This window comes from Dermacentor albipictus, chromosome 4 (genome assembly GCF_038994185.2).
Source record: "Dermacentor albipictus isolate Rhodes 1998 colony chromosome 4, USDA_Dalb.pri_finalv2, whole genome shotgun sequence".
Lineage (NCBI taxonomy): Eukaryota > Metazoa > Arthropoda > Arachnida > Ixodida > Ixodidae > Dermacentor > Dermacentor albipictus.
This window is the reverse complement of record NC_091824.1, coordinates 131,759,622-132,035,024: the sequence shown is the minus strand read 5'-3', so window position 1 is coordinate 132,035,024 and position 275,403 is coordinate 131,759,622. Positions and strand designations below refer to the sequence as shown.

Sequence of the window (275,403 nt, the reverse complement as noted above, 5' to 3'; positions counted from 1 at the left end):
AAACACGCCAGTCAGGCGAGCCGCTTCGTATAGACGATTGCTGGCGCGTCTGCGCTGACCGCGTCCGATTAGAAATCACGCCAACGATTTACTATATCGCACAACGTTTTATAACATGCACTCTTTCGAGGCCACTTTATTCTATAAGTTATTTCGTGTCAGAAACAAATTGCAGCTTATTTATGTACCACCGTCAGCGGCGAAAGAGGCCTTCGTTTCGACCAGGGAGAAAAAAAAAACAGACATGATCGGAGCGGCGAGGCGCTCGCTCGCCGGCTCCGCCCCGTCGGGTCTATGACGTGGCCGTGACGTTCGCGCTACCGGCGCTGTCATTGGCTGCGGTCGCCGACCGATGCGGTAGTCGCACGAGAATATTCAGCAAGTTGGTCGCATGCGCGGCGTGCGATTCGGCGCCGCGTGCGGCGGATTTGGTTGAGAACCTGTTGAGTGCGGCTGCCGATGCGAATGGTCGTACGACCGATCGCACCCAAAATCGCACCATGTGTCTCCCGCTTTATCGTGCGCCGCGCGCCTTTGCGGAGGGGGCCGGAAGGCCAAAAGTGGAAGTGAAGCGGCAGAGAGCAAGAGAGTACGAGGCTGGCAGAGCCGCCGCTGCCGCGCTCGCCCTGTTAAGATATGGCTGGCGACGACCGACGACGCACCCGAGACGTTCGACGAGCTGGTGCGGTCAACAGAGGCAGACGCCGCCCTCGCGACGCGGAAAGTCAATTTTAGCGCGTACGCCGAGCTGCAGCGCTGCGATACGTGGTCGCAGCTCACTTGTGTGCACCTCTACATGATGAAAGCGCGACAGCAGGAGAAGCTCCTTCGTTTTACACGGCGACATGCCTTGAGATATCGTTTCTGATGTGATAAGCATAAATGATACTTCTCTGCATGGTATGCCAACTTTGCATCTTCATTCCTCCATTTTTTTTTCTTTTTGAAAACTTTATATATAGATTTTTGTTTTGCTCTCTTTTTCGTTTTCCTCACTGGCCTTTCAGCTTCGAGGAAATTCTTGCTTGCTTGCTTGCTTGCTTGCTTGCTTGCTTGCTTGCTTGCTTGCTTGCTTGCTTGCTTGCTTGCTTGCTTGTATTCCTCGGTCCTCGCTGTAGTCTCTGCAGTCGCTCAAATGCAAACAGCGGATTGCGTGGTTTTTGCGCGACCTAGCGAAACCCTGAGGCCGCGAGCATCTAGTACGACCAACTGTGATGTGTTACGAGGCCGATGTAGTTTTGATAACATTCGCTACACAGAAATGGCCCAAAACGCGCGAAAATATGGAATTTAGCTTGTTCTTGAACGTATTTCCTTTGGCGGTATACCGGGTGAGCGGCGAACCTTTCTTCCTCTCAGAAACCTTTTCATCTGGCGAGGAGGAAAGGGCGCGCGAAGGCCTTTCCTCCTCTCTGGATTGCGCGAGTTCCTGTCAAGTGTTGCGGAACGATTTGTAGATGTTTTAGCTCATTCTCCGTGAAATTTACGTCTTGTCAGTTCATACAAAGTCGTCTGAGAAACACTGCGTAGCCTTTCGGTGTAGCAGTAACTACTGTACATATGCGGAAATTCTCTTGGCTCCGCAATCATATGCGACGCGCATCATCAGCCGCGGTATGTGTACGTGCTGTGGCCTACATTTTGGCTGTTTCGGTTTTCATTCCACAAACCAGCGTCTGTGAATTGTCAGTGTGATTTGGAAAATCTATGTTATCGCTTGGCATGGGAACTAAAACATGAAAGTGCAGGCTCTTGTACGGCCAACCTAATGCAACCTCGAAACATCTAAGCTCCAATTGTTATGAAATATTTGCGTAAGCCACCAGCATCGTGCTCACGCATTTCAAGTCCAGTAGATTTCAAATCACAATGTTTTTTTTTTTTTATTGAAGTGAATGTTAGGAGAGGTTGGCGCGTTTATGCGGTGGCACCGGCTACTCCTTGTCTCTTGGCTGACGAAACAAATTTACGCAAAAAGGGAGAATAGCGACACTGAATATAACACTCAGTAGAACACCGGATCAATAAAAAATGTACAGTCCAACAGTACATGAGTCGCAAAGTTCTGTGCATGAGTTCAGTCCACGTACGCATTTATGAAGTCCGATGTTTTGAACAGTCAAAACACACAACAACACTTGTAATACACTCCAAGTACAGGACAGAATGATATGTATTGCGTAAAAGTTGCGATCATCACATAAACCAACTATGCACCACGAACAACGTTTATGTAACTCATTTAGCGTATTCGGATTATGCAATACTTAATATTTTCCCAAAATGTTGGTGTCCTCTAAAAACGTTTTCAGAGCAAGAAGCGCTCTTTTTTGAAGGCCCGCAGTTGGCCATGGGCCAAGTATCTTTTTTAGAGTGAATGGTCTTCTGTCTAATATAAACAAATTAGCTTGCAGTACCGTTCTTTGTGTATCGTATTTCGAGCACTCGAGAAGAAGATGATGCACATCTTCGTCTGGATGGCCACAAGAACACTGCGGACTAGAGACACGTTTTATTCCGTACAAGAAGTGTCTCGTAAATGCAGTACCAAGACGCAGCCGGTGTACCAAAGTTTCAAATTTTCTGTTGTTTCTTATCAATGCCCTTAGAGTTTCCGGCATTGATAAGTTTATACATGGGTGTAATGAGTATAACTCCGAGTTTTTAGTTTGCTGGTCAAACCAGGTAGTTTTGCTGAGACGACAAGAAATCTCTCTCAGGATCAGACGGACTTCACTACGCAATAGGGGAAGATTGGTGGTCTCTGCGTTATTGTGCGCTCGATTCGCAGCTGCGTCCGCTGCAGTATTGCCAGGAATATTGCAGTGCCCAGGTATCCATTGAAATGCAATTACGTGGTCCATTGCGTTTGCTTTGGTAAGTTCTTTGAGCGTCTCATACAATAGCGAAGTGTTCAAAGAATTTTTCTTATTGCTCTGTAGTAATGTGAGAGCGGCTTGCGAATCGCTAAAGATAACCCATTTTTGCGAATGTCTTTCTGATGTTATGAAACGCAAAGCACACAGGATTGCAAATAGTTCTGCCATGGTGGAAGATGTCTCCCGGGATAATTTGAATGTTTGCTCTAGCGCTAAATGTGGAATGACGAATGCTGAAGTCGAGGAATTTTTATGACACGAACCATCTGTATAAACGTGGATGTACTGGGGATATAATGAGTAAATTTGGAAGAGTGCCAGTTGCTGTGCGGCTACTATGAACATGTCTCTCTTTGATATAATCCCGTCAACCGATAATTCTATTTTAGGGCATGTTAACATCCAGGGAGGGTAACTTACATCCACTTTGAATAATTCAAATCTTGGTAATAATGCTTTATGTTCTCGAACAACATCGTGAATTTTGCTTTTGTTTCTTTCGGTGAGCGCGAGGTTTAATGGATGCTTCTCGTGTTGGGTTGAGATGCGATAAATATGTCGGCATGTTTCAACCATTCGTATGACTGGAAATGGGGGGTGACGAGCTTCAGCAATTACTAAAGAACTCGAACTCCAAGACACACTCGCAGCCCCCTTGCTAGTAAACGCTGAAGATGTTCCTCAGAAGTCTGCGACAAACCATAGAGCATAGGTGCCGAGTAAGCAATTTTTTGTTTTATGAGTGCGTTATGAACTTGTAGTAGCGAAGAGACTGATCCCCCCCACGTTGTGCCTGCGAGTCGCCGAAGTACGTTTATTACTGCATTGGTCTGTTTTTCAATTGCGCGGATGTGTGAAGCCCATGTAAGTTGGCGATCAAGAATAACTCCAAGAAATTTATGCTCCTTCACAAACATCAAAGCTTGCCCGTTAAGCCTAAGTTGGAAATTAATCAACGGCCGTCTAGTGAAAGGAAGTACGGCTGTCTTTGCGTATGAAAGACTCATGCCTCTTTCTTTTAAAAAGGTGTCGATACTATCAAGGCCCTCTTGCAGCGTTGTTTGAATGTCTTGTATATTAGCACCAGAGGCCCATATGCAGATGTCATCTGCGTACAGAGAATACCGTAGACCAGACGGGAGCTTTTGTGGCAGGGCTGCCATGACACAATTGAATAAGAACGGACTGAGAACACTGCCCTGCGGAACATCCTGCGTGATGCTGTGATAATTACTTTCTCCTTCTATTGTTTCCATAAATAATTTTCTGTCTTTCAAGAAGTTGGACACCCATCGCAGCGTTCGACCGTGTAGGCCAAGCTCTAACATACCAGCAAGGACGTGTATGTGACTTACAGTGTCGAATGCTCTTTGAATGTCTAAGAATACTGCTACTGTCACATTTCCGCAGCTTCGTTCCTGTTCGACGTATGTGGCAATATCTAATACTGCATCCATTGTACAACGATTCTGTCGAAAACCGGTCATGTGGTCGGAAAACACATGTGTGTGTTCACACCACCATTGCAGTGGACTGTCTATCATCTTCTCCATTAGTCTGGAAAAACAGCTTGTGAGACTGACGGGTCGGTAGGAGTCAAGACAAAGTGGACTCTTTCCTGGTTTTAGCACTGGAATTACCCGAGCTAGTTTCCACGAATCCGGTAAAGTCTCTCTTATCCAGATATCATTAAATATCTCCAAAAGAGTCATTCTTCCTACTGGACCTAGGTTCTTCAACATCACATACGTAACACCATCTGGGCCTGCGGTTGTCTTTGTACGGCATGACGAAAGAGCACTTTTCAATTCATTTAATCTAAACTCACAATCAAGTTGTGGATGTTGTGACATAAAGCACGCACGAAGCTTCTGTTCTGCTAGTGTTGTCGAACTTGCAAATTCTTGGCAAGTAACCGGAATTCCTGGTCTGGATATAAGTTGACAAAATTCGTCAGCAACAGATGTTTCCGGAGTGCTTCGAGCTACGGCAAGGGCTCGAAAGGGATGGCTCTGGGTAACTGGACCACTAAAAGATCGGACTACGGACCATATTCTGGGAACTGGAGTAAACGGAGACAACGACGCGCAGTATTCTCGCCATTTTCTTGTACCTAATTTTTGTAAGCGTCTGCGCGAAGTTGACTGAACTTTCTGTGCCATTTTGTAGTCATCCAGCTTTCCACTGCGGCGGTAAGCCCGTTCCACGCGCCTTCTATTTGCTCTTAGGCATTCATATTCGCCGTCGACTGCAGCGTATTCATTTGGAATAATGACTTGCTTTGTGCAGTTCTTGTAGGAATTACACACTGTATTTGCAAAACTTTGAAAGTTCGGATTTTCACCTAATGAATTACTTAAATGGTGCCGAAAACTTTGCCAATTAGTATACTTTGAGTAGCGGCGGGTCCCTTCACTCCGTATGAGGCGATGTTTGACCAGGATCGGAAAATGATCACTACCGTGCGTTTCTATGTCCATTGACCATTCAACACCACAATGTTGTCTACGCTAGCCTCCTGTACGATGCCGATGGCGTTACTCAACACAGCGATCATTGCGATTCGCTTTGATCACCTTTGATCACTTATAAGTTTTCTACACCATTTCCCCTACGTCGAGTAGCAGGTCAGAACATTGATTCAGGCCAACCTCTCAGCTTCTCTCTCACAATAAATACCTGCCCTGTTTTTTGTGCTTCGGTATTGCCTTTTGCCCTGTAAAGCCAGTAATATCCGAAGGCGATCGCATAAAAAGAATCCGGAGGCTATTTGTGTGGACACAATTTCCGTAAGACGGATGAGTGCATCTGACGGAACAAAGCCGAAAAAATAAAATCGGTTCGCATGCTCTTCTTTCGCGAGAAAGAAAGAAAAAAGAATACGTGCTAACGCCGTCATAAGACCTCGCATGGTCATGCCGCATGCTTGGACTATGCGCTATATAGAACACACAGGTCTATAGCCCAGTATGTATACCACTGCGTCGGGCGCTCGCGCAGTCCGCAGCCAGCCGTTCGACCACTCGACGAGTAATTCGCTATGTACAGTAGGCTGTTATTACTAGCCAAAACTATTTTATTCGTGGACAGAAACAACCTCCAATCAACGACGTAGTCGCGCAATGCATCTACAGATGACAAACTGAACGCCTGTCAAAGCAAACAGCACAACTTACTCCGTTGCAGAACAGTACACAGGCTGTTGGGATTGTCCTGTTTCGGAAATACTCATTGCTGCTAAACCACGGCTTAGAACCACAGTGAGAATTCTGCAGTTACCAACAAGCCCACATTGGAACCCTTGTAAATTTTCAGCAATACAAAATTGACCTCCGAGGCTGATTGCAGGCGTAAATACGCGCGCCCACATCGCGCTGGGTGCTCCGTCCGCCTCAACGCCGCACATAGGCGTACTTACCGGGATGAATTATTACTTGCCCAAGTGGGGGGCAGAGTATGCCATCCCCCCCTCCCACTCCCCTTTGAAAGCGGGTACTTTCTGCTGCACCCTGAAAACCCCCAGAAAACTACAGCTGAATTTTATTCCTTAATAGAGTGACCACGTAAGTAGTGCTTTTTTTTTACTACGTACCCCTTGTCAGGATTGGGGCTCAATCCCATCGTCCGTGGTCCTTTGCCAAGAATGGAGTACGGCATGAATTCGAAGGTAGCTGGCCCATGCCGTCGTCCAACTTATTTACGCTGAGATCGTTGATGAAGTGAAGAACTGTTTCTCATCGAGAACGAGGAAAAGGGTTTATTTACAGAAACTAAATCAGTCTAACATGACTGCTTGAGAAAAAGAGTATTAGTCCAACATGACTGCATGAGAGAAGTGACTCAGTCTAACATGACTGCTCAAGAGAAGTGTTCTCAGCATTCGCACAACCACAGTTTTTATACACTCGATCCGCCGGTCCTACGACGCGGCGACTGTTCGTTTACTCATCACCAACGCGCCGCTGCTCTGCAGACCAGGGGCGCTATGCAGGATGCGCCGAGTTTGGCGAAACTCGGGATCTTCACGAGCTCTGGCGACACCCCAAAATGAAAGCACGAATGGTACCGAGACACAGTTTATCTTTCGACAAGCCTCCAGTTTCATTGGTTTATCTAGATTCACTCTGGCTGGCTATCATTTCTTGGGCGTTGCCTTCTGGGCGGTCGACAAACTGGGGCTCACGTGATCATACCGTCGGTGCATGGTCGTGCCTTCTTTCACTTGTTTGTCGTTCCACCGAGTGCATTACATGCAGAAGCAAGTTGTAAAACAAATGCATTTAGTACAATATTATTAGTTACTTTAACGTGGTTTACAAGCATTTTGAAGCTTACGAGATGTGCACTGAATGCGTCTTAGACTAATTTGTAATTTAGTACGCTTCGCATTATACCACGAGGGAGCGCTGTAGTGGCGTCATCACATCCATTCACCGGGCAAGCATGGCGGCTAAGCATCAGGGAGGCCCAGTGTAAACAAACCCGTACAACGAGCTTGCAGTGCGCGACGTAGTGATCAGGCTCGACGAAGGCCACTATTTCTTGGATAGTTCTGTTCCTCCGTGGGCAATCTTCCCGTGCACCCGGTAAGACTGCCAATAGCTTCGGCGATTTTACAGATCGCAACGCGCACCTACTGTTCACGGCGAAGTGCTGAAGAAACAACTTGTCCGGTGCTGCTTCTGCGAGTGCGCCGAGTTCCTCCACTCTGCGTGACTGCGAGCGTCACGAACATTACATTGTGTGGGCAAAAGGTAGACATCCTATATAGCTACGAAGCGACGAGGTGGTACCGACGATGGATCTCGCTACCAACACAGTGAAGGAGACTTCGACAAACTGCAGATAAGTATATTTCTACTGTTTCATATTTAGCATAATAAGAGTGCACGGATTAAGTCACTTTCGTAGTAACGAACTGAATGTCCAGCAATTTAAAGAAGGCAGTGAGAACCAATGAGTGTTCGTGCTTTTACGTGCAAGTGGGCCCGCGAAAATATGGAATAGATGAAGGTAACCTCCACTAACTTGGTAAGGCAACAGAAATTCATGAGTGACATTAAGCTAGAAAATTTATGGAAGAGTATCTTTATCCAAGTGAAATATCAATAGCAAGTACTGATATAAAGCAGGAAACTTATACAAAAATTTCATGGGTTGAACAGCACATGGAAGGCATTACCGAATCGTGATCGCCACGTTACCGATATCCTTGAAAAAAGTCTAGAATCATTGCATTCCACCGGTTATGCAATATGGGCCATAAACCTGGAGGTTAACAAAGAAACTTGAGATGTCAAGGACTGTGTAGAAAGCGAAGTAACAAAAATTGTTGCAGATAGCATTAAGGCAGGAAGACAGTGGCGTAGTAAACCGTGGCAACTGATATGCTAGTTGAGATTAAAAAAGAAAGGAATCGGCAGGCAGGCCATGCACGTATTCGATCACTTGTTGCCAATTCATATCAGGTGATTACATAAGCATTACAGAATGAATGTCAAGGAGAGAGAACTACAGCCAAGGATGGTAGAAAATTGCGTAATGGGACAAGAATATGATGTTTGTAGGCATAGGATGCAATCAGCTCGTATAAGACGGGATTGTAGGGTGAGGCATTTGTTTTGCAGCGAACAAAAATAGGTTTGTGGTGCTGACAGTAGAGACTCGTGAAGGTGCAGGGCCACCTCAGCTGCTGGCACACTAATCAACATGACAATTGGCTCTGAAAAAGAAAACCCCAGTTTTGAAAAATAAAGCAATGTTGTCCCAACGCATTGTTTTACTATGCATACTACACTAGAGGCTTCCACATTTAAGGGCACTTGGTACTAATAGTGCAACGAGCATTTTTCTTTGTAAATAATGGTTTGTACGTGGCTGATTCATTCCAATACACTTTTTTGCAGCAAAACATTCTGCTGCTGGAGCCACTCAACCGCCTGGTGGCAGTAGGCGAGCGCCAGGCACGTGCTCTTGAGAGTGTGGCAAAGGTCCAGAGGGCTGCTCCGCAACAGTAGTATCGGTGCCCTCACTGCTCTCCTGTCGAGCCCACAGAAGGCACCTTATAAAGGAGCTTTCAGTTTAATATTTTGTTTATTATTCAGGAACATGAATAAAATTATTGCAGTAAACATTGTGCTGTGCATATTAGGAGACTTATAACATGCACTTTGTGTCCCTTCAAAATAGGCAAAAACGTAAGACAACCTGTGCCACTCTTGGACCATGTAAATAAAAAATACACTAATGCAGCATACACGTCATCATGCTGTTTGTTCTTTCTATGTGCAAGAATACAGTGCGTGTTCATTAGCCACAAGATGAACGGTGTGTGTAATTCACAATGAAGAAAGGAAACAGCAGGAGCTTAATAATGCTATCACCTATAGACTGTGCATATGACAGCAACACTCCCCAATTCAAATGTGCCATGCATTTACAAATTACATGCATGTTCGATACCACATATTCTTTAACATTGTCTTATAATTGCATGTACCATATTTCACACATCTTAAGCCCTTGCATAGCACACTTCTGATGTATCCATTTCATAGGCCAAATAATTGTACACTTTGTCCTTTTGTGTTGTATGAAAAGCAGCATCCTTTACAGTCGGATAAAACTTCAGAAGACAGGAGAGGCCCCACCCAGATGACCAAAGCGCAGCAGCCGATTGCCTACACGTCTAAAGAAATAGTCCCTCTCCAACGAGCAATATTAGTCTGTCTGGCGGCACGATATCAGTCTCGAGTGCGTGCCCATTGGTGCAGGCTTGTGTTCACCTGCCTTAAAGTGCAGATTCCGCAGCCTCCTAAAGTTGTATCCGACTATAGAAACACGTAATGCCTTGCACCAGTTGCATAGGCTTCTGCAATTTGATAGCACACAATGATCAGGAGCAGAAATCTATAAAGGCATCCAAGCAAAGCTGGCTGGCCACACTTCCATTATGAGGGGCTGAAAAAGGTCTCGCCAAATATTCCCACGACGTCCTTGAAAAAGAGGTGGTGTTTGGCACTTCTTTAGAATCAAAAACAGATTACACTGAATGTTGTGTAGCACGTCAAAACAAACTGAGCTTGGTTATTTGCACAGCATGTAATGGGAGGTCGAGCTTCACATAGGAAACAAACTGCTCTGTCCAGTACAATTTTGAGGCCGGTATGGCACCTATTATGGCACCGGTATGGCACCTATTATGTCAACAGTATCTATATACAAATTACACTTTTCACAGGCCATTGATTTCACCATTATTTTTGTGTGATGGTTCTTTCAATCAGCGCTTGTATTACATGAGCAGGTGGATTTGAAAGCAAAGCTTTGTTTGCAAACCTTCCGACTTCCATAAGTGTGTGGCAAGGCACTGGCATGTTGTCGAATAGCTCACACTTCCTCGGTCCTGCACCAAAGAAGCCCAATGCTCTATTTTAAGTTGGATCGCACAACAATTCAACGGCACACAAAGGAGTGTAACACACACAGCAAAGCATTCTGCTGTGTGTATTTCTCTTTGTGCCCCGTCGAATTGTTGTGCAATTAAACTTCAAGCTTCTATACCAATACACCGTCTTCAACCTCACCAATGCTCTAGTTATTAGGCCACAATGGTGCACATCTTTGAAATTTCCCAACACAAATTAGTTCTCCAAAAAATCACAAATGTTAAATTTTGCAGCACAGCTGTATGTATGAACGTGCCATATTCTTTACCACTAAACTCACAGGAATCAAAGAGGCAAGCATTAACGAGCCTTGCTGCTGCCGTTACCATTATCATCATGACACCAATGGAAAGACAGTGCCACGTTTCAGTAAAGGGAGTGCTGGAGGGAAAGGTGTGACAGCGAGGGCTTACAATAAAAATAACAGTTACGAGACATGTTCAATGCCAACATATGCTGCATGTCGCTCAGCCTACTTTGGCAATGCGGCAAGTGTTTACTCGTTTGGGCATATCACGTTTTGTGTAGTTATTGCTCTAAAGCTGTACAAATGGTCTATTTGCTCTGCAAGTTTTATTTTTATCATGGTAGGTTAAAGACCCACTTTTCATTGGCATCTGCACCACATTTCTCCCGATATGTAATAATGCCTTGGTGGTTCATGACATCTTCACGTACAGAGAGTTCTGCAGAGTATCGGATGTGCATTGTTCTAATGCTTAAGAATTAGAGCCCCATTATGAGACGAAAATATACAATTTATCCATCCAAAATAACGCCGCCCCCCCCCCCCAAAAAAAAAAGAAGATGCACTGAACCTCTGGCACATGCATCGACAGTGAACAGAGCAAACAATCTGAAGTATTTTCTTCGTGCAAGCCAACACACTAAGATTCTCAATGCATTTTCATTTCGCCACAAATGCATAGGAACAACCGGCTTGGCGCAACATCCACATCTCGCGCTGCAACAAATTGTGCAATGCCTCGCTGTTTCATAGTGCGGCCGATAGATTACGCATGACCAAAATTCAGCATTGTGCATACTTAGTAACTTCACCAATGAAGAACCCCAAGTTCTTTATGAGATTAGGATTCATAGGTTACTTCACACAATTAGTGATATCCATTTATCTATTTATACTTAACCCCTTTCCCAAGAAAGTGAGCCATTTGGAAGGCACCCTGACAGATAAATAGAACAATCGACAAAAAGTGATCAACCAGCGAAAAAGTCTGTTAATCACAGTAACGCTGACATTGAAGGCGCCTTAATTCCTACGTACGTTCCTTCGACACACCCGACTACGTTCGTAATGTTCCCACGAAGTGGGAAGCATTCTTTTATATATGCCCGCTCCGCCGCAGTATTCTGGAAAGCTAGCCACCGCTTACGCACTGCCGCATCGATAAGCGCGTCAGACACATCTCTGACACAGTGGCTAACAGTAGTTTGATGGCGTCCGATGTAACGCTCGGCGCCGACGCTTCCCTGAAAACTCCCAGTCCCGTAGAAACGGAGGGCACAGATGACTTGCTCTAAGACGGTGAGCGAATGAAGCCCGCCACGCTGTCACCGCAGACGAGAGTCTTCGCCTCGCTCGTCACACAGCCAGCACACTGATGTCTTCGACAGGCGAAAATGACGCTGAAACTCCCCGCCGGTCATGCAGGTGAACGGGTCCGGACGGTCATACTGACGCTTGCTGCCGCTGGATGCAATGCCGCTGCCGCTGCTGCTGCCGCCGCCATGTTCCCGAGTTGAACTCGGAGGGGGTTTCGCGATGTACGAGTTTAGCACGAGTTCGCCTGTCAATCAAAACCAGAGGTCACGCCCCGCGCGAGGCATGTAACTATTGCGCGCGCACCCACTACAGTTGGGCCACGCCCAACTTATCTGCCGGCAACAGCGACGCGGTGTCGAGCTGAGAGGCATCAACAATCTTGACCGCCGACATAAAACACGCACAACGCACTGTCATCGGTGATGTACTGAGCACCACTATCGAAAACAAAGCGTTGACTGTCGCTGGCACACATCTTCTCGGGCTGAGATGGCCGCACAACACGGTTTCATTGCCTGCATTGCGGCGCGTAGCGCACAGTAAATAATTATCGGCACGTCACTGTAGGTGCTTGCAAGGCGTCGAGGGGGACGACGATGCTGAGGAGGGCTTATTGCAGCAGTCGTTTCAGATAGCTGCTCTGTCATCGGTGATGAAACGGAGCCACAACGTCGTAAAAACGATCAGCGTCCGAGAATCGCTCGCTCTTCTAGGCCCAGTGCAATGACATTTCTTCATCACAAGCACTGCGCACTCAACAGTTCCAACACATCTCTCCGTTCGAAATCTGATTTCATAACTGCACACAAGAGTCCTCACCTGCCAAAATGCGAGTGCTGCGGTGTCGTTACGATATCCATCTGCGATCGCTGCTGGCTCCAGCAGAGGTAATCCGCAAGCACCTTCGACTGCACAACACACTCATATACTGCGTACGTGCGCTCAGAGGCGCCTTCACTGGGCAAGCGATGACAAGCGATGAATTCTGTCGCTGGGGAAGCACGCACGTTTCGCAATGTATCGCAAAGGCTTCGCGCACAAAGATAAACTGGTACATTTTCACTGAACTGCGACACTACGCACTCTAAAATAACATACCGCCATTTTACAGCGACAGCTGTTGTGTCGTTTTTAGTTGGTAAAGCGGGGGCCTTAATAGCCTAGTGAAGCGCCTGCGATGAACAGCCGTACCGCGGCGCTGCGTTTCTATTCCCCTAATAGAGAAAGAGTGGCCATGACCCTCCATGGATCATGACCGACTTTATTGAGAATAGCACTGCAGCGCCCCTAGGCGACTTATCACCGTATGAACGCCCTCGTGCGTGCGACCCGTTTCAATGTACCGCTTCTAAGCTTTCGCCTCCCTGTCGCCACTCACGGCAAGATGTGCAAAATTTAATAATTTGCTCGATCTCCGTTTATCATCACAAATTTCTAGCATTGAAAACGAAAAACAGATACCTAAAGAAATAAAAATGTGCGTTATTTTATTTGTCGCATTTTAACGTATTCGTTTGAGTGAAAGTGTAGGTGCAAGAATGCGCCGCATGTACCCCGTTCGCATTCGATGGAGGATAGATAGATAGCGCCCGAAAGATGAGGCACGCCCTTGACGCGCCCGGGAAAGGCGTGGCAAACGGCTCACGGCAAGTGTGCTGACAGACAGCGGGGCAGTCACGGTATCGCTAAGTTGCGATAATCCGTTGATAACAATACGCGGCGCTGGCGCGTTTCGTTGTGCAGCCTTCTGCGCTTGAAACGTGGAAGCAGCGTGCCGCGCAGGGTGCGCTCATGTTGTCATACGCGACTTTCTGTCTACATATTTTTTGCCTGCACCTTCGGCCCGTTGCGCGCTATCTCCGTTCACTGACTGCCGTCGAGCAAACTCGGGCAAAACTCGGGTGAACGAGAAACTCGGGGCATCCTGCATAGCACCCCAGTTTACGTACACAAAGGCAACCGCGCTCTGATGTCCGACGACGACGTTGTCAGGGTGCCGTTCCGGGAACTATCGACGCCGATCGAGGGTCGCTCGTTGTTCCGTGCCACGCCAAAACGTGAGACGCACCAAAATACGTCGTCCCCACGGCAGTTTGTCCATGCGTGTCAAATCAGCTCCGCGTTGGGGAACTCCGGAATCATTGTTCACGCACCGAACCAGTTCCGTCACAATGTCGAAGGGGCTGGAGGAAGGCGGCGGATTCCAGCGCAAAGGTCGCTTCTTTGAACGCCTCGCAGCTGCAGCGACGGAGAGGGAGAGGTGCGCGTCTTGCACCCCTTGTCGTAATCGGGTGGCAAGGTGGCAATCCTGCTCAGCGGCTCGCCATTCTTGACAGCGCCTCCATGGCCCGAAAAATCTCGACTCTCTAGCGCTGACAACCGCTAGGCAGGAAGAGAACGGCTGCTGGTCAGGGGGGGATTGATGTCTTGGCTCGCAGCGACCACTTGTGCATTGATGTCACCGCCCCAAAACATCCAACAAGGACAGGCAACTGCAAAATGAACCCCACAACACGGCTCTGCGCCGAGATGGCGTGCATTGGCTATCACTTTAGACTCGCTAGGTTTCAAAAAAACAACAACATAAGTGCAGAAACAAAAAAAAATGCTACATTTCACTATGCCAATTTCTGAAGCAAATTCCTGCTGACAAATTCAGCAATTAATGGAGGGAATTCTGCTTAATGAGAGGGGATTTTCTTCGCCTAAAGAAAAGCTAACACTAGTAACCCCAAAATTTAGGCGGGACCCTCAAACGCAGAATTCAAATTAGCCTGCTTAAACCATCCGCATTGCTATGCAACTTTCCCTTCCTATATCTAACGGAGAAGTTGTACTCTTGGAGAGTGAGGCTCCATCGGAGCAAGCGGCCGTTTTTGTGTGACATTTGATTGAGCCACGTCAGAGGACAGTGGTCGGTCTCGAAGATGAACTTCGCTCCGTACAAGTAACACGACAACTTCTGGGCGGCCCAAACCAAACAAGCGCATTCCTTCTCTGAAGCGCTGTAGGCTTCCTCTCTTACATTTAGTTTACGGCTGGCGTAGAGGATAGGATGCTCCTCGTTATCGTCGCCGACTTGACTAAGTACCACGCCCATACCTCTGTCGCTTGCGTCGCATTGAACTATGAATTCCTTTGTGTAGTCTGGCGCGCGAAGCACAGGGCGAGAAACCAATAGCGTTTTCAAACTTTGGAAAGCGTTCTCTTTGTCCTTATCCCAGTGTACGTTACTCGGTGCTCCCTTTCGGAGGGCGTCTGTTAATGGACTTGCCAATTGCGAGTAATTCGGAATGTACCGTTGATAGTACCCCACAAGTCCCAAAAATGAACGAACGTCCGTTTTCGTGCGCGGCTGAGAAAAATCTCCAATCGTCGCTATTTTCAGCTCAGCCGGCCGTCTCATGCCCTGACCAACAACATGGCCCAGATAAGTAACCTGCGAACAACCAAACCTACACTTTTCCGCTTTCATCGTTAAGCCGGCTTCCCTCAACCGTGAGAACACCTGTTTGAGGTGCGATACGTGTTGTTCCCAGCTGTCCGAAAAAATGGCTACATCATCAAGATAAGGTAAGGCGAACTCCTGCAAGTCTTTTAGGACAATATCCATTAACTTAGAGAAGCTAAACGGCGCGTTCTTCAGCCCGAAGCTGAGTGCGAGAGGGCGAAAAGTGCCTACAGGCGAGATGAATGATTGCAGGCGTAAATGATTGCAGGCGTCCCTCAACCGTGAGAACACCTGTTTGAGGTGCGATACGTGTTGTTCCCAGCTGTCCGAAAAAATGGCTACATCATCAAGATAAGGTAAGGCGAACTCCTGCAAGTCTTTTAGGACAATATCCATTAACTTAGAGAAGCTAAACGGCGCGTTCTTCAGCCCGAAGCTGAGTGCGAGAGGGCGAAAAGTGCCTACAGGCGAGATGAATGCGGCTGGCACTTTCTGAAAGGGGAACTTGCCAGTACCCCCGCACGAGATCTATAGTTGAAATGTATTTAGCAGCGCTAACTCTTTCAATTCGTTCCTCAATGTTGGGTATCGGGTACAGCTGATCCCTAGTGATCGCATTTAACTTCCTGTAGTCAACACACGGACGAGGGTCCTTGTTAGGGGTTTCTACGAGTATTAGCGGTGACGTGTAGTCACTCTCAGCGGGCTCAATAACTCCCAACTCTAGCATGCGCTGTATCTCTGCCTCCATAATCTCTCTCTGTCTTGGAGACACCCTGTAAGGTTTTGATCTTACTGGTTCGGTAGAGGTCAGCTCAATTTCATGCGTTATCAGTTCGGTTCTACCCGGCCGATCGCTGAATCTGTCGAGATATTCCCCTAACACCCCTTTTAGCTCATCTAGCTGCTCGGGTCTTAGAGCATGCGAGCTTACCGAGTGTTCTACTACTTCTTCTAGGCCGATTTCAGAGTTGGAGGTTGCCCTATACTCCTTAAACTTGGTACCAATGCCATCCGGCTCTTTGACAGTATAGTTAACGACTCCGCTCCGCTCTACATACGGCTTCATCAAATTACAGTGATATATCCTCACTTCCTTCCTGCGACCGGGCATTCTCAAAGCATAGTTAGTTTCTGAAAGTTTGTGCAACACTTTAACGGGCCCGTCCCAGTGAACTTCAAGCTTGTTCTTTCTTGAAGGTTTGAGGATCATTACCTGGTCTCCGGCGTTAAACGTACGAAGCCTCGCATTCCTGTCGTAATAGAATTTGGCGTTCTTTTGAGCTAGTGCCATGTTCTTTCCGACTAGTTCTTGGGTTGCGCTTAGCCGTTCCAGTAAATTTAGCACGTATTCAACCACGGTTGGACTCTCCCCTCTTTCCTCCCACATCTCTCTTAACATTCTCAGTGGAGACCGGAGTGTCCTCCCATACACTAGTTCTGCTGGCGAGAACCCTGTCGCCTCATGTGAAACCGTTCGCAAAGCAAACAAAGTTGCCGGCAGACAGTTCTCCCAGTCCTCCTTGTGCTCGTAACATATCGCACGCAAAACTCGCTTAAGCATCGAATGCCACCTCTCTACACTGTTTGACTGAGGGTGATAGACAGAACTGTGTATTAACTTTACCCCGCACTTTTGCAAGAATGTGGAAGTCAGTGCGCTCGTGAATACTGACCCTTGATCTGCCTGAATTTCGGCTGGAAACCCAACTCGTGCAAACACTGTCAAAAGCGCGTCTATTACTTCGGTGGAGCTGAGCTCTTTCAAAGGGATTGCTTCTGGAAACTTGGTAGCCGGACACAGCATGGTAAACAAGTACCTGTAGCCTGATTTTGTTTTTGGAAGAGGCCCTACCGTGTCTATTACAAGTCGTCTGAAATGCTCTGTTATTAAGGGTACTACCTTCAGTGGAGCTTTCCAAGTCTCTCCTAGTTTACCAGAACGCTGGCAGGCGTCGCATGATCTTACAAAGTTTTCTACATCTTTGAAACAGCCAGGCCAGTAGTATTCCATAAGCAATCTTTCCTTTGATTTGTTTATGCCTAGGTGGCCGGACCACCCATTTCCATGACAAAGACTCAAAAGGTCCTCCCTATACTTAGTAGGTATGACTAACTGATCTAAAATCCTACCCTTTCGATCTCTGTAATGCCGATACAACAATCCTCCTCTCTCATGTATCGTTACCTTGCGCCTAGCAATGCCTTCTTTAGCTGTGTCATGTAATTTTGCTAAGCTCTCATCATTCTTTTGCTCAGCTGCCAGTGACTCTCTATCCACGCGTAAGAGTTGATCAAAGTTCTTTGAGGCCGGTGATAATAACGACCCTGTCTCGCTTGTGAGCGCGTCTGCTTTCTCTTCCTGCAGGCTAGCACTCTGACACTCTAGTGCTACGCTCTCATTGAGCTGGTCAGCTGGCAGGCTCTCCTCAACTGTTCTTTTGTCCCTCGGGCCTAGCTCGGATTCGGGTATTGAAGTTATTCCCTTTTCTGCTTCCTCTGGAGGAGCTTGAGCATTTTCAGCCGAAAGCGCCGCGATCTTACGAGCTTGGCCTCGGGTCAATGCCTGTACTATGCCCTCTCCCAGTTTGAGCCCTCTGTCACGCAGTAACTGATTCGAACGATTCGAAAAGATGTAGGGATACTGCCGTGACAAAAATTTGGAAACTGCAGCCTCAGTCTCTAGCTCCCCGAATGGTCCACTGATTTTGACTTTGGCCATGGGCAGACACACGCTGTGTTCTTCTACAACCTGTTTTATCCATGCTACTTCTCCGGTGAAGTCATCTACCATCACGTAAGACGGATGGACAATGTCCAGCGTGGCGGCACTGTCTCTTAGCACTCGGCATGGTTTTCCATTAACTTGCAGGTCGTGGAGATATGGACTTAAAAGTTCCATATTCTCATCTTTTTCCTCCACGTAGGAAAAAACTACGCTAGACTTCTCGCAGTTTACAGCTATATGTCCCAGTTTGTGGCATCTGTAACAGCGAATTGGTCTAACAGATTCGAATTTTCTTTTCTGTTCTTTTTGTGCGGTTTCTCCGTTAAGTTTCTCCTCGCTCTTTTCTGCGGGCTTTTCCGCCATGTCTACAGGCTCGGATCGTCTAGTTTGCGCACCCTTTTTGAACGGAAATGGTTTCCGCGGTCCATTTCGACCGTCCCAGTTTCCCTCCTCGGCGTTCAACTTTCTACGGGTTGCGTACTCTTCGGCTAATTCAGCCGCCCTTTCCACAGTGTTTACATTACCTCTGTCTTGCACCCACAGTTTCACAGCTTGGGGGATGGTTTTGTAAAACTGCTCTAGACACATGCATTCAATGATCATGTCTCTGCTGTCGTACGCTTCCACGCTTTTAAGCCACTCGACTAGGTTGGCCTTTAAGCTATATGCAAACTCCGGATAGCCCTCGCTATCTTTCTTGCCTGTGCTCCTAAACCTTTGCCGAAAAGCTTCGGCTGAAAGGCGGTATTTCTTCAGGAGACTAGCCTTAACTTTTGCATAATCATATGCATCCTGCACACTCAGTCTGGCGATTACTTCCGCTGCCTCACACGGCAACATAGACAGCAACCGCTGTGGCCATGTACTCGGGCCGAAGTTCATCTTTTCGCAAGTCCTTTCAAAATTGCTTAGGAACAAGCCTATGTCGGTCCCGACCTCAAATGGCTTTAATAGCCTGTCCATGCGGTATGATTCTGCCTCACTTGATCGTCCCAGAGCGCCTTCACTTCCTTGAGACAACTCCAAACGTTTGCTTTCAAGTTCAAGTTGCATTTTTCTTAACTCGCGATCTTTATCGCGTTCCTCCCTTTCTTTTCTCTCTCGTTCTTCTCTCTTTTTCAGAAGTTCAAACCCCAGTTCAACTTCTTCCTCACTGGCCTGTTCGGAAATGATATGCAATAATTCTGATTTTAGCATTTCCTTACGTACATCTAGGCCCAGTTCCTCACCAACAATCAACAACTCGTCTCTCAGCAGTGTCCTTAATTCCATGACTGCTGCTTTACTACCTTGATTCTGCTCTCTAAATCTAGCTACGAAAACACAACCTAGCTAACACACAACAATCTAGCTTCCTTACTGTTCTAAACAGAACAACCACAAAATGAAGCCTAGAGAGTCAAAGCAAAAACCAAGCACTCACCGCAGATACAGCACCATGTCGCAAAGTCCATCTCACCGCTGTCAGCCAGTTGTCAGGATTGGGGCTCAATCCCATCGTCTGTGGTCCTTTGCCAAGAATGGAGTACGGCATGAATTCGAAGGTAGCTGGCCCATGCCGTCGTCCAACTTATTTACGCTGAGATCGTTGATGAAGTGAAGAACTGTTTCTCATCGAGAACGAGGAAAAGGGTTTATTTACAGAAACTAAATCAGTCTAACATGACTGCTTGAGAAAAAGAGTATTAGTCCAACATGACTGCATGAGAGAAGTGACTCAGTCTAACATGACTGCTCAAGAGAAGTGTTCTCAGCATTCGCACAACCACAGTTTTTATACACTCGATCCGCCGGTCCTACGACGCGGCAACTGTTCGTTTACTCATCACCAACGCGCCGCTGCTCTGCAGACCAGTTTACGTACACAAAGGCAACCGCGCTCTGATGTCCGACGACGACGTTGTCAGGGTGCCGTTCCGGGAACTATCGACGCCGATCGAGGGTCGCTCGTTGTTCCGTGCCACGCCAAAACGTGAGACGCACCAAAATACGTCGTCCCCACGGCAGTTTGTCCATGCGTGTCAAATCAGCTCCGCGTTGGGGAACTCCGGAATCATTGTTCACGCACCGAACCAGTTCCGTCACAATGTCGAAGGGGCTGGAGGAAGGCGGCGGATTCCAGCGCAAAGGTCGCTTCTTTGAACGCCTCGCAGCTGCAGCGACGGAGAGGGAGAGGTGCGCGTCTTGCACCCCTTGTCGTAATCGGGTGGCAAGGTGGCAATCCTGCTCAGCGGCTCGCCATTCTTGACACCCTGCTTGGTAAGCGAGGATTGTCTTTTGTGCCTCCTAGGGGCGCGCTGTAGCAGACGACGCAGGAGACCTGGCGCTGGGAAGTTCTCGCCCTAACAAATATCAGCTTGAGCTATCATGCCCAGTTTCATTTTTCTTTCTTTTTTTGGGGGGGGGAGGAGGGGGAGGCCGCTATATCCGTATTTGACAACACAAACAGCTTTTTTTTATTTAACCTGCGGGCGAAGGTGACGTGCAGATAAATTATTATATAATAATCAGTCGCACCCAACGATTGCTTTGCCTTACGGCATGAAATCGTTGGATTATCAAATGCTGGACCTATTGAATATCCGTCCAGAGATAGCCTACATAGCGTTGTAGCCTCAATATCCTATCACCATCGAAAATATAATCAAGCCTCTTACAGGTATAACTGTCGAATTTCATTGTTTAATCACGACTTGTCGTAAATATATGTTAGAGAAAATGACCTTGGTCGAACGTGCAGCGCTATTTGGCTTTACTGAATTTGAGGACACTTACTGGAATTTTTTCCAAGGCATATATGCCACTTCTGTGTTTTCATTTTCAGCCAGTTTCTACATAAGAGCTACACTATTACTTGTTTCCCGGTAGGAGCAAGAACAGCAAAAATTACACGTTTTGATGAAATAATAGCCACTTTTCGGTGCCGCGTACCGAAAACTTAGACTGTGTAGGTGGCTTAGCTCTGAAAACAGTCCCTGAATACTCGCTTTCTCTCAATTTTTGTGTTTTATTCACGGCGTTTAGTTTGTTTCCCCTGGAGGAGGAGTCGATTTTAATGAAGTGAAAGGAGGAGAGGTCGGCCTGGAGAGCGTGTCTCTAGCCTGCTACTCCTCACTGGGGAATGGGGAAGTGGGAAATACAGGGAAAGGTAGGTGGCGGATGATTATGATATGGTACAATGAGATACTATATACACGTTGTCCAATATGCGGATGCGCACTGGAGACGCACTACACTAAGAGTAATCTTGTCCTTACAAAAAGTCATCTTGCCACAAAAAGTTTTTGCGCAAACACATTTCGCACTGACTACACGTCTCACAGCTTCTAGAGGCGATCGTCTAAACCAGTCTCGCTTAAAAAGTTCAAAAGTGCTTTTATGGCACGTTGGGCACAGTCGACACTCCTCCACGCGCCCAAAAGCTTTTCTTCTTGTTTCCCCTGGTATCCTCGGTAAACTATGGAGGGCACTGTGTTTATATTTATTCGAAGTACGAAGCAGTGTTCTGAGCGACGAGCGATAAATGTCTATTCTGTGTAGGTTCCTTACCGCCTTTTAGAAAGTTACTTATTGAAGCATTCCGTGGTGTCATCGCTAATCGAAATGTTTTCCAGACTCTCAGAATAACAGAACGAGACGCTGACTTGAAATTCCGCGAAAATAGGGACAATTTTGAGCACAATGCGTTGCAAAGCTTTCACTTTCCTGCTTTAAATGCAAGTGTTGCCGGTAATTATTAAACCCACTTTTTTATATGTTTTCCTGCATAATACGAAATGTGTAGTTTGCTTCTCCGGTGTCCTCGGTGAGCTAAACAAGGCATCATGTTTATATCTGGGGAAAATTAGGGGCATGGTTTGGGTAATTTGAAGGCGATGTTCCAAATCAGTGCGTTATATGCGCTTCATCAGTAGAATACGTAAGCAAGTGGTATATAGCGTTATTAGTAGTGTTTTAAAAGCGGTGTAGACAGCTGCGCCGGTATAACAACAAGAATTGAGATCAAATTTTGCGAAGATAGGGGCAACAATGGGTCAAGTTTATGTGCGATAGTAAATGTGTGTTGATCAAATACATCTTTAAAACATTGTAAGCGAGTATTCGAAATTATCACGCTGCTATTATTAGCTAGGTTTCCCAATGTCTCAAAGAACAGTGCGTTTCGGTTATTTTATACTTTGAAGGAACAAGCATCATTTTAAGTGCAATTTGTCGCGTAGTTTCAACATTTCTGACTTTTTATGCACTTATTTAAATAACTATACAATACAATACCTACAATAACTACACCATACTTACAATAATTACACCGTAGCCGCGTAGTTTTACCGTCTCTGACTTATTTAGAAGCGTTACAAATAATTATTCAACATTCAAACCTCCTTTTTGTTCGTTTTACCTTTTTCATGCGTGATATTAGGTTCACCTGGTGCTCTAAAGGAGGTAGCTTCTTTATGTTTGGTGACTGGAAGGACAAGGTAATTGGTGATGTGTAGGTAAAGTTGAAAATAGAAGGGCAATTGGCGATTCCACAGTAAATTACGTATGCAAGCACTCCAGAGTGTTGTGAGCGTCTAACGATCGGAGCAGAATTGTGCCCGCTGCCATGACAAAACTATAGAAGCCACCAAGACTAAGTGTAACGAAAATTGGTGGTACGCTATGGAAACTCTCTCCGCGAAGTTTAATGCAGTTAAATCAAGCATAGCCTTCGTAAAAAAAAATATCATTTAAGTATTAGAGTGTGTGATACGGCCGCTATCAGCTATGCTCCCCACTTTCGGATATATTAACTGTTGGTTACAACAAGTTTAGATTTCGTGGAAAGGGGTGGAGGATCACGGTGAGTGCAACGTGTGAGAAATTCTTTTGCGGTACTGTCCACCTAAAAGCGTTGCAAATAATTACTGAGCAGGTTTTTTTTTACTATTTTCATGCGTCATAAACGTCCCTACTTGGTTTCAGCTATGTCATCGATGAACTAAACAACACTCTCTATATTTGGTGAAAATAAAGGGCGCGTTATGGGCAATATGTAGGTGAACTTCAAAGACAGGAGACTAATTATGACATTTGCGGTAAATTACGCATGCAAGGGATCCGGAGCTTTAGCATTGTGTTTTGCGTACAAAGCAGAATTTATTCCTCTTCCCGGGAGAACTGTTAACTCAACCGTTATCAAAACTGAGGAGGCGTCCTGACGTCACTCTTTGTGAAGCTAAAGGAGCAACATTCACACACACACAACAGCAGCAACATTCGGGAGGGCACGGTCCAGATAACACAGCGCACAGTGAAGCCGGAAGTTGGCGTTGTTCCGCCATCATGTCGGGCCAGTTCTCCTTTATTGTTTACATTTCTCGCGAAACCACGCCGCGCTGCGCGCAACCGGGCTTCCCGGACGCGCGTTCTCCGCGGCAACGGTAAAGCAAAGGATCTAATAGCGATGTCTCCTCACATTACCGTTGCGGAAATCATGTTGAAAGAAGTTCACAAGAACCTCCGCGAATTGGGCCGTGACGTCGTATCCGCGGCTTTTACCGGCTTTTATGAAAATGAAGATGTTTTATCAGCTCAGCTAATTGAACTATTCTCATCTAGAGCAAGTACCGGCCGCTGCCCGGTTCTTGCGTCTTCTTAAAAAAAGATCACCTTTATGGCTCCCTTCTACCTCTGCTTGGACTTCCTGGAGTTCTCAAACGGACGTGTGAGCTAGACGTCTGGCGATAGGAAAAAAAAAATGCAAGCATCCTCACTGCACTGCCACAATGCACTGGAGACACGTACGACACAACGGCCCATTTGCGATCCATCCGGAGTTTATGAGCACGAACACTCGCGTATTCTCGCTGTGACTTAAGGAATCGTCGCGCTCGTTTATAGTACTCGTTTTATTTAGTTTCGAAAAAAATTATTTGACCCATGTGCTTCCCTGTATGGTGCGCCGTTGTATGAATGCAGCGCTTTCAGCGCTACTGTACACATCGACCAGCCAATCTAGGTCATTAAACACTACACGTAGGTAAGCAGGCGTCTTGGTGTCTCAGTTTATATGCGTGTTACTCGAAATAAAAATCAGTTGGAGGTCAGCGCTTGTCTTCGTCGTTCTTTTGGTCCCTGTCAATGTACGCGGCGTAAGTGATGTTTGAAACAATCTGATTAAAAGACTTCGAAAGCATATTTAGCGCCAGCTGACAAGGACAGAAGGGAGACGACACCACAATGCGCTATTGTGGTGCAGCGCTTTCCAAGTTAGTTTACCAACACGCAAAACGAATGGCAATGCTGATTAAAAGAGTTCATCCTCTCGCTATAGTACTGCAAGACACAAACAACAGTTGTCAGCAACATGCGTTTTAATATGCACAAAAACAAGTTGTTACTGAACACGAAGTTCTAAAACCAGGATTACACATTCTTGAATAACGCACGTTCCACGTGCCGCAAATACACCATACGCTGTCAAAAGCAGGAATCACTCACCTGCAAGGCGTTCATTGTACGGAGTCTGAAACGCATCAGTTTCGGCCTGCGATGACACGTTAGCACGATTCCGAAGAAGAGGGCAAAATTTCCCGCGGGTATTCCTTCGTCCGTTGCCATCGCCGTGGCGCCTGTTACGACATCCAACCGGTGCCGCCAGTGTTACGAACTTGTACCGCTGCACCACGATTTCGGCTTTGTGGTCCCGTAGCGCTCGTCACCCGTTTCGTGACAGAGCGTTGGTAGCGAAGACTCCGAGCCTGGCGTCGATGAGAATATCAAAAGGGACTTTATACATTATATACAGGTTATCATACAGGACATGAACGGGTCGGCACTGGGGCCGAGTGCTCACAACAAACGCGACTGTTCTCGCACGACGACGTCCGGCGAAAAACGCGTGACACATCTCACCCCAGTCGGGAGCGACACTCTCTCCCGGTGGCTCGGCGGATCCCGTTTTTCAGGCGGCGTGTCGCTGCTTTTATAATCCCCGAGGACCATTGTCACTCAAACGGCCCAATACAAAGTCAGCACACGACGGTCGTCCGAGGGGTCCAACCAGCGACCGCGCTGGCCACCCGGTTCAAAGTTCGCGCGCGCGGTGACCTCCAGGCAAAGGGAGGTGCGGCGCCGGGCTGTCTGGCACACGCTGACATGTCCAAACTTGCGGCTCGCCGAGGCTTCTCCCGCGCGCTGCCTGACGGCTCAGCATCTTGACTTGTGAAGGGAGAATTAGGGCGCTCGCAGGATAGATTCTGCATCTTGCAGATTCGGAATCCGGGCTTGTGGTAATGGCACAACAGCATCCCCGCCCTCAGATAAGGCGCCGGGAAGACGAGCTGCCTCCACGTGGCTCGGATGCCAGGCGCGCACGTTCGTCAGGCTCGTCCAAGTTCACGTCCAGTGTCGGGACGCCAGGTAACTTCACGTGCCCAGGTCCGACTCGCCAGGACAGGAGCTCTGCTCACCGCGTCGTCGCCAAGGCACCTTGACCAGCTCCGCTCGGGTCGTTCCTAAGACCTTGCTTCTCGCCACTGGTCCCGCTTGGTCGTTCTGCAGCTTGCAAAACCGACCGGCAAAAGGCAACACCCAACACGAACAAGTGCCCTCTGTCTCCCGTCAAACACCAGACAAGGCCATAATCCAAATCAACCTAACTAAATCGCTATCCCTCTTTTTGCTCCCGCTGCAACAAGAGGCAGGTGTACGATCTAGCACACAAGGCTCAAACAATCAGTTTTCAAATCAACAACACAACAAAATAGAAACAATTATTAATCAGCAATAATAATTACAAATAGAATGGTCCCCTTGAAATCGCTTTGGACCGAAAACATACTTCTGAGGAAGCAAATGAGGTCATTCATTTTTCCCGGCGATATTTTCGCGGAATCCGAAGCTGCTTATATTTGCGACCCTGCTTATCCGTGTAGCGGCGGTACAATAAGCCAGATTCCTTGCCAAATGAAACCCCCTTTTTTTTCACTCCCCGTTTGACGCTCTTCCTCAGATCGGCTAATGAACAGCCTTCCTGTTGCTCGCGAATCAGACTTTCTCTTTCAACTGCAGCCTGCTCCTGCCGGCTGGCGGAAACCGGAGCGAGTGTGGAGCCCGCGTCGCCTAATTGCGGCGTCGAGTCTATATCGCGGCTAGCACTGCACGCGTCACTCCCACTCACTTCCAGGACCCGCTCGTCTAGGCCAGCCTCCGAGCTCTGCCTCTCCCGTGACTGCTCGCCACTCAAGTTACCGTGATCGGTCCGTGTGCCGCACCGCCTTTCGCTCACCGACGCTAAGTCAAGTTCCCTCGACAGCGGGCGCGCTTTGGATCGCGTGGGGGCCATGTACGCCACGTCGGCAAAGAATGATTTGCCCTGATCCCTCAGCAGCTGCTCCGAGCTATTTGAGAAGAGGTAGGAAAATTGCTCCGGGAGGGCGGCTGACACAGCGGCTTCGGTGTTAAGTTTTCCAAACTCTCCTTCAATGATAACCGTTGCGATCGGTAAACAGACACTCTCCTTCTCGGCCACTTGCCGTATCCTAACGCACTCTCCCGTAAAATCACTCGAGGAGACGAAAGACGGGTGAACAACGTCCATAGTTGCTGCAGAGTCCCGCAGTGCTCGGCACTTCTTGCCGTTTACCTTAATTTCCTGCACATAGGGCTCCAATAGACGTATGTTCTTGTGAGTTTCCTGTATCGTTGCAAAAGCAATTCTCTCTGGGCAACTTGCAGCGATGTGCCCTTGCTTTTTGCAATTGTAGCAGGTTAACGGTTTCCGTTTTTCAAAAGAACGCGTCGAATCATTTCGCTGTTTTGTTGCAAAAGCAATTTTCTCTGGGCAGTTCCCAGCGATGTGCCCTTGCTTTTTGCAATTGTAACATTTCCGTTTTTCGGGCTTTCCGGAAAACCCATCTCTCCTATCTGCCTTTTCTACGCGCACTGCCTTGCTGTGCAAGCTGCGGCGGGTGTAATACTCTTCCGCTAACTCTGCTGCCTTGTTTAGCTTAACCTCCTTTAGCCTATCTTGCAGCCAGAGCCGGACATCCTCATCAATGCAACGGTAGAACTGCTCCAACGCGATGCATTCGACAATTTTGTCGCTGTCGTCGTAAACCTCTTCGCCCTTCAGCCATTCCACCAGGTCGGCTTTTAGACGAAACGCGAAGTCAACATTCGACTCCTTACCCTTTTTTGCATACCGGAACCTCTGCCGGAAAGCTTCGGGCGACAATTTGTACTTTCGCAGTAGCGCTTCCTTCACATCACTGTAGCTCTCAAACGCCTCTTTCGATAAGCAAGTTATTACGTCTGATGCCTCCCCACGAAGCAACGCTAACAGATTCTGTGCCCAGAGGGATCGCTCAATGCTATTCCGTTCGCACACGTGCTCAAATTTCACGAGGTATTTGGCCATATCCTCTCCGACGACAAAGGGTGGAAGTTGATCGCGTATTCTTGGAACATTAGAAGTGAGTCTAGGCGCTGGCGAGCTATTTCGGGTCTCCAACTCTTTCATTTTAAGCTCGTGCTCACGAATCTCTCTCCTTTCCTCCATGCAACGTTCCTTCTCCCTCTTTTCCTCCTCGCGACGTTGCTGTTCTCTCCTTTCCTCCTTTTCCTCTTCGCGACGTTCCTGTTCTCTCCTTTCCTCCCTTTCCCGTCGTTCATTGATATCCGCCCAGGCCTCTGCAGCTTCCTCCGCCGTTACGTCCCCAGTCCTCATGACCTCAAGGATCGCATTCTTTCTTTTAGTTGAGCCCAACTCAATGCCCAACTCCTCACAAATTTCGAGAAGTTCCTTCACCTTGTACTTCTCCATCGTTCACACTGTCCTCCTGCTGTTTACCCTTTTTGAATATACCTGCCGTACGCTACTATAACACTACTAGTAACACATATGCAAGTATATCACACACTGCCCTGTTTACCCCCTCAGCATCCCCTGGTTTTCAAAACACTCTTACTAGGCTTGAAACACACAAGGTTATCACAATGCAACACCAAATCCTTCCTTAAGCTACTATAACCTGTGTCAAAGAAAGTCTGGTGTTTGAGGTAAACTTCAGGCACTCACCGCGCCGAGGTAGCTGATGCCGGTCAATCCCGTAGCTGCCATCCAGTGTTACGACATCCAACCGGTGCCGCCAGTGTTACGAACTTGTACCGCTGCACCACGATTTCGGCTTTGTGGTCCCGTAGCGCTCGTCACCCGTTTCGTGACAGAGCGTTGGTAGCGAAGACTCCGAGCCTGGCGTCGATGAGAATATCAAAAGGGACTTTATACATTATATACAGGTTATCATACAGGACATGAACGGGTCGGCACTGGGGCCGAGTGCTCACAACAAACGCGACTGTTCTCGCACGACGACGTCCGGCGAAAAACGCGTGACACATCTCACCCCAGTCGGGAGCGACACTCTCTCCCGGTGGCTCGGCGGATCCCGTTTTTCAGGCGGCGTGTCGCTGCTTTTATAATCCCCGAGGACCATTGTCACTCAAACGGCCCAATACAAAGTCAGCACACGACGGTCGTCCGAGGGGTCCAACCAGCGACCGCGCTGGCCACCCGGTTCAAAGTTCGCGCGCGCGGTGACCTCCAGGCAAAGGGAGGTGCGGCGCCGGGCTGTCTGGCACACGCTGACATGTCCAAACTTGCGGCTCGCCGAGGCTTCTCCCGCGCGCTGCCTGACGGCTCAGCATCTTGACTTGTGAAGGGAGAATTAGGGCGCTCGCAGGATAGATTCTGCATCTTGCAGATTCGGAATCCGGGCTTGTGGTAATGGCACAACACGCCGTACACTGCGTGCAGCGTTGCATGCACGTTCATTTCACGAGTTTTAGTTCCTCCTGTCCCACATAACAGCAGCAACATTCGGGAGAGTATGGTCCAGATAACACAGCGCAACAAAACAAGGACTAACGCAAACCTGCAAACACGACGCCTTTGCACGGTACGAAACCTACGGAGCAACACGCGTGAGCGCACGCAACCATAACATTGCCATTGAGGCCCGAGAACATGGCCGCTACAGCAAAAGGAAGAAAGAAAAGAAAAAATGGCTGTGGCTTAGCTAAGGTTAACCCCAGGATGCGAAGCATACTAGCCTTTATTTTAGTTGTTGAACCACTGTTTAGCCTGGTGAACTGCTGTTGCTTGGCTATATTTGGTTCGGCTAGACGAAGAAACAACTCATGCGTTACTCTGCTTCGCCTTCAAGAGTGGAACGCGACAGCGTTCCCGTCGACCCGCCAAGGGGTGTAAGACAATGGGCTACGGCGCAGCGACTACGCGCCCCGCATTGGACGCGGTGAGCGTCGAGCAACGCAGCGTTCGGCGCGGCAACGAAATGTGCGCCTGAGCAAGCGACGCACGCCTGAGCCTTAAGGCTCAACCAGACGTACGCGTTCCAATGCGCCCGCACGCGCCGCACCACGCCTGCGCGCGTACGGCGTCAGGCGCGGAGGCTGTTTCGCGTGTAGGCGCGCGGCGGCGTCGAGACCTACAACCGCTAGGTTTTTCGCGCCCGCGCCGGAAGCTGCCGCTCGCGTCAGTAGCATGACGCACCTCACATGACCACGGCAAGCCAACGTCACTTCCGGAACGACTCTTCGCGCGACGTTCAGGCAAGCCCGGGTAGGGTGGCTAGAATGGGAGGTGTCAGCATCGGCTGGGCTGCGCCGCGTATGGCGCTGTGGCATTTTGTCATGACAGCGAAAGGTGGCGCGCTCGTCGTCTCCGAGATGCCTAGCGTGATGTGTTTGAGCAATCTCTCCGGCTCCACGCGCGCGTCGTGAAGTCTGTGGTGAAGTTAGCTTCGCCTTCCCCGCTTTTATTGTGTTTTCTTGCAATGTGTAACACACATGCTTAACATGGCCGTTAAGCGAAGGCTAGACTGCCTTGAACATGGAAAGCTAGCAACACTGCGCCGCCGCGGCGAGACGCGCGGCTACGCGCGGCAACTCGTGCATCGTTTGGGTGCGCGCCCTCTTCCTCCGTCGGGCGCGACGCGACGTCGAGTCAGTGCGGCGTGTGCGGACGCATTGGAACGCGTACGTCTGGTTGAGCCTTTAAGCCTGTTTCACATGCGAGCGATTGAGCGAATGGAGCGAACAGCGGCGCGGCGCTGCGAAGCTTTTCGCGAGGTTTCGTTTCACATGCATTGCCGCCGCGCGTTTTCCGCCGCTGCGAATACCAATGTTGCTGGCAAAAAACACGGGACTTTCAGCCAGTTTCGGTAGTTGGCGACTACCAATATAAGCGTTGCTTTGTCCCTGATTCTCACATTTTTATTTTATAAATACATTTCCTGCGCTTTAAGTATCTAAATCATGCTTACTTTTTATATTTTGTGTTGTTTTTGTAAAAAGATGCGCATATGCGGCGCACAATCTCGCGAGCAGCTCGGTACGCTGCCATAACAGACGCCAGCATGTTAACCATGGTGTCAACAGAGATGGATTTATGTGCTCCACATGAGGATTCTACACAGATCTTCTGATCGCCTTTAAAAAAAAAAGGCTTTGCTCTAACTCCGGGTTCCACGGCGCTGGTGGGTCCGAAGGAGGAATCCGAGTTGCACACCGCGGTGGGTTGTGTTTTCACAGAAATAGTACTTTACTGTGCAATATTTTTGTGCAGATGCCGCTGCTCCTGAACACCGAGTGTATTCAGGAGTAATATAAGATGTTGGCAGAAAAGTTTGAGGCGCTCCATGACCTGGTTGAAGGGCCCGCTCACGATTCCCTTCGTTGTGCGGCAACCTATACCGTCACGCGCAAGACTTGCAATGACTGAGGTACTAGGTAGTTCGCCGCCTAGTACGCCAGCTTTACTTCTTTGCTTCGTTCCCTGTACATGGCATCCGCGATGCAAATTCAAGATGTCGCCCTGGCATTCAGAGTGGGAATCTCCACAGCTGATAGTAGCAAGTAAATAAACATCGCCCTATGCGCAGGCTTTCCCGCACTAGTCCTCCACTGGTCACGTGGCGAGACGGGCCGTTCGGAAGCGGTGCTGCCGCTCTGCCGCCGCGATGAAATTCCAACTTGTCCGAACCTCGCCGCTCCCGCCGCTAGTGCCGCCGCCGCCGCTCGAAACAGATTTCTGCGGCGCGGCGGCAGGATTCGCGAGCATTTTCGCTTGCATGTGAAACAGGCTTTAGAAACAGCTCGTTTCTAAGGCAACACCGCATTCACTAGAGGCGCTTTTGTACCGCTTTGAAGCATGGTACTCGTGGCTCAGTGGTAGCGTCTCCGTATCACACTCCGGAGACCCTGGTTCGATTCCCACCCAGCCCATCTTGCAAGAGTTGAACCAAAGCCACCTAGAAACAAGCGCAGCTGCTTATATACCGCCGCGACGCCGCGAGCGACGGCGCGAGTTGGAGCCCCGTTTCTCCTCCGTCATGACGTCACGGTGTCACGTGGTATTGAAGGCGACACCGCCGCGCTTGAGGAGCTGGGTTGAGCTCTCGTAATATGCTTCGCATAAAAAGAAAGGAGGAACTATCACGTCACTTCTTCCACACTTTTCTCCTAGCCCGCAGAGGGGTAGGGCCTCTGTTATTCCTTAATCCATGGGTCCATAGAACCTTTTCATGGTGAACCCATAGGCACCGCCATGTTTAATCACGTGGTGAAGCGTCCATTGGTTGCCTCAGCTCCATCCGTTTCTTCCGTGTTTACAATGGGTGAGCATCATGCCCGGTACGACTCAACATACCCCTGTTTTGGCGGATATTCGTAGACAGTGACTGAGTGAGCGACACGAAGCTTTGGACGCAGTTTCAGAGGACATATAAGCGCTTTCCGAGATCAATACGCGTTGTCCAAGCGGTGCGAGCAGAGTATTGACCTATTTTTCGGAGCAGTTTGCTCCAGAAAAACGAGGTGTCGCTTTCGGCGGCTCGCCGCACGTTGCCTCAGTCATCGAAAGCGCATGCATGCAAAACCATTACAGCTTTCTACCCTCCTACTGTGCGATCAGCTGTCGGAAATGCAACTGGCTGTTCGACAGCGGACTGTCCTTCATTCATGCTGCAAAATGTGGAACGATATATAGGGAACACGTGTGCTGCAGTTGGCTGCAAAAATAGCGACTGGGATATTCAGGAATGGGATGACTCTGTGCGGCTGCTGCTACATAAGGACTGTACCTAAGTTACCGGCACTACGCAATACACGGCTTTCCTCGAGGTAAAAAAATTCCACTCATCCGCCAGCGCTGTATCGCTGACCTCCAAAGAAAGGGCTTAATACGGGAACGTAGGCAATTAAGAGCGAGTACCGCTCGTTACAAAAGGGAGAGAGTTCCCCTGGCTGAGTATGTTCCTCGCACGTTATCTACACACATCTACCTCTATTCACACGCGAACTTGCGCCCACTCTATCGTCTTCGTCGCAAGAATAAGTTAATGGGCGCACACTTTAACCAATGCGCCGAAGCATGAGCGACGCGACTACACCGACAACCCACGAATCTCCGAACCTAAACGCTTCGTGACGGCCCACCGAGTGAGCGTGTGACTAGCGATAATACGTCTCTGCTACATGCTACAACAAAGCACAGAACGCCCACGTTTCAAAGCCCTGAGTGCAGCAAGAAAAAAATCTACCGCAACTGAGCGCAACCTCGAGCGATTAGGCAGAAAATAACAATCGGATGGTGACCGCACCGAGGAAATTTAGTGAGTTAGAAACATGTCAAGCCGCTGCTTCAAACTGTTTGCCAAATAAAGAACGAATAGTAAAACACATTGATCCTGATTTACTTCATAAACGGAAAGTATGGACAGCCTGGAATATATTTCTAAGCCCACCTTTAGTGCAAGTACCATATACGCTACTCGCGCCCTCTGGGCAAGGCCTAATGAGCTCGCGGTATCTGCGTCATGTAGACGACCGCAGCTTGATGTCAGCTATCGGCCAATAGCAGCCGTCTAAGGGGATGACATGATAGTGCGTCCGATGTCGAAATTGTGCGTGTAGAAGAGAGTGAGCACAGGGCATTGTGTTGAAAAGAGAGCGTTTGACAGAAATGTGAATTCGCGATCCGCTCGCGAGCTCCATGCACCGCGTACGACAGCAAAACTTGGCTGAGATGTTCACAGCGACGTATGCTACCCGCGGACTATGTTATTTCACCAAGCCCGAGGGGTGATTCAGGGCCACTTTAAGACTTGCAGATAATTTCCCTGTGCTGTCACTGGTGTTATTGTTTATTGGCTTCTTATGAATTTTCTGCCTAATCGCTTGCGGGTGTGATCAGCTACGATAGATTAGTTCTTGCCGCGCACAGTTAAAGGGTCCCTCACCAGGTCTGGCCATTTTGAGCTGACAAGCGAAAAGCATACATTGCGCGATAACAATCGTGTCTGCCAATATTACATCGCTACGCGCCGCGGAAAGATCTCAAATTTCAATCCAAATGCCGTTTCCCTCTTCACTCGCGACTACCGCGCTCCAAGCCGGACGGTGACGTAATCGTGCCCCTGCGCCTACGAAAACGTGTCCGCAGTGTGACGTCGCTCGTGGTGACACGTGACTTCGAGAATTAGTCAGGACATCTGTTATCTGTGCGATATGTTGCTTGAATTGATGAATTGAAGTTTAGAGAAATAATGAAACACACAAACGGAATGTCTACGTGTTTTTTGTTTTACTTCGCGCTGGAGCATGAGAGATGTGCTTCCGCTTCGTCTGCTTGTTCCCACAGTTGTGCAGTAACGTGCGCAGGTAACGAAACTGCAATTTTCTACCGTGTTCCAGGGCGTGATCATGCTCTGCGATCCGCTTGTTCTGCCTAAGTATTCGTGTAGCACGAAATTGTACCGCTAGTCATGTTTCCCTGTACACAGCGCGCAAAATCGTGCGCTGCGCGAACGAGACAACAGCTCGTGCGCGACACCATCAGCGGAAGTGCGAAGCGCCGGAAAAAAAAAAGCGAGGAGCAAAAAAAAAAAAAGATATCAAGGCGTGGCTTGTGACGTATGCGTCATGCGATCCTCGAGGCCCGGTATGGAAGAGCGCAGGGAAGGAATTTCGCTTGCGAAGCCTAGACGGGGCGAGTAGAGAGGGAGTCTCGCTATGCAGTGGAGCCCGCCTGCTGAAATCATGGGTTCGCGGCACTGAAATATTTCTGTCTCGGCTATTAATGAGCAGACTTGAAACATTTTTGCGGAAGATCGCTCCATAGAGGACACGTAACAACTTCCAGCGTATAACCAAAATTTGCTATGGGGCCTGGTGAGGGTCCTTTCGAGACTTGGAGCGATGACATTCTGTACTTTGAAATAGCTTGTAGCAAAGACTTATTATCGTTAGTCGCTTGCTTACTCTTTGGACTATCACGAAACGTCCAGCTTCTAACATTCATGTGATGTCAGTGTAGACAACCGCGCTTCAGCGACTTCATTTTATTCATTTACGTGGACGATAGAGGGCGTAGGTTACAGCGTGCGTTGTGGTGGATGTGTGTAGACCATAGAGTTTCACACAATTATTACTAGAAGAAATTCTGGCGCTGGAATCGTAGAGCCACCATGGGAATGATGGGAAGTACATGGATTTCTGATCTTCGTGCTTCTGGATTCAGGTGTTCTTGTGGCTGTTTATTGCACTTTATATGCTTTCACTGTCGTAAATTTCAAAACAATCTATACTTTTCGAAGTGTAGAAGACGCTGCGAACACGCACAATTGCTACTGATTGTAACGGTTCAGCTTCTCGATGTGGCCAAATCGAAACGCGCCAAGCGTATCAAGGCACTGGCTTGCCCGCGATAAATTCATAAGGGCGTTTTATGTCACTTAATGTCGATGCATGCGACCGTGGCGTAATGGTCTAATATCTGGCTTCTGTGCTAGAAGTCCTGTGTTTGAAGCCTGCCATCGAACAATTTTAATAATGTTTATTTATTACGCAGTACTTTGTTGAAAGTGACGAGTGTACAAAGTCATGAAGCCGTCTGAAGCCACAAGAACGAAGTTTAGGCAAATCCATCTACTTCCCATAATTCACGTGCTAGCTGAACGGCCCCCAATGCAGCTACCGCAAACACTAGCGCCAGAATTACCCCTATTACTGTATAAAACCTATGGTCTAGACAACGTGCGAGAAAGTTACCATGCCAGGAAGTGGCGCTACTCCCTTTGTCAATGTATAACGAGCGGTACTCTCTCTCTCTCGCCGGCGATCCGGGATTGAAGTCATTTCTATGCAGGTTAGAGATACAACGCTGGCGGATGATTCGTTTTTGCGTAAATTGCGTAATTTGCGAAGACATTCAATCGTTAAAATGGTGTACATATAGATGACTGGTTGCCTTATAAGCGCTAAGGAACAATTGAAACCAAAAAACGTTTATCAGAGAAAACCATCGTCAGGCCGCCTTCAAAGCTTACTTTCTCGCACTACGGCTGTGTGTGCAGAGAAGCCCGCTGTGGGACTTCTGAGCATACAAATAACTGACTGGTACATGTGATAATAGTAAATTAATAATAAAAGGTTGGTAGCGTTAAAAAGAAAACTGGTGGCCTTGCCGCGTCCAAGGCCCTGACAAAGAAAAAGAAAAAAGAGAAAATAAAGGAAAAAAAAACACTTGTGAAACCGGTGTCACGGGCTCCGGCTCGGTTGATACGATCGCTTTGAAAGGGCCATGCAGCTTCCTGGAAACACACCTCCACACCATTCAGTTCCCGGTTTTCATCTCTTTGGCACCGGAAAAGCGATGTGTAAACATGCATAAGCTAGGAAAAGCAAGTAAGCAAAAGCGAAGTAAGGGCCTAGCCAAGGAATGCTTACGCACACTTTTCTCCATTTCTGTAGCATCATATTTTATCTTGGAGGAAAGTCGCGCTTCGCAAAGGACGGGCAACACAGGCAGTTCTTGTGCAGCAGTGGTCGGTGAATTTGGCCACATAGATGCATCCCATTCTTTTATATGCCAGTCACTATTTCTGCAGCCAACTACCGCACACGTCTTCCCAATTCCGTTCCATATTTTGCAGCATGAAAAGAAGACAGTGCGTTAACGATCACTTGCATTACTGACAGTTGACCGCACAGTAGCAGGGTGGAAGCGGTAATGGTTTTGCATTCGTGCGCTTTTGCAAGCTGTTCACGAGAGGCAACGCGTGGAGCGCCACCAACAGCGCCACCTCGTTCCTTTAGAGCAAACTACTCCGCGAAAAGGGGTCTATAGCTTCATACTCCCCCGACGCGTAAACAGCCACGTGAATCGTGTGCGCGTCTACCAAGGATGTGACAGTTACTGTTCGTCAATTCAATTTCGGTTTACTGGGTGAAGTTCGTGGGAATTCATTACTATGCAAAAATTAGTATCAGCTCTGTAAATGCCTCCTGTAGATACTCCTCGAATCGAGATTCGTTACATAAAATATTTGTCTAATTACTACCTCGATTCAATTATGACACGAATGCAACTTTTTGGTTAAACGCACGTTCTCAGGGGCAGCCAATCTGTGGAAATTTGAAACTTCAATTTACTTGGCCATTTCCCATGACTGCCCTTGTAAAACAAGGAATTACCGTACGAGTGCATGACTTCTCCCACAGAAGCTTAAAATTTCCCAAATTTTCCAGGCTGCTAGACACTCTGTAGTTGCTCCATGCTCTATCATGTTTCGCAATCATCAAACATGTCTACACCATTGCAAATAAATCTCGAAACCAATACCACTTTTCAATGCGAAAACTTGATTTAGGTTAGCATTAGAATATTTCGGTTCCACGAACATTAAGATGACCGGGAACCATTCGGAAGATATAGCTTTAATAGTGCAAGAATAAAAATTAAAATGGAGAAAAACCTTAGCTTAGCGTGCGTCCCTTTCACTGTCATCTGTTTAGCACTTTCTTCAAGTGCCAGCAAACCAAAATTCCTAAATATTTTTGTATTAGTTCTAAATATGTATGACGCACTTAACGACAAAATGTACTGAAAACATTGATCTACGTATGTTAAACAAAGGTTGCCGCTTCTTTTCATTACGTGCTAGCACTTATTCGAATCGCCAAACTATTCTCATCCGTGAACTGTGCCCAGTACCCATGGCAGGAGTCGTCAGGCTACGCAGATCACACTACCGTGCAGGGGCTGAGCTGAGTCATATGGTGGAACTAATCAAGTTTAATTATCTTGTGCGGGACAGTCTTGCAGCACGAGCTGCTAAACTTTTGTCTGCTTAGCCCGTTAATTTTGTCCGCTTCTCTACTAATAACATTCAAATTCCAGCCATTTCAAAACTGCTGCAAACCTCGGTATGGGCAGTCAGTGGTATACATTAAGGTGTAGACAACAGTGCTTTGAAACAGTTCAGTCAATTTTGTATTATTGAAACCAACCCTCTAAGTTGAACGAGTTGATAATACTCTCTTTTCATACACCATTTCTGGTTTTACACAAAGCGGAGAATCTGCCTATTGTAAGTGAAATACGCACGAAAGAAAGCAAGGACCAGAAAGGCAGGGAGGTCGAAATGCACTACATGTCGGGCAAACCTGCTTCTGACACTGCCACACTATTTACACTTTCACAATTACTCCTGAGCAGGTTTGGCTTGCATCATGCTGGACAATTTAAAGCTGCTGATCCTTGATTTACATCCACAATGCTACACTGTAGCAAAATACCACATTTTCCTACAATACCACTAAAGCATTGCATACATTAACACTACAGCAGCAACTACTAAATTTCTTGAGAATGGCCTCAAACGTATTTAGTAATATGCTTAGAGCCCTGACCGGCAGCAGAATCAAAATGTTTGCGGCCAATAGAGCGTGCAATGGACCACACAAATCACGTGACGCACAAACATTGCACGGATGCAGTAGCTGAAGGCCAAATGCTGCTGTTCGTCAAAAAAGAGCAGAAAAGTCATTATAAGAGCGTCACAACCATGGGAGTCTTAACAAGAAACCCATGCCATACCCGCACACGTACAATCAGCGGCAAATGAAATGAACAGAGGAGCGTGTCGCCCAGGCATAAGTGAATGTATAGCGCACCCTCCAGTCACCACCATTAACAGGTGCACACATACGGTTTGGCCACACTGCGCGAACCCCCCACAGCGACATTCTCGCTTGTGTTCTGGTGATTTAGAAGGGAGAAAATAAAAGTAAAAGAAAACAACGTAAAATATCGCTGTTTATGGCGAGTATTATCGCACAGCTCGCAGAAACAATAAGTGTTACAGGCATCAAATGAAATGCGAACAGCGGTTTGCGTGGTGCAGTTTGCACAGTCATCATTAGACAATATTTGCTCATGCAGTTTGCTGCTTGCGCACCACACTCATTCTTTCGATCAGCAAACTTGCACAGTGCAGCCAAATCAGATGTGCGCACCTGTCAATGGCAATGACTGTACGGCGCACACTATACCTTCACTCATGCTTGGGCCACTCGCTCCTCTGTTCGCGTTTCATTTGACGCTGATAGTACGTACTGATGGACAGAAGACATGAGAAGCAATCAGTCACTAAGCATGGTTCCGATGGCGACTCCGCTTGATTTTGGAAAATAATTTACATTGGGGGCGAGGACTTGCGGAGTCGCCATCCGTCGGAAGCGCCTCCCTTGCGTAGTACGAGGGATCACGAGGCGCGCTCCTCAAAAGTTTATCTTACGGCGCTCAATAAGAACACCACGCGACCGCCCTCCTGGACATTTCTGCAAAGTTTTTTAGTGTCAAAATAATCTCCGACAAACTGAAACCACTGAATCGTTCACAGACACACTCTCTTTACCGAATACGTACAGTGAACGCCACTGCGCGCAGTGGTCGCGATGGAGTCTCCCTAACCGGCTTCCTGTACGAAAGGTAGGCAAACGCTCAGAGCAACCTATGCAAAATATGTTCTTATAGTGGGCTGTCTGTATAACCAAATGGAGCATACCAGAATGAAGCCTCAATGCAGCGATTGCACGGGTTCACAGAGACGTGACTGCGCGTCTGCATGCACATCCGCGCACGTTTCGCTTTCACTGCGTGCGCGTTTTCGCACCATGCCGCAAGCTTAGGCCGCAGAATATGAACATTTGACAGTACACAGACAACCACTGTTGCGTGAACACTACCAGAACTGCTCAAAAATAATTTCGTTAGACTTCGACGCCTACGGCGACGTGCCGTTGGTACGATTCAATCTTTTTTTTTTTTCCTTTCTTCTATATTCTTGGACGTTTCAATACAATTTCTCAAGTTGCGTCGCACTGTATGTTTATCAGTCTTCCCAGCGTGCGATTTCCCACTGCTTCTTTTTCGTAATCCAGTGCGTTAATTCATAACATAACCCATAAGCACGCCTCCTTTTTTAACGCGCTTCTTAACACTCCCTTTCCATTCCAGTGAACTTGCCAGCTATCTAGCATCAAAAAGTTCATAAACCAAACCGCCAGGACATTACCCGGGCAACGGGTGCGCGCAAGCGTTTCAGTGCGCGTTTTCTGCTACTCACCGAACATCGCAGTCCCAGCGCCATAGCAGAAATGTTCCTCGCGTATGTGCTTGCTGCATACCCGAGTTGTAGCCGATGGCTGTGTGCCATTTCTAAGTTTTGTAAGCCAGGCTTCACGCAGCTTCTTGTCCTGCGGCTACGTGTGAATAAGGCTGACACCGGGCTCCGTCGCGTACGTCCGGCACTGCGGCACCGAGCAGTAACCTGCCATGCTGCATACCTCCAAAGGCAGCCACTACCTATCAGTGAGTGCAGTCCTTTCAAATGTTGTCGAACAGACAACCAAGGCGGGAAAGCCTCACCACCTAATCAGAACCGCAGTGAAGGTGACTTTCGTTTTCAGCTCGCTTTGGCGCTTCCGAAGCAGCTGACGCGGCTGCTGTGTTCACATGATCCCTCATGCCACGTCACACCGACGGTGACACCAGCTTTTCCAGTGGTGGAACTCTCCCCCATTACTACGCTAGAAACCAGCAGCCTGCACGTAGTGAACGAGAGCACACACGGCAGCGGAGTGACAGAGTCACTCAACCGACATCAGGCACAAGAAGGCATCACAAACTTCTCAGGGCTAATTCCAATGCCATTCCGTTGTGCTTTATCGATGGTCGAAGTGGTGTTCCGCCCACGTTATCAACGCGGTCAACAGCTAGGTGTGGACAGCAGACGATAAGAGTCACACGGAATCGAGCGGACGGAATTCCTACATTATACCGGTCAAGGTGACCATGGCAGCAAGAAGCTAACTACTGCCTGAAGGGCGACAGAACGCAGAGCATCCGAACTTGACCATTAGCACTACTGATGCATCATAGAGGGCATTGCAGAGATCTTGGGTGAACTGGTAAACCGACCACAGATTGATTGCAACTCCCTTGAAGGCACTAAGTCTCATTGAAAGAGTTTCAGATTCTCACATTCGATGGCACAATTTCTAGATAAACCTTCTAATGTTTCAAAAACAAGTGCGTACTAGCTGTCGGTCACTGAAATGTGGGCACAAACTCTAAGTTTTCTTTACGAAAGATAACACACATTCCGTCTGTTCAATGCTGCAAGTAAATTGGGGAGATCATTTACCCTAGCCCCGGTATCAGTGTAACATTGTCCCAACTTTCCACTTTTACATGTCAAAGAGCTTAGTTTCCACTATGCTCCTGAGTAGCCCCCCAGTCAACATGAAAGTTGACATACAATATGGACCACAGATTGAGACTATGTGCATGATGCACCAGAGCGAACCAAAGCTCAAAAGTTAACAAGATTTATTTCATATTGAAACACTTGTTAGAAAAAAAAAATTGACATGCACAAGAAAGAAACAAAAAAATACAGGAGGGACAGGAAATTATCTTATAAAAGATGAAGGAACAGAGCAGAAATAGAAGACATACATGAAGCAAAAGTTGTTACGTCTTTCCCAACCAATCCACAGGCCGATAAACTAAGCAGTACTTTTGCGGAATCACAAGTCTCTTTTTGCCCAAGCCGAAAATGAGGCACATTGACAGGAAGTAGGAGGATAAAAGTTTCTGGAGAGAGAAAACAAAAAAAAAAAGCAAGGAATGAGCGAGATATGGAACTTGACATGTGAGGGAGAGTGACAGAACAGCCTCATTATAAAAATAATCTGAGTTGTGGTACAAACTCGCTCAGTTCCAATTACATGGTGGCCAGAGAAAGAGAGAGAGAGAGGCAAACTGCTCCTTTCAGTGGCATCATTTTCTTTTTTCCTTTTCTTTGCCCTCAAGAGTGCCTTCTTTCCATTGCCTTCTCTCAACAACTTGTCTTCAAGATGAGGTGGCAGCAGCGCTGGCAGCATAGTGGTTTGGTGGTGATCGTCGTCACAGTCTTAGGCGGTGGAGGTGGTGAAGAGAAAGGTGCATCTGACGAGGCCGTGGCAGCCCAGACATGCCGAACCCATCATCCACCAGGCTTTTTTTCTCCTTGGTGTATGAGTGGTGCTTTATTGGCAGGGTTGGGCAAGGAGCCTCGCTGGGCTTGCCACATGCAGGGTACACCTTTCAGTCCTCCCCCTCAGACTCTGCACACAGCAACAACCAAAACACATGTCAGCATCTGAGGTGTGCTGTCCACAAAACTAACACTAATCAAACACAAACTCATTGTGCTGCACTCCCTTGGTGCCCAAAAACACTGCAGTTCCAAGTCCACAAGCTCATCAATGTTGTTAAGAGGTAGAAAGACAGCATACATGCAACCATCAGCCATTACGACTTGCCCAACAAATTTGCACCCACCAGGGACTGCCTCCAAAATAGGGTGCAGGCAGCCATGGCTGGGCTAGCGGAAAAGACCTGTGCTTATTTGTTATTAGTTTCGCTCGAAGGAAGCAATGACAGCGATAGCAAGCAGTGCTCTGGAGGCTACCAGGCATCACAGGTATAACAGACGTGACAGCGAGTCCGTATATGGGAAAAGTATGTCACTACCGCATGGCGCGTCTTTAGTGACCAAACACGCCACACACACCAAATGCCTGGACCGCCATGGATGCAAGAGCATTCATACAAAGGAAATTTAAATGTGGCACGGTCTTGCTGTGCATCATCATGCCCGATCGCACTTTGTATTTTTACAGTTGCCCCAAAAAGCATGCACCTGTCACCTGGTTGCCCGTTGAGGTGATGTGCAGACAGCAACACCATTTCTTGGCGTTTTCCAATCCTCCTACTTTTAGCTAACACACAGTGAAGTAGCATCAGCTCATGCAGGTGCCAGGAAAAAAGCATGATGATGATGATTGTGTGATGTATGTACATTGAATAAATTTCCGGTGGAACACAGAATACGAACACTTAAGTGTTAAAATTTCAAGGTCCTAAATCAGTGATCTGGTTCCTACAGTTGCTAGAATGCATCTTAATGAGGGGCATAGCAATTAGAACTGTCTTTTACTTTTAGACCTAATTCAATTTATTATAAACAGTCTTGTTCAGCTATGCAAGTTTATTTCAAAAGTGCAATTATTTTTTCATAGGTCAGATAATTATTGAAATAATTAAATGTCCACTACTATTTGTGAAGAAAATGGGCAAGGAAATCTGGACAGAAAGCTATAAATATTGCATGAGTGGATAGCTGAATGTTCAATGAGTTTAGTGCTGCAAGCAGTTTGCAAATTTAACAACAATTGGCAATTTAGCAACTCATCAAACTCAGTGTTTACAGCATGGCTACTAGGGCACAAGAACAACAGGAGAAGAAGTACAGCAAAATATAGAACATGAATCAGCTTGCAGCACTTTAAACTTTATGCATTTAGCTTGATATAGCAAATAGCGAAAAAATATTACAACTTTAGCTGTCCTAGGTCTTTGAGATATTGTTGCCACAAACAAGCAGGGTGAGTGAAAAGCTTGTTTTGTGAAAATTGCAACAAACACACAACTTCATTTATTCAGGAATATCATGAAATACTAGCCTTAACAAGCTAGTATGCCCCCCGGGACATAGTGACCTTGAGAACTGTTCCCTGCGTGGTGCTTTCTCATGGCTCGATTCATGTTTGTGACCGATGCACGCTTCTGAGCCGAAGACTCCATTCGCTGCTGGTCTTTCTCATTGCGGTCTTTGCTTACTCTGCTGGGGTTGAGGCTCAGCTCCTCCCAAGTAAGACGGCAAAGCTCCTATGTTGCCCGCAGCGAACGTCAGCATTGTTTCTGCCACAGCCGCCTCTACAGCGAAGAGTGAGGCATGGCACTTTTTTGGTGCAAGAGAGCAAATCATTGAGTGGAAGCTCTCACTGTTGCTTTGGGCCTTTTCCCACTGGCAGTTCTCAAGCAATTTCTTATCATTCAAGCGCTGATATACAGGGAGCAAGGACTGGCAGACAGGAGCAGGCAAGTTGCAAGGGTGTTTCAGTGCAAGCTCAACCAGTGCAAGCACCAGGAGTTGGGCCTGAAGCGCTGATATACAGGGAGCAAGGCCTGGCAGACAGGAGCAGGCAAGTTGCAAGGGTGCGTCAGTGCAAGCTCAACCAGTGCAAGCACCAGGAGTTGGGGCCTGCTGGGCAAAGTGTATGGTTTCCAACGGTATTGTTGGATGTGATGGTACATAGCCATCACTGCCTTGTGCATGCCATACACATCCCCTTTGTGTTTTCGGCATCTATCCATAGCACGAGCTCAGCTGTGTCGTAAGGTCCACTGTAGGCCCACTCTTTCCACCAATTCTCTGAAGGCCCGAGGCTTCGTGCTTCATTACAAGGTTGCACAAAGCTGTGCCCATGTGTTTTTGCAGATGATTCCCGCAATCCACCTTGTTAATCTCTATGGAACCACTCTATGGAGCCATACACCTTTTTCTCTTGGCAAGATGCAAGGTAACAAGGTGCAAGCGAATGTCTCGATCACTGAGCACAGTAAGGGCGGCCGGCCTTCACTTTCACTTATCCTGACCTCTCGCCTTTTCTGGCACCGTGCCTGGTGGCAGGCCTTCCAATCTTCAAAGGAAGGACTATCTTCCTTGGGACCCCACTCATATGCAGCGCAGAAATTGCTGAGGACAATGTAGTTGATAACAAAACCCGTAAACAGTTCAATCACGGTGCCGAAGTGCGAGGACAGTCTGCGGGTTATCCATGAACCATCATACGACACTGCGATGTTCCCGGACTTGCTCAGGCACAATAAGGAGTAAAGTTTGCGAACCGACCGCACACGCTCGCTTGTCACGTTCCAGGCCCTGCAATCAGCTGCAGGTCCCAGCTTTCCCTTGACGTAGCTTTGCCATGTCTTTGTGTGGAGTCCGCGACGGTTTATGTTCATCATTGAGATCACATCATTGAAGGCTGTTTGGAGATTTCCAGTGGCCTGCATGGTGAGAGCGGTGAGAATGTTCACAGCAAACGAGTTCACTTCCTGTGCACTGCGGACAGGCGACGAGCTCCACTTCGATGACCCCGCACCGCAGTTCACCCACTTGAGAAGCAACATGACAGCGAGTCCATATCCACGCTCCTCTACGAGTATATTTAAGTCTCTACTGCATATTTTGCACTTGGCCAGCACAAGCAGAGTGTTCCCCACATCTAAACTGACAACAACAAACCGTGGCGTGCCACGGCATCAGTGCTATCAACCAATAAATCTCACTTCCTCTCCATTGCAAGAGTTGATGACAGGTGCTGCAGTATTTCTTCTGTTTTCCTTTTGCCCTCTTCCAAACCTGCATAGCTACTCTGTAGAGCAATTCCAAATGTATAGCTATTCCTGTATAGCTTCAGCACATTGTAGACACATATACACACCAAAAGTTTTTCAAGTAAGTAGTGAAGAGTACCACCTCTTGCATGTACAGTAAAACCGCATTAAACCGTACCTGCTTAAACAGTAATTTCGTTTTAAAGTAGTGAAGTCAAATCCCTGACTCAGCGGCCATTGAACATTATGTGTTTTGCATCCGCATAAACCGTACCAGCTTAATGCGTACGTATCGGTTAACACGTGGTGTTTCCACTTTTCGTTGCGCAAACACGGTGGTGCGTCGTCTCCATCGGGCGGCCCGGCAGAGCAACAAGCCTCAGAGAGCGGAACGGCCTCCAAGCGCCCTGTGCGTTCGTGCGTTGTGGCATCGTGCAAGCGAGGACTCGCGTCATGCTGAAGCTCTGATAAAGAAGATGCTGGATGCTCAGCATAGCAGAAAAATTAGACATCGTTCATGCTATCGAATGTGACACAAGGAAGTCAGCGCTGGCACGCGACAGGGACCTGCTGTTGAGTACGGTGTATGGCATTTGGAATGCGAAGAAGTTGCTCGGCAGCGCCGCTGCAATCGCGAAGAGATGTCGGTTATGCGTTTAGACTTTTCGCCATCGTTGCCTCTGTTGTTACCGAAGTGTCGGCTAGCAACAGCAATGAGGATGACAGTGGCAGAAGCTGGGCCAGCCTCATGAATGCAATCATCGAGACGAGAACAGCAGCATGCAATGAAAAAGGCACCCCACGACTTCTGCAGAGCTACCGTGTGCGTGCATGGAGAATACGTAATACCAACGAGGAATCTGCCATGCGAGTGTTTGCCGAGAAGAGGGGGGCTGGTTGAAAAGCTCAGCTTCAGCAAGTTTGAGGCCGCTGTCGTCGCTGATAGGCTGCCAGGGCATCAAACAAAAATAACATTTTTGTCGCGCGAAGTGAATAAATACTGCATGTTTCTTCCCCTTTCATCGCACTCTCTCAGAGTTCAGTTTTTGACATTTAAGTGGTCAATCTCATGCTATTTCGGTTAAACAGTACTACCGTTTAGTACGTACTTTTTCCGAGCTCCGGACAACTACGGTTAAACAAGGTTTCAATGTATACAGTGGAGTATACCGCAGCAAGTTGGTCAAGAGTCTCCACTTTACCATGCTAGCATTATATCTGGTGATTATAAAATTTTCTTGCCTTTTACGATATTATTTGAAGTGTTCCTCTCGAGCATCTCATTACTTGTTTGCATTTCACACCATGAGTGTTGCTACTGAAACCGTTTTGCAGTGCTAAAAGTGATAGACGATTAACTGAAATTCACATTTAACATGGTAATTGAAAGCTGGCAGTCATGTTCTGAAAATTAAATGAGTGAATAAAGTTTCAACAGTACTGTATCAGTCTCGGAAAGGCACACCAAGCAAGCACCTGAAAGCACTTCCATCGTATCCATGTCCTATTTACAAGGTGGCCACTTCAGTGGCAAAAAATTGTTTTCTAATGTGTCGGTTACAGTCAGGGTTGCTTCATAAATTGATGTGCCGCAGAGCCGGGCACTAGTAAAACACGTTCAGATCGCGCCCGCACTTACTTTCTAGAAAATTTCGGACGTTATGCTGGTGGCTCAGTGATAACCTAGTCATGATCACTGCATTACAAAGCTTCACCAGGTGCTGTCTGGCAAATGGTTCATGCTCGCGGCGTAATGGTCCCTAATTTCCTCATCAATTACATTCACAGCGTTACTCTCAGGCCTAAGAATCTAGACGGATGAGGGGGCCCCTCATCACCACTGTGGATCTTTGTTTGCAACAGTGCGAGCAAAAGATCTGTTCTCTCCCAAGAAAAAAAAGAACAAAATAGAACAAGTGCAACAAGAATTCTTGATTACGTTAGTTTATTTTAGTTTATAGACACACCCATTACTGCATGCTCTTGAAGTCCCACCCAATATGCATTGTGTCCTACATGTAGGATGCCACTTTTTGAAGCGCCGCATGTGACAAATCGTTCATTACACAGCATAGATACCCTGTCATATAGGCATTTTGTCCCTTAAGGACAGCTAATCACAACCTCAGCAACAATAAATTCTGGTTGGATCAATTTTGTTATCTTTTTCTGAAATGAGATAGTGCCCTACTCGATGTCTGTGTGCACATGTTGCTGCACCTTTCATTGCACAAAAAGCTCTAAATACACACTTACCAAAGCCAAAGTTTGCGAAGACGATATTTATCCCCTCATAAATACAGGCTAGGAACCTGACGATTTTCTATAAGATATATGTGGTGCAACGAGGAACAAAAGCAGTTTATTACATGTAGGACACTAGGCATATATGGGTTAAATTCTGCCTCGTTATCTAGTGCTTCTTTAGGTGCTTCGTCGTAGCTGCTGCCCGATTACGATCGGGACATGATTTGAGCAAGATGTGGTTGCAGTAGAATTTAGGTGATCCGATCACAGCTCATACAAATTTTTGGTGGCCCCAGTCAAGTTACATTAACTTACAACATGCAGGTAAGGTTGTTGCGAAAGGATTTTTGCCCCACAGCATTTCATATGAACAGATGCCACCCCACAGATCGCATGTGACCTAGCCATAGATTAGAACAGCATGCCACCAAGCTGCCAGTTTGGCAGGTTGCTACCGTTGCTCACCAGCGGCACCTTATACAGCCTCAGAGTTGGTGCGCACAACCTAGTTCAGATGTGCATGATCTCGCAGGCCCTGATGTGCCTTCGCTGCAAGAGTACAGATGGCGCTGGTAGGAGAGGCTGCAGCCTGCCAGACAGGAAAGCAATGCTTTTTTGCTTTAACCTTGTTTCTGCTGCTGCTGCATGCGAAGCCACGCTCTTGTTCGTGGCTCACACCCGTTTGCCGCATAGCAGCATGCCATGTCTTACAAGCAGAAAGCTAAATTTTTTAAAGAGAAATTGGACATCCTGCGAAAGGTGGACGAGGACCCCAAGAAAATACGGATCAAGCTGACGAAGCAGCTAGGCCTCGCAATGTCGACATTGTGCACCGCTGTTGGGCAATGTGAGCACATCATGAAGAATGTGCTTTCCTGCAATGTCAACGCAAAGGAGGCGAAGACATCATGTTAAGCTAAGAAAACTCTGCTAATGTGGTTTAAGGAAGTTACTGCAGCCGGCGTGAATATCAATGGCAAGGTTTTGAGAGAAAGCCGATGAGATCACGCTTACTTTGTGCACTGATGGATTCTAGGATTCTAACGGATGGATGGCTGCACCATTTCAAAACTAGGTGCATTCTTGTATACAGAATGCATCTTTGGTGAAGGAAAAGAAGGCTGACGAGTCAGTCATTAACGTGTGGCTCTTGACTACACTGCCGTCGCTCATCGCGGTGTACGAGCCTCGAGATGTCTTCAATGCAATGAGGCAGGTCTGTTTTTCAACCTTCAGCCAGAGAAAAGCCTGTGCTTTAAAGACGAAGCATGCCAAGGAGGGAAAAAGCCATGAGCGAATCACCGTCCTTTTCTGCTGCAATGCAGACGGGCCTGAGAAACAAACTGACGGTGATGGAGAAGTCTCGAAAGCCTCGGTAGAGGGCCATCTTTAATGAAAAATTTGAAAAATTTAATGTATATTCCTTTTAAAATGCTAAATTGTTTCAAACCTGCGTCTATCAGTCATCTGGATATATAAAAGGAAATGTATGACAGACATCTACCTTGCTTGTACTGTGCTAACAAAAATGCGTGGATGACAACAGCCGTGTTCAGAGTTCATCTCGCCCTTTGACAGAAGGATGGGAAACAAGAAAAGGAAAATAGTCTGGTTTCTTGGTCAGCGTGCCCCACACCCGAGAAACTGCCGCTTCAGAACGTCAAGCTTGTATTTTTGCCAGCCAACACGACCCCGCGTCTATGACCATTGATGCTGGAGTTATAATGCGATGCATTATTTTAAAGAACTTCTTGTGCTCTGTCTTTTTGCCAAAATTTATTGCAAGGATGGCGACTTACAGCTTATGCAAGCAAGGGGGTTGAGACTAACTCAAGCCATGTCTGTGTGGCTTTTTCCTGTACTGCCTCCATTTGTTGTATATAAATGGATGTCAAAAAGAAAAAAAAAAGAATAAGCCTGCTGGATGCTATTCACTTCATAGCCCTGGCTTGGGACCGAGTCCCAACGGTTACAATAGCCAACTGCTTCATTAAGTGCGGCTTCTTCAGGAGTGCTACAGAGGTGCCCCTAGAGCCGGAAGACCCGGAAATCAAAGAGTGGGACCAGCTTGATGACGGGCACTCAGTGTGATATTTTATCGCCATAGACGACAACCTTGCCACTTGTGGTGTGCGCACGGTCGAGGACATTCTCAGCAAGGCCATGGTTGAAGCTGCAAATTACAGCGAGTACGAATGCGACAAAAATCACAAGGGCAATGCCAAGCAGCCACCACCAGCTCAAACACTGCACGTTTTCGCCATCCTGAGGCGTGCTATGGCAACGGACAAGTTCAGTGACGACGAATGCACACATCCTTTTGGATTTGAAAAGTCTGCTGGACGACCTGACGAAAAAGAAGAAACAGAAGGACATCACGTATTTTACCTGGCAAAAATGAGACACACAGCGTTGTGCGATCTCTTCGTTTGTCCCCGTCTCTCGCACTGTTCTGGTTTTAAACAAACTACCAAATGCCCAAGTTTCCACCCTTCACTGATGACCTTGACACGATAATGCTGACCAATCGCAGGGCAAAGCAGCATGATGCTGCTGAAAAAGACCAAGGATTATATTGAAATGTAAAGAAAATGTGACCTCACTGGTCAAGCACTGACGTCCTGGCAGGTATTAGGTGCTCAAAGGCTTTCTTGAAACGATTCTGACAAACAAAGCTTTGGCCATTGTTTTCTCAGCTTTTAATTTTCAAGCAGCTGTTGTCACTCATCGCTTTGCCATTTCGCAAATAATGAAGGTGGAATCTTTGTTTCTTGCATGCAAGCCCTGAAGCATCGGAAGTACTATATAGATGTCCATTTTTGTCTGCATTAAGGATTTTTATAAGTCACCTCTTACAAAAATAATTTGTAAGCCAATATGCATAATAATCCCTCTGTCTATGTACGCGCTGTAAGTGACATTTACAATGCATAATAAAGTTCGTGATCGTTTTTCCTGTGCTTACTGTGCAATAAAAAGTAAACCAATAGCTTTATAGAATAGGGCTTTGTGAACATTATAACAAAAATGAAGAGCTACTTCTGCGACTTTAATTAGTTGAGGGATGACAATTGTTATAATTACAATGACAGATAATAATTAGATGGAGGACGCCAATTGTTGTACATCAAAAACAACTCGGAACTGATTTCAGATCTGATATCAGCATATTCCACCTTCACGTACCAAATTTCAACTTATAGTTTCACAATTAACTGAAATTGTTTTCATTGCCACAGCCCCTTTCAACTTCAAAATTGGAATGACAGACAAGCACCCATCAATACTGCTACACACCATGCAATCTACATTAAACATAAAGCACATATTCAAGAGAGCATGTGCTCTACACATATTAATGGTGCTGTGAGGTAGTTTTGTGGCTGTTTGCTGTTCAATACGTCACTCAACAAATTAGCCCCCCTTACCAAAGTACCAAAGCAAGCACCCCCTTACCTTCCTCGGCATTTTGGAGCCACTCGACGAAGCGCTTCATTTGATCGAGGAACACGCTCTTGCCCTTAGGTGAGTGGGCGCCCTTATACCACTTGAGGATAGAGTCCTCGCTGAGCACATCTGTCTTGTAGAAGAGGATAACAATCTTCTGGAACACCTTCATGAAGTTCATGTTGTCGTAGCAGAACTCCTGGACTTTGACCAGCAGAGCTACCTCTGCACGTGGAGTGGTTGTGAAAGCCTCAAGCAGAGGAGTGTACTGCTTCAGATGCTTCAATGCTTGGTCCGCCACTAGCTCTTCCTTCTTGTTCCAATCCATGCCAGACATCTGGGTCGTCCACAGCTGCACAAAAATACAGAGGTAGCACTTCACTAAAACTCGCTCAGGCTGCACACATATTTTCAGTCGTGTGCACAGACTTGCACACTAATCCGGCCACTCTTATGTTTAGGAATGATCACGTGACCACAACAGGGTGCCAACCATATGCAATGCCCCTAAGTGTCTAAGCACAGTCAGATATATAACTGCATGTAAAAGAAAAGTACAGTCCACCCTCGGTTTAAATGCTTTTCACTCTGCCAATATGGAATTACAACACATTACTTATGGAGATAGTTTCCCTTTCGCGAGACTCAGCTCATCCCAGCACCCGACCCCTCGAAGCTTATGCTGATAGTGCTCTTGGCACTGATGATGAGCTTGGCACAGCGCAAAACACACTTGTATGGAATGCTTTCGGGGCTGTGTCGCAAAAAGGTTTGCGAAAGTGAAACTACCTCCGAAAGGGATCGCCCACGAATACCACGCGCAAGGAAAGGCGTCTTCACCTCAGACATTAAGTGAAGAGAACTTGTTTCTCAATTGTGATTTCTTCAATAAATGTAGCATTTCTGCTTCCATTCATCCCGCCTTACATTCATGGGTTTATTTCTTTTTTTTTTCGCATGACTAGAAAGTAGACCTTCGCAGTAACACTCACGGTAGATTTACATTCAAGTAGATATGATATAACCTATATTTTGCCTCACGTGGCTCCACTGTAAATGGCGTGCGTATACATTTTGAATTCTATGGGAAGACAAATGGGGAGTCAGGAAAGACCGCATTATAGCCAGTCCTGCACTATAAGCAGTTACATTATAAGTGGTTTGAGCTGTAAAAATAGGTTAGACTGTCTACAAGCATTTCCCATTTCGCCCTCATCGAAATGCCGCCGCCACCGTAAGGATTGATCCCGCAACCTTGAGCTCGGCAGTGCGATGCCATAGCCGCTAAGCTAGAGGGGTAGGTCAGTATGCAGCCTGTTGGCATGCCACGGAATATTCTGCCAATTACCCAACCACTCATCTCCCTAGACAAAAAAAGCTTGCTTTTACATGGCTTGCACAACCTGGGAAGAGCTACTGTTCTACAATGGAAAGGCCACTTACCAGTACGGCCACATCGTGCTCGGGCAGTGAGTACTTAGTCATGTATTCCTTCACGCTCTGGATGATCTCCTTGACTGGTACTTCGTTCTTGAGCATGTTGCTCACCTGCTGCTGGAGATCCTTCTTGACACTCGATGCCTCCTGTGCTTTCTGAAAAGAAACCCAGAAGATCAACATTGCGCTCTCCCATGGTTCCTGGCTGATTCTGCTACAGTAAAACCTCATTAAACAATAGCCACTTAAACGGTAGTTTCATTTTAAAAGTAGTAAAGTCAAATCCTCGACTCGGGTGCCACTGAAAATAATGCGTTTTGTATCCGCATAAACTGCACCTGCTTTTTTGAGTACGGATCGGTTAACACATGGTGTTTCCACTTTTCATCACGAATTCACGGCGGTACGGCGGCCCGGGAGAACGAGCCTCAGAGTTCGAAATGGCCTCCAAGCGTAAATGCAAAGGGCGCTTAGAAAGGTGAAGCCATATCAACCTCAGCATCATTTCAGCGTAGTGCCAGAGTCAGAGAGCGTTTTGGCCTGTGTTATGGCATTGTGCAAGCTACGACAAAAATCAGGTGCTCGGCATAGAAGAAAAATTGGACATTGTTCGTGCTATCGAACATGGCACGCAAGCGGGATGTACCGTTGACTACGGTGTGTGGCATTTCGAATGCGAAGTTGCTCGGCAGTGCTGCTGTGACCGTGAAAATACGTCGGCTACGAGGTTTGACTTTTCGAGGTGTGACTCTTCGCCATCATTACCTTGGTTATTGCAGAAGTGATGCCTAATGACAGTGATGAGGACGACACGAAAAGTGAAAGTATGGGCCATTCAGGCCCAACAGTGGCAGTTCCCCTGAACTGAGACAAGGCAAAAAGTTTGCCAATGCGAGTTCGTATCTGCTGCCATTACCACGCAGTGCATACCACAAGTGTGCTGACTGCGAAAGCCACAAAGAGCGTCGCAAGTTGTCACAGCATGCCACAAGATGGCGCCAGCTGCTTCGTGTCCGCGCCACCAGCGAGCGTCCACAAACACCAGAAAAATGAAAAAGGCGAGAAGCAAATTGTGCCTGTGCTTCCTTTCTACAATCTCGCTCTCTTCGTCAGTGAGCGCGGAAATGCACCACGGAAGCAGCAGTGGGTGCGTCGACAAAGCGAAAAGCTGTGCAAGAAAGATTAAAATTCTTTAAAGTACGCACTTGTGCATGAAGGCTAGAACCAGTGACCATGCCGATCAATGGAAACGGCAGGCATTCTGTGTCAGGGTGAAACTACCCATGCGTGGAACGAACACTGTAGCATCCGCTGACATTACCGAACTCTGGGAGGACGTCGCTGCTGACAATAAAGTAGACGGTGCATCGAGGGAGGAGTTTCTGAATCGGATAGTGCTGCCTCGTTCTGCGAAGCTCCAATGGAGCAATCGTCGCAACACACACAGTGGCATGGTGCGACGGATGCGACGACAGCAGCGGCAGTGAAAACGATATTGACAGTGGCCCGTTTTTGACACCGACCCCAATGTTCACGCACGGTTCACTGTCATCTATAGAGTCGCTCACTGTTTTCATGCATGCCAAATTATAGATGCCAGTGTTCGCGCAGCCACTGGATGCAACACACACCGTGGTTTTAAACCTGAAATTTCCGCAAAGGCAAGTGCAGATTACTGACTATTTCAGTGTGCCTAACACTTGACACGCTGTTTTAGAGGCATAAATAAATGTTTCATTTTCACCTGAGCTATGCTGGACAACACCGGGCTGCATGAACTTTTCAATTAACTCGTAAAACGAAACTATCCTCGCACATTACACTAGCTGTGCGATCTGTGCTTTCATTTATCAGCGTCTCCTTCGTGCATTCTACAATGTTGTTGCACACGCTCTCTTGGGTGGGGTGGGGGTGGCGGGAGTATGTAACTTAGTATAGGGGACTTTGAAAGGAGAAAAAGATGGAGATTAAAGGCGGTGTTTGGAAGACCATGTTTGGATATGTCCACAACCTCCTGTTCGCATCTCTCTCTCAAACACACACACGCACACTGACAGTTAATCTAGACTGCTAGGATTCCACAGTACTAAGTGTCAGGCCCAGTATACGTCAATCCAAGCCGATAAAACTGTGCCGCAGCCAAGACCACCGGTCGTACCTGGTAGTCCAGCAGCTGAGAGACGCCGTGTGCCTTGAACGTAGCTGTGAAGTTTTCCGGACTCCTCTTGCTCACAGGAAAGAACTCCTGCAAACCAAAAGGATACACCAAATCAGCACCCCTGATATGAAACCATGCACATTGTGGGGTCTAAGCACCTTAAGTACAAAGAGCATGGTGGCCAATGTAAAGGGCCAACTCAAAATGGCATTTATTGCTCCATTTATACAAGAACGCCAGTTGGCCAAACTACAGGAAAAATGAAACATGCTGAGCAATCGAGGAGGTTCAACTTCTGCATTATAGATGTTCTACCACTGAATGCACCATGGAAGCTGTCCTCCTGCCACCATATAGGAAGACAAAGGTGCTAGAGGGCAAGAAATTGCAGAAAAATGAATTTTTTTTGAATATCTCATTTTTGGATTCTACAGTGACTGATGCATGATCTTGGAAATTTGTACACATCTTGGATCAATATTTGAGTCATAAAAGTGTTTTTGACTGTTCAGCAAGCGTATTCTTTTTTTTTTCCTAATGCAATGTGCAAAAAAACAACCTCTTTCCGTGACGGGTGGCTGCCATTCGAAGTTTGATCACAGCAATCCTAGTCCTATCTGAAAGAGCCACTCTTCTTTAGTTTTAACCGTCACTGCTACTCCACACACTGAATGGCTACGAAGAACAAAGAACAAGCCCGGAATAAAGTTGTCCCACTGCGCAATTCCATTTATCGACTGAGGCATCGACCGTAGCATGCCATGCCACTGGCGAATTTCTGTTCTGCTCTGGCGTGCAAAACTCGGCTTGCAACAATGTCAAACTCAGTTTGCAACAAAGCATAAGTTCAACTAACAGAAATGTGCGACAAGTGTGCACTTAAACTTTCGGAAGTTCCCAGTAGCTTTGGAAGACATTGACAACAGTTGGATAACTGTGCTGAGGGCTGCCAAAGCCATCCCCTGCGACTTCGGAATAGGCTTAGAAGATGGACGCAGTTTTGACAGCGGCAGACATCCCGACATGACTGCTGCAGCCTGCTGCCAATTTGCAGAAAATGGAGGAGGCTCAAGAAAAACTGCAAGATTGTTTCAATGCTGGCCACCAAGCAAGGCTAAAGATTTTCTCGCTACTGCTTAGGCCACCGCGGCTGGCTCTGATGAGATGGAGACATGCTTTTTTATTGTAAGCCTCAATTGCATAAATGCTCTGCTATTTTGTGTAAAGTGCCAGGTGTGTGATGGCAATGTCACGGCAAGCAAAGCTACACGTGGCAAAAAGTGGCCATAGTTGCAACATGAAATTCAAACTGAGAGTACACTGTCATTTTAAAAAAGCACGGCTACCATTGTGTGCCTTTTACTCTGTAATAGTTAGGCGTGTGCCACTAGTAAGCCTCTGATAAATTGTTACTGCACCTACAAACAGTAGTTAATTCAATTTAGTTACAGTAGAACCTCTGATATGTTCCCATTACGTACATTTTCCCAGTGCCAACGTTTGCAATCGAGAACAAAAAAAATGACCTAACAGAGTTATGCAGATTTTTTACTTGTTCATACATTCCCGGAAAACAATTTTTCAGCACCAACAATCAGTTCGTCGCCAAACTGCAATCGTATAATATGTTTTCCAGCTGCTACACCTCATATAAATAAGGAAATGCGCAACGTGCACGCAATCGAGATCAGTATATAGCTGTCCGCCACGGCTGCTTCACTGCAATACTCACTTGCCCGTCTCACATGAAAACGCCAGCACACACTCAATTTCTCATTTCAGTACCAGCTATCACTGCCAATCCTACTGTGATAAGCATCTTCACCTGTTTCATAGCACGAGGTGCCGTCAGAAGCATAGCGCACGCTTTTAGAGGGACACTAAATGTTACTACGAAGTCGAGTTAAAGTGATAAAGCAATGCTCTAGAACGTCTAAGGCGTCAACATATTCGCGAACAGAGCTTTAGTAACTGAGAAATTGAGGTAAATTCATGACACGATTTGAGACTCCTCAGCGACATTTCGGTACTAGCCCGATGACGAAGGCACACCTCATCACAATTTATTTCACTAGTAATCAACTACTCGTATTAAAAAAATAATTTCATTAGATTAAAAGACAGGAGAAAATGCTACTTGTCTACTTCTATTCAATTCTAAGAAAAATAACATTTTTACGTTACCCTTGAGTAGTATGGGTGATCGAAAGGTTTCGTTTTCGCTCGACTCTGTGCGCTCCATTTTGCGCCGCGCGTGCGCTAGAGTTTCAGTTGTTTCATTATCGCGTCATGCCGCGCTGGTTCTGCTGGCTCGCAAAACTTGCATTTGCAACAAGCAGTGAGAGTGCCACGTCCATAACATGTTGTGGGATGCGCGAACGGTCCGCGGAACTTGGCCAAGGGCAGTTGCAGCGGTGAATCCAACGTTACTTATCACTGTGTGCCAACGAGTGAACCTCTCCGTTCGAAGTGGTCAAGTGCCGTACCTCTGCCACAGCGCGCTCGCAAAGAGCCGAAAAATCACATAGTGTGCTTGCTGCACTTTCGTCCAGAGGATTATGAGTTCAACGCCGACTTACTGAAGTCGTGCCTTTCAAAGCAGTGCTTTCCCGTAGCGCTGTTCCGTCGGTCTTGCCTGCATTCTTCGAAGCGCAAGAACAACTGCAGGTCGAAGACGGGGTGGTGAGTGCGGCATTTGGTTTTCACGAAGGAAAAACTACAAATGTGCGTATACACAGCCATATACAGTCGCCGACCACTTATTCGGACCTGACGGGGACTGCTGAAATGTCCGATAAACAGGTGTCCGAAAAAGCAGATAAAGAAAAAAAATGAAGTCCTTTATTTTCACGCACTTATTCGGACTCCGCAGTAGGCTTGAAGAAATTGTGAATGTGCCATTGCACGCTGTTCCGTTTACGCGCAATCAGATAAGCCTGAATCTCGGAGAGGGCCATGCGGCACCTGAAAGCGCAGCCACTGCTTGTGCACGCTCCGCAAGCGACGGCAGCATAGCACATGGTGCATCGTCTTCTGACTAAGAGCCATCGTCCGGTGGTGCAGCAGAAACCTGACGAATGATCTTGCCGTCGTCAGGTTCTGCGCATGTCAGTACAGCAGTGTCAGCACCTGTGAAACTGTCAAATGAGACGCTGTCCGGAATCGCAATGCAACCACTGCGCAGGTCTCGGCAGAACATATTCCGTGTCAGTACGGAGCACATCGAAAGGCAAGAAATCTTGGGCCTCCTGGCACCCGCTTGCCTGCATTGCTCACTCACTCACTGCTGCGGGCTTTATCTTGAAAGTGGTCATCTTACGGGACGAACGGGCGGAGAACATTTTTCTCGTTGGGTAAACATAGGAATGCCTACGCATTGTTTTTGTTTTTTATGTGCTTTTGCGTGGTTGCTACTTGGATTGTATTGGGTTTAATAGCAACAGCGAATTCGCACCCCTACCGGCAGCTTCTTTGTGTTACAGGAAGCCAACCTCAACCGCCATGCTCTTGTGCACTGCAATCGGCAACAGCTGTATGAGCAGGAAAGACATCAAGGTGGCCATGTTTTAAATTGACTATTGCTGGCAGCTGTCGTCCGAGTGTCACAACTCAAGAATCGAACGTCTGCGCACATGAGATCTTGCCGATTTGGTGCCTGTGCGTGTAGAACAAGAAAGAAAATAGTACGCACTAACCGTTTAGTGGGCATTGAGCGACTATGGCTTAAGCGGTCAGCCAATACATGGGTTTTACGGGGGTTGGGTGGGGAAATCTTCGCGACTACGTTTAAACCGCAATTACAGATCAAGCGGGTAGGTACCGTATTTACTTGCAGAATGATCGCACTCACGTAATGACCGCACCCCTGAATTTTGTCATCAAAATTCGATTTTTTAAAAATTTCCCATGTAATGATTGCGTCCCGAACTTGCCGCAGCGATATGTCGTGTGTCAAGTCTAGCTAATAATGATCGTGCTTACCATCTGTCGAATGCTATGCGAACGACTCTTCCAGACAAACCAAGCGGTCTGCACGCACCAAACATTCATAAGTAGATGCCCTCTTTCATTACTTTCATCACTTTCCCCACTTCCATCACAAAAAGAAGTACAACCAAGCTTGCCTTTATTATGTGTAGGCTTTATAATGGTTGTGGTCAACAACAAAAAAGGCTCCTTTCGATTCTTCTCATCTGCACTCGTGGGCACGCAACAAATTGCAAGGGGCAATGATAGTAGCCACGTTTACACTGATACATTAGAAGTGTACCCTATTCATACGCCGACGCTTGTAACACAGCTAAGATATTAGCCCACCCTAAGCGGAAACGTGCCGCATTAGAATAGTAGTGATGACAGATGCCGCAGTTTCTGCAGCATGCCGGCCATGTGTTTTTATGTCACTGGCAGCTAAGCGCGCCCATCTGTTTCTGGCCCCTCAAAGTGGACATGGCTACATTATTGCAGCAAACTTGCCAATATTAACAATATTATTCATTACCGATACGGAAGAAACTGTTTCAATGCACGTAATGTACTCACGAGAAGAAAAAATCGCATTCGGCTTGCTCCGCCGGGCACCATTTTTGTTCTGGTGTCCCACACTACACACAGCAGCAGCCGCCTATTATTTGTTGACCTGTTGTCATCCCGCAGCAAAAGCGGGATGTTAAGCACGTCGAGGTGGCAAAAGCAAAAAGCGCCAAGCATCTCAACGTACTGGCTTCCTCGCGAGAAAGTATAAGGGCACTCTATGCCACTTGTCAATAATGTTCCCATGGCGTATCGGTTTCAAAGGCAGGCTTTCGTGCTAGAGGTCCCGTGTTCGAAACCCGCTGTCAGATAATTTTATTATTGTTTGTTTGTTTATTTATTACACAGTACATGTTGAAAATGAGGAGTTTACAAATTCACGAAGTCGTTTGAAGCCAGAAGGGCGAATCCATTTACTACCCATCATTCCCATGCAGCCCCGCTTGTAGCTCCCATGGACACTAGCACCAGAGTTCCCTCTAGTAGTTCCCTCTATGCAGCAGGCATTGCGTGTGGATTTGGTGTCACCAGAAGCAGATTTACACGAAGGGGCTGCAATCTTGGTCGATTGCTTTCGGGGATATGAGATACGATCACTCTCGCGCTCGGCACCGGATACGACAGCTTCTATGGACGACAGCATGTGCTAGAGAAAAGCTGCTGCGTGCATGGAATGCTGCTGCTCTGCATCCAGTGCCAAGTTACGCAAAATCCTGCGAAAGTGATCATCTCTCTGAAAGCGATAGACCGAGAGTAGCATTCAACGGCAGTGCCACTGCCACCTCTGACTGATGCATGGAGCACACTGTACTGTTGGCAACACAGTTCTAAAGCCTCGAGCAAGGCTTGCCAATGTAGGCTAACGGAATTGCCAGTTAACGTCCATTTTACGACAGATTTATTTCTGCTACCTCATTTTGCAACAACAACATTGTCATGAAAGCGAATATTTCTCCCCCCTCTCCCCCAATTTTGTTATTGCAGTGTCTAACTGCATAATTTTTTCTTATAGTCCTGTGGAAAATGTACTGCACGATGTACAACTCGATATATAATAAACTTGTCGAAACCACGGCCCCCCCCCCCCCCACACACCTCCCCCCATAATTGCGTGCATGTGCACTAGATCTAGCCACAAGAGTGTTGGCCAGTGCCATTCAATTCACAGACGTGACCGAGAATGGCACATTTTCATTTTCTCTCTCCACCATCTCCCAAACCCAATAGCACCAATGGTTGGAATTGCCTACACACCATGAGGCGCGAATCGAATCCCGCCTTGCGCAGCACAGCCCACAGGGTGGACGGGTCCCGATCTTCCAGCCAAGTCTGGAGCACATCCAGCAGGCACTGCAGAGCCAGGCCGTCCTTGACCAGGTGGTCCTGCAGGGCGCTCTGCAGCACTGAGGCGGAAACCTGACCCCCCGCTATCAGCACTCCAAGCACCCGTGCCAGCTTCTGCCGGTTCTCGGCGCTGAACCCTTTGAGGAACATCAACACCTTCTTAAACTCCTCTTCCAGGGTCTTCTCAAGGTACTTGTAACGCCGTATCAGCTTGGTGATCAGCTGTGCGTAGCTGCGAAGGACCTCCATGTTGTTGGGTGCCGAAAAGACACATGTGTCTGTCTGTGATGGCTTGGCCGTGTCCAAATCCACGATCAGGGTACCCCCGGGTGCTGCATGACAGGCAAGTCATCTTACAGACCAATCTACAGAGTACAGCAGAACCAAGTTAAAACAAACAGGCTTATGCACAAAAATAGTTCTGATATTAATTCTACATGCCCAATTTTACTATAACAAACTTACAGCTTGGGGTGTTCAAATACTGAATAGTAGATTTAGAATTTAATTGAATAAAAAAAAACAAATATCGAATACAACAAGATGCTTCACAAAATTTAATGCTTATAAATTTCGGTCAAGAAAATGTGGTGTTGCACATGCTCTGGAGCCTCCTAGCAATGCATAACGAGAATGTAGCAAGCTATCAGTAACTTGGGTACATAGAAATCAAGATATACAGTACGATCTACTTTTGTTAAAGGGAACATCAAATTAATATCACAGCTCAGTTCTCGTCTATGAAGATCTGGAAAATCTTCTGGAAGTTATCCTGATCTGGAAATTAAACTAAAAGTTTTGAAGGGATGCACACCAAAATGTCCCGCAAAGGTGCGTGCATTTAATGTACGCAAGGCGACAAATGCTATTCTGAAACTATCTTCTCCAGACAAGTATTGGTGTTCTGGTTGCCTCACAAAATTACGAAATGACATCTACCAAAGCGAAAATGTGAGCCAAGTGGACTCGCGCTGGCGCGTGTCTTGAAGGTTCAAACCGCCATTACTCTCAATGTGCGGCAAACGCAAGGCATGCGAACGCGAGCTTTCACACACCGGCAAGCTTATGTGTAGTTTGGCCTTTTAATGATCAAGAGGGCTAGAATTTCCAGATGCAACCATAACTGTATTTTGCCATAACAACCACTGCTTGTTGGCTTCTTACAGTTTTACATGCTTACCAGTGGTACAAGTTAACTGGAAACTGCAATGTATGCCTAGGTATCCACTAAAGGCAATATGGCAGGTTTTGTCGACATTCCTGATATGGGCATTCTAGTACGCAATACTTCAGTGGAACAGTCAGACAGGAATTGGTGTAGTCTGCTTGAGAAGGAGCACACAACACAAGCACAATAAGAGTCTTTGGTTGCTCACCCAAGATGCCGCCGGCCAGGAGAATGTCAAAGATGACCTCTCCATAGCGGCGATAGTCCAACTTGGAGCCGGCTGCATCCAAGAACTTGTGCACTGCATCTAGGTCAGACCCAGCCTCTGCAAAACCCTGCAAGATGGCGTCGCGGAACCCTGAGGGGTCATACTTCTCCTTTTCATCTGAAAAAAAAAAAAAAAAGTGAGGGAGTTGAAGCCTTGCAGTGACCAAGAGAGTGGCAGCCACGAACAAGCACATCCTACATTGGTCCCTTTTAGTTCCACTACATAATGGGCAAAGGCCGGAAAACAGAAAAGCTAGTTCTTGCATCCCTTTAAGACTATGATGGCTTATGCCACACTGACTGAATGTCGAAAAGCAACACTGGGGTTATGAGAGATGTCGTAGTGGAGAGTTGCAGATTAATTATGACCCCTTGAGTTTCCTAAATGTGCACTTATATCGAAGTATCCAAGATTTCTTGCAATTTGCCTCCCATTGAAATGTGACCCCCATGGCTGGGAATCAAAAGTCGCAGCCTTGTGCTCAGCAACAGGACGGCACTGCCTATGACCTAATGCGACAGATGGGTCCATGCCAAATGTTCCCTTAGATTTTATATGCAATTAAGATAAGTCTCAAAAATCAGTACACATAGAAGGCCTTGCTTGTTTGAGCTCAATGCATCATAAGAACAAGAAAGCACGAAATAGTACACAGACCTCTTTTCCTGGTCTTGATACGCTGACCTGATAGTGTCGGCTTTTCGGGTTTCTGACTCATACAAAAGCAGCTGCAAGAATAGTACAGGCAAAAAAACAATCAGCAACAATATTGCCATTAAAGGGACCCTGAAGCACTTTTCTAACTAATCATAGAATGGCCTCGCTATTAAAGGGCATTCCCTCACGAATCACCTGCCAAAAAAGAATTCTAATCTTTGAAGCATATGCAGGATTAGAGGTAGTTATCACACTGATACAGATTTTTTTTCTCTCTCTCCTGTCTCCACCACTAGCATGCCAGATGGGCGTTGCCTCACGAATCTCCTGCCAAAAAAAGAAAAAGAATTCTAATCTTTGAAGTATACGCAGGATTAGAGGTAGTTATTGCACCGATGCACAGATTTTTCTTTCTCTCCTGTCTCCACTAGCATGCCGGGAGCTACACAGGGGAGATGAGATGGCAAGGGAGCAAGGCCTCGCCCAAAGTTTTTTTTTATTTTCAACTTTATGACTACTTCTGGATCAGGCGAGTACAGCACTCACTCACTCGACACGAGATGGTTGTTCGGGCGCCTGCAGCTACGTCACTTAGCGGAACCAAAGCACACATCACAGCGTCTCGCAGGCGAGAGAGCTCGTTGCGGCACCTCATGGTGGCCCACAGTATTTACGCACAACTGTCATGCATAGACCAGAAGTGGCAATGATGAAATACTTTATTTGGACTTTTGTAATTGCAGACATGTTATTTATCATTTACCTCAAATTAGCAATTATAGTACAACTGACAATGCTCACATGATCACAAAAATCCCCCACTCCTGTTGGGCTCGTTTGCCTGCTCACAATGTAGCACCTCATGACATTGCGAAAAAGCGATTTTCTATAGTTTTTGACACAAGATTGTAAATTAGTTTGTAAATTGTAATTGTTTGTAAAGGCAAATTGTAACAAGTTTGGATGACTGCACTTATCAAGAAAACAATGTTAACTGGATTGATAATGCCTTCAGTGATCATGGCTTTATCAAACATTACAAGTGATGGGGTTTAATGTTCCAAAGCAAAAGCAGGGCTATGGCAAACAAAATATCTGGAGTGCCAAACTAGTTTGATGCTATATTCTTTATGCGACTGCCATTATGCTGTCGCATATGCATCAGCTTCACTTCCTGTGCTTATTTACAAAGCCAATAGAGATTGCAACATTTTTTTTTCCTTGTGTGTGATATAGCGTGTGTAGGAAACTTGCAAGATAAAAGTCAACAGGGTTATGAAAACATACTGGCTGTTCTTGACAATACCTTTTGCTCTCATGCCTAGCAAAAGTAAGTGAAAACAAAATATTCACTCATTTCATGTCTCAAGGTCTGTACAACTTTCAGACCCTTTCACTACTATTTAACAGCTTTTAGTAAAAGGCATTTAATCGAAAAGGTCCATTACCAACACTTCGTTCGCTTAAATTGCTGAGTACAAAGGTAAATTATATATTTTGACTAAGCCACACAAACTGAGCCGAAAACTAGGCTTCCCTTCCCCCCCCCCTTCTCCAATAAAAGGGGGGCGGAAAATAATGGGCACAGACGAAAGCTTCAAGTTCGGAAGCACGTTGCCACTCTCATCCATTATCAAACGGCCAGCTGAGGCATCCGACGGAGGAGCAAATTGCGCTTCCTCGTCAAACGGGTTCTGTCACGCAGTGAGCGGCGCCACCGAGAGGTAATTACTGCGTACCAAAAACGAACACAGCGCAAAATACTACTGTTAGCGCCGACACTCGTAACAGGCATTACAGTATCAGTGTACCGTGGCAACATGCCTCCAGGCCACAAGGCACTCAAAGCAAAATGGAAGAAAACTCGAGGATGCCTCTTGCGTGAATCGGCACCATCGGCCAAGGTCGCCCAGCGACAGTGGCAAGAATAACGGAAGGAAAAAAAAAAGCGAGAGCTACAGGCAAGAGATGCAACTACAGAACGCAGTAGCAAAAGAAAAGAAAAGAAAAAACGCAGAAAGAACGCCGGCTACCTCGAGACTGGTTATTAGGGGTCGCCGCACGGACGGAGACCGCTTTTGCCGGCATATCGTCTACCAGTCAACCATAAGTATTTTCTCCATGCTCGAGTTAAGCGTAAAGTCTCGTCAAAGAAAAAACAAAATGAAAGAACAGTATTCCTGCTTGCTACACGCCATGCTTATCGTTGAACCGGCGTACGCGCTGTAGAGAAAATAAAGGGGGTGTGCAGAAGGACGGGCGGCGGAGAACACCGCTGACATCGCCGCAAGTTACAAGTCTATTCCCAGTGTGTGATTTCCACGGCGGGAATATACGTGACACCGGCGTGACTCACGTGTTCATGCGTGAGCCAGCGCTAAACACGAGCAGGATCATCAGCCGGCAACTGAGTTGTCTACCGGCATCAACATCGGAAGGGCTCTGAATGAATGTATTTGCGCAGTTAGAATTACTTCAACCACAAATGTGATTGGCCGCGGCCAGAAGCTAAAAGCTAGACTGTTGCAAGAAAACGTCCATAAGCACCTATGCCTTCAAGAGAGGCAGAAAGTTCGCCCTTCACACAAGCTGCACAAGCAGACGCTGAAACGGGGACGCACTCGGCGTTGAATCACACGCGAAGTTTCCGACGGCGAGGCCTACCACACTGCGCAATAAAATGTTCGCGACGCCAGTTATGAATGAAATGTTTAAATCGCGCGTTCGGTCTTTTATCTTCTCCCCACGACGATATGGTAGCGGGAACCCACATTCTACACGGACGCCGGCAATGCCGGTACACGCCTTGAATCACGGCACTCCGAAGAAAACTGGCTCACAACGGCGCAAAGTGACGAGGCTTAATAGCGTTCAGGGAGCACACCACCGTGTGCATCGCCCAGCGTTACCTGCCAATAGCCCTTCCGTTAAAACGACATGCGAACAGTAATACCTACACGTTATTCGATAATAACAGCCATAACAAGTAGTCATAATGTGGTGAAAATACTTACTGAAAGTTTCTCAAGTTCCGCAGCCCTAACCCCAATACGTCGTGTGGACGAGCGCTGCTGCACACCTGAGGATAAAAACCAAAACCAAAAAAATTTGTTGCCGTAGCAAATTTTTTATTTTTAATAATATTTTTGACTACATATAAAAAATATTGCCGATTAAATAAATGTATAAATAATCTAAACAATTTTGCGATTCTTTACGAACCTCTTTTTTCTGGGTCGTTTAAATGGAAACCCGAAGCATTCAACATGGCTGCGCACTGCAGTAACCTCATGTTGCGGCTTGCTATCGGTAGTGCCGGAACCTCAGTAAGCAGGCTTTGTGATGTTTTATGCTAGGTATCAAAACTTCACAGATAAATATGTTGACTATTTGCGACAGCATGCCTCTTGCACTGTTTTCAAGGGCTCTATTAAAGTTGTCTCTGCAATCCTGCTGTCGATCGCATGAAAGCATGTAACTGCTCAATGTTGGCTAGTGCTTACCAGCAATTTCTATTTACGTTTCGTCCATAATCGGTCCGTTTACCAGGACGAGTAAGTGCGTGTATCTGCACCGTGCTTTACTACTAATGTTTACAAGGCTTCCTCTGAGCTCTTTCGTTTCGCTCGTCGGCGCACTACAGCGCGAGCTGTCGCCTTTTCTTTAAACCAAGATCCACTGTAGCTAGAAGCCTGCTGGCACCATCCGAACTCTTGCGTTAACTTTAATATTTCATGTGTGAACCGCAGTTGGCGCAGGGGCTGTTCCGACCGTCGGTGTCGGTGCAGCAGGTGCGCTGGACCAAAGCAAACAAGCACTGGCTTCCCAAATGGAAGGCCTTGCGGCGGCGCAAGGTTATCAAGATCAAACTACCCGAATTTGAGGAAATGCGAAAAAAGGACCAGCTGACGCCGGAGGAGATGCGCTCCAAGCTGAAGGAGCAAGGTGTAGCGCCCGATCGGCCGTGGAATGAACGGCCCATGGTCATCAGCTGCTCCGGTGAGAACCTATAGCTAGCTGCCAAGGTGTTCACGAGCCAGTGGTAAATATGATTGCATTTATTCGCATCACGATACTAGTCTCGATCACCTGCTACCTAAGCAATGGAGAAACGGCAATTGTTACAGAAAAGAAAAGCAAGTCTGTGTCAAGAACCAGATGAGTCCGCGGTGCCTCGCTTGAGGGCAGTGAACGTTTAACCTCGTGAAGCAAAGGTGCCGCTTTGTTTCTGATACACTGCGGCACCACTCATGTGACATAAGATCTCTCACTCAAGTTTGTTGACGATTACACAATAGCCATGCATTAATTAGTGGTAGATATGACTTGCACTGCTTACATTCCACGAAGTGCATTAAAAAAATATATATTTGTTTCCTGTCGAAGTCAAAAATTAAAGATCTTGTAGTGCAGTATTTTTTCATTTTGTTGTGTGTACATGTATGAACAACACAACACATCTCAATTCTTCACCAACAAGGTGGTCTATTCAGCCGTACATAAATGTGTGTGGTTTCTGCCAGGTGGTCATCATATGAGTGCTCAGTATAACTGCTGTGGCATTTCGAACAAATTTTTTGTGTATATAATATGTATATGGGGTAAAATCAGTCCTGTAGAGGTCCTCAATGTCGTGGAAGTTTCATTAAAGGTGAACTTCCATGAAGGTACAAAGAAACCCATACAATTAAGTGTCAGATAGGAAGCTTCACAGTTAAAAATAACCTTTTGATCTGCCTTTAACAAAGAAGGTACATAAAAGTGAGCATTATCTCCTGACAGCTGGCTTTTGTGTCACTACTGCAAAGCCCTCAAATGTAGTGTGAACAAAAGAACTGGATTCCATGCTTTGTATGGTGGCCTCATCAATGTGACAAAGTAAATATCATGTCGGCACTCATGGCACTTTTGTCTGTCAGTCTTCAAACCTGCTGCTTCAAATCAATATGGCATGTGTGTCATGGTACCAATGAAAGACTTTTGAGATGGCAACTAACACACTTTGATTCTCAAACACTAAAAATTATTGGTGCTCTCTTGCTTCAGGGGAGACTACAGACTATGAAGAAAATTAAATTGTTTACAGGGTATTTGAGTCCATTGTTCTCTCACTTTCCCGTGCATCCTATTCTATTCAGTGCATATAAAAAAGCTGCTGAACCATAAATGGTCATGTATTTTCCCAGTAGTAGAGCCAGTTGTGCTACATGGAAACATCATTTTCTTGCTTACATTCTGTTCTGTTCTCAATTGATACTTTGGGCATTGTAGTGTAATAATCGTGTCACTTTTGCTCAATTGAACATGCCATTAGTGTTCACTTAGAATAATTGGTGCATGTTCGTCGATTATGCTCTGTAATTCATTATAGGTTGAATATGTACATGGGTAATAGTGAGTGGTTGATTGCTTGGCGTCCTGAAGCAGAAAACACAGTTAATGTTTTGGTACCGGTTTATTGTAGGTGGTGTCTTTGAACCGTACCTCCCTCCTGAGGGTGATGGAAAAGTGAGCGTCCTGACCAAGGCAGGGGCCATTCAGCGCATGCGACGCCTTGAAATGCGTGGGAAGTCCTACATGAACCTGCGAAAGATCCGTGCTTATGAGGACGAATTTGACCTCGTCGAGTTTGCTGACGTAGCCCAGGATATCTACATAGAAGCTCACAAGGCGCTTGTTAGGTATGCTTGTTGAGATGTCGAGTAACTATGTGTATTCGAAAATGAACTGCAGTCGACTTCCATTAATTTGATTGTGATGGTATGACAAAACTAGTCAAACTGTTCGATTGGTCGAATTAAACATAAAGCAGAAAAAAAAAATGCCGAAACACATCATTGATTCACCTAACAGATTTTGCCTGTAAAGTTAGCTTTGCTGCAGTACAGTTGTATTATGCGGTTGTGCCAAGCGGCAAAAGGTGTTGCGGGACATTGCATCTGTTCTTTAATTTACGCATGTACATGCACCATCTCCAGTGACAGTACGAGCACTGTGATGCCTAATAAGTTTACTGGTAGTCCTTTAGAGTTTTAGAAAGACTCCTGTTCTTTTGTTGGCTTTAAGGTCCCCTCGAATTTATTTTTTCAGCATGCGTGCAGCCTAACCTAGTACGGTGTATGTGCTTAAACTTTATTTTATTTTCAAACTCCCTCTTAAGTGTGAGTCTTCAAGGGGTGTACGGTAATGCAATTAAAAGATGGGACAAAAGAAGACACACAAGGACACACACACAGCACTAACTTCCAACAATGTTTATTATCGAAAACCAGTTTGTATTTATACACTCAGCCCACATGAGTCACAGCCACGTGAACAGATAAACATACAGAGAGAGCTCTCTCTGAAAAAGAACTGAAATTTTTGCGCATGGCTTAACGTACCACTTACAAAAATGTTTCGCTCTGATTGTTTATGTGTTCACGTGGCTGTGACTCATGCTGGTTGAGTTTATAAGTACGAACTGGTTTACGATAATAAACATTGTTGGAAGATAGCACTGTGTGTCCTTGTGTGTCTTCTTTTGTCCCGTCTTGTAATCTCGCTACTGTACACCCTTGAAGATGCATTACCAACAAGCCCACATTGCAACCCTCGTGAACTTAAGCGTGAGATTACATCATGTATGTTAATCTCCTGCCTTCCTTTTCACTAGCTTTCTGAAAACACAGATAGTTTTTATCAGCCTCTCGCTGTGCCGCGCGTGCGAGCGTGTATAATTAAGGAACCTGTACGAAACATGCATGGTCGGCGAAACGGGAGCTCAGATCGCCACAGCAACGTCAGAAACGGCTCTGAATGGCTGCCAGTATACTCATTAAAAAGGAGGCTACATCAAACTTATATAACCTCCATGCTTATTAGGCATCTAAGTGCTCATACTGTGACTGAAGACGGCGTGTGTGCGGCTGTATAATTAAGAAATGCGTACTACAATCATGACAGTGGCTAGGCGTTCTAGTCCTAGTATGTTTCACCACATAACACAGCTGTGTTTGCAGCAAAGCTGACCAGTCAAGTTCTAATTATTTGACTGAGGCCAATTTTGAGATCAAAATAAGGGGTTTAGGACCATAGAAATGTATGGGCACTGACCACAAGCTTTGGTCGGGATTGAAATAACCAGAGTTGAATGAATGGAAGTTTGCTGTATTCGGTATTTTCAAATATCAAAACTAACCGTGCGTTTCACAATCAAGTGTCAAAGTTGAGTTACTGTTCTCCGTCTGCGAAACAAAGTGTCGCGAATTATCAGAAATTAAACAATCACAAAAGTTTTCACAGCAATGCAAAAACAAAAGGAGTAAAGCAAGCTTTACTTACGGTTTTGCGGTGGAACCCTACATGACAACTTGTGATTTTTGCTTGGCTGTCATTTGGTGTTTCTTGATGTCTAGTCATGTAGCAGTTTTGTCTTTTACACTTCAACCAGTGTTTTCCTTGCAATGTGCCGTTTTCTATGTTTCTGTGGCTCACAAGTCCTTCAGCATCATTTTTTAGAGTGCAACTTTGCGCCCGTTCGTGCGGCGACCATAGGCGTTGGCCCTAGTGACCGAGTAAACAAAGCACAGCAAAAGATGAAAGCGAACGCAGAACGCAGCAGGAGATGGAAGACGAGAGCGTGAGGAAGAAAGCGGAGGATGAGGCTACAGTGGAAGCATGGGGCAAAAAGTTGAGGAGAGTGTGGCAAAAGAGTGAGGAGGAAAGCAGAGTGCTGCACAAAACTACGAGATGCACCATAGTATTTGTAATCTGATTGTATGCGCTATGCGAATTCTGTCGTACTTTCTGGAAGTCACGCAGGCACCAGCGATCACACTGGAACCTTCAACGAGTCATGTAAAAAGCCAATGTGCTTGACCCACAGATCAGATTTTCGTTGATTGCCAACTTTGCTCACCGTTATAGTTGTGCTTGAGCGTTACTTGTTTCGCAATGCTTCCCTTCGTTTGTAACATGCCACACGAAAGAGATTGTCTGTGCCAGCCAATATATCGTGAAATAAAAAGATTTATAGAGCTGCACTCAAATTTCGCCTTGGGGAGTATCATAATCGTTGGTGAATTTTTTTTTTTTTCACAACTTCTAATCTTTTTTTAACAACCATTTATTTAGCGTTTTTTGAAAGCTTGTTCGCAACCAGGCTCTAAAGCTGTTGAGGGGCTATTCTTAAAGACATTTGGTAGTCTTGTGCTAATTGTCCTTAATTGTTAGCTGTCTCTTTTTCACTAGTCTGGACAAGCATGGTGCCTAATTATACTGAAATAAATATTCCTGCTTATATGTATATGTCTGCGTTATGATATTGCTTTCGTACAGTCGAGACGAGGACAAGCTTCACGACCTGGTGACTGAGCACTGCTACCCTGTGAGTTTTCTTGAACTGTTTTGAACATTACGGTGCAAGCTGCCCATCAGTGCCGCAGCAATCCGACATGGGAACATAAAGTTGTTAAATTATTATTGCAGAAAACAAGCTTTGTAAACTAAATTAAATGTTGGAATTTGGGCGAGTCAGCTCGTATTAGCTCGAAAACTAGCACCGGCATTGGATGAAAAAAGACGAAACATGGCTACCTACGAAACCTATAACTGTATCCTGAAATGAAAAGGACTTTTGGCAAAAACAGGGGATGCATTTAAAAAAAATGTAACTGACCATGCGCACCATGCGCCATCACTGCAAATGGCGGCCACATGCACTTAAGTTGGGTGCAGCAGGATTCGGCAGGAAGGTCAAAGGTGTGTTGTGACACACCACAGCTACCACTGCATATGCATGTTGACGAAACAAAGTGGCCTCATTGGTAACAATTACTTGCGTTCCACGTAGAGGTGTTGTAAATAACAGAAACTTTTTGCACAGCACTTTGCAACAGTTATAAATTACTTTTAGCACACTGGGCATCCTGGATTGCCATTGGTGGACCTCGTATTGTGTCAGGAGAGAGACCAAATGGCCTGCACATAGCCTAAGAACCTGATTGACACAGAAGTTTCTACGTCCAGTGTACATGCCGCATTTGCACTATTCTAACATGCACTTCTTTTTTAATAATAAAAGATGTGTTAAAATTTTCATGTGCATTATAATCGTAACTAATTTTACTCAAAATCAAAAATGAAAGTGAAAAAAAAAAAAAACAAGCTCAATGCAAGGTAGCTAGCTACACTGCCATTGAACAGGCTGTCAGAAAGCAATGCTCAGAGACGTTGCGAGGTGGGTTCATGGTGCGTGGAATGCCCTCCTGCAGACAGTGCCTTCAAGAAGTGTGGCATTTGTGATGCATTAGATGGAACTGAACATCACTTTCTGTGGTTGGTAGACAGTGAAAAGGATTGTCAAGCTGCTAAGATTCAGCTGTGTGTGTGCCGCTGTGCCTTTGTATGTTCGATAAAATCATTTCTACATGCTACGCATTGACTTAGGTTTCATTACTTGATGCGCGGTAGAATCGGCACAAGTTATTTTTGGGATATTTGGGCACTATATCACTGCACATATAATCGGTGGTGTGGTAGGATCGTGCAACTACAGTACTCCATGTATTTTGCACAAACGTGCATATAGTTGAGCCTCATTATAGTCAAGCCACAAACCTTCGTTTATTAGATATTTGTTACATGCTGATATCGTCAAGAAACATATCATATTTGTTACACCCATGTTGTATTGCAGCTCGACTGTATATGTATCCATAAGCACTCATTTGCTTTTATGAGCAACATTGACAAGCTAGCATAAATATTGCTTGTTACCATTGAAGTGTAACCTTAAAGGGATGCTAAAGGCAAATATTAAGTCAACGTGGACTGTTAAAGTACCATTCCAGAAGTCTCACATCGCTTGTTTTATGCCAAGAAATTACTTAGCTTCAGAGAAAATCGCAATTGAAGTTGCCGCATTCATTCAATGCAATTCAAATCGCCATCACAAGCGAAACGATGTGACATTGCACACGTCTTCACCACCAATTACTGCCACTGGTGAGCAAAGCGGTGCCAGAGACTGCACTACATTTTCTTTTCCATGAAACATGAAAGCGTGGCCGGAAAGCATGTCATGTGCCAACATCACTTGTATGAGAGGGCAAGGTCCTTAAGCACAGCATGAAATAAAGGAAGAGAGTTGTGTTTTGTGCATTACCTCGTCCTGTTCCCTCACTCATCACTGCCTCGGCAGCGGAGACACAGTTTGGCTGGCCGAGCATGTCTGTTCACCGGCAATGTCCCCAGCTTGGCAACACAAGATGAATGAGTAGTAGTATTTTCTTTGGTCTTATTATACAATGCAATGATCCTTTTGTTATCATTGATTGTGTACTAATGACACTGTTATAATGAGATATTATAATGTCCGTGGGCTAGTACTAGAATGTCCTAACAGACTCTCCAATTGTGTCCTACATTTACCTCAATCCCCCTTTTGCGATCCATTGTGGCACCATCGTGCGATGGCCATGAGAAACAATTTGGCAGGCGCCGCTGGATGCCGCGAAAGCCGCCTCGCGTGAGACTCGTGACCAAACTAGCAGCTTGCGAGCCAAGACTGAAAGAACGTGTACGTGCCGTTGTCAGCTAGCCATGGAGCCCGCTGGCAAATGCTTTGTACCCGGAGGTTTCTTCAGCTTGACAGACGGCTGGAACAAGAGCTTCAGCAATGCTTTACAAGCTCCTCCTTGACCTTAAACTGTTTCACCTGTGGTGTAAAGGGAATAAGTAATAAAACAGTATGAGTACGCACAAATATGCACGACTTGAATAGGGCATGAGATGTAATTCTTAGGACAAATGTCATGTTTCACCACTGCATGTCTTGCTTTATGGTGTGCCATAGTGCTAGGCATGCATACATGCACAGGCAGGGAAGAGGCCAACAGAATGCCAATTTGCATACATTATTTACCCACATAAAATGTATGTACATTTACAAAAATGACAAAAAATGGTCAGAATGCCCAAAATCGGTGATGCCTCCTGTTTGTGGGGCACCTGTCTTCCTCTTAAAACGCGCTGCGGTCCTTTCTTTTCTTTAACTGGTCCGTCTACACAAACAGCATTGGTATGAAGTCCAGAAGTCTGGGTGACAGCGAAGGCATCCCTGAAATGTGTCAGTTACACAATGAGATGCACCACTCAACTCCAGAAGACACCCCATGGGAAAATGAGCCTTAGTATGTACCGTACTACATCACAATTCGCTAAACGAACGTAAGCCTTCTGCAATTAAACATTACGTAGTGCCTACAAGAATGACGAAACGACAACTAGCAAAGATTGCTAACTAACACCATCAGCTGCTTCCATAGTGCACGCTGTTTCCCACTGACAGATAACACATCACGAGTGTTCGCTGAGCGTTTGTAAAGCTGCAAGCGTGCACGGTGTGAAGCTACAAAATGACGGTATTCTAGTGACGGCCACGCAGAGACGATAGCACAAAAAAAGCACTTTGCGTTTCACTCGGTCGGCTCGCTCTAGCTCAGAGGTTGTTTGTTTCGCTAGCTCAAACATACATTTGCATCTTTGTAGAAATTATTAGAATGAGTCAGTATCGACAAAAACAGAGGTAAACTACATATGCCAATACATACCTGTCGAAAAGTGCTTCCCGCACAGTCGAGGTACTGCTGATGGCTGTCATGGGCGCCCTTGCGCATCTTGCCACTTCACAGCCCTAATCTAACCTAACCCGCACTCCCACAGCATGTGTGCTAGAGTGGAGGTCTGCCCAAAGGACTGTCAGGCGTCATTGCAATATACATCGGGGTAAACTTCGTGTAGAGCGGCCAGACGCGGATATGTGCTGGTCTGTAAGAGTCTAAGAAAAACGGCTTGCACCCTATTCAACTGACAAGTGCAGCGCCTGCCACGGCCGGACTCAACTCACTCGGAGGAGAGAGTCAAGTCCGTCCGTGCCCCTGCCAAATTGCTTCAGTCCTCAGCCACTAGGGCGCTGCGCATGCGCAATTTGGCATCACAAAAGGCGGATCTTGTCTACTAGGGCTCTGTTCTAGGTATTGATGCCTTAGACGTTTTCAAGCATTAATCAATCACTTTAGCTTGACTTAATATTTGCCCTTAGCACCCCATCAATGGATACGGTGAAAAGCCGCAATCAACAGATTACGAAGTGTGCTGGGTTTTCACAGGAACAGTCAGTCTCTTGTGTATCTCACACCCAACTAATGTGGCCAAGATTGGCAGTGACATTAGATAATACAGTTTGTGCCAGCCGTAGTACTAATGTGCTAGTACTAGTACTCATGTGCAGCAACAATGTTGTGGGGCTGTAGTTTATATGGTAGCACTCTGACCACCTTCTTAACGGATGTAGTTAATGGCTATAACCTCTAAATTTGGCCAAAGTGCATCATCTCTGCCTTTTTTTTTTATCTCTCTCTCTGCCATCTTGAATGCAGATCATGATGGCAAACATAGAGCGCAAGACACTGCGCTGGCAGTTTGTGCGCAGCCTTGAGCCCCCGCGAGCAGTGCACGTGCGGTGCACGGACATGATCAGCAAGGAGAACCTGTTCGGCCAGATCACCATGCGATTCCACAGCCAGCAGGTGAGCAATGTGCAAAGGGACCCAACTTGAAGGCCTTCCTGAGTGTCTTCTTTATTTTCAAAATGATCAACGAGGTGTAAGTGATCAACAACTAGAGATGTAAGTCAAATCCACTTATATCAGTATTCAAGTGGCAAGAAAATTTCATTGCTATAACTTATAAATGCTACAACCAGGCTGCACAGAGAAAAGGGAGGGGACTGACGTCAAACTCAGATGTAATGATGACAATACTCAGATGTAATGATGTGCAGCCTCCGCACCCTCTGGTACGCTGGCAATGTCTTCATGTTCCTACTTGGCTGTGTGGTTTTGTGTGGCTTCTTGGTTTGGGTGTATCTCCACTAAGATGTATTCTGTTAGGTGTACCAAAAGGATGCCCGGAAAACCAGCCCGCAAAAGGTGCTGTACCTGGCCTTCAAAGGACATTTCAATCTCATGTATGCACAATCTTTGCAGTGCATTACGGGAGGCAGCTTTTGCGATTCCCCTCTTCACTAACTTTGAGTGAGCCAACAAAAAAGGCAAAAGGCTATTTGCTGAGCAAGGTGCATACCTCCAGCAGCATCCATGTTGTTTCTTGAACGGAAGGAGAAAACGCAAGGTGTTGTCCTCCAGTAGCTCCTTTGTGAACGTGAGACCTATCATAGTGTCTACAAAGCTCTCATAGACGACTTGTACCACTAAAGCAAGATTGTTTTCAGACGCCTCAATGGGGACAAGGTAGTCGTCAACACCTTCTTGGTGTGGACCATTGGGAGGTTCCTTTCGACGTCACGGTCGTAGCGGGCTAGCAACAGGTCACTCAGTGCAGGTGCAAGGCATGAGCCAATGCACACTCCTTCGTTTTGTAGGAACATCTTCCCTGCAACCTGGACCACCGTGGAGTGCAGGTACAGCACTAGCAAGTCGAGGAACCTGTCTACACCTGTTCCATACTCATTGTAGAAGAGCATGTCTCCGTATGCCTCAATGCCTTTGTTTACAACTTCAAAAAGTGAGTGGGGCAACGAGTAACAAAGATCCTTTGCATCGATGGAGAAGGCTAACATCCCAGCTGTGCTGGGAGAGTTCAAGTACTCAGATACAGCAGCTGAGCTGTAAACTAAGAAAGGGTCGGTCAACTCGAGTAAGCTAGTGCATTTCTGCAGAAATCTCGCAAGCAGCTTCTGCCGAGCACCTCGTTCTAACATAATCACTCAGAACGGGCAGTCGGCCTTGTGCGTTCTTGCCGAGAAAAAGGCTTCAAGGTTCTGTTCACCTTTTTTATTGATCGCTGCAACAAGCTTTTCCATTCCAGCTTTTTCGCATGTCATCATTGCTTCTTTCTTCACTCTACTTGGAAGCTTCCCTTCAACTTCATAGAAATGGGCTCCAATGGCGGCCTCAGCTTTTGCCTTGTAAACGTCTGGAGACATTATGGCGAAGCCACCTTCCTTTTCAGATTGAAGGAGCTTCAGCTGTGCTTTCCTGAGGGTAGTATCTAGTTGCACAGGTTTTACAGGTCGACCTATTTTGTATCGAGCTGACAACGGTATGAGCCCTTCCAGAATGCACCTAGTCACCTCGTGTGGTTCTGCTTTTGATGCGGTTCTTCAGACAAGGGTGAGCAGCGCAGTTTTCTCGAGCTTAGGATGCATAAAGAACTTGACCTAATCTTAAGGCCACCTGTGTTTCTTGTGACACGACGGGTTCTCCAGTGAGGTGTAACTCTTCGTTGGCTTTTTCCCTGAGTGGCCTCCTTGATAGGGCAACAAGGATGCTGCACCAAAAGAATTTGGTTTGTTGGCCTACCACGCACAATTCTTCAAGGAACTTCCATTGATGGTGATTAGGCGGAACCGCTTGTGTGCAGGAAAAGAGCAGGCAATCCTTTAACAACTGAACTCGCCCCCAGCTTTCCTGCCGAAGAATCCGACAAATCTTCTCTCCCTGTTGGCGGGACGGTGCAAATGGTGTGGTTAGGATTCTAATTGCAGGTGGTACGAATGAATTATTGATGGCAAACGTGAGCAGGCATGCGTGCAGTTTGCAGAGACAAGCAAACTTGAACTTGAGCTTAAAGAGAATGTAATGCACTGCAAAGATTATGCATTCACGAGATTGCAATGGCCTTTGAAGGCCAGGTACATCAGCTTCTGCAGGCTGCTTTTCCGAGCATCCTCCTGGTGCAGCTAGCGGAAGACAGGTTAGTTGAAATGCACCAAAGCAAGAAGCCACGCAAAACCAATATGAATACTTCGAAAATGGCTGTCATTCCCCATTGGCACGGGGTATCCCATAGATTAAAGAAGACCGCGGTAAGAGCGGGTGTTTCGGTTGTTTTTTCAGCACCAGGCAAGCTGAACACCTTATGCAAAAGGGTCAGCTGAGACAACCCCCCTCAAAAGAAGGGCATAACAAGAAGCATCAGGAGCCCCTCACCAGCTGCATCACTGGAGTCATTTATAATATGCCCTTAAAGTGTGGGCACTCCTACGTAGGACAAATTGGACGCTGCCTCAATGATCGCCTCCGAGACCAGGCTAACGGCATAAAATAAAAATACAGCAGCAATCTTGCTCTGCATTGCAGGTCATGTAAGTGCATCCCCTATTTTAGAAAGGTCACCGCCATCCAAAAGCGTACTGACCAGTGCACCCATGATATCATCGAGGCATTTGCCATCATCCAACGTGGCCCTTCATGCGTCAGTGCACCATCCATCAAGTTATTAGACAAAGAAATTGCGTGTCTGCAAATTGAACGCATCTCTGCCCACCTGCTACCTCAAGTCATTCTCCTCGTGGTTTTCATGCCATTTATGTTTTCACTCTTGCTTCCCTGCCTATATATTCCACGCTCGCGCAATAAAAATGTTGGAAGTCAGCACTTATGTCGTGTGCCCCTTTTCTGTGTCCTGTTATTTGCACTGTTTGCTTATGTGTCGAAGGGAGACATGCATGTGAAGCTAGCGATGTGGCGAAGGCTCACTCTTTTCATTTCTAGGATTCTGCTTTCCTTTTCCTTTCTGCAGACTCCGACTAGTCCGATGTAATTGTGGTATGTGAACATTGCAGTAAATAGCTTACTTTACCATAGAACATACACAAAAGTTCATGGTGCTGTGGGTGCTCTTTATCAAATTTGCCCCTTTCTATCTTTCTATGCCCCTCCCCTCTACAATGCTGCAAAGCCTTGAGGGCACAATAAATAAATATACAGTTTCCTTGTGATACATTCTTGGAATAAACAAGGCCAGAGGCCTGGAAAAACGCAGCACCAACATTCTGAGCAGTTTAGCTCACAGGATTCAAACGAAAAAAAAAATATTTATTTTTCTTGGCTACTGTACATGCTTGCATAACCTAGAATACACAGAAACCGCTTTGGGGATGCCTTGGTTTAATGCCTTGTATTACCATCTGCACGATGCTACAGAGTAACTTGCACTGTTTTCGTAAAATTTTCTTCTCGGGTGAACACACTGGAGCAGTTTTTTTACATGGACCCTGAAGCACTTTTATCTGCTCGTTCTTGTATTTTATTTTTAATTCATTCCGTGTTGAATTTGCTGCATCAGAATTCAATGTGTATTGTCACACAAGAAAGAGTCAGTAATGGGCTAGCTTCATTGTACAGATGGGGAACTAGAAGAAGTGAAACATTTACCAACTAGAAAATAGTTTTGGGAAAAGATAATTACAAACTATAGCACTTTTTCTGTGTTGTAGCTTTGTGTGAGCAAAGTCCCCCGAGTTGATGCGACTCAAAGTTGGAGAAGCATATTCTGTGTCGATTGTGCAAGTACTGGTCCTGGTTTTCTTTCCAGACATTGGCTGTGTATGATCGTTTTGGCCGCCTAATGCACGGAAGCGAAGCAATGATCAAGGACGTTTTGGAGTATGTGGTCTTCGAGAAGCACATTTCAAATGTGTATGGCACATGGCGCATACACTCCAAGATCATCCCAGAGTGGCAACCACCAAAGGAACCCATGCTGAAGACGTTTGTCAAGCCAAAGTCGGAGCCAGAGCCCGCGGCTGCCGCAACAGAGACCACTACCACCACCATCAGGGAAACGCCACCTTCTCCACAGTCACAGTCGTCACAACCCTCTGGGGAGACATTTGCAGCAGCATGATAGTAGGACATCTGTTTAAAAAAAAAAAAGAAAGAACCTTAGCCTTATTATTAATTTTTTTTTTATCTATGTAAACTGTGTGCTGGTTAGTAGTTACAGCAGTTGCTGAAAAAAAAAGTTATTGTCACAGTTTGCCAGTCTCCTATTTTTTACATTCTATGGCTACAGTTAGGCTGTGAAGGACACTGAATAAGGAGCTGTGCATTAATTTCGACCACACAGTTATGTAAGGTACACTGAAGTTGCATCTACGGCCATGTAGCAAAAGTTAGTGCATCACAAGTTGTCCCACTGGTCTCTGCTTTGTGACAAAACCTATGGCCTTTTCACATGAGTGAAAGCTGCTATAATGGTCTAACAGACACCCAACATTAACTCAACAGAGCCTTTTGAGTTACTGCCCAGCCACTGTAGTAGCATCATGCTAATTTCTGCAAATTGTATGACCTAGCGCTGACTTCTTACTGCACATCATAGAGCTTCAGCTGGTTAAGGTAAACAGGCACTAAAGAGAGGCACTGAATCAATTTAGAATGTCGAAGTATTCTTTCAGACCTCAGTTTAGTTGAATTCATGATATCAGTTTTTTTTAAAAGAAAAGTATCCAAGGATGCCCAAGCACTTCTTACGAGCTGTGAATGCAAAAGCATTGTCCAATTGAATGGTGCTGAGCAGTCATTCGAGTTTTGCGGTGAGAAGTATTGTACCACAGCAGTATATGCTTCCTAAGCCGGCAAGCAGCAGCAGCCTGACGTGCCAACGCCGCATGCCATCGATGCGGCAATACACATCAGGCGATGCGTCGCAGTGATGCCCTCTCCCCGCCGCGCAACACCTGGTGTGCTATCACAGCTGCAGGTGTGCCCTTTCACCCGCTCTGCTCTGTTAAGGCGCAGCTCGTGACCTGATGTCATAGCCAATGACAAGGCGAGTTTAGGTGTGCTTTCGCTGCTATGGACGACAGACGCCGGCTCTTTTGTTCAATGGGCCATTTGACGCTTTCACATCAAAATGAAGGGTGAATTTCGCATGGAGATCCCAGTGTCGGTACATCAGTGCAACATCATGGATTTGAAAGTATTTTTGCATGTGGCAAATCATTTGTATGGAAGTCCGCAAGGTGGAGGAGGGTTCATGAAAGGGAAATATCGTCACTTACCCGACTGTAGCATGAAGCTACAAGGGAAAACCATATCGTGCATACAGAAAGAAAGCTTTGCAGTTGAAAAAAATATGCCGGACAAGGGCAAATTCTTTTTTGACTGCAAAGCTGACTTTCCGATTAACCCAAATGAGTTTTCTTTGTAGCATCGTGCTAGAGTCAGGTGGATGACAATTTCTCCTTTTGTCACGTTTTCTCATATTTTGGTTGTTGCAGTGCAGTAAATATGCTTGGTTCAGTCTTTGGCTCCTTTAGAATACTATAGTACAGTCCATCATTAACGGGAAACGGATGCTGTGTAAATCCATGATGCAATGGAGAACTGGTGCAGGGATTTAAATGCATCATTTCAGCATGCGCTTGGGGGTGCTACTAGTAGTTCCATTATTCTCTGTTCAAGTTTTCCCATGCTTGGTGCATAATAATACAACTATTGCCTTGAGCAGGTGCTTGGTCTGCCTGAAGGTGTGTACCACCCTGCACTTGTCTGGGACGGGCATTCAAAGGATAGGTGCCTTTATTCATAGGCAATGTGCCAGGCATAAAAGGGAGCAGAGCACCAACCAGAAAATTTTCGGGGTAGAGGCTGAAGCCCGGTCAAACCCACACCCCCCGGCTATGCCACTGCAAGCTGTGTAGTTGATGGTTGACTTGCTGAGAATAATAAAATAAAACATTATAAAGGAGCAACTAAACATAATCGGAGTTGTCAGGAATACAAACAGGTAGGACCGAGTTCTTGCATTTAACAATGAAAGGTCCTTGGCAATTTTCTCCTTTAGTTCATCTTTGTTAGGAAGTTTCTTCTTCACACGAATAATGATTGAACCTGATCTGAACATGTGTTGATAATGACATTTGAATATTGAGATACAGTAATGTAATCATTTTATTTGAAATATAGATTTATTCAAAGATTATGTGGGCCCAATGACACTGCATACACTTGAAAATAAATTATTCAACTACAAAGTTCCAAGCTGAAAGTTTGCACAACATTACAATCGGTGCAGCACAGGCTGTGAACTTTGCTTTTGTTTACCTTGTATCGATTTGGAAAGACAAAAAGTGCTGCAAAGTACACTCCGCCATGTGGAATCAGTTTCTCGTGGACGTCACCAGAACCTTGCCAATCGCCCCACCACCCGCCAATTCCTCTACCAAAACTTCATTACAGACTGTACCAACTGGCTCTGACCTTCGGGAGTAGCGACAGCTGACCCAGCAGGCACGCAGAGTGGCACGAGCCAATGGGTCTGTGAACTAAGGGCTCCACCTTACTTGGGAAGATTCTCCACTTTAATGCACATAAAAGTTTCTCTCATGATGGCACTATCAAGCCTGGCTTTGTTTCAGGAGAGGTTTTGTAGCGGCGCAGTTATTGCTCGCAGAGCCTATGAAAACAGGTCACATGCAGGTAGCGCGAGAAAGAAACACGCTAGCTCACTCTACCTGAGCGGCTGCAGTATCGGCCACTCCCAAGATCCTGTGGCACCATGGCTGGCTGGCCTAAATAAACAATGGCCACAGCAGCTACTTCTTCATGCCATCTCCCACAGATTGGCGACACTGGACAACTGAGCCCAGCATGCCAGCGTCAACACCCTGACCATACCCCCCAACCACCCCTCCACTCTACCAAGGTGAGAGTGACAAAGCCTCATGCAGTCCAGCAGAGACCCAGCGGTTGTAGGGTGTCCAGGCGATTCTACGCCAACATGCCGGACATCTGGTTCATACATCTGGACTGCGCCACTTCTGACGTATCAACAAGGTTTCAGGCTCCGGCTGCCACCACACAGCCCAGACTTCTACGAGGACATGCGGGCAACCGTCCTTGTTCACTACACCACCATGAGGCCACCTCGAGCACTCAGTCACAACAGCTCTCACCGCTTGAATCACGTCATTCCGCGTCTTGTCATGCCACATCGCCAGTGTCCAGCCGTGTCGATCATCAGCACGCACTGGCCACAGCATCAATTCTTTACTTGGTCTGTGAGCCCCCTCCCCATCTCAAAGGCAGCTGCACGTCAACTTTTTCCAAGGAATTCACTCGGCTAAATGCAAACGCTTTCAGCTGCTCTAGGGCCCGCTGTTCTCCTTCCTTGGACATTCTCACAAGCTAACCGCTTTCCGTTCTAGGGCACTTCACTCATCAGTGGTTCAGAGGGTTTCCCATCGGCTCTTAGCGATACTTGCGTCGGTGGTTACGCAAGTTTGACGTCGGGAGATTGGAATAGTTTACATTATGGGGCCCTATATCACTTCTTACTTTCCTTCTCCCTTTCTTTTTCTGCCCTCTTTCCCCTCCCCAGTATATGGGTGCAAACCAGGTGCAACCTTGTTAACCTCACTGCCCTATCTTTCCGTCTTTCTCTCTCTCTCTCTCCTCCACTCCCTTAGCCTTTGTACATTTGAGGCAATGACCAGACACTGACGTCACCGTTGCTGTTTAATGCACAAGTGCTCTGCTTGCAGGTTACCGAGGCAAATAGACACTTGAGAGCAAATGGTTTAAGGCACATGTGCATCTGCCCATCTGGTGCCATTGCGCTGACAGTCCTTACTACCTTTTCTGACCAATTTTAGCACAATGTAATTCTTTCACAGTGCATTTTTTGCGTCCTTGGCATGTTTCATAGTCATTGTCGTAGTTTAATACATGTAGCTCTTGCACACTTTACAGTGACTGTCTTTTAGGCCCCTTTACAGCCATGTCACATCCATTGCTCGCAATTTATCACTTTACTTTGGTCTTATTACCATTGGCCTGGCGCTCTTTGGCCAAACCTGGCCCTTGCGCCATAAAACACCACACATCATCATCATTACTACCTTTTCTCAGTTCAAGGCTAATTTGAGTGGAGTGCAGAGGCCAGCTGCATTGTTGGCTTTGCTAGTTCACTTTTACAGCAGATAACTGTCTTTGAAACCCTGGGTGCTGGCCTTGTTCACTTTTTCAGTGCTTTGAAACCCTTTATCCTTCTGGTGCAACTTTTGGATTTTTTACTGAAGGTATAAAAGCACAATGCAGACTTGCCTTGTCATACCACACTTCAATGTGCGAGACACTTGTAAGCCATCCACAAGGTAAAAAAAAGTTTAGCAATACTGGCAACTGCCTGCTACGATATGAATGTTATGCATCTGAATATTTTTCGTAGTGGCAATTTTGGTACAGGCACATTTTTCCACATCTCCAGGCTTGGAGTGGCGCCTGACACCGGCAGAAACGCTGAGAGCAAATGGGGCTATACTAATCCAGGTACAACCAAATTAGGAAGTCGCACTAAGCTTCAACAAGACACTCTCTCACCAGAACAGGAATTCGCCTCCCTGGTGCAGTATTCGGCCACTCCCTCCCAAATGACTCATTCGATTACCCATGGCCCTCAGTCCCCAACAGCTCTGGAGCACCTGACCAAGGTGGTGGTCAGACCTGTAACGCAGCAGAGGGTGCTAAGTAACTCTGGACCCGGACAGGCCACCAATGGAAACTGACCCTTGCAACGTTTAACACCCGAACCCTCTCGAGTGAAGCTAGTGTAGCAAGACTCTGAGGAACTATCGGGCATTGTTTGGGATATCATTGGCCTAGCGAGGTTAGAAGAACTGGTGAGGGTTATACAGTGCTGACAAATGGCCACATCCTCTGCTATAGAGGACTACCAGATAGGAAGCAGTTCGGAGTAGGATTCCTAATCCAGAAGGACATTGTGGGCAACATCGACATCTTTTTTTTTTTTTCATTTGTAACCTTTATAAATATTTTTTGTTTGCTCTGTTGCGAATGCCTTAAACTACTGTGTTAATTATACGGCTAGTTATTGACTCTATATTATATTGCAATTTGTACTACATTTACTTTGCATAATCTTCCACCTAGCGACTACTATATTGCTGTTTTATGGCGTGTTTGCTCCTATGTATATATTTTCCAACCGGAGGTCCCCTTTCAGCCACATGCTCTGGGGCCTCCTCCTGTATACTTGTGTAAGCATGTATATCTACTTATTAAAGAAATAAACTGAAATTGATGAATTCTACAGCATTAATGAGAGGGTAGTAGTAGTAAAGCTAAAAATGATGATGTACAGAATAAAGCTCCAGTCACGATGATGTAGAAATAGAAAAGTTTTATGAAGATGTTGAATTAGCGATGCAAAAAGTGCAAACTCTGTATGCTGTAGTCGTACTTCAATGCAAAAGTGGATAAAAGGCAGGCTAGTGAACAAGCAATCGGCAACTACGGCGCGGATTCTAGGAACACTCGAGGAGAGACGTTGGTAGAATTCGTGGAAAGGAACAAGCTGCAAATAATGAACACCTTCTTCAGGAAACATTGGAACAAAAAGTGGACCTGGAAAAGCCCTAATGCTGAAACAAGTAATGAAATTGATTTCATACTTTCTGCCTATTCCAGCGTAGTGCAGGATGTAGAAGTGTTAGGGTAAAGTGCAGTGATCATAGATTAGTGAGGGATAGGATTCACCTCAATTTGAAGAGAGAAAGAGTACTATTGGTCAAGAAGAAACAGGCCAACCTAGACACACAAAGGGTAAAAGCAGACCAATTCAGGTTGGCATCACCATCAGCAGCAACCTGGCTATGCCCACTGCAGGGCCAATTGGCAGGGTAAAGGCCCCTCCCATACCTATTCAACTACCTCGGTCATGTGCTAATTGTGGCCATGTTGTCCCTGCAAACTTCTTAATCTCATCCGCCCACCTAACTTTCTGCCGCCCCCTGCTACGCTTCCCTTCCCTTGGAATCCAGTCCGTAACCCTTAAACCATTGGTTATCTACCCTCCTCATTACATGTCCTGCCCATGCCCATTTCTTTTTCATGATTTCAGCTAAGATGTCATTAACTCGCATTTGTTCCCTCACCCAATCTGCTCTTTTCTTATCCCTTAACGTTATACCCATCATTCTTCTTTCCATAGCTCGTTGGTTCGTCCTCAATTTAAGTAGAACCCTTTTCGTAAGCCTCCAGGTTTCTGCCCCGTAGGCGAGTACTGGTAAGAAACAGCTGTTATACACTCTTCTCTTGTGAGATAACGGCAACCTGCTGTTCATGATCTGAGAATGCCTGCCAAACGCACCCCAGCCCATTCTTATTCTTCTTATTGTTTCAGTCTCATGACCCGGATCCGTGGTCGCTACCTGCCCTAAGTAGATGTATTCCCTTACCACTTCCAGTGCCTCGCTACCTATCGTAAACGGCTGTTCTCTTCCGATACTGTTAAACATTACTTTAGTTTACTGCATATTAATTTTTAGACCCACCCTTTTGCTTTGCCTGACCAAGTCAGTGAGCATGCATTGCAATTGGTCCCCCCGAGTTACTAAGCTAGGCAATATCATCAGCGAATCACAAGTTACTAAGGTATTCTCCATTAACTCTTATCCCCAATTCTTCCCAATCCAGGTCTCTGAATACCTCCTGTAGACATGCAGGAGGTATTTAGGTTGGCACTTGCAAACAAATATGCAGCCTTAGAACACAGAGATGAAGATGACATAGAGGCAGTGAATAAAACCGTAACTAGGCTGGCTTCAGAAGCAGCAACTGAAACGGGAGGTAAGGCACCAAGGCAACCAGTAGGTAAGCTCTCCCAAGTAACAAAGGACAAATAAAGAAACGACAAAGAATGAAAGTGTCCAACTCAAAGGATAGAATTCGCAGAACTGTCAAAACTAATCAACAAAGAAAAAATAAGGGATATTCAAAATTATAATGTGAGAAAGACTGAGGAACAGTAAAAAATGGATGCAGCCTGAAATCAGTAAGAAGGAAACTTGGCATCTCACAAACCCAAGATGTATTCGCTGAAAGATAGACAGAATAATAACATCAGCAATTTCAAAGATCTAGTAAAAGCAGCAGAAGAATTCTATACTGACCTGTACAGTAACAAAGCAGCCACGATACCTCTATTCGAAGTAGTAATGAACAGGTTACAGAGGCTCCTTCTAAAAATAGTGATGAAGTTAGAAGGGCCTTGCAAGACATGAAACAGGGAAAAGCGGCAGGAGAAGATGAGCCACCAGTCGATTTAATCAAAGATGGAGGAAACATGCTTGAAAAACTGGCGGCTCTTTATACAAAGCGTCTGTTGACTTCAAAGGTCCCAGAAAACTGGAAGAATGCAAACGCTATACTAATCCACAAAAAGGGAAACGTTAAAGAATTGAAAAATTATAGGCAGTTATGTTTCTCCCAGTATTATATAAAATATTCACCAAGATAATTTCCAACTAGACTTTAGCTAACTAAGGGAACAGGCTGGCTTCAGGAAGGGATACTCTACAATGGATCACATCCATGTCATTAATCAGGTAATTGAGAAATCCGCAGAGTACAATCAGCCTTTCTATATGGCTTTCAAAGATTGCAAAAAGGCATTTGATTCAGTAGACACACCAGCAGTCATAGAGGCATTACGTAATCAAGGAGTACAGGACGCTTGCATAAATATCCTGGAAAGTATCTACACAGATTCCACAGCTACCTTACTTTTCCACAAGTAGGAAGATACCTATAAAGAAGGGGGTCAGACAATACATGATCTCTCCAATGCTACTCATTAAATGCTTGGAAACTGGGAAGGTTTAGGACTAAGGATCAACGGCGAATATCTCAGCACCCTTCGGTTTGCCGATGATATTGTTCTATTCAGCAACAATGCAGACAGGTTAGAACAAATGATTGCGGACCTTAACAGGGAGAGTGTAAGAGTGAGGTTGAAGATTAATATGCAGAAGACAAATATAATGATAAATAGCCGGGCAAAAGAACAAGAATTCAGGATCGCCAGTCGGCCTCTAGAGTATGTGAAAGGTACGTTTACCTAGGTCAATTATACAGAGGGAACCCTGATCATGAGAAGGAAATTTACAGAACGATAAAAATGGGTTGGACCGCATATGGCAGACATTGCCAGCTCCCGACTGGAAGCTTACCACTATCATTAAAAAGAAAGGTGTGCAATCAATGCATTCTGCCAGTGCCGACATATGGGGCAGAAACTTGGAGATTGACAAAGCTCGAAAACAAGTCAAGGACCATGCATAGAGCAATGGAACGAAGAATATTAGGCATAACGTTAAGAGACAGGAAGAGAGCGTTGTGGATCAGAGAGCAAACGGGGATAGCCGATATTCTAATTGACATTAAGAGAAAAGAATGGAGCTGGGCAGGTCATGTAATGCGTAGGCAAGATAACTGGTGGACCATTAGGGTTACAGAATGGGTGCCAAGAGAAGGGAAGTGCAGTTGAGCGACGGCAGAAGACTCGGTCGAGCAATGAAATTCAGAAATTCGCAAGCGCTAGCTGGAATTGGTTGGCGCAGGACAGGGGTAATAGGAGATTGCAGGGTGAGGCCTTCATCCTGCAGTGGACATAAAATAGGCTGATGATGATATTTTTCCAGTCTGGCCTTTTGGCACAATATTTGTGCACTCCTAATCTTACTCTTTCTTGCGCTATCTCTTAGTCATAGGGTATGCTTTCTTATAGAATAGAAATGGCCAACAATAAAATTGGGCATTTCGAACTGTAGTAATATGTTGCCTGTCTGTCCCAAGTTCTGTAGCAATATTTTCGTACCATATGAAGATGTGCTACCAGCAGCCTTCGCCCTAACAGTGGCTTAATGAAATTCGCTGTGCTTGAATAAGGAGGCTACAAATTTGATCGTGTATTTGCAGTCAGCTGGCATAATTGTGAGCCAAGATTCTCCGAGAACTCTCGAAACCATTTCAATTTGACCTACAAGAATTTGATGCTTAATGTGACAGTGCCCGCAATGGAAATGTAGGCAGATAACTTACCTGATTTCTTGTACTGTGGCATGCCTGATTTAGCTAATAGAACTTCAAAAACGCAAAACCTTCTCTCAGACCTGTAAACCAACATCCCATCTAAGTCCCTGCAGAGGTAAATTACTATGGCTAACTTGAAAAATAAAAGACTGCAGCTTCAACACAACCTGTTTCAGAGCAGCTTTAGGGAAAGTAGAAAGAAGAAAATGAAAATTCCCTTCTGCCAGACTTTCAGCTGCAAGGCGTTACAGCTGGTCGAGCTTGTTGAATTTCAAGCTTAGCATGAGCACGAAAATGAACAAACATTAAAAAATCTAGCACACGAGACAATGCTGCTGTCTTTTGTCTTAGTCTCTTAGTCTATTTTGGCTTGTGTGCTGTGTGTACTTTCAGCTGCAATCAGACATGAGACAGATGCTTCAATCAACAAGTGTTTAATCTACAAGGGAAGACAATGCACAGTGAAGTGAAACATATGAAAAAAAGAAAAAGGTTAGAGTAGTAGTCATGTTGGGAAAATGAAGGAAAACAGAGCCAGCTTTGATTTGTACTTGAATGAAGACTTTTTCTTTGATAAACAGTAACAAAAGATGTTGTACTGGCATCAATATGAGTACAGAACCTTTAATCTCCCTTCTGTCTATCACACATTTGCGCAAGGTGTCTGCAATGCAAGTCTCACAATGAACGGTAACAAAACAGACTTGGGACAACGGACCATGATAAAAAATACACAGTAATGCCACTGGAAACTGCTCATCAATCATACAAGTCTGTCCTCACTTGAGCTTGCTTTGCCATCCATTACAGTAGCCTTCCTTTACGACAAACATTGGTAACAAGGATGCTCTAACAAGCTCAACAGTCTACTCGCTCTTGCATACTTTCTGATGGAGTTAGTAACTTCCGACAAAAATTTTTAAGGTCTCTTCATGATCGTTTTAAAAGGGAGCCTACTTTGTGTTTGATTCTGCATGCAGCTGTAGGAAAGCTGCAACTAAAAGCAACAGTTCAAGCATATGTCTAACGGTAACAACAGCACGAAACAAGCAATTACAGCCAAAAGCAGTTTTCAGATGTGCTTGCATAATGTCCTGCACAGCACCTGTGCATAAGGCAGGAGCACACAGAACACATTTGTGTTTAAAATGAGAGAAAAAAACCGTCTTTCAATGTGTAATAAATTAATTTTTTACATGACTTGCAACACACAAGGAGGGTGAATCAACTTGATAAATAAAAAGGTGGACTTTTTGAGTGGCAGTTGACTTTCTAACACTTGTTCTGCAGCTACCAATGACAATGGGATAAACATTATGACTTCACAACTGCTCTCACCCTGATCTAGTCCTGCTTTGTGCCTTCCTCTTTCAATAAACGCTGGTTGTTAGTTTGCGCCGTCAATTATCAGACTCGTTTCTTAGCATTCGTGTGCATGTTTTGTTTTGCTGTTAACAGAAGGATGACAAAGGCTCGTTTTGCATAATTAACAAAGCTTCTGTGAAGAAAAAATTCTACTATCTCACTTTCAAGCCTTACTGAAATGGCACTGCTCCCTCGTAGTGCTATTTAAACACAAGCTGTCATTTAAACCAATTCAAGAATAAAATTCACCACTTCTGCGTCGATTCAAGATACACATGTTCCTCATGCTTCCTGAACTACAGCAGCAGAATCAAGCACAAATCTCTCTCTAAATGCATTTCATGCACTCGCAACAAAGCCCAAGTGAAACAATTGCCAGCAGTCGAATCCAGCACTTCACCAATTGTAAAGCCAGTGAATACATGCAGCTTAATATAAAATCAGGAGAGATATTAATGTTCATTGCACACAGAAAGAAGGAGTAATGCTGAGCTCCAAGAGACACTGCTTGAACGGAAGCAGTTATGCAATAGCGAAAGTCTAAGAATGCTACAAATCACAATATCTAGCAATGAACAGTGCAGGTTTTGCAAGTAGTTAATTTCCATCTAAGCCAACACACCACCAATTGCACATCCCTAGTCCTGCTTCAAAGTGCTCAAGCTGAAGCCTTGTCTCAACTGACAGTGCGACAATTTCTTATTTAACAGAATAGCGTATTTGGATCATCACTGAAAAGCATGACAACACTTTGCAGGACGCGCCATTGTACAAGTACAATGGTGCCCTGGAGGTGCCTTCATGTCCAAACTTGGAAGTTTCTCGTGTTTTTTACAAATGCTGACGAGCTTAAGCAGCATCGTATGGGACTTTCACACTAATAATTTGTAACAAAAAGTACAATGCGTGCACTACAGCCATCAAAAAATGAAATAAAAAAGAGTGTTAATGCTTTCAGTGTTATAATGTTGCAGTTAGAGACACATGCCTCAGCACATGACTTTGTCAGGACACGAAACAACAGCTGCAGCCTGTTACAAAACACACAGAGCAATGCACAATGTGCACTGCTTTAAACCCTCACCTGCACTGTATGCTGCCAAATGCAAGTGGAGCATAATTTGGCAAACTTGAGTGAATTGGGGTGCTATACAGTGGGGATTCTCAGGTGTGATGCATCAGCATATCACAACAAATTTTTTTGCAAGGTTGCACAACACACACTGATCCTGGAAGCATGTTCCATTTGCTGTAAGAGAATATAGTAGTAGAGCAACTACGTTTAAGGAAAACATAAGGGATCTTTGTAAATGTGCTCAACGTAGCAGAAGTTTGGGTTAACAAAAGTACCACACGTAAAGACGGGTGTGTGAATAGGCACAACTTTGTAAATTCGGAACCACAAGAGGAGTTTGCAGAGAAAGACTTATTTTACAGTCTGGTGAAAGAAAGCAGAAGAAAACTTCCAGAAATGTTAGCATCAGTTACAGGAACGTTCAAGCATTCAGTCACTGTCTTTTGCACGGCACCTGTTTTTTTGACAACACAAGGCATGTTTGGCCAATGCTTGCCAGAGACGGCTCAGATGCCTCACATTCCTGGAAATATTCTTGAGGTGTTGAGAAAGCAGAGAACACTTATACATTGCACACCGGGCCTCGTACAGTTCACTACCACTCCTGCCAAACTATAAAGACACCTGAATGCATGGTCAGCATGCAGGTATTGCAGGTATGCAATTGAAAATACAAACAAAAAGAAGCATTATGCATGGGAACTTTGAAATAAAGTGCTCTATTGGTATCGCAATGTATCCATCTGCTAGGCACACTGCAAACTCAGAGATACATGTCAGCAAATAAATAACAGAGATATAGCAAACACTGGCAAATGAAGAAACTTGTGAAGACATTATACTATGCTTTGACATGTCCACATTTCTATTTACACTGATGGTATGAACTCACAACTGTGCTCCAGTTATTCACATTTTGGTGCACCACTTCCTCGCACCACCTTTCCTTGTACACATCAATGCAGCATTACAAAGAGAAAAACCTGTTGATGCCGCAGTATGTTAGTCGGCACAGCACTTAATAACACATGAGTGCACGGCATGAGAAAATTTCCATCAATCTATGGCAAGTCTGGAAGTAGTTATCTCTGTGGCAGGTGACATGCAGCGTGTGGTGACTGGTTTTCTTTTGTGCATGCCTACACAATGAATTGACACAGCTTGTGCCAGCAATTACGGCTGCACCATCACAAAGGTGCTAACTACACACATGCATGTGCTGCTTATCAGTGGAATGCACTGTACACGAGTAAAATTGACCACCAATATTTTTCTTACACCTAGGACATACTAAAAAATATCTTACAAAGGTCTGCAATTGTCAGACAATAATTCAGCATGATGTATTCCAGCTCAAAAAATGTGTGTCACAGTTTTAAGGGCATTTATGTAAAACTGCTGTGCATAACAGCACAGGAACGGCAAATTGGTGGAAGCGGTTGTTACCTCTGCATAGCTTACTCCACGAGTCAGGATGCAGTGTATAATTGTGTAATTGTAATTGCATTTGTGTCGACAGCTGTTTGCCTGTTTGGCAACTCCATGCATGCTTCTTGCTGAGAATGGAAAAAGATTAAGCTGACACAATGTTTACAAACATAACCAACAATCACTAAGGAAATATGAGCAAGCCATCTTACAAGACTATTCTTACAAGCCAGATAGTTCACTACCTGCAAAAGAGCCAGTCCAGATGCTGAATGTGCAGGATACGGTGTGCGACAATAAAATCCAGAAACACATGCTGAAACTATGGCTGCTGCACCCTTGCATGCAATCATACAGAAAGTACATACCACATAAACCCAATTGCAATAATTTAGGTAGAAAAACATCAATTAACAGTGTGGTTATACATCCAATAATCCGGCTATCCAACTACTGACTTCATTTGATAAATTAGAAAGGCCAGCGCAGGTGCCTATACATTTCTAAAAAAAGAAAAGAAGGTAATACGAAGTTGAGATGTAGGATGTTGGTAATATTGGTGGTTGAAGCAACAGAGAATCAGCAATGTGTACAAACACACCAAATGGGCAAACGGTGCCCAAGTTACTTTTTCAATATACGAAGAGAATGGACTTGCCATGCACAAAGTGCAAGTTGTACATACAGTGGCACCCAAAACACAGCAGGTGCACGAGTGATTTCATGCCTTTTTTTATCATTACTCGTGTCTACCTGTAAGAGACCCAACTACAGGCCTACTTTGCTGCATCTCTAGCACTCAGTCAGTTGTCTGCCATGGGCAAAATTGCAATAAAAGATTGGCTCCCAGTGGTTCACCATCTACTAAGTGTTTCGTGAAAGAGAATCTCAACACTGCAAAGTTGATTCTACAGCCCCAGTTCCAAGTGCAAGTGAAGTCTTTGATATCAAACTTCATTTGGAATTAATAAAATGCAGACTGAAATAAGTTTCTAGGGCAGCCTTGATGCTCTAGTAACTAATTCTGCATGCTGTTGGGGTTGAATTAATGAAAGTTTTACAACTGACGAGGTCTTGCATTCTTACATGCATGGTGGACTACGAGAGATGCCATTGTTCAGGACCTTGGAATTAATTTTGACCTTAGGTTGTTTAACAAGCACCTGAATCTAAGTGCACAAGCATCTTTGCACTCTGCTGTTATCAGTGTGTAGCCACCACAGCCAATACACCTGCAGCCTTGTGCTCAGTGGTAGAATGGCATAGAGCCAGCAAGGCAGATGAATTAGTGAAAGTTAACTGCAGTCATTACCCCATTGTTGGAATTCTATGCACATGGCAGAAGCGGCACAACTGTGCATGCAATGTCACCTGTTTTGGCATAATGTATTGCTGCTAATTTTCAAAGGCTGCAAAATATTATGAATATACAATGCTATAATCTACAACAGTATGTTTCAGACACCGGCCTGTAGCAGTGGTCAAGTGAATCTGAACTGAGACAATATTTCCAAGATAGTCACATTCACTTGCTTGTAGATAAAATACTAGTGTGTTTAGCTATGGCTACAGTACCTTTCCAGCAGCTAGTATTCTGGCTAAATGCACTTTTATAAAGCTAGCCACAACTATGATTTTTTTTTTCTGCATAAAAATATTTTTTTCCATCACTGCTGCGCACTTCTACACATTTCTTTTTCCTTGCTTACGGAGAGTTCCAACACCAGTCATCAGTAAAGTATTACAGCACTCCCATTGCTTGTTTTATATGCCGATCACAAACACGCATTCTTAACACAATGTCAAAGCCATCTCCAAGCTTTCTTATCCCTTGATTTTATTGGTGCACATCACTTTGCACCATTCTTGCCTTGTGCACAGCTATATACAGCAGTGGTGAAAACTAGCAAATGTGTTGTGTTAAATGTGTAATGGAGAGTAGCCTATGAATTGTGCAAGGATAAAATTACTGAAAGGTCTCGCTGAAAACCTTTACGCTGCGAAACGAACCCTGTTCAAATAATGAACAGATGCAGCATGACTTGAAACATCAATATTGGTCTTTTCTATCTCCTACAATTTGTTTTAACATAGCTGGGCAAGGCCATTCTTAGCTGAGGTGCAATGAAACTGTACAAAACGTTTGGATGACAAGAGCAATTTCTTTATTATTGTAATACCTGTAGCCAGTTACAAGCTAAGATGTTGTACATTGAACCTCCTATGATCCTAGAGATGAAGACAGGAGTGTTCGTTCACGAAGTTCAAGTAATACTCCCGTTTGAGGAGGAATTAAAACACTGCCTCCAGTGCTGCATCCTTTTGTCATTGGTTAACGCCTCGCTTTTCACATTATGGGAATGCTGTAGGCAAGGTTCTCCAAATGCAAGCAACGTTTATGTGATCCAACTATTAACGTCTTTCTAAAGTCCCCATACATATTGCTGCGCCTGTGTTCGTTCTGCACACCATCCTCTTTGCTGACACAAACGCTTATCTTGACTGTCCAAGTGTACAGATTTTTCCCATGGCATGCTCACTGTAGCCAACAAAACTAGGGTACCTCATCATGGCGCTGGCATGATCCACAAGAGAATCATTTCATTTATTGTAGTGTGGAGGGATGTAGGGCAGGCACAGCATGTTTTTGTTGGCAGAGGCTCTTTCTAACACTCACATTTTAACCACAGTGAGAACTTCAGCTTCAGATATACAAATGAATAGCCATCATGCATTCTTTGGATGTGGCATGGGCCATCATGCAGTTCCTAAGGCCGAAGGATTGGCGACATAGGCTAGTTCGACATCTACAATATCTCGGTGCATTGGTGCAGTGTGATGGCATCATTTTTTACATGACACAGATAATTTACATTAGGTGACTAAGTCAATGGCAATGCAATCTAAGTGAATGTGCCACTGGGAAAGGATACATTAATTAGTCAGTTGGCAGCAAACGAAGTGGACTAATTTAAAGCAATGTGGACACTCATCTATGTGCAGTGTCTATCCAAGGCTGATGCACATCACAATTTTCCCACCCTGAATAATTTTAACAGCACTGAGTTCACACAATAAACACTGCTTTGCGAGATTGTATTGGCTAGTGCCACACAGTGCATCAGCTAGTGGCTGATAGTACATGACTGGTACATGACATGTACCAAGAATGCTAAGGGGTAGGTAGACTACTCAAGAACAAGACAGTCAAGAGATCAATTGAGGCAGAGTAGCCAGCCTTTTTGTTCTAGCCATAGAGGCTCACACAAAATTAGTTGGCGAAACTTGGCCAACCACTTGTCTTCAAGCTTCCTCTAGTATCTTATACGAAATCAACCTCTTTCAATCCAGTCTTCATAAATTTGCCGCATGGCAATAATACAACGCATATTGAAAATTAGTAGTATATAATGTTTATTCATGGACAGTAATTTATTTTGTGCACTGGAAACATTTTGTAATAGAGGTTTATTTTGCAGGATAGACATGTAATTGCCACAAAGGTGTGCAGTGATGTGGACAGAAAGCGGTATTGCACTTAAAGCTTGGTTAATTAAGATTGATTTGCTTTATTTTCTTCCCGTGGCAGTGGAACAACTGAACAGCAACTATCTGCTGGTACCATACATATGAAATTATGCTGATGTAGCAGGCAAGAACAAACAGTGCATGAAGCATGCCTGAATGTAATCTTGCAGTGAATCCCTGCATTCGCCAATGTTGAGAGCTCATTAGCCAAACACAACTCCTATTAAGCAATGCTCAAGCAAAATTTCAACAGAGCCGTTTTTTTTAATGTTTTGTATTTAAATGAGCTCTGTAACTATTTTAAAAGTGCTGTGTTGACCTCAAAGAAGTGGTCACTCAGCTAAGGTGATGTTTTATGCGACTCCTTCTGAGTAAAAATAAAAGAATAACATTTTTCTCAGTTCAAAATAGCAGTCATATTCTAGCAGTACACAGAAACTTGCAATACCATGTGTGAGCATGGGGAATCTTCATACAGTGAAACCTCATTATCGGAACTCCAAATACAGTAAACCCCCCATTACAAAAAACAATGGTGGAATTCTCCATTGAATTCTCATAATTTACATGGTAAAAAAAACCCTTACACACCTATTAAACTGCAAACCAATCAAATCTTAATTCGGATAATAATATTAGGTTGGTCAAGGTTCATGACTGAAAAACAGCACAAAGAGCTGAAGAATGGGGAAAAAAAACTCGCACTTTTGCCCCGCAAAGCATTGGCAGCAATAGCAAGGTTATGCTAGAATATTTCACAAAGTGTTATGGGCCGTATAAATTACTGTAAACATTTGCTTATGAACTATACATGGATGGTGTCAAAGAAACTAGGAGGGAGCATGCTGCCATGAAACTGCCCTTCGGAAGTGAACATTCTGTCCTGCCACTCACGTCACCGTTTCACTGTGCCCCCCCATACCTCCAAAACTCGGCAGATCAGACAACTTCCGAATAGAGGGAAGTTGTAAGATCTGTTAATACAGAAGTGAGCGGAAAGAGAGTGCACATCAAGACACCAGCTTTCTTGCATTAGCTGTTAGCTTTCACAAAATTGGCTTTGCATGTGTTACTCCGTCTTTCCTAGATTTCCACTCGCTCAACTGCCCTCCAGTACACTGCACTAAGCTCAATACTCAAGGGTGCCATAAACCAAGACAGGCTTTGGATGGGAGGAAATAAAAGGTGGAAGATTTCACTTTGCAGTGCAATTACTATTGTTTTCGTCCTTTATTTTGTTTCCAAAAGTGGGCTGCAGAAAACCGGCCCAGTCAGGAAAACACACACATATATATATATGTATATATATATATATATATGCGTGCTTGTGCGCACATGCGTGTGGAACATGATGCTGTGAGTACAGCAGGAGTGTCCATAAAAATAAAAAGTATGAGGTTAAATGAAAGAATCAGAAACACAAGCATGATGTGTTGCAAATAAAAACAGTACTTGTGTTTGTATTCTTTCAGTTCACCATATGCCTTTTTATTTATATTCTTCAGTAATTTGCACCACTTCTCAGTCATGAACAAAAATTTGCTGTTGGAGTAAACAATGGGGACGTGAGCACTACCAAACATGCCCTCTCAAAGCAATCGCTGGTCTAACATCTCAGGTATATGTATAAGTCAGCAATATGCTGCTAAGTTTGCAATAGTTTTCTGATGATTATTCACATCAACTACCACTGCACCCATTGCAGCCTATCATTTCCAGTTTGCACTGATGCAGTATCAACTGAAGCACTGGTGTGGATATAAAATTGAAAAGGTTTGACTTGCCATTTCTCACTACTACCTGGGATTGCTGTGCCATTAATCAAGAGGCTAATAAATACCTTGTCGGGCATACCAAGTTCTTGAGTGGCAAGCCTAACACACACTACAATAAAGGTCTTGGCCAGTCCATACCAATTTGCTATAATGAGGTCCTCTGTATAGTGGTAAAAAGCACACACACATGTATACATAGAAAAGTAAGTTCTGAACAAAGAATTATTCCAGCTCAAATACAACAACAAACCATATGTTAATCAATGAATTAAGAAACAAACATCAGGAAACTGAAGAGCACGAGATCGGTGGCAACAGGTCAGTCCAAGGAACACAGGAAGATAGTCTCTGACTATGTGCATGCATACACATACATACACCCAAAAGAGGCACACAATACAAAAAACATTCTATCTACAAATTAACAAGATGGGTCATCCCATCATAAGCAAAGAAAAAAAGACTGCACTTGGAAGCAAAATGCAATCCAAAGGTGTTGAACACATGTAAGTCAAAAATGTGGGCGCACACGCACATATAGTACAGAGTAGTTTCTCATTAATTAAACACAACTTTGGGAGATTTGTGCAGGTGTGGCTTGAATGAGCATATAAGAGTCAGAAACAACTTCACTGACATGTCAGGGGTACTAAGAAATTAGAAAAAACACACCAACAGAAAAAATATCTCGGAAGAAATGTGGATGTGCGCTTGAAATTACATCGGCAAGAGTGCCAATACTCACAAAGCTGTTCATATGCAAGAACGTCTGCAGGAACAGGCACTGGCTAACTGTGATGGTCGATGAGATGACAGCCAAGCTGGTGGCAAATGACATGACACGTTGTTCTTGCAAACAAAGCAACGTGAAATCTGAACCTTCTTTTTCTCACTGCTCAAAAAGCAGGCTGGCCTTGAACACATGGATTAATTTTAAAAGGAGCCAGGGACATTTCCACGGAACATAAACATATGTAGCACTTCCCAACTCTACATGAAAACTAAGCGAGCTTAAACAAAAAATTGTTTGGACTTGCGTCTACCTTAAAGATAAAACATGAATATTCCCAATGCCATTCAAGTGAAATGAAGTGAAGCTTCTCATGCCCTGTCAATAACATCATTGCAGAAAGCAACCAATGTGCTGAGAAAATGCTTACGCCACAGATGTTGTGAGCTCTTGTAGACTGTGACACAGCATTATATTACACAAACAAAATCCACACCTTATCAGAAGTTTGATCTTGAGGTAAACTTGAGTTGCAGTACAGCTCGTTATGTTGTCAATCCCAACCTCTAAGGCTATGCAAGCATAGGCCAATTTTTCCCTAGTTGGAGCTGTAACGCAGGGACACCACTCAAATAACACTACTGTGCCATATATAACTCTTGCAATAACCACACTTCCAACTGCTTATCATGTCTAACTGTTGCAGCCCAAGGGTCCAGCCTCTGACTCTCGCAGCCACACACTGCTAATTGCACTCTATAGCCAGCATAGTTTCTTATCACAAGCGTGTCCACGTAAAAATGAAGTAGCTTCAGACCTTCACACACTGACTGTGGTTCAGTCCTTGTCTTCAATTAACTGTTTGACTTCGTCGCTGCCTCCCACAAAGCAATGGTCTCCTCCTGGAAGGTCGTAATGAAGACTCCACAACAGTAATCCTGTGATAAGTCTTTAATGTTAAAGCCAAGTCAACCCACAGCCAATCACTAAATATGTCACCAAGACTGAAAGCACTAAAGGGGCTCCGTCATTACCATTCACGATACCAATGCAGCAAGAGAAACCAAAGTGTACACTTTGTCGCATCAACGACTCGCTCTCGTACAAGCCTCAATCTGAGACTAGCTTTCAGTAAGCACAGAATATATACTACAAGTGCTTTAAACAGCGTGACTAACAAAAATAGTGTCAATGTACTCTTAATGGCCATCAGGAAGTGTGCTATTACAAAGGCCTCTGACAGTGAAGGGGCATCCTTTCAGGACTGGTGGCAGCATCATGAAATTACAATGTTAACACAGTACCGACATCTGTACAGGGCATACCAAGGAGCTCCAAGAAAACGGTGCTTCAGGAGGATTCCTTGTAAAGTAAGATGAGCGTGAATCAAACAGAGATGAAAAAAAGAAAGCCCCAACACCTCGCCTTAAAGTTCCCAATTTTCGGCTTTTCAAGCCAACAGTATTGTGCCATTACTGGACTCCCTGTAATAAGAAGAAAAACAAAGGAGTATTAAATACACAAGGGAAGCACTGATCTGCAATAACCATCAATGCAACAAAAGAACGAAAGAAGATTCCCTCATTAAAGGCCAACTGCAACAGAATTTCACTTTGGATATTTTTCTTTAAATTAATATACAGACAGTGTCCCAGTTAACTTTAGCCATGGTCTAAAAATATGCTGAAGCACTTGAGGAGGGCATGACCAAATACATGTTGTTGGCTATTGTATGCAGCAAGTCACACAATTTTTTTTGTAATTTGCTTAAATGCATAATTAGTCAAGATTATTTGACCAACTTAGCAATTATTAACCTTAAGGCAAAACTTTCAATGAGAAAGTTGTGGTGTTCTAGAAAACACCCAATTCAGGAGCTTCGAATTACATACTTGTTATGTTTTTTTTTTTTTTTTTGTCGTAAAGAAAGCCAGCGAAATGTAAAAAAATGAGCATGACATGCCCGCTTGCGCACTACGATCGCAGTGCTCTCAGACCTGCAGCGTATGAACAAACAGCACATTTAGTCTGATGAGCTGCCGCTTAAAAAGTAACAGGGCAGCGATGGAGGCGCTAGCTATAGAATTTTTTTTTTCTTTGAGTCAATGCAAAGAAGGCACACTGACAGGTGTTGGGGGTGCGCGGCACAAAGGCGGGTGTGGTAAAGCCAGCTCGCCTTTCGCTCTCTCTCTCTCTCTCTCTCTCTCTAGGATTTTGCTTTTTTCCTTGCAGCGCACACACCAGTAGCCAGATTTATTTGTTATAATCAATAATGTGGCATGGGAGCATCATTGTCAGCAGTCTATATTACCATAAGACACATACAAAAATGATGACGGCACACCGGCTGCTAACTGTCATATCTGATATATTCTTAAAGCTGGTATCATTTAAGTGAGTTCGAATGTATATACTAGGTACATTGTATCTGAAGCAGATGACTGCATGCAAAAAGCTAGAAATAAGCTGAGAGCACTGCTTTGTTCACAAAATATAACACAATGCGTGCAAGCATTTGCAAGAAGTTCCCACTCATGCCACATAGATTCACTATGCAGCAGCCAACATTGCTTGAATGTACACCAGATGAAAGCTTCAACTTACAGTTGTACCAAAAGGTGCACCAGCTCGCAGCTATATTTTTGCATTATACAGTAGAACCTCATTGATGCGATCCTGTTGCATACAATTTCCCGGCACCAATATTAGCGCCCAACATTCACAGGGGCACACTGCTTCGACCATGGTCACCAATACGCCCTTTCTAATGCAGGCTCTTTCACTATATATCACGATGGCCGAATTTTTCGGTGCTACCTGGCCCTTCCCAGAATTTCAGGCCAGCGAGCAAGCCTGCCTGCATCCTCCTATTACCGGCATAACCGGAACCAAAGTTAACCCAGCACCGCCAAGTCCAGCCACCAATGACACCGTCACCTGGCCAGTGATGTCGAATTCCAATGGCGGAGTCGGAGCAGCCAATGGACTCGGCGAGCGAGCACTTGACTCTGACAGAGCAACGCCTCCGAATCCGCGAGTGGAACACAACCTGCGCCGCCGGAGCAAGGCAGAAGCGGAACTTCAATCGTCGAGTTACCCAGGATACCTTGCATGTTGTCATTTCCTGCCGCTCTTTGCTGCCAGCACCGCCGCACCGGTCACTTGTCTTTTCAGCGCCGTTCACCTGTTTTTTTTTTTTTTTTAAGTGCGGAATGGATATCTCGCCAAGCGTGCAGCAGCTTTTGTTTCCTCGCGAGTCGTGACCGATGGCGCCTCCCAGCAGACAAACGTGGTAAAAGAAATACGTCATGCAGGGTTCCGGTCCACTCCGCCGATTTTGGCGGAGCATCTTTTTCTGCTCCATGGAGTGACTCCTGCTCTGAATCCACTTCGACTCTCTCATTGGAACACCTTACTCCCGCCCTCACTCTGTCATTGGAACAAACTTGCCCAGAAATGAGCAGAAAAACTTGCTCCGACTCCGCCATTGGAATTCAACATGAGTGTCACTATCAGCATGGGATTTTCTGCGCAACTAAAAACGCCAGTGCAGTTGCAATACCAGTTGGGGAATGGCACCACTTCAAACATGGTCAAGAATACGCCCTTTCTAATGCACGTTAGTTATTTACCGCACACCTGCATTTACCATTCTAGTAACAGTTTTCTAGTGGAGGTGTCATGCTCCCCTTGACCTTCTTAATTCACGGCATCGGTTTTTATATCAACCAGTGCGTACATATAGTATCAATGCTTATGTTACCACCTTCCTGTTGATGCTATCGGGAGACATTGAATTTAACCACGGACCCATGCTTGAGTCTATTGCCAGTGCGCTGTCACGTCTGGAAACAAGCCAAAATACTATGTTGATAGAGCTCAACCTCATTCGTTCAGCCCCATCTAATACAGAGGATCTTGTTAGCCGCCTTTCTTGCCGTGCTTATGTGCTGGAGAAAATTGCTGAGGCTAACGGGAAGCGAGAACCTGCTTCTCATGCTGAGACTAATAACGCCACTTACAAACTTTTATGCGAAATTAAAGCACTAACAGAAAAATGTGACGACGCCAAGAGCCACCTCCGTCAATGCAACCTGCCGTTTTTTGGGGTACAAGACGCGAAAGGTGAAACGTGAGCTCAGCCCGAGTCGCACATACTTTCTTTTTGCAAGGAAAAACTTGATGTTACGCTCGAACCCAACACTATTAAATGTGCACATAAGCTTGGCCGCTTCTACAGTGGTAAAAATCGTCCCATAATTGTTAAGCTTGCGCATTTTATAGATACATTCAGAATCCTCGTTGCAGGATCGAAATGGGAGGACTACTCTGCGCGTGTGCGGCAGGCAAGAAGTAAACTTTACTTGTATGCCCAACATAAAAAGTTCCCTTCAAAATCCAGTTTGAGAGGCTCCTTATCGATAATAAGCAGTTTATCTAAAATGCCAACACTGACTCAGTCACTGAAGCGAAGGCAAAGCTATTACTATCTGTCCTTGCACCAGCACGCTCTCTGCCTTCCTTGTCAATGCCCACCCAGGTCACCACATCATCACAGCATGTCCTGCACGATAAAAATGCCCAGAGCTAGCTGCCTAAAAAAGACGCTGAAGAATTCCTCAAGGACAACAGCATTGACATAGTCGTGATAACTGAATCATGGCTTACTCCACAAATAGCCAATGATGAACTTTTGCACGATAAACCACGTTTTGCGACATAAAGGCTTGACAGGAGGGGGCGCAGAGGTGGTGGTGTTTTGCTCTTCATAATATCTAACCTGCCTGCTTATCCATACACATTTAATTGTAACCATGAAATTATTTGCATTAACCTGTCCATTGCTTCAAGAACACATACTAGTAGCCATTTACCACGCACCTGAAATCCAATCCCACATTCCTCGACGAGCTGCACTCTGTGTTACTGGAATTGCTCTCCTGCTCTTCTCGGGCCGAATATGTTCTTTGCAGTGACTTCGACTTCCCTGATATTGACTGGGACAATATAAATGCAGCATCACAGCAGTCTAAAGATTTTATTGATCTTATCCAGCTGTTTCATTTTACCCCGTCTATTAACAAACCATTCGTAGTAATAACACACCTGACCTCGTCTTTGTTTCCAAGCCAGAGCTATTTCATTCAATGTTTTGTGTTGATGGTATTAGCAACCACAGGATTGTCTTATTCAACATATTACTTGATGTTCCTGTGCGCCAACCGTCCAAAAGTACATTCATGACTACCAAAACATTAATATGTTGGTCATTAATTGATAACTTAAAAAGTTTTGTACATTTCTCAGTTTGCCCTAAATAGATCAGTTGACCAAAACTGGTTGCTCCACAAACAAAGATACTAACTTTATTAGACATGCAGACAAGCACATACCCCTGGTCTGCATTCGAAACCCTGGTATTCTAACATGATCAGAAGATCATCAAAAAGACAAAATTGTCGTTACCAAGCACCCAAAACATCACCCTCGAAAAATAAATGGAAACAATGTTTTGCATGTCCACACAAATATACTAAACTCGTTAAGACACTCTAAAAGAATTCTTTTCATGAAGACATGCAACACCTTATGCGCGTTTACCCCCAAACTTTTTGGAATATTCTAAACCCAATAAATCACTCTTCTAATATTCTTTAACCAATCCTTATGGGTCACATGTTCCTCATGAGGAACACTCAGGTGTAATGAATGCGCACTTCACATCAGCTTTTACTGAGCTGTAGTACTGAGACAGGGATTTACCCAGATGCCTACTGTCACTGTTACTTCCACTGGTAAATTTAATATAATTAACAAACTTAATATACCATGTGCTCCTGGACATGACAATATTCCTGCCAAGATTCTAAAGGCTACTAATTCTATCTCTAGTCGCATCCCCCCCCTACAGGTAATATTTACGCACTATATCTCTGAGGGTTCTGTTCCAACGGACTGGATCACTGTGAAAGTTGTATCAGTATTCAATACCGGAGATCAATGCAACCCTTATATCGCCCCCTTTCACCAACTAGCACAGCCTGCAAGCTTCTGGAGCACACCACATATTCACACATAGCGCAACACGTCAATGATAACTCATTTTTTTATCCAAAGCAAAATGACTTTCGTCCTGTGTTATCTTGTGAAACGCAGCATTTTGAATTTACTACCAACCTTCATCTTAACTTAAATTCTTTGTTTCAGACTGATTTCTTGAAAGCATTTGATCCCGTCGCTCACAAATAAATCAATAAACTCGCGGCACTCAGTCTCAACCCATTAATCTCATTGTGGATAAAGCGCACCTTAACAGACCGAGTGCAGCTTACTGTCATAGGAGGTCAGCATTGTTGAACAACAAAAGTAACATTATGTGTCCCCCCCAAGGCTCGTTTCTTGGCCCACTGTTTTTCTTAATATTCATCAACGACATACCGAACGGAATTTCATCTACTATCCGTTTATTCGCTGATGACTGCATACTTTAACACCACATTAATAATTACCGAGATCACGTACACCTGCAGAATGACTCAAACCTAACTGAAAACAGGTACTCAAAGTGGATGCTGAAGTTTAATGTTTCGAAATGTAAATTTATGCATGGTGTAGAAAATGTTTTAACTCCATTTATACATACTCAGTGCACTCCACACCAGTATCACAAGTACAGGAATACCGGTATCTTGGCATTTCAATTAATACGAAACTAACCTGGGCAGAACACATAATAAATGTTGCAGCAGACACATCGAGGTTACTGGGTTTCATCAGAAGGAACCTATCTTTGTCACCACCCTCTGTTAGACAACTGGCCTACGAAACATTTGTACACACAAAGCTTGAATATGCTGCATGTATTCGGAACCCCCATCAAATTTACCTTATTAACACCATTGAAGCAGTCCGAAACCGTGCCACATGATTTATATATTCTAATAATGACTACAAGCACAGCATGAGTAAAATAAAAAACTCCCTCAGTCTCTCTTCTCTAGCATACCAATCCTGAATTGCCTTACTCTGTTTATTTCACAGGAAATACTCCATATTTCCGCATTTACAGGTACACTCCTTCTCTCGCCAATCCACACTTCTCATCATCTTTTCAATTCATTGAGTGTTCAGTCTCTTCATGGTTCTACTAACGACTTTAACAACTCGTTTTTGCCTATTGCTATAACGGAATGGAATAAACTGCCCGAATTTGTCGTCCTCGAACGTGATCATGTAAAATTCCGTAGTTTATTATCCACATGACCTATATAATCTTTGTATTACCTACAGCTCACCTTTCTTTTTGTTTGTTTCAATGGTGCTTTGTTCTTTAATTCTGCCTGCCAAGTGTATGCTATGTAATATTCTTTTTCCAGTATGTCTTAGTGATTCCTGTTTTAACCATGGGTATCCTGTTTTTTTTTTGTATCTTTAACTGCTTTTTTTTCCCGGATGACTTCTCGGGTGTATTTCTCCACTTTTTATAACTGACCAATTTTAGTGTATTTTTTATATGTACTCCCTCCACCTTATGTAAGATCCCAAGCAGAGGCCTTTAAGGGAATAATATATGATGATGATGATGATGACCGAGAACACGAGAAATGACCCAATACAGTTACGCTTCTTTTTTACCGGTTCATATGTTCCCGGAAAACACTATCTTTCGGCAGCACATTCAACACACTGCCAAAATGCGATCGTATATCACGTTTCCTGGTGCTAGATCTCGTGTAAATGCTAGAATAGCAGCTTAGGCTTGTTGGTTTTCTATCCTGCTAGTAACAGCGCAAAATGTAGACAAGAGACGAGACAAGAAGACACCACAAGTGCTGTGGTGTCTTCTTGTCTCGTCTCTTGTCTACATTTTGCGGTTACTAGCAGGGTCGTGTAAATGCGAGGCACGTGCGATTAGCCCATCAGTTCGATGCATGTTGGCATCTCATGCCGGAACGATTCACATCGAGTGGTCACATCAAACATTCCCACCAAAATTCCCTGCTCGAAAAAGCTGCTGACCCAGGCCGAATTTGAGTATAAACACAAGCTTGCTGTAGCCGCAAGAATGACAACATGTGTCTTGGACCGCTCGTGTCCCACCAACTGGCCATGTGTTGGTATCTCATTCGGCAACGATTTTCAGAATGCTTTGCATTACATAGATGTCAACTACAGTTGAGTCTGTCAAATTTTTTTGTCACTTTGGATAGTATGATTACCCGGTTAGTAAATTTTTTCTCACATATTACTTTTTTTTTTTTTACACAACATATGAATGAGGTTGCCCTGTAGTGGGCACAATTACCCTTGACTAAGCACCCATATCTCGAACTTCTGGGGCTCCTCAGACACACTTTTACAAGCTCTCAAAAGTTTTTGTGTCATTTCCACATGTAAATCACGTGGAAAAGGCACTTTGCCAATTAAACTGCAAGGATCATTGCTGTAATGCACATTTTACTGTCACTTCACTAATGACCAAGTTGGGGTCTTTTGCATGCATCTGGCAAAGAGGCTATTCATTTACCTTGTGCTGTGAGAAGGCTGGCTAACTTTTTTTGCTCTCTGCCCCCCTTCCGTGATCAGCATGCTTAAAACTTAAGACACGTCTTCAATGAACATAGCAATGCTTACATTTGTCTTCTGGATCTTACATTAAAATGCATACCCCCCTTTTTCCCTCTTACCTTGCGCTGCTTCATGCTCAGCACATATGACAAGTCATCAGGGGCAAAGTACAGCTGTTACAGTTGAGCCAGGATAAACCAAACACTTTTGTTGCATAAGATATGTTCGCTATATCAGAAGTTTGTTCTAATATTTCCTCAAAACTAATGATAAAGAAGCGGATAAGTCGCAGAAGACACACTTTACTACCAAAAACGGTGTACATGGTGCTTACTGACATAAACTGGCGAGTTAAGTAAGTTTAAGTGGTGCAATTAATGTAATTGCACTCTAAAATTCATCAAGCTGTTGATGAGGTTGTTGGTGCAGTCCTTAACATTGGCTTGCTAGTTTCTTGCTCATCCTTTACTGTGGACGCCTCAATTTGCATAAGTAGACACAGCTCTCCAGCAAACGCTTCATCAGGAGCGCTCTCTAACACATCTGTGCCATCACTAGAAGCACCAATTGTTATAATGGCAACCCAAAACTTATTTGCACACCGTCACAGGAAAAGAAAAAGAAAGAGAGATTGCTCCATGCCGTTTAGGAGTATCAACAGTCCTAGAGCAATAAAATAGCTAAGAGAGAGAGAGAGAGAAATAAAGGTGACACATCTGACAGCAGCGATTGCCCATGTAGCCTTCTTCCCTGCCCCAGCTTGTCGAGACATTGCCATTGCACGTTTCAATCCATTCACTGCAACTGAACTTGGAAGGCTAGCAAGTCATAAGTAGATGGCGTTTGCACAGGCTCCTGGCAAAACTCTTTAGGTGTTGAGAAAATATTCATAGCAGCTCAAACTCTAAACGGGATTGTTATACACGGTCTCAACTGTAGTCTAGTTTCCTGTTGTCACACTATTTGGTGAACAGCCACTTTATCGCGTAACAGCCAATAATCGCGTACCTCAGGACTCTCAATAAGTTTTTCCATCCATCCATCCAACCTGCTGTCACATCTTCTGTGGCATCGGCAAGATGGGGCACCAGCATACAGCAGCAACTGAGCACGAAACTGGCTGAGTGCGACTTTTCATGCGCAACAGATTGCAAGGCGCAGGCCTGTAAATGGACTGGCTAGGTCACCAGACTTCTCTCTACTCGATTTCTTTCTTTGCGGTGATGTGAAAGAGCGTGTTTACATGATCGAGACGGACGTTTGATGAGCTCGAGGCAAAGGTAACAGACGTCTGCAGTAGGATTCCAGCGTTGGTCACCAAGAAAGCTACAGAAGATGCGATAAAGCGGACTCAGGGCTGTGTAGCGGCAGAAGGCAGTAACACATCCTTTAGGCAGCAGCTGGTGTTCAACGGCACTTACCAATGAATAAATAAGGGCAACCTGAAATCTGAATTTTAATGAGTAAGTATTTATATTCTTACCCAATGGAAAAACCGTCCCTCCATCCTTCCCATAAGACGATCGCTTCCAACATATTACCCGCAGCAGCGGGCGATATGTTGACATGTTGATATATTCACCTGCATGCTGCCTCTCACTTCAACGTCAACGAAACAGCGAGAACACAGCGCTCGGGGAGCTCTCAGCACATGCCGCACTCTGCCGCTTTCACAGATCACTTTCAAGATACGCGTCGTGCAGCCGCACCAGACGTCAGCCGCCACTGGAGCATGGTTGATCATGGTTTGTAATGGTTTAGTGCCCCTAATAAATGTTGTATATATTTCCTTCATTTGCTACATCTCTCTTGTCCTTTCATCCCACGTCCACATCCGCTCTGGGCTACCTATAACACCAGTGAATGTTGCTTCTGCTCGCCTCTCCTACGTCATCTCGTGTAGGTGCTGCAACCGTGCTTCTCCGTTTCACAGCTCCATCGCAGTCGTTCTCGCAATTATATGAAATACACCAGCATGCTACCACGAAACACCACGTCAATACTACGAAATACTTATTGCATCTTTTAGATAAATCCCAGAGAAGATTTCGTGTGGATATATATATAGTTTTTCTTTGTTTTTTCCCGTGCAGACTTCTCTATTGCCAATTTGGCTCATTTAGAAGTACATTTACTGTCTTGAACGCCTCGGTTTTGCCTTTTCTCTACATGCGAGTCACTTCCTGGTCTCTTATTTCGCTTTTATTTTTGACGTATACGTATTTTTTTTATTGACGTATACACATCAATGAAAAATAAAACCGTCATTTTAATTTGGCTCCCATCCAAAGCAAGTTTCTGGCATGAAATATAGCTGCATGCGCAATCTTTCAATGCTGTGCAAGCAGGGCCAGGATTTTGAAACGTTCTGTGCCTATTCCATTGCTTTTCGCAGCTTGTGCGTGGTCAGAACAGCGCTTCGGCCACATTATCAAGGGACTTTTGTTATCAATGTGATCAGTCGGCCTTGAGAGATGTATAATAAGTGTGACATAGAAATGAGAGGAAGGAATAGCTGCGAAGCCACAAGAACTGCTATTGGTGCTCCTTCCGTACGATTGTCAAGGTGATGCGCTGTCTCTTCGGGCTTGCGGCAGGTAAAGTAGTTGCTTTCAATCATCTTACTTGAGGGCGCTGCTATACAATGCGGATGGGAGTGCAGTCAGGTGGTATTTTTCATTTTTCATGCAGTTTCTTTACCAGTCAGAAAAAATTGTACGCAATTAGTATGTCGCTGAAAACACCACAGTTAGATGTAATTTGGCGTGCCTACAAATGCCTCTTCGGCACTTTAAAAATTAGGACACACTCTTAAAACTTTTGCACCCTTTAGGGTGTATATTTGTCCAACAACAATAATCGTCATCTGCCTTGCTTGCATTTCATTTCTTGAAAACTCAGCGCTCGCTACTTTCCTGTCGAGAACGCTGCGTCAGGGTAATAACATGCAAGCAGTTCGTGATTGGGAAGTACCGGGCTCGCAGTGTTAAAGAAAGGTACCACGGGCAAGACAGACGACGATTATTGTTGTGGGGAAGATAAGCCCCAAAGGGTGTAATTTTTTTAAAGAGTGCAGTACTTCTAGAGTCAGATACTCAATTGCAATTGCCGAATTAAATCTCAGTAATGAAAGAATTACTGGCGGCTACTCCACTGTACTGGAAACAATATGCACTAGGTTTTCGTCGAGTAATGCAACTGCTCTTTTTCTAAAGTCTTGGTGCATGATAGTTGGGCACCCTGTATAGTTCATTCAGTAACCGAAATAAGGTCAAGCCAGATTCACTCGAAATGAGAATCAACAGCAGTCATGCGCAGCAGCGCTTATACTCGGAACTCGCAGAAAAGAGAGAGAGAGAGAGAGAGGCTGCAGTTCCGCCAGAAAGGCGAAGCAGTATTAGTGATAGCCAAGTATGTGGCAATTACACGGAGGATGATTACATCCCCCAGAGGACTCCGGCTGTGAAATCGAACTGTCTCCTACTATGAGGTTTGTGTACACTCATATAACGCCATCACTTTAGTGAACAATTCATTCTTCGAGATCACACGAAATTTCAAGTGCAACTGATATTAAATGTTATATATATATATATATCACCCCCCACTCACCCCCCCCCGGGGGGGGGAGGGGATGAAGTGTGTACCTATGGGCACACACTTTATCATCATTGCAATTCCTTTTTGTAAGTCTTGCTAGTCATTACATTGTACTTTGCTCATGCGTATTTCCAGCTGTGACGAGAAAAAAATGTGTTCGATATACATAATATGTACAGTCGCCCAAATCTTTAACTGGTGTGCGGGAGCGGCGACTTTTCCGTGCGTCAGCGCCGTTTGACGGGGCGAGGCTGGAAACAGTCTGAGGCTGAGCGCATGCGGACAAAGCGCGCTCAGCTGGGCCCATCGTCTACTAGGCTGTTTCCAGCCTCGCCGCGTCATACGGCGCTGACGCCCGGAAAAGTCGCCGCTCCCGTACACCAGTTAAAGATTTGGGCGACTGTACCTGTAGTACTGCTATGCCCATATTTTACTATTTTTGCACACATTCCAATAGTGGTTGGGAAGAGTTCTTGCCAGTGTCTGTAAAGGTATAATAATGTTCTAACGACTTCCTATTCTAATGTATAGTGCTTGAATTTGTTAGATAAAGTTTACTTTGTACTTCATGACAGCTGTGCTCTACCCATATAAGTCGACTTTGTGTGTCCCCTAGCTGAATTGCATGTTTTTTGTTTTCCAAGTCATACTGAAAGTAAGGTACACAGTGCCCCTCAGAGATTTGGCAACACACGCATTCGTGCCTGTTCATAGAAACTTGCGTGCAGCTTTCCATATTGCATGAATTTTGCCAGCGAATCCCTGCTTTAAATATTGTGCCCTTCAACTCTTTTCGATATTAATACCACCTGGATTAATGCCAGTGCCGATTCCAGGTGGCAATTAAAACTATAAGCTTTAATTCACCTCTTCCGTTATGGGCCAGCAGGTCATCCTGTTTGTTCCCACTCAAAGGCAAAGTGCAATCACAACTTCCGTTTCTTCGCACGAGGAAAATGCAAGATTTCAAGTTTTCTCCAGAGTCCAGTGTGCCTCCAAGCAGCAGCATTTGCTAACTCAGCGACGAGCTGCTTTCGAGTAAATTTAAAAAGAAAGAGCTGGAGAGAACATGTTTATTTTATAAATCAAGTTTAGCAAAGGCATCCCTATTTGAATGCCTTGACCTCGGCCCACCTCTTGGACACACGATCGTGAAGAGCCGAAGCTGATTCTCAAAGTTGGAGCTGTCATTATTTTGCCTGACTTATATAAAAAATACCTCGGGTACTGCGAGGCATAAACTAAAGTTAACTCAGAACGTGGCTCAGTAAATACCAATAACGTCACGAGTAAACCTGAAAAAGAAATTTTTCAGTTCATTGTAACAATAAGTGGTGTCCAAGTCTACATCTGGGTGGCAGCTTTCACTATAATTTTTTTACATCAATCTTGAGGCCAGTGTTGTGCTGGTTGCATGCAGCAGAAGTAATTTTGGAGCTGGAAATATGCAGCGAGATTTCGACACCATTTAAGCCATCTATAAGACACCTGCAGAACGTCACCAAATGCTTAGCCTATGCTTTTGGTTACTTTTTGCTTATGAAAAATTTTGGACTGGCTATTTTTGGGCTACATTTTGAGATCATTTGCCTATCTTTTGTTGGGGCCGTCTGGCAACCCTGGTTGTGGCTGCACATACCTGTAAGCGGGGCTGAGCAAATACACAGCCGCGCACCCTACTTTAAAAGCAATCTGCCACCTGTGCAAAGGGTGGGCGAGCCGAGACGGCATGGCATCATGTAAGCTAGCTTCCCACGCATTTACTGTTGGAGGTTGCATAATCTTGAGTCTCGGCGACGCATTGGAGCGAGAGGCTGATGAAGCATTCGCTCTCTCCGATGCCGGTGCTTTTCATGATAGCGTTGTCCCAGTGCGGGCGACGCTATCAGCCATTTGGGCGGATCGCGCACGGAAGTGTGGCTGGCTTCACTTAATTTGTACCGCCGTTGTGAAGATATCGTTGGTGTGGCATGAAACCGTACCTTTTGTCACAGACTCCCAAATTCATCAAAAGGATTGTTTACTCATTCAAATTTGCTTTTTTTCAATTGTTTGATAATCAAAACACTTCTGTGGTCCCTTTCCGTGCAAAAAAAATCAATCAGCGACTGTACTTACTTGCATAAAAGGCCGAATTTCAACCCAACAAAATTTCGATATAGCAAAGCAAATTGCCGATTTTACCAACTTCCGTTACATCGAGGTTTAACTGTATATAATAGCCATCCGCAAGGAAGTTTTATACACACAGAGTCAGACACTAATTGAATTAAGTAATTTACATACATTAATACAGAAAAGGACCCAGTACACTGCCCTGCGGCACACCAGAAGAGACGGGAATAATATCGGAAGCCTGATCATCCACTACTACAGCACTTGGCAACAGTGGTACTTGGCTGCAGCGGTAATGCTGCATTTGCCTGTACATTTTGTCTGTACTTTTCCCATCTGCCTATTTACTTTTTCTCGCTTCGATTTGTGTGGCTCACTAGGAGCACAGAGCTTTGAACTGGGCTGCTTGCCGTCAGTTTCTAGCTTCAACAGTCCTGCTCACCGCTAGGCAGCCATTTGCTGTGCAACCATTCTTGCCTGTTGCACCTGCTTGGCTTGCATAGCCATTCGACAATTCTGCATGGGCCGACAAGCCTAGCAGGCATTTTCAATTCAGACCCTTACAAGAAGCGAGTACGCAGAAAGGCTGGACGTTGGACTTGGATTAAAGTAATTCCTAAGCACGACTCAGCCGTCACTCTGTGCTAAAAGGAAAGTAGACGTGCCCCTGTGCAGTTGTGTGTACGCTTTTAGTCTTCATTTTGGCTAATAAACCTAAGGTAGCCAAGTCACTGAGCAAATGAGGCTGTTCACTGAGGAGCTGTGAATATGCATTCATTGTTAAGGGATAAGTAATGTCGTTCAGCTGCTTGTCACTGGCTGCTGCAAATTATGTGCTACAATGAATCGACTAAATCATTGATTTGCTCAAACCGATGCAGTAACTGTAAGACACGTCATCATGGAGCGCTCAGATTTATTCTGGTTATTCAAAGTTTTTGTGCACCCATACACGAGCGTTTTTGCTTTCTGGCCCTGTTATAAAGCAGCAGCTGTCGAAGCGGTTACACATACCAGCCTCAAACACCATAACTACTATGTAATAAAGAGAAAATCAGACACCCACCCATTCGTCCTAGTCCCAGACCACGACAAATTTTTCTTCAACTGCGAGGCTTTCCTTTCGAGGAACCCGTATGGGTTCCCTTTGTAGCAATTGCTACGAATGGGTGGATGTCTGATTTTCCCTTTATTACTTCTCTCCACCTTGCGGGTTTCTGCAAAACTATTACGTCAAAACCATAACTACTGACCCACCACAGCCACTGATCCACCATTGCAGGTTTAGAGACAAATGAATGTGCCCGGTTGTGCACATAAATCTTCAGATTTCATTTTGGCCTCACAGCTGTACAGGTGCATTGCTTTGCCGTGAGCAAGACTGACTGGTGACACTACATTCATAGAGCACGTGTGCAGGTCAGGATTTAGCTACGTATTTGCGATTTTCAGTATACATCGCTACCAGCAGTGGAAATGGAAAATTTGTTTGGATTAATTATCACCACATTCCTCTCATTTCTTGCAACTTGAAACACAACAGTCTACTGCAACTGCTGTCCAGTGAGGGCATCCAGAGTTCCTCTGAGACGGGTGTAATTTGATTGGCCAAGCAGATCAAGAATACGAAGGGCATCAAAGAGAGGGCACCAAGAAAAAGTGAGGAAAGGAAAGAAAGGATGAGGGGTGCAAGGATGGGATTGGAAAAGTGTGTGCAGATGTAAGCAAGTGGTGGTGGAGGCACTCATTCATTACAGGATGAAGCAAAACCATATCAAACTAAAGTGGGAGTGCAATACACACTACTGCTGTTGCAAAAGACGTGCCCTAATGCACTACAACAAAACAAAAGAGCTAGTGGCTAAGCGAAAGAGCAGGGTTCACGGCAGCGCAGGTACAGTGCTGATCACACAAGCAAATGAAGAGGTCTCTCCTGAGCTCACCTGTCAGAGAAGCTGAAGGGAAAGGGAGCTCAGTTAGCTTTGGTAGTGTACGTCACGAGCTCGCTAACGTTGATACTTGAAAAATCAACGGGGATATCCAACTCTGCAAGGTCCATGTCACACAGGTTGTAGTCGAGGTCAGGCGCTGCCGACAGCCCCGCCCTGGCAAAAAGAACCAAAAAGAACAGGCGTTAGGCGGGTGGGTGGGATTCAATTGCCGCACCCTCGACAGCACCTGACCTCCTTTTCTTTGCCTCAAATACGTAGTCCCCACTTTAAATTTTGGTTATTTCAGGTCTAATGCGTATTGTAACTGCACAAATTCGACTTTCAACCGAACTACACAATTATCAAGGTTGCATGTTCAGTCACCACAACATGGCTAGCTTTAAATTTTAAAGAAGGGGGGGAGGGGGGGGGACCTACCATGACAGTAGCTGGGAACAACTAACACTTGCTTGCTCTGCAAGGCACACATAGAGGGAGTTTTGGACAAAAGAGGGTAATAGGTGAAGCAAGAAGAGAACACAGAGAAGAGAAATAGTTTGCTCCATTTTACTCTGACCTGCTTCGTGTCAAGGGAGGCGAACCAGCACTCTGCGCAGAGGGAGAATAAGGATGCTGCAGACAACACTGAAGCCATGGCGGGCACATGCCACCCATGTTTGCCAATGGTGCAACTACTGCCAAAAAGCTTAGCACTGACATTAGGTAGCACATGTTCAGGACTAACAAGGTGAATCTGACATGCTAATTGTCAGGTATCTGTCAATTTCTTTGTCAAGATATATGTATTCCATGATAGACTTGAGAAATTTGCACTGTGGCTTACAAGTCAGACCACGAACACTTCTGTGTTGTTGGCACGAGAAAATAAATTTTAAAAAATGTTCTGAAAAACTTTTTCTTCCTTGCATCAGAGAAAGCAAGTGCTAGCATTCTGATGAGCCAAGGTGGCGAATAGAAGCTGATAGAACATCTGGCTCTCACATTCTCCACCCCCTCGCCGTTACAGGTGCTGTGTTGGGTTCCAGCTAGCAAAAGCATACAAGCAATAAAAGCCACTTTGTACTTATTCATCAATTTTCTCATAAAATCAAGGAAACAAACTACAGTCTTGCATCTTAATATTGTGAGTTGCCCAAACAGGGTTTGTTGGTGGAATGGCAGAGGGAGCTGTTAGCACCCAGCCATGTCACTGAACTACTTTGAGACACCCTGCTTAATAGACTAGTTAGGCAAGTCAGTAACGGCAAGTGACAAAAGAGTCAACATAACCATTTATTTTTCAAGACATCAGGGTTGCCTGGAAGCGAAATGTGTAACGATGGCACACAAGTACAGCATAGATGAAGGAACGAAAGTGTTCAAGCAGACGTAAAAAAAGGAGGAAAATGTACTCTGCAACAAACTCTTAAAAGCCACAACAAAATGATGCAAATATACAAAGAAAAAAATTATTCCAGCTATATTTGTGCAGGAAACAGCAGCAACAGCAGCAACAGCAGCAGCGGCCAGCAGATGACAAGGCAAGCCTTTCACTTTGGCAAATTCACACATGTATAACATGTATAATGTTTACATTGTGCACAACTTACATCTAGTACTACATGTGTGGCAACTCGGGAGTTGCAGTACAATGATGTGCGCACCACATGCAAGGATGGCAAAACTATGACAAACAACAAGACCAGCACAACTGCAGTCATGGAGACTCAGCATGCTCAGTCATTATGACACGCACGCACAAGAGCAAGAACATCCATACGTCAAAAATACATATCTGTATATGCTGGGAACTTTTACAATGACAAGTGGTCTGTGTCTGCAAGACTCTCAATATGAATAAAGCTCGCTGTCATAGATGCTTCTCATTCATAAAAATAAGGCCAAATTGCCCAAGACAAGCAGGGCATGCACTTCAACAAGGACTTGTAATATGCCCACTGACTCTTTACATTACTGCAGCAACACTTTAACATGATCATCATCAGCCTGGTTACGCCCACTACAGGGCAAAGGCCTCTCCCATACTGCTCTAACTACCCCGGTCATGTACTAATTATGGCCGTAACACTTTATAGAATGCACCTTTTTGAGAACTTAAAGGCATCTGCAGATTTTTAATGTGCTGCTGCCTGTCTCGGGCAAATTGTTATGGGTGCATCGCCTCGCTCATTACCATATGGAGCACACCCATTAGGAGAAAGTGCAGCATACCAATGCAGCTAAACAGTTCACAGGAGTGTCTGCCAGAGTTTGGCAAGAAATTATGCAGCTAGTGACATTTAGCTGGGCATAGTTTCTTCACAAACTTCAGATACACCATATAGAACATTTCCTACAGTGTTCGGATACTACGTCAAATCTAAGAACGAACAAGCACAAGTGCTTTTTAAACACGGAAAGTACACAAAACAATGCCCTCAAGGATCAAAATCGTGACTGAAATTTAAAAAAAGAAAGAAAAATAAAAGGAAACACATCTGCAATATCAAAAGTGCAGATTTAAAAAATATATATATTTTTTGACAGACGTCCTAACAGTAAACAATGAATCATGCTCTCAACAACAGTACCGTTTGCTCATAAGTCACGTGCACAAAAGATGCAAGACACCTTCAAAACCTCAATAAAGCCTCCATTTCAGCACATCATCACAATAACATGAACGTCGCATTTCAAGCAGACGGTACTAGCAACATCTTGAAACATTCTTTGTATAGCTGCACTGCAGGATGTGCCTATAAAGGGCCCCTCACCAGGCCCCATAGCAAATTTTGGTTATATGCTGGAAGTTGTTACATGTCCTCTGGGGAGCGTTCTGCCGCAAAAAATTTTCAAATCGGCTCATTAGTAGCCGAGATAGAGATATTTCAGTGCTGTGTGTACAGCTTTTGAGAGAGACTTACCTAGAAAATACCGTTTACATTGAATGGGAAGGGATGAGGAGCGAGGAGAAAGTTCATATCAACAAGGAACCGAAGCAGGGGTGCCCTTTATCCCAGCTGCTGTTTATGATGTACATGGTGAGGATGGAGAGGGCACTAGAAGGAAGTAATATCGGGTTTAATCTCTCATACAAACAGGCGGGTACAGCAGTAGAGCAGCAGCTCCCAGGTTTATTTAATCGGATGACATTGTGTTGTTAACTAACAAGCAAAGTGATTTGCAACGTCTGGCTAATATCTGTGGACAGGAAGGCAACAATTTAGGCTTGAAATTTAGTGTTAGAAAATCAGGTGTTATGGTATCCAATGAAAACAGTGAACAGACAGTGGAGATACAGGGCCAGGAAATACCTCGGGTAATAGAATATAAATACCTTGGTATATGGATAAACGAATACAATGGATATATGGAAACACAGGAAAAAACCATAACAGTGAAGGGGAAGAGAAATGCAGCCATAATGAAGCACAGAGTGCTATGGGGATACAATAGGTACGAGGTGCTCCGAGGTATGTGCAAACGTGTAATGGTTCCAGGACTTATTTTTGGAAATGCAGTTGTTTGCTTCAAATCAGGGGTACAATCAGGACTCGACGGGAACCAAAGGTCAGTGGGTCGCCTCGCATTGGACGCTCAAAGGAAGACTACAAATGAAGCTGTGCAGGGTGATATGGGCTGGACCAGTTTTGAAGTGAGGGAAGCTTGCAGTAAAATTGAGTATGAAGAACGGCTGAGGAATATGGAAGAAAGTAAATGGGCTGGGAGAGTGTTCAGGTATCTGTACAGGAAAAACATTGATTCGCAGTGGAGGAAAAGAACTAGGAAGCTTACCAGCAAGTATGCGGCCTGTAGGGTGGGCAACACAGCAACAAAGAAGGTCAAGCGGAAAGTCAGAGAGGCTGAAATAATCTCATGGGTGGTGGCAATGGAAAAGAAACCTGCCATGAGTAACTACTTAAGAGGAAAAAACGAAATCAGGAAAGAAACAATTTATGATAACTCAAAGGGAAGCTCATTACTTTTCGAAACGAGATCGGGATGCCTTAGAACACGCACGTATAAAGCGAGATATAAGACTGAAGAAGCATGTGCTTGCTGCGGTAAAGCTAGGGAAACTATGGAGCATGTTTTATTAGAATGTGAAGACATCTACCCAAAGGGTCGATTTAGGCACCGCTGGCCTCCTTGAAGCCCTTGGATTCAGCGAGAGCAGTGGAAAAGTAAACATGTCCGGCAATAGGGATTAGTAAGAGGCAATTGGAGGATTGGTGGAAGTAGGGAAACAACAAAAACCGGAGACTACAAAAGCACAGTTCGCAATAGGGGATCAGAAAATTTGGTTGTGGTAGTCCATAGTGTTTCTTTTTTCTTCTTTCTTTATTGTTTAACCTAGGTAGGACATTAGGCAGTATAATAGCAAGAGCTTGATGGCGCAACCCACCGCCCCGTTCCAAAGGGGACGCTCATAACATCCATCCATCCATTCATCCATCCGCCTTTTCAAATCGGCTCATTAGTAGCCGAGATAGAGATATTTCAGTGCTGTGAACCCATGACTTCAGGAGGGACCCTCCACTACCAAGCGAGACACACTTTCCCCTTGCCTTGTCTAGCCTTTGCAAGCGAAATTCCTTCCCTGTGCTCTCCCATACCGGACCTCGAGGATTGCGTGACGCATAGGTGATGGGCCCCGCCTTCATTTTTTTGTTCCCTCCTCGCTCCTTTTTTTTTTTTTTTTCGCTGCACACTTTTACTGACGGTGTTGTACATGAGCTGTTGTGATTGTCTCGTTTTATGCGCTGTGCACAAGGACACATGACTAGCGGTATAATTCAGTGCTACCTACATCAATACTGAGGCAGAACAAGCGAATCACAGAGCATGATCATGCACTGGAACACGGTAGAAAATCGCATAGTTTCGGTACCTGCGCACGTGACTGCACGACCATGGGAACAAGCAGACAAAGTGGAGGTACATCTCCCTTGCTTTAGGGCGAAGTAAAACAAAAAACACGCAGACATTGCGTTTGTGTGTTTTATTACTTCTCTAAGCTAAACACAAGTACGTAGGCGCAGGGACAAGAGTACGTCACCGTCAGACTGAGCGCAGTCGCCGCAAGGGAAAGGTAAAACAACGTTCTGATTGAAATTTCAGACCTTGTCATGGTGCGTAGCGATGTAATTCTTTGCAAACACGATCGTTAGCGCACATTGTATGCTCTGTGGTTGTCAGCTCAACATGGCCAGACCTGGTGAGGGGCCCTTTAAAGAACAAACGTCATACAACACACTACATCTGGCATCTTTGCACGCTGCAGCTTTTTCTTTTTTTTCACAACAACCCAAGAAGACAGCAGCATAGTACGCTTAATACTCAGCATTGCTGCTCCAAACACTAAAGGAAAGCACTTGTAACTTGTACGCTAAGACTTCTTAACACAATGACTAAAAAAAGTAGATTTTACATCAAACAACTATCGAAGGCTATGACTAAAAACATGTTTTTACAAACACTAATATCTGCCTGTAAAATATGGTTAACTACATCATGGCACATTAGCCTGTAATGGCTTGCAGAAAGAATTACTATGCCAGCATGTGGGAAAATTGGTAGTAGCATTCTCTGTTCAGAAACAGAAACACACATAGAAAAGAGAGCCAGGGGACACTTGTGAAAATGTTTCCTAGGAGAGCAATGATAACACACGCATGTAAGCATCAGCTTCTAAAGAACTTGGTGTATCAGCCAGTTATTCACAAAATGCAGCATTTTCATGCACATTACCCGCACGAGGAATCGAAGACAAAGAAGTAGAAAGTTATAACTGCAAATTTGATGTAACGCACAGCTTACTGCCATGCAAGCCACATTACACTGAGAAGCAGTAAAAGCATTGTCAACTGAACATGAAAACCAATACCGATTCTGTAAATTTCCTTTGTGCCAATAACTGGGTAAAGTCTTATATGTAATGATTTGAGCACCGTTTTCTTTATTATTGTTAATCGCACAAGCTATACACATCAACTTCTTTCTTTCTTTCCTCTTCCAAAGGCTGCTGCAAAAGGGGGTGCAGGTTATATGCACAAAGATATGGTACAACGAACTAAAAGGCACAAATCCTGCAGTATGAATTGTGTAGCTTCCTACACTCTGTCACAGAGGAATATTTTACGTCATTCGTATCATACCTGCCAAACCATGTACTTTAAAATTCATAAAAATACCACAGACATGACAAGCAAGGGAGTGGGAAGGAGGGGAATAGCATATATTTTTTTCCTCCTGCAACAGGCACACACCTTTTGCAGGATACATATGCACTTTATTAGTGGTGGTTTACCTTTAGATGCAGCACACATGTAGCAGTAAACTTTGAACAGCAGAATTTGACAAGCAACACATCTTGTAGATCACAATAGCTTTCTAAGCAACTTTGCTGTAGTCAATTTGGCATACTTTGGGAACTTCTCTGAAGCAAGCACCCCTCTGGCACAAAAGGGTAGCGCAGGTACCATCACTATTTCTTACGCATGCATATTTCTGGCAATCTTGCACCACACATTCTGTCAACTCCTTAAAGCCATTTTTGATAGCAGAATTTATTTCTCGTAAAACCTGATGCAAGTTCTTAAAATAGTAAAATGAGTCCAAATTTGTAAACTTTTACAAAAAATTCAGGTGTTGGCAGGTATGTTTGTAATGATCCCTGTCTACATTCAACCATTTATTGGGCAGTGTGCAACAGAGAAAAAAAATTTTTCTTGCCAAGTTTCAGTATTGAGTAGGATGTTTTTAGCTAAATGCCTTTGGCCAGCATTGAACAGGTGGCAAGCGTCACTTAGTTTAGAACAGGAACACAGGACAAGAAAAAAAGTTTGGACGCTGTCTTTTGAAAGCACATTCTGAGGAGACAGGCCAATGCGAGATCTCCGGCTGCAGTGGCATCACACATGTGAAGTAATGCAAATGACGTGTACACCTATAGTTATATCATAAGAAGCCAACAAACACTGACACCAAGGACAACATAGGGGAAATATGCTTAGGGGTTGTGCTTAATAAATTAAATAAAGAAACAATAAATTAATGAAAATTAAAGTGGATGAAAAAACAACTTGAGGCAGGTGGGAACCGAACTTACAACCTTCGCATTTCGCGTGCGATGCTCTACCAAGTGAGCTACCGCGGCACTCTTTCCCCATCCACTTTCTTGGGTATGTGCGTGTCCTAGTAGAACCCTGGGAGTGTTAGCCAGCGCCACCACTCACAGACCTTGGCGGCGGACGTGGAATGTCCTTTTTGCCACAGGTGTCACGAGAACGTGATCTTTTTGGGTGAAGGCAACTGGTCAATAAACCCACATATGCTACCTGAAGGCATCAATGTAGCCGGATTCGAGACCCTCGTTATGTAATAAACGAGAAGAAAGGGGTTAACCGAGGGGCCCGTCCTTGGTGTCCATGTTTGTTGGCTTCTTATGATATGACTAATAAAAATCGGGCCCCTCGGTTATCCCCTTTCTTCTCGTGTACACCTATAGTTCACATATGAAGAGAGCTGTCTGTAAAAATTTCAAACGAAGCCACAGGTGCCCTGAGGTAAAGCCCATTCCCAGTTTCCTGCCTGGTGTTTCCCCCCTATTGCTGAAAAAGTTTCAGTGAAATATATTTTTTTTCTTTTCATTGATTACACTTATTCTCTGTGTTTTGCACATATAGATACAATTGTTTTTCCTGGTATTTTGATCTGCTGTCGATAACGGGTTAATGTCACGAACAAACTACTACACAAATGTGAGGATGCAAATATTATTAGGCAAGGGTGATGGTGGCACTTTCAATCCTTATGCCTATCTCTAAAGTTGGTCAACAAACCGCTCTCAGCTCTTATGAAGCAGATATTTATCTTGCGCATTGCATGATAGTACCTACCTTTATGCCATTCTGCCACGCCCACAAATGGAACTGTCCCGACTCTAGTTTTGACTGAACTAATCACGCAAAAATATTGATTGAGAAATATGGTAAGCTCCTCTAAGATATCTATTGTCTGATAAGAAGCACTAAGTGTGTTGTTAGTGAGGCAGCAACAGGACTACCACCATTATTCTTGTGCTATCCAGAGGGCATAAGGTCAATGATAGCCGCGAAAGCTATGTCCATAAATCTCATGCGTAAACATTTCAAAGATTGTGCAAATGTATATATAAAACCATTTGTTTGGCAGCAAGCCTTAAATTAAATTCTGGGGTTTTACACGCTAAAATCACAATATGATTATGAGGCACGCCGTGGCGGGAGACTCCATATTAATTTTGACCACCTGGAGTTCTTGCAACCAATGCAAAATATAACCTTGAAACATGCAACTTCGCGGCATGCAACCAATGGATGGCACACACCGGCAAGCCTTGCTGCATTTCTTTCACCTAAAGGCGTTGTTTGGCATACAATGAAATACCACTGGTGCTTAATACACCCGTTTTACACACTGTCATTGTTAACATACAGGCTCGCCATTAGTACTTTCTTTTTTGCCACAAAGCCCCACACAATATATAACTATAGTAACAGATGTCATTTACTACAAATGACGTAAAATATTCCTTTGTGACAGCACTTTAAGGTTCTCCTGGTTTTGCGACACACCAGGAACAGCATGGCACTTGGAAATGAACCAGAAAGCAATATGCAAAAGCAACCTTAAATTTCATATACAGAAAGAGAGGAGCGGAGGGGAGGGGAAACTGCACACAAGTATATAAAGAGAACCCAGTTACAATGGGCTGGTCATATTAAGACATTGACACACAGGATACTTAAAAGGCAAGTTAAAAGGCAAATAACACCAAATAACAACCTTGGCAAACAATGCGTCACAGTGCACTGTGAGAAACAACATTAGGAATAATAAGTCAACTCAATTTATACACAGGAGAATCAAAGAGAGAGAGAGAGAGAGAGAGAGGGAGAGAGAGAGAGGATCTATCCCAACTTCAATTTCTTTTATGTCTAACTAGTATAATATAATAAGAAGAAAAAAGATAACATGAATTTTAACCAAGCTGTTATGGTTGCTAATCGTAAAAATTTGCTAACAGACTTGTTTCTTTTTCTTTACAACTTCACCTCTGTGGAATGTTAGCTGTGCAAAGCATTGTTTTATAAACCTCATTAAAAAAAAAACCCTACAAGGCCGAAGGTCCAACACTTTCGCACAAAACAATCTCAGGTTTTTAGCAAAACAAGCTGAAGACAATAAGCTTGACTGCAACTATAGTATACAGTGACAAATGCCCAAATCCATTCACTGGTTGGCAATGCTTTCTTTGATTACAAAGTTACAAACAGATAAAAATAACTGATAATGATCGTTCAGTTGACATAAGCACCATGATCAAGTGTGGTATATAAAAATATGCTTATCAATGAGCTTGTAAATATATAGGTATATTTTATTAGAAAATATCTAATATTAGTGTCATGATGTGTCTTTTCATAAACCTCAAGCAGTACCAGTGCCTAAGCAGTTAAAAACGCTAGATGCACCCAACATGTAGAGAAAACAAGTGATCCAGTTCACCAAGAATCAAGTGCTGGAGGTTTGCAAATTCAGCTCACCATGGTGACAGATCAATAGAAAAATGGTTAAAAATGGTTAACAAGTTGGCACTAGCACTTTTATTCAAAGGGTACCCTGCAAGAAAAGGCACTGCTTTGCTGGGTACACAGAAACTGCTTGCCCAAAGTAATGAGCACCTCACAAGCTCTGCAGTCATGTCATTTCGTGATTTCACACCGCCAGCACGATATCTAATCCTGAAGTGAATATTTACGAAGCTAGCAACTAATCCTTGAAGCATACCACTGTGGCAGAGCAGCCGGCGACGCGGCATCGTGACCTGTGACGTCACGCTCCTGTTCCCATATATACCAGCGTCCCACTGGCAATAAACGTTCTTCACTGACAACTGGCCTGCTTACATGGTGGCAGTGGTCCCTGGTCAGCATGTCACTGCCAGCGTCTCTTCTTCCACCCCCGAAGCCCTTGGACACATCAGACAACGCTAGGCTTGGATGGCAAACTTGGAAGAGCGAGTTTGCCTTGTTTTCTACAGCCACTCAGCTGAGCAAGCAGAGCAAAGATGTGCAGGCAGCCATGTTGCTAGTAACGATTGGTGAAGAGGCTAGAAAGGCGTACAGCACGTTCAAGTTTGAAGCAGGTGAAGACAAAACCGACGTCGACACCTTCTTACAGAAATGTGAGAATTTCTACAAGCCTGAAACGAACCTGACCTTTCAGGAATTCCGTTTCGGATCAAGAAACCAGAAGGAAGGCGAGAGCTTCAGTGAATGTTTGACACAACTGCGTATACTAGCCAAAAATTGCGAATTTGGAGAGCCAGAAGATCGCATGCTGCGCAGCCGCATTATTCTGGGCATTCGAGACATGAATTTGCAGCAAAAGTTGATTGCTCAAAACTCTTCGTATCAGAAGACTGTCGATATCTGTCGCGCCCATGAGCAAGGGAAAGAGCAGTTTCACGAGATAAGCGAAGCAGCCGCAACCGCTCAGGAAACGAGTTCATGCAGTAGCAAGTAACAGAAACATCTGCAGTAAATGCGGTTGCCAGACACATCACAGCAGAATATGCGCTGCAAATGGGAAGACTTGCAAAAAGTGCGGCAGGCGGAACCATTTTGCCCAAGTATGCAAGACGCCGCCCGCCATCACGAGACGCGGTGCAGAGATGCAGAGACTTGCGTGAGCTGCGTCTAGAACCAGACGAGGACCATTTCTCTGAAACTTTACGAGACGCGGTTCAGAGATGCAGCGATTTGCGTGAGCTGCGTCTAGAAGCAGAAGAGGGCTATTTCTTGGAAACTTTAACGGTTCATACCATAACAACAGACAACTGGAATGCAACGATTCATATTGAAGGCACACCAATGACGTGCAAATTAGACACGGGCTCAAACTGTTGCGTTATTTTGAAATGAGACATTGAGACGCTACCAGATAGGCCAACAGAATCCTGCCGGGTCACGCTTACGGCATTTTTAGCCATAAAACTGCATCGCATGAAAAAGTAGGGCTGTTACTTTCAGCGAACAACAAATCTCACGAAGAAACATTTTTCATTCTAGAGCAGAACGTGCCGGTAACACTGAGTGGCTCAGCGGTGGAACGTTTGGGGTTCATCAGACACTTGGAGAGCATTGAATACGAACACATTTACCCTCCAGCACAGCCTTTTGCAGAAGTCTTCAAAGGACTCGGCCAGCTAAGGGACTTCGAGTACAAAATGAAGCTGAAGCTCGGTGCCGCGGGTATTGTCGTGCCAGCTAGAAGAGTCGCTGTGCGCAGGCCAGTTGTCGGTGAAGAACAATGTTTATTGCCGGTGGGATGCTGGTATATATGGGAACAGGAGCGTGACGTCACAGGTGATGAGGCAGCGTCACTGGCAGCTCTGCCACAACCACATGTTAATATTCTTAGTTTGAACAGATTTTTCTCACTCGCATGGAGAGTATAGCACACTCTGGCCTCTCCAAGTGAATCTTTAGAAGTGACAGAAATCTGCTTAGCAGAAATTCTAAATTAAAAATTAAATACTGGGGTTCTTCCAAGTCAAAACCACAATTATAAGGCACGACGTAGTGGGAGACGCCATATTAATTTTGACGATCGGGCGTTATTTAATGTGCATCTAAAGCTAAGTACAACACAGCGCTTTTGCATTTCGCCAACATCGAAATGTGGCGCCGCCGTGACCAAGATCAAACCTGCAACCTGCAGTTCAGCAGGGAGCAATGCCATAGCCACTAAGCTACTGTGGCCGGTTGCAGAAATTCTAAGACTAGCACTACTTTCAAGATATCTGTCCCTAAAATCTGCCAAAAAAAAAGTACATTGGCATTTTTTGGCAAGATTGTCTGAAACTATCAGAGGGATGTTTTAGGAAAACTATTAAATGGAACACCAATGCATTTGCTAGCAAAATTTAAGCTTGGATACCTCAAAAGTGGTGCTGGTCTAAGACTTCTGCTAAGCAGACGTGACTTCACTTTAGGGCACTAGTTGTAGCTTGTGCCCTAAAGTGAATAATTAGAAAGTTAACCAATCAATATTTTTAACTAGGATATTGTAATTATTCATTCAGGTAATTGCTGCCCCTTCCAGACATCCCCATCAAGAGGCTGAACAATGATCTGACACATCCGATTTTTGAAAAAAACTTGAATGTCCTGTTTTCCTCAGCTTCAGATTAACTTGGCCCATGGTAGAACGTAAGCCAAGGTCTTGTTACTCAATGCATATCGATCTACCCCCATCAGAGCAATGGAAAAAAGCCAACAGCTGGACTTTTTTGGATGTTGCATCAGCAGCTTGCACCACATGACTAAGATACATAGTGGCATGGTACAACAGCAGCATCAGCACAAGCTGTACTCTGTTTCAAAATAACAAGCAGTTTTAGTAAAGCAAATGCAAAGCCCTTGCATATCCTATACCATAGCACATCTTAAGTGCACATGCTTCCTTTTTTACCAACACCGTGTGCGTCGCATGACTTGCACAGCTAGCAGGACAACATACGTAGACGTATGTAGGGTGCCCTCTTCAAATCAAGTACACTGTAGTGCTGGGGCTTCTTGTTGCGTTCGTAAGAATGGCTGAGTTGATTAATGTTTGGATTCATTTCACTTTCAATAATGAAGTACTTGCGATGGTTTGTCGCTGTATTTAAGACGAACTAGCTTAGGCCTAGCTAAAAATGCCACCATTGGTGCAGAAATGGCTTGATTAGTGTCTGTGAGACGGGGCAACAGTGCTTAGTTTTGTACATGCGGAATGTTCTAAAATGCCTCTCTGAGAATGTGCCAAAAAGACAAGAGCTGGACAGGAAGATAGAGACTTGAAATGGTCAATAGGGGTCAGTTATTGCACTCAAATTCCTTGTTCTATTGAGAAAAGCAGTTGTTACCTTGACGAATACAAGTCCCGTTGTCAGTATGTTGATTTTAGGGACATCCCTCGTTAGACCACTTGTGAACTCTCTTAAAATGTGCATGTTAAAGGCAGTAGCCGCTTTGTCTACACACAGGTAAACAGCTGAAATGCCATACAAAGGCTGTCTAATGTGGCGTTGGCGTGGGAGGTGCGAGGTATGCTTTTGACACTTAAGTTGAAGTGCCCAGGCGTGTGCAGACAACGCCGACTAAGGTATATGCTGCATGGGGAGATAACCAGGTGACAGCCGCAGCCCCCACTCTAGTGCTGTTTTATTGTGAAACAGAGCACAAGTGATGGCCCAACTTCACCAGCTCACACTGCTCTCAGTCAGCAAGGAGGAACTAAGTGTAGACAGAAACAACAACGTATAGGCACCAGTTTAGGTATATTTCTGCGCATATTCTCTTCATTCTTAAAAGCCCTTTGCTGTCGTTGCCTCCCCCCCTCCCCCATATTTGGATGCTGCAATTCATTTTAAGGGCACAGAGAGCATGTGTTACATGTGCAAATAAATATAGTAACAGGTGCTTCATTTGATTGTGTCTCCAACTTCTAAACACACTTCTACAAAAAGTGCTACTCATATGTTCTTGTCATGCTCAATCATTAGATATATGTGTTGCACAGTTTAACTGATTCAATGTAAACTATGGTGCCACATACTGCATTTCAGAAATCACTCCTGCAGCTCCCAGTGCTTACAGCCGTGGTTGAGAAACCTACAAAATATACATCTGGGCAGGTGGAAGTGTTGCTGCTAGAGCAAGTCACCAACTGATCTAAAAAGGCGGTGAATATTCTGATATTTGACTTGAGCAGCCATCCAAGAGTCTAAAACTTGGGATTTTTTACTGGTAAATCACTGTTTAGTTTTAAAGAGACATTAAAGGCAAATAATAAGTCAACGTGGACTGTTTAAATACCATTCCAGGAACCTCGCAACGCTTGTTTCGTGCCAAGGAAGGACTTAGTTTACAAAAAAAAAATGCATCTGAAGGGTCCAAATACCTTTTTCGAAATTCAAATCTCCCACCACCCAACCGAGGGAGTAATGACATTGCATAAGCCATCACCACCCTTTGCTGCCGTCGTTGAGTAAAACGGTGCCCAAACAGATGGCGGCACTGAGCCAAGGCAAAGTGGTGGAATCACTGCTGCAGCTGTTTTTTGGTCAAGCGGCATCATGAGTGGCGTAGGCTGTTCAGGCATCCCACGACACAACATGGAAGTTGAATTCTCTGCTACGTGCAGTTTGTGCGAGGTTCGCAAGCCCGCAAAACCAGCACAGCACTACGCGATAACGAAACTGCTGAAACGCAAAAGTGTGGGTAGCGGGAGTCCAGCTAAAACGAAGCCTTTCGACCGCCCGTATCATTTTCAAGGGTAATTCCAATTAGTTCCTTTTTCTAAAAATAAAATATAACTGCACAGGTAGCATTTCATTTCGTCTTACATTACAATACAAGGATGACTTGTGCAAAGAGTGGTTGAGTACTAGTGACAGAATTTAACTGAGGAGTGCTTTCGTCATTGGGCAAATACTTGAATGTCCCAGGGGAGTTTCTAGTCATGTCCTGCTTTCACCTCAGTTTCTCGATTATTAAAGCTCTGGTTGCGATAATATTCAAGCCTTCAAGATTCTTGAGCACTAATCTATCACTTTAGCTTGACTTAATATTTGCCTTTAGCGTCCCTTCAAAACATTCTTTCCCTTTGGCTTTGACTGACCGGCCATCTCCCACTCAGCTCTGCTAATAGCTTTGCTCTGTGATGACAGCTGATAAAAAAGTCAACCAGCACTGTTTATGTCGACGAACGAAGTGCTTGAGTAGCGCAGTAATGTTCACTGAGCAGTGAGCACAAAACCAGCTGTACCTTGAAGCAGTAAATGACACTCGCTCTAGCAGAGAATGTGTATAAAAGCATTCCAATTTTCATCTGTTGCCTATATATGAAGCGAGAGGCGAGCTGTTAACGTAAAGCAGAGGTATCAAATGTCACACGAAATTTTCCCCAGAGAATGCTTCATACTTCATTCAATTTTATATATTTTCTTAATTACTAGGACAAGGTCCAAGGATTACAACACCCAAGGACCTGACATGTTGAGGATAATAAGCCTTGTCACGCGAAGCCACCATCTTAATTGTTAAAAGATGTGTTCCTTCTCTGTGCACAAAGACGAAGAACACTGACACGATGCTACAACCTCACACTAGCCAGCATAACGAAAGTATTCATCACCACACAAAGACTGCTCACAATCACGATGCAATAAGTGGGAAGCACCAATACTCTCGCACAGACACAATGTACAGGAAGTTCTACTTACACTAAAAATGTGAAGAACACCGAAGAAAGAAATATTTCTTTAGGACAAAGCTGGAGCGCAAACATGCACTGTTTGTCACCGTGAAAAATGAGCTCTGTAAATATAAAATAAAAGGACAGCTGCTTAAAAACGAAGTTAAAATTGAGAAATGAATACTAAATGATGAGGTAAGGAACAGTGAATACAAGCAAAAATGGGAGCTCTTGTATATAGTAAGCATTGTAGTGCTTTACTAAACAGCAACAGAAGAAAAAAGAAAAAAAAAGTCTCACAGGAGACATACTGCCATGTCTCTGCCTTGTCACACTCGCATGAACAGATGAGAAAATGGGTATGTTGGGTAGGCAGGCTCCTTGGCGGGCAAGCAACGCCCAAAACAGCGTCCTTGCCCTTTTGTTTCTCTTCTTCACAAAAACTCGCCTCTGCAGGCTTCTGGGAAAGCGGAACATGTGCCGTTCTTCAATAAGAACCTCCTCGTGCTACACATTCTTTGGTGGTCCAGGAGGTGAAAGGAATAAGCCACTTTCAAGGAGAGGCCAGAGGGTCACCGAGCCACCTCTTCGAGGTCCACAAAGTTGACGGCAGCACCTTCTTCTCACTTTTGGAGGAAGGGGGTGGGGAGAGGGGGGTAGGGACAGTGATGCAAGGAAGGTCAAGGGATGGTTGTGTGATGAGGAAGGGCCTGATGACCATTGGTTGTGCAAGGGAAAAAGGGAGGTGCGAGGAGGGAGTAGGAGGGAGAGTGAAGAGGACAGGCAGGCAGCAGGCAGGCAGCAAGTGCACACTTACTGCATGGCCTGGTCAAGGGAGGAACCATCGTGGTAGATGCTTGCTCCAGCGTCTGGCGAGTGTGGGTGGAAAAAGGACTGCGGCGTTGACGGATTGCTGTCCATGAGGTTCAACATACCCGACAGCCTGACAAAAGAGGGGGAAGAAAAAAAAGGACAACCGTGGTTAAAAACGCGCACCTATGAATTGCACCATGTGGTCCACATTCAGTGCTTTCTCTCTCACATCACTTTGGAAAACAAGTATTTTACAGCAATGAGAGTTCATAACACTGTAGTACTCAGTAGCAATAGTATTCTTTGTTATAACTGCACAACACAATGCAATGCTAGCTGATGGTGCTTTCCATAGGCTGCCATAGTTCCGGACACCGACTCCACTACCAAGAACCTTCCAGTGAGTGGGAACTTCGAAAAAATAAAAAAGTGGTAGGAAAAAATAGGAAATGACTTGGCAATATGCTGCGAGCCTATCGCTTCAAATGCTGCCACTTGCAACGACATTGCTGATGCTCTAGTTGATCAGTGGGTTTACTTCTAATGCAATAGAAGTGACCAAACAGTATTTTGCTTTCTGTTGTAGTGCATTACAATCACATTTTTACTTTGACAATTTACCAGTTATATATGGGACATGAGACACCACCTATGGTAGCTGCAATCTTGTCCTACCTTAGTCATTTTGTCCTCTACAAGGGCCATCTTAGTAAAAGCATCAGTCTATTACTTTTGTTAGATTGAATTACCCATTAGCCACATTATTGTCCTTTTAATGTTCCATTTTGTAAAGCTCGATAAAAGACGAGCATCTCAACCCTGTTACACATACAGTAGCATACTATAACTTGCTCACCGACATGTGGTCACCAAACATCGCTGGTAATGAAGGACGTTCTCCAAAGCATACAATATGCTATGCACTATAGTGTCATTCATCAGCTGCTTGCAATGCACTAGAAAGGTCGACACACTGCACCATAATAAGGCCCGCTGTAATCACTATCCTGCAACTTTGCGCTCAGCAGCAACACACCACAGCCACTAAGCCATTAGGGCAAGTAGGATCTGTGCTGCGAGATATGCCATAGAGAGGGGAAGTGGGCACCTGATTAGTTTTCGCCACCTGGGGATGTTTATTGTGCACTTAATTCCAATAACATGCAGCAGTCATAGCTAGGAATTGAAGCTGCAGCCTCTAGTATGGCTGCAGAATGCTATAAGACAGTGAGACACTGTAGGCATGTTGCCAGGCTTTTGAGAAGGACAAATACCAGACGCGTGAATTGCTACAATAGCGGCTCCACAAGCGAACACACGACTCAAGCTAAATTCAGTGTGTCCGACATCATGCTGGGTCCCAGACAGAATGTACACAGCAAACATTTAGTGAATGATCTCAAACTACTCCAATCAAAAACCTCAAGCTACATGGACGTAACAAGTATGTATTACCTGATCCAACATTAAGAGGAAGCTTTAGCTCAGGCCCAATTCTGATGCTTCCTGCTCAAGTACATGTAAAACGCAGAAATGATTTACTAAGCCCTAGGCTAATATTAATGAAATTTGTTGCATTTGAGAGAGAAAGTTAAATTCTAGTGACTGACGGAAGCCAAATTTTGGTTTAGCACTTGAATTGCTCACAAAAATTTTCAAATATCACTAAGTCTGAAAAAAGAAATGGAAGAACAAAGTTTACAAATCCGTAACTCTGCATCAAGAACAGTTACAGCAATTCTGTAAACTGCAATCGTCCAAACATACCAAACGGACTAATTGATATATCAGGGTGTCTACCAAGTTGACATTTCCAAATTCCACAAGTTTTCCAGGTTTGCCCCTAGTGCCTTCGTAAAATTTTCTGAGTGACACAAAACTTTGTTTTATGTCAAGAAGGGCTGACACCACGTTGCCCGATACTGTCACTCCCTAGTAAGCATGTTAAAAAATTTTTTTTTAATTTAATCATGTTCAAATAATGATTAATCCAGTTTGAATAGTAAAGAGCAGTATTTATGTTAATAATAATAATAATAATAATAATAATAATAATAATAATAATAATAATAATAATAATAATAATAATAATAAGCTTATTTCTCATCAAGAAAGGTGGAGGAGGCTGCAGGTAAAAGCTGCACGAACAAACGGCAGCTTGACATAATGAAAATAATGAAAAAAGCGAGGGGTTAGTAAAATGCACAGCAAATAAAATATCTTCAAAAGAAGACAGTAACACCAATTGCAAATTGAGTTGAACATTCTCAAATATGAATAAAAAGGAGATGCATACAGAAGCAAATCCTTTAGAATATGAGGTATTTCTATCAACTGATAATAAGCTCATGGGTATGAGGCCCGAACTTTGTCACAAGTGAGATTCTCTCTCAACAGTTGGTAATTGCCAACCTCAGCTGTCCTGATATACTCTCAGCCTTACACAACACTTCAGTGTTGCCTTTCACTGCTTTGAAAAGTTTATTTTGGTTTGGTTAAGGAACACCTGCATCTCAATGTCAGCCAACACTTTGTTTTTTGTGCTCAAGCTCCTTTAAAGTGGCAGCAAGCTTCCTTTCCTGTATTTCTCAATGCATCAGTCTTTTTTGTTGTCGTCGTCCTGCTGCCGCGCATTCACCCCACAGGCCATTTGCAGCGTCCTCTTAGTTGTAGTCAACGTTCGATTTTTCTGGCTCTCTAGGGAGGAGGAGGACGAGGAAGTAAACTTTATTGCTCTAGAAAGAGTAATTCAGCAGTCAGGCCGGATGTCTTCATCTTCTATTGGTTGACAACGATCTCCGGCCTGCATCACTGATGCCCCTATTCTAGGGCCTGGCTGCTCGTCGGGCATGATCCACCAGCCTCTGTTGGAGGCTATGGTCACCGCTGGAGAGCACGCTCTCCCACTGCTCCGCACTCGGATTTTCTATTTTGTGGAATGTCTCTCTAGGGGCCGCAAAAACGTCCGAAAAATCGGTCAGTTCGAAAAAAAAAAAAAAAATGAATGCATGTCTTTCACTGCCCCTAAGCGCTCAAATCGCCATAGGCACATCTGAAAAAGCTTCTGAGACCTGCCAGTATACTTATTAGGCATATTTCTTTTTATGGGGTCTTACGTGCCAAAACCACTTCCTCATTATGAGGCACGCCGTAGTGGAGGACTCCACAAATTTTGACCACCTGGGGTTCTTTAACGTGCACCTAAATCTAAGTACTACACGGGTGTTTTTGCATTTCACCCCCACTGAAATGCGGCCGCCGTGGCCGGGATTTGATCCCGCAACCTCGTGCTCAGCAGCCCAACACCACAGCCACTGAGCAACCACGGCGGGTACTTATTAGGCATATTGGTGCTCATACTGTGACAGGAGATGGCGAGTGCACCCGCATATAATTAAGGACTCATACTGTGTCCCGTGACATCTGCCCCTTCCCATGCTTATGTTTCACTGCATAACATGTCTGCATTGAGGCAAAGCTGGCTTTTGGGAACCAACATTTTGCAATGCACCGTGGTTTTCGAGCTTTGAAGCCAATCGTGAGGACCACAGAGGCGGAGGCAGTGCCATTGCTAGGCCTAGCGTTGCTGCAGTGTTGGCTGCAGCTGCCAGCGGGACTGCCTGCGAGAGAGCCAGTTCAAGGCGGTCAGGTAATCGAAGTGGTGGCGGAGGTGGCTTTGATTGCCGTTTCAGACCTGCGGTCACGGCAATAAGTCCGGAAAATTGATGTGCGGATTCTTGCGCCCAAAATTTTAGACATTCTTAAACATTGACTCTATGGGTTACGTGATGGTGCCACGAAGCAGTCCGAATTATCGGCCGTTCGGAAAGCCGTTCGTTGACTGCACACTGACAACTCCAGCCGGTGACACGGAGTCAAAAACGATTCATTACAATTCCTCTCTGTTACTCGAGTCACCAATACCGCGACTTTTGTTCCCTTTCAATAAAATTGGATCTCTCCCTTATAGAAGCACAAATTCCCTGAGTTCTCCCTGAGTATTTCCACACTATTCAAAATCCCTGAGAATTCCTGGTTTTCCCCGTTGGTAGACATCCTGTATATTAATTTTTATCTTAAGGGAATTTGATACAATGGTTACAAGGATTTTGCAAAGTCACACTCACATATTAGCGGTGCATGTGAGAGCCATGCATAATACGTCAATTTTGTCCACTTTAGATGTACTATTAGATACAATTTATAGTAATGCAATAGAATTTTTTATTGCCGAGTTACAGAGTTGTAAACATTAGTTTTGTTTTCAGAAAGCGTGAAGCCTTCAAACCATTTTTGTAACAAAATCAACAGCCTAAATGAAGAATCCACTTCCAACAGGCAGACACGTGATAACAACTTTTTCTTTTAAATGCCACAAACCTAAGGAAATTTGGTTCAGTGGTTGCCAAGAAAAACGATTCATCCTTTCCCATGTATTTAGATATAGGAGCCCCTGCGCTTCTAAAGCTTCCTCCCAAGGCATATAGTACCAAAACATGAAGGACCTCAATAAGTACAGTGCAAGCAACATCTAACGATGTGTGCAATGCAGCCCAGAAAGTTCTGTCTACAGGCTTTCCAATCACACACAAGCTTCGACATGAAGGTGAAACGTGTCTCCAAACAGTCACATAACACAAGTAGACCACCAGCAGGCGCACGAATGCATAAAGGTGCTCTTAACGTGCAGACCCAAAACTTGCGATGGTGCATAAGCCATTACACTTGCATGTGCAAACATTAAAGCAATCTTTAAAATTAAGAAGACAGAAGGACAATGCACATTTTCACTTTTCTGGGTTCTAAAATCTAGACGCGGCAGATTCGTAATCTCAGAAGCTTGTAAGGCTTCTAAGCTTTCGCTAAAGGCACACGGCCTCATTTTTCCATTGTTAGTCTCTACTGTGACCTTGGCTACTCTAGCATTTATAAGAGGTGGCAATCAAATGGTAGAAGAGTGCCCAATTTCAACATGGTGGGAAAAGCACCTTTTGCTCCAGAAAAGAAACAAGCAACTGCTTCCCACAGCAGAACAATGGTCCTCCCTAGCTGCTACAGATTGTAATTCTGCATTCACTATGCAGAATGTCGCACTGGTTCAGGCATGACAGCATGTGCGGTTAGCTTGCACACAGGCCACGTGTTGGTGCTGCTACACGTGCAACTATGCAAGCATTTTGTTTGGTGCACCCAAGGAATAACCTTTGGAAGGAGGACTTACATGCATGGCCTCAGACAAGAAATATACAAAATCTATAAAAAGAAAAAGAGAGAGAGAAAGAGAAGGAGGTTTTGTAGGACAACAGTTTGACATTAGTCGGCACGCAAAATGAAAAAGACAGCTACCTGGGAACGGCTCAATTAAAGGGCAGGGGGGGGGGAAAGAAGAGGGGGAGACAGTGACATCCATGCACAGACACTTTCCAAACAGGCTGAGGATGCACACGGATGCCACAAGTACAGAAAATGAAGAATTCCAAACGGACACTTTAGCTGCTAAGCACCCGATTTCTCACTTCGTACTCTGAATGAGAAAAGTATGAGGCATCAAACTCCTGAGTTGAGGCTTCTTACCAGTGCCTTGCTACTCATGCTTGATTGGCGAGACCTCCATGCATTAAGCGCAATTGTGAATTTTTTCCTTTGGCTCCTTGCAGAAAAGCCACAGGAAAAACAATTTCCCTGTCAATTTCAAGTCTTTGCTGGAACAATCAAATAGCCTGTCAACTTGGTGAGAATCTGCAGCAAAGCTTTACACCCGTGCTCACATTTGAAGAATGGTGCCTATTTCCCCAGGTACTTAACATGTTACTGCATAGTTCAGATCTTAGCAACCAGCACGGACAATTAGCCCACAAGAAATATACCATTGGTGATTAACCCTTTGAGGGTCAATGATGTAAATATACGGCACCGCGAACAAGTCCGAAAATGGTCGATGCCGTATATTTACGGCGCCGTCTGTATGTTTAAAAAGCGCACCCTTTTCCTAACTTTTCTGTCACGTGCTGCCACTATGCGAGACTACAGGGAATTTTTTTCGCATGCCTACCTCTCTCAGTTTTCGTTGCATGGTTTGTTTTAGCGCTAGTTCGCTCCCACGCGTCTATATGGTACTGCCCGCGCATTGAAGCGCGCGCGGGCGGGTGGCGGTTCGGGTTTTGTTTTTGTGGGCGGTTTCGGCTTCTTGCACTTGCAAAACTGATGGCTGTCTCGTTACTAATCGCTCAAAGGGCGACCACCTCTTTCAAGCTCATTCAGTGCTCACAGGGGTGCACATAGGAAGGATGCCGTCATGCATGTGTTTACGCTGCTTTTCTTTTTTTTTTGACACTCGCAAAAACTAATTGCCTCTGGTTGGCGATAAGATGAAGATTAGCAGAAGTTTGTCACACGGTTTGCTTTTTTGACGGGCACACAACCACACAGTTTTCTTGAGTGCGCGCACCTGCGCAGTTCGATTACGCTATGGATGTACATAATAGATATTAGTGTAAGAGCAGGAACATTTTAGTCTTGCGAAATATTCTCGTGTGTACATTTTCAAGGCCATGAACTATGTGTATAAACATGCATAAATTTTTAATTCTTATAAGTTAATTTCCTTTTTTAGTGTTGTTATTCATGAATGAAGAGTACATAAATACCAACAAAAAATATATTTTTGTCACTTTATGGTCACCCTACAAAAATTGCGGTGAATTTTTTTCGAAATAAGTCTCTAAGAAGAATTGAAATCTGCAATGAAAAAAATAGACCCTGGGCGGTCGCATATGTCGAAAAAAATCGACCTATGCGACCGCCCAGGGTCTATTTCCTGGGCGGTCTCACTCCTGGGCAGCTAAGGAATATAGGTAATAGTGTACGTCACATTACTGCATGAAGTGATTCTTGAAGTGACCCCAAAGAGAATATATTAAAGGGGGACGAGAGTGCCCTTCTTAATTTGTTAGCATTAGGAGTGCCAAAGTGAAAAAAAGTGAATGTGTGTGCGCGCATGCGCGCACACACATACACACACACACACACACACACATATATGGTGCACCTGACCGAGGTCTGCTTCGAACCACGATCAGTTGCACTTCCCTCCTCAAAGAGGCAGAACATGTGTCGGGCGTCCGGAAGGTCGGTTATTGACTGTACACAGGCAACTCCTTCAGCCGAGTTATTTGTCATTTCGTTTTAAGGTTATTCGTTATGATTTCTCTCTGTTACTTGGTTACCTTTCAATAAAATTACAGGTAATTTTTCCTGGTAGAAGCACTATTTCCCTGAGTTTTCCTTTAGTATTTCCAAACTATTAAATATTCCCGAGAATTCCCGGTTTTCCTGTTTGGTACACACCCTGCTTTCAAAGTGCTTCTGCTCCTTCAATGCCTTGCACTGCAAAGGCTACGGCGGAGCAGAGTGGGTCCACAACAGTCCGCCTGCTGAATATCGCCATGGCCCGCAGTTAAATTTGAGTTTGGATGTATTCCCATGGACGCTACTACTTCCAATTTTGGTGCCTTCGACACGCAAAATGTAAAGTCCCTCTATTCTAAAGCGCCTCTTTTATACAAATGCGGTTGTCCTCGGCAAGCAGTAGTGTGCTCAGCCAGTGAACTCATCGCAGCACCCTACAGCAGCTGCCGCATCTAAGCTATGTAGCAGACTGCAGCTACATGCAACTGTAGTGCTTATGCGCAGCGTTTGCTTTGTGCACGACAGGGCTTGAGTGCATGCTCGTGCTCATATACCGCATCTGCTCGCATAATGATCGCTCTTTTTTGTTGAAAAAATTGGCGCAAATTCAGGGGTGCGATTATTACGCAGGTTAAATTTAGCGCGATGGCGAAAAGACAAATTTTTTTTCATCCCGCATTTGCGGCGGGATGACAACAGGTCAACGAACAAGCGGCTGCCGCTGTAACAGTGCGGGACACCAAAACAAAAATGGCCGCCGACGGAGCAAGCCAAACACGCCGAACATGATTTTTTTTTCTTTTTGCAAGTACATCATGTGCATTGAAACAGTTCCTTCCATATCAGTAATGAATAATATCGTTAATATCCCCAAGTCTGCGGCAATAACGCAGCCATGTGCACTTGGGGACAGAAACAGAGACGGGCATGCTTAGCTGCCAGTGACATAAAAGCAGGTATGCTGGGGAAACTACGGCATTTGTCTTCACTACCATCCTAAAGCTAAACATTTCGACAGAATTGCCTGTCTGGTTGGGAAATTGATTATGACTTTCAGACTGACTCCAACCTAATAACTGAATTTTATTAGCCCGACGTGATATTGGCTCTTTAAAAGCTGCACACCGCCACCACCCGAAGAACCCCCTGTGAAGAAGGAGCCGAATGGGCTCCGAAACGTCAGGCTAATAAAATTCAGTTATTTGATTGGAGTCAATCTGAAAATCCTAATCAATTTTCCAACCAGACAGGCAATTCTGTCAAAATGTTTGGCTTCAAGTCCTTACGTGCAGACTTTGGACTAGAGGCAGTGCAACTTGCAAAGAAATATATAAAAGCAGTGAAAGGAATATGGAAATATGGAAAGGAAATGCAAAGACAAAAACGTAGTGCCACGAAGTCTTCAGCTACGCCAACCAATCAACACCCCAGAAGGCCGGGACATCATCAACAAGACCCAGCAAAGATTGGTGACAGCATGGATACATGAGTGCCACATGGTGATTCGGAAGAAAGAAGTCAATGTGTTCTTCACCAGAAGACAGCTTGAACACCAGGTACCTCATCTCTTTTCATCAATTGAATCGTTTGCAAAGGCCGTGGCATCCTCAGAGGAAATGAAACACAGACAAACGCAGGAGAAGAAATTCTCTTCCCTAATCAACAAAACCGAGAAAACAGGAGTGTTAAACAAACACACAGTAACCAATTTATCATCGAGAAAGCTCACGAGCGAAGAAACTTCAATCCTGGCAAAAGGACACAAATTCAATGTTACCACAGATAACCCACCCCTCCACAAGATGATCGCCGCCCTTGAGAGCGGCATCCAGAAACTAGACCCCAAAATGCAGGAACAAGTCAGACTGGAAGCAATCGGCATAATAAGGTCCAATAACAACCACAGAAGAGAACGGAACTTATCTTCCGACGAAATAAGAGCAGCGAGAACACTGAAAGAAGATACAAGCATTGTAATCCTACCGGTGGACAAGGGGAACTCAATCGTTGTTTTGAACATAAAGGACTACGAGGAAAAGGTGTCTGCCCTACTTGACAGCCAAGATTACGAGAAACTAAAGAAGGACCTCACTACGAGAACCCAATTGGCTCTGAATAAGACGCTGGTTGAAATATTCCACAGCCATCCAAATTCTCGAAATCTCTACCGCGCTGATTGAGATAACGATAGGCACGGGCCCGAGCGGTCGTGGTACTTACCCTGAGGGCAAAGGTCGTAAGCTCAAGTTCGTGAAGTGGGACACGTTCCGCAAGAAACGAAAAGAAGCGGGGCGAGGCGATAAGCCGATTACGGACATAGACGAGTGGACCGAGATGCTCAGAAGGGACGTAGGTGCAGCAATGAGCGAGGTTCCGCCCGAGGCGAACCTCGAAATAATTGACAGCAGGCTCCTACACATGTGGGAAACAAAGCGAGCCCTCCTAAAGAGATGGAAATGCCAAAGACATAATAAGGCGTTGCGCAAACGCATAGCGCAGTTAGACAGAGACATCGAAGAACACGCACTTCAGGTATGCAGGGCACAATGGGAAGACACGTGCAACGGCCTCGAGAGGCAGATGACCGGGGCGAGCGCTTGGCGCCTTTTTAGACACCTATTAGATCCGGAGGAGACTCGGGCCGCTCAAGGCCACAAGACTCGTAGACTCCTAAGAGATTATAAAGGCGATAACTTCCTTGACGCCATACGTGATTGTTACTTTAAGAAAGCCGAAAGCATCCAGTACGCTGAGTACGACGGCGTCACAAACAAGAAACTGGACGCGGAATTCAGCGAATCGGAAATTCGGTTAGTCCTGGTTGAACTCAACACTCGATCGGCGCCCGGCCCGGACCGGGTTACCAACAAGACTCTCCGAAACCTAGACGACGAGTCAATCTCCCGACTCGCGGCCTACGTCAATGAGTGCTGGCGAGAGGGTTCCCTTCCCAAAGCGTGGAAACGGGCCCGCGTTATCATGATTCCTAAACCTGGCAAGCAAGTTACGCTCGATAATCTAAGACCGATTTCGCTTACGTCTTGCGTCGGCAAAGTCATGGAACACGCAGTTCTCACCCGCGTGACCGACTTTCTCGAAGATCATGACGCGTTCCCGCACACCATGCTAGGATTCCGCCGCAACCTCTCTGCACAGGACGTATTGCTTCAACTTAAACACCAGATCGTAGACGACACTACCAGCTCCACTAAGGCAATTCTAGGCTTAGATATTAAAAAGGCCTTTGACAGTGTTAAGCACGAAGCGATCTTAAAAACAATTAGAACATTAGGACTAGGCCAAAGAATGTATAATTACGTTAGAGACTTCCTCACGGGCAGGCGCGCATGCGTCGTCGTCGGTGACGAGGAATCACCGGAATTTCAGACGGGTCCGTGCGGCACGCCGCAAGGATCCGTCATATCACCATTACTCTTTAATTTAGTTCTACTTGGTCTACCCGAGAAATTAACAGAAATAGAAGGATTACATCACAGTCTCTACGCGGATGACATCACCCTCTGGGTTCCCGGAGGGGGATGTGACGGTCACGTTGAGCGAACGCTACAGGCAGGAGTAGATGCGGTTCAGAATTACTTGCGTGAAACGGGCCTCGAGTGCTCGGCTACCAAGTCCGAACTCTTACTCTACAAACCCACAAGGAGAGGTCGTAAAACCCTGCGCGAACAGGAACGGGAATATTCCAAAATACGCATTACATTGGCAGATGGTACTCCCGTACCGCACGTAGAGAAAATTAGAATCCTAGGGTTACACCTGCAGGCAAACGGCCATAACGGAGAGACGGTGCGAATACTTCGTCGTTCGGTAGATGACACCATCCGACTCTTGCGTCGCATCACGAACAGACGCAATGGTATGCGTGAAGAGTGCGCGATCCGTCTCGTGCAGGCGTACGCGATAAGCCGCATAACGTATGTTGCCCCCTACCTGAGGTGGATCGGGTCCGAAAAAAACAAAGTCGAATGCATGATCCGAAAGGCTTTCAAGAGGGCGGTCGGCGTTCCACTCAACGCGAGCACCGACAAGTTTCTAGAGCTCGGAGTTCACAACTCTCTCAACGAGTTAGTTGAGGCGCACGACATTGCGCAATACGAACGATTATCCAGGTCAAAGGCAGGTCGATGCATCCTCGAGTCGCTCAGCATCGCGTACCACACTCAGCATGGAGAAAAGATGGCGGTTCCCACCTCTGTTCGCGACCGCCTGATCATCCCGCCGCTTCCCAAGAACATGCACCCGACGCACCACGCCGGGAGACGCAACAAACGAGCAAGCGACCTTGAGAAGAAGTTTGGTAACAGCAACGAGGCGGTGTACGTAGACGCGGCGCGATATGGAGGAGGGAGAAGCGCGCACGCGATAGCGGTTGTAGACCGCTCTGGTAGGTGCCTCGCGAGCGCCACGGTGACCACGGGACACACGGAAGCGGCCGAAGAAGCCGCGATAGCCCTAGCGCTCGTCGCGGTGCCGAACGCTGCGATCGTGATCAGCGACTCGCAGGCGGCAATCCGCGGCTTCGCGCGCGGTCGTGTCTCGCGGGAAGCGGCCCGCATACTCCAAATTTCTGACGACGGCGACTCGTCATCGCCCTCGCAACCCCAAAATTCTACGGTCTTCCTCCTCTGGACCCCGGCACACACCGATGTTCCGCTAGCGGGAAACGAGGCGGCCCACGCCACGGCTCGAGGTCTCACACGCCGAGCCGCCGCTGATTATGTGGCCGCCTCCGCCCCCAGATGCAGGGCATCGGATCTGCCGGATCGGGACACTACAACAGAAACACAGCAACAAGAAACACACTGGGCGTGGGGCGATCGCCTAACCACGTTCAGAGACCTCACCCAACACTACAGACTCGAAAGACGCAGATTCCCGCCACCACACGATAAACTGAACAGGAACGAGGCCGTGACGTTACGCTTGCTCCAGACACACACCTACCCTAGCCCCGCTATCTTACACCACTGCTATCCGCGTTTGTACCCAACAGACGCGTGTAAAACATGCGGACGCAGAGCAACGCTGCGACACATGCTCTGGGAGTGTACCGGCAACAACGGTAATCAAAGCAGCTCCGTTGGCGACGCGTCCATAATCGCGGCTGTTGCCAGAGTAGAAGGCTCGAGCTCCGTTCTTCCCGACGCCGCCCCGGATGCGGGAGCCGCCGGGGACCTTCTCCGTAGGCGTCGCCGCCGCTGGGAGGCGGCTATCAGAAGTTCAGAGCTGGCAGACCAGCTCTGGGCCGTCCGGCAAGCCGAAGATGCCGCTCGAGTCCAAGAACTTCGAGCCGTCACCTGAGGCCACCACATCAAGAACTGCCGGACTATTCTTTACTAAAGTTTCTTCTTCTTCTTCTTCTACCTAAAACTAATGTGTAGGAATGGATCCGCCCCAGCTTTCTACGGTTTGCCAAAACTCCGTAAACCCGGAATCCCCTTACGACCAATCGTAGACTTTTCGTGTTCCCCACTGCAATCACTATCCACTTACTTGCATCAGATCATATCACCACTCACCGGAAGGTCAGCATCCCACGTGCACGACTCCGAGAATTTCATCAAACTCACATCAAAAGTGTGTATCGAAGATGATGAATGTCTGGTCTCTTTGATGTAATCTCTCTGTTCACCAGAGTACCCATTAAGTTGGCTGTTTCCGCAACTAAGGATGCCCTGGAACGCGACAATATGCTCAGCGAGAGCACCCCTTTGAGTGTAGACGAGATCTGCCCCCTTCTCGAACTGTGCCTGTCCAATACCTATTTCACCTTCCGAGGCAGCTACTACAAAGAGGTTAAAGGAGCTCCTATGGGGGCCTCAATTTCCGTTGCCATGGCTAACTTGACTATAGAGAGCATCAAGGAGAGAGCTCTAAATACTTTTCCCCCGAAACCAAAAGTCTTCCTCAGGTACGTGGATGAGTGCTTCTGCATCGTGAAGACGGGGCAAGTCGAAAACCTGCAGAAACACTTAAAACTCCATAGACCTGGATATACAGTTCACATATGAGCGCAAACAGAACGGATCGCTCCCATTCTTCGATGTACAAGTTACACGAACAGACGGCATTTTAAAATTTTCAGTCTACCGAAAACCAACCCACACAGGTCGCTACCTTCATTTCCAATCCGACCATTCGGCAAACCACAAGGCGTCTTTTGGAAATTCTTTATTCAAACGAGCCGAAACTCCTTCCTCATCAGAATCGGATCAAAAGAAAGAAAAGAGAACGGTTCTCAAAGAACTTAAGAGGAATGGCTACACAGATGACTTCATTTGAAAAACAACCTGACAACAAAAAAGAAGAAACAAACTGCGGGACCTTCAGCCTTTGACTTCCCCCCAACCCCAGAAGCGAGTTTCTATCCCGTACGTCAGAGGTACCAGTGAAGCGCTCAGCCGAATATTTAAAAAAGAAGGCCTCAAAGTGGCGCTCAAACCGATAAAACACTTTCAATATCCTCCTCCCTAAACCAAAAGATTGTCCACCAAAAGAAAAAGCTCAAGGCGTCGTCTACAAAATCAGCTGTGTGCCGACTGTCCGGCGTCGTACGTCGGGGAAATCAAAAATCTAAAAGAAAGGATCAGACAACACGAGAACGACATCAGAACATTCAACCGTATATGCAGCGCCGTCGCTGAACACTCTGAAGACGCCGACCACAAAATTGCTTTCTACAAAACTGAAATCCTTCGAACAGAGACGAACTCGCGGAAGAGACTACTACTGGAGTCATGGCACATTCAGAATACGGGGGGTAACATAAACCGCGTGAAGGGCAACCTACCCTCGGTGTATGTCCATGGCCTTGGCGACATGATGAAAAGAAAAGGACGCCCAGCCAGGTAGACTCCCGCTTGCTTCACCAACACAAAAACGTCGGCACGACCCTGTAACCTCCCCCACCCCCCGCCTCCCATCAGCGGCACTCTCGCGGGCCAAGCTTCCCCAGCACCGGTCATCCCAGCCCCCCAGCGCCACGGGAGCCGTCAACCCCCCCACCCCCGAAGAACAACCCCCTGAAGAAGGAGCCGAATGGGCCCTGAAACGTCAGGCTAATAAAATTCAGTTATTTGATTGGAGTCAGTCTGAAAGTCCTACTATCCTAATACAGCAGATTTCCGCTAAGGGGTTTTCCGCTAGCTGTGTTACAAGCGTCGGCGTATGAATAGGGTACACTTCTGACATATCAGTATAAATGTGGCTACTATCCTTGATGCTCGCAATTTGTTGCGTGCCCACGAGTGCAAACGAGAAGAATCGAAAGGCACCTTTTTTGTTTCGTTGTTGTTGACCACAACGATTATAATGCCTACACATAATAAAGCCAAAGCAAGTCTGGTTGTAGCTTTTTTTTTTTTTAATGGAAATGTGGAAAGTGATGAAAGGAATAAAATGGGGCATCTGTTTAAGAATGTTTGGTGCATGCAGAACACTTGGCATGTCTTGAAGAATCGTTCGGATAGCATTCGGCAGCATTCGACAGATGGTAAGCGCGATCATCATTAGCTAGACTTGGCACATGACATATCGCTGCGGCAAGTTCGGGATTCGGTCATTACACGGGAAAGAAAAAAAATCCAATTTTGGGAACAAAATTCAGGGGTGCGATCATTACACGAGTGCGATCATTATGCAAGTAAATACGGTACTCATCTGGCGGTCCTATGTGGCGTGGACCGGTTTTGACCTGCATCAGCTTGACTAACAGATAGTAGCCTCAGGCAACATGCGCATTTTGAAGTGCTATAAATATCTCTATACGAAGCGAAGTCTGCCAAGGCATCTAACCAAGAGTGACCAGGAGAGGGTGCGCACTGGCTGGCACATGTGTGGTCTGACCTTAGTTATTGTATGGTTCGAGACTAGTTGAGTGTTCTAAATGAGTCAAAATTAACGAGACCTGACAGCTATGACACCCATAAGCAGGGTGGCCAAAGTTTAATTCCTATGAGGGCAGTCACAGCTGAGTGTGAGCAGATGATAGTCGGCTTCTTCTGGAAGTATGAAATTATTATGGAAATTCGAAAGCAGATTTTCACTTGTTTCAGCCTGTTTATTGAACTCTGTCAATGTACACAGTAACAGTAGAAAGAATTGCACTGATCCAAACAACCTCCTTGATTGATGTCAGCTACTGGCTAATAGCAGCCACATATGGGGATCTGCTATATTAGCGTCCAGAAAAGAATGAGGAGCAGGCTCCCGTTGAAAAGAGAACCTTTGAGAGAAAGGTGACGTCATGCTCCATTTGCGAGCTCCATGCACCATGCACGACTGCAAAACTTGGGCAATGACGTTCACAGTAGTGTATGCCATCCATGGACTGTGTTTTTTTTTTTTTTTTTTCTTTAACCAAGCCCGAGAGGTGGTTGAGGACCACTTTAAAGAAGTGCAGCGGCTACTAGGCCACCACTAGGCCGCGACTGCATTTGCCTCCTTTGAGGACGGTACTGGGCTCGAATCCTGGTGCCACCGGAAAACCACCGGTCTTAATATGGGTAGAACTGTTCCCTGGCCTGGTGCTCAGCTACCTGTCGGGGTACTCATCTCACAAGGGGGCTTTATGGTTGAAGCGGTCTGCGCTGGACGCATGAAAGAAGACGAAGGAAGGTGCTAGGGGAGAAGTGAGGAGGAAGAAGTTGGAATAAAATGGCGGACGACACCCGTCTCACTTAGATGATGTCATTTCTGTTGCCGTTCTAGTTAGGAACGCTACATTTTGGCGCAGCCGACAGTTTTCGAAGACCAGCGATGCGGGTGACGTTTTTCGTCGACCAGGCGTCATCAGAGTCTGTTGTGTTCACCCGATACCAAGTGCACGGTGAGCCAGCGACGGACCTTCCTCTTGAAGTTAGTTCTACCGCGCTGATCAACGTGGTACTGCAACAAGCTGCAATCAGCCGCCAAGCCCTCGTGCAAACAGGATCGGTGACAGTGAATCTACAACTGCAGACACTGAGCGAAATCGTTCTGGAACCCATACGACGTGGCACCCTCAAAGAGGAAACGCCTGCCGGGAAGGTGAGCCTAGACTTGAGTGTTATGGAACTGCAAAGGAACATTATACAACAGATCGAAATAATGAGAACTTTCGTCCAAGTGCTTAGTCGAGAGCAGTCAGCACGAAGTATTGTTGAACCAGATGTTTTTGAAGGAAAATCGCAAAATGCACACTACTGGCTGTGTTTTTTCGAGTACGCCTGTGACAAGAATCTGTGGCACTCCGACGACACAAAGATTTTGCATATGCGCCGCTATTTGGGCGGTATAGCCAGAAAATGGTATGACGTGCAACTCATGGATTATGGAACAACATGTTGGGAACTGTGGAAAAGCAACTTTTTAGGGGCTTTCGAAGGCAACGCAGTAGAAAGATGGGATGCGGCACTGCGGTTCAGTTATACAGGTGGCTCTCTGCTTGAGTACTGTCTTGAGAAGCGTCGCCTGTTGTATTCTGCAGAACCGAAGCTGTCGTCTTCTGCTGTTGTAGCTTTGATAACGCAAGGGTTGTGTATCGAGATCCGTTGTCATGTCCAGCTCAAAGGTCCAAGAACGTTTGATGACCTTCTGAACTTTCTACAGACCTCAGTGCCAAGAATTACATCGAGAAGACAGCCAGATGGTAGAACAGAGCAACTTGATTCCAATCTAGAGTCGTTGCCGTCAACTGAATGTGAACACAGCTTCATAAACAAATCTCTGGGAAGCGTAAATCATGACTGTGAGGATGGTGAAGAACCAATTACCGCAGTTCACGGCAACCTACTTCCACATAATCTGTCTAGCGTGCATCACAAGCCCCAGAAAAAGAGCTTCAGTGAGACAGTATATTTGGTGTCGTCAAGCTTATTGTACGCCCCCATTAAGGTAGATGGCATTGAAGTGAAGGCTCTCGTTGACAGTGGAGCTTCGGTATCTATTATCAACAAGACTCGAGTGGATGCCAGTCGTCTGCACGCTGGTAGAACATTGCGTGTCCAAGCCTACGATGGGTCAGTGACCATGCATAGCGAATGGGTAACCCTGGCTATTGAATTTCAAGGAAATGCTATTACCAGTGACGTATTGGCCATTCCCAATGTCACCTACGATTTTCTTTTGTCCCGTCCAGACATGAAAAAACTTAAGATGAACCTCTATTGGGATGACAAGGTAATGGCCGAAGACACGATAAGAACAGAAGACCCTGGTGAAGAACCTAGTGTATCAAGGCTAATTTTTCACCACGAAGACATCAAGACTAAGTACCCAGAGCTTATATGCATAGGAAGCTACCCTCCAGCAATGAAATCCCATGTCGTTCCTTTCGAGCTCGCAGATAAAACAGTGGTTCGTAGAACCCCCTATAATATGTCCAGAGATAAAAAGGTGTGGCTGAAAAAGGAGTTGCAAGAAATGTTAGACGCAGGTATCATCCGGCCTTCTGTATCCCCATTTGCTTCTCCTATCACTATTGCACCTAAAGAAGACGGGACATTCCGCCTCTGCACAGACTACCGGGCTCTCAATCGTCAAACTGAATTGATACCTTATCCAATGCCGAGAATCGACGACATCATTGACGAAACCGGTGGTTGCCATTGGTTTTCACGAATAGATCTCTGCAAGGGCTTTTGGCAGATTCCACTAAGTGAAGAAACGAAGAAGTACACCGCGTTCATAACCCCATTTGACTTGTTTGAGTACAACCGCCTACCATTTGGTTGGAAAAACTCCCCTGCGTGGTTTCAGAAGATTATGACGGACATTCTGAAACCTTACCTGGGCACATTTTGCAATGTGTACATCGACGACATCATCATCTACTCAAAGACAAAGGACGAACACCGTAGTCATCTTTCAAAAGTTCTTCATGCCCTCAGTCTTGCCCAACTCAAAGTCAACTTCAAGAAAAGTGCGTTCTTTCAAGATACCGTAGTATTTCTTGGCAGGGTGTTTGATGGACAGACTAAAAGCACCAAGCAAGAATCGGTAGAGAGAATCTCCAAGCTGGTAAAGCCTTATGATGTGCACTCCCTGCGCGTTTTTCTTAGCCTCGCAGGACACTTCCGGGCGTTTATCAAAGACTACGTACTGAGAACAAGGTGCCTCACACGTTTAACTCAGAAAGACGTGCCTTTTCATTGGGACGAGAAGTGCGAAGCTGTCTATCGTGAGCTTGTAACACTAATATCGTCGGACCCCATCTTGCGAATACCGGATTTTTCCTTGCCTTTCGTGCTGAACACGGACGCATCACATTATGCTACCGGTGCACTTCTATACCAGAAGCCATCCAAACAAGCTGATCAAACCAAACACTACGTCGTGGGGTACTACAGCTATACCCTGAAACCCGCCGAAATCAATTACTGTACCACAGAAAAGGAAGCTCTGGCCGTCTTAAAAGCTGTGCAGTACTTTCGTACTTACCTGGAAGGTGCCAAATTCATACTTTTCACGGACCATCAAGCATTGACTCAACTTCTGAGCATGGCCCAGCCAAGAGGCCGCATTGCTAGATGGGTGAACTATCTGCAACAATTTGATTTCGTAATTTCGCACCGTCCTGGCCCACTCCTCACTGACGCTGACGCACTATCAAGATTACTTGTACAGGAATCAAGCAATAATCCAGATACAATCAATCATATTAAGCTATGGGAAGGTACAGAAGAGCTCCAGTTTATCAATGGAAGGTATCACGTACCACCAACTATGATTCCAAGGATTCTTCATCTATACCACGACACCCCTGAATCGGGTGGACATGATGGCTTCTGGCGCACTTATAAGAAATTGCTCATGAGATTCACATGGCCGGGCATGAAAAACGACATCAGCCATTACATCCGCACATGCCACCTCTGCCAGGTGAACAAAGTTAAATTCAAGCAATCGACAGACGTTATGACAAACCCTGAATATTCAAGCATCCCGTTCGAAGTAATTCATTTGGACTTCGCGGAGCTCAAAAAGAAGGGGGAAGGAGTCAAGCGAACGCAAGCTTTCTTGCTCTCCATAGATGAGTGCACACGGACGATTGCAGCTAAAGCTGGCAAAGAAGACGCAAACAGCGTAATAGACCTCCTCAAAGCTGAGTGTTTTAAACACACAAAGACGCTCGTCTGCGACAACGGGCCGGCTTTTCGGAGTGCCAAATTATCAAAGTGGGCCCAAGAGCACGGCATCATGATAAAGTATTCTTCTCCATACCACCCGGCAGCAAACAGCCTAGCGGAACGTGCCATACGAGACATCAAACAGTATCTGAAGATGTATCCAGACTTTGCCGGTGGCTGGAAGTGCTGTCTCGAGGCCGCTGTGAAGCATCACAACAGATCATACACCACGAGTTTAGGCTGCAGCCCTCATTTTGTAACTTCAGGTACAGCGCCCATACTTCCTGCAGATCGTGAGCTAGGTCTCCTAGAGAACCTCGAACTTGCGGAAGTAAGGAAAACTGTCAAAGAACAGGAGATCTACAAGCGCCGCATGAAGCGAAACTTTGATAAAAGGCACAGTAGCGAGATACCGGACATACAGCCTGGAGACTATGTCCTTGTAAGGAAAGGAGCTGTGCCCTCAAATTCAAAATATTGCGGACCATTTCAAGTTATTAGGACTGCATGCCAGCATGGAATATTGAAGAATGTCTGGTACGCCGGAGCCTCGGGCCAAACGGAGTGCGCCGCTATTGGAAACGTATTCAAGTATTACCCCAGGAGGTGTAATTAAAAGAAATCCGGAAGAGTGAAGCGGTCTGCGCTGGACGCATGAAAGAAGACGAAGGAAGGTGCTAGGGGAGAAGTGAGGAGGAAGAAGTTGGAATAAAATGGCGGACGACACCCGTCTCACTTAGATGATGTCATTTCTGTTGCCGTTCTAGTTAGGAACGCTACAATGGTATTTTCTAGGCATGATTTCTGGGCACCCCTTGTCCGACGACAGACAGCCTTTGTTGCAGAGCATTTGCAGCTGTGAGAGGCAGAATAGATCTGCCACCGGGTACCCACGAGTAAAATAGGTACAAGTGGCATTTCTGGCCACATGCTGAGTCATTATGTGACTTCAATGCTTGTAAAGCGGCATTTCCCCCCAACCTGAAGGCTTCCCCACCAAATTGCTGCTTTGGGATGCCCCATGGAAAAATTGCTGCCATGGAAGCAGCCCAGCCCCACAGCCCAGCCCCACAGCCCAGCCCCATCTCCCTCCCCCTCCCCCCCTTACAGGCTCCTGACATTGCCTGACAAGTGACGTGCTAGAACTATCAGCGCCTAGCGTGGCAAGCTGAGTCAACACTGCGACAGAGGGACTAGTTTGCTTGCGTTGCGCTAGGATCAAAACTGCATGCGCTTCTTGCTTAGAGCAACAGAAATTGTACATACTTTGCTCTATGAATTCAAGCCAATAGCAAAATTATTTGCTTTCACCATTAGACAGGTTTAGTTACAGTGTACGCAACTATAGTGTACGCTATACGCTATAGTATAGCGTATGCTAAGCAGCGCACATTTTTTAGCTTTAGTTGGCCTGCAAGATCTTCGGATCTCAGAGGCCATACGCCGTCGTTGTGGCTATCTCCCGAATGTGGCGACAGGTGGCGCTGACATCTCGAATGTTTCTTTCGTTAGACTTCGACTCGTTTGAAATTAGAAGCTATCTCGAAAACACCGCAAGGTTATCCGTAATACTCTGTCGTCGGCCTGAGACTAAGCGAAAGCCGTTTACACAGTCATTTGCTACGAACAAAGCGTATTTTACAAAAGGAACGCCAAATTCAATTTGAAGCGAGCAGCTGGGACCGCCACCATGTTTCACGCAAACTCTGCAAACCACGCAATGGCGCTAACGTTAAATCTGAGAAATAGCGTGTGTACACTATACGCTCGTCATTCAGTGCAGTTCTGCAACCAGCTTAATCACTCACATTCGTTTTTGTTGGCTGCGTCGAAATCATTCCTGGCCCCGTGATTTCTTAGCCTCGTTTGACTTGCCACCGAAACGGAAGATGGCTGATCTGCCCGCTAATCATTGGCATGCACGACGCTGCCGGTGAAAAGAGCTTGGCTATAGATTTGGAAACTAAGTGCTTCTGACCGATGAAGCAGTTGTTGCGAATGTGCTTGCAGCGGATAGCGACGGCAACGACAGCAGCGATGACGCGGTAGGGCAGTCTACCTCAACGTTGTCCTTACAGGAGGCCCGGGAGATGATTGAGTCCCCCCCTTCCAGGGCTTCGTTTTGGCAAGGAACCTTCCTACGTGAAGTACCTTGATGCCTTGGAGAAGGATACCGGCAAGCTTCGTATAAAGCATGCAAGGCTGACGAACATAGGGTTTTCTTGTACAAGCTAGTGAGAACCACATGGCGAGATGCTTGTGGAGATCTCGCCTCAGCGTTTTTTCTGGATTTCCCAATCTGACAGGCTGCCACGGCAACCTTCTCGCATTTTTTAGAAGGCCCCTTTTGGGGCCCCCAATGAGATACCTTGGCGGAGCTCGCATATCGCTTGCCACCTGTGACCTCTCTTTGCAGTTGTAATAGCAGTGCCATTCTTTAACGCTGACAGTGGCAACATGTTACATATACGATCGGAGCGCCCAGAAGCAGGTAAACGAGAGAACACAATCAGCAGCCGAATGGAGGAAGGTGGTGGGGAGGGGCACTGGCCTCCCTGTCAGTATAGTTTTTACACAACAACTCTGCCATCCCCTTATTTTGATTTTTTCATGCAACCCGGTCATAACAGTTATTGGTTATGACAATGAAATTTTCGTGGCACTTGAATACTGTTGTAAGTGGGTTTGACTGTAGTGACATTTGAAGCGATGGAAACACGCATAAAAGTGTTTCTTCGGACATCGACACGCTATATATGAAGGTATGTTTCGACATAGCAATTCAACAACAGAGTTTGCAAGCTTGGCTCGGCACTCCAGTAGCTTGCTCTTTCGTGGCACTGCTTCGACGCTCTTGCGAGCTCTAAATTTTTACTTACTTTAGCATGCTCAAAGTGATTAGCCTCTTTTCGAGCTAATGCACAGAGGTAATGATGCAGTGGGCCCTTTACATTCCCGCCACTGAAATTTCAATGCATTTCAATGCATTTCAATGGATCACTGATACTGCGGCCACACTTTGAAGGAAGCGAAACGGAAAATTAGGATTTAAGGGCTCGTTAAGGTAGACATAAATCTCGATTTTTGTAACATAGGCGGCCACCTTACGGTGGACTTCTGGTGTATTATTATAGCGCATTGCACCACTATTGCAAGCTGGTGAAAGGCATCAAGCTCCCAAATGTAATTGAAAATATGAATGGAATTAACTTGTCACAAGTTACAAATGAGAGCGAATTGGTCCGGTTAGCCAAGCACCGCCCCTTCATGTGAACAGCCCCTCCCAGGCGCATACCTTTGCCAGCTGCCGACGTAACAGGTGCCTGTCCTGGCCACCAGCACTAGAGGAGATAGGCGATGAAGCCTATACATGAACCATCAGTGAGCGAATCAAGCGAGGCATCAGATTTCCCGGAGCAACGATATAGAGAAGACATGTACTTTAGGTTAATCTCAAATTATTGAGCAATTTTCTCACCCTAACATGGTGATGAGAATACCTTAACCAAATCTCTGAGGACAGGCAAAAAAAATGATGCAAATGCCCAGCGACGCCAGTAGGAATGTCATAGTACGAGGATCGCAAACACAGCCGCTGGTCATTTGAGGACTGAAAACAAAACAGGGCCCATGACACGAAATGGAAAAGGCAAGCGTTGGCTCCCGTGTTTTAAAATTCAAAAAGCTTCATGCTGTTATTGAACATGCCAATACCATGCTGTGTCCCGACTGGTTTCAAAGCCACGGACTTAGAGGTTGCCTATACACCGTCCGTCCCATAGTGTCGCTTCTGCTGCGACAGGTAAAGCGGCCCTCACTGGCAAAATCCACTGTCGGGAGCATATATGGAATTTTGTTGCACCCCCAAGGTTGACAGGATTCGCATGGTGCGGGCCCCTTCCCCAGGACAACTCAGCCATGAAGAAAATTCTAGTGTCAGACGGGAGGATGCCTATGCCTGTCTGGGTAACCAGTGGGCAACTGGTGGCAGCATGGTTTCGAACCCAAGTCCACCCACAGCTTATGATTTCATCTTTGACTGCTTATGACTGCTGCAACTACGACATTCTACAAAAAAAGCACAGAACATGTTCTGAGAACCAGCAGTCATGCAGGACAGTTTTGCAAAGCCTTACGCAGCATGCACCATATTGTTTTTCTTTTGCTTGGTTTGGAAAGGCCTAGCGTAGCTGCACTACGCTTTTCTTTTCACGATGCGCTCTGCGTTTGCTCTCATCTTTCGCTATGCTCGTTCACTCGGTTATGCCAAAGGACAATGTCCGCCAAGCCGATGTTCACCATAAGAACGGCCGCCTAAGATCTGCACTCCAAAATATCACAGTTTCGCCACAAGGGCAAATCAATGAATGCAATAGCAACATATTAGAATATCACACAGAATCTAAGACTTGTTCGCAGCTGTAGCGGCAGTATGAATTGAAGTAAATGTGAGCCGACTAAGTAAAAACGAGCTGTTGTGCTAGGGGTCCTCTGTTTGAATCCTGCCATCCAGACAATTCCATCTAGGTTTATTAATTAAAGTCAACATCTCTCTTAGTGACTTTAACACCACTCTTCCGCATCAGGTATATTTCAAACCTCCCTCCAGCGTTGATCCTGGAGGTAGTGCACAGTCACGCCAACAGAATTACATTATCAGGTTTGAGCTCTCTTACTGTTTCACACGTTTAATATTTAAGGGGGGACGCGGGGATCAAATCTTGAAAAACGACCCAAAAATCACTTTTTAGAAAGTTGCAGATATTGAATCTTTGACCCCTTTTCTATAAGTTTTCCAAGTATTTCCGCTGAAAACGACTGCTAAGTACCATAAATAAATATATACATAAGGCAATACAGCGAAAATTTCGTGAAAATCGGTGGAAAAGTCGCTGTTTTCAAGCGTCCCTAGCTCCGGAACGGCAGTACGCGGCGCGGCCATGCTGGTACCGTTGAAAAGCGCGCCTCTTCGCCTTTTGACGCCTCTCTTTCATTTCCTGATAGAGAGAAGAGCAAGCATAAAAAAACAAAAAGTCTGAAGGTCGCGGAGCTGCTTGTCGCGGCCGCCGATTGGCTTGCTCCGTCACGTGCGTTGTATGAGCCGCCCCATTGGCCGGTTCCGGAGGCGAGCTGCTGCGGCGTCTGCTTCTCCCGTTTCTTCGCGCGCTGGCTGCTGCCCCTTTGTATACGTGTTGGATATTCGAGATGCGCCGCCGCTTCATCGCTTTATTCGGATTTGAGTTTTCTATTTTCATTTTGTGGTTTCGAGCATGACTGGGCGGACGTGGACGACGAAATACGCGACCAAGCACCGCTTCGGCAGCCGCAAGCGCAAGCCGCCGAACTTCCGAAGGATAAGTAGTCCTAGCAGAGATGCGTCCGCGCGCGAGCTTAGACTATCGACGCATTGCCGGGCAGTTCGCAGACTGTTGCATCCTTGAGTTCCAGTGGTGATTATACCGAACTAATAACGGCCTTTTGCGATGCTTCCGGGCCTGCAACGCCCCGCAAATGCTCCGCGACGTACCCCGATTGTGCCACCGCCGTCACCGAGATGAACGACGAAAGTGCGGTCCAAGCGCGTGCGTCTGCCGGCCGTGAAGACGAACCGTGCAACGGTCGCACCATACAGTCGCATCTTTAGTCACAAGTAATTTTGTCGGAGGTGTTGAATATGACCGCCGCCACTGTCCGCGCGTCACTTGGTTCTGTGCCGGCAAACGAACGGAAGATGGGGTTTACGGCTGGAGGAGCATGCTCGGTGGCGACGGACTCAAGCGAGTCGAGCGACTAAGAAAGATGCCTTGTGCAAGAAGAGGGCACAAAAAGCACATGAAAGCAAGCATAAAAGATCCAAGAAGCCAAGAGATCAACCTGACACCTGCACCTACAAGGCCGGTGGTTTCTAGTCGAATAAATATGGCCCAGAACTTCGAACGCCTTTTTCTCAAAACTTTTTTCTGCCACCAAGGTCAACTTGCAAAGCCAATATCTCAGCCACCGTTATGAATATTTTTACACCGTTTGTTTTGTTACACTCATAGTGCACCACTGCACACAGTGACATGTTTTGTTTTCAAAATACTTGCTTCGATAATTTGTTATCTTTTGTTTTCACAGTCGAGATTTTCATGCAACTGAAGTAGATGCCAAAGAATGAAAATATTAAAAAATTCTGTTAGGCTAAAAAAATTACAGGAATGTCACTGTGTGGAGAATACATATAGGAGTGTTATCAATGTTTGCTTGAACTCCTAGCATCAATATACAGGTGTGCAGGCATTTTGCAAAAATGAAAGCAGAAAAATTTTGTAAACACTAAAGTACTTCAGATATTGCAGCCATATTTTCACCATATTTTCACAGTTTTGTTTATGTAGTATTACTAACACCTGTGCAAAATTTCATCAAGATCGGCTGGTAAATAAAAAAGTTAGTTTTGATCCCCATATCCCGCCTTAAGTCTGGGAAGACGAAAACTTAAGGGGGGACCCGGGTCTTTGGGGCCGAAAATCGGCCCGAAATTCTCATTTTCAATTTTTATTTTCCGCATGCCTGACGTATTTCCGCACCTATCTCCGAAATTTGGTTTACAAAATACCACGCAGTTCTTCATTTATTGCGGGCGCACCTGAAACTGGGCACACCTAAGAGGCACACGACAGCGCACGCCTCGCTCCAGTCAAACTGCGATGATGACACCTCCTTTGAGCGAACGACTGCGGCATGCTGAATTTGGAAGCCGTGAAGAAGGTCACTCACATTTAGGCATGCCTTCAAGAAGGAGGAGGCATGCAGCATAAACAACATGGTGCGTTGCCCGGTGTGATTTTGGATGCCACAACGGTGGCACTCTCGTTTTTGCACAATCGTCCGGGCGGCACCATGAGCATTACACCAATTTCAATGATTTGGAACGACTATGTCCTTCCACCAAGAAAACAATGGCCACTCAAGCATTCCTGTTGTTATTGCCGATATTCATGCTGCCCGAGTTGGCATGCTGCCGGCACGCTATGTTGCGAAGGGTCGGCGGGTACTATGCCGTTGTCACATCAGGGTTCGGCAATGCTTCTATTACGCCTTGCGAATTGCGGATAACCGACGTTTAACTTTTCAAACATTGCATTTTATTTTTCACTTGTACAGTGGAATCTCGATGATACGATCACGGCTAATACGAATTTCTGGATGATACGAATATTTCTGTTGTCTCGGTCGAGCCCCATTACTTTTCAATGTGCTAGAGAATGGTTGTTACGAATCAATTTACGACCCGCATCGGTTGATACGAATATTACCGAAGACACTTTGGAAATTTTAAAGTGTGCTTGGCGAAGGCCAGACGCTGCTGCCGTCTGCGCTCCGCTTGCCTGGCTTTACTGTTCGGTGAAATGGCTGGTCACTGCTGCCGTCTACGCTCCAATTCATTCGGTTTGGTGTTCGGCGATATCGCCTGTCGCTGCTGCCGCTTGCGTTCTGCTTCCCTGCCTTTAGTACCCGGCGATCTAATCAGTCGCTGCTGGCGTTTCCGTTCTGCCTCCCTTGCTTTCGCAACTGGTGACATGTTCATTCGTCGCACGTGCATTCGCTCCTTGTTCTTCTGGCGTTTCATGTTGGGGGAATCCGGCGTCCGCTGCCGCTTCCAGAACCGCTTGGCGCGCAATCACTGGGCCGCTTCGGAGCTACGGGTCTCACTCGTCTGCAACGAGACGTCTGACGAAGGAGCATCGGTGCAGCTGCCACCGCCGACGCCCGCGCGCTCGTTCTACCGCTACTGTATGACGTCACAGTTGCTATGCGCAGCTGCGCCCCAGACCGGCGCGCGCCGGTTGCTAAGGAGGGGAGGAGGTTGCGCCGCTGCGCGGAGAAGAGGCCACAGTTGGCACCATTCCAGTGCACGAACGGACGCGACCGCGAGCCCCACCGACGGCAGTGAAAGAGAACAGCGCGCAGTTACGCAATTTCTCCCTCTCTCTTTTGGTGCGGAGGCGCGGACGTGGCGCCGGACAGCGCGGAGGCCGCGACTGGGCGCGAAGAGTTTGAAGCGGTGGCACTTTTGTTGCTTTTGTGCTTTTCCTCCTTTTCCGCGTGCCATCGGACAGAGTGGCTGCTGTGCTTCTAGCCGCGTTCTTGTCTTTAACGTGAGCGACGGCGAAGGACCACCACTGGCGGCTGAAACGCTGCATGCGCTCGAAGTTCTGAGGCGTGCTATGGCCACGGATGAAATCAGCGACGACACGTGCACGCGTTTTTATGGATTTGAACAAAGTCTGCTAATTGACCTGACAAAGAAAAAGAAGCAGAAGGACATCGGAGACTTTTCCTTCAAAAAATAAATGCTTTTTACGTACGTGTGCCTGAGTGAATTCACCTCTCACTCTTTAATTTAGCTAGATTTAATTGTTTGGATGATACGAATCTCGGCTAATACGAATATTTTCCGTGACCCCGTGAGATTCGTATCATCGAGATTCCACTGTAGCGGCACAGATAACGTAATTTTATGGCTCATCCATGAATGATGCGTCGAGACCACAATTTTCAAGAACTTCGCAGAATGGCGGCATGTCACAGTAGCCACCCGCCATCTAGAATGTGTTGATCTCTTATGCAGAAGACAGCTATGTCCCGCTGGTAGTAAAATATACTACAAGCCCCCGAATCAAAAATGGTGGCTGCGCTTACAGTTTGGAAATTACAGGTGATCAGAACCGGGCGTCATTTCAAAGCAGCTATATGTCGCCGTATTTCATTCTTTAGATAGACATTTCTAATGGAAATTTACAGCTAGGCATGGGAACGCACCGGAAACAAAAATGACACTGAAAATCTTGTTTTTGAACCAAAGTGCTGCCGAATTGTAGCTGCTGACGCTAGCTTCAGTGTAGTTAATATTTGGGAATTTTTAAGGACGAGACCATATATAATGAACTACGGATATAACTAACACTTTTTGCAGAACTACCAGGTTAATTATAAACGGGTTCGACTAAACATATGGAGATCTACTGTCCTCATGCCAGCAATTTCTTGTGTAGCATCCATGCACCAATTAGGTGTACAATGCTTTCCAACAGCCATGCTTTCTAAACACTGAACTCCTGTAATAACCAGGTGCTTGGCCAGGTTTGTGCAGTGCTTGGCCGGTGTAACTAAAACTATTCTGGTCTATTTTTATTCCAAATCGGCCATTAGCCCTTCGTGATGGGCCAAATGGCTCAGGCTCTGCCCATATGGGTGTAGCACCCACCCATATGGGGTGGACCCGCACCATTCTGACCTATCAGAGAGGGGTAATGGCAGATTTGGAATAAAAACAGATTGAAATGGTTTTGCATTATACTGGCCCTTATAACACGAGGTCCCACAAAGCTGCTTTAGTCATGGCTATGACACGCTGTCTCGCCTTGGAATCCAGAGATAAACATCAAAGAATGTCTGCAGAATTGCTACTTCCATGTTGCGAATACCAGTAGTACAAGTGGTCACACACTAGACTGAGCGACATGTTTACCAACTAGAAAAATGATTAGGTTTTTGCTGTCACCGGGATTCACACCCAGTACTTTCTACACAAAAGGTACATGCTCTGCCACTGGGACATAGCTTTATGGAATTGCGCAGACTGAAACAAATAAATGCAAACCGACCCTAGTGACCCTACTCTGTATGACTTCAACATGGAAACCATCCGTTGCCAAGTGCACACAGAATTATGTGCACAGGACGATATGCTGAAATATAGCAAACCAATAAACCCAATTGAATCTGATTACAGCACTAGCCAATTAATCAAAATGTTAATGTATAATAAAATTGCCAAGTCAATGTAACAATTAAGGGACATAAAACAAATGAACCATATTACTACTCACCCTGGTATTTGAGTGACAAGGACTGGCTTGACATAGCCATTGCTGATGGCAGGCTGGGTGTCTGAGGAAGAAAAAAAATTAAACTGCTCTGAAACTACATCCAATATGGCAGCAAAAAGGCATTTATAATGCTAAAGCAAATACTTAAGGACTTTCAAAGCACTAACAAAGCATTTACATAAACTAAGGCGACACTCTTTCACAGCTTCAAATTGAAGCATGGTACTCAATGAACAAGCAAAATTATCTTTTTATTGCATGTAAATAATTGAACATGAAAAAATATGCAAATACAATATACATGTTGCAATCTAAGTGAAGTGAAGTTTTAGTAAAGAAGCTCATTGTAAATACTTTACGAGTAACGGTGATGCGTACAATTCTGTTTATGTTTGTCCTATGGAACATGCAATGTCATGTCAAATTTACGTCTACCTAGAACAAAGGCACCATCTTTATTCTCATCTAATTTTTGTTTATGCAATACATTGCTCAAGAGCTATGCTGAAATGCAAACTCCAAATCAGGTGGATGCACAGAATGCTGGCGTGATGAGGAGCATCACCAGTGTCTTTGCAGACATCAAACCTCGATATTGCCAGAGGTGAGGCCAATGGAAAAGTGTTGGCATTAGTCAGCACCCAGTGAAATATTAAATGTCAGCTTGACATTTACTGTCCGTTCCGCTCAAACCAGTGCATACACACAGCAGCTCAGGAGGAACGATACTGTGCTTGTAGCGTGCACGCGCACAATGGTCATGCCATGCAGCTGCCCTGGCTCGAGACCACCAAGGCAATTAAGCAATGTGTTATTGCATCTATTTCGCCTCATTATTTTTGCAACCAAGCACACTCCGCCTGTCTGAAAACCCTATAAAACCTCCGTGTGTGAGCCCTGCAATTGCCATTGACTATCAGTACGGCACATCTGTAGTGCCAATGGCAGGAATGCGTGCCTCAAACGTCCATATAAACCAGAAACTATACCCATCAACTTACCTGTGACAGGAGTGTAGTATTTCCCAAAAGCCTGGTCCTTGGGTATGTCAGGGTACATGAAGGTGAGCTGCTGGAGGTCGCTCACCCTGTCCGCCAGGCTTCGAATGGTGAAGTCTCGGCTAGTGAAGGGCTGGATCATTATCACCTCTTTCGTGTCTACACAAAAACAAGAAAGGAGAGGCAAAATATGAACGTACCGCTCACCATGGCAGGAAGAAAATCGCTTGTATTTACAATCTTCTGAGCCAGCTAACAAGGATAATACTAAGCATTAGAGACTCAGTACAGATGTATGCCGAGATACTGCAAGATGTGCCCATGTTCACCAGTGCTGGTGGCAGTATTCTCTGATGATGTGGTCAATCATAAAATGATTTTTTATAAATACTGTGCTGCACAGCTTTTGTCTTTCCATTATGCTTATATTTCCAATAAAATGTTTACACCAAGGAATAAGGAGATCATGAGTACAGTGGAACCCCCGTTATAGGTCCTCCGGTTTTACGACGAATTAGCGCAATCCCGGCTAGGTCCCCATAGAAGCAATGCGTTAAAAACCCCGGTTATCCGACGCAATCTTATGTCTCTCGCTGTGCTGAAATAGCACCTTTTCTTCTTCACCAATCACTTTCTCCCTCTCTTCTAGGCGGCCTCGCCTCTCGTCGCGTTGGGGAAGCATTTCTCTCCTTCCAGTTTCACTGTGCTCGATGCCATGCATTTTATTGCCAGTTCGTGGAATGCAGTGTCGCAAGGCACAATAGCTAACTCGTTCAAGCACTGTGGCTTTAAGCGAGAGACTGCCTCCTCTGCTGGGGACGCAACAACCTCGATGCCGCTCGAGGCCAGTGCAGGCTTCGCCAACGACGATTTTGAGGGTTTAAACCACACCACGACCTTCACCGAGTACGTGGAGGCCGACGACAATGTTGCGATCTGTGGCGAGGTGTCACTGGATGATATGCCATCATATATATACATATATATATATATATATTACCTCGTATGTAGGCCGAACAAAAAAAGCGAGGACAGCGTTTACAAAATGCAAACAGCATTTATTGAATGTGAATGTGCACAGCTGATTCAACGTCGTCGTCGCTGTTAGACTCGTCGCTGAGTTCCTTGTCCCTGTCACCTTCAAACAGTGCACTACCTTCGGTACCCTCAAGCGCATTAGATATGCTGCACTTTTTAAAAGCGTGCGCGATCAAAGTACCTGGGATGTCGTCCCACGCTACAGCTACACAGCCCGCCAGCTGCGATAGCAATGCACATTTGATGCGGCCCGTTGCGTCGCGATAGCACCACGCCGCACACCGATACGGCCGACACGACACAAGTCAAAATGGCGACCTCACTTGTGTACAGTTGGCTACTGGCACAGCTAGTAGCAACTGCGATACCGACTTTTTTAGATGGCGCTAGCTATGCACCATATTTAGCAGTTTCAATGAAAAACTGGCGCGTTTTTTTAAATCCTCGAATCTAATCCAACCCTAGAGTTTGGAATATGATTATTTGAAAGAAAAAAAAAGAAGACTATTGGCCTAGATTCGAATAAATACGGTATGTTCGGATTTTACGACGCCCGTATTTTACGAAGCTTTTTCACGTTCCCGAGAAAGTCGTATAATCGGGGCTCCACTGTAGTGACTAGAGTAAAATAGCGTGCACTTTTATCAGACAGCATTAGCAAAATCTCATCACAAGCTCCACAGCGTCTACAACTTTCAGTATTTCACTATACATCTACACTATACTTTGGATCACAATGCAAAACTATCACTTTTGATGAGCACATTCCAAGATAATAGAAGCAGACTTGGCAAAATAAATTTGTCGACAAGCACACTTCCAGCAGGTACTGCTTTTACTTCCTACTGCGGTCGACAGCAGTGACACAATAGACACCATAGAAGCTGTGATGTCAAGGAATGCCACAATGTTGCATTTGGCCAAAAGCATGAGGGTTCCAGGCATGGGAGAAAATAACTCAAGGAGGCTTTTACAGAAGGTTTTTACATACTTCTTAGGAGCCAGTGAGGAACAGTCACACTGTCAGCAAGTAGCTCTCAGACTATGAGAACTGTTGCTGGGTGCACCAGTGCACGAAATCCCAAGCTTCCTCCGTGAGTATTACGAGTTATGGTTCCACAGCATGTCCAACGCTCAATTATCACATTTCAGCACCTGCCCGATTGCCAGTAAGTGGATGCCACCAGGGGCTAGGGTTGTGCGAATAGTGGATTTTGAGTTCGAAGCGAACTCGAAGCTAGTAGCAATTATGACTGAATATTTTCGAACCGAATTTCGAATAGTTGTTAAAAAATACTCGGCCCAAAGGTGATATCCAAGAGAACTATTAGATGCGTGCAATTATTAAGTTGACTAACTTAATTGGTGAAAATGAGACCACAATAATTTCTAGTATGAATTATTTATTAGAACACAAATATGAAAGACTAAATGAAATGGGACACAGAGTTCAGTCAGTTGTCATGAAGTAATATAAGTTGTTCGACGTGCTCTGAAGCAGGTGCTCCCTCCTGGTCGTCACAATGTTGCCTGCAGATGAGAAGACCCTTTCGCTGGATGCCTGGGTAGCTGGAATTGACAGGTACCTCTGCGCAACTATAGCCACCGCAGGGTAGAGCTGGGAGCCCAAGGTTGACCACCACAGGAGGGGATCCTCTGACCGGCCAAGCAGTGCAGTTTGGAGATACTCGTTCACCTATTTCTGGTACTGGGACATGCCAGCCGACTGCAGTCTTTCCTCTGAAGCCATCTTCACTATTGAAAATGCAGCCCACACAGAGCATGCCTCTTCTTTGGTGCTTGCAGTGCTTTCATTCTCTCTGGCTTCTTCTGTCCCACACGGGTGGAGTTTTTCAACTTCAGAAAGCAGCAGGCTACTCACCCAAACCTTTTCGCTTGGTGCGGGATGAAAAATTGCCTTATAACGGGGGTCTACCAGTGTTGCCAGCACCAACTGTGGACACAGCTTCACATACACTGACCTGGTCTTCAGACTTCGCAGGAGGCTGCCATCAAAGAAGGCTGCCTCACTGGCTCCCAAAATGTACTCTTTCAGTGTAATCTCGGTGCACTGAGGCAAGGGTATCACCTGCGAGAGCGCTGGGTGTGTGGTCGCAGAAAGTTCTGTTGTTGCTTGCTGAATGGGCTTGAAGTACACTGATCAGCCCTGCCATTTAGCTTCCACCCCGCGGACAACAGGTTTTCAACATCGTCAGCCTCGGATAGCTCTGCAGAGGTTGTAGTACGAAGCGCAAGGGGCCTCAACATCTTGGCGTGTTCACTATTCCAGCGCGTCTTGCATCATCGAGGGGTTCAATCCTCATATATTTTTGCATTTCTTGCAGTCAGGCGCACGCTTGAGTGCTACGTTTGTAATGACCAGCAATAGCACGGGCCTTTGCACATGGCTGAAAGAAAGGTTGTGCTTGATTTTTTGCGTCAGTGATGCAGAGTTGCAGTGTGTGCGCGAAACACTGAAGCCTGTGCCACTGGGAATGCTGCATGGCAGCGACAAAGTTTCTGCCATTATCAGTGACAATATATGTCGGCAAGTCTTCCGGAAGCTCCCAATCCCTAATCACCTTCTGCAGAAACTGGCGAATGCTTTCTGCGGTACAGACTTCAGCCATTTGACCGCATGTTAGTGTAGGTGTGCAGCACGAACTTCCTGTCCATTATGTGGCACGTCACAATGACGTAGCTCTGACAAGCACACGAGGTCCAGCTGTCGGTGGTCAAACTGTAGCACCCGACTCAAGCATCAATTATTAACCGGAGCGCTTTCATAACTTCAGCCTTTTTTGCGGTGTACAAATCGGGGATCACCGACCTCGAGAATGTGGTCCTTGAGGGCACGGTGTACTCGGCAATAGCGCACCTCAGCCACTTTCCTTGACCACGCTGTAGGAGTGCAAGCCACCCGCGATGAAGGTCGCGATCTTCTCAGTCAACTGCCTCGCCTTCGGTGCAGTCGATTTCAATGTCGGCCGAAAATACGATGAAATTGACGGCTGCAGCATAGACTGCCCAGTGATCTTTTGTCGTTCACGGATGGCGTGTTCTTCTTCGTAGGCCTCATACAAGCTCGGATGCTTTTTCAGATGGTTTGCAAGGATGGTTGTTGTCCCTGTTAGCGTCTTCAGTAACTTTTTGCATTGATAACACCATGCTTCGTTTTCAGATTGAAGTCTACAGAAATACCTCCAACCTGGTTTTTTTTCACACTGTCATTTACTTTACCGACCAATGAAGCTTCCGCCATTTTCAACTTTGACAATGTCGATGTCATTCTCATTCACTGAGCCTCAGCAATGTTGACCTCGGCATATCGTTCTGTATTGAAATATTATAGTAAATGACTACCATACTTCAAAAAAAAGGAAAAAATAATGAAACGATTATTTAAAAGAGAAAACATGTGTCAGATCAAAATAAAAGGTTATCTTTATCAGAATCTCATATTCTAACTGTAGATTTGGCACTGGTGAGAAAAGACTGCTGGAAATAAATGCGTCAAGATGGCGCCGCCCTATGCCGGCATTGTATCAGCATATTGTCGCTCTTTTTTCTTTCTTTTTGGCAGTTTGTAAACAAAGTCGATTGAATGATTATAAATAATACATTTGAAAGCTCCCGCCATAATATTTATACAGTTTTGCCGAACAAAGAGTTTTTTTTATCTTGAAAACTCTGCTTTACCGATTATTGGACAGTAAACAGACCCGCGACCGTGAGTTTGCCAACACATCGAAAAGCACGAATAATACAAATGCCCTCGAAGCGAAAATCGAATAGCGTATTATTCTAAAGTACTATTCGAAAATTCAAATATTCGCACAAGATTACCAGGGGCACGTCACCACAATAAAACCAGCGGTGCTGTGGCTGTGCCTCCATTGTAATAATGGTAACTTTGACCCTGTGTGATCATCCTAAAATATATCCCCCACAAGTTAGAACATGGACAATCTTACAAGTCGCAAGCACACAAATGCCACGCTACTTGTTGTGCACACCTTGCTGAGGATCCTCGTGCAGCCAGGCGATTGTGACGCCGCCCAGCTCGGAGTCGCTGAAACGCAGCAGGAACGTCCCATTGCAGCCTTGCCGAAGCATATCCTCTGCCTGGCGTCGGCCAACGAATCCCCACACCACGCTACCAGAAAATGAAGAACCAAGCAAAATATACAAATAAATAAATAAATAAGAGACTGAGAAAACATAACTTGAGACATAACACCCAGACAGCCTCATTCCACCAAATGTATGAATGTATGGTTTTTTGGAATATATGAATGTAGTTTTTTAATATTACCAGTCTATACTGATTAAGGGGGGACGAGGCAATTCAAAAAACTTTATTTTTTTAAATAATTTGAATAAATATTGCACAATAAATGTATTTTCACCAACTGATATCAAAAATTTAATTTTTTTTCTATAAATATTTTTTTATGGTATCCAAAACAAGATGTTCCTTTTTTTTTTATTATGGGGTTTTACTTGCCAAAACCACTTTCTGATTATGAGGCACGCCGTAGTGGAGGACTCCGAAAATTTCGACCACCTGGGGTTCTTTAACGTGCACCTAAATCTAAGTACACGGGTTTTTTCGCATTTCGCCCCCATCGAAATGCGGCCGCCATGGCCGGGATTCGATCCCGCGACCTCGTGCTCAGCAAGATGTTCCTTGGTTAGGGCCTAATTAGCTAATTAACAGCAACTTGCATGGCAATGCACAGCTCAAAGAATCAATTCTGAATGTTCATAGTGCTTCGTAAGCTATAAATCATTGGCTATTTTGAAGCGAAGTTATAGGTTGTCAAACTTAGTCGTAACAAATGCCCAACTTGGCATTTTTCTATTATCAGGGTGGGCATTTCTTATGACTAAGTTTGACAACATATAACTTCGGTTAAAAGTGGCCTAAAGCAACAATTTATAGCTTACGACACACTATGAACATTCAGAATCGATTCAGTGTGCTGTACGTCACCGAGCAAGTTGCTGTTAATTAGCTTATTAGGCCATAAACAAAGCACATCTTGTGGATATTATGAAAGATATTTACCATTAAAAAATAATTGCATATCTGAAATCAGCTGGTAAAAATACATTAACTGTGCAAGTTTCATTATCTTTGTTTAGGAAAATAAGAAATTAATTTAAAGTGCTTCGTTCCCCCTTAAGCGTTGCTCTTCAACATCCCTTTAATGCATCATGCTTCTGTTACACGTAAGCCCAGGAAATCACACTTTTCCACTGCTTATACCCGTCTGCCAAAAATGCAACTGGCTGGAAAAATCAATCAATTACAGCATTAAAAATGTGGAAAGAGAGAATACAGTTAGAAGACGTAGTGTAGCGCCTTCGAATTCACACCCTTTGATTTGGAAAGCTTATGTCTCGATCACTTTCAGACAGAAGTGACTTGTTTCACACCTCAAGTTGCTACAGAAAATTGCCACAGAAAAGTTTTAATATGAAAAGTAATTTTGGTCTGCTTGCACATGCTGGCAAGCAACGTGATTCAGCTTTCACATTCTCAGATCAGCCATCGCAAAAATGACATACGCGCTGACTAAACTCTGGATAGTATTAAAGGTGTCCATTACAAGGTGTTGCCGCAATGGGTGCAGATTGTGGAGCCGCCTTCACCCTATGATGAAGTGAAATCGTTGTGAACACTGCTGATTTCACCATCACTCATTTCTTTCATAACGACTAAAGCCCCTCCATCCACGCGCCAGCGCCGCTTTCTTAAGTAGCGACAACCTTTGTTGTGCGCCGCCTTTTCTCCTCACACCAAATCCGGTTCCAGCATTTCCGCTTCCTGGAGTTGCGCTGCGGGAATTTCAGCTTTGACTGCCGATGTTGAGACACCCGGGCATGCTTAGCAGTGCTGTGGCAGTCACCATTAGAAGAATGCAAAGAGGGCAAGCTGCTGTATTCCGCTGAAGTAGTAGTTCGCGGTCGCTATTTTCCAAATGCACGAAAAATGGCAGTGGTCTCCAAGTGCCCGGGCACTACATTCCACTGTACGTTGTTTCTCGTGGCACAACCCGTCGCAGGTTGACGCGAAGCAGCGAACACGATCGGATCGCTGATTGCATTAGGCGGTGGTTCTTGGATGGAATCGCATTCACAGTTTAAACTGTAGCTGGTGCAATTAAAGCCTCTCCGTCGACGTGAAAGTAAACAACGCTAAAAAAACATAGCGTCACTTTCACTCGGAACGGGAAACTGCAGCTACGCAAGTTCCGCTTGACGCCGGAAGCTAAGAGGGTGAGTGGGAGAGGAGCGTGGAGGAGGAGGGTAGGTTGGCGGTACTTAACCTGGTCAGCGGAAACGTGTATGGAAGGGCTTTAATAACGACGATCACGAGGGTGCTGGTACAGTGATCGCATGCTGACAAATTCCATGACTTTCCTAAATTATAAGCCGAAGATGTTTTTGGAACAGAGAAAATGTGTGATGCACTATTGCCGGTAGCATAGCACGCACATTAACATACCTTTTAAATAAGCTTTCACAATAAATGCAGTGCACTGTCCGCATGCACTATACGAAAATTAGTTCCGTCACCACCTTGCCATGACAACAGCGATGACCCTGGCTCAGACCGCTGGCTGTTGCATTTGTATTCCCAATGGTATTTTCGAAGATGCTCAAAGGCAATGGCTGTTTCATTTTATTTATTCATTACCATTTTCTTAAGTGTCAGGACTTGCAAGAGCAGCTCTCATGTATTAATTGTTTCTTTTTTGAGATTGTGACAATCAGATTTGCTTCACGAAAACATTGAAGCAAAAATGTACCCATCACATACTTCATTGTGGCGATAACATTAATTAAGTTCTATGGAACACTGACGGGGAGTAACGAAAACTTCATTGTGCCGTAAATTTCACAGAACTGGCATTTGTTATGAATAGATTCAACTGTAGTTGAATACATTTGCATACATTATCAGTAAGCATGAATGAGAACTGCTGGGATATGTCTTTTTACTTTTTTCCCCCACTTCAGCTTGCATTGACAAATGTAGTAGTTCACCAAGTACTACACACCTGTCATTCCATGGTGCCCGAAGGTGTTCACGGGTGACTTTCATGATGGCATAAAACCACTCCCAAAAAGTAAAGTTGCGTTCAGGTAGTGGCTCCTTGCAGAACTGAGACCAGCTGACAGGCATGTTGGTGAAATCCTGAATCTGCGGGTCTGGAGTGCATACCACATTTCAGTTAAACTCGCGCTTTCACACTTTCAATGAGGAAGTGGCTCCAAACTTCAAGGGACTCGCTAAGTCAGCACAAATACACAAGTCAGCAAGAACTTTTGCAAATAACATAGTCAAAGACATCTATGGTTTATGTTAACTGAGTGGGGTACTCAAGCAAAGGAAACTCAGAGTCCCAATGAACTCGCACTGCACCCTTGCTATCCCACGGATTGGCAGAACAATTCCACATTACAGCATATGACCTGACATTATTCATGCACTAGCATACCTGCCAAGTTCGAAGAACACAAATCCAGGAGATATTATGACAGGGAAGAGGGGTGGGAGAGGGGGGATCGATGCAATCACTTTCGTGTGACTAGCTTGGTAATTATCCACATCTACAGGTAACAGTGTTCCAGCACTGTACTTTGCTTTTTTCTTTGTTCTGCTGTACTAAGACAGCATGCTTGACACTGCGCCAGGAATGCTGTTACCCAATGTGCTGATGTGCTCGTTGGTAGTCCTGCAGAACATAACCAAAGTGGCTGTGTATCCCCGAAAGTGAACAACTGGAAATGACATCGCTCCCTCCAATCACACTCTAGGAAAACTTGACGAAAGTGGCTGTATCTCTGAAAGTGAATGACTTCGACCCCCTCATCCTCGATAACAGTCTGAAGACAGCTACAGAAAAAAAAAAAAGAAGTAGTGCTTTGACAGTGAACTCACTGCGGAAGATCTTTCCGGCCAGGTACCGCAGGTTGTCTTCAGACAGGCCTCTTCCTGTGGCAGACTTAAACTTCATGCTGAGCACTTCACCCAGCTGCGGCCAGGGAACCTTGTCGGGCACCGCAAAAGGAACACGACCCTGGTTGTGGGAGGAGGATGAGGGACGACGCCTCTTCTATTGCCGCCAATCACCACAATCGCACAGACGCAGCACACAGCAACAGGGTAATTGCGATGCCATGGAATTCCCCGCCCCCCCGCCCTCAGCACAGAGGGAGCAAGGGGAAAAGGGACCAGGGAAGAGCAGAAGAGGCAGCACGGACAGCCAAGGTGTAGTGGTGATGGCAGCAGCAGCGGCAGCGTCAGGAGAGCAAAGCGTGGGTAGGAGTGAGCCGAAGTGGGAGCGGTGGTCAGTAGGGGCCAAGGTGAGGGAAGAGCAGATGAAGCAAGGCAGGAAAAGGTTAGTACCACATCTACAAGGAAAGGCGAGGATGGGGCTATACAAAGCAGCAATGTGTACAACAGTGCAGTTAGTCATGTCAGGCAAGGGATGCAGGTGGCTCACAATTTCTCATAATCAACTGGAGGGATGAGGTTTGGAAATACTACTTATGCAGGCGGGAGAGCTTGACGCAGTACAGGGCATATAGTGCAGCACTTTTACAAAGCTGTGAACTTTGATTTGGCTGGTCTCTTGTGTGAACTTCAAATATATATGTCTTAATTCCGACTTTTTCAGTTACAAAATATGAAACCGTTCGTTCGGTGTTCTTACAGAGGTGCCACGAGCACAGTGTCTGAGCAAATGCCCAGCAAATAGTTGCATTAAAGAGCCATCTTACTGCTCTTTGCAGCTCATGCAGTCCACAGTCAAAAGCATTACCACCCGATCAGACGTGAAACTAGCCAAGCGAAAGCACTCCTCTGACACTCTTGTAGGGTAAAGAAGCTCTAACGTTCACTGGGTTGCATGCAAAAAGGTACAAAGAACATGCTTGGTGGCATTTGCCACGACATCATTTAAAATGACCCATCCACGAAGATTCTAAGCTGTGGCTGGGGTAGACGAGTTCTTGTTATAATGGGCTCCCGTGGGCATTTAGAAGGCCTCAGAAATGATAGTCTATTGAATAAGTGGCCAAGTACTGTTATTATTTGAATTTAGGCCGATAGTTTTCTTCAAATAATCATGTACCAAACTCTAGGGTCGGCTTAGATTCAAGGCTATTAAAAAACGTGCCAGTCTGTAATTGAAAATAATAAATGTAGTGCATAGCTAATGCCATTGAGAAAAGTCAGTATCACAGTCACTACTAGGCACGCCAGCAGCCAACTGAAGCACATGAGCGACGTTGCCATCTTGACCTGTGTTGTATTGGCCTGCGGCGCAGCGTTATCGTAATGGCACCAATTAAGTAATGCCACTGCAGTGTCGCTTTCAATCGAAAAGTTGTGCTAGCCGCAGAGGCATCGTCAAACTTAAGCCAGGCGGGGCTTCAGCATCGATGAGAAAAACGTCCGTCATTGGAGGGGGCAACGGTAGACACTTTTTGAGTTTGCCACAACGAGGAGACGACAGCGATAAGGTAGATAAGTGCACGATAACAGGGAGACGCTGTTCACAGAGATCACGCCACGTTTCGATGCGTACGAGCCATGCAGCACTGTCTACGCATGCGTGGGCGCGCGGACATGAGCTTGCATGCATCTGCAACCGTAAGGGGCTAGCAGCGATAACGACTTAAAGTGAGCTCAGCATGTTTATACTAAATAAATGCTATTTTGCAAATGCTTTTGTTTGGCCTACATTCGAGGTAAGCTTTTTTATTTGTTCTGGCTTTGGACATTCGGGGGTCGGCTTAGAACCGGGGTTGGCCTAGATTTGAGTAAATATGGTAAGTGGTGCTACACAGGCAGCTTCAGTGACTGTCATGAATAGTCAGGATTCGACGGCATTGTGCTCAACTCTTTAGAAATTACAAACATCTTCAAACGGGAGAGTGGGCTTTATATCATATTAAAAATGCATTAATGAAATACATAACACAGACTATTTATTTATTTATCAATTAAAAATGATTTAGTCTCTTGCATTAGCGATGGGTCGCAGTTTCACATCATAATACCGGGAAACGCTGGCTGCGAACGTTATGCACGAAGCAAAGTTTTCTGGTAGAAACGCGGCCTCTTGCACAGGTCAATCTCCTGTTATTGTTTCACACTTTTAATATTTCACTCTGAGAAGAGCTAACATAAAGGACATGCGCTGTCGGTGTTTTTTTTCCATTACATTTGTTTGTGGGCTGCCGTTCTGAAGGTTCCGAGGAATACCTTTGTAAAGAATGAAAGACCAGGTATGAGCAACTTTCGTGGTAGAGAAGTGGTTGAGTACGCATGGTTCAAAGTTTGGTTCGAAATTCCTTTTGCCCAAGCGATGTCCAACGCCCACGCTGGATTTCCTGTGACATAGGCTCCTTAATGCTATCCCGGTAAAACAGTGCTGCAAGCACCTCAATGTTACCAGTGCACTCAAACAAAGCAGACCAACCTGTCTATAAAGAATTTGCAAGTACAACATTACAACTAAACAAAGCAGACCGACCTGTCTGTGAAGAATTTGCAAGTATAACATCACAACTAAAAATTTCACATTATTTCAGTACGACAATACAGATATACAAGATCAGTGGTAATGTGCTTTTAAATATTTCGATGACTTTTCAGGGCTGTGTCCCTATCGGGGATGCAGAACAATCACTGGCGACAGTGGTGATCACTGGCAATTCTGAGTTCTGTAGAGCTTGAGAATCTCGAGGGCCATCACACAGGCCAATTTGACTATGTTCGGTACAAATGCGCGATGATGACAGTAATTCTCACCCCTTTCGCACTTTGCTGGGGTTCAAGGCAACACTGAACGAAGTGCTGAAGAGAATACCATTGCGCATTCTTTCAGTGAATTTCAGGGTCCCCTCAGCACCGCTCCTTTGTAATATTATTTTATTCTCACCCTCTCCACCTTCTCATCTCCAAAGCTGAGCAGTTCTGTGATCATATAATCACAACCACATGCTTTTCATTATAGCAACTGCCCTTCATTACATGGTGTTTTTATTACATGGTGTTTTTGCGCATTGATATGCACATAATTTTAACAGACCTACAGCGTCACGTCAAACTGAGGACTGCTACTACTTGCATCCCCTGCAAAAGTGGTAGCATAGTGAAACCTGTCATGAAATTGGTCGGTCGACTGCTGTTGAAAAATGTCCATGTGATGCAGATATTGCTCTCTGGTCTTTTGAGCTCCAGGTGTACAACAGGTGCCCAGTAGTAGTTTCCCACAGTGTGGCCTGCATCCTCTAGTCGCTTACTCTACTTTGCCATTAGCAAAAAAAACTTTTACGGTAACTGGCCGAGTTCTTAGACAGCAATAATATCCAAGTAATCAGGCAGTACTTAAAAAGAAAGGTACGAAAGAAAAATTAATTTTTGTTGTTTTGCAAAACTACAGGCACAGCCCAGGCTTTTTCTACTCGAGATTTCATGATGGCTGCAGAGGCAACTGTATAGTGAAGGCACAGTTTAATCTCAATAATTCGAACTTGAAGGGGACAAAAGATTTGTTCAAATTAAATGAAGCTCACTGAATGAAGAGCTACATGCAGCGCACTAAGCTGACATGTGCACTAAGCTGACACAAGTAATAAGTTCCGGAAGTATGGCTTCAAAGCAACATCTCACGTGCTGAGATGAAGCCACGCTTCTGAGCAAAATTTTTACCGCTGTGAAGCCATATCTCAAGGAGAAATTCGCAGATAACCCGCACCTCAACTTTACTGTTAGAATTTAAAAATTTTTGGCACAAGCAATATGCACCAAAATAGGCAACTTGCAATGGGAGATGTGACCAGCCGTTGACGCACAGCCGCAGTGCTGAGCCGGAAGTGCCGCTACGGTCTGCAGCAGCACAGTATGTTCGTACAAACCACTGCAAACGCTTACGCATTCAAATTACATGGTGTTTTTGCGCAGTGATAGGCACATAATTTTGAGAGACCCACAGCGTCACGTCAAACTAAGCGGGCTTGAATTAACGCGATTCTACTGTATAAACAGCGGACAAGCTCCAGCTAGGTGATTAGAGTGGTTGATCGCTGATCAAGCAAAGCAGAATGCATCTCATGAGTAATAATTGGGCCGTAGAATCAGCAAAAAAAAAAAAGAATTGTAGGTCCCAAACTGTGCATATAAGTAGCGTAAGTAGAGCATATAAGCAGTTTCGTCTCGACTCGCTGCCACGACTGCGCATGGATGTCCCAAACACAGCGGAAGCTACCAAGGATGAAGAGCACCGGGTACATTGTAATGGACGGACAATGTACTGGTGACCAGCTTACTGGCGGAAAAATCTGGATTTGCACACGATTGAAAAGTGTGTTTGTGAAGTTTGAAGTTTATTTTATTTTTTTTTCTTTGTTACAGAAAGAGGAAACAAGAGCTAAAGGCTGTGTGGCCTGACAGAGGCTCTTGCTCCTACACTCTTAAGCGAAATTACACCCTTTGGCTCGTATCTTGCCACACCAATAATTGTCACCTGTCTTGCCCGCATTTACTTTCTTTTAGCGCTGCAAGCCTGGTACTTCCAAGTCATTGAGGGCATGCGCATTATCAGCATGACAGAGCATTACCGGCAGGAAAGTTGGAGGCGCAGCATTTTCAAGAAAGGAGACGCAAGCAAGGTAGATGACGATTATTGTGGCGTCGCAAATACACACCCCAAAGGGTGTACATTTGTTTGAGAGTGTAAGCAAGCGCATGCCACACATACCACAGCTGAGCTGTGAAGAAAGTTGCAGCACAGGCCTTCACTGCTGCAAGCGTTAATCAGACAAGAGATGACGAGAATTTCAGCTTCCACACTGTTTTTGAGCAAAATGAAATGAGATTTGCTGATTATTCTAGTATATGAATGCGTGTTGACTTAGGAAGAATTTATTCATTGTTTTCTTGATACCCTCTGTAATTCGAAATTTGGTTAATTTTGATATTTTTTTTCCTAATCCCACAAAGTCCAAATCAACGCTGCTTCACTGTAGCTATATCTTCGCATTTTATTATTTAATGGTAGTACAGTCGCTGACTAGTTTTTCGAACATTGACGGGGCCAGAAGAATGTCCGATAAAACAAACTTCAAGAAAGAAATGTCACTTAACTGCTTTTTATTGTGCCAGCAGCATGGGAAATTTGTTCACTGACTTTTGCTCATTGTTGTGCTTCAGTGAAAATAACGTCCACTTGAAAAGTCACGACAGTTGACATATTAGACATATCTTGCACTAAGACCAACATGCACTGACACGTACAGGTGTCGCATACAACTTTGATGGCGTAAGGCCAGCAGTTAAGGCTGTGCTGCACAAATTCAGCTTTGAGCTTTCTGCCTATGAGTGAGCTGCTGTTTCTGTCAAATAAGCGCACACGAATTTTGTGGGCATACCTGCAGTAGTTGCCGGCTGGTTGCACATGTGAAGGCAAAGGCACGGCTGTTACACTAGCGTGACTGATCTAAGACTTTGTCATCAATGGGCAACTTGCATTTGCGGCAAGCTCACCATCTGCCATCCTGCATCTGCGAGCAGTGAATTTTCATCGCCGTCACGCTGCCCAAGATGCTAGGCTGAACCAGCACTACTTCACCAGATAGCGAATGAAGTTAAAGGTAAGGTTACAAGTCAACGCAGGTCTGTTCGCAACAGCCACATGACACTCCGAAAGGTAGAAAGTTACTTGCCAATGAAAGCAAGGGTACTGGTGACAACCTGAATGGCACCAACTTAGTTCAGGGCTGCCATATTTGTGACCTTGCGCGTGCAGATTATATCCGAAAAAAAAAAAAAAAAAGGAGCGAGACACTATTTGACGTCTGAATTTTTGGTTCTCGTTGGAAATCAGTTCTACAGACAGTGTGACAAGTTCATATGACCGAGCCGGTCCGAAAGACCAGTCGGCAACTGTGCATGTCTACACATATGCACAGAACTAATCTTTATACAGATGGTATCCCTTCAATAGCACAACTCACCGGTTCAGCAAAAGCATTGTCCCAGGTGACTGTGGCCCAGGCATGTGGCTCCTGATTTCCGTGCACGATCACCACCACAGGTAGTGACAATGTCTGCAACCGCACACATGTGCATTACATTAAGAAAAGTCTCAAGTGGCTGCAAAGCTGGAGTGACACCTTTAAAGGCGAAATCGGGAAATGTGGCAGCCTTTTAAGTCCTAGCAAAGTGCACTGAAAAGTCCCGGTGAGAAACTATACATTGCTAAGGAAAGAAGATTCGTTAAGTTTAAATGCAAAAGCATGCCGCTTCGGTTGATTCAATCCCCACTGATGCCTACTAGCAGCGGCAATCATAAAATGGAGAAAAGCAGGAAGCATTCCTACCATTGAGAATACTTCATTCTGGTTACTTAAGTATATTGTTCAAAATTAACTATTAGGTGTGAATCATATTATGGATGAATACCATATATTTCATTTGGCCAAGCCATACAAACTTCCGGTAATCAACGTTGACATTTGGGCAAGTCGATACACATTTATTATACATCAAGTGTAGTGCAGCAGACAAAAACGAAGGAATAAGACAACTGTTTTCTTGCAACCGAAATATTAGAAAAAATATATTATAAATGCAGCCAGTTCTAAGTATGCCAGAATAACCAAGCTGGACCACTTCGCACTGGTAAACATACACCTACCCACCTGCCAACTCTTCAACTCTAAAGTTTAAAACAGTTGTAAAGTGGGTTGCTTGGTCACCAACTCAGCAGAAAAGTTAGTTAGGTGAGTCACAAGGTAATAAAAAATTCGTGAGAGCTTTGAACTGCTGAATCAGACACATTACAATTTACAAGCAGCGTTCTGCCAGAGTTTGGCCTAATCGGCACAATATGACCAATAAATTACTAATTACTTCGTTATATCCATCACTTTTAGGTTTTTAGCGCACAAAAAGGGACGAGAGACAGAGGTACGACGCTGACAAAGCACTACCTCTATCTCTCGTCCCTTGTTGTGCGCTAAAAACCTAAAAGTTATGGAAAACCAACATGCCCAAACTTACGCTCTTTCAAAATATATCCATCAGTTTTTGTAACGAGATTTAGACTATTTATTGGCAAGAATGGACTACATTATATGCTAAAAGAGCCAAAGACTGAACTTAGCAAGTTTCAAAAACTTCTACTGAGCCACAATGGCCCAAAGTGGAAAAAATACTTTGCAATACGTGACATCGCATTGACAAACTGATTCTCGGGTCTCAGTTATTTTCTTTTTTTTTATAATGATACATTGCCGCATCATTTCCTCCTCTAATAATTACCCTTTACTGTGAAATGAACATGTTTAAAATGATTTCCCCAGAGTCCCCTTAACTCTTTATCTACCATGGAGATAATAGGTGTTCTTTACAGGTTACGCCACATCTTTTTTTCTAAAGCAACTATTGCACTGAATATTTTACGTAATACATAAACGAAAAGCAGAATAAATGCACTTTTCACGCATAAATGTTTCATTACCGAGGTATACGTCATAAGATATGATATAAATTGCCAGAATCAAGATTGTGGGATAACACTGAACGAAGTTTGTAAAGACACGCTTATATCTGCTAAGCAAAATATGTAACAAAAATTATGAGATATACAAAATGTTTTGCCGTTTAATAAACAATATCTCCGAAAAAATCAAAAATTTTCATTGAACAGGTATTTCAATAGAAAAATTTAACTGCAAGCACTACAATTGGGCATGCCAGACTGTGGTCGCCAATGTTCCAGGCTGGTTTCGTCGTCGTCGCTATCAGTCTACGCCTGACAAAAAGGCAGCATCCTCGGAATAGCTGCTGCTTGAGCCATATATAAAATGAGCCACAGACGCAGCGGAATCACGAAATCTGCCATGTTTCGAAGGGCACGCGCCGCTCCCAAAGGCAGCGATTTTTGCTTCTTACTTTGACAATCGCGAAACTTCAGAGCACGTTAAAAAATTACCGCCTCTTGGAAAAAGATAGAACAGCTTAGAAAACAAAAATATAGTTCGCCTCCTCCACGTCTGATGGCGGAGTGTGTCCATGAGCGGCGCGGAAGATCTCAATACAGTGTTTCAAACATTCGATAGCGGGTGGCCACTTCTGCTTCTGCTTGCTACTTTGACGATCGCAAAACTTCAAAACGCATTCAAAAATCGCCACCTGGAGGAAAAAAAGCAAACAGCTTACAAAATAAAAATATAGCTCTCCTTCACGTCCAATAGAGCAGTCTGTCAGTGAGGAGCGCGGAAGGTCTCGAAGGCGGCGTTTCAAACCATCGTTAGTGGGCTAACGATGCACAATGGGCGCGGTATGAAAGAAGTTAATAAGCTGAAACTACACGCATGCACACACATACACATACATTGTGACTAAAACAACTTTTAGCTGCTCATTTGCCATGAAATGCACAAAGGCTTGCGCCACCATCTTGAAAACAATTCCTACATTGATGTACAGTGATAACTTACCCAAACTTGAAACACTAGCTCTCCACCTCCAACCTTGAACTGGGATTGGAACAGCAATGAGAATTTCTCATCCATAACAGACTGGAAAAAGAAAAGCCAGTACAATGTAATGAGACATGCTGCCTGACAAAGCAAAATATGAATGCCCACGAACAACACAACCTACAGTGGAAGCCAAATGAACGATTTCAAACTGTTACAATAAATATGGTCATGGCTTGCGAGTGTCTTGTCTTGTTTCTTCCTATTACAGTCAAAACCGCTTATAACAATATTCAAGTGCCAAGAAAATCACATTATATAACGGAGAAAGACAGACGGGAAAAACAAACGTTTTAATTTTGACTAGACAAAGAAAAAATGTGCAGTCAAATCCACTCGTAGCATAACCAGTTTTAACAATACTAGGATGTAGCAGTGAGTACTTGCCCACACTGTGAACATTTGTGGGTGTTCTATGATAAAATAAACGCTTACTTCAATGTTCCCATGCTTCATCATTGGCTTTAAGAATTAAATCTTACTATTGGACGTCTACACTAAACAAATAAAAGAAAAAGGAACATGAAATCCTGGCAAAGAAAAAAAAAAGAGGGCCGTCGCATCTGCCTTGTACCGCTGTTGTGCCATTACCACAAGCCCGGATTCCGAATCTGCAAGATGCAGAATCTATCCTGCGAGCGCCCTAATTCTCCCTTCACAAGTCAAGATGCTGAGCCGTCAGGCAGCGGGAGAAGCCTCGGCGAGCCGCATGTTTGGACGTGTCCGCGTGTGCCAGACAGCCCGGCGCCGCACCTCCCTTTGCCTGGAGGTCACCGCGCGCGCGAACTTTGAACCGGGTGGCCAGCGCGGTCGCTGGTTGGACCCCTCGGACGACCGTCGTGTGCTGACTTTGTATTGGGCCGTTTGAGTGACAATGGTTCTCGGGGATTATAAAGCGGCGAGGAGGCCGCCTCGAAAACAGGATCCGCCGACCCACCGGGAGAGAGTGTCGCTCCCGACTGGGGTGAGATGTGTCACGCGTTTTCGCCGGACGCCGTCGTGCGGGAACAGTAGCGTTTGTGTGAGCTCTCGGCCCCAGTGCCGATCCGATCTTGTCCTGTACAATGACTTGTATATAATGTATAAAATCCCTTTCGTTATTCTCATCGACGCCTGGCTCGGAGTCTTCGCTACCAACGCTCTGTCACGAAACGGGTGACGAGCGCTACGGGACCACAAAGTCGTAATAGTGGTGCAGCGGTGCAAGTTCGTAACACTGGCGGCACCGGTTGGATGTCCGTAACACTGGATGGCAGCTACGGGATTGACTGGCATCAGCTACCTCGGCGCGGTGAGTGCCTGAAGTTTACCTCAAACACCAGACTTTCTCTGACACAGGTTATAGTAGCTTAGGGAAGGATTTGGTGTTGCATTGTGATAACCTTGTGTGTTTCAAGCCTAGTAAGAGTGTTTTGAAAACCAGGGGATGCTGAGGGGGTAAACAGGGCAGTGTGTGAAATACTTGCATATGTCTTACTAGTAGTGTTATAGTAGCGTACGGCAGGTATATTCAAAAAGGGTAAACAGCACGAGGACAGTGTGAACGATGGAGAAGTACAAGGTGAAGGAACTTCTCGAAATTTGTGAGGAGTTGGGCATTGAGTTGGGCTCAACCAAAAGAAAGAATGCGATCCTTGAGGTCATGAGGACCGGGGACGTAACGGCTGAGGAAGCCGCTGAGGCCTGGGCGGATATCAATGAACGTCGGGAAAGGGAGGAAAGGAGAGAACATGAACATCGGGAAAGGGAGGAAAGGAGAGAACAGGAACGTCGCGAAGAGGAAAAGAGGGAGAAGGAACGTTGCGTGGAGGAAAGGAGAGAGATTCGTGAGCACGAGCTTAAAATGAAAGAGTTGGAGACCCGAAATAACTCGCCAGCGCCTAGTCTCACTTCTAATGTTCCAAGAATATGCGATCAACTTCCACCCTTTGTCGTCGGAGAGGATATGGCCAAATACCTCGTGAAATTTGAGCACGTGTGCGAACGGAATAGCATTGAGCGATCCCTCTGGGCACAGAATCTGTTAGCGTTGCTTCCTGGGGAGGCATCAGACGTAATAACTTGCTTATCGAAAGAGGCGTTTGAGAGCTACAGTGATGTGAAGGAAGCGCTACTGCGGAAGTACAAATTGTCGCCCGAAGCTTTCCGGCAGAGGTTCCGGTATGCAAAAAAGGGTAAGGAGTCGAATGTTGACTTCGCGTTTCGTCTAAAAGCCGACCTGGTGGAATGGCTGAAGGGCGAAGAGGTTTTCGACGACCGCGACAAAATTGTCGAATGCATCGCGTTGGAGCAGTTCTACCGTTGCATTGATGAGGATGTCCGGCTCTGGCTGTAAGATAGGCTAAAGGAGGTTAAGCTAACCAAGGCAGCAGAGTTAGCGGAAGAGTATTACACCCGCCGCAGCTTGCACAGCAAGGCAGTGCGCATAGAAAAAGCAGATAGAAGAGATGGGTTTTACGGGAAGCCCGACGAACGGAAGGAAATCACGCGTCGCGAGTTTCGGGACGACGAATCCCTTACCAAAGAAACTGTAAGGGGAGGGCAGAATACATCTCAGAATGATGACGATGGTCCGAAACAGCGAAACGAAATGACGCGTTCTTTTGAAAAACGGAAACCGTTAACCTGCTACAATTGCAAAAAGCAAGGGCACATCGCTGCAAGCTGCCCAGAGAGAATTGCTTTTGCAACGATACAGGAAACTCACAAGAACATACGTCTATTGGAGCCCTATGTGCAGGAAATTAAGGTAAACGGCAAGAAGTGCCGAGCACTGCGGGACTCTGCAGCAACTATGGACGTTGTTCACCCGTCTTTCGTCTCCTCGAGTGATTTTACGGGAGAGTGCGTAAGGATACGGCAAGTGGCCGAGAAGGAGAGTGTCTGTTTACCGATCGCAACGGTTGTCATTGAAGGAGAGTTTGGGAAGCTTAACACAGAGGCCGCTGTGTCTGCCGCCCTCCCGGAGCACTTTTCCTACCTCTTCTCAAATAGCTCGGAGCAGCTGCTGAGGGATCAGGGCAAATCATTCTTTGCCGACAAGGCGTACATGGCCCCCACGCGATCCAAAGCGCGCCCGCTGTCGAGGGAACTTGACTTAGCGTCGGTGAGCGAACAGCAGTGCGGTACAGGGACCGATCAGGGTAACTTGAGTGGCGAGCAGTCACGGGAGAGGCAGAGCTCGGAGGCTGGCCTAGGCGAGCGGGTCCTGGAGGTGAGTGGGAGTGACGCGTGCAGTGCTAGCCGCGATATAGACGCGACGCCGCAATTAGGCGACGCGGGCTCCACACTCGCTCCGGTTTCCGCCAGCCGGCAGGAGCAGGCTGCAGTTGAAAGAGAAAGTCTGATTCGCGAGCAACAGGAAGGCTGTTCATTAGCCGATCTGAGGAAGAGCGTCAAACGGGGAGTGAAAAAAAAGGGGGTTTCATTTGGCAAGGAATCTGGCTTATTGTACCGCCGCTACACGGATAAGCAGGGTCGCAAATATAAGCAGCTTCGGATTCCGCGAAAATATCGCCGGGAAAAATGAATAACCTCATTTGCTTCCTCAGAAGTATGTTTTCGGTCCAAGTGATTTCAAGGGGACCATTCTATTTGTAATTATTATTGCTGATTAATAATTGTTTCTATTTTGTTGCGTTGTTAATTTGAAAACTGGTTGTTTGAGCCTTGTATGCTAGATCGTACACCTGCCTCTTGTTGCAGCGGGAGCAAAAGAGGGATAGCAATTTAGTTAGGTTGATTTGAATTATGGCCTTGTCTGGTGTTTGACGGGAGACAGAGGGCACTTGTTCGTGTTGGGTGTTGCCTTTTGCCGGTCAGTTTTGCAAGCTGCAGAACGACCAAGCGGGACCAGTGGCGAGAAGCAAGGTCTTAGGAACGACCCGAGCGGAGCTGGTCAAGGTGCCTTGGCGACGACACGGTGAGCAGAGCTCCTGTCCTGGCGAGTCGGACCTGGGCACGTGAAGTTACCTGGCGTCCCGACACTGGACGTGAACTTGGACGAGCCTGACGAACGTGCGCGCCTGGCATCCGAGCCACGTGGAGGCAGCTCGTCTTCCCGGCGCCTTATCTGAGGGCGGGGATGCTGTTGTGCCATTACCACAAGCCCGGATTCCGAATCTGCAAGATGCAGAATCTATCCTGCGAGCGCCCTAATTCTCCCTTCACAAGTCAAGATGCTGAGCCGTCAGGCAGCGGGAGAAGCCTCGGCGAGCCGCATGTTTGGACGTGTCCGCGTGTGCCAGACAGCCCGGCGCCGCACCTCCCTTTGCCTGGAGGTCACCGCGCGCGCGAACTTTGAACCGGGTGGCCAGCGCGGTCGCTGGTTGGACCCCTCGGACGACCGTCGTGTGCTGACTTTGTATTGGGCCGTTTGAGTGACAATGGTTCTCGGGGATTATAAAGCGGCGAGGAGGCCGCCTCGAAAACAGGATCCGCCGACCCACCGGGAGAGAGTGTCGCTCCCGACTGGGGTGAGATGTGTCACGCGTTTTCGCCGGACGCCGTCGTGCGGGAACAGTAGCGTTTGTGTGAGCTCTCAGCCCCAGTGCCGATCCGATCTTGTCCTGTACAATGACCTGTATATAATGTATAAAATCCCTTTCGTTATTCTCATCGACGCCTGGCTCGGAGTCTTCGCTACCAACGCTCTGTCACGAAACGGGTGACGAGCGCTACAGGACCACAAAGTCGTAATAGTGGTGCAGCGGTGCAAGTTCGTAACACTGGCGGCACCGGTGGGGAGTCGTAACACCGCACACCTTCGTCACATCACTCTATGCATTGCCGTCCTCGCGCGCCTCTCTTCCACCCCTCCAAAACACGAGTTGACTGCACCGACATCGGAGAGGTGTTCCAGGCAAGGGAGCAGTGTAGAAAACGATTTATATTACTACAGAACACATACAAAAGTTCACGCTACAGCATCTAATCATCGTTATATCCAGTATATTGTTGAAACCAGTATTGTTACAAGTGGCTTCGACTGTCCCTGTACTATATGTGCTATCAAATGATATCAGACTACAGACCGATTGATTTACTAATCAATACCGTAAAACCTCACTATACCTTAACCCTTATTGATTAAAAAATCAAGACAATTTGGACTTGGCTTCTGTTCCCAGCAAGGATGTGAATTATTCAAATGCATCAAACTCTATTTAATTCAGACGTATTTCGTATCCAGACACGTGCGACGTGACAAACCTAGCAGAATATTGAGTATGATAGGAGATTTTACTGCAGCCAATGCAGTGGCCAAACTCGCTGGCTACAAGCAAAGGATGATTAGTGCTGGCCGACTCTTTGGTGACAAAACAAATGGGAGGCGCATGGGATAGTGAAACACATCCAGGTAAGCACGTGTTTTGCCACTGTCGTACAGTGAAAGAAATCACATGGCCTTTGCCGCTGCAACTACTCTTCAAGTACTCTGCCACGAGACAACATGAATTCTAGTTCCTGTGCAGTTCTTATGAAAAATATAAAGTAAGGGTGATAACGGATTTAGGCAGTGAGCATTTATTTTCATAGCCCATTCAACAATTCAGACATTCCCCCTGCCCATGATATCTGGGTTAACACGACTTTACTGTATTTAACATTTGATACATCTTTAACTTTATACCTACCATATGGACGAAAACTATCTTCCTTTTCCTAATGTTTTTACAGCTGTATGCCACAAAAAACTTTGAATGCAATGGGCAAAATGACATGTGTCAGGTACTTACCTCAGTGCCTTTTTTTTCTGCTCGCTTGATTTTCCTCAATTGCTAGGAAATGAGAAAAAAGAAATTAGTTCCATTGAAGAAAAAGGTAGTTCTTGCTATACAAGTTTCTTTCATTTATATGTTTGAAGCCACTAGAAGATTCAAATTTATTGTAAAACATACAGCTTAAAATGGTCAAAAATATTTGCGCTTACCGCTGCGCTGCTCTTGCTTAAGTTTTGCACAAAGATTGCATTTTGGAGTCTATTTCGTTCAATGTAACACTTTGCACAGCTAATTGCCTAGATTTTAAGCAAAAAAAGATTCAAGGTTGCCTTCATTTATGGGGGTGCAAGCTGCTGCAGTGATGGTACTAGCACGAACCAGAAGAGCGGGCAACACGTGTTCAACAAAAGCTATGGGTTACTTCAGGCAATCAGAAAACGGAACCAGAGGAAGGGCTGCTCCATTGTTCATATCTAATAGCACGATGCCAACTGAATGAAAGCATCACAGAAGGAAGCGTACTGCACAATAATAAAGCCCTCTCTCCTTCTCTGGAACATGCAGCTGGCTCTTGCTACTGATTGGCTGACAAGCACTAGCCTTCACTACTGCACAAAGCTGGTGAGATTGCAGTGTTGATGGTCCTGCTTTTTGCCTATCCAAGATATCTACTATATCAGAGCTGAACAACTGGGCAATCCGAATCAGGGGGTCTAGATGTGAAATTCACAATTGCCATCAACCTAGCCGATCTCAGATCACAGTGCTTGGAGGGGAAATGATAATGCAGAAGAGTGCAGGAGATCACACCCTAGGTTGGCATGTTCACTCCCAACACACTCGCTCATACTCGCTCAAGACTTATTTCAGAGGCATGATATAGAGCATCAGTGAGCGATGTAAGGTATGAGTGACACAAGTATGAACAGGAGCCGGTCAATTTGAGTTGACTTGAGCAAGCACAGAAGTGAGTGCCAGCTCAAGTGAAAGTTAGCTACAGTCAAACCTCGATATATCTAACATGGATATATCGAATTATTGTGTATATCGAACAGGTTCTATATCACCTGGAAAATTGCATGCATTTTTTATTTTTTATTTCGAACGGGGTCGGACGTAAAATGGATGCATCAAACTCCACCACCCCAGACCCCGTGCGCTGTTAACAGGTAGTGAGCTTTCGTGCAACACACTCGAAGATAGCGGTGGCGTGATGGGCGGGTTCCCGACTGCTGCGCACTATACCTGTACACATCGATCGCATCGAGGGCAGCATTTGAACATAGCAGCATATACACATAGCGGCATATGCACATGGCGGTTTGGATAGTTTGACAATGTCAGCAACACATTGCATTTGCTGCACTGACTCCTTGGTGCCGCGCTCTGCGCCTGCCGCGCCTCGCGAGAACTGGCGGTTTGCATACACAAAGGTGCGCGACAGCGCGCGCTCACTGGGCTATTTGATAGGCGCCTTGGCAGATGCCACTTAATACTTTGTTATTGACAGTGTTTCAAAAAGCTTCAATTGACGGACGTGGAGATTGCAGCAGAAGTAGCGGCCGAGGTTGATCCCGGAAGCAGTGATGATGCCCAGCTCGCGACTTCAACTGAGGCTGTAGCTGCTTTGGCCCTTTTTTCTATACCACCACTGAGGCGCAATAGAGGGCACCGGCCTATCACTTGTGAATCGTTTAGACTATGTTGAGGACTCCATGTTTAAGCACACGGCTTCCCATAAGAAGCAGGCTACACTGCTGCAGTACTATCAGCCATATAAATAATTTGTGTGAAGCTTCTAGTAAGTATTTACTGCGCCACGATAGGGGCGCGATCAGGGATTGTTGTTGGTAGTGCGCGCTTGGTTCCACTGCACGCGAACTTGGTTTCATCTCATACGCTGCTTCCATTCGTTGCACTCCTAAAAACTGCTGTCTATCTGGTTTAAAACCTCTCAAGGGTCACTGCTAGGTGCTCGCTCGTACATTGCTCACATAGATGCGATTACATCTGTAAACAGGCAGTACAAACAATGCTGCCATATACAAAGGATGCTACCATGCCTGTGGTACTTTTCTCATGACTCGCTTCGCAAAAGCTGGTAGCCTCTCGACAGAATGAAGCAAATTTCTGACTCGTTTGGTTTTTCTGATGGGCACACAACCATAGAGTTTATTTGGGTGGGCTTACATACACAGTTATAATTGTGCACATGCAAAGGAACCGGTGCACTGGCGCACACATGCTGTTTGAACTTTCTGTCCAACTTGAGAATGTACAGTTAAAATAAGCACACGGTTAAAATATGCACACAAAGAACTGTGGCACGACTAAAATTTCTTTTCACGATGTACGACAAGTCGCTTCAATTTAATGGACGAACATACATTCAACCTTACCTGTCACGCGCGTCTCGACACTGTCACGCTCACAACTTGCTCCCTTTCCGTGCACGCACTAACCTCCTTAAAAATTCATTCTTTCCTCGTACAGTTGTTCAGTTGAATGATCTACCCTCAGAAATTTTCTCTGCTGATAATTTTGAGCAGGCACTACTCATGTATTTTGCACAGTGATATGGAACGTTATTTTTTCCCCTCTTTTATTCATGTTATCGCCTATGCAAGTGCATTTTGTTCTGACAAGAACTTGTTATTTTGATGTGATACTGACTATCTCAGTGCATTTATATGATAGTGTGAATATCGTCCTTTGCAATACAAAAATGCCAACTTGTTACTTTTTGTTTTTCTTCGCTCTCTTCCTTTTCCTGTTCCATATGTCTAGCACGAGAGCATATATTATTCTTGTCCTACATGAGTGCTAGCGGAAATACGCCCACCTGCTTGGTCTGTATAGAGTGCAGTATGTACAAATAAATAAATAAATAAATAACTGCTGCGTTATCCAGGCCTTCTTGTTGGCCTTGTACTGAACAAGTACACTTGCCCCCTTAAAACACCTTGGATTCTTCAATTTCCCTGACTAGCACAGGAAGCTTCTCGCTGCCTGGCATGTTACTGCCGACAAGGACAGTCAGCCGCTCTTTGGTGTGCTTGCCGCCATGGCAGGGGTCACCAGCAAATGCAAGTGTTTTCTCTGGGAGCATTTTGTAGAACCATTCAGTTTCATCGCACGCTGAAAATGCTCTCAGGCATGAACTGCTGTAACGAAGACTGTAGCTTTCCATTCTGATACTGCGCAACAGCTGAATCGTCAACAGCATCGCTTTCCCCGCACATTTTCTTGAACTTCAGATCATTGCAAATCTTGAAATTTCTGAGCCACCCATTGCTGAACCTGAAGTCCTCAACGTTCATTTGAACTGCAAAAGCCTCCGCCTTTTGCTTCAAGACATAACCCAAGACCAGGGTTCACTTTGCGATCATGGTATTTAGCTACACGAGGAGCGCTTCCTCAAAATTTTGGGTAAACGCCCTGACTCGCATTCTTTTTTTTTAACCCCAGTTAACTTTCTGGCCCCTTCCAAGATCTTCAACCTGTGTTTCATGAAATCCAAAACCATTTGCTTCGAAATACCAAACTCCTTGCCTCCGACCCACCCGCTGTGGTTGCTTAGTGGCTATAGTGTTGGCTGCTAAGCACGATGCTGAGTGATCGAATCCCAGCCACAGCGGCCACATTTTGATGGGGGCAAAGTACGAAAACACCCGTGTACTTAGATTTAGTTGCACGTTTAACACGTCCTGGTGGCCCAAATTATTCCGGAGTCCCTCACAACAACATACCTCATAATCAAATTGTGATTTTGGCACGTTAAACACCGCAATATAATTTGTTTTCCCTTGCCCATGTCTGCTTGTAACCGACCGCTTTTAACTTGCTTGATGATGGCGGCTTTCTTTTCCATCGTCAGCCTACAGTAGAGATTTGTGTACTTTGAAGCCATGGGCGAAGATGACAAAGGTGTAATCGGCACCATCTTGTGGGGAGATATGCGACTCTCACGCGTCCCCTGATATGTTGTTTTCCCGCATAGCTCCAGTCTCCTGTAATACGGCTTCACCGTGTGGCTTGGTGCCCACGGCAGTCAGTGTGGTTGAAGTGCATTGCGAGAGATGGCACGAGTGTGGCTCTGCTAACGCCACCTAACAGTAGGGTTACTTGGGCGCGGGAAGGAGAAGGCTCTTCCTCTTTGGCTCAGACTCGGCAAGCGGTGCGAACGTTCTGCGCATACGCCGATCCATGCTTCTGCAAGACCGTATCGTGAAGCCTACCCCGGAATGGATGAACACGATCGTTCGAACTAGCCAGTGTTCGCGTGACCGTACGTGCGAATGACCAGACGTTGGTGCCCATCATGGGGCGAACATATTCGCTCGCTATCTGGTCGCGGTGAGTCGGACTTCCGCGATTTGTCACACGCCCATCGGCATGTTTTGTGGATAGCAACTGGGCTAGCAGGAATTAGTCTATGAAAGGTACAATAAATGCCCTTGTGATTGTTTGCACTACTGTGTTCTCGTTCCTTTGCCCCAAGAGCACAGGTGAGAACCCCACACACTGTCAGCGGTAAATCCGCTGGATGAAAAGCACAGCGCCAAACAGTGGGAAGCTTCAAAGCGAACACCAAAGAGAGTGCACAGCAGCCCAACAGGATTACACAACCAATCACAAGGCTAACTAAAAAACATGCAGATAAACACAAAAGGCTATGGCCATAGCTACAGCTGGCTACGGCTGTCAACAGATCGGTGTGCGAGAGCAGTGGTTTGAGATTTCAATACGATACGATGGCCGCAGGGCCGTGGCTGGCTATGGCTAGCTGATCAGCGTGCAAGTGGGGGTTCAACGCTGCAAGATACTCAAAATGGATGCTGCTTTGGACCTGCCGTTTGGAGCAAAAAGTCTGAAGAATCGGACTGCAAAGGGTTTGAGCATGTGAAATTTCAGACGTTTTTATACATTAGCTGTATGGGGCACCCGACAGTACTGCGAACGAGTCTGAATTATTGGGCATATCTGAATAATCAGGCGTCCAGAAAATCGCACATTGTATATATATAAGTATTTATGGGAGCCAATCTGTATTTATGAATAAACAATGTACGTTTACCTAGGGAAGATATTTCTTTTTGTCACTTTATGGTAACTGTAACAAATAGCCGGACATCTTTTTTTTAGAATAGGTCAGTCGAATATTTTAAGGGGGGATGAGGGTCTTGAAAACTTTTTTTTATTTCTTAACATATCTTCCTGAAAATTGGCATGCAGATATATCTTTGAATGCTGGTCCCAAATATATATTCAGATTTTATATATCTCATCTAGAAATGAAGATATTGCAAAATAATTTATCCCACATAGGTCTTTTCTTACGGGCCATTATGATAATTTCTTAATTAAAAAAACTAGTTTCAAAGAATAGCTGTCATTCCCAAGGGCCCACTGCACATCCTAAAGCTAAAGAAATTTTTAAAAAGTGATCATACAGGTCATGAATGAATAACGAAGTAGGAAGAAAAAAACAATGCAGGAGTAATTAGCTTACATATCACCTAATTGCTAGTCTATTGGGTTTAATGAAAAATGGAAAGCTTTAGGATGCAGTTGAAGATCTACTGAAAAAAATGATACCTAATTCAATAAAATCAGTTGATGCAAACATTATGAAAAGTTCTGTAAGGCAAAGGCATTTGATCGAAAAAGCAAAGCTGAGAAAATTGCATTCAAAGTTTTGCTTACTCTGCCACTTTGGTTTACCTATCACATGGAAAAATTTAATGCTTTAGCATGCAGCCCAGTCATTACTAAACACAATAACACCAAACTCACACAAATCTGTTCATGTAAAGATTGTGAAAACCTCTGTATTGCATTGGCACTTGGCAAAAAAAAAAAAAAAAGCTCAGAAAGTCGTCTTCACTTGCTGCGCCGACGTTCATAAGCTCGAACTTGCGGGAAGTCGCGAACTTCTTCGCGAATGAAGTTTTAATGTTGTCTACGTACTTTTCACGCCCCGCGCAAAACACCGTGTCGAAGCGTTGAGCACGCGAGCTCGGTTCAGCCGCGTTCGTCAGCACCGAAGCGGCGTGCGGAAACGCCGAAGTCGACGTTAGGCTTAGGTCAGCCGGCTCGGCCGCTTCCGACGACACGGAATCCGAAGCGACTTGCAGCGTCTCAAAAGTTAGCATTTTCGACGGGCTTAGTCCAGGCGCATCCACCGGCACTGCAGAGACTTGCGGTAACACCGAAGTTGACACCGATCGGCACTGTCCAGCCGCGTCCACCGGCGAAGCAGGTTGGCGAGCTCAGTCCAGCCGCATCCACCAAGGGCACAGCAGCTTGCGGCATCACCTAAGCTGTAGTTCTCGACGATGTAGCGCTCTTATTCCATGCGCACCTCTCTTTGGTGACTGCTTTTCGCGTGCTTGCTTTCAAGCGCGCGTCTCGCGCCATCGTGACACGCGGAACAAAGACACCAGGCACGCAAAAGCAAGAAATTCGTGGTTAAAAGAAGCGACTCAATGGCCAAAATATCTACAAGAACGATAAAGAAAAAGGCAGAACGAAAAATACTAGGAAACAAAGAGGAATCCGAAAAATGACGTGCGCGCCGGCGAAAGCAGACGACGCGAAGGAGTCGAACAACGCGGCCGCGGGGCCGCGGCAGGCGAAGCATGCGTCACGGCCAATCAGAGGGCTGCGCCTCGGGGAGGCGCTTGTTTCACCCAATCAGCGGCTGTCTCGCGACGATTTCGCGCTTGAGAATGGGTGCCTGGGGTGCCGATCGCTCCGCTGCACGAGGGTCTACAGCGTGCTGAGGGGCGCCAGAATGGAGAGCGGGAAACCAGCTTTCAAACGAGATCAAGATGGCGCCGATCAGTTCGCGTCGCGCGGAGCTACGGCTGCTTGAAAATGAGGCATACCTTCGCGCTTGGCGTTCAATTTCGGCTCACCGACGTTTCTAAATTGCCGTTTTTTTTATACTTTGAGTAGGAATTCAGCCATAATATTTTGTATAGGCATAGTTGGGACATTAAAGACTTCAAAAACGCAATTTTTGAAAATTGCCATTTTTGACCATTTTTCGCGATTTCAAGACACGCGTCCCCCCTTAAATCTGGAATAAGAAAGATCAAACTTGGGGTGGGGGGCACAGTTGGCGGAAGAAATCAACCCTCAAAGGGTTAAATGTACCAGTAACGTAAATTTAGAACTACACCGGCAAATTCAAAAGCGCCAAATGCTGGAAGTAAGCGATCCGTCAGTCCCAATAAGCGCATCAGGGCGCGGTTGCTTTATGCCGGCTCCCTAAAGCCAGTTTCTCCGCTACACAACTGTGTAATGCGGTGAAGCATATTAACAGTGATAAGGGGTTACTGTTACAGAACATTCAATTCCCTTAATTATGCAGGTGCACAGAGCCGTTTCGGACGTTGCTTTGGCAATTTGGGGCCTTCCTCAATGCTGTGTTCATTTCCGGCGGTCCTTTAAGAGGAGATGTGGGTCTTAAAACCAACTTTGTTAATTTTAGTGTGAACGGGATGATATTTAACAGTATTGTTCGGCTTTTTCTGCTGATTGCAAATATCTAATTAGATTTTGTATATCTTCATTAGAACAAATGATACAAAGTTTTTAATACAAAAATTTAATCAATTTCTTACGGGACTTTTCAAAAACTTAACTTTGTCGAGAGGAAAAACAAAGTATATGGCCAGAACGCCAGAGAGTAGCTCTAGCTGGTGATGCTATTTTTATTGTTCTCAGTGCAATTAAAATGCAAAAATACCAGATGTAAACATAATTTCAATATCTTTGCTAATTTTCATTTGTATTTAGTGGCAATTAAAATTTAGCCGGCAACTTTAGAAATAAATAAATAGCATCACCGGCTAGATCGATTCGACACAAATATATTGATACCAAACTTTTTGCTGGTACTTAGAAAGAACATATGAAGATACCCCGTAAGGCAGTGTGCGGTGTTTAAAAAAATGAAGCTGAGAAAAACGAGTTTGAACTTTTAGTTCACTATAACTTTTAATGGACTAACAATATGGCAATATAAATTGCACCACCATGTAGCCCTGTCTTTCAGCAACAAGTTCATGACATATATATGGCCATTTTGCAAAAATAACATTGAGATATTGGTTGCAGAATCATGCATAGTCACTGAAAGCAATGCCAGAAAGCTAGCACCACGAGCTTCACATTTCTATTTTAGTTCCTTGTTGTACAGAAGGCACACAAATGACATCCCTATGCAAATAAGGCTGCGCAGAGTTCATGGCCACAACAAAATATGTCCTTTCCACAAAGTTTATGGCTACAACAAAAAATTTGAATCAAATCCCAGTGGTGGTCGCCATATTTCAATGGAGCTGAAATGCAAAAAAGTTCCTGTGCTTGTGTTGTAGCGCTTCCCAAGTGGTCAAAATTGGTCCAGGATCATATCACGGTTTTGGAACGTAAAATTCCAGAACTCAAATTAAAAAAAAAATTATCTCTTGCACACTCTCACAATTGTGCATTCAGCAAAAGGTCACACCTATACCTATAAAAGCTCAGGACTGTAGGCAGAGTCTGTTGGTGGCTTGTGCCTCTTTGCAAGCTTGTTTATCAAAGCATTTCTGTTTGTGTGATCCTTGTTGGACATGTGAAGCCTCCGACGATCCTTTCGCGCATGCCACACGTGGAGCACTCCAGCACAAGCTTGGCACAGAGCCCCTACCCCTTGCCGGGGTCCTTCGAAGCATCAGCGTTTTCTTGGCGCACACGGGACACGGCATAAGTCCAAAGAAGTCTTGCACCACGGATAAATACACGATGGCAAGTTCCGTTCCGCTGTCGCTGACGTCCTCTTTCGTGTCAACACCCAGCAGCTCAAACTTTCGCTCCGTTGCAGACTGCGACGCCAGGCGCCTTATCGGCGATCGCTGCGCGCTTGCTTCTTTCTTCGGTCGTGAAGAAAACGGTATCTACACGGTCTGCGCCAACATGCGAGGCGTGGGTGGACGAAGTGTTGATGCTAGACGTACTCGGTTGCAGCTCGGAACTCGATCCGGCAGAATCTTCAGGCAGACCAGCAGCCGGCAACTCCGGGTACACGACAGGCTTATCCGTCTACTGTCGTGCATTCCACGGCCACCTTCGCGCCTTGCCGAACGCTTGACGCATAGTAGTCTTCATACGACGGTGTCCTCCAGCCATTTGGGCACCGAAAAAGACACTTTATCGAACGTTGTCGAGAAGCGAGCGGCCGAACGTTCACAGCGGCGCGATGAAACCACACAAACACGCAGCGCGCACGAGAGCGACCGGCCTGTCGGGAACGCGGGAATCGGCACTCAAACGGCGCCAGACCAATAGGAGCGAGGCGCGCGGGGGGCGTGCGCGCTTTGGCCAATCAGCGGCACGGGCGCATCCTTCAGAAATGACGCGATAGCGTCGGTTCCTCCTCACCTACGCCATATTGAACCGGCGCAAAATACGCACAAAGAAAGCAGCTTCCAAACAAGCTCAAAATGGCGCCCGCCAACCAACGCGTTCGCAAATGACGACGGCGCGAAGTTCGAACATTTTTGGCGATTTTTTGCTAATTCCGCGGCCACCCTGGTCCGTATAGATGTTCTTTTTTATTATTTTCCGATTAAATTTAGGTTCTAGATTTCGCGGAGGAATTCTTGAATGTATAAACATAGCGAAAACGCACTTTTTCAAAACTCGACTTTTTTGCGATTTTTTGACATTTCAAGACCCGCGTCTCCCCTTAATACATGTATTAATAGGGTTCTACGGTACATAGCCTGCGGATATATTGGCGAGTATGAGTCAGCACCCACTTATTCTGCTGAACTATGGATCACGCATTATGTGCTTGGCATAGCTATTTGTAATAAAGCAATACACAGGCTATGAAACATGCTGTAATGGAAGGATCTAGTTAATTCTGACATCCTGGGGTTCTAATATGCCCAAATCCCTATACATGAGTCATTTTACAGTCCATCCTTATTAGAACAGCCACTGTGTTTGAGAACCAAACCTGTGACCTCACGCTTCGCCTTGTAGACATACCATGTTCCTAAAGCTGACACTCAGTTGCCTTGTAGCCTGGTGGTATTCCATGGTCCCCGTGTTATTCAGGATGTCTCCACTTGCCTCTCTAAAGTGCACAAACAAAAAATGAGCACATAAATGTCAGAAAATGAAGATGAAGTGACGAAAAGTTGTACATGGCTAGTGTAATTACAATCAAACCTTCATATAATGATGTCACATCCGAAATGAAGATACCTTTGTTTTATCCAATATTTGTCACACGTGCATAAAGCAATATCACTGAAAAAATTTTGCAATTGGGTCTACACAAAAGAGATGCAAATGTAAGCTGATGTTCCAGAGGACTATACCAGATGGATAAAAGACAACAAATACTATATGAAAACGTTGCTGCAGTATCTCTACTACACCAAGCTCCACGCATTCATTTAATGCCCTTTTATATATTTTTTGCTAAACATATCTTGCAGTAGATCCTCCAAATAACTTTAAAGGGGCCCTGAACCACCCCTTGGGCTTGCTGAAAAAACAGTCCGCTGGTAGCATACGCTGCTGTGAACATCTCAGCCAAGTTTTGCTTTCGAACACAGTGCAGGGAGCTCGCAAGTGAATCACGAAGTCACCTTTCTCCTAAACGCTCTCTTTTCACCAAGAGGCCCTGTCCTCACTCTCTTCTGGACGCTCTAGTTCGTCATCGGATGCTCTATTTCATCGATTTCCTAAGACGGCTGCTATTGGCTGATAGCTGACAAGCTGCGGTCGGCTACATGGCATAGATACCACAGCCGCCAAAGAGTGCCGCGACGAGTCCACTGGCTATACTAGGTTAAACTCACTGCGGCTCGCTGAGGACAATTGTGTTTGGCTTATGTTTAGCGCGTCTTAGGCACAAAAGGTGGAAGTTGTGTATACATTAAAATCCAAAATGAAATTTGAACTGCACACCATGGTTACATATAGAAGGCGGAGCGTTGTGGGCACGCCCCACTACACCGTATCCTTCGCAGTGCAAGGCACTGAAGAACGAACGGTAGCTCAGCGGAGGTCGTTATTTGATTGCCAATAACTCAGCTTCTGCTGAATGCACTGAAGTACTTTTGGGAGCAAAGTGTTTCTGAAATGTCCTATTTTCACTTCAAGTGCCATTCTCCACTTCGACAAAAAGTGGATCGGCTGCTTGCCATGCCATTACGTAGCAGCTCAGAAATTTGAAATTACAGACATAATTACGGACCTCAATACTTCTATCTCAATTTATTCGAAAATTCAGTTCATTCATAGAATTTATATTCCCATAATTTACAATGCCGATTGTACCAGATAAGCCGACACACATCCACCCGGATAATTCGTAGTTTCTGGCTGTGGCCTCCAAGACAAACATGTTGCGAAGCACTCTTGGCTTCATATATGGTGGAGGCAGTAACGTTCATTGCTTGTGGCGCTTTCAGTAGATAAATGCACGGCCTTTTGAGATTGTATAAGAGAGAGCTATTGCTGGGACTGCGATTTGAATGCAAGTGATTCCATGATGTGGGCACTGATAATTCACACAGGTGTGCAAAGTGCCCACATTGTGTGGCAGTCAAGAAGCGAGTCAGAGCATCATCATCACCATCATAATCATTTGCTTTTCCATTTCCAGTTTCTTTCCTAGTGTAAACACAAGCTGCATTGCATCTGTCGTCATATTTTCTCCACTGCTGGCACGTCATGTGTGAACAGTTCTCGACCACATGAAAACTCTCAGTAACGTGCCCATTTCTGCAAACGGTCAAAGACAGCAACAGGAGTGACGGACTGGTCTGACTACTTGAACATAGAAGCAGACATGCAGACATTGCACAGGATGCCAGTAGGCGATGGCTGAAGCGATGATGAGCCCACTCATGTGCCCATTTTAGTGACTGTTTCCGACTCCCTGAACTTTGCCTGCAGCTTTGTTGTGTGTAGTGGTGGTAACTGTGAGCTGCTGCTCCTGATACGTGGGCTAGAGATCATGTGCAGTTTTCTCGGGCGACCACTTTCGGAGATAGTTTCACTTTCGCAAGACTCGGAGGCAGACGCGTCTTGCGTATATGGCCGACAGCGTTTGTAGTGCTGCAGCGAACTACCGTACCAAGCAACCACATATCAATGATTACTTCGAGTAGTCCTGCTACGCAGAAAAGTAAATGTGACATGCTTGTGTTGTGCAGTTTTGCTATTCTTTTTCTTGGTTTTTGCTTTCTTTTTGGACAGGGGGTAATTTGAAACTCCACTTAAGATTTTTCATGGTCTCATGGACTTTGAATCAATGAGTTTTAATTTCGCTTTACACTGTTGTCCAATATAGAATCTATTGGTATATAAGGCAAGGTTTTTCCCAGAATTCTTAGCCACGAAGTCCACCCACCCACCCGCGTTATTTGCAAATTTCGCCATTAGGTGTGGCTTCACGGCAGCATGAATTTCGCCTTATACAGTAAAAGCTGTGAAGTATAATGAAGTAATTACAATTACTTCATTATAATCATTAGTTTGTTCATAATCTGTTTCATCATAACAAGGTTCAACGGTACTGCAATACTATTACACTAAACAAGCAGCATGCGTGGTGTCAAAAGCAAGCTTACCCAACACCGACTTTGTCACTCTTCAGCAGGGAATTGGCCTGTCCCTCACTGGAAGTACGTAGTTGAAAAATTGGAAAAGATAATGACAACAGTGTGAAGGCAAGGTGTCAAAACAAACCAGAGCGACAACAAATGTTCAGCTATGTTTGATCTTCTTTACTTAGACTCCAAGCCAAGAAAATCAGGAGAAGCAGAAAAGCGGCTACTGAACAGAAGTTATAAAAGGCCACCAATGCAAAACCATGACACCACCATTCACAGTACCACTGTTTTTGCAACAACGGCTCATTCCTACACGAAGTTGCTGTAGTATTACTTTATTGATATTGCAACATTACATGTAGCTTAAGGTCTTATAGGAAAACCGTTTCCTCTGTTGATGGTAGGAAGTTGCTTTGCTTCTAGTAATCTTCACAATTTTTTCCAAACTGGCTTTCAACAACAAACATACGTGGCATTTGTTTACGAAATAGATGCATACATTCACTTCCCATAAGACTGCTTTTGGGTTGCATTATAACTTGCCACTGCCCTAAAAGGATCTTCTGGAATCACTTCTACTATGACAATACCGTATTTACTTGCATAATGATCGCACCCCTGAAATTTGTTGTCAAAATTCGATTTTTTTTTTTTCCTGTGTAATGATCGCACTCTGAACTTGCCGCAGTGATATGTCATGTGCCAAGTCTAGCTAATATTGATCGCGCTTACCATCTGTCGAATGCTACGCGAATGACTCTTCAGGACATACCAAGCGGACTGCATGCACCAAACATTCTTGACCAGATGCCCCATTTCATTCCTTTCATCACTTTCCACATTTCCATGAAAAGATAAAGCTACAACCGAACTTGCCTTGGCTTTATTATTTGTAGACTTTATGATGGTTGTGGTCAACAACAACAAAAAAGACCCCTTTCGATTCCTCTTGTATGCATCGCGGGCATGCAACAAATCGCGAACGGCAACGATAGTAGCCACGTTTACACTGATACGTTACAAGTGTACCCTATTCATACACCGCGTTTGTAACACAGCTAAGATACTCGCCTACCCTTAGAGGAAACGTGCCGTATTAGGATAGTAGTGAAGACAAATGCCGCAGTTTTCGCAGCATGCCCGTCATGTGTTTCTATGTCACTGGCAGCTAAGCACGCCCATCTCTTTTTCTGTCCCCTCAAAGTGGACCATGGCTACCTTATTGCCGCAAACTTGTCGATTTTAATGATATTATTTATTACTGATATAGAAGAAACTGTTTCAATGCACGTAATGTATTCAAAGAAGAAGAAAAATAGCATATTTATTTTGGTGTCCTGCACTATTACAGCGGCAGCCACCTGTTTGTTGACTTGTTGTCATCCCGCAGCAAATGCAGGATGAAAAAAATATCTTTCTCTTTTCGCAGAAAATTTAACCCACGTAATGATTGTACCTCTGAATTTGCGCCAATTTTTATTACAAGAAAGTGTGATCATTATGCGAGTAAACACGGTACTGCTGGCATATAATACCAAACATAGAACCCAGCTTTGTGGTAGCCATAATATCAGCATAAAAATAAAAATGCTTCATCAGAATTTGTTACTGTTATTATTACTGCTCTACAGCCGTAGTGCATTTTGAAAGAGCATTCGAACATTCACCAAACATTTAACCAAAGCAACAACATAATGTGGATTGTGCAAGGTAGCTTTGTGGTGTAACCTGGATCTACTGTATTTATTTGAATCTAGGCCGGTAGTCTTTTTTTTTTTCATATAATTATATACCAAACTCTAGGGTCAGCTTAGATTTGAGGATTTTTAAAGATTCACCAGTTTCTAATTGAAATTGATAAATATGGTGCATAGCTAGTACCCTCTAAACAAGTCAGTATCACAGCGGATACTAGCCACGCCAGTAGCCAACTGAAGTATGTGAGCAACATCGCCATTTTGACCTGGGTGCCTGTGTCGTATCGGTGTGCAACACGGTGCTATCGTAATGGCACCTAACAGACAATGCCGCTATAGAATGCGACACACTTTCAAACATAAGTTGTGCTATCAGCAGAGGCATTGTCAAACATTCAAGCCCGGCAGGACTTCGACGCTATTGAGAAAAGCGTCAGTCATTGGATCATTGGAGGGGCAATGGGAGGTGCTTTTCACGTGTGCCACAACGAAGATGGCAATTATCAGACCACAACAGCGGTGATGACATAGAATGAGCTCGGCATGCTCATATTCAAACAATGTGGTTTCCATTTTGTGAACGCTGTTCTCCCTTTTGTTCGGCCTACATTCGAAGTAAGTCGTTTTTTTTTTTTTTTCCTGCTTTTGGACTTTCGCGGGTCGGCTTAGAATCAGGGCCAGCCTAGATTCAAGTAAATACGGTATGTACACACAACAAAAGCTAAAGGAACTCCCAGCAGCCACTGCTGTAGAATACCAAGTGTCGCACAAATACATTGTGCTGCACCCAATCCAATCCTTACATATTTGCAGTAAACCTGATGATGAGCACAATAACCTTGCAAGTGATTTGTGAACCTTGAGACACTTTCTCTTGTGCACCAACCTAGGTGGCTTGTTTTGGCAACATTCAATGCCCACTACACTATTCAAAGCCAATTTTCACCACCCAGGTGGCTAACTTCCAAACTGCTCCCTAACACCCCATGTCCTCCATCATCTTGCACCACGAGGGAGAGTCCATGTCAGCCACTTTCATTAAATAACAGCCAGAAACAAAAATCCCGCTCACCTGATAATGGATACCTTGACCTGAGGGGGCGTCATGTGGACGTTTAACTTGCCCCCAACCAGAAGACGGACTGTGGCTGTGAACCTAGTGTTCGTCTTCATAACCTGTGGAGGCTGCTTCTCAATGATGAAAGTACTGTAAATGCAATAAAAACCAACTTCAAAAACTATTCCTAGCACCAATGAGTACTGCTCCCTCCCCTAAAACAGCACTTAAAGAGCGTATGTTTCCTCTTACTATGAAACCGTTCACAAATTGTTCCCAACTTTCTTCGCTTTCAACAAAGCTTTGGCATTGTAATTGGCAACAGCCAACTGTGCTCTATAATTAGATGAACCACTAGGTTGATATTACAACTGTGCTTGCAACTGCAATCTATTTGTTGTAGCTGATTCTGAATGTTTTTTGAAAATTTATGAGGCACACCCTGCTGACACTTAAAAACCCCCTTCTCTAATGTACAGATGCAATAAAGGTGCCACAATGATGACTTGCCAGAGCCTAAATTTTTTGCCTTTCCAACTAGCTGCAGACATTGAAATGTGTTCTGCCATGCTCACCTGGTGACGAGAGAGGAAAGCAGGTTGGTGACTTGGGCATTCAGGGCCGTGAAGCGTTCACCAATCGCAGACGCTCCTCCTATGGGCACCTGCGCGGCCAGGAGCTCAACCCTCTTGATCTGCTGCCGGTTTTGCCAGATCAGCTCTGCCAGGGCTTCACACCTGCATAAAGGAATAGAGGAGTAATTGGCTGAATGACAGATCTGACAAGGTTTAATGACCCAGTGCTGCACGCAGTGGATCTATGTTGTACACCATGCCGAGGGGCTTTCAATTAAGTTACGGTGTACCACTACAAATGGGATACAATTACTGCGGTAGTTTCTTGTATCTGTATCTCAAATACTTGTTACCAAGTATCTTGCATCACACAGCCAAATCTTGATAATTCAAACTCGAAGGGGCCCGAAAATTTGTTCGAATTAAGAAAGCCACTGAAGATGTGATAAAGCAGACTCAGTACTGCATAGCTGCAGAAGGAGACCTATTCGAACACGTCCTCTAGGCAGCAGCTACTGTTCAACGGCACTTACAAATTCATAGATAATAAAGGTACACTGAAATCCGACTTTTGTGTGTGTGTATGTTGATCATACACACACACACGCAATCATACGCAGATGAAATTTCCCGCAAAAACTTTTTTTTTTTCCTCCCTCGTTTGCTGCGGCACAACAGGTCAACAAACAGGCAGCTTCCACTGTAACAGTGCAGGACACCAAAACAAAAATGGTGGCCAGCGGAGCAAGCCGAACACACCGCACGAGATTTTATATTTCTCATGAGTACATTATGCGCATTGAAAGTTTCTTTCGTATCAGTAATGAATAATATCGGCAATTTTGCGACAATAACGTAGCCATGTCCACTTAGAGGGGACAGAAACAGAGATCCATTGAAACACATGGTGGACACACTGCGGTAACTGCGGCATTTGTCTTCACTACTATCCTAATACGGCATGTTTCTGCTAAGGGTGGGCAAATAGCTGTGTTACAAGTGTCGGTGTATATATAGGGTACACTTCTATTGTATCAGTGTAAATGTAGCCACTATTGTTGGCGCTCGTGATTTGTTGTGTGCCCACGAGTGCAGACGAGAAGAATCGAAAGGCACCTTCTTTGTTGTTGTTGTCGACCACAACCATTATGAAGCCCACAAATAAAAAAGCCAAGGTAAATTGGGTTGTACCTTTTTTTTCTTCGTGGAAGCACGGAAAGTGATGAAAGGAATAAAATGGGGCATCTGCTTTTAAGAATGTTTCGCGGAAGCAGTCAGCTTCGTATGTGAAGGGTCATTCCCATAGCATTCGACAGCATTCGACAGATGGTAAGTGCAATCATCATTAGCTAGACTTGGCACACGAGATATCGCTGCGACAAGTTCGGGGTGCGATCATTACACGAGAAAGAAAAAAAGCAAATTTTGACGACAAAATTCAAGGGTGCTATCATAACGCGATGCAATCATTATGCGAGTAAATACGGTATTTACTTTATAGAATGAATGCATTGGCTTTGTGTTTTCTAAACACTTGTGTCGCTTTCCGGTCTGTTTATTCCGCTTTTATTTTACGCCATGAACCTGTTTTTGGAGCACTTATACATTCTCACGAAAACTAAAACCGTCACTTTAATTTGGCTTTGGTCCGAAGCAAGTTTCTGGCGCAAGATATAGCTGAGTGCGCACTGTTCGGTTTGTGATTGGGGTTGTAAAGAGGACCTGGCTCTTCGTCGGGAACTAGGAGTACAGGATTTATTTACAATATTTACATTACGACAGGAGATATATTTCAACAATGTAGCATGACTCACAAATGGAGCACGCAAAACGAAGCACAAAGCACACAGCACAAAGCTCCAAGCACGCCGCTTGTCGAGCACACAGCTGCTTAAAAACACTCTGTCCTCCCTAGATCCCTAGTGAGGGAAAACTGCTGTCCAACCTTCGTCCAATCGGACCGTCCACAGTCATTGGAGGCGTTGTCGACCCGCCTATGAAGGCGAGGGCTCACACACTCACGTACGCACTTCGGATTCCCAGAACCCGAGTTGAGCGGGTCCTCGTAGCCAGGTTGTCACGCTTAACTCCAGCCGGCGCCTTTTAATTCCAGAGCCGACTTCTCAGGTAGCCGCCACGAGTGTCAGCAGACATGAATCCTGCGGCCAGAGGAAGAACGCACCGCAAGACGCCCTTTTCCGAGAAGCTCTCTTGCTGCAAATAGACCATGAAGGCGACAGCGAACCAATACACGGTCCGCCAAACGTGGCTTGACTTGCAGGCACCATCGACTCGACGATGGAGGCGCATGGTTGATTAACTTTGCTGTGGTCTCCAGTTCTCCAAAGGAAGTGCATGGTCGGTTAACGTTGCTGACGTTGCCGGTTCTCGTGAAGGTGGTGCGGGGTCGTTTAACCTAGCTGGCGTCGCCGGTTCTCTGAAGGACGCCAGCCCCACAGAACAATCGAAACTACTGCAGCGGGCCGCGAAAGGTTCGCAGGTCAGTACCTCTGCAGGCTGATCAAGACAGCACTCTGTCCATGTGGTGCGAGCAAAGCCGTGACTTTGAAACGTGATATGCCTATTATGTTGGTTTTCGTGTTTCGTGCGTGGTCAGAGCGGCGCTTCGGCGGCATTATCAAGAGGCTTTTGTTATCAATGTGATCAGTTAGCCTTGAGACACAGATAATAAGTGTGACATAGAGAGGAAGGAATAGCTGCAAAGCTGCAAAACGTGCTGTTGGCGCTCCTTCCGTACCATAATCAAGGTGATGCACTGTCCCTTCGGGTTTCCGACAGGCAATGCAGTCGCTTTCAATCAACTTATTTGAGGGCACTGCTTTATGATGCAATAGCAGCCTGAAAACGAAGACTACATTGACGATATCGTACTGAGCACAAGTGAAAGCGGGCACAATGAGGAAAGCAATGACAATCCTTCGCTCACATCCTCCAAGGTGATTGGTGCACTCGCACTAGACCGGTGTTTCGCGAATGTGGAAGGTTGCAGCCTCAGCTGCTTCGACTCTTTAGACAATGTGGAGAACTGCATGCTGTTGCAGCAGCAAACTTGCCCAAGCAGAAGAATACAGAACTATTCCATGCAAAACTAAGCTAGTTTCACCAATAAAGTGCTTTTATAAATGCTACGAGCTTTTACGGCATCCAATTCTAGCAGACTTATATCAATTATGTCCGATATCAAATTGCTGAGCATATTTTTTCGAGTTTGATATAATCGTGTTCAGCTGTATTACAGATAGAGATGAAAAGGGAAGCAGCAATCTGCCGATTGCCACAGAAGGGGCACTACACTTGCCTACCATGAAGGAATAAGGAGGCAGCAGTAAAAAAAATAACAGATCACAAAAATGAAAGTGAGATGAGAAAGGATAGAGCATGGCAGGAACAGCAAAAGTATAAACGTAAGCATTGCTGAAAGAAGGCATGACATCTAAAGCACTGAAAAAAGGGAACAGCACCTACCACTCTTGGATTTGGTCAAGGTTGTTTTCAAAACTAACGCCATTCCCACCAAGTTGCTGGGCACGCTTCCACTTTATGAGCTCATCATCCAGCACTTGCGTCTGTAGCGTGGACAGCTGCATTGCGGTATCCTGCTGTTTGTCTGCAAAGGCCTGCGAACACAAAACAATACACAGAGATAAGTTGCACAGTTCATTCATTATGTAGCACTCCACATCCAATTACAGTGGAGCATTGGTGATACAATCCCGTTAAATAAGATTTCCCAGTACCAATGTTCTCAATTCTTTTTACCAGTTTATATGTTACCGGAAAACACAATCTTCCGGCACAAATGTTTAGTACATCACCAAACTGCAATCGTATATGTTTTCCAAAGGCCAGATCCCATGTAAATAAAAAAAGGCGGGAGGTGCGAGTGATCGAGAACAGTAGCTTCTGAGTGCAGCAGCTTCCCTGCAGTACTCCCCTGACATTGCGATATGAAAATGTCAGTATGCTTTCAATTTCCTCTTCCAATACCAGCAAATTTTACGAGTTGTTGCATGCTGCCTTCACAGCTATTGCCACCAACCTTACTGTGATAAGCGCCTTCATCTATAGTAAAATCTTGATATACGAACACCACATTAACGAACTTTTCAGAAATCTTCAGCTGACTTCGTATGGATTCAACCTAAAATATTTCAGTAAAGTGAAACCTCATTAAAGCATAGATGGCCGCAGCTCGGATAAGGTACGTACTAAACGGTAGTACTGCTTAACCGAAATTGCAAAAGATCGCCCACTTACATGTCAAAAAGGGAACTCAAGAGAGAGTGCGATGAAAAGGGAAAAGACATGCAGTATTTATTCACTTCCTGCAACAAAAGTTACTTTCGTTTCATGCCGCGGCGGCCTGGCAGCAACGACAGCGGCCTCAAACTTACTGAAGATGCGGGCCAGCTTTTCAGCCAGCCCCCTCTTCTTGGCAAGCACTCACATGGCAGATTCCTCACTGGTGTTGCATGTTCTCGGTGCATGCGGGCAGTAGCGCTGCAGAAGTCACGGGGCACCTTTTTCATTGTGGGGGTGCTGTTCTTGTCACGACAATTGCATTCATGAGGCTGACGAATGTGCTGCTTCTGCCACTGTCGGGCCTGAATCACCCGCGCTGTCACTTTCCATGTCATCCTCATCACGGTCGCTAATCGACACTTCGGCAACAACAGAGGCAATGACGGTGAAAAGTCAAACCTCGTAGCCGACATCTCTTCGCAGTTGCAGCAGCACTGCCGAACAACTTCTTCACATTCCAAATGCCACACACCATAGTCAACAGTAAATCCCTGTTGCGTGCCAGCACCAACTTCTTTGTGTCACATTCGATAGCATGAACAATGTCTAATTTTTCTTATATGCTGAGCGCACGGCGTATTTTTTATCCGAGCTTCGGCATGATGCGAGTCCTTGTTTGCACGATGCCACAATTCTCTCTGGCACGACACCGAAATGATGTTGATGTGGCTTCATGTGCAAATGCACAAGGCGCTTGGAGGCCGTTGTTCTGATCTCTGAGGCTTGCTGTTCTGCTGGGCCAGCCGACGGAGACAACGCACTGCCATGTGTGCGTGACAAAAAGTGGAAACACTATGTGTTAACCGATACGTATGCAATAAGCTGGCACGATTTATGTCGATACAAAACACATTATGTTCAACAGCCGCTGAGTCTGGGATTTGACTTTATTATTCAAACTTGACTACTGTTTTAGCAGGCACGGTTTAATGAGGTTTTACTGTACTACAAACTTCAGAATACCAAACATTTCAGAATAACCGTATTTACATGATTGTAAGTCGACCCCATTTTTTAAATTTGAAAGTCTGAAGTTGGGGGGTCGACTTACAATCGAAACCGAAACATGGCCCCGCCAAAAAAAAGCGATACCAACGGGATCTACAACGTAGTTAGAATTTTATGTTTGCTCTATGGCCCTACCCGTATTTTTTCGCTATCCTGCGTGTTTGTACGCTTTTCGGAAGGGTTCTTCAACATTTTTTGAGAGTTTTACAGTGCATGCAACGCTCATGGGGGGGGGGGGGGGGGGGTGTCGATAGTTGATGGAAGCGCCGCTGTTCCCATTTGCGGCGGCACCCTCAGAACGGCGGCGCTTGTGGGGAGTATCGGTAGTTCATGGTAGAGCAAGTCACCGCTCGCTGGCTGCTCATGAGCTGCTCTTTCTCTGTTTGAAGGCATTGGCATTGGTTTGACGCGTTCCACTTGACTGCCGGCTTTGTGCTACTTCTATGCTTCCCCAGTCGTCATGAGTGCTCCAGGCACACTAATCGTTCGGCACTCGTTCACAGCAGCGTTCAAGAGGGCTGCAATCCTTTACGCCGAAGAAACAAATCACTGCACAGCGGGCCGCAATTTCGATGTTTCTAAACGGGTGGTGCGAGAGTGACGACTGCAGCAAAGCGAAATTTTCACCTGTGACAAGTGCGAAATTTCCCACGTGCCAAAGTCTGGACGCTTTCCGGAGCTGTAGGCTAAGCTTGAGGCGTACGTCGCTGAAATGCGTGATCGGTCCCTGCCAGTGAAGTGCGACGTGGTCATGAAACAAGCCCGGACCTTCGCCTTAATTTTAAGGTTCTGCTCCGCCGCGAGTACAACGAGTGGCTGGCGGCAGAAGACTGCGAAATTACGCCAACTGGACCTGTCAAAAGAGCCTCCCTGACGGCTGCGTGTGGTTGGGTGCATTTGGCATGGGCTGCTGTTCTGCAAGATGTCCTGGTGCGGCCATTTGCCAAATTTAAAATTTCGCTGGACTAAGACGCGCTGTGGGACTGCAGCAACGATGACAGCACTAGTGAAGACTAGTAGTCCAGTGACCATGTCAGCTACTAATAAATTTTTGTTATTGAATGTGCCCTCGGGTATGCTCTCTTATTTTTTTTTTTTTCGGTCACGCGATATGGGGGGTCGACTTACATTAGAGTCGACTTACAATCGTGTAAATACGGTAACAATCATTATTCAGTTTCCGTGCTTTGTTAATAACGCCTCAGTATTATAAACTAATATTCAGAAATTTAGGAATTCCTAGATTTCCGTGTGTATTTCACAGCAGCCGAAACAGTATGCTAGCAGACGACAAGATGCAGAAAATGTACGCCGCAATGTATGGGCTCGGTAAACCCGAGATGGCATTGAATAATTAAAAAATAATGATAATAAAAGGAAGAAAGAAAATACGGGTGAAAATTTTTCAAAAATCTATTCCAGAGCCAGCGGTACATTGGGTATTGCAAGCGAATGTTACACCCAGGTAAATGTCGCCTAGCAACAGAGGTGCGTCCCTTCGTTCGCCCCTCTTCCTGAGCATGCCTCTTTCTTTCGAGCTTCTTTCTGCGGCCGCACTAACTACATACGCGGAGAAATGTAACCTCTGTACTTGCGGGTACGCCACACGGTCGCACTTTGCATTTTCCTGACAGTGTCGTTTGCAAGCGCTTGCCCTTTGGAATAGTTCAGGCGTCCGCCTCGAGTAACAAAGTTGTGTTGCCCAGGCAAGGAATGTGAAAACAAGCAAACAAGAAGCTGCGCTTTGGAAGTGGCATGGAGCTTCCTTTTTTGTCAGTTTTCTCAACGTCAGCGTCTGCTTTGCACGCCTGACTCGCGGTGCTGCAGTGGTGCGTGGTAGCAGAATCTATGGAAAAAAGCAACAGAGCGGGCTCAGAGCCAAAAGCGACAGTTTCTTGGATAGCTTAACCGGTGACAATTTATGAACTGATGGGCTGATGGGCGGAGTGATTAATTTTGGGGCTTTCACTATAACGACCTTTCAGAATAAAAAGTGATTTTCAGCGGTTCCGCATGATTCGTTATATTGAAATTTGACTGATTTGACATGGGACATATGATTTGACATGGGACGTAGTGCTGTTAGAAGCATCACGCACACTTTTTATGGGCAATAACTCAAATATGTCACTGTTCCCTGCTGCAGGCAGAGCGAAGTGAGCATCAAGTTTCGCTATGGCAGCATTGTAGACATCATATTATGTTGTCACACACCAGCTTGATTCATTTCGGTTTCCCATCGCTGGTTGAAAACACTGCACAATAGAAAAACTACAATGTGCATGTCAGGTTGCTTGAATCCCACCTGCTTTACGCAGGTCGACACCTCGTGCCATAACATTGACATGGTTTCAAATTGAAGTTATAGTGAACTGATGGGTTTCACGAACAATGCGTGCCTCACCATAACGACAGTCGTTTGCTACCACTGTGTGACGGGTGTGCCATATTGTCAATAAAGGCTACTGAGGGCCACCATGAAACGCTTGATCGCTTGCAATTGATTGCTTCTCAATCTCTACCAGGAAACTTTTCTTTCAGGTTATTGCTACTACAGTATTTGTGAATTAACTCTACAGGACGCACTATTGTGTTAGCAGCCATGAGCAATTCGTTTTGTGGGGGCGTGTTTCAGAGGGCGGTGAAAGTAGCAGCAAACTTTTTCCTACGAAATGCATGCCCAACTCTTTCTTTTACACATTAATAGTGGCCATATTCGACTAGAACAACTCACCACAGTAATAAGAATCATGATGACAGCTTCGCTAGGCAGTGTCTTTCTAACACGGATGACATGTTGCCACCAAATACCAAAAGCGGCATCCTGGCCTTGACGTCACTCGCAAGAGGGTGCCACTCCAAGTTCTCGCCGCTAATACCATTTCCCAGTGAACACCAGTCGCCTGGCTTGCTCGTTAGCTACGGTCAGCGTCGATAAGTGGCGTAAGTGGTCAGAGTTTGTGCGCACCACTGGACGCTTAGAATGGACCCCGTAAAAGAGAAGCCGGACTTGCTTGTTTCATTTCCAGCGTGCCTAGTATAAACAAAACCTGTCGAGCTTAGGTGAGTTCAATGATCTTCCACCGAGACTACCGTATTTACTCGCATAATGATCGCACTCGCGTAATGATCGCACCCCTAAAATTTGTCGTCAAAATTCGATTTTTTTTATTTCCCGCGTAATGATCGCACCCCGAACTTGCCGCAGCGATATGTCGTGTGCTAAGTCTAGCGAATAAAATGATCGCGCTTACCACCTGTCGAATGCTACGCGAACGACTCTTCAAGACAAGCCAAGCGGCCTGCACGCACTAAACATTCTTAAGTAGATGCCTCATTTCATTACATTCATCACTTTCCGCACTTCCATGACAAAATGAGGTACAACCAAACTTGCCTTTATTATGGGTTGGCTTTATAATGGCTGATGTCAACAAAAACAATAAAGGCGCATTTCGATTCTTTTCATCTGCTTTTGCACTCGTGAGCACGCAACAAATCGCGCGCGGCAATGATAGTAGCCACGTTTACTCCGATACGTTAAAAGTGTGCCCTATTCATACGCCGACGCTTGTAACACAGCTAAGATATTCGCCCACCCTTAGCGGAAAGTAGCGAAGACAGATGCCGCAGTTTCCGCAGCATGCCCGTCGTGTGTTTCTGTCACTGGCAGCTAAGCGCGCCCACCTATTTCTGTCCCCTCAAAGTGGACATGGCTACGTTATTGCCGCAAACTTGCCGATATTAACGATATTATTCATCACTAATACGGAAGAAACTGTTTCAATGCACGTAATGTACTCACGAGAAGAAAAAAAAAATCGCGTTCGGCGCGTTCGGCTCGCTCCGCTAGCCGCCATTTTTGTTTTGGTGTCCCGCACCCGCAATCTCGCATCCCGCAGCAAACGCGGCGAAAAAAAAATTTTTTTTTCCCCGGGAAATTTAACCCGCGTAATGATCGCACCCCTGAATTTGCTTCAATTTTTCTGACAAAAAAAGTGCGATCATTATGCGAGTAAATACGGTATGTACCCCAAGCCTGATGCTGAGCCGACTTTTACCCCGCCTTGTGTCCTGCTCCGGAATACATTTCATTCCTAGAGCACCCTCGATGCATGGTTCATACTACTAGTAGCAGACTAGTAGTAGTACTAGTAGCATACTAGTACTAGTACTAGCAGCGGTGCATACGCATATTGATAGCTCTTTGCAGTGGAGTCGCTTTGCATATTGAGTCGCTGCTTTGCATTGGATCCACTCAAAAGTGGTTGGCCACTTCTTATACGGCAGTGACTCTTGCCTGCAGAAAATAGTTGCCGCTGGACGAAAACGAGGACGATGATGATGTCAAGGACATCGCAAAGCACGTGCAGGGGTAGCAGACGAACTAGCAGCAGGAAGCGTGCATGCCGGCGAGTTCGCTGGCTTGCACACATCACAGTTTTGTGCGATCACATGCCCAGCTGTGTTTACATTCCTTCTTTGGCCCACCTTGTAGCTCTTGAAACTTGGATTTGGTCGGTACAGACAAAAACCCAAATAATTAACTGTCAGACTCTGAAGCCAATGATTACTGGGCCATCAGCTACTTATTGCAGCAGAAAAAACAAGATAGAAAATTTTTGTGTCAGTACTCCTTTAAGAACCCGCTTGTGAATCCAAGATAGAATATTCTTTGTTACAGCAAAAGCTCATTAATTCGAATTCCATGGGGATGCTACAAAATTCAAATTATACAAAATTCGAACTAATGAAAGTCGGAGAAAAAAATTACTCGTTTAAGGCACGTATATGGTCCGACATAGCATGAGCGGGTGCGCGTACACGTTACATAACATTGGCGTGAACAATAACGTCTATAGCCCGAAGTACTGGCGCAGCCAACGTAACCAGACCCGGCCAACGCGGTGCGACATGCCCAACATTGAGATGGCTTTTGCTCCATCCATGCATTCATCGTGCCGACTGCGTCGACCCACAATGCATGGCACAGAGAAAAATAATGCCGCAGCTTTGTACGAAAGGCGAAGCATCGACTGCGATAGCAAATTAGTAGATAGCTATAAGAAGTAACGATAGTAGTTTTATTAGCCATATCAACTTGCAAACATTCGCTTACTAAATTAACAAGCACGGTGTCACGTGTGCACAGGTAAACATGAACACATATCGGTGGATGATGCGGAAACTGGCTCAAAAATGCTGCAGTGCGCGAACTGACATTTCGTACATCTGTACATCTATCGCTTCAACGCAAATGAAACGTCGAAAGCACACCGCATACCAAGCTACCAGCACTATGCGCACTCTGCAAACATCACAGATCGCTTTGAAGATAAGGACTGCGCGGCCGCGCACTTTGGCCATGTCGCAGGTTGCTTTCAAGATATGGCGCCCGCGATCAGCAGCAGCCGCTGAAGAACGTCCCACCCTTGCCTCACCCTCGTGCCTTGCGTGCAACAGGAGAGGGTGCACTTCCGCCCTGCCTTCCTCGCTCGCGCAGCACAAGCTACGTAACACAGTCTGGCCACAAGCGACGCGCATCGAAAACATCGGACTACAAACGCACCTTTGCGCCACCGACACTCGCTGCAGGAACAAGAGCTGCACTCTAAAATGTACGCGCGATATGCACGACAACCTGCTGTGAAGTTTGTCTCCGTTGTACTTTCATAGTTGCACCGAAGTAAGAAGCAACTGCAGGCATGTCCGAAGTTTAAAGAACATTTAGCTCTTTTTACTGTTACTCTATTATCTGACATTGGCAGTTCTAAACATAATTGGATAAAAGTGGTTTGTCATGCAACAAACACAGCAGGCACAGAAGAAGGGTTCTGAATTTGAGAAAAATGGCACTTTTGCAGAGTGGTCTTCTGTGACCAGCACATTGTTGTGCGCCATGTAAAAACATCAATAATAGTTCATTAGACAGCAGGACCCATAATAACTTGTTTAAAGGGCCCCTGAAACAGTCAGGACAAATTTTGTAGGTGCGTAGGATACAGCTTGAGTAGAACATTCGCACCACAATTTAAGTGAAGCGTTACGTATTAAGAATGCTATCTTTTTGGGTGAAGGCAACCGGTCAATAAACCCACACATGCTACCTGAAGACATCAATGTTGCTGGATTCAAGATCCTCGTTACGTAATAAACACCTACTCGTGACGCCTGCGGCAGAAAGGATATTCCGCATCTTCCGCCAAGGTATGCGAGTGGTGGCACTGGCTAACACTCCCAGGGTTCTACTAGGAGACATAAATACTCAAGAAAGTGGATCGGGAGACGGCGCCACGGTAGCTCACTTGGTAGAGCATCGCATGCGAAATGCGAAGGTTGTGGGATCGTTTCCTACCTGCGGCAAGCTATTTTCTTTTTTATCCATTTTAAGTTCCATTAATTTATCGTTCCTTTATTTTGTTTATTAAGCACAAGTAATTTCCACTATGTTGTTCTTGGGGTCAGTGTTTGTTGGCTTCTTATGATATTGACTACAATGTAGTAGTTATGCAGCATCAGCTCATCAATAAAGTAGAAAATTAATAATAATAATAATAATAATAATAATAATAATAATAATAATAATAATAATAATAATAATAATAATAATGGTCTGCAGCGAATAAAAGCCTTCGATTCGTCATTCACATTCACCCTATGTGCCACGTTTGCCACAGCTATTATCAATATCCTTCACCGTAACACACTGTACTGTGGTAGACGGTCATGCCAACTTGCAAGTGCATGCAAGGACTGTGTACATACATGGTGAGCCAGAACCTACTGCTGGCTTACGAATTTACAAATCATTTCTTTTATTGCGGTGATTAAAAACAATTACTATGCAGAAAAACCGATTTGCAATGTTGCAAAGAGCCTACTAACTTTGTAAGGAACTAACCTACATTAATTTAACATTTGAGCAGTTTAAATCAGCCATACCATGACTCACATGAAAAATTACCCAACAATTTCATTACTTTTCCAGGTGCTCAGAATTTCCCGACTTTCCCAGGTTTTCCGGGTGGCTAGACATTTTGTTCCAGTGACAGAAACAGATGCTCCCACATGTATTGTGGACTTAAGTTATCCAACCCAATAACTGAAATACGCCTGCCTGATTGTAGCTATGTCTAGTGCTATGTCTAGTTATGATCACAGGGCACACGACAGCAGATACCCCAAAACATTTCTTGTATCCTTACATGGCACAATCCTTTACACGTCGTATGAACACGTTTGATAGAATCATAAGAGGTCTTATGACAAGTGTCCATCAAAACAATTTTTCTAAAGCTGCCTTCACAGCTGTGGCTTTCAAGAACCTGTCCAATACACTGGTCAAATTTTCAATTTTCAGGTCTCAGGATGTTAAAGCAAGGTTCTACTATATATGAAAGCTCACTGGTAGTGGTACCTTTATATTTCCTTTCATCTACACACATGAAAACAGACAGAAGCAAGAGGCACTTGCATTTGGCAAAAGCATCCAGACCCGTATTTTGCAACAGATATGCATTTCTTACATGAAATCACATGTGACACATCACAGAACAGTATAAATGATAAATTGATATTAGGCACTGAAAACAGCGAATATACAGGCAGTTTTTGTACAGCAGTAACAAAAACAAAATGTGACAAAGTCTATGGGCAAGACGAATAGAGGATCTTACATTCTTAACCGTGTCTGGCTAGTGTTGAAAAGGCATTTGATTTTCAAACAAAATTTATTTAGCCCAATTTTGATAAGCTTTTGTTTTGTACGCTGCCTTCTTCCAGACCACTGCTGTAGTGGCATTACATGAGGGCATGCACAACTCACAATGCGCATGTCACGCAGCTCGTTGACACGCTGCCGGATTGCCTGCTCCATGGCCTTGGTCTCATTATGCATCTTGTTGAGCAGCTCCACATTGGTCTGACCACTGGACTGCGTTGACAGCTGTTGGTAGTGTGCTTGCAGCTTCTGGCATTCCTGGTACTGGATCACAAAGGACTCCTGCAGCTGGGTCATTCGGCGAAGTTCTTCCTCCATCTCCTGCACATCAAACATTTGAACCCACAAGCGTGAACTGCTGTATGCAGGCCATACACACATATAAAGTATAACAAGACTTTCACGGCTGCAAAAAGTTGCATGCCTGTACGATTTGGTTTAAGTTTGTCAACTGGGCAAGTACACGTATAGTTTACCACCAGTATGGAAAACACGAACATGGAAAATTTCACATGCTGGTTTGTTTTGTCAGCATTTGTTCTATCAAATTCTCTTCTGTGCATTTATGCCCATCTTCTGCACTGCTCTACTGTTTTGCCCCCAGTTGAAGTGGTGAACAAATTATCTGGGAACCTGATTTTTTTATGTCCTCCCGGCAAATAATGGCAACCATGAATTTGGACAGATTTGGTATAGTGTCTCCGTAAATCTTTTGGGGCGTGATGCAGCAGAAACGGTGGCCTCAAAAAAAAAAAGGTGGGACAATTAAGCTGTTTCTGCACCATCCCCTTTCATTGCCAAAGGGAATTTTGGCTTTCTGAGTGACATAGAGCTGCTGCGAATATGTCCACATTAATTTCGCCCCTCAGCTTTTTTACATGGAAGAGGACACACTTTGCTCCGTTAGCTGGAGCAAAGCATGTCCTATTCTGTAGTAGCTAGGTGCAGTCCTCAGATTCCTCTCTTGCAACTCGCGCATGTGCAAAAGGGTCAGGCGTACATGGGGTATTTCTCATTTGCTACGTCCTTGACAAAACAAATACGCGCTTGCAATGACAACATTGAGAGGGAGACAGCAGCTATATGTTCAACACGAGTTTGTAAACTGCCTAGTGCATGCAGTGCATGAATATTTGGCTCACATGCTCACAGGAGCCTCTTCTACATTGGCAACATCTTCTAAAATGTTCAAAAAGAGTTTTAGGCTCCTGAAATTTTTGTAGCTAATACCCAACAAAGCAGCGCTCATCATGATTCTAATGACCTAGGCAGTGTGACCATGGAGAGGATCCGAGCTGACTGCTATGGCAGAAGATGGCAAGCTATGATGGGAAGCTTACCACTAATGCATTCATATGACGGGAAGCTTACCACTAATGCATTCATATGAGTGTCTCACCAGTTATCTGGCTGGAGATCATGTGCGGGGGCTAGACTAGTCAACTGCTGTACTTCCTTTTACAATACTGCAATTCTGGAGCCAGAATTTTACAAGAATGTGGGCATACACTGGGGCCATGCATGCATGCATATTTGTGTGAGAGATACGAACATAGAGCAGTTTTTTCTAACACTTCTTGAAAAACACTGAGCTTTCCAGAGGTGAAAACCTTTTGGGAACCCCGGCTTTAGAAATGGCCTAATCTCACTATGCTCACAATGTATATGAACTAGAACTGACAGCACCACGATACCTGCAGTTCTCGCCACCATGCTAAAGTTCACGGAAACCCCATATGCAGTGGACACTGTGGACTTCACAAACAGATTATTGGGTCATTTTGACTTCATTCTTGACACATATTAAGGAACACATTAAACGACCAATTTCTTTGCGCAGCAAAGCACCAATCTGTGAAAACGGTTACAGTTCAATTGTAGACTAACGTATCATTGAGAGCAAGAGATTCAACAGTGCTTTACTAAACCCCCATCCTCTTCCCTATTCTGTACGCAATTCCTCCCCTTTCTGAATACATCCCACATCTCCAACACACTGCTACACCCGACCATTCACAAAATCAAATGTTGAGGAATAAAGATACTGACTGTTTTGCTGACCATAGCTGCTATTCTGCTAGTTAAGAACCACACTACTAACATCTATTTCGTAGCCCTAGTAAGGTCGTGAATGCTGCGCCAAGATGGGCCCACTCCACTAAGCCTCGACCCGTATGTTAAAGTTATAGTCGAAATTTATGGCATACTGCAGGGGCTCAAAGCTACATCCTTAGGTCTGACCAGCGTCAGTCTTCCTCAATTGTGCAGTGCAACGCACCTGTGAGCGCCTTCGCAGCTTGTCCAACTGCTGGGTGATCTCCGTGTGTGGATCTTGGGGGGCTGGCATGTGGGCAGCCAGCCTGTGGCAGTTCTCTCCTTGCTGGATTATACGCATCTCAGCGGCCAGGCAGTTCTTGATCACTCGAATCAGGGCACACGGATTGTGGCCATAGTTTTGCTAAAGCAGGACGAGAGCAATTGAGATGGTTTGTCAAAAAGAAAAGTAAGTGTGAGAAAATAGACACATAAAAAATTTGCATTTCAGTCAAAAAACAATGCGATTGTGTAAAATCTTGGCTCTATAAATGCTGCATACCGTCAGTGCCAGAAGTTTATAGAGCGCAACAACCGCACGGCCTCGGTACAGACTATGATTTTCAAATTTATGGACTGCACTATGCACATAAAAAAGCTTTACGTCTTTGGGTTATATTTTGTTTCCAGACAACAATCTTTATGTGCTGCTGATTTTCCTTTCTTGAAAACTTTGCACCAGCTACTTCTGTCAGTTATACCATGTCCCGCTGACAATGTGCAACTCATTTGCGACCTGGAAGTACCAGGTACACAGGGTTAAATGAAGGAAAGGCATGTAGATGACAATTATTGTTTCGCGGCAAGATAAGACCTGAAGGGTTCAATCTTTTCTTATAGTGTAGTAATATGAACAGCATAATGCCATCCAATTTTACGGAATGTGAGCACTAGATGTTAATTCAACTTCATCCCAGAACACACACCCTGCAAACTATTGATAGCAGCTGCACAACCATTTCACACAACCCTTAGCTAGTCATTGGTGCTTTACATTGTCAGGTCTCAAGCGCCCATGGAGAGAAAGGACACAGCACACCGTAGTGTGAACACACATGGGGCTACTTATTATGCCACCTAGCCAAAATTACTTTCAAGGAATGGTTCCTCGAAGGAGACATGTTGTGGAATCAAAGCCTTGCCATGCAAACATACCACATAAACCTTTGTAAGGGCCCCACCCCCAACTTTGCAATCCAAAATTTTGTAATCAAAAACTCCAACTGAGAAGCAAGCATGTTGGGTGCACCAGTGCCACATGGATGCATCGTTGAATTTTCGTGTGCAGCGCACTTAAGCACATCACTACTAGATGGCAAGAGCTGTGCTTTGACCTCTGACATCCGGATGCATTTCCCGTTTTGTCAAATGCACAGACATGCGAAAGATATGCCATATTTGTTTGACCCTTGTGTGCATGCACGAGTTAGGAGAGAAACATCTGGCGGCTGTGCCTAAGTACTGCAGAGAAGGACATGCTTTGCTCCGTTTGTCTCTAGTCGAGCTGCACTGCACAACTGTGAATAAATACTACAGAATGAGCCCTCTCTCCTCTTGTGGTTTCGTGGAGTAGCCCCAGCAGCACTACCCTCCCTTTGGAAGGTCCGTTGTTAGAATTGTGTGCTCGACAAGCTTCTTTTTTCTTTCATTTATAAAGTCTGCCTTATCATATCGTTTTGCCCTTCAACAACTTCTGCAGTAGTTATCTATGCTTACACTAGGTCTGTCACGGAGGGTTACTGCCAAGAGGGGGGGGGGGAGGTTAGTTCGATGTCGCTTTAGCGGCTGCAGACCAATGAATACTTTGTTTAGCACAAAACAACAGACATAAGAAAGAGGACAGGACAAGGCGAATAATGGCACGTTATCGTGATTTTGTTGTATGCTTCACAGGCAAATGTGCTGCAGCTCTCGTGCATCCACACCCTTGATAAAAGAGAAATATACGAAGTCCGGGGCATGGCCATGATCAGCTCCTCCATTTTCTTCCGTAGAAGCACGCAAGCAGCCAGCACCATCTTTTCTGGTACAGTTAGTTATCACAGCCAGCTTCTTTGGCTCATTTGTCAGTTGCCAGGAGTCCACAATGGAGAGGAAGTGTTTGATGGTATATGACACAGGCACCTGCTAGATGGCACAGACGATCCATGGCATGGAAGATGACTTAATCCACGAACATGCCGGCGAGCCGAGCATAAGCAGCAGTGGCAGCGATAGCAAAGGTGATATATGAATGAATAAATTCGTTAGGAAAGGAATAGTGTTCATCTTTTCTGGCGGGCAATCAAGGAGGTTTACAACCAATTTAATACTCATAGCCACAAAAATTTGATTAAATGGCCTGGTCCTCTGCAAAGGTTTCATCGACAAAATTACACAAAAAAAGTGCAGTCGTTACACAAGTTTATACGGTACTGAGCAAATGTTCACCCATGCTAGGCTCAAAGGCTTGGGCCGTTCACAGGCGTGATCCTGTGAACTGAAGCACTTCTGAGCGATAACAGAGAGTTTTAAAATAGCATTACCATCTTACCAAAGCCACAACTGCACATGCATGGAGTTTACTGAGCTCCGATAAGTATACCAGAATGGCTCCTGCCTGTTAAGTGACTGCGTAACAGTATCGCAGTACCCAGGTGACACACTCTGATCCTAATTTGCCTGTGTTACTTTCCGTCATGGCAGCAAAAAAATACATGATAGGATCAGCCATCGCTTAGAGCCATCTTATGCTGAGGACAAATTATAAATGCAGTTTTCTCGTTATTGAGGTCAGTTGTTTTGATGTTGCTAGGCCTAGTGGGACAGCACTTGGGTGGGAAAGCAGTGTATGTCGATTTACACCTAACGCATGCTATAGGGTGAGTGTCTGGAATTTCACTGGAAATTAATGAGAAGGAAAACTCCAACCAGAACGTCGGGTCATTGAAAATAAATTTTGGTTGGAGCTTTCCTTCTCTGATTCGGCTGTCCCCAACCAGGCAGATATCTGCTGAACGATTACCTTTGACGCACTGGAAATGGATCTAGTTTTTTTGGCCATGACTTGCTGAAACCAACATGAGTGTTTACAAATGCCTAGAGAAATTGTAGTTGTTGCGTGTTGCAGCAGAAAGCAGCTTTCAGCGTGGATCTGGACAAGCTACTGAAGCCAGACTTCATACCTATAAATAAGGAATTGGGGCTAGAAATTACACAAAATGATACATTAAATGTCAACGAAGCATTGAAAGCAGGCTAATCGTGAAACTTCCATCGTTCCTATGCTAACAGTTGGGAATCTTCACAGTGACATCAGTCATTTTACCATCACTGCAAGAATGACAAAGTTCTACTAACAAGCAGACTTTCTCAAGGAACCAGGCTGCACATTGTGCGTTTTGAAAGCTTAGCGAAAAGAACCATGCATGACATATATTGGAGAGGCAAGTTTACTACCTTAAAAGAGTTCACAGCCTCCAGGAGCTTCAGCCGCATGACAAAGTTTTCCTCGGTGGAGGCCTTGCGCTGCAGCTCCTCGAGCAAGGAGGCCACTACACTTGGCGCATACAGTTCGAAAGCAGGGTTATCAGGGTCCATGTCCTGCCAAGGCTTCTCTTCGATCCAAGGAGCCAACGCACAGCGAACCTCCATGGGGAAGTGATCCCCATAGGCCAGCTGGCACTGGCGCACCAGCTCCCCAGGCAGCTCCTGCAGACGGCCCCACATCGACATGCTGCTCTTTCCCCTTGGCACCTACCAGCACGGTTTTGGTGGGTGCCTACACCACCCTGTGGAAAGATGATACACAAATGTAACAGACTGACCATCTCGAGTGTGCACCGTACATTATCTGTTTAGCAAGAAACATTTACAGCATCAGCAGAACTTTTTTTTAAAAAATGAGGCACAATGTACAATTTTCTCTTCACTTGACTGCACTATGCTTTCCTTGTAGTCTGTCTCCATTACTATCAACATTATTACTCCTAATCCCAGATGACAGTGACACCTGTGACAAAAGCAATTATTTTTAAATCTTGACACTACCTAGGAGTTTATGCACTGACAACACCCACAAAGCCCCAAGTTGCAGACATGACGGCCGAACAATCACTACAAGCAGCGTGCATGTGCAGAAGTTGTGATGTTACTCCATATTTGAAGAAACACAAAAACTATATTGCAGAGCTTCAGAGAGAGTTCAACCACTCCGGCATGGTGTTCACATGCATTGATGACCTACAATTTCTTTAGCTTCAATTCAATTTTGTTCTTTTTTTTTGGAACAGTGTTTTATTGGTCTGTCACACTATTTCTTAAATTAATATTTAGTTGTAACACAGAATCTAATTTGTGCTGATGAAAGAGCTAAACAGCACACAAAAACACACTCTTCTACTTGAAATAAAGACAATGAAGCAAGCCTACACAGGAAACGGACAGCAAGTGCACCAAGATAGTGATTATAAAAGGCAAATTAATATTTTGCTTTATTAATAGCTACCAATTCTGCAATCATGGTATGCTACCAGAATTCCAAGGACATGCAACAAATCATTAATTGCCATATTTGTTTCTGCAGGAACTCACTAAAATTTTATGCGCATTAGAATCAAGCATGAAGCCGAAACTGCAATAGGTGGTCTTCAAATCCCGCCCCTCAAGCTCGACTGCCACATTCAAATCGTCGTGTGCTGCAGGTGCTGGAAACTCCTACAAGTGCCAATAGTTCGTTATCACAGGACACCGCCTGCTATACGAAACTATTGCTGCCCAGGAGGCACTTTGGCAATTTGAGCGCCCTGCTAAAACATGCTGTTGCTGTTTGATAGGGACGCCTAAAAAATGGTACAATATCTTGGAACAGCGACAAATGCGCGCCTGTGTCAACGCTTCACAACTTCCAGTGCACCCAGTCAAGCCCTGTACATACAAATGCCCATGCGTTCCTACATTCTAGTGCACCTGTGCCCAATCGGATCAGATGCCAGAAACATGCCTCAAGATGAGTGGTGAATTTGCCGCCATGAAATCGGAGCATTTAGCATTAATGTTTTTTCCACCCGCTAAGCTGTATGTTACAGCACAGCTGTCGGCACATGAAGTTTCAGCCTTGGTTACCTATAGCTGGTGTCCAAATCACACCTCCAGCAGCCTCAGAAAACCATGCTTTTCTGTGCTATGAGCGCCAGAACTTTGTCATGGCGGCTAAATATTGCTGTTATCCAATGCAATTCAGATGCCGCTACAGTTGTAGGAGCTATAGCATTGTTTGCACCCACTCCATAAATTCCTTCAGCTTACCACACATACTGCAGGTTTACATTTTAGTTGGCCCAGATTGTGCTTCTTTTGAGTGTGTATGTCGACCTACAAAGCTTGGATCTGTATGCGTTCTGCCATTAAGAAGTAAGCGGCTGTACAGGTGCACTGTGTTCACTCCGGCACGGCTTTTAAGCAAAGGGTGATAATATTTACAGAGGCGTGCAAGGCATACAATAAATATGACAGAAATGAAATCAAAGATAATGTGCTCTGGGGGCTGCACCTGGCATTAAGGAGGCTTCTGACAGTGATGATGAATGATCCCCAGTCTACTGTGGCTCTTATGCAATAATTTTTTTCCCCAAGTAAGAACAAATTGCTATTTCTCTCTCTCACCATGAAAATCTGGTCACAGCAGTAAAGGGTACTTCAATTTGCATTCCTTAAATGCATGAAAATAGGGATGCCTATTAGAATCATATAAATACAGCATATGCTATTTTAAAGCGACCAGTTCAAATCATATGCCATTAGAAGCCTGGCTCATTGGTGTCCTCAAAAACGGATGTAGTGGTCACATAGTATCCCAACCCACTGATGTACACAACTGATGTTGTATCACACACGAGTATTACTGTCGATAATTATGTACTAGATATCACTGCCAGCACAAAGCTACTGAACAGAGTAGATTGATGTGACTCGCACTGCATCAACTTTGAGGGCCGATGTCCGAACCAAATCGGTGAAGTTTCTTGACATTCAAGAATTTTCAAGTGTTTCGATAACAGCTCCAAACCATGCACTAAGCAGCCAATATCACATCCTGATAAAGCATTGCTCCAATGTCCCTCTTCTGCTTAAGTACCACAAGGTCACTATTTTCTTATCTAGTGATAAATAATGCAAGCGAAGGTCTTGTAGAAGCAAGTGGTGTTCTTGATATCCTCTCAGGTAGGCAATAATTTTCCTCCCTTCACAGTAACAGCCATGTGGCTTACTGGTGTAAAGCGTAGAAAGCAGGGAACAATAAATGCTGGCACTAAAGTGGACTTATATGGGCAGTTCCAGAGTTGTGCCATTTTGTGGCCATTCCAATTTATTGCTCTGCAAAAGCTGTGTAAGCATAAATTGTGCAATTACCACAGTCCTATACTAGAGAAGTACCATAGCAAAATAGTACCAATGCCTGTAAGTATAGAAGTAGCTTTATCAGCCATGCTCCAGAACTGTGCACATGCGCAGCAAACTATGCAAGCTTCCTGAAATGTTAAATAAGCCACGTTAACCATCGCTTTGCTACGCTGCCACACGCCTTACAACACTGATCAGATTTAAGTACTTATGCAGCATACGCCACGAGCCTCAACAAATATATAAAGGCAATACAACCAGAGTTTTGACCCAAGCCAAACCATTTCAAACATACGCCATATGGTAAGTATTTTTGCAAACACACGGATATACAGTTATATGTGTGGCTTGGTGGTGGTAGTAAAATATTCACCATAATATTGGGCTCAGGGCCTACTTTCAGCTCCATAACACAACATAAAATCCAGGCCAGCATCCATGATGTAAGAGAGGAGCGAGCCATGGTGAAGACTACACACCCATGCTTAGAGACCTGATGCTTAGATATCTTCTGATGTCATCCCTTCCAGCACACTTCTAGAGTAGGTGCACTGCATCGACAGTTTCTTCCCCGCCATGAAACAATGGACAGGCAAGCCTTTCTTAACAGTTCCGCTCTCCCTGCTACGCCACCTGAAGTGAAAGTATGCGACATGCTTCGTTGTCACAGTTATCGCAGCGCACTACCCCTGCACTGTCTGTAAAATGCTGGGTGACAAGTGCATGAGCCCATCCATTCCTAGCTACCCCATTGGGGACAGGTCAATTTGGCGATACATCACATTATTCTTGAGTTCTGCACCCACTTTGCGCATGAGACTGGATATTGATAGGATGTCCTACAAATCCTTTAGTTCAGTCAATTTCTTTGAAGAGTAAGTGTAGAGGTGCATGTGCAGGCAATTGCCAGCCTGTGCTTCCCTCATTGCTTCATGTGCACCGAAAAGTGCATAGAGTTTTGCTACTATCTGTCATCTGACTGTCGCTAACATGTACGGCTGCCATTGGCTTTTCGTTTGAGTCACTCAATTCAAGGCGATGACTTTAATTGCATACCAAGCGGCTGCAAGGATGGCCTGGCAGGCACACTGGTTGTCGCCTGTAGGCTCCATCTGAAATCTGTTAATTGCAGATAGGTGGGACTCACCTTGCAGTTTTGGGCCCATGTGGACTTATTGCTGTCTAAGTTATTGGGCATCCAAAGTGGAGGCTACTGCCACATGGTAATCTCATCCAGTGTTGATTGCGTACCATTCATGTTATGTGGTGGACAGCAATGACAAAGTCTCAGTGACTGTAAACTATCTGCTTGGACATTACAGTTGCCATGCTGATGACTTTCCAGCTGATCTCAAACACATACTGGAGGCTAGGAATGGCTCACCAATATAACATCCAGGCCAGACACAGACCATAAATAAAACCTTCAGAAAAAAACCATGAAGAAACATTTTTTTTTTTTTCAGAACTGCATATACATGGAACAACATCAAATCACTGTGTAGGATAATTACTAGTCACAAAGACTCATTGTGAAAGACATGTACATGTAAATAAGGTCAAGCGAATCATAGCAAGATATCTTGAATCATCAGCAAGATATCATCAGCAAGAATCATCAGCAAGATATCTTGCAAAATGCACTGGGCACTTTTATGGAGTCTTCATGGGCAGGTTGATGCAAGCGTGCCCACCTCAGCTTGCAACTGTCACATAAAAACCTTGGCAGCAGCTTAGTGCACTATCATAACCTGGAAGTTTGACGAGGAGTTTGACGATCAAAGCAGAGAAAAGCACTTCTACAAGGAAAATCTGCTTTCTAAGAGAAACTGATTATGCCTATGTGAGCTGACGAAAATTCACAGTTGAGCAAGCTACAAGCATCAAGTTTCCCCGAAAAATAACAGTGCTTGTGCAAGACACCGGAGCTTCACAAAATCCACAATACTTCACTAGTTGCAAAAACTTACAATGTGAAATGCCCATTCTGCCAGCTTTTGCCTGCTGCCCTTTGCCGTGACCACAAGGAATTACTTGGAACTCTTGCCAAAATCCCACAATGAAGCAACTCTGCGAATGTATGGTTCATTCATGTCCTATTACCTTATGGTGTTTTATTCTTTAAAGCAAAGTGTTAATTCTAGACTGCCACCACTCAACAGCTCTCATGGAATGATGTTAGAGGGACACTAATGAGAAACACTTAACATTGACAATGTACTACGGTGAATCAGAAAGTCCTTGCCCCTATTTTTTATTTTTTTTGTCAAATTACAGCTGTACATGCGAATCAACATATCCATTCCCAATGGTGGTCTTTTCTTGGACCGGCCTAGCGTTATGTTTGACACCAGGTGATTCAGTCCATCTCACTTGTATTTTTTGTATATTCTACTCTTACTGCTGATGTTGCATTTATTGGAATATAGTGTATTTATCGACTGCCTTTAACATTAACACCATGCATTGTAAATATGTTTCTCTTCGATCTGTACTCACAATATGTCTGATATTATTGTTCGGTTTATTATGCAAAATTTTTTTTATCTTAATGCAATGTTAAGTTGTTGTATTTGCCTGTCCCTGCCATTTGTACTGGGTTGTGTTCACAGTCAAGCCCGTGTAGCGGCTGTGTGACCACGGCCCTCAGCATTCTGAATGTTAGAATAAAGCTTGACTTGATATCTGCGGTAGCTCCGCGGCACGGTGCTGCTGTCAGTTGTTGAAGATGGCGGCTGTGCTTTACACGTCCACGGCGTGCAAGCAACAAAGCGGTGTGATTCGTTTTCTATGGAGCAAGAGACAAATGCCCGTAGAAACCCACACGGAAATGCAGTCCACGTATGGGGAAAGGTGTCTCGCTTTGAAGAAGTGTAAAGTAGTGGTGTTGCAAGTTTGCAAAATGCCATGAAGTCCGATCGTGGTTCCACAGTCAGCTGGACAAATTCTACCACAGAGGCATCTCAAATTTAGTGCTATGATGGGAGATATGTCTGAACCTGTGTGGGGACTATGTGGAAAAATAGTGTAAGGTACGTAGAATAATGCGTATATTTGTAGTTACCTCTATGTACCATACCTTGGCTAATAAAGAATAGGGGCAAAGACCTTCTGATTCACCCTCGTATAATTTTGAAAATTATATTTTCATTAATTTTGCTGTAACAGAGGATTAAAAGAGAAAATAAAAATCATGGTTATTAAAATTGTTTTTTTTTAATTTTGCACTAGTACCAGGGCTGTGGTACATAAGGATTTCAATGCGTCTTTTATTTCATGTTTATGTTGTTGTGGCTCATTTAGAAAACTGTGCAGTCCATCTTTACCGATAATCACATCACTAAACCTGAGCAAATGCTATCGAAATCCATGGCCTCACAGCAAGCTGTTCTGGGAACTTCAAAAAATACTATTTTTTCGTTTTCGCGTCCATTTCTCGCTAACCAAGCCTCTTCTTATTATAATTTATGGTACTTGAAATGGGTAATTTCTTAATACAACTCAAATTGTCTTTCTCTGTAGTGTCCAATTGCCACATGGCAGTTTTCCTACCTTGCAATCAAACTGAGGTATTCTTCCACATTACCGCTGCTAGTTCCACATCGAATGAACACTGCAACAATAAAACTAGGTGTTTTATTACAATTATCAATTTTGCGATCTCGACCACAGCGATGCAACATCAAGTTCACTTGATTTGCTACGGCAAAATGCCAACAAAATAAAACATTCGAGAGCAACATGCCGTTGATAGCTGTGGCCTTTCCATTTGAAGCGGGATGTTTACGGGGCAATAAAACCCGCATCTGGCCTTGCATAAGTTACAAAAAATTGCTGTTCTTGCAATAACAAGCACTTGTACCATTCTATGAGAACCACGCTGGTATAAGTTATTGCAAGCGTTTAGCTGATTTATTCAGCAATGTTTTGTTCTCACCGTTTTTTCATTTATTCTTTTTTTTTTACGGAGACAAATTTTTGCGCTTGGCAGTTTCAGTCATGTGCACAATCATCAACCAGTCCAGCACGCACTCCGAAAGGCGGTTCTCTTTACGTGTGCAGTGAAAACCGTACATCAACATATGTGCATAAAGCCAGTCACATTTCGCCAGCGCAGGATTTAGCACACATCTGACAAATTAACCAAAGCAACGAAATACAGTGCCGGTGGGTGCACGTGTACAAGCACAAGCACTGTTACATAGGCAAAACATGCGATTGTTAAAATTAAGTTTGTTCCCCACAATAATTCCTTGTTTACTTATTTAAAAACAAAAGCTGTCCCGTGAAGGCCCGCGGACGATACCATCACAACGCTCCGCGCGCGAACTCGGGCGAGGAGCAGCAGTCGGCGGAGAGCGGCGATTGCACAACTTCGGACGAACCCGCGTTAAATTTGGGGAATCACACAAGTTTTATCGTTCTAGAAGCGACGGCTATAAACACAGAATATAAATAAAGAAGAAATGATTAACTGGGATTAAAGCGTCGAACTGCAAGTCACTTGACACGCTTTGTAGAGCACGCAACGATAAGCGAACGACAGAGAAAAGAAACACGCATGCCCGCACCTCCGGAAAGCGCACGAACAAGCGCGACGGCTGTGCAGTGACAATGAAAGTGTGCAGATGCGGCAAACAAAACAGCAATAGGTACACTACACCCAGCCTGCCAAGCCTCGCATCAGTCAATCGCGATGCATAGCCGTGCAGCAGAGCGCTGTCACCGGACGCCTAGCCAAAATTCGACGACTCATGAGGCATACGAGGGTCCCCTCGCTTCAAGCCGCGCGCTAGGGAAGAGGACAGTGCCCATGACATCCCCTCGCAACGTCTCTTCGCGGCACATGAAGACTCGCGCAGTCTTCCACCACGAGCGTCACGAAGGTTAGGGCACGAGACATGGCACTACCACGCCGTACTGGCCGGTTACCATTGCCGACCACGACATGTGCTAGGCGTTCAGCCATTACCTCCCTCGCGAAAGGGTTGAAGGACAACTACGTCGGAACTCTTCGGCATCGCTCACCTGTTTCCAACGAAGAAAGTTGGACTCCGAAAAAGTCGTTCCCTTGTCCCACGTCACAAGCGCGATGTTTCACCAATAAACAGACAGCGATGACCGAGCACAAAATGCGATGCGGCTGGCCTCAGAGCCACGGCATTTTTTCTACACAATAACGATCGCCATTTCCCCTACTGACGTCACACGCGACGACGGATGAATAGCGGGATAAACAGAAAAAAAAGAAAGGCGGGGCATGTAGCGCCGCGGTACGGCTGTTGCTGCAAGTGTCGAGATCAAGAAACTCCGACCGCTGCGAGTGAGCTGCAGCAGAGGAAAAGAGAGAGGAGTGCAGGAGAGAGCATAGCATGGCAGCAGCCAGCTAGCTAGCTGGGGCGCGCCTTTTCCAAGAACGTCGCGACGATTGCCACGCTTGTCAGACGCGTACTCGTTTTTCTTTGCCCCCAGTTTGCTTATGCTGAAGGTCCCCAGTGTGTACGCGCGCGTGTTGGGGGAATTCAAATTCGCGTCGCGCGCGCGCGCCGTCTTGTCTCTGCTCTCCTGCAGGTGCAGCGGATGCTCGCCACGAAAACAAAGCCACGCGCAATGTCATTGGAAATGCCAACGTGCCACGCAGGTGCATTTGCCCCGGTTGAAATGTTATCCAAGCTTTGACTGCTGTACCAAGATATAACACGAACAAAATAGCTGAGGGTGAATATGCGATGCGACGTTTTTGGCTTTTGTTTTGAACGTAAGTGCAAAAGCGGACAGCATATATACATATATATGTATAGTACCCGGGCGTTATTGCATTCCGCTCCCAACGAAATGCAGCCACCGCGGCCAGGACCGAACCCGCAACGTATAGATATACCATAGAAAGAGAATGCTGTTAACCACTTCATCTTTTCGATTAGCTTCATTGCCAACTTCCCGCCGCGGTACCTATGGCGTTGCGCTGCAGGGCTCGACGTCGCGGGTTCGATCCTGGCCAAGGAGGTTAAAGAAAATTTTATATAACCTCCTTGATCCTGGCCGCGGTGGCTGCATTTCGATGTGGCTGGAATGCAATAACGCGCGGGTACTTTGACCTTTGGCGCACGTGGCGATTTTGACCAGGTGGTGAAAATAAATCCAGTGTCCCCTGTCAGGATTGGGGGCTCAATCCCGTCGCTCGTGATCCGTTGTCAAGATTGGAGTCCGGCATGAATCAGAAGGCAGCTGGCCCATGCCGTTGTCCAACTTATCCACGCTGAGGACGTTGATGAAGGGAAGGACTGCTTCTCATCGAGATCGAGGAACATGGGTTTATTTCCATTATTTATATCAGTCTAACATGACTGTTTGAGAAACTACATCAGTCTAACATGACTGCTTGAGAGAGAGTGTAAGTCCAACATGACTGCTCAAGCGAAGTGTGTCGAGCATCCGCACAACAGCAGTTTTTAAACACTCGGTCCGCCGGCGATACAAGGCGGCGAACGTTCGTTTCGTCATCGCAAAACTAGCCGCCTCCCGCAGGACGGCCAACGCACACAAAGGCACACACGTTCCAGTGTCCGGAGCCGACGTCAGAGGGGCCCCGTAGAACTCGGAGCCGTTCCGGGTAGCGCGTTGGGGAGTTTGGGAACAATAGTTGGCCCGCCGAACTCTTCCGTCACAAAGTCGATTTAGTCACGCTGTGGCTAGAAGTTGGCGGCGAAGCTCCCGGTATGTTGGCCGTCATAGTCGTAAGCGGTTGGCAATCTTGCACGGCAGCTGGCCATTCTTAACACCCCCCACCTGGCGTGCCCTAAAAAAAATTAAGGTATGGGGTTTCACGTTTCAAAACCACTTTCTGATTATGAGGCATGCCGTAGTGGGGGGACTCCGGAAATCGAAAATTTGGACCACACACACACACACACACACACACACATATATATATATATATATATATATATATATATATATATATATATATATATATATATATATATATATTAGTAACTGATCTCAGGGTGTGGGTTGTGAGCGCCACGTTGGGGGGGTCTGGGTTTTTTTTCTTTTTTTGCTCTCTTTATTTGATATTGGAGAAAAGTAGGTCCACCTACTGAAACCTACGCGCAGTAACTGAGATATAGCGCAACCGTATCAAGATGCATAAGAGAACAAAGAAACTTCGTAACTTTGTCGAGGATGTCAGTAAGGTTTTGTACTTTGTAGATAAGATGATCGCAGGGCGACTTTCTCTGTTTGCTTCTTCAGGTCCTTTCTAACAACACTTAATCTTCGAAGAACAGCCGTGCACGTGCACATGAACAGGCGAATATGTCTCATTCTGCTTTATGAACAGTTAAAATAAATTCCGTCATGAAAATCACTGTACAAGTTCAGCATAAGGTCACAATTAAATGGAAACTTTGATTTTCACCTGGGCAGCACCGTATACTGTTCACAAATGCACAACAGACCTGGTTTCAGAGAAGCAAAACAATGCACGTGTCACTCTGAACGCAATGGCTTATTTGCCGTACTGCCTTGACAATTTTGTACAGCAGTTGTTTCCAAGAGGTATGCGTCTCAGCGCGGAGGAAAACAACAGGGCCGTGCGCCTAGCAACGCGGCATCTGTTCCAACAGGGTTTAAACACTGCACGCCGGGAGGTGGGTTTCCAAGCGCGGAGTATGCAATTCGTCGTGAAGTTAGAATGCCGTACGCCTGATTCCTAGAAAGTAAATATTTGAGAATCCCAATTTTCAGCAGAAATCATTCCCTTTCAAGGACAGGGGTGAGGAGCAGGAGTAGCGATATTAGATCACTTCTTATTGTTCTAAACCAAGCGATTTCAAATTTTTACATGCATGGTTCTCTGTTTTTGGAGTTTATCTTGAAGCAAACTTAAAGAGCGTTTTTCAAAAGTGCTTTTCTCTCTTTTCTTTTTTATTCTATTTTTGTTGCTTGTTACTTGACCACTTGCAGAAGTCGGAGCGCCACCTAGCGCGAAAAACAGGAAGCTTGCGCTTCGCCGCTTGGTTGGAAAACATCCCGGCTCCAGCCTTGCTTTGGTACGGCAGCATCGAGTGGCGACGTTGTGTTTGCAGAGCTTCTTTCACCTTTTGTGAAAGCGTCGACGTTCTTTGGTAGTTGCCATATATGAGCTGCCTTAAATATGATTGAAGAGGACTTCATTCTCTTGCCGTTTTTGCAAATAGGACGGATAACTGACTTCTCAGAGGGCTGCATAACGAGCGACAATGCGTGGGGTTATCTTCATGCCAACACTTCGTCCGTTTGTCACTCACACCGCCGATGGGCTTTTAAAAAAAGAGGGTTAAGTTAAGCACATAAAACTTAACGTAAACACCGTGGACCCTCCACTTGGCCTCATAGGAGCTACGTACACGCCATCCATGAATTCGGGCATCTACGTGGTTACAGCATAGTTCACAAAAGCCGCTGGCGGCATTGCCGGAGAGCACTGTGAATGTGTGGCCGGATGAGTGCTTTATGCCTGTCGCACTCCCCGAACTCCTAGTTGTTGCACGGAACAATAGATGTACACGTTCTAGCTTGCAAATTTGATATCCATCTCTTGCTGTTTCGCCAAACTGCTGTGTTGCATGATTGTGGTTTACGAAGCCGTATCCCAAATTTCGCATGCGCTATATGTACGCGGTAGGTTATTCAGTCTGTTTTTGCGAGCGCTAAGGCCTCAAAGCTTACGCCATGCAACCTATTTTATTATACGTTATATTAGCTTAAATATGGGCAGCGCGTGCGTCCGCAGGCCAGTACGCTCCCGCTTACTCGCGAATACTCATCAAGGCAGATAGTTTGACGAATTGGTTCGAAGTCATGGTGGAAGAGAGCGCAACACAACTGACATGTACGGAAAAAAAGAAGACGAGCGGAGACTCACAAATGACATGAAGTACATAGACTGGCCGCATCTCTTTGCGCCGTTTTTCACAAATCGCTTAATCGTACTCGCATATACTCAGGGTCACTCAGTGACGAGCGCGAAGGAAAACTGCATTCTTTATATTTTACAGCCTCAGCAAGCCCTGCCAGCACGTCGCTGGCCTTCTGTTCAGTGTTGCAGAACTGGGCAGGAGATGACAAGGGAATAGAAGTCGCCTGCATAAGCCACAGATCCTAGAATGCATTGTTAGCTGCCACGGCGTGCCGTCCGGGTTCGACCGCTTCACCGCTGCCGTCCACAAACTTCTCCACATTAAACTTCGCGGGCGGAAATCTGAAGAAATTACTATTTCCATTTCCATAATAATAGCTCGTGCAGCCGAAAGCGAGTCAATTGGCCGGCATGTCACACCCGAGCCGCGCAGTTTGCTTTCCAACCACGGAGACGGCGCTCACGAAGCGCCGCCCCGCGGCCGGTTTTGGCGCATGCGCAGTCGTACTTCTGCAAGTGGTCAATTTACAGTCAACATTTGAGCAGCGAGCAGCGGAATTATTTATCGCCGTTACAACTTACTTTAATATAAATACTTGCATTAATAAAGGGAAAATCAGACATCCCCCCAATCGCAGCAATTGCTACATATATTGGCATATTTCATCATCAGCCTGGTTACGCCCACTGCAGGGCAAAGGCCTCTCCCATACTTCTCCAACAACCCCGGTCATGTACTAATTGTGGCCATGTCGTCCCTGCAAACTTCTTAATCCCATGCGCCCACCTAACTTCCTGCCGCCCCCTGCTACGCTTCCCTTCCCTTGAAATCCAGTCCGTAACCCTTAATGACCATCGGTTATCTTCCCTTCTCATTACATGTCCTGCCCATGCCCATTCCTTTTTCTTGATTTCAACTAAGATGTCATTAACTCGCGTTTGTTCCCTCACCCAATCTGCTCTTTTCTTATCCCTTAACGTTACGCCTATCATTCTTCTTTCCATAACTCGTTGCATTGTCCTCAATTTGAGTAGGACCCTTTTCGTAAGCCTCCAGGTTTCTTCCCCGTAGGTGAATACTGGTAAGACACAGCTATTATACACTTTTCTCTTGAGGGATAATGACAACCTGCTGTTCATGACCTGAGAATGCCTGCTAAACGCACCCCAGCCCATTCTTATTCTTCTGATTATTTCCGTCTCATGATCCGGATCCGCAGTCACTACCTGCCCTAAGTAGATGTATTCCCTTACCACTTCCAGTACCTCGATACCTATTGTAAATTGCTGTTCTCTTCCGAGACTGTTAAACATTACTTTAGTTCTCTGCAGATTAATTTTTAGACCCACTCTTCTGCTTTGCCTCTCCAGGTCAGTGAGCATGCATTGCAATTGGTCCCCTGAGTTACTAAGCAAGGCAATATCATCAGTGAATCGCCAGTTACTAAGGTATTCTCCATTAACATTTATCCCCAATTCTTCCCAATCCAGGTCTCCTGTAAACACGCTGTGAATAGCATTGGAGAGATCGTATCTCCCTGCCTGACGCCTTTCTTTATTGGGATTTTGTTGCTTTCTTTATGGAGGACTACGGTGGCTGTGGGGCCGCTATAGATATCCTTCAGTATTTTTACATACGGCTCGTCTACACCCTGGTTCCGTAATGCCTGCATGACTGCTGAGGTTTCGACAAAATCAAACGCTTTCTCGTAATCAATGAAAGCTATATATAAGGGTTGGTTAAATTCCGCACATTTCTCTATCACCTGATTGATAGTGTGAATATGGTCTATTGTTGAGTAGCCTTTACGGAATCCTGCCTGGTCCTTTGCTTGACAGAAGTCTAAGGTGTTCCTGATTCTATTTGCGATTACCTTAGTAATTAATTTGTAGGCAACTGACAGTAAGCTGATCGGTAGATTGGCATATTTACGAACGTTGGAATCCGTCATTGCGGCGCGCTTTTTCGCATTTACGGAACGAAACCTCCATAACGCTCTTTGACCACACTGAATACTAATGATGATGATGATGATGATAAATGCAGCAGATACAACGCATAACGTGAAAGCACGAGAAAGTCTCGGGCATGCATTTCTCAGAAAACTAAGGGCTCAACGATTTCTTCAACAGCACATGCCTGATTTTCAGCCCTTACCGGCAATATAATACCATGCTCCAATGGTAAAATAGCTGAAATATAGCTGCTCACAGGTGTCGAACGCTGCCATCAGTTCCGCCTTCATGTTTGAGTTCACGATCTGAGCGTGGTACCAGTATGACTGGTTGGCGTATACTGCAAGCAGTGAGGACTGTTTCTTTGCAACAGCAGTGTGGTATTCCCGGTAGCTCTAAGGTGATAGCGCTTCTCGTCTGCAGTGTCAAGCACACAGTCGACGACCGCGCCACGGTCGTCGTCGACTAGTCGGCCCATCGACTTAGCGGGGCCTGCAGCACGTCAAGGAGACGGCGTACACTTTATAGACACATTTACACCCTTTCACTTTTAAACGTGTAAATTATTTTAAAGCGTACACGACTCCGGCTTGACTGACGTGCAAAAGAGTAGTTCAGCTTGTACGTTCTGATTACAGGATTTTTCTCTAGGATACTCAGCTGGGGACATTCAAGAGAAGTAGGGGCTGTACGGACGGCGTCGAATTGAAGCCGATAACTTATGACACTATAACTACATTCCCCAGACAGAGAAGCAAAATGTCATTGTATATAGATTAAGTGGAAACCCTCGAGGGGAACATCAGCTAGCCGAAAGAACGAGGTCGAAACGTTATACTGCAGGTAGGCACTGGTCCTTTGCTGGACGTTCGCCAGATATCGCGTGTTCGTAAGGGCAACATAAGACAAGTTTAACCTGAGTTGCCTTTGTTTGAGGATGCCGCGCCAATAGGCGATGGGGAAACGCTACAGTAGATGTTCAAAACATGGCACCCACACTGTCACTTTTGGCGCCTGCAAATACTTGTGTAACTTCTGCAGCACGCAAAAAACACGACCTTAAAGATTGGTTATCTGAGGTGGTATAGGATGTGGGCGCCTATTTGATTGGTGTCCAGTTGCCTTCAGTACGGCACCGAACATGTACCGTCGCTTCAGCAGTTATCGCGTGCCTTTATCGACGGCTGGGTTGAGATAAACGATCAGTGATTTCTCATATATAGGCTGCGTACGGAGCGTATCGTTGCGACCATTACGACGTTCGCGTGTGCTGTTGCAGCATCGGCCGCTCCCTCGTTTTCGCCACTTGCTCTCGCTGTCGTTTCACACCCCCCGCGCTTCCGCGTATCGCGCGACGCGATATGAATATGTCGCCGCCTCTGTATCGTTTTTTTTTTTCCTGCTTAACTTGGCACGATTGTGTTGCTTCGCCGCGTCGTCCACCACGTTGAGAGGTACGTCAGACTAAAAACGCGTACGATCTTGTGGCGCGATGCCAATTATAGTTATATACAGAGCGCAAAATCCCCGCATCTGGATCCCTATTTGTGGTGCGTGACTCATACGTTGCTACGTAATACGTAATATGTTGCTACGTAATCAAAGAATCTGAAAGTTACACCGCGATGGCTTTCTTAGTATTCCCTCACTCTCTTCTTTGCTAGCCGTTGCACCTCAGCAAGCAACGCGCATAGGACAAACCACCGCTGAGGTAATGGGTTAATTGTAGAGAGTGAGTGGCTGAGCGCAATGGTCGAGGTGACACGCACTGACCTATAGTGCGAACAGCGCATGTAGCGGACAATACTTTGAAAAAGCAGGGAGGACTTAAAGGCGACGACGCACGGAAGGTCTTCGATGAGCCGCCCTGTGCGTAGCTGCAAATTACGCGAAAAGCAAACTTCGATATCGAAAGTTACTTCCTGAATTCCGCATATAGATGAGTACAACTTCAGCGCTCTGTCCTGTCCTCTTTTTTTTTTTTATGCGATACGTGTCGAAAAAAATCCGGCGTCGGCGTTGGACGTCACTACGTGAAAAAGAATTTCGAACTACGCATACCCAACCACTTCTCTACCACCAAAGTTGCTCATATCGTCTTTCATTCTTCACAAAGTTATTGCTCGGAATTTTGAGAACGGAAGCCCACAAACAAATGCAATGAAAAAAAAAAAGATACACCGACAGCGCATGTTTTTTATCTTAGCTCTTGTCAGGCTGAAATATTAAAAGTACGAAACAATAGTAGGAGATTGACCCACGCAAGAGGCCGCGTTTCTACCAGAAAGCTCGCCTTCATGCATACATTCGCAGCCAGCGTCTCCCGGTAACCATTACGGTTGCATAAGCTGCAGTTGCCGGGATGCATGAAAAGCAGGAGTGTTTGAACGTTATCGCGTTCCACTCTTAAAGGTGATCGATGCTTAAGCGCCCTCCAAATTTTTCTTGCGCATCTAGCGTAACACGTTTATAATTCAAGTATGAACCAACTAGTCCGCAAGAAACTATTATTGGAACCAAATGTCGTTGCGAATAATTTGCCTTAATTGGTTACGAAAGTTCAGCTCTTCGTTATTCACGCAGCTGCTCGCTGACAAGATATAGTTAATGCTCATAATCTCCGAACGTAGCACATGCAAGCGTACTCTCGGCGGTATCGAATCTGACAGGCAGCCGTGCTGAATGTTATTTCATGCAGCTTAAGTGTGATATATCGCGACTGAGACGATCAGCGTACAGCGGTACATTTGAAGGCTATTTGAAGGCTGTCAAAAGGACAAAAACAAAGAATTTTATGTGTTCATAAAAAGTTCTGGCGCAGGCATCCCATCAAATCATCGTTTCTTTTTCTGCCCTATATCTGTCGAATTCCAAGCCGCTCTATAGCAATATGCAGATAAAAAAAAAAAAAGACACTAGACTTTAACTTGTGGTCTTCTTTCGTTATTTTTTCTTTCTTTCTTTTTCTTTTGGTTGTGGACACTGCATGGGACCTTTTTCTTTTCATTGTGCAGTACCGAACTTCTCTAAAAGAAACAAAGGAAGGAACAAAAGGAAAGATGGTTGCGAGCCGAATCCGCCATTATGTAGCGCCCCAGTACAATAGGCTGAGTTCTAAAAAATGGCTGTGGCTTAGCTAAGGTTAAGCCCAGGATGCGAAGCATACTAGCCTTTATTTTAACGCGATAGCGTTAAGGAGCTCGTGTCGCAGAAAAGCCGGTGTCGTCGGCGTCGGCCCAGGCGTGCGTCGCTTGCTCAGGCGCACATTTCGTTGCCGCGCCGAACGCTGCGTTGCTCGACGCTCACCGCGTCCGATGCGGGGCGCGTAGTCGCTGCGCCGTAGCCCATTGTCTTACACCCCTTGGCGGGTCTACGGGAACGCTGTCGCGTTCCACTCATGAAGGCGAAGCTTAAGCGTCCGCTTTGCAGCTGTTATGACGTCATATGGTAGCTATGCGGCCGTGCGCGGCGCAGCAAGGAAGAGGGTGGTTGTGCGGCTAGTATGCTTCGCATAGAAGTCCACTTTGCCAGCAACAACCACAATTTAATGCATATGATTGCGACGAGATGTCCGGCATGCTGCTTGGCTGCGGAAATCACTCCCATGAAATAGACGCACGTTGATACCGACGCCGGATCCACTCTGAGCGAGTCGATTGACGTAACCACAGCCAGTATGTCCGTATTTTCTCTAGTACGAGGAGGAACGCGAGAACAAAGATTTGCCAGGCACTCCAGTCCCCGAGCTGCTGAACCCCTTCGTTCCAGCCATCGGCAAATACATTCTCCGCACAGATGCAACCTCCGTTAGACGGCTTGACACATTGGACGTATAAAACGAAAAGAGATAACAAGAAATGAGAAATTAAAACAAAATAAGCGGCGCGTAATAAAAGAAAACAAAAAAGATCGGAGAAACCGTTGAGAGCCCATTTTTAATTTTAATGTATCTGGTAAAGTAAAGAAGGACAAGCGAGTCAACAGCCGTGACGAGTTGCAGTGCGTTCTCTGTCCCGGCTCCGGGCTTTTCTCTTTCTCTAGCGGCGCCATTCGAACCCGGGAAAACACAAACAATTTCGTGCTCGGAGCCAAACAGCGGCCCACGCAAATACTCGGAATCTGTACGCGACGAGGCTGGAAAACCGAGGATTTCCGTCGGTTGCGTTCGACGCGCGGAGCTGTCCAAGTTTTATATGCCGGTTTCACAAGGGGGACTTTCGACGGCGAACGAGTCTCATCGGGATCGAATTTCTCTATCGCGATTGGTTCCGTTGGGCAAGATGCGTGAGGGAGCCAATCGCTATCGAGAATCTCCATGCCGGTCGGGCTCCATCGAAAGAGCATCTTGTGTGCGTGTATATGTGGCAAGCTGATGGGCATTTGAAGCTGCCAGGCTGACAATGCGCAGAATGTTTGTTTTATTAGAGAATTTTCGATTAGTATAGAGGGCAAGCGGTTTGCGTACAAAGCATGCGAAGTCGGCTTGGGATTTGCAGGCACCCATCATGAACAGCAGGTTGCCAATATCTCTCAAAAGGAAAGTGTATAACAGCTGTGTGTTACCAGTACTCACATATGCGGCAGAAACCTGGAGGCTTACGAAAAGGGTTCTGCTGAAATTGAGGACGACGCAACGAGCTATGGAAAGAAGAATGATGGGTGTAACGTTAAGAAATAAGAAAAGAGCAGATTGGGTGAGGCAACAAACGCGGGTAAACGACATCTTAGTTGAAATCAAGAAAAAGGAATGGGCATGGGCCGGACATGTAATGAGGAGGGAAGATAACCGATGGTCACTAAGGGTTACGGACTGGATTCCAAGGGAAGGGAAGCGTAGCAGGGGGCGACAGAAAGTTAGGTGGGCGGATGACATTAAGACATTTGCAGGGACAACATGGCCACAATTAGTACATGACCGGGGTTGTTGGAGAAGTATGGGAGAGGCCTTTGCCCTGCAGTGGGCGTGACCAGGCTGATGATGATGATGATGATGATGATGATGTGGCGCGTACACATGGAGAACGCAAGCCTCTTGCGTCCCCTAAATTAAACCCCTCTATTGTTATACTCAAATCTAAGCAAATGCTATGTTCTTCCCGAAAAAGTAAAAAAGAACGCTTTAATGAGTGTCGAGGAACAATTCGCTGGTTTCATTGTTTCATTTCTTCATGCAACCGCGTGAGGAATATTTTGATTTACAACCCTCCAATGAGAAAACTCAGTTAATGATTTTCAGGAGACTAATTACTGCGGTGATTTCTTTTTTTATTATTATTTCGGTAATCCAGAGGCCGCACGGCAAATGCGTTGAGCTGGAAGCAAGCGCACAAGCGGTTGCCGCCGTTCATGCTCGCCGATTGCAACCCCCGCTGCGCGCTAACGCGTACAATAATGCCCGGTTGTTGTTCGAGAGTGTTTTCCGCCGAACGCCAAGATTTGTGCTTGACATGGCACGCTTTTCTTGCAGTCCTGTAAAATCAACTGCTGACATGTTATTTTATCTTCCATCTTATACGTTCTAGAGCACATTCCAGTGGAAGTGCCTGGTGTGTTGAACCCTTGTCAGTGTAGTATGCTAAAGAGAAGTCAAATGCCCACACTGGCTGCTTCTTTGTGGATAGGTCTTCCCGAATGGAATCTTTTACACTACACCGTGATATATATATATATATATATATATATATATATATATATATATATATATATATATATATATATATATATATATATATATATATATATACTAGTTCATCATTGACCGTCATCTTTATCTACGACATCATACGACCACTACAGCTGCAGTTTACGCATTGCATCAACTTTTTTTCAGAATTAGAAGCAAGAGCACGGGCAACGCAGCGCATCCTTATTCTCCTGCAGTTAAGGCCAGTACAAGGTGTTGAAAATGCACTCCCCATAAGGCCGATGTGGGTGGAAGTAAATATACCTCGCATCACCTAGACAGCTTCGGAGCATACGTTTTACACGTATTCAAATTCGTGAACAATGTCCCTTGTGCGGACGAATACAACGGAGTCAAATGGTGAGCGCAGACGCGTCGTTTCGTCCGTTTGTATATGAGGTACAGCGAAAGCCTGGGCCGGGATTTACGGAAGGCTGTACGAAAGGCTCGTCAATTTTTTTTTTTATGCGTTGCATATTGCAATCATTCAGTTCAGCCCTTGGGCGCGGCCGGGCAGCCACCATTGAGGGTATGAGCCATTGTTCATTGCTGCGCGTCTCATATGTGGGTCTATTCTCTTTTAAGTTCGCTATGTTTGTTATTAAGTTGCTTCTATTTTTATGCGTTGCATATTGCAATCACTCAGTTCAGCCCTTGGGCGCGGCCGGGCAGCCACCATTGACCTTTAAGCGCAACCACGTGACGTGACGTCACGACAGCCGGAGGAAAAGCTGGGCCCCAACTCGCGCAATATGCAACGCATTCTTGGCTTAACCAAGCTAAGCCTGGACATTTTTTTTTCTTTTTCTGACAGCCTGTCTTATTTTTTTTTATTGTACCTCTTAGTGACGTCAGCCCCAAGCGCAGCAATGTCGCCCAGCCGCGGCAGTTTCTGAACGCAGTCGCCGCGTTTCCGGGAAAGTTTCCCGGCACACACACACACACACACACAAAAAATAATAATAATGTCGCGGCTCGCGTGCGCGTGTTTGCGCTTCCCGAAAGTCGCAGTAGGCGGCTATGGGAACAGGTGTTCACATGGAGGCTGCGAAACGCGACTCGAAAAGAATAGATGCCAAGTGAAAGCTCGGCCAATGCTCCCGACGGACCGGCATCATTCCGTGTCCCGACAGTGCATTGCAAGACAAAAGGCCCTTCTCGAGCACAATTCAATAATGTATATATTATTCAAGTGCGACCTTTCCCGTGCGTTAGCAGCAGACCACATTGGCTGCGACATCCTTTTTAGTAATATTCTCGGTACACAAAGAGACGCGTTCGAGACATCGCGCTGTTTGATAACTATAGCCTGTCAGCAACAGCGGAATCATTACCCGGGTGCCAGAGATGTATTTAAGTTCAGCGTTAGTGAGTGGGCGGGCATCGGGACATTGTGGATGAAAGGGAAAGGATTAAAGTGAAAACACGCGGACAAAATTTTAAAAAGTGCGTCATAGAATAATTCTCAGAAAAAGTTTAGGAAGCTGTCGGCGCTGCCACTTAAAGGCCAGCCGTAACCAAATTCTAGACTGTATAATTTTACTTTTGAAATACGAGTGGACGCGTCACGAGAAGCTTGCAGAAACATACGTCTTTGATACCGAATCTGGAAAAAAAGGGGGGTCGCCATTAGCGCTCGCCGGAAATGACGCTCAACCTAAAGGAATGAGAACCATGCGGCTACACGGCATGACCTGCGAGATTAAGCGGCCCCTAGGCGCGCTGAAGATCGCGGAGGCCAATAATGTCTCGGATTTGTGTCATATTCGCTAACCACCAGACGCAGGCTTCGTCTGCTAAATCCTATTCAATGCTTGATTATAACAAGAGGAAGCAAGACGGAGTGATTCCTCTGTAGAACGCTGGTTTCGGTCTTTATCATTTTTCAAGTTTTTCTTTGATGTTTGCGGAAGAGGCCGTTCCTGTGACTGGGGAAATGGACGTGGGATCAGCGGGGCCTTCGCCCATACATTCCATGTCCACTGCAGCCGCTCCAAGAAAGCGCTCCGGCCACCCGAGCAACGCTGATAGGGAGGACACGGTCATATACTTTTCGGTCAGTGACGAAAGCTCGGATGAAGGTGACTTTGTGCCCGTGACAACGCGGGCAAATCCCGGGCAAATCACAGACGTGAGGATCAATGGACGCAAGAATGTTCTCCCTATCGACGTTACGCATTGTAGTGTGCTGCATGTATTGAACAAAGTCAATGTGTTGGGGGACATCAATGTACGCTTTTACATACCAGACGGCAAGGACTCTACGGCAGGTGTTATTTACGATGTCGACACTTCCATCAGGGAAAGTGTCCTTCCGATTCTCATCAAGCCGGTGACGGAAGGTCTTCTCATATTGCAAGTTCCTCGCCTTGGCAATTCGCGATGTGTAAAACGTTGTTTTCAAAGGAGACACCCTTCCATCACAAGTCAAAGTTGGTGATTTTCGACATGCAGTGCGGCCGTTTGTGACAAGACCACTTCAGTGCCGGAACTGCTGCAAGATGGGACACGTCAGCGCTGTTTGTACAAATTCCGCCGTGTGCTCGCCCGATGCTCAGAGTCGCACAGTATAGACTCCTGCCATGCAGAACATCGCAAGTGCAGCACTTGTCACGGCCCTCACGATGCGTCTTCAAATGATTCTAGGAAACCTTCCAGGAAACCTGTTGCCGAAGCTAGGGATGCGCCTCTCCCACGGACGGTCCACCCACCAGCACAAGCGCCCAGCAATACCAGCAGCAAGCACCCTGAGAAGGACACAAGTATCGTTGGTTCACCTGACGTGTGGCCAGCGCTGCCATCGATAAAATCGCCAGCAGAGCCGCAGCCTCACTCGTCCAAGGACACTTCCGAAAGAGCCTGTGGCAACAATTAAGATAAGGAGGTCATAGCCAGGGTAAAAACCCTCATGAATACCATTCGAGTGCTCCTAACTAGCATTCGCACTCCGGCTGCTCAAAGTGCACTTCAAATATGGGATGCTCTAAATCCGGTGCTGTCAAGTCTGGTGAAGCACCATGGCTCCTCCTCTGCAGCCCTTCCGTGATGAAGTCAAAGGAAAGGAGCTTCGATTTTTCCAGTGGAATTCCTGAGGCCCTAAACTCCGGGTTTCGGATATTCGGCCATTTGTATTTAAGAATCAGTTTCCGATCGTCGTCATTTGCGAACCATACGATTATCAAACTACGAAGCTTTCAACTCTGCTACCTGCATCGACCATAGTAACGTCATCGTTTATATCAGGTGCGAGCTTACCTATATTGAGCATCCAGTAACACCTGATGATAACGACCAATATGTGTACCTGACAGTAGAACGCAATAACCTCATTTTCACGCTAATAGGCGTGTATATTTCACGTTCAAGCCATTTTGACATTAAGCGTTTTAATATCAGCGACAGCTGGGCCGTGGATTCTCACCGGCGATTTCAATGCTCACCACCCACTATGGGGAAGCCAGAAGATGGATAGTCGGAGAAGACGAGTTTTCTCCTTTGCAGGGGACGCTGCGAGAGACTAGGATACGATACGAAAGGGGCAATAGATCGAGAGGCAGACATCCCAGACAACGTCAGACAAACCCTTAGAATAAGTCCAATTCCACGCAACATGGATGCGAACCTACACGCAGCCAGAAGGCAGGCAAGGGCAGATTACGTGGAAGGCCACCTGGCAACACAGGAAAACACGGTGTACACGGATGCAGGGCTATACCCGTGGGACAAGCACACTAGAACACACAGAGTAGCTACGGCTGTAGTAGACTACATTGGAGAGACAATCAGCTGCGCAACTATAAGGAATTGCACGGTAGCGGAGGGGGAAGAGGTCGCCATAGCGCTTGCAGCGACCGAAGGCTACCGAAGTAACAGATCACTGACCATATTAACAGACTCCAAAGCTGCATGCAGGCATTACATGCAGGGGAGAGTCTGTAAAGAGGCCCTGCGAATCCTCCTCGGAGCAGGAACCCTCGGAAATAAAGTGAAACACAAAATTTTCTGGATACCGGCCCATACCGGGATAGAAGGGAACGTGAGAGCAGACAGTCTAGTTCGCGAGATCACATACCGAGCTGGACAGATAGAGCCTCTCGAGAACCCTACAACGGTGGAGCCGACGTGTGCGGAAATATTATACTACTATAGAGGGCAGAGAATCAAATATCCTCCGCCACACACTTACACAACAGGAAGCAGCCGACTGGAGAAGGCTACAAAGCGGAACTTTCTATAATCTACACATACTAAGTAAAATGTACCCGACACAATACAGAAACTCCTGCCCATGGTGCGGAGAAATACCAACTCTTTACCACATAACATGGGAATGTAAGCATAACTACACATTCCATAAAAATAAAAACCCGAGTGCGGAGCAATGGGAGGGCCTGCTCACCAGCAGCGAGCTCACCGCCCAAAGGGCAATGGTGCAGCACGCGTGCGAAGTAGCCAGGCTCAGTGGAGCCCTGGAATAGGGGCACACCCGTGCTGAAGAGCCAGGCAGCGAGCGCAAGACGGCTCACCGCTAAACCCCTTGATATAATCAATAAAGTTTCTCTCTCTCTCTCTCCTTTGCATCAGATCATGAACTGTATTGTGTAAACGACGGCAGTCCTACGTTTTTACGGGGACAGACATATAGCAGCTGTCTCGACCTGACCTTTATGTCACGCAGCCTAAGACGCAACACCGTGCAAAAAGTAATTGAAATTGCAGAAAACTTGCAAAATATCAGAAGCATGAAAAAAAACTTGACACATCATTTTGAGAAATTGAGTGTATTTTTCACAGCTCCAGTCAGTACAAGTTTCATTAAATTCATAGTCTTATTTGATTGACTAATTGATAGTTTCGATATCTTGGGCGGGTAATCTATATATCTTGGTTTCACGTTAATGTTTGCTTTGCTGAGTGTTTCGAAATTTGACGCAAGCCGAAAAAAAAAAAGTATTTCTTCCTCTGCTTTGTAGCGTTATTTGTGTTGCTGGAGGCTTAGCTTGTCCGGTATTCCGGTAAAACGCAGGTGGACGGGGCGTTGCAGGGCGGAGGCGTAAACGTGAGCGGTATGCATGGTGCAGCCACCTGGGAGCGCAGTGCTGAAACAGACAGAAACAGCTAATATTATTTTACTTTTTTGCTGGTGTAAATTTTTGGCAGCAACACGATTACGCTAGTACTGAAAATTTACACCAGCAGCGAAGAAGAATACGCTCGGTTAATGCAATATTAGCTGTTTCTGTCTGTTTGAGCACAGCGCCACTAGGTGACTGCACCATGCAGACCGCTCACGTTTACGCCTCCGCCTCAACGCCCCGTCCGCCTGCGTTTTACCGGAATACCGTAAGACACACCACGCTATCTTTATCGTAAAGACTGTTGTCATTTTCATTTTCGTATCTATTACGCACCAGTAATGGTGCAAAGAAAGAGTATAGCCCGGTCAAGCATTAAATTTTGCCACAAAAGCTTTTCTTTCTCAAGGAAACAAATCTCCATTCTTCTCCGCAAGAACCATAACTGCGTGATGTATCATATATCACAGCACTTAATGCTTTCCTCACCTAACCACGTGAATCTATTTCTCGATCAAAACACCACAGCATGCTCACTGTGTGCCGCATAATGCATACTGTGATGTATATCGCACATTGATTTGAAATGTAGGAATTGTGAAAAATATCATGGTTTTTTTAACGAACTGTGGCGAGCTACCCACATACATATTTTTAAAGGAAAGATGGTTCAAATTATTTCTGGTGCTAAAGTCGGTATGTATTTCATTGCTGGAGAGGACTTGGATTCCGGATCAATATGCCGGGTTTTTTCTTTCTTTTCGATTCTGTTACGCCAGAAGAAGTTGTCCTATGCGTATCATATACCACACACCATGCGGTAATGGGATAAATGTTAGCTCAAATGCCACACGTTCAACACGTCGGGCAGAGAGAGGGGCTTGGACGTGGTCTTACTGAATAATGGAAAAAGGAAAAATAAAATACTCGCACGCAACTTCTTGAAACATCGCACTGACCACGAGGCAACCTCGCAGCAACACGCAAAAGAAACGAAAAAGATGATGCACCACGATTGTCTGAACAGAATATCTTCGTTCATTGGCTCGGTGGCAGATCCATGGACAGCGCCTTTCGCTCCTCCGGCATGAGCATTGGAAGCGCACTAGCCTCCATGCTGAGCTGACATGCTCATGCACTGTTCTGAGCGAAAGGGACAGTGAGCGTCAAGCTAACTTTATCTAATATTTCACTGGGTGCCGACCAAGGAGGTTTAAAATAAATGTCTTTTTGAAGCGGGAGCCCCGGCAGTTTGCTACCAGAGGTGAAGCCGGCGATCGGCCCCTACTGCACCTCTGAAATAGAGCATTTTCGGCTGGTGTTCGCTTGCAGATCAAGTGATTTTGCTTTGTTAATGTAAATGCTATAGGCTAATTAGAAAATAAGAGCTGGTTGTTCCCAACGAATGCATTGCCTTCGGCTGAGTATTGAAGAGGTGATCTCGGACAAAAAATTGCCGACATGTTCAGGTTTCGTGACAAAACCAGCAACACAAGAAATACGCACAGACCAGTAACTGTACGGCAAAATTTGACATTTTAGACTCGCGGGATTGAGAGAAAAGCGCTTCTTTTCCTTAAACTGCTTTTTATTGAGTAGTTCTTTTTTCATACCTTTTTGGTGCTAATTAACGCCGACGGTTTTCTATCAGTTTCATCTCGTGCACCATCGAGAGAGAGAGAGCAAGACAGCCAGCGAAGCTCATCAAGCCAGCATTTTGAGGCACCTGGTAGCTGCCTTTCCTTCTGTCCAGCATCTCTAAACCCTGTCTCTAAACCCTGCATCTCTAAACCCTGCCATCGTTGTCAGTGCTTCGCCTTTCGGACGAAAGTCTCAAAGTCTTTGCAAATTACACATTTGTCGTCGTCGTTGCGAGGTGAGAGCGTATGAGTCGCACGTTCCCGTCGCACGTTCCATCGCCTTTGCTACACAACTCGCAACCTTCCGCATCTTTGGAGTTCTTGTCTTTTGTCTGACCATTCTGCATGTGACGTATTTGAAGGACGAGCCCACAAGAGTGTCTGCATTTATCTTCTTCGAAGGTGCGCAATTTCTATCTACGCTTCTTAGTGAAAGTTCTAATAAATTTGCATCTGCATTCTTTTTCACCTTGAGGCGTTTATATCCCACGGCATTCAAATGACGCATTATTGTGCCTCGGTTTGCTCATTAATTGGCTTGTCACGCGAACTCTGCCCTACCACTGCAGATCAAACACACGGGCAGATTAAATTCTAGGAAAATATTGGTAAACGATCTCTTCCTACCAACATATTTCTATCTATTCAATACGAAAAAGAAAACATAATAAAACAGAAGTTTTACATGTCAAAATCACAATCTCAGTACGAGCCACGCTGTTGTCGGAAGACTTTGGATTAATTTTTTCTACCTGGGGTTCCTTAACGTGCACCTAAATCTAAGTACGCGAGCGTATTTGCATTCTGTATCCATCGGCGAGACGTGGTCGCCGCGACCGGTATCGACCCCGCGACCTCGAACTCAGCAGAGCAGAGCCGTGTAGCCAATTAGCCACTGGGCTGCGCGCCACAACAGCGACAGGCACGTGTATCTCTGAATCCCCTTGTCTGTTGGTGTACTTAGAAAGTTGCGCAACTGCTGTGTATACTTATGAGTGCCGGGGCAACTTCTTGCAGGTTTTCGCGTATTGTACTCTTCGCCGAAGGCATGTAAAATTGGCTCAGGGTGTGTCCCATATATGATCGATCATTCTCGATAAGGGCTGGACCCCGGCCGACACGTCGGAATATCTATTTGTCAATTTTTTTTCAAGTCTGAGTACGAAAATTAAATCACTTAGGAAGAGTGAGTGCCAGATGCATCAGCTGAGACAAAGGAGGAACATCAGTGCTTCTTTCTCGCGTCACTCTGGAAAAGGTGCCGCGAACTCAAACGGCTTCAAGACCCGGAAAGGAATAGGTTGTTATAGTAGTAGTTGCTGTTGCGGGGTGTTTCCCTCGTTTGTCTCATTGTTATTTTCATTGTTTTCGGTTCGTCCACTTGCACCAACTCTTGTTCCCCCCTTCGCCCAACATGCTGAGCCCGGCTCTCACGAGCGCAGCTGGAATAAGGCGAGCGATACCGGACACGCCGACGTGTCCATCATGACTGCCAAGAATTTATACTTGTATACATATATTTCGTTATACTTAAAATTAAATATCAGCATATAATCATCATTATCATAATCCCTAACTCTCTTTCACTTCGAATCTTACTTCCTCGATCCTGCAGGGATCAGCAAGCAATGCTGCCCCCCCCCCCCTCCCCTCGATCCCTGTTGTCAATAATTTAGGACACTACAAAGAAAAGCTATATAGTAGCATTATAGATACTGGTTGAGTGCTCTGTCAAAACTCTGTACTTTTTTTCAGCAAAAAGTGTGACTATACAAGTGTATGTATTGGCGTTGACACCGCTGTGCGTCGCCTAACCATTCTATCACAACGACAGTGCCACACGTATATGGATGACTTATTCGCGGAGAAAATCAGTGCGAAACGCCTTTGAAAACAATATCATGACTCTGAGGGTGCGCCTGTGGTTGCAGTATATGTTAGGGATTTTGCGGTACTATCACTTATTTGAGCGTTGTCTAAGAAAATTGTGGCTCTGTTTTTTACGTACTTACACGGGCAATGTAAACTTCCGCCGTTCATTTTACTATATATATATATATATATATATATATATATATATATATATATATATATATATATATATATATATATATATATATATATATATATATATATATATATATATATATATATATAGAGAGAGAGAGAGAGAGAGAGAGAGAGAGAGAGAGAGAGAGAGAGGACATTCATTTGATTTAAAATGCGTTAAGTCGCTAGGTGCGACGTTGCCAGGAATGCTTGGGCTCTGGCGACGTCAACCACTCTAGCGAGAATTAGCCATATGGTGCACATGTCCGTCCGCCGCTCCTCCACGACATACTTTACCCTGCATCGATACAAGCACTGCGAACCGTGTGCAGCGTATCTAAAAGACAAACTACACGTCCTCGAGCTGGGCGGCGCAAAGCCCTGTAACCGTAGGGCAACGCCACGTGTTTGCAGCACCGCCTGCGAATAGCAAAGAGAAACCCGCGTGGAAAACAAGAGGCGCCGAAGACGCTAGCGCACGCTTGCTGTAGCACGCGATCTTTAGCCTTTCAAGGGCCTGTTCGTTTACGCAAGAAAAAAAAAGGGGTAGCTCATATTTGCGACTTCCTTCAATGGGCTATTTTACCAAAACCAAATTGCGCTTTACATAGTTAAGTTTATTCACATGTTTTCCCCTTTTCAAACGTGGCCGGTATAGATTGAATGATGAAAGAAGCCCTGCCACGATCGGTATAGAAAGGCGGAGAAAGAACTCCATTTAGATTACGAAAATTTCCAACGGCCTCGCGATACACCGCATTTTTCTTTAAGCGAGGCAAGTGACTTCTGATCCACTGACGCTTTTATGGATAAACACTGGATAAAAGGCTCAATTCAAACGAGGGCTTAAAGCTTATGGTCTTTTATAGCAGGGCTTTGTGAGTTCCTGTGGGTTTTCCAAGAACGCTGCGGCATGCGTGAACATAAAACATAAGGGTCGATTAGCTATGTAGCGAGGCTATTAGTGGAGAAAGAGCACAAGGTCGGGAGCAGACTGAACGCATTGAATGTCTCGTGGGTCCAGCCATGGGACAGTGGAAATCAGTATAAAAGGCCGTCCAGATGTTTCAGAACAGAAATAAGCGTGGAAAAGCTTCCACCTGCACATTAGGCCCTACTGTGTAGAACGGTTTTGCCTATCAAGCATACTTTAGCAACGCACTAGCAGAGTATAGCATAAGGGCCCATCGCGACACTGCAAAGATAAAGAAGTGCGCCTTCAGCAGTGGCAGAACCCTTTCACGCATCGTCTGGGAGACCGTTGCGTTGTTAGGACCATGCATATGTCAGCGCTGCTTCAGTCTATCATTCCCGATAAGTGGCCGGCTTTGGAGAGGTTTTCTGCCAAGACATCGTTGCACGCAGAGAGACAGCACGCACTGAAGGACGTGTGGGTTAATTCTGACATTTTAATCTCGCAACCAGACAACCTGCATGCATAGACGATTTTTTTTTTTTGGCAACGACGAAGTTATAGAGAGCATTTGCATTGCACTGGATATTTACACTGGCACTGTATGCACGCAGATCATACAGTTCTTGTAACGCAAACTTCGAATTCTAAGCGAGCAGTGTTTCGCAGTGTTGATCAAATATAGTACGCCACTTCAAACATATTCTGAGTATAGTGACGTCTTACGCCTTAATGCTTTAGTTGTACACAATTAGCTGGAAGCATTGACCGATTTGTTAAATTTAACATACCACACACGTTGGTCCCTTAGACACGGCACCGCCCGCTTCAGAAAATAATTGCGAAGTGGGCGACGCTGTAATTTCAACAGTGTGGCAGTTGCCATGCGGACGAACGCTCCAGCCTCGAACGCTGTTATCGGTTTGCATCGAATGGCATTTGAGCAAGGAATCCTTGATCTCGTATAGGCTGCTCAGTCCTGAAAGTTGTTGGGCTGCAAGGCGGTATAACATGTGCTTTCCGCTTCCGAAGATTGAAAGAAACTAAGCGTAGTCAAGGCACCAGGAATGTTGACTGCAATTGATTTTCAACCCTACACTGGAGGACGAGAAAGATGACCAAAAATTGGGGAAAAAGAGACGTACTATGAGAGCATTCAGACTCTTGCGTGCAATGTGTTTCATGTTAATTTTGACTGTTTGCAATGTTTGCAGCGCACTTAATCTAAACAAGCGGCGGGTTTTGCGTTCCGCCCCTATATCGGGATATATCTATAACAGTCCGGAGGTCTAAACACTCAGGAATCGAACCGCGACCTCGAGCTCTGGAATGAAGCGCCATAACCCCTGAGCAACGTACGGGGCGTTAAGTTCGAAAGACAACTGTTTAGAGAGAGAGAGAGAGAGAAAAACTGTGGTTTCAGCGACATTTTTGTAAATATCAATGCGAACATCTCATGCGTAAGACTAGGCTGCAACGCATCGCGATAAGGTCAAATCCTTCTCATTTTGGAACAAACGTGCAAGTCATATGACTCCATTCACTCAATGTTTAACTAACTCCCATGCCTCGCTTTCCATTCCAACCTCCATATATTCCATCGCGCGATCACCCTGCCCGCCCTGGTTCAACTCTTGTTGTTTTCCAGACTTCTTCGCGAGAAATGAAGAGAGGAAGGAATGACGCTTCCGGTGCCAGTATATGCGACGTTGCGGGGAGACCGATTACGGCGACGCCACCGGTAACGAGCCATTTCAAGGTCGAAACGAGAGCGACCCCAAGTTCGTCACTCCGACCCGTGCGGATGTCGAGTGCCCGTACACATCCACGTGCGAGATACTGCTACGTTTCCGGTTTGACGAACTTCCGCTTTCCGCGAAGGAAAAGTTCAACACACCGGGGTTGCTTCTGTCCCCAGCGAAGGAAGAGGCGCCGGTTCGCGAAGTGATCTCATTCGAAGACGCGCTATATACGCATTTCAACGAGACATTTCTTGGCCCGTCATCGCCAAAAACTCTTACGTTATGGAACTGTTCGTAAGAGCAAGTTACATCATCCCTAATGCAAGACAGAATATGAGCGATGGCGGCCGGCCACTTACGAACGAAAAGATTCGTGAATGAGGTCCCTCCTTCGTAACTACGAGTATCTCGCGCAGTGCAATTGGGTTTTTAGGTGCTTGCGCTGCTTGTTTGTCCTTTTACTTTTTTCTTTGTTCTATCATTACTTTACTGTAACTTTCCTGTTTCTTCTCTCTATTCTTTCTTTTGTATTCTTATAGTCTCCATGGCCGCAAGACAGTTGAGGGACCGCAATCGGCAAAATAAGTTACTGAGATATAACTGTTCGTAAGAGCACATGCCGATCAATCGCGAGATCCGGACACGTTCTGAAACGTTCTGGACACGTTCTGGAACAAATAGACCCATTTCAAGCTGCCTGCGAGATTGCACTGAGCCGACGCTATACGAAAAGACACTAACTTCAGGAAGATCTTCGATACGCCACCGCTGCCGCAAACCATGCCGGAAGTAGTAGCCCTTGGGCTGAAGCGTCGCATTTTGATAAGAAACGTGCTTCGTTTGTACCATGACAAATCCGCTTAGCCCTCGAGGACAATATGTATAGGGAGGGGAGAAAAAAAATAGGGGCGGGGTTAAGGAATTTTAAAACCTCCTTGAGAGTCTACGTTCGTTGAACAATCCACAATGGCATTGTCATCGGCATTCTCTTCGATGCTGCCTTCATCCCAAGTTCAACGCGAATGTAGCAAGAACTATAATGTCATCATAGCAGCGGAAAGGCCACTGAGCATGCGCTCTCAGCTTAATGGGATCAATCTACTGTCTATTACAGGGTGCGCGACCGGAGCTCTTCTGAGTCAATTGGCGTACGGCATTTCGGACGCTACAAATGTATATAGGGCCATAGCAATAGTGTTCATGCTAGGAGTGGACTCTGGTCGCACGCCTACCCATAAAGACTCTCCGATAAAAGAACAGGGTAGCCCGTTTAGGGCAAATTCCTAGGCTGGCACCCAGGTTGCCGAGTCGCCTTCTCTAAGAGCACACAAGAACAGGGCGAGAGCTTGCTGCGGTCAGTGTCGTTGAGGGTTAAGTACAGTCTTTAGAAATGAACTGCACCTACGCGTGCGGTGCGTCGCGGTCCTCTGTCTTCTCGCTGACTGCCTATCACAGTTACCGTCTGTACTTGTAGCTGCGATAGAAGTGAACCTAAAGAAGGCAGGCTCGTCCACAGGAACCACGTCGGGTGAGACCTGTTACCGAAGCGCGCGGGGAAGACAGCTTCCCTAGGCCTCAGGAGCCGTACTCGTCGGTCGGAGCCCGTTTCGCCACACCGTGGCGTCTACAGCCGCGGGGACTGCAATGTTCCGGCGGCATTTCCGGCCGGTTGTCATCATCCATCAGGATCGCGGGCGAGAAAGCCGCGCTTCGCGTCTGTGGGCCCCGACAATTTACTCCAGCGGCTCGTGGCGCGCACTCGCGCGGCCGTGCGTGCGCCCGGATTTACATCGGCTGGCGCGCACGCACCGCAATCACGCCGCCGTCGCGAATAGAAGCGTGCGCTGGCGGCACTCGGCTTCCTTTCGAGAGCGTCACAACTCAATCATCGCCGGCCCTTCCGATTTCGGGGGGAAGTGCCGTGGAGGCCGCGTTTCCCAGAATGCGGCGAGATTTCAACGGCGGTATATAACGTGCGGTCGCTGCATTTCGTATACGAATGGGCGAGATCGCACGTTCACGTAAGTGCGTCACGTAAGACCGTCACGTGATCGTACCAGCTGCAGTACGGGTGCGACATTGTTAATGAACACGGCTGTGACTGCTGCCGCAAGGAGGAGGAGGGGGGACGGCGCATCTGGTAACCCCACCACCACCAACCCACCCCTCTAAGAAAGTTCCTGGCTTCGCCACTGCGTTACCACTTGTGTCCTCGAGTGCGAAAAGAATACGAATATATTGTCACTACAACGTGAATCAGTATACAGAAACTGCGACGAAATTGGGACGGTTAAAAGGAAGAATGAATCATTAGCCGCTAGCTAGCAGATTTTCATTCTTTGTTTTAAACTTTTGCATCGTCCGGTGCAAATTTGTCAATTAGGAGAACAAGAGTAGCCAGCGCCGTCTACAGGCGCCGACTTCTCCTTGAATGAAGACAGGGGGAAACAAAATAGCAAGACGATTGGTTTGCTGCAGCACTAGTTCAACTCACGAAAAAAAAAAAAGGAAGTGTAAAAATTTAGAATTCAGAAAATTCGTAACCCCTGTTTCTCGGAAACTGCCCAAGTTATAGTTACCAGACTGCAAACTTTCATGGCTGCTCAAAAACCGTGACCTCTGTAAGCCCGCATGATATTAAGCAGCCCTGTGGGTGGAGTCTTGCTCACTGAAAACATACCCATTTAGAAAACGGAGAATCATATCCTCCCAAGACTCCCGCCCTCTCCCAGATATTTCTCAACGAGGGAAGTCACATGGATTATCACGTCTGCTGAAGTATGTAGGACACAATTCCTGGTGATTCTGAATGCGTTTCGTAGCCCAAGTTTCCTTTTTTTTTAAATCTGCGTGCGGCCTTCTCAATGGCATTAAAGATACGATGCAAGAAAACTGGAAGGGAGGAGCGGCGGTTGGAGGGGTAACGTTAACACAGGTGCGATGCGCTGCCTTGATTTATTCCCACTGTGTTGTGGCAGACCGCGCGCACGCCTCTCTGGTATGACGTCTTAGTCTGAGAGAGAGGTGGCTTGACGCTCCACGAGAGAGAGAGAGCAGGGCAAACGAATTCAGCTGTAAAATGGAATGTTTTGTGTTGCAGACGCAACGCCACGTGACGGCTCTTGCGCCACCGTGTTTACTGCACAACCGGCGCAGCCGGCGAGTAAATTGGGCGACTGACACCCGCGGGGCGGCTTGCCTACGGGCAGATATGTCCTGGGTGCTCACCAAGCGCGACTTCATCTGCAATGCTGATCGCTGCGCAGCGCCATCTCGCGAGGGCGGCACGGGGTCTATGTAGCGCTGTCCTATCTTGCACCCGCTGAGAGGTCGGCCTTGCTCGAGACAGCACAACAGCCGTAAATCTTTGCCAGTCAGTTTCACGGGGACCACCACGCGCCTGCAGTGTGGCGCATCGTGTAAATTCGTGCAGCACAGAACAATGCGCAGCGTAAAACACACCCCGTGGTTCAGAATCTGCCGCGTTTAACTCTCAACAAACGAGTTAGCCAGCAGGCAATAGCAAACCGCGTAGCTGCTATATAGCATCGACGAAGTAATTTTCGTCATCGAAACCTACAGCGAAGACGACCGCGAGGCAAAGGCCTGTTTCAAAAAGCCCTGCCGTCCGGTGCCAGCAGCGCTCATTATGTATACGTGCGAATCACAAAACGTAATCAGCACATTCTTTGACAGCCACAATGAAGTTTCCCGTCCTACGGCATTTTTGCTATTCTTGCAGACAATCATTCGTGTGTTCTGGGCATTGCATGTCTTACCGAAGCCTCCTCCCTGCGAGAAAAAAATCGAGAAATGATTTGCTAAACAACGCGAACCATTTCTGTCGTGTGGAAAGATGCGATCATTGGAAACTCTTCAGAAAATAAGCGCGGCACGTGACACGCCAGTTGAACCGACACACGGCTGCGCAGACGCGAGTTCTCGCTTTGCAGGAAAAATGTTCCGGCGTGTTGCGCTTTATAGTTGACAGTGGGCCATTTTCGCTACGATTTTGGCTGTTTGATGGGCCACCTCCTTCCTGGTGAGCCCAGCTTTCATATTTCAACGTAATGAAAATGAGAGCTTTGTTCCTCTCTGTTTAATGGTACGCACGTTATGAACTTCGCTGTTCATAACGTGCGTACATCAAATAATGAAATTAATGAGGAGAAAAATGGTAATTCATTAAAAAAGTAAAAAAAGAAAGGAAAATGACCATAAACCAGACATGGCTATATTCCTCTCGCACCATTTCACATATTACTTCTGGTAAAGGCGCACGTCGGAAGCAACATTTTCTTTCCATACACGACGAAGCGTATAGATAAACAGGGCTCGTTTCCCAAAAAGCTTTTACGCTAGAATGGTTCTTGAGAGAAAATTCCAGCCAATCTTGACGCTGGACATGTAGCGAAGGCGACTGGCCAATGGCAAAGAATGGTTACGAAAGGAAAGCTTCATGAATTCTGCCCCAGAATGTTGCCATGTTGCACCTGTTATACGATGGGACAGGTGGCAACATTCCGTTTATCTTAACTTTCCTTAAGTTTCCAATCCAGGTTCGCTTATCCTCCTGGGGTTGTGTTAGCAGTACAGCATTGGGACGTACTGCTAGCATGTAGGCTGGTGGCGAAAGAGCACCTATACCAGCTTTAGCTGTACTAAATCTAGAGGGCGTGTTACGGAGGCGCCACTGGCGACGAGTGCCGGGGAAGGACTGCGCTGAGCGGTGGCGGCGGCGACTCATAAAGGCGGCGACGATTGCCGCCGCTCAGCGGGGTGTCGTCGCCCACAGCGGGGCGCCGTGGAAGATCCGGCGGCGACCACTGCTGCTTCCCAGGATGCCGCCCCTTCCTGCCGGCGATGAGTATCCCGTGGATGGCAGCGCTGCGCGAATCGCGCTCACACCCTCCTATATAGCGGTGCAACAGAACAGCCGCTATAGTAGCTCGCCGAGACGCGTTGAGCGCCTGCGGTAGCAGCGGATGCAGTTCCCGAGTGAGAACCTCGCGCGTCACTTCCATTTTGCTATCCCGTACCAGCCCGGTAAAGAAAAGAAAAGTAGCACCGTCCTTGTCAACACGTTCGTGTTGGTCTTTCGGTTGTGCTCTTGTGAACGGCAAAATATGGATTCCTCTCACCTTCTGTCGTATGTAGTAATAATAAAGCGAAGCTTTCTTTGGCTCTTGCCCCCCTCCCCTCCCCCACTTTGTGCGGACGGCTGTCTGGCCGGGTAATCTGGGCCGATCCCGAAGACGGTGTGACCAAAGCCTGTGATTTGGTGGACCGTTTCCGATACCAATGTAGGGTCGATTATATATGCTCAATTAGTGTTCTCTTAAGGGCTTCAATGTGACTCATCAGGGTGGATGATTGGGCAAGTAGGCGATTGATAATCGTAAGGGTACAGCGCAAAGGTGGACGATCGAGGCAAGTGACAAGGACAAAGAGGTCGAGTTTTAAGCGAAGCTTTTCTTTGCGAACCTCGCTGGGTTTCGTGGCCGGGCCTGCTGTCTGGCTGTTCCCTTGCCGAATAGGCCGACCAATCACAACGGAGCACGCGCGCCGCTGGGCTCCCTGCAGCACCACCAGATGGCGCTTGCCTGCGCGCACCTGCAGCAGCGGCGGCGCGGCCATGTGGCAAAAAAAGAACCAGAAAGCTCGGCTTCGCGCATACTCGGCTGCATGGTAGTGAACACCTGCAGATAGAATGGATTTGAATTGCGGTACGTACGTATGCGCATGCTGCTTCTGTAACCATGATGCGTTCAAGGCGTCCAACGTATTCCTGTTTCGGCTCTTTATGCACTCGCACAAAGCTTAGCTGTATATAGACTCCCACTCGTTGGGTCTGCTGTAATTTTTGCTGTAATCACTTGTTTGTTTTTCTTGCTTCCATCTTCACTATAGTTCTTGTTTTATCAAATAGTTCTTTCACTCCCTCGTATACATTCGGCGCATCGGTAAAAACTTCTATTGGTAGTCCGCGCTTGTCCTTGTCACTTGTCTCGTTACATTCTTATGGTTTCAATGTCGTTTGCAACACGGGCGGATCCCGGTGTCCGAGTAACGTCACACTACCCCCCAAACGCCTCATAGAAGTACCCAATATAGACAAGCAAATAGCGTCCCCACGGAGCATATCTCAGCAGGTCTATACTCGAAGGTTATCGCTTGACTTTGAACATCATTCACTAACGGTTTATTTCTTTTTCTCGTGCATCTTGCTTTTTTATATTTTGTTTTCATGTCGCCCATCAGCTTGTGCGTCCCGGGGGACTCTGAGGAGCAAGGATGTATGAGTAAATTGCGCTTCTACAGCAGCCATAAGGGCCCTATCCCCTGGAGAGGAGGCGTGGAATGGCAGAAAAGACGCGATAGCTTTAAGGCAAAGATGGCGATGCCGCCTTGAAGTCATCGCATCGAGCTCACCATGAAGCCGTGGATATTGAGTTCTCCTCAGGTCTAGTTGATTATTAATGTTACAGTAGTGCCTGAGTGCGACAATGCGCAGTCACTTTCATTTTGGATGGGATCCCATAGCAGCGCGCTTGGAAAAAAATAAATAGCGCTGTGTACGCGTGCTTGTTTATTTTTTGCGAGTGAACCATTGAACGCACGATATTTGCAATTAACTTGCAACTCTTTGCAAGTAATTGCAAGTAACTTTGCAATTCATGATGTTACACTATAGCGTACCAACGCTGCTACACTCAACTGGGCTTTCATTGCGGACGCTACTTCTCAATTAGTGCACGGCACGGCTAAGCGTCCTATACATACCACTTAAGTGCTGCCAATTACACACTCCTTTGTAATTAATGTTTATTGTGAAATACACCACAAAGTACAGTCGCACGGAATGGTTTGACGATTAACTTAATCGTGCTACCTATATACGAAAAAAATCGCACACTTTCTTTCGCGCATAAAATACATAAGTTCACAGAGGGTTGGTTTCTTACATACAAGAAGAGTGTCGATTTACAGAAAGACGAGTTTTTTTTTTCTTTTTTCAGAGTCACACCTGCGGTTGTTGCTTATTATGCCAGGCTACGGTGCTCTGCTCCTGAGTACGATGCCGCTAGTTCGATACCCCGCCGCAGCGGCCTCATTACGATGCTAAGCCGTGCTCCTTCACGGGCATCAGAAAATAGCATCTTCTCACTTTCCTCCGAATCATTATGTATATATATTCCGATGGTGCCCTCATTGGGCATTCGGCATTCGTGCACTTATATTTAGGTGCACGTTAAAGGAAGCCGAGGTGGTCGAAATCATTCCTAAAGATGTCACTACATGGCGCCTCTCGTAATCTATACCGTGCAGCTTCGGGACCTTAAAGCCCCGCACTTTTATTAAAACATTGCGCTTGGAGAATAAAGAGTACGCTCCCGGTTTGCCGTTATACAATAGAGAGCACTTTGTCAATCTCTGTTCGCAGCGGCGGGCTACGCGACACGCGACAAAAAGCAAAAAAAAAGCAAAGCTACAAGCCTTGTTAGAGAATCCGTCATATACAACAAAAAGCCGGATTCTTCGCCCGGGTCCCTCGGGCGTGTATACAGCAGCGGACAAGCCGCGGATTAACAAGCGTGCCTCGCTTGCAGCAAACGCCAGTCCGGCGCAGAGGCAGCCGCCGGCGTGCTTCGCCAGACAACTTCCGGAAACTGTCACTCTCGCGCAGGTCCGCTTCCGCGGAAATCAACTGGAGCAGCTCCATTCGTCTCGGCGCGCGTGCCCGTATTTTGTCGGGGCCGAGGCGAGGACGTGTGCGTTGGCCCACGGTGCTTGCCACGCTGCATGCCGTCCCTTCTTTTCTTTTTTTTATGGGGGGGGGGGAGGGGGGGTGGAGGGGTCTATAGCGCCACGCCGCTGAGCTGTATAGCCCCGTACCTGTCTGCGAGAAAGCAAAGAAATGCCTGGGGGAAACTAAAAAAAAAAGTATACAAAAAAAGAAAACAACGCCATGTCTCACGGCATCTGTAGCAACAAGAAAGTAGCTAATCGAGTCCAGGAATCGCTCGCGCGGGCAGACCGCCCCTCTCCGCACGAATGAATCGAGAGTTCCTCCACGGGGAGTTCGGTGCAGCGTGGGTGGAAGTGTCGATGTGCGCTTTCGATACAGCAACGTCTATGCAAAAGCGTAACGTAATCTGCACGCGATGAGAGGTATGTCCAAGAAGGGTGGCCAACCGCCTGGACTGTCTCGAATTATAGGGACAGTCCCAACATGCGAGTATAAATGGCCCGTGTCTCGACTTGACCCAGTCCTCACTTTTGTCTTTCTTTTTCTACTGGATAACGCTAGACCAGGTTACTTTTTATAAAGCCAGACAGCTCGTGTTTCACATTGTTCTTTTTTGTGTTCTGTTGCATTGTCTTAAACATAAAGGGGGATTTGTTTTGGTCGTGGTTTGGTTGTAGACTTTGACCGTCGACAATTCCTCTATTCGTATTGGTAGCCGTGTTAAGCAGGCAACTATACTCTACCTTTCAAGCAAACCACGACATGGTATAGAACTAAAAAAAATATATATATATAGTTTAGCTATGTTGTTTGCACGCACACACTGACGGCTCTTGGCACTGGCAGGGTCGGTCGTGGCCAGTCGCACACGTATACCACCAAGGCTCGTGGTACCTGCGCTTTGCTAGCGCAAGTTCATCATTGTGCAGTTGAAGGGGCGATTGATATGCAAGTGCACTTACGTCAGCGGCCCCATGTGCGAGAGAGTCCTTCTAATGAAGTCCTTTCAGTCGCAGTTTTGCTGGAAGAGCCTTCAGTTGGTCACATCATCGTACCTTTCTACCATTATATTTCTGTTGTTAAATATTTATTCTTACTTATTGCTGCGAAAAAAAAAAACCTTAACAAATTTGTACATTACCACACACGGAGAGATGCGCATTCGAAAAAAAAAAAAAAATACGGTGGCTCTTGAAGGGGGATGGAAACAGAGAGTTAAAGCAGACATAACAAAAAATTCAGAACTGATGGCGACTGCGGCCTATAGTTCAGTCGTTCGTGAATTTCTGTGTTCCGCTTCATTCGACTTAACAGAGACGAATTGCAGGAGCCCTATAAAAGCTCGCGTTAGGTCTCGGGCAATTCCAGAGCCGTAACTCTTAATTCAGAGTTGGTGTTCAACCTCCACAAATAATACGAGAGAATGGTGGACTGTTTTATTGTTTTTGTTCAGGCTATGAAGTGCATGCTACCAGACTTCAAGCTATCACTTTCGCAACGCTCATCGCCTCCTTAAGCGTCTCGTGTTTGTTGAAGACATTCAGGACAATATAAGTGGGTGGTACTTGTTTACATCATTTCCGGCTTTAAGTTTTCTATCCTTCATTGAGACGGATGGATGGATGGATGGATGGATGCAAACTTTAATGGAAGTCCTGAAGTACGCGACTCAGCGCGCTACGGGCCGCTCCCACGTTGGGACAGTCAGGCCATGCCCGACCACCGCATCATGGGCCCTCTGGACAGCCCATAGTTGCGCCCCGTCATCGGGGCTCTTGATAGCGGAGAGCCACTTGTCCTCATTGATTTGTTCCGTGCTTCGCAACGAGGGGCAACGCCAGAGCATATGGTCTAGTTTTAGCGTAGTCATTGCAGTGCCTGCAATGACTTCGCTAGCCTAGACCATATGCGTCGGGATAAAGCTTGTGGAATAACTCCGGGCTGGGATACGAGCCTGTTTGCAATAATCTGAGGGTCAACGCCTGCGCTCTATTTAACTTCTTGTGAGGAAGGGGAAAGTCTCTCCTGCCGAGATAAAAGTGCCGCGTAACTTCATTGTATGTGGTCGGTTTATCTCTGTTCTCCACCAATGCGGGCCGGCAGGGGAGTTAGTTCTCCATGGTCGCGGAAAACGAGACCTCGCGCCTTGAAGCGGGACAGCTCGCTGAGGTTTGTGGGGCCTCCCATGTTGGATCCCATGTGAGCGGGGAACCACGTGAGAGTGTGGGTGGCAATGCTTTTGCCGTCGAGGACAAATGGGCGTTTTTCGCTTGTGCCCCTCCCTGTGTATTGCCTAAAACAAAGGCATAGCAGTGGGGCATGTGAAGTCTTTCAAGTGCGTGTTTTCAGTGAACTGTCCAATTTACAAGCAGTCTATTTTCACTACCCAGAATGCTGATCTATTTCGGTCTGTACAACCTTTATTACGGAACCTAAAATAATAAGTTGCTTCCTTGAGTTGCCGACGGCCACATCATTGTCCCACAGTAGCCAGAAACATCAATCTGAAACCCGGATGTCAGCGGAACTCGTGGAACTCGTCGTTTAGCGCAAGATAAGCACGGATTGTGCGCGACACGGCGTCCGATGGCTTCGCGGGTGGTAAAGAATCACAGGGTTTTCCAAGTATACACGGGAGCCAAATGCATCAATGCATTAACAATATGCACAAAAAGATAAGCGTCGAGGTCATCTGAGAAGTGAACTGCAAGTTCAATGATATCGCCAAGAAATAGAACTCCCAGACCCCTGTAGTGCAGTGATTATCCAGGCTGTCTAAGACCGGACCGAGCGCATGATGAATTCATCCTTTTGTGATCCCCACGTGCAGCGTCTGCCATTTAAAAAAATTCCTTTATAAATACGTGCACGCGCAGACTACGCCATCTATCTCTGCGTCGACGCACAGCCTTGAAAACACGGAGGTACGGATACATTCACCAGCAGTAAAAAGCCAGCAGGCGCCGCTTCCAACCCCTCCTAAATGTGAGGTGCACTAAAACAAAGGAAGCGCTGGTAAGTGTGCATTTGCAAACGCAACTGCCTGTCTCGTACTTAACTACATTTTCAATAGTTCTCACAAACGTCAGTGAAACATGTACACTCTACGACATAAGCAGAGCTAAATAACGTGATCCGTTGGAATCGAAGATGCTTCGTTGATGAAAAGAATAGCTGTTTAAAGTGAAGTTAAATATGAGGAATTTAATTACTTCAGTCAAAGAACTTGGCAGCACCATTTTCAAGCGATAACCTTATTTGGCTACTCCAGTATCTTTGGATGGTTTGACGATATCGCACACTAAACCGTGGCACATACCCGTCGACTGAAGTTAAGTACTAGTTTAGCCACTAGGTAACTGCTGCCTTGCCGAGCAGAGAACGTGGGCTTCTGGGTATGTGCGCGAACAGACGACATTCTGCTGAAAAGCTGCCTGACCCAGCAGACAACTCGGATCGCCGAGTAGGTGCCACATGTGTGCGAACCAGAACGGACAACTTCGGCACTGCATACGTGATATTGTTATGCTACTATCATTGGCCAATCTGACGGAATGGATGTGCCAAGGTGACACAATAATGGGGTGTGTAGTCTTAAACATGTTAAAGCGATAGCGCCCCATCCGCAACAGAAACCTTGTTGCAGCCAGGATATTGTGGATAGTTGAGGTTGCTACAGAGCTTCAACTGGGGTGCAGTGATTACAACAATACATATCGTGTAATGGTATCATTCGGCATTGTGCGGTCATTCGGCAGCGAGATTCCCACTTCGTGGGTCTGCTGATGTGCCCTTAAGGTATCGTGATTCACGAATGGCATGGTGTGGGGATGCGCAGCAGGTGCACACAAGAAAGCTACCTCTGATTTTGACATTAATTTCCAAAGGTTTCTGCCCCAATACTTTTTGTTTTTATGGTGTACGATGAACAGCAGAATCTCCCTGTGGCTTGGTCATTCGTATTCTTTCCACGCTGCCATGTTCGTCCTTGCAGACACACAGTCCCGTACAAAAAGCGAGTACGATGAACTAAAGGGAAGCCTAGCGTGTATCTTCTTCGATTCGCAAATCTGGTTGCTCTGTTATCTAAGGTAGCCCCGCAAGGCCACGCCACGAAGAGGCGCCACGAAGAGGAACTGATTCCTTTATCTTAAATTATGGGCTACCGGTTGGGGTTCAACGGCTATAGGAAATATGCAGAAGCTAAGTAGACTTCAAAGAAAAGTTATACGAATGATTACCCACTCTGCACACGATTTTCCGGTACAGCCATTACTTGACACTGTTTAGCACGGACCGAGGATATGTACAACTACAACATGCGCAAAGCAATAATAAAAGAAGATAAAGAAAACAGAAATTACCGTATTAACATCGGTGAATTAGTCAAAAAACCCTCCTACAGACTACTGCATGCGATATCCAGAATATTGGAAAGTAGACGCTGACCGCACCAACTACGCGACACAATAACTTCAGCACCACATCACCACCTTGTTGAACAGTTACTTAAAAGATAATAATCATATCATGAGAGTGAACGTAAAAGAACTAAAGGAATTATTTCGGCAATGACATGTTATGCACACTACAGCCTTCTCGCACTGCTTCTCACTTATTTAGTTGACCGCGACTATCAAAATTTTATTCTTCCGGCTATTTCACTCAGCTCACACACACACACATATATATATATATATATATATATATATATATATATATATATATATATATATATATATATATATATATATATATATATATATATATATATATATATGTATATAGTAAACGTGACGAAAGTGGGTTATTAATTTATCAGTTCTTTAATTCAATTAGTAAGTATATGATGAATTTCGCGCCTATGTTGTCTTTGGTGTCTTTTTGTGGCTTCTCATGATATAATCATATACGTATGTGCGCGTGTGTATGCGCATTGTATATGCATATATACTTCCTCTTGTCTTTTACGTTTTCTTGTATGTTACAATACCAACATAAATCTACAATCTGCATTTAGCGTAACTTTGAGCATATGCTTACCTTTTTTGTTGCGTGTTACAATAGCTTTAGGTAGCAAATTTAGAATTTTTGTGGTAAAAATTTTGTTATATGTGAGTCATCTGCTGTATTCAGGAGAAGAAGAGGGCCAATAAAGCTCTTCATAGAGGTTTTTCCTCTGCTCCTCCATCGATGATGGAAATAACGTTCAGATCAGTTCAGTTATGTTTCGCGAATGTTACTCAGATTGCTACAAAAGTGTGTACTCATACATTGGGAATAAGTGAAATTACCGAATCTGCTTAAAATCTTCGACTATAAATTTTGTTGTAAGGAATTGTTTAGTTGTAACGAAGGGTTTTACTGAAGTCGGGATGTGTGAAGGGATAATTAAGTGCTGAACACTCGGAAAGATAGCGAATTTGGTGGCAGGTTTGTAAGGCGATTACGCGTGGTCGATATAGAACTCAGCATACGTTAAACCCTTTCTCTCTTTTATGAGCATCAGAGCGCGCAGAAACTGAGAAATAAGAAGTCTAAAAGTAAATCACTGCATGTGACAGTCACACCTGAAATACTTCAGTTTCGTTTCAAAGAATCTCCGCAACCTTTTACATTCGAGCTTGAATTGTCCTGTTCGCTTTAAAATGTTCACGACATACTGCACGATTCCGAGTACTACGCGTAGATGCAGGTATGCTGTAGTATTAACGACTGAGGACGATGAAGAAGAGCAGCTGGCTGTCCGGCGGTAACCGCAGAAGTAGCAGCAGCAGAGCAGCAGTCTGGCATCGTCCCTTTGTGCGGCGCTCTCTCTCGAAGAGCCGCTAAGAGACGTCGTCTAGACGTCTGATTAATGCTACACTTCCTGCGAAGTCTGTCGCCGTTCGTGTCTGTATGCGAGTCCATGCCGCTCTTTGGACGTGCCTTGTAAGCTGCCGGGTCAGTTCCGTGGTAGACTATACGGAAACAAGTCGCCAGTATATGTCGGTAAAATAGTTTCACTGTTATTATATTAGCGTGTAACTCTCACAAACATGATAACTGCAATCAACAAACTGGCCACCAAAGCAGTGGATTGCTTTCCGTTAGGTTTACAGAAGACGTATTCGAGCGCTGGTGTCTTCATCTTTCCACCTTTAATTGTGTCCCCGTTTTATCTAGCCTTCTTTTCAGTCAGTGCTTTGCTCAGTTTAATTCGCTGTTTACTGAGTTTGTTATTTGCTCCACCAGTTGCTTTTCCAATTTCGAAGTACTGCTTTCACTCAACGCTTTGCTCAAATGGTTTAAGCATTGTGCGACACTTTGCTCAGTTTAGCTTGTTGCATACAACTTGGAAGACTCTCTCTAAAGCAGATAACAGCGTGTGTCATGCACCTATAAAGAATGTAGCGTGTGTGCCAGCTATACGTTGGCTGCGATAACATTTGCAGTTTCTTTCGTCAGAGGTCTGACGACCGAACAGCGTAAGTCTTAAAATCACATTTTGCGCTGTATTAAACTTTCTTTTTTCTCTGAACAACTTCGCTAACGTTAGCTGGGGCACCTTATATATGTAGTGTGTGTGCCGTGCATGAAATGAATCACTAAAATTTACTGTAGTATGGGGAACCAGCGCTGGAGTTTTCACGGCGCCTGCAGCGCCGCCCTGGCGGTCAGAACGTGCACAATGCAGCCTCCCCCGCGGACGAAAATTGCGTTGCGTGCCCTTTAAGTCGAAGGAAAACAAAAGGGCGCCGACGATACTGTTGCGTATACAAGTGCCACAACTAAGTCGGGATGAGGGAGGATGTATCCTTCTGCGTCTTTCCATCTAAACCCTACGAACAAGAACGGAGGCGGCGTTGGATCCAAGCAGTCAGGCGAGCGGAGTAAGCTCCCGTCTTGTCGCCCTGTCAAGCGGTGTCGGGCTGGTTCCTAAATCAAATTTCGCGTGTATCCTTGGTTTATTCGATAGTGAAGACGGTCAGCCATGGCAGACAGTACCAAACAGCAGAATCTGCAGTCGGTATTTCGTCGGAAACAAAATGAGCAATAGCATGCACCATCCGGCATATGTACCATTTTTCTTTCGCGATGCCACCGCCAAACCCCTTCCAACGCCACCGCACCAAGTGAACGATACGAAAGGTAAAAATTATCCATTCATTGCCAAGAATTATGTGGGAGGGAAGCTGCCTTGTAATACGAGTTGTATGCGCATAGTGCCGGCGCACGCGCGACTAAGCCACCTATGCGTTTATAAAAATGCGCATGCGGATGAGGACTCGGCGCTGAGATGCATCCGGCAAATTTATGTAATTAGTGCTAAATGTAGCCAGGATTGTTACGGATCAAGCAGCGGAGCACTCAAACCTTTGCTTGCGCGAGTCAGCTGATGCGATAAAGCTTTCTTCTCCATTGACTGCTGTGGCGAAGTAACATCAGAATTTTTTATGTCTAGCCAGAGAAATATGGAATATCTTCGGGCCAACTAATACTTACGAAACCATAGCGCAGCACGACCGGAGCCATAACTGCTAGATTTGCGAGGCAGGCAGCCACGCAAGCATGGCATCGATACACGACGCAACCGTTAAAGAAACACACGTGCTCGCCGCGACGCACTGTGAAAAATATATAAAGCTTAAAAAGCTTCTTTCGTCATTTCTTCACTTGATGGCGCTAGCTTCTTTACAAAAACTGTCCACTTGAAGCGGCGCGAAAACGGAAACATACGAACTATAATACGGCTGCGTATGTGTGTGTGTCGTCTGGTTGTGTGGCTGGAATATGCCGCGTTTCGTCGCCAGGGCGGCGTGCAACGCACTCTTTTCGACGCGCCGCCTATCCAGCGCTGGTTCCCCATTGCATCGTCGGCTCCTCATTTGCCGTGCTTTGCCTTCACGCCAGCTGGGGAGTAGCAGGCCGGAGACACGCGCCTCTATCCGGCCTTTCCACCTTTCATATCGTTAAAATCTATCTATCTATCTATCTATCTATCTATCTATCTATCTATCTATCTATCTATCTATCTATCTATCTATCTATCTATCTATCTATCTATCTATCTATCTATCTATCTATCTATCTATCTATCTATCTATCTATCTATCTATCTATCTATCTATCTATCTATCTATCTATCTATCTATCTATCTATCTATCTATCTATCTATCTATCTATCTATCTATCTATCTATCTATCTATCTATCTATCTATCTATCTATCTATCTATCTATCTATCTATCTATCTATCTATCTATCTATCTATCTATCTATCTATCTATCTATCTATCTATCTATCTATCTATCTATCTATCTATCTATCTATCTATCTATCTATCTATCTATCTATCTATCTATCTATCTATCTATCTATCTATCTATCTATCTATCTGTCTGTCTGTCTGTCTGTCTGTCTGTCTGTCTCGAATGGTTCGACTCGCACCAAAGGTCGTGGGTTCGAGTGCCTTAATTAGCTCTGTCGTAATTAACTGTGTCTTAACTTCTGTTTAATTTACAATAAAGGTCGTGGTTCGACTCCCACCAAAGGTTGAGGGTTTGTAGCATTTTGGGCCACCATCTGCTCACACCACCGACAAAAAAAAGAAAGAAAAAAAAAAGAAAAATTGACACACATGTGTGCACGTGTCCCACATTGCACACATGGGTGCCAGTCTCTTTTTTTCCTCTTTGTATAACAGTAGAGCGCACTAAACAGAGCGGTAAATTAGGACTTTTTTGTTTTGTATGCTCGTTACACTCCGAAGAAGAAAGAAACGAAAAATAAGACTTTTCTAAAATTCGGATGTATTTTTTTGCGAGCCCTCAGATTTCTAGAGGCAGGCTGACAAATGCGCGCGATTTGCATGTCTCGGAACTTTTCTCCGAGGCGCGCGTGGATTCAGAACATGTGCCCACAAATGTGTGCTATGACAGTCCACGTGTACGAATGGGATCGCTACCAGTGTACACAAATGTCGACACTGGTATACCCACACAGCTTTTCGAGAGCACATATGCCCTTCATTAACGAATATTTACCTCTTCACGCAGCACATAATGAGGCAGCAGCAAATACGGAACAACAGTGACTGACAAGCAACATTATCTTTTTGTAGAACGTAGTGACTTATTCTACGAGGGCAATATGATTTTTATGTAGGAACTTGGTCAGAATAAACTTGTTCGAAGCACGTACCCCTCTGGTACATATGGCGCCCTTGGTACACATAGCGCCCTCTGGTATATATGGCCCCAACCTTGCGTCGCACAATCCTTGAAGCCCTTTAAAACTTTTTCGCTAACGAGATTTATTTTTCGTAAAACTTGGACTCACAATTCGTGAAATACGATAGGAAATTCGCAGACTTAACGGAATATTTGGGAGGTCTGGCAGGTATGCGTAACTACACATTGAACGGTGCAGCCAGCTCTCGCGGTTCTTTCTGTACGAATAATTTGTGAAATTCTAAACAAATAAAAGTCGCATATCGCTTGATAAAAACACGATCCGTCGCGATAGCCCAGCGGCTGGTGCACTGCGCTACTCGAGGTCGCGGTTTCAATCCCTGTCGTGGCGGTCCCATTTCGACGGGGGCAAAATGCAAAAACGCTCCTGTACCGTGCATTGGGAGAGAGTGGTCAGAGTGAATCTGGAGTCCTCCACTGCGGCGTGCCACATAATCAGATCGTGGTTTCGGCAAGTAAAACCCCAGAATTTAATATTTTATTTTACCATTGCAAGTTTGTTGCTGTTTACCACATTATGAGCTAGCTATACCACAGTGATTTCTGCGCCGCCTTCACTATTGTTATTTTCTGCTTTTGTTGTGCTTTTGCTCCCCGTTTCGGGGAATACCAAGGGTCAAGGACCTACTTCTATGGCACCGGCCTTCACCGCGAAGGAGCGTTCCCACCGAACTGTCACCAAGATTCTTCACGCTTGCTGCAGATGCCCTCCCCTCGTCCTACCACGCTGGCCGCCATTTTCTGAGAAGGAAGACCTTATGAAGTCGGGTAACGATGACCGGTGTAGCTTTCACAAAGACGCTCTTTTGGCAGAACGTAGGCGCCCAACCCAAGTGTCCCTCGTTCTCCGGTGGTTCCTTAGTACGAGTTCCCTCGTTCCAAGTACTTATTTGTATACCTCTGTCCACAGGTCCCGATTTTCTAAGAAAAACGTTAATCCCCGTTTGCCCTTAACAGAGAGAGAGAGAGAGGGAGAGGATCTCCGTGCCGTGATGATGATGATTTATTGACATCTTTGAAACGGGGCAGTGGCAAATATTAACCTAGCCTGCTTGATTTAGCACTTGTTTTTCATTCTAGCATTTTTTATACATATCCATAATCTTTTTTTTTTTTTACTTCTTCAAAACTTCTCTATCTACCCTGTACCACTACCTACGCCTGTAACGAGTCCGGTCGTATCAATCGCTTCCCTGCTTTTTTTTTTTTCACCAATACTCTAAACGTCTCTTGCTTATCTCGAGCGGTGACCGGTTGATGCTTTCGTCCATTTTAAATCCAAGCGCTTCAGGAATGTGTACATTACCTACGGGTCTCACTGGGTGAATCTCTTGGCATTCCATTAGGATGCGCTGAGTGGTCTCCGAATTTCCGCTGCATCATACACATGCCTCGTCTTGTTGCGAATATTTGCTCCGGTATGTTCTTGTCCTTAGGCAACCAGCTCTATCCTCAAGCAGAAAGACACTGCCCTTTGTGTTACCGTGTTTCTAATTTATTTCATCACATTCTTGTATATCTCCAGGGTCATTTTCTTGTTTCCATTCTTCGCATCCAATTCGCTGTTTCTGTTTCTTTCATTTTGTTTCTGATGACTCCTTGTTGTCTATAATTACTTTTAATTACCCTGTACTTGGTTGCCAACTTCCTTTATCTCTTCTTGGTGTCCATTCTGTGTCCACGCTTTCCAGGTACAAACACTTGTGCACTTTAGCAGCCTGTTTATTTTCATCCATGCTCCTGGGTCTTTTTTTTTTCAAAATTAATTTTGCTTTGCGTTTCTCCGACTTCAAAAGAGGCCCAACTCCATGGCACCCTGCACTGCCTAATTTGTGGGCTTTACCACCGGTTCCCAAAGCCAACCTGCCTGGCAATCTTTGGTTAACTTCCAACCGCGACAAGGTATCCGATTTTAAAGGGACACTAAAGGGAAACAATAAATCAGTTTGGACTAATGAAGCATTGTTTGAGAACCCTGCAGGCAGTCATTTCAAAAAAATTGTTTGATTATTAGATGACCAAATGATGGTCCAAGTATTAGTATTTGAATTTCGCGCCAAAACCCCAGCGCCGGTACGTCAGCGTGACGTCAGGGATTCCAAAGTATGTTTTCGCATTTGGGCCGCGTTGGCTGAATAATAGTTCCCGAAACTTGCCATGTTTAATATTTGGTTCCTTTAGAACACAATGCAGTCAATCTGTACCGCTATATATAAATTAGTAGGCCCTAGAAGATGCCATCAAAATCCAAGACGTCACAGCCCCCAGGTGCGGGAACTTAACTAGGCGTCGCCACCCGTATTTCGTCCTCGCGCTTTTTCTGGCTTACCAAACGTCTTATCGTTTCAAGAGTGGTGTTTTTGGTGTTGTAAAACGGTAATTTACTGATGCAGAAGAAATCATTTTTCACTTTAGTGTCCCTTTAAGCACAGAATGGCATTTGAGAAAGTTAGCGCTGGCACGCGCCACCTCATATTTATTATTGTAGCCCCAGAGTGCACCATGTTTCCCAAACGCTGCATTCCGCTTCCCCTTTATCTTCAGATTATCTTGGTGGGTGCTTGAGTAAGTCTTTCCTTCATTTATACATGTGAACGCCGAAGTATTTATATTGCTTGACTATGGGTATGTCTTGCTGTTGAATGGACACAACGTAATTACCAGTCTCTTTATTAAAGATCACAATTCCCAATTTTTCTGCGCTAAATCTAAGACCTAGATTGGTCGCGGTCCCTCAACAGCGCTCATCGATTCGTATTCAGTTCCCAAATACAAACAGAGCTGTCGGTGTGGAGGCACGTGGTAGCCTAAATGTAAACAAATAAATAAAAGTTATTAAAAAGCGTATACACCCGCGACTGAAAACGGGAAAGTCGCAGTGTAGACTTTGTCTACTACACACACGCACAATGTACTGTTTCGTCATTGAAAGCCGCACGATGAAACGATACACCAACGCTCTGCAAGCGAGTTTTCTTCTCCTTTTTAATCGTTTGTTCCATTTGCCAATCGCCTGCTACGTCAAGTCGGTATGGCTTTTACTCGCTTCAAGGACCGAAATCCACGCGAGACATTTGAAAAATTAGCGGCGTTCGGCAGCTCTTGGCGCTGTGGATGAGTAATATATATGCAAGTGAACCGGTGAGTAACACGCAGCCGGTGGTAGAGGGCGAGAGGCTGAGAGGAAACGCGTATGGGACGTCGTTAATGCCTAGTAGGTGCGTCAGCTACACACCTGTTTGCAAACGTCAGAGACCCGACCACTTCTTGCATTTCAAACTGCAACGCTGCCTAGTACAAATTGTCCTTTGCTTGTTTGTAGAACGTCATCCTGAGACGACTTTAATACGAACATTCCATTTAATACGGGGTTGTGGCACATGCTACCTTCTGGCGATAGCTGCCTTTTTCCTTGCCCTATTTATGGCTCATCTTTTTAGTTTCTTTTTGCTTTTCCAGCGAAGGGTACGCAACCCTATGCTTTTCTGGTTAATGTCCCTGCTATCTCTCGTTCTTTTGTTCTCCTCCTCCTCCTGTCTCGCTGAGTGGCCACATGACTGCGCAGCAGAGAGATATCTTTCGCAGTCCTCCGTACACATTAGGTATATGTGCCTTTTCTCTGGAAAAAAAAAAAAAAACTCTTGCACCCTGGTTGGGCCCCCAACGGAGACTTCAAGACCGTACGGGGTTTTGTCATAGACAGTGAATTGATAAAGTCCCTGTAAACAGTAGTTAATGTATATATTAAATTCGTGCTTGTTCGCAAGACCTTGTCGATGCTTGTGTTGCTCTTATATTATTATAACCTCTTTCCTTTCTCCTTCTCCGTTATCTACGGATTTGCTCTTACAGTGCTTTTCCAGTTTGTTATATAGACTTCTGAGATTGTTTTATATTTTGATTACATATTTAACCTTTCGTTGCTTTTATTAGTTGTGATTTTAGTACAACCGGCCCTATCGGTTACCAAACTTGTCATATTTTATGTTCCCATAAGAAGAACAAGAAGCAAAACTACACCGCCCTCTGCAGCTTACGGTTACGGAAAAACTATGCCCACGCACGCAGACTGCCACAGGTGGTGCCACGAGGGCACGAATTTCGTACAAAAAGGATGTATTGAAATTTGTCGAGAGTTCATGAACGGTGGCTTGTGTAACAGTATACATGTGTTTTCTCGATATACTGGTAGATTGATTGCGCTGTTCACAGATCAGCACGATGCGAAAATAGATCTCTCGAGCCATGCTCGTGCGTTATACGCCTGTTATAACACACGAGCGCATGCGTCAGAATGCATAAACTAGTGAAATTACAACACAGATTTATAAGTACATAGCGCATTTAAGTCCAAGTTCTCAATGACACAAGTTGACTTCAGCTCTCTGCTTACCGGCATGTCACTTTACTGTACAGTTTCAAAAGTTACTTCTGCAGGAACACACGAGAGGAAAGGCGGTTAACTGAGGGGCCCGATATATATTAGTCATATCATAAGAAGCCAACAAACACCGACACCAAGGACAACATAGGGAATATTACTTGTGCTTGATTAATGAAATAAAGGAATGATAAATTAATGGAAATGAAAGTGGATGAAAAAAAAAACATGCCGCACGTGGGGAACGATCTCACAACCTTCGCATGCGAAGGTTGTGGGGTAAGATAATAAGGTGGTTCCCTTATGCCAGACGGATCAGCAGCAGCAGCATGCTTCATCCCAACAGAATGGATGGATGGATGCATGAGGCTCAACCCTTTGAATCGGCCGGCGGCTGCGCGCGCCACCTAGCCTTGAATGGTACTATATGCATGCATACCTATGTATTTACTCCTTTACTCTTGCGTTGATATTATCCACCAATCAGATAGCCTCCGTTTAGTTATTTCTACCTGTTCAAAGTCTATTTTACTTTCACTGTCTTTAAAACCCAAAGCTTTGAATAGTTCCCCTTTACATACAACTGCAGGGTGAAGCTGTTTACAAGCAAGTATCAGGTGTTCAGCCGTTTCGTCCTCCTCTCCACACGCCCCGCACAAAAGCCTGCAGCAGGCAGTGCCACCTGCCGTTTCCGGCAAGCTCCACTGCAGCAAAGCTTGTCGGGCTGCACTTGGTGGCTGACCTATTGGCCGAGGACCCTCCTGACCAGCCGGTCGCCGTGCTGTGCGACAGCAAGTCTGCACTCCAGTTACTAACGAACCACTACCAGACAGGACTGACGAGGTTCCTACTGACCTCTAAGCTATCAGCAATCACCGCCTCCGTGGTGTTCGTCTCCTTCCACTGGCTGCCCTCCCCTACAACTCTGCGCCGTGCTACCTAATGGGCTGCAGAATATAGCGTCTTTTCCCCCTCTTATAATTACAATCAAATCAGAAGGGAAGATAGTGCTACTTGGGACCACTTTGGCAGCGAAGAAGCTATCAAACATGCCCTTGGTCGCTTCTTTTAAAGCTGCTAGCATAATATTGCGGGTCATTGTAAGTTTGAAGCAAAGGCACAAATGGCTCAAAGTGGGCACAGGTTGCGATTGAGTGAAAGGGGGAGGTGGACGTGATTGCTGTGGGCTGCAGGGAGGAGAAAATCGACGAACGAGACTATGCGCACAACGTCGTTAGGTCCGCTTCTGGGGATTAGGTTCTTCATTAACCTGGTTGGAACAGCTGAAACCAGAAACGTCGTTATATGCGAGACGTGTCGGGGCAGTCGCATCTTGTGCATCGACTCGGCCACCTTAGCTTTAACGACGTTTTATCAGAATTAATGAAATTCTGGGGTTTTACGCGCAAGAACAACGATATGAGGCACGTGCGAACGTCGGTTGCATAACAATACTTATTAGCATTTCGCATTGGGCAATGCAAAGAGAAAACATGTAAGTGTGGAGCTTACCTTTGAAATCGAACTGCAGCGGCACTCATAGCGTTTCGTAGAAAGCGCGTCAGAGCGGAGAAACTTCACAGCACAACACTCAGGAAAGCACAGTTGCGATTACAGCACGCCAAGTCGCAATCGAGTCACCGGCAGAAGAGAAAACGAGGATGTAGCGAGTCGTTCCCGGAAGGGCACCTCGGCGCGACGTCACTTGCTTGAAGGAGCTGGCAAGTCCGGACGGTAGCTGTAGCTACAGTCGCAAGAGTGCGCTCAACAAGCGCTGCACTCGAAGTGGCACGCGGGGAGCAATAGAAGCGGCCCGCGGTCTCGCTCGCAAGCTTGCGCGCGCCGTGACGGAATGTTGCGCCCGTGCGTCGATTATGACGCGAAAAACGCGAGCACAGCCGCTGCCGGAGCGACGAGAGTGAAGCCACTGCGAGAGAGAGAGAGAGAGAGAGAGAGAGGTGAAAGGGAGCGAACACAAACCCTGAGAGAGAGAGAGAAGTTCGAACCCTGGGTGGAGTCGCGCGGGTGCGCGCACGCGAGCGCTGTCAGCGTAAAAAAAAGCGAAGCCGTTTGCGGCGCTACGCGCTCGAGAGCCGAGGAGGAGACTGAACGCCTCTCTCTCACCGCCGCGGCACGCACCCCTCGCTCTCGTTTCTTCGCTCTTCCTTTCGTCCTTCGGGAAACCCGCGCCCTTCGACCACCACAAAACAGCCAGCGGCTCGGTTGCCGCGCTAACCGCTGACCTCGTGAAGGACGTTGTGCCAGCGTCTGAAACGCTTGGGTTGCGCAAGACCCCCCCGATACCGGCAACGCTGTGGGGCTTCCGAAGGGCATGCCGTTCGCATTACGTGAACGATGACGCAGTGAGGCAGCGGGGCCAGCGTGTCTACACAGACCAGACAGCCTATAGCTATGGAATAAGCTATATGACCTCAATCGGCTATGGGTGAATAATTTATTTGATCCTAATAGGGCAGTACATAGGTTTCCATAGTTCAGTATGCCGTGTTGTGTGCGATGCAGTGGCTTATCCGATAAGGGCGAACTCTTGTCACATCCGTGCATTACGAACGCCCAATTCGTCCGAACAAGCTATTTGTATTTGTTGTAGTTCTACTTTGCTGTATGTCCTGAGAAAACAAAGCGAAGTAGTTCAGGCTACCAAGCTTTTGATCATGGAAATGTTTGCATTTATAACAGTTGTCTAGACTGGGAAAGTACATGTCTCAGAACATTTTAAAGTATATATATATATATATATATATATATATATATATATATATATATATATATATATATATATATATATATATTGGGGTTTCTTCAAAGTTCAGCACGCAGGACCCGACGCAACATATGCATGAAAGAGACGACAAATGTTTTGGAAGACTTACCATGAAGGCTGGTCCACCAGCCGAAAACGGTTAGTACATAAGTTTTCCAAAAAGTTCGTCGTAATCTGTCCTGCACACACACACACACACACACACACACACACACACCCATATATATATATATATATATATATATATATCTTGACAGAAAAGGGATTAGGGGAGAATCAGTCTGTGACAGCTACTTCAATCTAGATACGATACCATGTCTCAGCGCACATAGCTCATAGTGCGAAATAAGTAAATAAATAAACATTGCGTCGCACGCCTTGGTAAGGGGCGTCGAGCGCGCTGTAGCGAGTCTATTGTAGTTTGCATATCATATGTGTATATCATATTTCGTTGGGAATTATGCAACGCATGTAGGCGTTGTCAGGGTGAATTATGACGTTATGAAGTAGCCAGCAAGTGAGAAACCCGTTGTTAAATGTTCGTTGTCAAGGGCATATATCCTTGAGAGGGCTTCGATATCTGCACTCCGGCCTTGGGTCGCAATGCGACGAGCGACATCGAGTTGCCACACCAAGGTGACGCGGTATCCGTAACATCAACTCAGCCTGCACGCCGCACGAGACGTCCATAGGGTGGCGTACAATAATTGGCAGTTGTTTATTAATTGCAACAGCATGGAAACATAGGCCTAGTAAAGAGTCCGTTATACCAAAATCGTAGCTACAAACAAACAAACAAACAAACAAGGATAAACGAGAGAATAACATGTTTAAAAAAACCTTAAGCATCCACAATACAAATAGAGTGAAAGAAACACACTACATATGTACTAAGAACATGATATACAGTTGGAATTATACACAAATAATGCGTAATGCAAAGTCAACGCATGACCTGTGGCAAGCGCGAGTATACTCTCTACTCATACAGGAATAGTTCAATTCGCAGTAAACCGATTCGCCGATCTTGAAGAACTGAAGATTGGGCTGGTCGGGTTTCCATTACTAACGGCAGCGCGATAGGAAGGCAACGAACAGAACGGCTGGTGCGTTCACTTCGTTTCTGTCCATGGTCTTTCTGCCACAGTGCCTGATGATTTGCCTGATGGCTGGCTGAATTATGGCTGACGTCGTCGCGTTCTTAAACAGATTTAAGGCTAAACCCCATGAGAACGATCTCGTGTGAGACGGCGACGAGCGACGGCTTCGATCGACGAAATAGGCCGCCGCTTGAACAGATCGCTCGGTCTTGTCGCGCGATCGCTTGGTTCTAGAAATATAAAATTGGCCGCTCGTCGCCCGGAAGTGCTATGAGCGACTAGCCAATATCGCGAAGCCGGAACTGGATGTACGTCACTCAAATACTACCGATTGTCGCACGGAACGAGCAAACGATTGAATGTTTATACGTGCAAGGATAAGAACCTACTGCAAGACATCCAGAATTATCTTATGCTGCTGTTTACAGTAAAATGCCTAAACTTAAATTAATAAAGGACGCTAGTTTCGACGCGTATTTGCTACCCTCTTACCGGAAACACTAGGGGCACGTCGCTCAACATCGTCGCTCGCATGGGATACGACTTGTAGGCGACGAGCTAACGCTACAACCATCTCCATCGCATCACTTTTCGCTGCCGTACGCGCAAGATCGCTTGCGTGGGGTCTTTATGGCGAAAGATATGAAGAGGTAAAAACACATGGCCTGCACATCCGCCCGCAGGTATGCATTGAAAACGGAAACAGAGCCTTTAAGACCTAGTATATATACATTCGCTAGGTACCGACGAATGTTTTAGGACACTACTCTACGCTTTAGGACACTAGGGGAATTGCGGAACATCTGTGGAAAGTTTTTTAAAATTGTTGTCGTTTTATTTGCGCTCTATGCATGTTGAACGGAAAGGGAGCACGTTCTTACAGAACTCGGGAATTTGTATAGGTTTGAGGGTGGCCCCAGCCTTAAGCCATATTTTCCTGAGTCGAGTTGATAATTGTGCTGCCAGTAATTTAGGAAGTTTGGACCTTAATGTCTTTAGGTATGTTGAGGATTTTTAGATCATAACAGAAAGAGAAAACCTAAATAGTAAAGTAGCTGGTATTTTAAAGATTTTCCAGGAATGCTGTAAAGGTTTAAAATTTACTTTTGAGTTGCTTGCCGAAGATGAGATTAAATTCCTGGATATTAAAATTAGGTTTCGGGAGGACCATTTATGTTGAGTATATAAGCCTCGTTCGGCAAAGGTGCTATTAATTTTTTCCTCCAGACACTCAAAAATAGTAAAAACCGGTATTGTTTACGTCGCGGTACGCGCGATGTTTCAGAAGACATGTGAGCATTCGTTG

At 45.5% G+C, this 275,403-nt stretch overlaps 3 protein-coding genes across 11 annotated transcripts; 1 reads left to right on the top strand and 2 right to left on the bottom strand.

Moving 5' to 3' along the window:
- Positions 1 to 40,794: 40,794 nt before the first annotated feature.
- Positions 40,795 to 65,072, bottom strand: kra (basic leucine zipper and W2 domain-containing protein kra). 3 transcript variants are annotated; one of them, XM_065427336.1, is made up of 8 exons: positions 64,985 to 65,072; positions 61,971 to 62,041; positions 61,254 to 61,430; positions 59,788 to 60,209; positions 54,001 to 54,087; positions 51,849 to 51,998; positions 50,415 to 50,757; positions 40,795 to 41,590 (listed from the first exon to the last, which is right to left on the bottom strand). In XM_065427336.1, exons 2-8 carry the CDS (start codon positions 62,029 to 62,031, stop codon positions 41,571 to 41,573), a joined length of 1,260 nt encoding a protein of 419 aa, XP_065283408.1. In that variant the 5' UTR covers positions 62,032 to 62,041; positions 64,985 to 65,072; the 3' UTR covers positions 40,795 to 41,570. The 3 variants fall into 3 exon arrangements, with proteins under 3 accessions (XP_065283408.1, XP_065283409.1, XP_065283407.1); XM_065427337.1 differs by lacking the exon at positions 64,985 to 65,072 and adding an exon at positions 64,928 to 64,946; XM_065427335.1 differs by lacking the exon at positions 64,985 to 65,072 and adding an exon at positions 64,327 to 64,349.
- A 146-nt stretch (positions 65,073 to 65,218) lies between these two features.
- On the top strand, positions 65,219 to 78,797 carry mRpL45 (mitochondrial ribosomal protein L45). The gene is made up of 6 exons (XM_065427338.1): positions 65,219 to 65,296; positions 65,720 to 65,969; positions 67,435 to 67,651; positions 70,290 to 70,338; positions 74,393 to 74,542; positions 78,354 to 78,797. The coding sequence occupies exons 1-6, from the start codon at positions 65,237 to 65,239 to the stop codon at positions 78,663 to 78,665; spliced, it is 1,038 nt and encodes a 345-aa protein (XP_065283410.1). The 5' UTR covers positions 65,219 to 65,236; the 3' UTR covers positions 78,666 to 78,797.
- Positions 78,798 to 88,076: 9,279 nt separating this feature from the next.
- Positions 88,077 to 272,040, bottom strand: Stat92E (Signal transducer and transcription activator Stat92E). Of its 7 annotated transcripts, XM_065427340.2 has the most exons (21): positions 225,915 to 226,118; positions 221,366 to 221,519; positions 217,944 to 218,275; positions 214,690 to 214,869; positions 212,517 to 212,732; positions 202,847 to 202,998; positions 199,361 to 199,522; positions 198,801 to 198,935; positions 196,050 to 196,097; positions 193,450 to 193,537; positions 183,418 to 183,459; positions 177,638 to 177,718; positions 175,148 to 175,240; positions 169,062 to 169,236; positions 168,178 to 168,328; positions 165,124 to 165,263; positions 160,073 to 160,228; positions 159,072 to 159,132; positions 129,882 to 130,007; positions 113,786 to 113,947; positions 88,077 to 99,043 (listed from the first exon to the last, which is right to left on the bottom strand). In XM_065427340.2, the coding sequence occupies exons 3-20, from the start codon at positions 218,217 to 218,219 to the stop codon at positions 113,815 to 113,817; spliced, it is 2,415 nt and encodes an 804-aa protein (XP_065283412.1). In that variant the 5' UTR covers positions 218,220 to 218,275; positions 221,366 to 221,519; positions 225,915 to 226,118; the 3' UTR covers positions 88,077 to 99,043; positions 113,786 to 113,814. The 7 variants fall into 7 exon arrangements, 6 of the variants coding, with proteins under 6 accessions (XP_065283412.1, XP_065283413.1, XP_065283411.1 ...); XM_065427341.2 differs by lacking the exons at positions 221,366 to 221,519; positions 225,915 to 226,118 and adding an exon at positions 271,725 to 272,040; XM_065427339.2 differs by lacking the exon at positions 221,366 to 221,519 and having other exon boundaries at positions 225,915 to 226,117.
- Positions 272,041 to 275,403: the final 3,363 nt, after the last annotated feature.

Excerpts from the sequence above, each read along its gene's own strand:
- kra (XM_065427335.1), bottom strand. Across the intron at positions 54,088-59,787 it reads GATTCGATTCGCGCCTCATG|GAGTTCTTTCCTGTGAGCAA; the intron begins GTGTGTAGGCAA and ends TTTGGTTTGCAG. Across the intron at positions 50,758-51,848 it reads AGCACGATGTGGCCGTACTG|CTGTGGACGACCCAGATGTC; the intron begins GTAAGTGGCCTT and ends ATTTTTGTGCAG.
- mRpL45 (XM_065427338.1), top strand. The coding sequence starts at position 65,237 with ATGGCTGCGCACTGCAGTAACCTCATGTTGCGGCTTGCTATCGGTAGT. Across the intron at positions 65,297-65,719 it reads TCGGTAGTGCCGGAACCTCA|TTGGCGCAGGGGCTGTTCCG; the intron begins GTAAGCAGGCTT and ends TGTGAACCGCAG. Across the intron at positions 67,652-70,289 it reads GCTCACAAGGCGCTTGTTAG|TCGAGACGAGGACAAGCTTC; the intron begins GTATGCTTGTTG and ends GCTTTCGTACAG.
- Stat92E (XM_065427341.2), bottom strand. The coding sequence starts at position 218,219 with ATGTCGATGTGGGGCCGTCTGCAGGAGCTGCCTGGGGAGCTGGTGCGC. Across the intron at positions 214,870-217,943 it reads AGGCTGTGAACTCTTTTAAG|CAAAACTATGGCCACAATCC; the intron begins GTAGTAAACTTG and ends GTCCTGCTTTAG. Across the intron at positions 199,523-202,846 it reads CTTGACCAAATCCAAGAGTG|GTGTGAAGCCCTGGCAGAGC; the intron begins GTAGGTGCTGTT and ends TCCTTTATGCAG.